The sequence below is a fragment of the Vipera berus genome (genome assembly GCF_964194415.1).
Source record: "Vipera berus genome assembly, chromosome: Z".
NCBI classification, from domain to species: domain Eukaryota; kingdom Metazoa; phylum Chordata; class Lepidosauria; order Squamata; family Viperidae; genus Vipera; species Vipera berus.
Window position 1 is genome coordinate 55,448,479 of NC_138205.1, and position 207,612 is coordinate 55,656,090.

At 43.9% G+C, this 207,612-nt stretch overlaps 3 protein-coding genes across 4 annotated transcripts; 2 read left to right on the forward strand and 1 right to left on the reverse strand.

Moving 5' to 3' along the window:
* Window positions 1–11,361: 11,361 nt before the first annotated feature.
* RPRD1A (regulation of nuclear pre-mRNA domain containing 1A) lies at window positions 11,362–142,686 on the forward strand. Its single transcript, XM_081344822.1, has 7 exons — window positions 11,362–11,548; window positions 55,442–55,571; window positions 56,203–56,309; window positions 56,394–56,479; window positions 59,711–59,837; window positions 59,935–60,110; window positions 142,379–142,686. The coding sequence occupies exons 1-7, from the start codon at window positions 11,398–11,400 to the stop codon at window positions 142,526–142,528; spliced, it is 927 nt and encodes a 308-aa protein (XP_081200948.1). The 5' UTR covers window positions 11,362–11,397; the 3' UTR covers window positions 142,529–142,686.
* A 26,864-nt stretch (window positions 142,687–169,550) lies between these two features.
* On the forward strand, window positions 169,551–173,497 carry LOC308677325 (ribonuclease P protein subunit p25-like protein; the record flags this gene model as incomplete). Its single annotated transcript, XM_081343594.1, has 2 exons — window positions 169,551–169,635; window positions 172,709–173,497. The coding sequence occupies 2 exons, from the start codon at window positions 169,551–169,553 to the stop codon at window positions 173,071–173,073; spliced, it is 450 nt and encodes a 149-aa protein (XP_081199720.1). The 3' UTR covers window positions 173,074–173,497.
* An 11,723-nt stretch (window positions 173,498–185,220) lies between these two features.
* Window positions 185,221–201,980, reverse strand: RMP24 (ribonuclease MRP subunit p24). Of its 2 annotated transcripts, XM_081344827.1 has the most exons (6): window positions 201,835–201,980; window positions 201,293–201,315; window positions 197,809–198,011; window positions 196,678–196,847; window positions 189,251–189,407; window positions 185,221–185,461 (listed from the first exon to the last, which is right to left on the reverse strand). In XM_081344827.1, the coding sequence occupies exons 1-5, from the start codon at window positions 201,909–201,911 to the stop codon at window positions 189,260–189,262; spliced, it is 621 nt and encodes a 206-aa protein (XP_081200953.1). In that variant the 5' UTR covers window positions 201,912–201,980; the 3' UTR covers window positions 185,221–185,461; window positions 189,251–189,259. The 2 variants fall into 2 exon arrangements, with proteins under 2 accessions (XP_081200953.1, XP_081200952.1); XM_081344826.1 differs by lacking the exon at window positions 185,221–185,461 and having other exon boundaries at window positions 187,874–189,407.
* Between the last annotated feature and the right edge of the window lie 5,632 nt (window positions 201,981–207,612).

Below are 207,612 nucleotides of genomic sequence, written 5' to 3' on the forward strand. Positions count from 1 at the left end.
TTTGAAAAATAAACCAGTGCTGACTTCTAGTGGTGGATGAAGACTACGACAGCTATGGCTTTCATGCAGGACTTGGCAAAATCTGTAAAAAAATAATCTCTACTTGTGACCTTCAAAGCTCTAAGAGAGAACAGCTGTGACAAAAAAGAAAACAATCTGGGGTGCAGGCAAAGTGAGACTTACAAACTTAAGGGAACAAAAAAAACTTTTTTGAACTTTCTGGATTACAAGTATCTATTTAACTCTGACCCCAAAGCTATTTGCAGAGAAAAGAAAATTTGGATTCTTGGTCATCATGGAAAATCAGAGATTTATAGAAAGAACCTATCAAGAAAAAATAAATATTTTCAAGAGGAGACATATGCAACTAATTCAAATAACAATGATTTCAAACAACAAAGAAATCCAAAATAACTTTGAAAATATAAACCAATTCATCTCCAATTTAACTTTACAACAAAAAAATCCCAGCAAACAACAACAGAGAAGAAACAGATAAAACAGACAACTGAATACAAATTTGAGGATAGAGACTTAAAGATGGAACCTAACAAAACAAAGAAGTATGATTTAACCCAAGTGGAAAAAAATTACAAGAAATACTGGATTTGGAAAAGACAACTTATACTTTAACACCACAAAACAGTTAAAATTTGAGGATAAGAAAAAAGATTGGACAAAATGGACTGCAGAGATGCCAGGAAAAACATTAGAACTGTAGAGAGAAAAAATGATAAGAGAAGCAGAGAGAAAAAGAAAGAAAAAGATTTTAACAAAAATGAATGGGCAGATAGCTCTCACAAAAATATTGTACTTGACTTACCTTTTATATCTATAGTAACACCTACAAGAATATGGAAAGATTCTTTGATTCACAGAACATATTGATTAAGAAAGATACTGAGCAAAAGAAAAAGGCTAAAGTGAAAATTAAGAAAATAGATGATGAGGCCTATCAGAGAGAATATTTTAAAAAGAAACACCTGTTCAAATATGGTTAAAGAAATAGAAAAAATTTGGATCTGAACTTGATTTTAAGAGGGAAGAGCCCCTCAAGTAACATAGTACTTTCTTTTTCTTCCTTTTTATTTTATTTCTTGATATGAGTAATATAAAAGAGTTGGAATGGCTTATATAAAGGAAAAGTTTTAGATATTTAAAGGTGATAGACTTTAAGAAAATTACAATGGACTGAAAAAATGTTTTGAATAAGAGTTAAAAGACTAGAGGACTAGATTTATTAAATGGAATATTTAAAGATTAAATATATTTTTAATTATGGTAAAAAAGAATGAAACATTTTGGAAATAAATATGTATTAGCTTATAGAAATAGGGATTTTAAGTAGCATACTATCTTTTTAATACTTATTCTTTTTTCTTTTTTTAGTCTTATTTACTCCTTAAGACTGGTAAAAGTATTGGGTTGGCTTACATGAGAAAAAGTAGACTTAAATATTTAAATGTAATTAACTTTGAGAAAGTTAATTCTCTTTGGTAAAAGAGAACATTATGGGAAAAAGAGGAAATCAAGTAAAGTTATTAAATGGATTATAGATTATGAAAATCAACTATTAGTGAATGTTTCTTAAATGTAAACCCAGACAACACACTGTTTACCGAATATTAAGGTGATTATGTTAAAAAAATTAATAAAACATATTTTTTTAAAAAAAGGGAGGTGCCTGAGCTAAAGTTCAAATGTTGTTGCAAAGGGTTTAAATACTTATGCCGGGGTGTCAAACTTGCAATGTCACATGATGTGTCGTGATGTATTGCGACTTTTTTGCCATTGCTGTCAATGGGGTGAGTACAGTTTCACTATGATGCATTCGGCCCACAGGCTGGCAGTTTGATATCCCTGTCATGCCAATGTGATATTTCAGTTTTTTCTTTTTAATAAATTTTCAGACATTTCTAAAATTCTGCTTTCACTTTATTATGGGATACTGAGTGTAGATTAATGATAAAAAAACGACTTTCAAGAACTGTAGAATCAGACTGCAGCATAACAAAATTAATAAAAAGTGAAGGGGGTCTGAATACTTTCTGAATGCACTATATGTGTGTGTGTGTGTGTGTGTGTATACATACACACATAATCAAATTTGTTAAGTTATACATTATTATGGTAACTATAACTCTAGCTCTGCTGTTGTTCCCTTTCGTGGGATTCGTTGTCTAGCTGAAATAAACAATCACAAATCAGAACTTCCAAGAACTTTGTTCTCCTTTGCAAAGGGAGTGCTCCTTGTGCATGCAACCACACAGTGGACACACCTCAGATCTTCAATATTGGTTCTTTATATTCTACATTTCCATTACAAATTTACCTCCCACTTTTTCTTCATTGGCTTAGTAATCATGCTGTAATCATGTCATCACAACCTATCCAAAGCTTCTAAAGTGAATACATTATTTCCGCCCCTAATTACACCCCCCACTCCCTTAATTCTATTGCCCCCAGCCCTTATTTACAAATTACCTTTTATGTTTGTTAGTTCCTTTTATGTTTGTTAGTGGTCTCTAAAGTTGCTATCATATCAGTAAATTCTGGTTAGGACCTGTTTTCAGCATAGGAGAGACCTTCCTAGATAAAATTATCAAGCTTAAAGCTAGGCTCATGAGATTAAAATATATACAATGTATTTGCTTCAGAGGCTAGCATGTCTTCTCACACTTCTGTAAAAACAATAACCTCTTTTTCCCCACAAATCCCTCCTTTTTCTTTTCACAATCAATATTGATTTTTACACTCATATTTCTCAAATTGTCTCAACATTCTTCCAACCTCTTCACTCTCATCATTCATTTTCCATCCAACACATAGACATCACCAGACGGTCAACACAGAAATCAGATTGACTATGTGCTCTGCAGCCAAAGATGGAGAAGCTCTATACAGTCAGTAAAAACAAGACCAGAAGCTGACTGTGGCTCAGACCATGAGCTTCTCGTTGCAAAATTTAGGCTTAAATTGAATAAAGTAGGGAAAAGCACTAGGCCACTCAGATACAAACTAAATCATATCCCTGATGAATACACAGTAGAGGTGACAAATAGATTTAAGGAATTAGATCTGATAGACAGAGTGCCTGAAGAATTATGGACAGAGGTTCGCAACATTGTACAAGAGGTAGCAACTAAAACCATCCCAAAGAAAAAGAAATGCAAGAAAGCAAAATGGCTGTCTGAGGAAGCTTTGCAAATAGCTGAGGAAAGGAGGGAAGCGAAAGGCAAGGGAGAAAAAGAAAAATACACCCAATTGAATGCAGAATTGCAGAGAATAGCTAGAAGAGATAAGAATGCCTTCTTAAATGAACAATGCAAAGAAATAGAAAATAACAATAGAATAGGGAGGACCAGAGATCTCTTCAAGAAAATTGGAGAGATGAAGGAAACGTTTGGACAAAGATGGACATGATAAAGGACCAAAATGGCAGGGACCTTACAGAGGCAGAAGAGATTAAGAAGAGGTGGCAAAACTACACAGAAGAACTATACAAGAACGAGCTTAACATCCCAGATAACCATGATATGGTGGTCACTGACCCCGAGCCAGACATCCTACAATGTGAAGTGAAATGGGCCTTAGGAAATCTGAGCAACAACAAAGCTAGTGGATGTGACAATATTCCAGCTGAGCTATTCAAAATCTTAAAAGACAAGGCAGTAAAAGTGCTACACTCAATTTGCCAGCAAATTTGGAAAACTCAACAGTGGCCACAAGATTGGAAAAGGTCAGTTTACATTCCAATTCCAAAGAAGGGCAATGCCAAAGAATGTTCAAACTATCGCATCATTGCTCTCATAATCACATGCTAGTAAAGTTATACTTAAAATCCTACAAGCTATATTCCAGCAATATATGGATCGAGAACTAGAATAGAAGTACAGGTAGGATTTTGAAGAGGCAGAGGAACTAGAGATCAAATTGCCAACATATGCTGGATCATGGAGAAAGCTAGGGAGTTCCAGAAAAACATCTACTTCTGCTTCATTGACTGTGCTAAAGCCTTTGATTGTGTGGATCACAACAAATTGTGCCAAGTTCGTAAAGAGATGGGAGTACCAGACCATCTTATTTGTCTCTTGAGAAACCTATATGCAGGTCAAGAAGCAACAGTGAGAACTGGACACGGAACCACTGATTGGTTCAAAATTGGGCAAGGAGTCTGACAAGGCTATATACTGTTGCCCTGCCTATTTAACTTATATGCAGAGCACATCATGAGAAAGGCAGGGCTTGATGAATCAAAAGTTGGAATTAAGATTGCTGGGAGAAATATCAACAACCTAAGATATGCATACGATACCATTCTAATGGCAGAAAGTGAAGAGGAACTAAATAGCCTCTTGATGCGGGTGAAGAATGAGAGTGCAAAAGTGGGCACTCAACATTAAGAAAACCAAGATCATGGCATCCAGCCCTCTCAATTCCTGGCAAATAGATGGGGAAGAAATGGAGGTAGTGACAGATTTTATTTTCCTGGGCTCCAAGATCACCGCAGATGGGGACTGTAGCCTATTCGACAGCGATGATGAAGGGGAGAACAACCCGATGGTGAGTCAACACGTCCCACCTTTTTCACTGCCTGCCAAACTCACAATCCCTAAATCAGGGGCACAAGTAGACTTAAAAGTACTAGTCGATTCTGGCTGCTCCCGATGCATCATTAGCCTGTCATTTGCCCTGAGACTGGGCTAAACTGTTCTCCAAACCTGTGAGGTTTGAGTAAGCCGATGGCTCCCTGATGGGAGGGACTTTAGTCATGCAATTAACTAAGCACATACACTTAGAAATAGGTGAGCACTGGAAGTTTATTCACTTCCTGGTGGCTCCAAAAATGACTGAGGCTGTGATCCTAAGATTAGCATGGTTGGACAAATGGAAGCCATTTATCTGGTGGGAGAAAGAAATGAGAACTGTGAGAGTACCTATAGGGCCCAATCCCCCCATTGATTCTACAGGAAAATTTAGTCCACCCAATGACCAAGTGCACATGGCTGCCTCACAGCTACCAGGCAAGCCACTTATCCCCAGCGAGTACCAGGACCTAGCAGAGGCATTCAGTGAGAAAGAATGCGATGCCCTGCCCCCTCACAGACCCAATGATTGTGCTATCGAACTGCTGCCAGAAGCCAAACTCCCATGACTGAAAATGTACGCTATGTCCCCCCTCGAAATGGAGGAGATGCAGTGATACGTGAACAAAAATCTAGCGAGAGTGTTCATTGAACGGGCCAAGTCTGCTATGGGAGCCCCTGTACTATTTAAAGGAAAAAAAGATGGGTCTTTTCATCTTTGCACAGATTATAAATCTTAATGCATTGAGTGTCAAAAATAAATATCCCCTCCCCTTCCTGAAAGACTTACTAACCCACCTGTCTAAAGGAAGCGTCTTCACTAAATTAGACCTGAGAGAAGCTTATTGCCGGGTGAGAAAAAAAGAGGGAGATGAATGGAAAACTGCCTTCAACTGCCCAATGGGGAGCTATCAATTCAGAGTCATGCCATTCAGGCTACAAGGGGCCCCAGCCGTATTCATGCAGTTGATTAATGAGGTCCTACATGATCACCTATATAAAGGGGTTTTGGTGTATCTTGATGATATCCTAATATACAGTACAAATATGACTGATTATATAAAGCTGGTGAGAGAAGTGCTAAAGAAACTGTTGAAAGCCAACTTTATGTCAAGTTATCAAAATATGAATTTCACCAGACCCAGTAAGATTATCTTGGTTATAGAATTTCCAATGAGGGTATATCTTAAGTCTATTTTCGCTGACTGGAAACTCCATCAAAACAAAAGATGGAGGAGGGAACTAGACATAAAGCCATACTGGGCTTAATTCTTACAAATAGATAAAAAGTGATAGAGGGAGTTGAAGTTACCAGAACCTTGGACGAAAATGATCATGTCATATTGGAATTTAATATAATGCAAACACTAGCAATAGAAAACATTCCAACCATGGTCTTAAACTTCAAAAGAGCTGATTTAACAAAATCAGAGAGAATCTAGGAAAGATCCCATGGATGAAAATCCTAAAGGGGAAAACAATCCAAGAAGCATGAGAAACTCTGAAAAATGCAACCATAAAAGCCTAGACCAGCACAATACCACTGAAACAGAAAAACAAGAAATTCAAGAAGAAACCAGCAGGGCTGCACAAAGATCTCTCTGACAAACAAAAAGACAAAAAGGACAAATACAAAAAATGGAAAGAGGGGCACATAACTAAGGCCGATTATCAGCAAACAGCCAGAACATGCAAAGATGAAGTCAGGAAAATAAAGGCTCAGAACGAACAAAGACTTGCAACAGAAATCAAGGATAATAAAAAAAAGTTTCTTCCAATATATTAACAACAAGAAAAAAGTCAAGGAAACTGTAGGTCCACTAAAGAGAGAAGATGGCAACTAAATAACAGGCAACATGGAGAAAGCAGAACTGCTTAACTCATACTTTGCATCAGTCTTCACACAAAAAGAAACTATAACCCAACATACCAAAAAACCACTGCAAAAGACAAACTAGAAACAAAATTTAAAATAAGTAAGAAAATGATAAGAGAACACCTATCTGACCTTAACGAATATAAAATACCGAGACCCAACAGATTACATCCCAGAGTTCTGAAGGTACTGGCAGATGTTATCTCAGAACCATTGCACCATATCTTTCAAAAATCCTGGAGCATCAGGGAAATATCTGAAGATTGGAAAAGGGCTGATGTGGTTCCCATCTTCAAGAAAGGAGAAAAAACAGACCCAGAAAACTACAGACCAATCAGTCTAACATCAATACCTGGGAAGATCCTGGAAAAGATAATAAAAAAACAGATCTGCAAACAACTAGAAGCAAACAAAGTTATAACTAGCAGCCAACAAAGGTTTGTCAAAAACAGACCATACCAAATCAATCTTATTTTATTCTTCGATAAAGTGACTAAACTTAATAGACCAGCGAAATACTGTCAACATAGTATACTTAGACTTCAGTAAGGCATTTGATAAGGTAGACCACAACCTACCCCTTGGTAAACTAGAAAAAAGTGGAATAGACAACATCACCACCAAATGGATCTGTAGCTGGCTGGCAAACTGTACTCAACGAGTAGTCTTCAATAACATTACATCCACATGGAGAAAAGTAAGCAGTGGGGTGCCACAAGGTTCCATCTTAGGCCCAGCATCCTTCAATATCTTCATAAACGACTTAGATGAGGGAATTGGAGAACTCATCAAATTTACAGATGACACCAAACTGGCAGGAGTAGCCAACACCCCAGAAGACAAACTCAGAATTCAAAAAGATCTTGACCAACTTGAACAACAAAATGGAATTTTGTCCAATAAAATGAGTTTCAATGTGGAGAAAAGCAAAGTTTTACATTTAGGCAGGAAAAATCAAAGGCACAAATACAGATTAGGCGAGACCTGGCTCAAAAACAGTAAATGTGATAGGCACCTTGGAGTCCTAGTGCAGGGCTTTTCAACTAGTGATACGGGCACCACCTGTGGTACATTGGCACCTGGCCGGTGGTATGCGAGCATCCTAGAAAAGTGGTAGTGGGGAAGGGGAATGAGTTGAACCGGTGGCAGCACCGCACAATCCTGAGTGAGAGATAGCTGGAGCTTCACGGCTGTCAGGGCTCAGCGGAAGTAACTGGATCAGCACAGCTTTCCAGCTGATTGGTGCTTCTTCGGGGCTGTCAGGGCTCAGTGGAAGTGCCAGGATCAGCGCCAGGCTCCAGCTGGAGCTCGTCACTGATCCCGGCATGTCTGCTGAACCCAGAAAAAGCGCTGATCAGCTGGAAAGCTGTGCTGATTCTGGCGCACATGCTCCTTTTTTTGTCATCAAGTTTTTGACACCTTGCTAGGTGACTGGTGGTACTCGGATGTTGCCATATCCTAAAAGTGGTACAATGGGTGAAAAGTTTGAAAAGCCCTGGCCTAGTGGATGATCACTTGACTATGAGCCAGCAGTGTGCAGCAGCAGCCAAAACAGCTAATACAACCTGGGTTGTATAAACATAAGCAGGGCTTTTTTTTCTCATAGAACGCTCAGAACGGAGTTCCGGCACCTTTTTTGGATGGAACCTTGTAGGGTAGGCAAGGCAGGTTGTATGACATGTGTGAGTTCCGGCACCTTTTTCTTTTACAAAAAAAGCACTGAACATAAGCATAGAACTGAGATCACGCAAAGTATTAATACTGCTTTATAAAACCCTAGTACAGGGGTCGGCAACCTAAAAAAGAAAAAGAGCCACTGGGAACCGGTTCCATCACAAATTAAAAAAAGAGGGAGCCGCGTGCGTGCGTCCATGCACGCGCATGCGCAAAAAGGTTTTTTGCGCATGCGCGGACGCACGCGGCTGCCATTTTTTTAAAAATGAGATGGAACCGGTTCCCGGTTGCCCGACGGCGACGGCCCGTCTGCAAAGCTGCCGCTTTCGGCAGCTTTGCAGACGGGCCGTGGCAGCTTCCTCAAAGAGCGGCGCCCCTGCCCATTCCGAGAGGTGCGCGCGCACCTCTCCGAACGACCGGAGGTGCGCGCGTACCTCCGCGCGAATGGGCAGCGGTGCCGCTCTTTGAGGAAGCTGCCGCGGCCTGTCTGCTAAGCTGCCGCTTTCGGCAGCTTTGCAGACGGGCCGTGGCAGCTTCCTCAAAGAGCGGCGCCCCTGCCCATTCCGAGAGGTGCGCGCGCACCTCTCCGAACGACCGGAGTTGCGCGCGCACCTCCCCAAACCTTTGGGGAGGTGCGCGCGTACCTCCGTGCGAAGGGGCAGCGGCGCCGCTCTTTGAGGAAGCTGCCGAAAGCGGCAGCTTCCTCAAAGAGCGGCACCGCTGCCCGTTCGCGCGGAGGTACGCGCGCACCTCCCCAAAGGTTTGGGGAGGTGCGCGCGCAACTCCGGTCGTTCGGAGAGGTGCGCGCGCACCTCTCGGAATGGGCAGGGGCGCCGCTCTTTGAGGAAGCTGCCGCGGCCTGTCTGCTAAGCTGCCGCTTTCGGCAGCTTCACAGACGGGCCGCGGCAGCTTCCTGAAAGAGCGGCACCGCTGCCCATTCGCGCGGAGGTACGCGCGCACCTCCGGTCGTTCGGAGAGATGCGCGCGCACCTCTCGGAATGGGCAGGGGCGCCGCTCTTTGAGGAAGCTGCCGCGGCCTGTCTGCTAAGCTTCCGCTTTCGGCAGCTTCACAGACGGGCCGCGGCAGCTTCCTGAAAGAGCGGCACCGCTGCCCATTCGCGCGGAGGTACGCGCGCACCTCCGGTCGTTCCTAGTAAGACCACACCTGAAATACTGCAGCCAGTTTTGGTCACCATATAACAAAAAAAGATGTTTAAAGTTTGGAAAAAATTCAGAGAAGAGCCACTAAGATGATCAAAGACCTGGAGACTAAAACATACGAAGAACGAGTGCAGGAGTTGGGTCTGGCTAGTCCAGGGGTAGGCAACCTTGGCTCTTTTATGACTCATGGACTTCAACTCCCAGAATTCCTGAGACAGCTAAGTCCACGAGTCATAAAAGAGCCAAGGTTGTCTACCCCTGGGCTAGTCTAAAGAAAAGAAGAAATAAGGGAGACGTGATAGCAGTATTCAATACTTGAGGGGCTGCCATAAAGAAGAGGTGCTCACATTATTCACCAAAGCACCAGAGGGCAGGACAAGAAACAATGGTTGGAAACTGAACAAAGACAGAAGCAATCTAGAATTAAGGAGAAACTTCCTGATAGTGAGGACAATTAACCAGTGCAATAGCTTGCCTCCAGAAATCGTGGGTGCTCCATCACTGGAGATTTTTAAGAAGAGGCTAGACCAGGCATGTCCAAAGTCCGGCCCGGGGGCCATTTGCGGCCCGGGGGGCGGTTTAATACGGCCCTCTAACAGCCCTCCCTGCTCTGTGTAAATGCGGCCCTCCCTTCTGATTGAGGGCGGCAAGCAGAAGACTGTCTGCCACAGGAGGGAGGGCGGTGAGAGGGCCGCATCGGAAGCCCGATCCTGACGTCACCGCCCAAACTTTGAAGACGAGCGTAAGACAAGCGAGTTTGGAGTTGGAGAAGGCAAGCGAGGGAAGTAGGTCGGGTCATTGCTGGAGGCTCTTCAGCAGCTTCAAGGCGAGGCAAGTGGTGGGGGGTCCTTTCCACCAACATCAGCCCATTTCTTCTGCGAAAGACTGGAGGGGCTGACCGGGCGAGGGAGCCGGCGCGCGGGGTCGCAAGGCTCCTGCACGGAAAGCTGGCTGTGGCGTTCTTTAGGGGAAAGGCGGCGGGGGAAGGGGGGCTTACAGAAATTGGGGAGAGCTGCTTTTTGGTTTCAAGAGAGGGGCCGCCCGCATTGGCGGAGGGGCGTGGCGCCTCTGGGCACGTGCAGAATGCCTTCCAGTCGCGGCCCAGGTAAGCCGCGGCTCCGCTGGGCGGGGCAGGAACACCCCTCCTTCCCAGCGAGGCGCTGAGCCCGGTGCGGGCAGCGGAGGCTACCGGGGTGCGGCTAGCGGGTTGGGGCGTGCGACGCTGGTTCTTTCCTCCTCGGCAGGGAGGAAGGTGAGGCAGTGGCGGGGCAGGCCTGGCCCGGGAGAATCAGGGCGCGCTTTCTTCGCCACCGGAGTTGCCCCGGCTCCGAAGCTCTCTGGCTCCCCTGGGTGAAGGCGACGTCCAGGGAAGGGCGGGGGGGGCTGCTGCGTGCTTTGGAGGGAAGGGAGGACGCACCTCCAGACGGCCGTGCTTAGGGGGCCTCCTGGGAGCGACCCCCCCGCACACACACATATGCCCAAGGGTATTTTCATGCAAGAATTTTGTACCTGTTCGAAAACAGCTCTGAATTTTGAGGTTGTTATAATGTTCGGAAAAATGTTCGGCCCTCCAGCATGTTCACTTCATCTAATCTGGCCCTCTTTGAAAAAAGTTTGGACACCCCTGGGCTAGACAGTCACTTGTCTGAGATGGTAGTTTCTCCTGCTTGAGCAATGGGGCTAGACTAGAAGACCCAAAAGGTCCCTTCCAGCTCTATTATATTAAAAAAAAAGTTAGTGTAGAATTCAAGATGATTTGTAATGTGCAGAAGGAACGCCAATAAAAAAGCAGCTGTAATGAGAAAATCGCTGCTTCAGGTGTGTGTTCTGATTCCTTTTGAAAGCTATGTTTATGTGCAATTCGGTTTACTATAGTTAAGAAAACTCAGATCATGCTCCCGTTTTTAGAACTGAAGTTTTTTATGGTATCTCTTATTTTTATAATTCTCTCTAGTACAGGTCTCGCTTAATGACGTCGCGTAAAAGGCGTGCCTCTGCGGCTCTACAGACTAGCCGCCATTTTGTTTGAGGTACGCGATCTGCTTATCGCAACGTTCGTTCACTTTAAGGTCCGAAACTGGGGGAAAGGATAGAACGGCAATGTCTGCTTTCTCAGAATCGGCGCTGGAGAGGAAATTGTCGGAGCTAAGCAATTCTCAGCAAAGTGTCCAGACACTGAGCCTATGGCTCATCCATCACCGAAAACATTCGCCGCTCATTGTCACCGTCTGGGAGCGCGAACTGCGCAAAGGTGAGGGACGAATGGGTGATCCAAGGGGAGTCGGCTGCCCGCGCCCCCTCTCTCACAGGTGGGCTGAGTTTTCCCTCTGCGGATAAAAGAATTATTGGTATTGTGCTCGTTTGGTCGATTTGAGTCCTCGAGGGCCGTCCGCCGCGGCCTAGTGATGACGCGGAGGGATCAGAGAAGACGTGGGAAGAGAATGGAAAGACTGTCAGAGTTGGCGCATCTTCTGGTCTGGGCCTTCCCCCCCCCCCAGGGATAGGGGGCGGGATGTCACAAGGCCATGAGGAAGAGGAGACGTAGTGGAGAAAGATTTTTCTTGCTCATGCCGGGAAGCCTTCCTAACAGCCTTATTAACAGTAGGATTTCCTTCTTTAGTCCCTGCTGCATTACAGTGATAACAGGCGCTGAAATTAAAACAGCAGATTGTCTTGTTGAGTTTATAGAAATTTAGAATATGAAATATACATGCGCCTACAACCTGAGGCCACTTTATTATCAATCCATTAAAGGAAAATTTAGTTAATATTGCATAGGGTGCAGCGGGAAAAAGTACAACTTGTTTTGGGAAAAGGTTCGTTTTTACATTCTGATAGGCTAAAGTTTATATTGCATTTGAGTCTGTTAAATATATGCTTAACATAAGCTGTTTATTCAACTGTTAGGCTTAAAGGTTTCTTCCATGTGATAGGACAGAGAAAAAGTTAGAGGAGTATATTACCTGACAATTTGGTAAGAAGTATAAATAGAACGTCATAGATAACGATAAATATTTTCAGATAAGAGTGGAGGCAGGTGCTTGCTGGTGATATTGATTCTTGCTTGTCTTAATAGAAGCAGCTGTATATTATTTCATTGAATATCTTATATCTTAATATAATAGAACATTGACAAGAATCTGATGAAATTGGGGACATGCATAGCAAGTTGAAACATAATGGATGCTTTTTACAAAATGTGATACAGTAATAGTAATGAAAATACTCTGTTGAGAAAAAATACACCACCCTTAATGTTCAGAGTGTTAAACATGTCATTGCCTTAATTATAACTATAGCCAATATCATAATACTATTCTCATGTTGCAAATGGAGAAATTGAAATGAGAGTGATAGTTCACTTAAAATTAAGTAAATCAGTTTTGCTCACCAAGCCAGATCAGCATTGATCTCAAGGATCAGAAGAGACAGGTTTAGCATCTTATTGCCAGGAAGTGAACATTATCCCATCATATATTTAATGTTATTGAATTGACTTTATTGGGGAAACAAGAAAACCCTTCTAATCTAAGCATTTTTTTATGTTATCTACTGATCTCTTACACTTGAATCCAGCAGGATTTTGATAGCACATTTAAAAACTAGAACATCACAGTTTACGTTATCTGATAGCAGATAATGTAGACTCATTTTTTCTCATAAATTGGAAAATCTGAAGGCATTGCATTCCAAAGTAATATTTTCACTGAAACATTCAATACTGCTGATCAGTTGCATAATTTGTAAGTAATCCAGTATAAAATAAAAATTGAAATGTTAAATTTTATTTAGATCAATTCAATTAGATGAAGGCATTTTGTAGATAAGTACTATAAGAAAGCCCATATATGTAGAATTATTTTAAATCAGAAGGTGGAATCTGCAATTTCTAGTATGCAAATACTAGTTGTATAAAATAGCTACTTCTATAGCTTGAGTGTGTGTGTGTGTGTGTAGGTAATCCTTAATTTATGACTAGGATTTCTATTGCTAAGTGAGACCGTTAATAAGCTTTGCCCCGTTTTACAATCTTTCTTGCCACAGCTCTTAAGTGAATCATTACAGTGGTTAAGTTAGTAATACGGTTGTTAAGTGACTGGCTTCCCTATTGCCTTTGCTTGTCATAAGATCGCAAAAGATGATCACATGACCCCAGGATGCTACAACCATCGTAAATATGAACCAGTTGCCAAGTATCTGACTTTTGATCACATAAACATGGGAATTCTACAATGGTCACAAGTATGAAAGTGGTCATGTCACTTTTTTCAGTTACAACTTTGGTCACTAAACAAACTCTTATAAGTTGACTACATGTATGTACATGTGTGTGTGCATCCATGCATGTATGCATGCATATATGGAGTACCTCAAGATTCTGCTGTTGAGTACCTCAAGTACTTTTTAACATCCTCATAAATTCCTTATATGAAGGGATTGTAGGGGTACTCATATTTGCAGATGGGGAGAATTTTTAACATTTTGGGTGATAGACTCAAAATTCAGAAGGATCTTGATAGTTGAGCATTGGTCCGTATCCAACAAGATGCAGTTCCGTGGAGCAAAAAACAAGGTCCTGCACAGGCAGGAAAATATAAATGCATGGGTGCAGAATAGACAATACCTGGTTCAACAGTAGTAATTTTGAGAGAGATCTAGGGACCATAAGCTAGCAGTGTATTACATTTGTCAAAGCCAACACAATTCTAGGCTGCATCAATAGAGGGATAGCATCAAGATCACAAGAAGTGATAGTACTGCTCTATATTGTGTTAGTAGACCACAATTGGAATACTGAGTCAAGTTCTGATCACCATACAAAAAAGATGTTGAGGTCCTAGAAAAAGAACAGAGAGCAGCAAATATATTATAAGTGGTTTGGAGACTAAACCATTGGAGGAATGACTAAGGGAACCTGGATGTGTTTAGCTTAACAGAGAGAAGGATTAGGCATGTTCCAATACTTTAAAGGCAGTCCCAGAGAAGAGGTGATTGATTTATTCTTTAAAGCACCTGAGGCCAGGACAAGAAGGAATTGGGTGGAAGATTATAAGAGGGACACCCATCCTGGAACTAAGAAATTTCTTAACAGTGAGGAATCCAATCAAAGAAATAACTTTCCTTCCAGAGTTGTGGATGTTCCATTCCTGGAGATTTTCAAGAAGAGATGGATTTCTCCAGAAAGGAATAAAGTTTTTTGCTTTGAGAAGGGGATTGGACAAGAAAACCTCCAAGGTCTATTCCAGTTCTGTGTTTCTATTTCTGTTTCTAAAATTGAATCTCATTCAGTTCACAAACAATTCAGTTGATACTGATATAATTGGTAAGAAGCAGACTTGTATACTTAATGCAATATGTCTAGCTCAGTACACATATATCTATGTTTATTAAGGTAAAGTTCCAAATCTTCTTTAGTTTATTCTCTAAGAATTGAATAAACCTGTAGAGGCTTTATACAGCACAGAAGAACTAACCTTTGCTTATATATTTTAATATCAGAGACAATCAAGTGACCATTGTTTCATTAAAAAATAGCTCCTGTAGTTTTAGTAATATTGGCCTCCTGCTGTATATCCTGGGATAATCTTGGAAAATATATTGAAATAAGAAATATTATGTTCAACTACATTAAAAATTAACTAGTAATATGTAAGAGAAATCAATATTTTAATGCAACATAAATAGCACTAAATTATTCTAACATTAAGGTCTAATTATTTATTTATTTATTTATTTATTTATTTATTTATTTATTTATTTATTTATTAATGGGATTTACGGTATATCCCGCCCTATCTCCCGAGGGACTCAGGGCGGCTAACAACAACAAAACTTAAAGGTCTCTGTACAGTAAATTAAAAATAAAAATTTGAAATAAATTAAAATGAGTAGAGTTAGAATTGTAAACATAATTAAAATCCCTGTCAGTCTAGGTCAGCCAGGTGGAAAAGGAGTGTTTTGAAGCCGCGGCGAAAGGACTGGAGATCTTGGGCCATCCGAAGCTCAGGGGGGAGCTGATTCCACAGGGCTGGCGCTCCCACAGAGAAGGCTCTTCCCCTGGGGGTCGCAAGCCGATATTGTCTAGCCGACGGTACCCTGAGGAGGCCTTCTCTCTGTGAGCGTACTGGGCGATGGGAATTTGTTCCCGGCAGCAGATGGTCCTGCAAGTATCCCGGGCCTAAGCCATGTAGGGCTTTAAAGGTAAGAACCAGCATCTTAAATCTCACCCGGAGGGCAACCAGTAGCCAATGCAGCTCACGCAGGAGGGGTGTAATATGGGAGTATCGGGGTGCTCCCATCACTACCCGTGCAGCTGCACTCTGCACCAGTTGAAGCCTCCGGGTGGTCTTCAAGGGCAGCCCCATGTAGAGAGCATTACAGTAGTCTATACGGGAGGTAACGAGTGCGTGGGTGACTGTACGTAGGGCATCTCGGTCCAGAAAGGGGCGCAACTGGTGTACCAGGCGAATCTGGGCAAATGCCCCCCTAGCCACGACTCCAATATGATCTTCAAAACTGAGTCGTGAATCCAGGAGGACGCCCAGGTTGCGTGCTCTATCAACGGGAGGTAATATCTCTCCTCCTATAATCAAAGATGGAACCTCTTGGACTAAACGAGATGTCGGTACGTAAAGCCACTCAGTTTTGGCCGGGTTGAGCCGGAGTCTGTTCTTTCCCATCCAAATCTGTACCGCTTCCAGGCAACAGAACATCACATCGAGGGCATCACTGGGTTGGTTTGGGGTGGAGATGAACAACTGGGTATCATCCGCATATTGGTGATACCTCACCCCAAAACCACGAATGATTTCACCCAGCGGCTTCATATAGATGTTGAACAGGAGGGGCGAGAGCACCGATCCCTGAGGCACCCCACAACTAAGGGGCCTTGGGGTTGATCTCTGCCCCCCTGCCAACACCGTCTGCGAACGGCCCGAGAGGTAGGAGGAGAACCATCGTAGAACGGTGCCTCCCACTCCCAACCCCTCAAGACGACGCAGCAAGATACCATGGTCGGTATCAAAAGCCGCTGAGAGATCTAATAAGATCAGGATAGAGGAGTAACCCCTATCTCGGACCCGCCAGAGATCATTCACCAGCGCGACCAATGCCGTCTCTGTGCTATATCCGGGCCTGATAGATGGAGTCCTGAGTTTATATTCAATTAACCTGAGAGACAGAAAACAAAACATGATGAAGTGCCTTTTGATATTGCCTTAAAAAGAAAAGATGAGGATAAAAGGACAGCAGTTAGAAATTGTGACTTGCTGTGATGCCAGCCTGACATGAAATACACAGGGAGGGGAGTTGTCCAGAGGGGGAAAGTCAGGAAACAGAGAGCATTCTTAGTGCTGACCTGGGAAACGAGAAGAGGGGCCTGGGAGCATGAGGCAACCAGCCACCAAAGCAGCACCAAAAGCCACAAATTCTAAATTTTATTGGACATTTGGGAAATCAACCAAGGGAAGAGGATTTGGGAAAGGTATGAGAAAACTTGGGGCATCTTGCGTAGGAATCCTCAGATCTAGCTTTATTATGCTATAGCTGATTGGCATCAATAAACATATACCTTTCACTACAAATGGAATTGAGGGTCTTTCGTTATTAGATGACCGAATCAGGACAGATCTAACTTTAAGCTAGATCTGCAATAAAGATCCACCCAGAGGACAACCCCTACTATGAGGATTGGCCAAAAGATGGTGTCTCAAGAAATAGAGCAGGAGGAGCTGGAGAAGTGGAATTGGTAGTTTCGAAACTAGGTAGCAATGAAAAGAACCCTGGTCAGAGAGAAGATGCAGAAGCCTCGCTAGAGCTGGGCACCTGATCCAGAGTCCGGTGGTCGACTGGGATGGGGAGGATGGAGGAATGGGAGAAATCCCCTCCTGGGGTGACTCTTGGCCAAGAGGGCCGGTCCCAATGCCAGTGCCCGGCATCAAATGAGCTGGACCTCCACTCTGGATACTAGAACAGGTGATCAATATCCTGAAGGACACCTTTAAAAAGTTGAGCCCAGAGGTTCAAATGGGGTCAGATCCACCAGACTGGGGTGACAGCAGCCCAAACTACTGCTGCTGGACCTGCCCCAATGCCACTACCAGCTTAAGCCACGTTCGCAAGGAGAAGGCACTGATACCCACTGGGAGTGAGATTCAACAAGGATGCCAGGTAATTGACATTATTCCTCACCCATGTGTGGAGCTATATGGAGGAATATTGGGCATACCTCCCAACTGATCCAGCCAGTTGTCCTGTATTACCATGGCCATAGAGGGAGAAACTGCAGAGTGGTTGGTGGCTCTTCATGATGATGTGGTGGAACTATACCACTTTGACTGCTTCATGTATACCTTAAGGAAGAGGTTCAATGACCCTCTTGCAGAGTGGAAAGGGCCAGATCAAAGAGCAACAGTGGAGGAGATAATAATTTGTTGGTAAGTCATCCCTTTCAAACCAATAATTGTCGCAATAAAATTAATGGTGGTTTCTTCAGAGTGCAGGGGTGTATTGCAGCCCTATTGGACTCAGGATGCGCCAGATGCCTTGTCAGTCCCAGCGTGATGGAGAAATTTGGGATGCACTTCAGAGAGTTGCAATAACTTTTTCCCAGTTGGATGGCTTGTTAGTGGGTGGAGGTGTCACCAAGCCGGTAAGGATGAGGACGGTACCCAACAAGGAGGTTATCAATTTCATCATGGGCCCTGGCATGGACAGGCCTATGATACTAGGGCTAGCCTGGCTAGAGAACTGGAACCCCTCAATAAACTGGAGAAAGAAAATCCAGTGAAAACAAATGGGGGGAGAGAAGCAGCAGAAACAGTGATACATTGCCACTCACTGCCTATTAAGAAAATGAAAGCGGAGAGTTCAGTGGCAGCTTACAAAAGGGAAAACTTCGTTTCCCTGATCCCAAGAAAAATTTTTGGACTTGGCAGAAGTGTGTAGCGAGCAAAAATCAAATATTCCCCCCCCTGGAATGCAGACTGCAGTCTTGAAATTTTACCAGGGACCCAGCTATCTAAACCTAAACTATGTTCTATTGCCCTGAGGGAACTAGAGAAACTCAGAAAGTTTATTGACAAAAACCTAGCCCAAGGATTCATCCAACCAGCAAAATCATGCATGGCAGTCCCTGGGGAAAAAAGGAAGCGTTCTTCGACATGCTAGACTACAGGGGACTTAAATGTGATCTGTGTCGAAAACATATATCCCTTCCCACTAATGACGGACATGTTAAGCCATTTGGCGAAAGGAAGAGTCTTCACCAAGCTCGACTTGAGGGAAGCCTACTATTGGGTCCAAATCAAAGAGGGAGATGAATGGAAGACCGCGTTCAACTGGTGTTTCCAGTTCTGGGTGCTCTCTTTTGGACTGAAAGGAGCCCCAGCTGTGTTTATGCAACTGATTAATGAGATCTTGCACTGAGCACCTGTACAAAGGGGTCCTTGTTTACCTGGATGACATTCAATCTATATGGAGACTGTGGAAGAACATGTGAGACTCATCAGGGCAGTGCTGGGAAAACTGCACTGCTCAACTTTATGCCAAACTATCCAAATATGAATTCCATAAATGTAAAACGGACTATCTAGGCTATTACATCTCATATAAGGGAGTAGAAATGGACCTGGGAAAGTTGCGGGTAGTGTTGAAGAGGGAAGCCCCTTGTACACGAAAACAACAAAGCTTCCTTGGTTTTGTGAACTTTTACAGACAATTTATCTCAGCATTTGCACAGATAGATCTGCCAATCACTAACCTGTTAAAAATGAAGAGAAAGTAAAACCTAAACTGAACCCACCCTTAAAATGGTCAATGAAGTGCTAGGCAGCCTTTGAAAGATTGAAATGATTATTTGCCGCTGAGCCAGTCCTTAAGCACCCAGACCCCAACTCCCTCTTGTACTACAGAGGAATCATAAAGTTCTGCAACCCTGCACTTGCACTTCTAAAAAACCTCTTCAGTGAGGAGCATAGATGGGTTATATGGAGAAAAGAAGCATACGCCTTGTGATGGGCATTCCTCACTTGGAGACACTTCCTGGAAGACAATAAAACCCTTTTTGAAGTATAGAAACCACAAAACCTAGAAGCCTCAAAATGCCACATAAACTCTCCCTAAAATAAGTGATATTTGTGCAATACTTTAATGATTCAATTTCACTTTTCCTGCCTGGTAGGAAGAACTTTCTAGCAGATGCCCTTTCCAGGCTTCCACAATACAATAATTCCAATGAGGAAGTCATATATTCTGTTGTTCATTCTACCTAGTTGACAGCTGTAGCAATCATCTGAGCACAGGCAAGAGCCAAACCAAACCTCAGTGACGACCTTACCCAGGCATTGAGATGCTCCCTGGCTCAAGACATTTGGTTTACCCACCACCAAGTGGATTGCACCCTACAAGGTGGTCTTACTTAGATAGGCTGCAAACTATGTTCCCAAGAGCCAACACACATTTGTCCTCTAGTGGAGCCATGGTTCTAAAACAGCCAAGTATTTCAGGTTCATCAAAACCCTACACTTAGTAAAATGCTAGTTCTGGTGGCCAGGCATGAAAAAGAACATTGAGTGTTATGTGGGCAGTTATCCCATATGCGCATCTGCAAAGGGGCATCCAGGTAACTGGCAACCAGTAGCCAGTCCCAAGGCACCTGGAAGGAAGTTTCCATGGACTTCAACATGGAATTGTCCAAAAGCATGGAGAATACAGTGATTTGGGTAGTCACTAACCTATTCTCTGAACAAGTGCATTTGCCCTCAAATCCTGTCTGCACACACTTTGGCAAAATTCTTTGTGTAGCAATCTATCAACTACATGAACCTCCCAGGCAGATCATATCAGACAGAGGGGTTCAATTCACTTTCCACATCTGTCAGGAGTTCCTCAAACTGCTGGGACCTCATAAGGCTCAGTTTTTCCCATCATCTGGAGACAAATGGAGGCTGTAAACACATGAATGGTGTCCTGGTACAATATTTTCACTGCTATATGTCAACCATCCAACTGGCTAAAACCAGCAAAGGAAACTGGGACATCTTTTTACCAAGAGCATAATTTACTGAAGATTCCATATGAGTACAAAAATAGAAAAGCCAATTCTAACGCATGCAAACAGCATTGAAAAAACTTTCCCCTAGTTCCCCCATTATCCATTAGTCTAGCCAATCAGTACACTTATTTTATTTGGGAACAGTCTCTCCGCCTTGGACTTTCCCAGCCAATGACTTTGGATGTTGGATTTGTCTCAGGCTTCAAGTCGGCACACTTGCATTCCTTTGGCCTCCCCAATACCTCCCTCTGCATTCTAATGCCTTCCTTCTCTCCTCCTGCTGCTGCTGTCTGGTTGCGAGCGGGAGTTTCGTGGTGAGCCAACCATGACACTCAGATTAATTCTATAAGAAAACAAACACATTATTACATCACAGTTTCTTGATACCATTAAGCATTGTGGTCGGTCCAGGTATCTGCCGTTGAACCTATGGGTGAATCTAGGGACATGAACATTCATTGCCACCAGCCATTCTGCCTCTGCTAAAGGAAACCTATTCCACAAAACTAAATACTGTAGCTTCCCCCTGTAGAGTCAAGAGTCAAGGATCTTCTTGACCTCCGAATGTTTTTTCCCTTTCTACCCATATAGGGGAGTGGGGTGGCTTAGTAGCAGGTCTCAGCGATGAATTACAGAAGGGCCTTAATAAACCAGTGAAACACTGGGTGGATGTGCCTTAGATTTTTGGGCAATTCCAGTTCCACTGTCTCCGGATGATAGTGAAAGGGCCCATTTATTTAGGGCCTAATTTCTTGGAGGGCTGTCTCAATTGCAAGAACTTTATGGACAGATATATTTTGTTCCTATCTTAAACTCCTTTTGGGATGCTCTCTCTGTCAGCCTGCCTCTTCTGTGCTTCCCTCACGGCTTCTAGTGCTTTGTGTACTATCGGCCAAATGGCTTTCACAGTACTGATCCATTCAGCTAGCGACGTCGTTGAAGGGGTCTTCTGAGGGAGTTCTGGTATAGGCACGAATTCTGCACTGGTGGCTACTCGAAGGGGGGTGAATCTGAGACTACTTAGCACAGAGTTATTGTATGCCACCTCCCTGAAGGGTAAAACCTCTTCCCAATTATCTTGCTGGTAATTCACATAGTATTGAAGCTACTGCTCTGGGACTGCATTCGTACATTCACAGGTTCCATTTTTTTGAGGATGATGGATGGAGCTAAGTCCCTAGGAGGAACCTAGCAGGCTTAGGAATTCACATCGAAACTTTGAGGTGAATTGCACTCCTCAATCTGAAATTATACAGCTGGGGATGCCCTGCAACCAGTATACATGCTGAACAAAGAGCTTGGCTGGCATTCTTCCTGTATCAGGTCAAGCCCCTGGGGTGGAATCCCAGCTGTTGCCAGTGTTACCAGCTGAAGAGGAGGGGTGGCAAGATCTGTCACTGCTCTCTGCGCTGAAACTGTGGCTGGGGGGGCCCTTCTTTATTAGACTTATATACCGCCCTACTCCCGTAGGACTCAGGGCGGTTCACAAGGTTTTATTAAAATAACAATACAATTACAAAAATTAAAAACAGTTAAAATAATTATATTTAAACCTTGAATAAATATAGAACCCCAATTGAAATCCAATTTAAAACCCCAATTAATACTCTCAGTCCAGGCCAGAAAGCTCAAAGAGCCAAGTCTTCAGGTCCCGGCGGAATGAGCGAAGGTCAGGGGCAGTCCTAAGCTCTACGGGCAGCTGGTTCCAAAGGGCAGGCGCACCCACAGAGAAGGCCCTCCCCCTGGGTGTTATCCGCCGGCAATCTTTTACTAGCGGTACCCTGAGAAGACCCTCCCTGTGGGAGTGCACAGTACGAAGGGAGCTTGATGCCGGCAGCAGGTGTTCCCTCAAATATCCCAAACCCAAGCCATTTAGGGCTTTATAGGTCATCACCAGCACCTTGAATCTCACCCGGAGGGCAACCAGAAGCCAATGCAGCTCGCGGAGCAGAGGTGTTACATGGGAGTATCGGGAAACCCCCATCACAACCCGCGCAGCCTCATTCTGCACCAGCTGAAGCCTCTGAGTGGTCCTCAAGGGCAGCCCCATGTAGAGAGCATTGCAGTAGTCCAATCGGGAGGTCACGAGCACATGGGTGACTGTGCGCAGGGCATCTCGGTCCAGGTAGGGCCGCAACTGGTGCACCAGGCGAACCTGGGCAAAGGCCCCCCTGGTCACGGCTCCTATATGGTCTTTAAAACTGAGCCGCAAATCCAGGAGGACACCCAAGTTGCGAGCCCTATCGATGGGGGGTAACACCTCACCCCCCCATCATTAAAGGTGGAATGGACTGGTTAGTCCGAGATGCCGGTATGCACAGCTACTCAGTCTTGGCGGGATTGAGACGAAGCCTGTTTCTCCACATCCAAACCCGGACCGCCTCCAGGCAACGGGACATCACGTCGAGGGCATCACTGCGTTGGTTCGTGGTGGAAAGAAACAGTTGGGTATCATCAGTGTACTGATGATACCCCACCCCGAAACCATGAATGAGCTCGCCCAGCGGTTTCATGTAGATGTTGAACAGGAGGGGAGGGAGGACCGACCCCTGAGGGACTCCGCAAACGAGAGATCTCGGGGCGGACCTCTGCCCTCCCGTCAACACCGACTGCGAGCGGCCCAGGAGGTAGGAGGAGAACCACCGCAAAACAGTGCCTCCCACTCCCAACCCCCTGAGACGCCGCAGTAGGATACCATGGTCGATGGTATCGAAAGCCACTGAGAGATCTAAAAGGACTAGGACAGAGGAACATCCCCTGTCCCGAGCCCGCCAGAGATCATTCACCAGTGCAACCAATGCCGTCTCCGTGCTGTACCTGGGCCTGAAACCCGATTGGTACGGGTCAAGATAATCAGTTTCCTCCAGGAACAGAGGAAGCTGATGTGCCACCACACTCTCAACAACCTTCGCCAAAAAGCAAAGGTTGGAGACCGGACGATAGTTGTTTAAAATCGCTGGGTTCAGGGCAGGCTTCTTGAGAAGGGGCCTCACCACCGCCTCCTTCAAAGCGGTGGGGAAGACACCCTCACTCAAAGAGGCAGATATTACTGCCTGGAACCAGCTTCGTGTCTCCTCCCGAGCCACATAAATCAGCCAGGAGGGACATGGGTCCAATAAACAGGTGGTGGAGCTCAGCGTCCCCATAATCCTGTCCACATCATCAGGGGAAACAGGATCAAACTCAGTCCAGATAACATGCTCAAGACCGTCCGATTCCTCCACATCAGACTCTGCCCAGTTAGAGTCCAAACTGGCTCGGATCTGAGCGATTTTGTCAGATGGTGACTAAACTGCTCGGCCCGCCCCTGCAAGGGCTGCTCCCTCACCTCCTGATTAAGGAGGGAGCAAGTCACCCTAAACAGGGCGGCTGGGCAATTATCTGCGGACGCGATGAGGGCAGCGAAGTAATTAGCCTTCGCTGTCCTCATCGCCGCAAGATAAGACCTTATAAAGGTTCTTAAATGCAAATGGTCAGATTCGGAACGGCTGGACCTCCAACCGCTCTCTAGACCCCGTCTCTGATGTTTCATCTCCCGGAGCTCCACAAAAAACCATGGCAGTTCCTGAGCTGGTGTCGGCGGCCATGGTCTCTGGTGTCACCACTGCATGCATCTCCATTCCTCCAAAATTCTCCCTCAACTGCTCTATGGAGGGGCTTGGGGTAAAGTTGAGCTTCCATTCAACTAGGACAGGGGTCAGCAACCTGAAACAGTGAAATAGCCACTCGGAACCTGTTCCCTCACAAAAGGAAAAACTGGGAGCCGCAAAAAATGTGTGCGCATGTGCGTACATGCACGCATGTGCAGAACACGGTTTGACTGAAGAGTGGAGCCAAGGCGAGATATGCACCTACCCTACATAGTTGAATTGATTGGTTGAACTTTTTTAGTCCCACTTTTTTTTTGGACTGCACATGGCAGAGGACTGGGAGCCGCAGGAGACAGCTGAAAGAGCCGCATGCGGCTCCGGAGCCGCGGGTTGCACACCTGTGAACTAGGACATCCTGCTCAGCTGCCTGCCTGGTTTTCCACTTGTTTCCCCATACCGTGTTTTTTATTTTTATAAAAGTTTTTATTGAATTTTATAAGGTTGGGGAAGGAGTAGGACCAGGTTAGGGATTAAGGTTCAGGGTGGGGTTAGGATCAGGATTGGGGTAGGAATGTGGTTGGGAACAACATTGGGATTGCCCCCCACTAACATTTTCAAGCTTTAGCAAACAGACTATTGTCCGGGTATATATGTTCAGTTAACGCTAATTAATATAATAGTAAATAGCTGTAATGTATATGCTAAACAATAATCATAAACCGTATCAGTTGGTCAATACATATCATTCTCCTTACTAACATATATTCAAAATAACATATCACATTCATTTCTCACTAGTTCGTTTTCTTAACCATTGTAAAATTTATCCCATGTTTTAAAATAAATTGAATCCTCTTTCTCTTTAATCTCTAAAGTTAATCTATCCATTTCTGCACACGCTAAAATTTTCTTGATTAAAATCTCTTCAGTTGATAAGTTTTCATTTTTCCAGTATTGGGCAAATACTATTCTCGCTGCTTTCAATACATGCAATATTAGATACTCATTCTCCTTCTCATACTTGCGGAGCCTGGGACAACTCGACGGAGCTTGGCGGTGCTCAGGAGAGCCTTCCAGCTGCTTGGAGGAGCCAGATGCTGGTCGATTGATGGTCGGTATTATGAATCGTGGCTTGGAGCAGCGTCAGCGTTGAAGTGCTGGAGTGGTGGAGATGTTTCTGGTTGGTGTCTGAGACGGCCGGTAGCAAGGGGAGTTGGAGTTCCACGGCCACTCTGGTATGATGACCATGGCCTGGTGGTGCAGTGTGGACGCTTATACCTTGGACATTTGGAGGCATAAATTAGTTTTTGCGCTGCCTGAAACTGACTGGACCATGGGCCCTGTTGAAGTACTATGGGTCCTAGTTTCCTCCTCTACTGGCCTGATTATTATCTGGTCCTCTCCATGACGCTTAAAGGAACTTTGTAACCGGAGCTTCTCTTACCACTTTGTGACTCTATGGGTTTTTTAGCCCTAATTTACCTCGCTGACTCTTTTGCCCTATTGCCCTCCCTTTCCTCTCCCCTATGGTCTGGGAGGTCCCGGGTGAAAAACCACTGTGGGAGAGTGGTTAAGATTTTCCACCTGCTACCTTCCTAGAGGTGAGAGCTCTAGGCGGTATTGCCTTCCCCGGTTGTATGTCCCAGGCTGCTTCCCGGTCCTGACCATTGTGAGAGGACGGGGACTGTTCCGGGTTGACCCAGCTCTAGTGGCAGTGGAGCTGGGTTTGCAGTCTGGACACTTCCCTTCTATTTTAAGATCCTCTCGTTTCGATCTGGGTCTGCTTTTTGCTGGCTTTATTTAATTATCACCATGCGCCTTAGTTACCCTAGCACGGTTTTGTTCGCCCTCAGGGGTGCTCCCCCATCCTGGGTGCAACCCGCCTTATTTTCCACTCTGCCTCTTGATGAAGGGCCCGATTGTTGGGACCCTGAAAGATGGTTGGGCAGGAACAGGGGCCTCAGGTATAAATTTAATAAGAGGCCCCTGGTTACTTTCTTAGTTAAATTTTTTGTGGGGTTAGGGAGGGAGGAGGGTCGTGGTTGGTTGGAAATGGGGGGTAATCCACCAACTGTTGTTCAGGCCAGGTCCGGGATTGATCGTGTAGGGGGGGAGCCGGGGTTAGCTGTCTCCGGAGCTCTGGAGCGGGTTGTGGGATTACCTATTCCCACGACGTTAGGGAATGGCAGCAGGTGTACGAACAGAGGGCCGTATCGACATCCGGGAGGGCATCTCCGCTATTTACAAGCGGTGAGGCGCTCCGACCCTCTGCTTTCGGCCCGAGGTCCCAGGAGTGGGGATGTGCAGCCACCTGAGCTCCGGCTGGTGTACTTGAATGCCAGGTCCGTTGTTAATAAGGCTCCTCTCATCCGGGACCTGGTTGAGGGTGAGCATGCGGACCTGGCTTGCATCACGGAGACTTGGTTGGGCCCAGAGGGTGGTATCCCCCTGGTTGACCTTTGCCCACCAGGTTTCCGGGTGTTGCACCGGCCTCGGGCTCAAGGTAGGGGCGGGGGAGTGGCGGTAGTTATGAGGGAGACCTTGTGTCCTCAGGAGGCCACTGTTCTTCAGTTAGTCGGGTGTGAGTCTCTCCTCCTGAGATGTGGTCCTAGGGCGCAGTTGGGCTTGCTGCTGGTGTACCTTTCGCCTAGTCGTGCAGCAGCAGCCCTGCCTGAGCTTCTCGATATCCTCTCGGGGCTGGTGATTGAGTTCCCCAAACTTATGGTTTTAGGTGACTTCAATCTACCATCCCTGGGAGGATCCTCTGAGTTAGCTCGGGAGTTCATGGCTTCCATGACGGCCATGGACCTGACGCAAGTAATTCATTGACCAACTCATGTGGGAGGCCACACCCTTGATTTAGTTTTTCTATCCGGACGGTGGTTAGATGATCTTGGTGGGGGCTCCCCAATTGTTATGCCCCTGTCATGGACCAATCATCATCTCCTGCGGCTGGTCTTCCATTTTGCCACTCCTCACCGTGGGTGTGTTGAACCAACTAGATGGTTCCGCCCCAGGCGCTTAATGGACCCTGAGAGGTTCCAGGAAGCACTGGGGTCCCCACCGGCCTCCTTTGCTCACAGCTCGGCAGATGCCTTGGTGGAAGCCTGGGAAAGGGCGGCCATGGAGGCACTTGACCGAGTTGTACCCTTGTGGCCCCTGACCCGGTGCAGATCCCAGCGGGCTCCATGGTTTTCCGCGGAGCTCCGGGAGATGAAGCGCCGGAGACGGGGCCTAGAGAGCTGTTGGAGGTCCAGCCAATCTGAGTCCGACCGATTGCGACTAAGAACCTATATTAGGTCTTATCTCGCTGCGATAAGGGTGGCGAGGTCTAATCACTTCGCTACCCTTATCGCGTCCGCAGATAATCGCCCGGCCGCCCTGTTTAGGGTGACCCGCTCCCTCCTTAATCAGGAGGTGAGGGAGGAACCCTTGTAGGGACGTGCCGAGGAGTTTAGTCAACATCTGTCGGACAAAATCGCTCGGATTCGGACCGATTTGAACTCCGACTGGGCAGAGTCTGACGATCAGGACACGGTTGGTCTTGTCAATGTTATCTGGGAGGAGTTCGATCCTGTGACTCCGGAGGAAGTGGACAGGATTATGGAGAGGCTGAGTTCCACCACGTGTTTATTGGACCCGTGCCCTTCCTGGTTGGTTTATGCGGCCCGGGAGGGGACACGAGGCTGGTTCCAGGCGGTTATATCTGCATCTTTCAGTGAGGGTAGTTTCCCCGCCGTCTTGAAGGAGGCGGTGGTGAGACCTCTCCTCAAGAAGCCTGCCTTGGACCCAGCTGTGTTAAATAACTTTCGTCCGGTCTCCAACCTTCATTTTCTTGCGAAGGTTGTTGAGAGCATGGTGGCGCATCAGCTCCCTCTGGTTCTGGATGAAGCGGATTATCTAGACCCGTACCAATCGGGCTTCAGGCCCTAGTACAGCACGGAGACGGCATTGGTCGCTCTGGTGAATGATCTCTGGAGGGCTCGGGACAGGAGATATTCCTCTGTCCTAGTCCTATTAGACCTCTCAGTGGCTTTTGATACCATCGACCATGGTATCCTGCTGCGGCGTCTTAGGGGGTTGGGAGTGGGAGGCACGGTTCTTCAGTGGTTCTCCTCCTGTCTCCTGGGACGTTCACAGACGGTGTTGGCAGGGGGGCAGAGGTCGACCTCGAGGCCTCTCGCTTGTGGAGTTCCTCAGGGGTCGGTCCTCTCGCCTCTCCTGTTCAACATCTACATGAAACCGCTGGGTGAGATCATTCGTGGTTTTGGAGTTGGGTATCATCAGTATGCTGATGATACCCAGCTTTTTATTTCGACCCCAAACCACCCCAGTGATGCCCTCTACATGATGTCCCGTTGCCTGGAGGCGGTTCAGGTCTGGATGGGGAGGAACAGGCTTCGACTCAACCCTGACAAGACTGAGTGGCTGTGCATACCGGCATCTCGGGATATTCAGAATATTCCATCTCTTTCTATGGGGGGTGAGTTATTACCCCCCGTAGCTAGGGCTCGAAGCTTGGGAGTCCTCCTAGATTCACAGCTTTCTTTAGAAGACCATATAGTAACTGTGATTAGGGGGGCCTTCGCCCAGGTTTGCCTGGTGCGCCAGTTGCGGCCCTATCTAGACCGGGATGCCTTGCGTACAGTCACTCATGCGCTCGTGACCTCTCGTTTAGACTACTGCAATGTTCTCTACATGGGGCTGCCCTTGAAGACCACTCGGAGGCTCCAACTGGTACAGAATGCAGCCGCGAGAGTTGTGTTGGGAGTTTCCCGATACTCCCATGTTACACCTCTGCTCCGCGAGCTGCATTGGCTCCCAGTTGTCTTCTGGGTGAGATTCAAGGTGCTGGTAATGACCTACAAAGCCCTACATGGCAAGGGTCCGGAATACCTTAGGGAGCACCTGCGGCCGGCATCAACTTCCCTCCGCCCAGTGCGTTCCCACAGATAGGGCCTCCTCAGGGTGCCACCAGTCAAAGAATGTCGACTGGTGGCCCCCAGGGGTAGGGTGTTCTCTGTGGGCACTCCGGAGCTGTGGAACTGTCTTCCGATTGAACTCCGGATGGCTCCCGACCTTCGCTCCTTCCGGCGCGATCTAAAGACTTACCTGTTTGAACAAGCTGGCCTGGCCTGATGGGTGATGGGCTTGGGTTTTACTGTTTTTTAATGTATTTTAACTTATTGCTGTTGTTGGGCATCTTGCTTAATTTCTTTTAATATTTGTATTCTTGTTTTTTAACATGTATTGCCCTGTTCACCGCCCTGAGTCCTTCGGGAGAAGGGCGGTATACAAATAAAATTATTATTATTATTAATAATAATAATAATAATAATAATAATAATAATAATAATAATAATAATAATAATAATAATAATAATAATAATAATAATAATACTTAGCTCCTAATATTCCTAACAAAAACAGTTCTGGTGTAAGTATTTTAGTCATCTTTTCTAGCCATGTATGTATCTTAAGCCAGAACTTTTTCGCTTTAGGGCATACCAACCAGATATGGTAGTAAGTACCTGGCCTTTGTTTACATTTCCAGCAATTATTCAAGGTATTTTTGAACATTTTGGCTAATCTTACTGGTGTCATATGCCATCTATAAAACGTTTTATACAAATTTTCTTTATATGAAACTGCTTTAGTCAATTTAATATTTCTGCCCCATAATTTTTGCCAGTCTTCCAAATCTATAGAATATCTAAAGTTTTTTGTCCATGTTATCATTGTTTCTTTTACTTGTTCTTCTTCCATATTCAAGTTTAGCAGAAATCTGTAAAGTTTCTTAATCAGGTTTTCATCTGTTTTTAATAAAATTTGATCAAATTCTGTCTGTTCTTTATAAAATCCCATTGTATTTGCATCTTTTCTATATCTTGTTTGAATTTGCAAATATGGCCACCATGCTAAGTCAATACCTTGTCGTTGTAAGTCTTTCAATTTTTCCTTATCTAGTATATGTTTGTAAGTAATGACTTTGTCATAGTTCACGGGTTGGCAACCCGCTGCTCCGGAGCCGCATGCGGCTCTTTCAGCCAACTCCTGTGGCTCCCAGTCCTCCGCCATGTGCAGTCCCAGAAAAAAAAGAAAAGTTCAACCAATCAATTCAAACTTCTCACGAAAAAAACATCTCGCAAATTGATTGGTTGAATTTCTTTGGTTTGTGGGACTGCCCACAAACATCTTTTCTTCTTTGGACTGCACATGGCAACAGCAGAAGAAGAGACAGAGGACTGCTGGAAAGAAAGGGTGGGTCGGTTAGATGGGGTGGGGGGGACGCGGAAGCTGATTGAACATGCGAGTGAGGCAGAGGTGCTGCCTAGGGCCGAAGGGGAGGCTGGGCAGATTTCCCCCGCCTTGCCAGGCAAACAGAGACTGATGACACGAGGGAGAGGTACTGCTCGGGGCCAGAGGGGAGGCTGGGCAAATTTCCCCTGCCTTGCCAGGCAAATGGAGGCTGATCAAACGTGCGCACAGGGGAGAGGTGCTGCTCGGGGCCGGAGGGAGGCTGATCAAACGTGCACACGAGGGAGAGGTGCTGCTCGGGGCCGGAGGGGAGGCTGGGCAGATTTCCCCCGCCTTGCCAGGCAAACGGAGGCTGATCAAACACACGCAAGGGAGAGGTGCTGCTCGGGGCCAGAGGGGAAGCTGGGCAAATTTCCCCCACCTTGCCAGGCAAACGGAGGCTGATCAAACACGCGTGCGAGGGAGAGGTGCTGCTCGGGGCCGGAGGGGAGGCTGGGCAGACTTCCCCCGCCTTGCCAGGCAAACGGAGGCTGATCAAACATGCCCACGAGGGAGAGGTGCTGCTCTCCCTCGTGCGCACGTTTGATCAGCCTCCATTTGCCTGGCAAGGCGGGAGAAATTTGCCTAGCCTTCCCTCCAGCCCCGAGCAGCACCTCTCCTTTGCGCAAGCATGCTGGCTAGGTGACGCCGAGGCCGCTTTGGAAAGCAAAAACATCGGGCAAAGCGGAGCTCAGTTTCTCGGCTTGCCTCCGTCTCTCGGAGCCGGGAGGTGCACCTTTGGAGGAGGAGGAGGAGGAGGCTTGCATATTCCCCCCCCCCAAATAAATAATTAAATAGAAAAGGCCGATTTCACAGGTTGTCCAGTTAAAAGGGAGGAAAAAAGCTGGGCTGGAGCAACCTGGAAAGGCGAGCAGGCAGCGCTTCTGCACGAGCTGGTTGGGCTTTCGGCAGGTTTCGCCTGCAATTAAGGCAGGGCCAGGTTTTTTTGGCTTAGGGGAGGCTGGGGGGAGGGGGAGCTGCTTGTGGAGGCACATGTCTGCTCACATAAGCGCTAATGTGTTTCTTTTGCATGGAAGCTGCTTTGGTGAAGGTTATATCTTCCTTCTTTCCATCCATGTTCTTCTGTACCCTCCACGTTCTTCGCCTCTCTGCTTTGTTCCGCCTCTGGGGATGGAGGGAGAAAGACGCATTCTCCAACCGGCTCTTCCTTCCCCTTCTCTGGGCTGGGCTGCAATCTCACCCGCTGCTTCTCCACCTCCTCCTTCCTCCTCTCCCCCTTGAAGAAAAAAAGGAGAAGGCAGGTGGTGGGGCAGGGAGTTTCCCTTGCCCAATTCCAGTGTTTGCAAGAGAGGCAGAAGTGATCGCCCTTTTGCAAGCAGAAGATCTTGTGGATCTTCTCGCGAGGAAGGAAACCCCAGATACAGGCAAGCCAAGGAAAGTGTGTGTGTGGGGGGGGAATCCCTGGCTGCAATTCCCATGCAAGATTTCCTGCTTGCAAAAGTGCGATCACTTCTGCCTCTTTTGCAAACACTGGAATTCAGCAAGGAAGGGAAACCCCCTGCCCCACCGCCTGCCTTCTCCTTTTTTTCTGAAAGGGGGGGAGGAGGAAGGAGGAGGCAGAGAAGCAGTGGGCAAGATTGCAGCCCAGCCCAGAGAAGGGGAAGGAAGAGCCAGTTGGAGAATACGTCTTTCTCACTCCACCCCCAGAGGGAGAAGCCCCCCTTTCCTGCCTGCGCAAAGCTGCCAGCCATGCAACACGCCCGTCCACAGCGAGTCAAGCGGCAACTGTTTTCTTTCTTTCTCTTTATTTTTTCCTTCCTTCCTTCCCATATTCTTCCTGCCTTCTTCCTTTCTTGTCTTCCATCCTCCCCTCCCTCCCTCCCTCTCTCTCTCTCTCTCTCTCTCTCTCTCTCTCTCTCTCTCTCTCTCTCAATAAGCAAACAGTCAGAGCTCTGACTGGCTGCTCCGCACTTCCTCCTCCTCCCCCCGCCAAATAAACTGCATGCAAAAATCCCACAAAAACCCCCAAATCCTGCAGCAGGCTGAGATAGGCAAGCCCGAGCAGCAGCCTCAGAAGATTTGCCACAGCAGCTCCTTCTCCCCGTCGGCCTCCTCCTCCCCTCCCTCAGAGCAGTCTTTTCTGAGGGGAGGAGAAGCCAGCACTGCAGAGCCATCCATACCAGAGGTGGACGGGGCAGGGCCAGTGTATGTCTCGCCTTAGGCTCTGCTATTTAATCAAGCCCTGTTCTGTGCGCATGCGCATGCACACATGTATTTTGCGGCTTCCAGGGTTTTTTTGGTGAGGGAACCGGTTCCAAGTGGCTCTTTCAACGATTCAGGTTGCCAATCCCTGTCATAGTTAAGTTTGGGTAAGCAAATGCTTCCATTGTTGAAAGCCAATCAGGTAGTTTAATATAAATTTTCTGCTTTATTCTTTCCCATTCTGAAAGGAGTACATTCCTTATAAAGTTGTTTTTGAAGTATCTGTGTTTTACTTTTCTCATACCATAGGAAGGCATGCCAACCAATTTGTAGGTCACGCCCCTCTAGGTACAATAGTCTTTTATTTCTCATCGTAATCCATTCTTTAAGCCATGGTAAAATGGCTGCTTGATAATATAGTCTCCAGTCCGGGAGTCCAAATCCTCCACTATTTTTAGCTTCTTGTAACATTTTCACTTTAATTCATGCTTTCTTCCCTTCCCCATACCATATTGACCCCAGGGGGAGGGAAGGGGTCCTCAGCCTCCGCTGCCTTCCCCCTCCCCCCCCCCCCCGTTCACTATCCAATGAGTCTTCCATCCCTGGTATGGAATATCCTTTGCCCAGTCTCTAGTGCAGGGGTCGGCAACCTGAATCGGTGAAAGAGCCACCTCTTTCATATAAAATAATGCTTATAAAATAAATGAATTCTTACCACAAAACAGCAATTATGTACTGGTAGAATATGTGCCATGAGTGGAATAAAACTTTTGAAGGATACAATTTGTTTAAAAGGAATAGAAACAATGGAAGGAGAAGAGGAATTGCATGTATATATAACTTTATTATGGTCATTCACCACAATAAAACAACAGATGGAACAAAATAAAATAGTTCATGACTGATTTATTTATATAATCAAAATATGTCTAGTTTTGCAGACAATTTCATTAAATTTGACCACGCTCATAGAAATAGAATCATACTAGTCTGATAATAACAACTATGCAGGTGGCCATTAGTTTTGAAGTATGAGGCTGTCTTATGAGGTAAGGCTGTTTTGTAAATTTGGCTTCAAGGGACAAGTCTGGGATTTTGTATCAGCCACTCTGTTACACATTGTCATCTTTACCCAAGCTGCTGAATCTCAGTATATGATAGAATGCCCAGACTGTTGGTTTTGGGGTACTTCAGGTTTTTTTTCCTGGAAACCATCTTGTGAGTTAATTCCAAAAACCTGGGCTTGTGCTTGTCCAGGTAATTGCAGACCTCACCCTCATAGGAGATCACACACTTCTGGTTTTTGTTTGAGAGTTAATGAGATGTGATTTGAGGATCAGGGCTATTTTCATCATACCTTTGTCATACTCTGGCTTCTGTTTCTTTGGAGTGATCCTGTGCCATGAAACAGCAGTGAGTAGGATCCCAATTTATATAGTTTACCCTGAGCACCAGGTGTTTTCCTATGGGTTTTCAAATGAAATTTTCCGAAGCTTGGGCAGGCATTTCTCTGGAGAGTTTGGTTAATCCTTACAATAGGCAGGTGATGTAAGCATCTGATAGAATTCCATATTTATAACCTTTCTGTGTCCACTACTCTGACAGAATATCTCCATTTACCATGTGGCAGAAAAAAGTGATGGGAAACAAAACAGAAAATGAATGTTTGCAGATTATAGTAAGAGTTCAGTTTTAATGTATATTATGGCACCAAAGTAGGCTTGCTTTGCTGTTCTTATTCCATTCATGGGTAGATATTAGATAGCATTGTTTAAAAATGCACATTCTTGTTGGGGAAACTTTAGCCTAATGATCAGTTGCAAGGAATTCACTCAGCATCTGGAAAATGCAATTACTCATATTCACTCAGAATTGTAAGCTAAGCGGGCAAGTCAAATTGAGATGACAAAGGACATATCTAACCTAGTTATCTGGGATAGGTTTGAACCTGTGGATCCTTAGGAATTGGCAGGGTATTCTGTTCTGGCCTATATTCAGCCAGAGTAGATAGAGTAGAGTAGATAGATCCCTGATCTACCGATCTAGTGAAAGCTGCCAGACAAGGTCTTTTAATTTTCTTTGATAAGCAGTGTAAGGGGGTATGTGATCCTCCTGGTCCCATTGGATCTCTCAGTGGCTTGCAATGTCATGAACATACATGTTTTTAGCAGTTTATCTTCCTTTGAGAGATTGCTCCTATATTAGATGTCAGCCTCCCTCCTTGTTTACTATCTATATCAGAGGTCCCTGACCTTTTGGGCACCAGGGACCAGTTAAGTGGAGAGAGTTTTTTCCAGAGCCCTGAAGGGGTGTGGTTTTGTGTGCTGCCTGCATCCTGTGGATGGGGCTTTCCTTGTTTGTGCGACCAATTGCTGGCATGTCATGGACCGGTACTGGTCCATGGACTGGGGGTTGAGGACCCCTGATGTATAGGATGCTCCTAGCATCCATTCACATGGGGGTAAGATATTAGTGATATGCAGATGATATCCAATAGACATCTCCATTCCAGGAGAGGCAATGGAGGTCCTGGCCTGGTATCTGGAAGCTGTTTGGGTCGGGATGAGGAAAAACAGTCTTTGACTGAACATTAGCAAGATGGGATGGCTATGAATTTAAAGATCTATTGAATCTGAAGACATCTGTCTTAACCTGTAAAGGGGACTGTGCACTTACAGCCCTGATATTCTCTTGGATTTAAGTCTCCTGCTTGAACAGCAAGTGGAGACTGGCATTGAGATTGTGGAAAGAAGTTTTAAAAGTGTTAAAGAGTCTTCCCTTTAAGAGAATGACATCTGCATTGGATCTCATTGTTGAGCTTGATGATGCTTCATTTTCTGTAGCAGTTTGTTTCCAGATGTTCAAATCATACCTTTCCTATTGGGCTTTCAAAGGGCTGCGAAGAGATTATACTGCGAAGAGCTTCAAAACATACCAAGGATTAGCTCATTTCCCCCCCCCCATTTGTAGCATATCAAGTGCATAGTTGTTACTGCCAGCATAATAATTTATATACAGGTGGTTCTCTACTTAGGACCACAATCAAGCCCAAAATTTTTGTTGCTGATTGAGAAATTTGTTGTGAATTTTGCCCCATTTTACAACTTTTCTTGCCACAGTTGTTAACTGAATCACTGCAATTGTTAAATTAGTAATATGGTTAAGTGGATCTTGTTTCGCCATTGACTTTGCTTCTCAGAAGGTCACAAAAGGTAATCATATGACACTGGGACACTGCAACCATCATAAATGTAAGTCAGTTGTCAAGCATCCAAATATAAATCACATGACCACAGGGAGGCTGTAATGGTCATAAGTGAAAAATAGTCATAAGTCACTTTTTTCAGTACTGCTGTAACTTTGAATGGTCATTCAAAACATTCTAACTGGTTAAGATTTTCTCAAAATTAGTTACACTTAAGTATTTAAATCTTTTTTCTCATACAAGCCATCACATTTTTTTACATTTCTCATATCTTAAAAGAAATAAGAGCAAAAAAACCAGAGAAAACAATTCTTTTATATAAACCATCCCAACATTTTTATATTTCTCATGTAAAAAAAACAAAACACAAAAGAAAAAAAAGAAGGCATATTACTTTAGGGGCTCAACCCTCTTAAACTAATCTTCATTTATATTCAAAATCTTTCTATTTCTTTAACCATATTCAAACAAATATTTAATTTTTAAATACTCCCTCTGATAATTCCCATCATCTAATTTCTTAATTCTCACTTTAGCCTTTTTTTTTGCCCAACATCTTTCTTGTTCAATATGCTTTGATGAATTAAAGTGTCTTCCCATAATCTTATAAATGTTATTGCAGGTACAAAAGGCAAAACAGATAAAATGTTTTTATAGGAAGGTTTTGCCCCTTCATATTCATTGAAAATCTTTTCCTTTTTGTCTTTCTTGATTTTATTTATTATTTTTTGTCTCTCAAGATCTCATAGTTCTCCTGGCAAAATCCGTATTACCAAATCTTTTTTCTTGTCATCAAACTTATTTTGTAATCTTAAAGTGTAGTTTGTTTTTTCCATGTTCAGAGTTCCCTGTAGATTTTTTTCCGTCTGGATTAAGTCTTATTTCCTAGTATTGTTAAATTCCATCTTGAAATCTCTCTCCTCTGTCTCATAATCAGTTGTCTGTTTTATCTGCTCAATCTCTATTTTTCTGAGAATTTTTGTGTTGTAAAGTTAAATTGGAGATGTGTTCATTATGTTTTCAAGGTTATGTTTAATTTCCTCGTGGTTTGAGATTATTGTTGTTTAGATTAATTGCAACATAGCATAGATCTCCTTCTGGAAAGTATTGATTTTTTTCTTGGTATATTCTTTCTGCAGATCTCTGGTTTCCATGATAGCCAAAAATCAGGGTTTTCCTTTCTCTGCAGATGGCTTTAGAGTCACAGTTGAGTTAGCATTTGTAATCCAGAAAGCTCAATTCTCCAGCATGACAAGTGGAGTATCCACAGATGGGTTATCTTGCCTTTCTGCCCTAGAGACTAAGTCAATCAACATTTGCCATGCCTCTCTTCCTCCGGCTAGGAATCCCAGTCATGACTTAGTCTTAGCCCAAGAGAGACGTGGTGAAGATTGGCTCTAGCAGGAAGACAACACTATAGGATATTTTTCCAGGTTGTATCTTTCCTTACCTTCCCTTTCTCTGCGCTGATATCAGCACTGCATTTTAAACCATTGTGAGTCCGAGCAGTTTTGCAGGCTTCGGCTGAAGCCTCAGGCTATTTTTAGCTCTCAGGCAAGGCAAACATGTAGCGGTCACCATTTTGGATGCCACTTTTGTTGTTCCTAGGGAGGGGATCCTCCCTTCCAGCGAGGACATTTTAGCTGCAAAATAGACTCAATGTTGGCCACATTCAGCCAGCAGTCTTATTGCCCCAGCCATTGAAACTACCGCCACACTTAATTACTCATGTCTAGCATTGGAGCTGGAGATCATTTACTGGTGGCTGCCATTTTGAAAACAGTACGATCATTCTCAGGCCATTCAGAAGGCCAGAATCATGAGGTGTTTTTTTCAAGGGTCCTCATTCAATTCCAGGACTCCAGAAGGAGAAACAGATCAGTTCAATTTTCCTGTGGCAGAACAGGTGGAGATGGTTTCCCTTTCCGGTGAAGGGCTCAACCTTCAGGTCTCTGCTCCCCCTACTACAGCTAGATCTCTGGGCCCAGAGGCCACATTCATTCCTACAGCGGCAGGACTTCACTCAGGAGACAGATGCTCAGGAGACAGAACTATCAGAACGACTGCAGTTTCTGATTTCTCAGGGTATTTCCCAGGGCGTAGCTTCGACCCTAGACCAGACAGCTTGGCCTGAGTTGATAGCATCAGCGTACCCATCTCACAGTCCCCAGGCGGAATCAGCCACATACCAGGGTCAGTTTCCCCCTCCCATTCCTCCAGAAGTAGGATGACGTTCATAGGGGACGAGGATCAGAGAGAGCAGGGGATGTCAGAAGATGAGGACTTGATCCCCCTCCTTTCATAGGCCTGTTTAATCTGGCCTTCTTTAAATCCTTACTTCACAAGGCCAGGAGCACTGCCCAACTTGGTCCTGAAAGTGTCCCTCAGGCTGAACCTTCCACCAGCCAAGGGCCTACCAGTAAGGTTTTTTGAGAACCAATGTTTACTCAACAGGAATTCCCTGTCCTCCCCTTTTTCTCAATGTTGTCCAAAGACAATGGTACTTTTCCATCCCTGGGGGGAACTGATAAAAAGTTATTTAATATGGCTCCAGCACTCTCAGAGGTCCCCACAGTAGATAAGCCCTTAGCACCTTTGGTTTCCTCTTTCGCTGTATCTGGGGATATAGCGGATGCTCTGAAGTCAGAGGATAAGAAAGCAGAGCTTAATTTCCACAGGACCCATCAAGCCTCACCATGGGCGGTGAAGGCAGCTATATCAACTTCCTTTTTTGCCAGAACGTCTGTCCTCTGGCTACACCAATTGCAGGCTAGGGTCCCACCAGAAGAGGCACGGATGCACCAACATCTAAACAAATTAGTGGCTGCATCAGAATACATGGCTGATTCATCGTTGCATGTGGCCAGATTTTCCTCCCGGGCATTAGCATCTAACATTACCTCCCGCAGACTTCTGTGGCTCAGACACAGGCAAGTGGATGCTAGGTCCAAGTGGTGGTTGGCCTCAGCCCCCTACGAGGGAGGCCAGTTATTTGGAGAGGCACTAAATCCTTATCTGATCAAGAACAAAGATAAGTGTAAGGTCCTGTCCCCTCTTATCAGGAGAACAGACAGGAGAGCTACCCCTTATGCCCGAGGCAGTCCTTTCGTTTGACCGACACAGGGTTGGAATTCACTCATTACTCCCGCCCTTATCCTCCCAGACCAGAACATCAATTCGACAGATCTGGTAACAGGGACAAATCCAGACAGCAATTTCAGGCCAAACGGGAGGCGCGGGAGGCCGTCCTTTCAGAAGGTCCAAGTGACAGCAAGGGTATCTCTTCCATAGGAGGCAGGTTGCCTCTCTTTGCACACAGATGGGAGAACATCACTACAGGTCTCTGGGTCCTCAACACCATCAGATTCAGCCTGACTCTGGAGTTCAACTCCATTCCTCCGAGGCATTTCGTCTCTTGCCCATCATGCAAAAATCTGGTAAACAGACACCTCATGAAGGAGGCCATTCGACATCTCCTGGAAATCCAGGCCATAGAACTGGTACCAGCAGGGCAGAAGGGATGGGGTTTTTATTCCATTCTGTTCATCATTCCAAAGGCATCGGGAGGATGGAGAGCAATCCTGGATTTAAGGAAATTAAATACCCATTTGGTATACAAGAAGTTCAAAATGCAAACGCTCCAATCCATATTAGGCATCAGAAGCGGGGACCTCCTGACATCCATCGATCTGACGGAGGCCTCCCTGCACATTCCCATCATTCCTGGGCACCGCAAATTCCTCAGGTTCTTCTACGCAGGCCACCATTTTCAATACAGAGTTCTATCATTCGGCCTGTCATTGGCTCCCAGAGCATTCACAAAGGTCCTGGCAGCACATCTGAGGGCCATTCCAGTACGTGTCCAGTGTTATCTGGACGATATCCTCATTCAGTCCTCCTCAGTCCAGATGGCTCAGTCAGACCTGGCATTGTCCATCAAGACTCTCCAGGACCATGGGTTTTTGGTAAATTTTCAAAAGAGCCAGACAGTTCCCTCCACATGGAAGAATTTCTGTAACTGGTGTGAGAGCCTACAATTAGATCCAGCTACAATTCCTATTCCAAGAATTTTGGATTACTTACTGGAGGGGCTTAAGAAGGGCTTAGCACCCAACACTATTCACAGGCAAGTTGCTGCCCTGTCCTCGGTGCTCACATATGGCAACTCGGAACCCTTGGCTCAACACCCCATGGTATGGTCCTTTATCGGGGAGCAGTCAACACCAAACCGCCTGTGGTTCACAGATATCCCTCTTGGGACCTGTCCAAGGTCCTACAGGCTCTCACTTCACCTTCATTTGAACCCATCAAAACCTCTTCTCTGCGGTTCTTGACATTCAAGGTCGCCTTCCTAGTAAATGTCACATCAGCAAGGTGCATCTCGGAATTGGCAGCACTTTCAATTAGAGAAGACTCATGTATTTTTCATAAAGGCAGGGTGGTCTTATGCTTAGACCCCTCATTTGTCCCTAAGATCAACTCATTGTTTCACAGGGTGCAGGAGATTGTGCTGCCAGATTTTTGTCCAGAGCCGTCCCACGATTTGGAATGTAAATGGCACACCTTGGACATTTGTAGAGCCTTGCGTCACTGTATTAAGCGAACTGCCTCTTTTTGCAAATCTGAAGCTCTATTCGTTTCATTCCAGCCCTCTTCAATGAGTCAGAAGGTGTCTGCCTCTACTATAGGCAGATGGATTAGGGCTTGCATAGCAGTGGCATACCTGATGCAGTCCTTGCCAGTTCAAGGCAAATTACCACAGACTCCACTCACAGTGCTGCAACTTCAGTGGTGTGGGTGACAAAGGCATCAATAGAAGAGATATGCAAGGCGGCAACATGGTTGTCCCCTTCCCCATTTGTGAGGCATTATAAGTTAGATAAATTTGCCTCAGCAGATGCTTCATTTGGCAGGAGAGTTCTCCAAAGAGTAGTGACAGATAGTTGGACACAGGCCCAGACTTCTTCCTGTCCATAGGGACAGTGAGGCTTTGGTATGTCCCATCTGTGGATTCTCCACTCGTCATGCTGGAGAAGGGGCATTGTCTTACCTGAACGCCTTTTCTCAGCATGATGATGGAGAATCCACACACCCCCAGGGTCCATCCGGTCCTGTGTCAGGGGAAATTGAACCACCACCTTGAATACTCATCAACTGCTGTGCCTTTGCCGTGACTGGGGATTCCTAGCCAGAGGAAGAGAGGCATGGCAAAGGTTGATTGACTTATTCTCTAGGGCAGAAAGGCAAGATTAACCCATCTGTGGATTCTCCATCGTCATGCTGAGAAAAGGCGTTCAGGTAAGACAACACCCCTTCTTTTTTTCTTTTTTTTAAGAGTTTATAATTCCCACTTTATACAAAGCCCAAGATGTTTCCCTTTTTTGTCACAGCTGTTCTTTGTTTTAAGACATTGAAAGTCACCAAGATCAAATTTATCTTTTCATCCACCACTAGATGTCAGCACCAGTTCTTTCAGTAATAAATACTTATTCAGTTTTGATGATATAAAAGGAAAATCTTAACAGATTCCACCGATTTCAAACTTATCCAAATTAAGTCTTATAATCTTTCTATTTCAATATATTTCTATTCCCCCAAAAGGTTTAATTCGCCACTTCCATCTGCAGGAGAGTGGGGCAAAAGTCCCCCTCCTTCTCACTTTCGGAGGCTTTTTTGCTTCTTGGGTTTTTCCCCCCAGGAAATCAGTTTCCAAATAGAAGAGAAAATTGCTGTTCTTACCCAGTTCCAAACACATTTTTTACACTCAGCTTAAACGAGTACTTTTGGACTTTGGTTGCTTGTAGCTTGGGCTAGACTCAGAAGTTGAGCTAGCATCTTCTCCTACCAGTTTCTGGAGGGCTTTTCCCCTTTGTGTTGCCTCTACAGGGCAACTACAGGCCCATTTAGGGTCCCCTGGCAGGCAGAAATCAGCCGTAGGAAACGGATCCCCACGATCCCTCAGCTGCTGCGCTACTGCACAAAACTGGAATTCCTTATTCATATGCTTATTGATAGATAATGAACAGCATGATAGTCCAGTGGTGAAGATCATCACCTCCCACTTTGAAGGTTGAAATTTCAATCCTAAATATTGGTAGATATTTTTCTCCTAGGATGCAAAGGAAAAAAAATAGCTGTGTACTCCATGAGGCATCAAGAAGGGCATCTAGCCATAAACACTTAGCTCCATCCAGTCACCCTGATTCTACTCCTAATTTTGGGATTATAGGATTGTAAAAAGGAAGGGCTTTTATGCTTATTGATGGATGCCAGTTGCTTAAGAATTATAAACATAATAGCATTAATAAATAACAAAGAAGGGAATATTTTATCATTAATTTTCTTTTTTTTAAAAACAAACGTTCAGTTTGGTTTTTCTGAACACATGTGAAATACAGATGTTTAACTTCATAAAAATAAATTTAAAAATACTTCTCTGCTAAAATATTACGAGAAAATTTTAGCATTCATAAAACTAATAGATTTATTTATTTATTTATTTATTTATTTATTTATTTTGGGACTTATATGCCGCCCTATCTCCCAAAGGACTCAGGGCGGCTAACAACAATAAAACACAATACAAATGTTAAAAAAAAGATTAAACTAACAAGCCCCAGTGATAAAATATTAAAAACATTTTCTTTTTAAAAACCCCTATCATCAGTCCAGGTCAGCCTGATGGAAAAGAAATGTTTTGAGGTCACGACGAAAGGACCGGAGATCCGGGGCCATCCGGAGCTCAAGGGGAAGCTGATTCCACAGGGCAGGCGCTCCCACAGAGAAGGCCCTCCCCCTGGGGGTCGCCAGCCGATAGTGTCTAGCCGACAGCACCCTGAGGAGGCCCTCCCTGTGTGAGCGCACCGGGCGATGGGAAGTCGTTCCTGGCAGCAGACGGTCCTGCAAATATTTATTTATTTATTTATTTATTTGTTTTTATATACCGCCCTTTTCCCGAGGGACTCGGGGCGGTGTACAGAGCAAGGTAGGTATACAATTAAACAGTAGTAAAAATAAATAAAACCCCAAGCGCTATCAGGCCAGGCCGGACTGCTGGAACAGGTAGGTTTTTAAGTCGCGCCGGAAGGTGCGAAGGTCGGGGGCCATCCTGATTTCGGTAGGCAAGCAGTTCCAGAGGGTTGGTGCACCCACTGAGAATGCCCTCCCTCTGGGGGCCACCAGTCGGCATTCTCTGACCGGTGGCACCCTGAGGAGGCCCTCTCTGTGGGAGCGCACAGGACGTAGGGGTGTTGACGCTGGCAGTAGGTGTTCCCGCAGGTAATCCGGACCCATGCCATGTAGGGCTTTGTATGTCATCACTAGCACCTTGAATTTCACTCGGAAGACGACTGGAAGCCAGTGCAGCTCACGGAGGAGAGGTGTGATATGGGAGTATCGGGAGGCCCCCAAAACTGTGCGTGCAGCTGCACTCTGCACCAGCTGAAGCTTCCGAATGGCTCTCAAGGGCAGCCCCATGTAGAGAGCATTGCAGTAGTCAAGGTGAGAGGTCACAAGTGCATGGGTGACTGTACGTAAGGCATCCAGGTCCAGATAAGGTCGTAGTTGGCGCACCAGTCGAACCCGAGTGAAGGCCCCCCTGGTCACAGCTCCTATGTGATCTTCCAGGGATAGCTGTGAGTCTAGGAGGACACCCAGGTTGCGGGCCCTATCAACAGGGGGTAATAACTCACCCCCGATGTTAAGGGGTGGAATGCTCTGAGTATCCTGGCATGCCGGTATGTACAGCCATTCAATCTTGTCCGGGTTGAGTTGAAGCCTGTTCCTCCCCATCCATTCCCGAACCGCTTCCAGGCAACGGGACATCACGTCGAGGGCATCACTGATGTTTGGAGTTGAGATGAAAAGCTGGGTGTCATCAGCGTACTGATGGTACCCTACTCCAAAACCACGAATGATCTCACCTAGCGGTTTCATGTAGATGTTGAACAGGAGAGGCGAGAGGACCGACCCCTGAGGGACTCCACAAACGAGAGGCCTCGGAGTCGACCTCTGCCCCCTTGCCAACACCGACTGCGAGCGTCCCAGGAGAAAGGAGGAGAACCACCGCAGAACCGTGCCTCCCACTCCCAATCCCCTGAGGCGCCGCAGTAAGATACCATGGTCGATGGTATCGAAAGCCGCCGAAAGGTCTAATAAGACTAGGACAGAGGAATGGCCCGTCCCGGGCCCTCCAGAGATCATTCATCAGAGCGACCAATGCCGTCTCCGTGCTGTAGCCCGGCCTGAAGCCCGATTGGCACGGGTCTAGATAATCTGCTTCATCCAGGACCTGAGGAAGCTGATGCGCCACCACACTCAACAACCTTCGCAAGGAAGCGAAGGTTGGAGACCGGACGAAAGTTATTTAATGAAGCTGGGTCCAAGGTGGGCTTCTTGAGGAGAGGTCTCACCACTGCCTCCTTCAAGGCGGCGGGGAAGTGACCCTCACTCAGAGAAGCAGAGATGACCGCCTGAAACCAGCCTTGTGTCCCCTCTCGAGCTGCATAGGCCAGCCAGGAAGGGCACGGGTCCAGTAAGCATGTGGAGGAGCTTAACCTCCTCATAATCCTGTCCACTTCCTTTGGAATCACAGGATCAAACTCCTCCCAGATGATGTCGACAGGACTGCCCATGTCCTGTTCCTCAGACTCTGCCCAGTTGGAGTCCAGGCCGGTTCGAATCCGAGCGATTTTATCCAACAGATATTGACCGAATTCCTCGGCTCGACCCTGTAAGGGTTCCTCCCTCACCTCTTGGTTCAGAAGGGAGCGAGTCACTCTGAACAGGGCAGCCGGGCGATTATCTGCGGACGCGATGAGGGTGGAGAAGTAATTGGATCTCGCCGCCCTTATCGCTGCGAGATAAGACCTAGTGTGGATTCTTAGTCGCAACCGGTCGGATTCGGATCGACTGGCTCTCCAACGGCTCTCTAGGCCCCGTCTCCAACGCTTCATCTCCCGGAGCTCCGCGGTTAACCATGGGGCTCGCTGGGATCTGCGCCGGGTCAAGGGCCGCAGGGGTACAACTCGGTCAAGAGCCTCTGTGGCTGCCCTTTCCCAGGCTTCCACTAAGGCATCCGCCGAGCTGTGAGCAGGGAGTGCAGGTGGGTTCCCAAGCGCTGCCTGGAACCTATCAGGGTCCATTAGGCACCTGGGGTGGTACCATCTGGTTGGTTCCGCGCACCCACGGCGGGGGGTGGCAAAGCGGAAGTCTAGCCGTAGGAGGTGATGATCGGTCCATGACAGGGGCATAACGGTTAGGGAGCCCCCACCAATTTCATCACGCCACCGTCCAGATAAGAAAACCAAGTCGGGGGTGTGGCCTCCCTCATGAGTCGGTCCTGAAATTATTTGCGACAGGTCCATGGCCGTCATGGAAGCCATGAACTCCCGAGCTAGTTTGGATGATCCTCCTAGGGATGGTAGGTTGAAGTCGCCCAAGACCATGAGTTTGGGGAATTTAACCACCAACCCCGAGAGGATATCGAGTAGCTTAGGCAGGGCTGCCGCTGCGCGATTAGGTGGAAGGTACGCCAGCAGCAGGCCCAGCTGCGCCCCAGGACCGTATCTCAGAAAGAGAGACTCACACCCGACTATCTGAGGGACGGTGGTCTCCCGCGGGCTAAGGGTCTCCCTGATGATTACTGCCACTCCTCCGCCCCTACCATGGGGCCGAGGCTGGTGCAGCACCTGGAAACCAGGCGGGCAGAGGTCAACCAGAGGGACACCGCCCTCTGGGCCCAGCCAGGTTTCCGTGATGCAAGCCAGGTCTGCGTGCTCACTCTCCACTAGATCTCGAACAAGGGGAGCCTTATTAGCGACGGACCTGGCATTTAGGTAGACCAGCCTGAGCTCAGGAAGCTGCACATCTTCGCTCCCGGGTCCTCGGGGAAAGTACAGAGGGTCGGAGCGTCCCACCGCTTGTAGAAAGCGGGGATGACCCTCCCGGTGTCGATACGGCCCTCTGCTTGTGCACCTTCTGCCGTTCCCCACCGTCCTGGGAATTGGTTGTCCGTTAGCTCGCCACTGGGCTTCGTCGGGGACTGAACCCCGCTCCTCCCTTTCGCGAACGATCATAGGCCTGGCCTGTGCTATGGTTGTTGGAAGGCCCCCCTTCGCCGAGCAACCATAGTCTTCTCCCACCCCCCTCCCTAACCCCACAAAAAACTTAACTAAGAACTTAATCAAGGGCCTCTTGTTGGACTTATGCTGGAGGCCCCTGACCCTGCCCGGCCATCTCTCAGAGGCCCAGTGGTCGGGCCCGTCATCGAGATTGGATGTAGTGTAGGCGGGTCGCACCCAGGAGAGGGGGGAACCCCTGAGGGCGTGCAGTACTGTGCTGGAGTATTGAAGGAGCATAGAGTCACAAGGGATTCCGGGAAGGCAGTCCCCTGGATGGTGAATTTGCAGGAGGGTCGAGTCGGGTAGGTGGGTTTCTGGACCGTCAACCAGCCACTGCCACTTGGCCGGGTGAACCCCAGAAGCAGGCCACTCCTCATCCTCTCACAATGGGTTGTGACTCTGCTACCGGGGGTGGTCCAGAACGCACTCTGGGTGAAGCATACCCCATAGAGCTCCCACCTCTATGGGGTTGCAGGTGTAAGGCCAAGCCACTCTGCCACCGTGGCTTGCACCCAGGCCCGTCATGTCCTGTGGGGAGAGAGTGGGCAAGGATGGTTGAGAGTGGGCAGAAGGCAAGGTGGAGGGATTCATTAACTGGCGTCGGCTTTGGTGGTTCAGCCGCCCTTACAGTTTCCTCCCTGATGCTCTGGGCATTGTTCCCGGCTGCAGCTCCATAAGCCCCTATTGGTTGGGGACCGTCCGGAGCGTGGCCTCCCAGAGGTGCGGGAGTCCCTGGAGTCATGTCGCTGCCGTTGCCGTCTCCGTTCAAGGTGTCTCGAAGAAGGTGGCTCGGTGTGGGCCGGAGATGCCACGCCGCCGCCGCTACCGCCGCTGTCAAAGGCCCCAGGGCAAAAAACGGTCGACCGGGGCCCGGAGAGGCTGTCACCGCCGCCCTCGTCTTCGTTGACGCCACTTCCGCCGTACAGTTGGTCCGCGGTGCCTCCTTTGATCCCTCGGAGACGCCGCCGCCGCCTAGGGGCAGACCAGGTGGTCGAGGCGGAGCAGAGACGCCGGCCCCATTCAAGACGGCTGCAGCGGCTCAGGGGGCGGGCCGGAGACGCCATGGTGCCACCGTTATCGTCGCTGTCAAAGACCCCTGGGAAAACGATCAGCTGGGGCCCGGGGAAGCTGTCACCGCCGCCCTCGTCTTCGCTGCCGCCGCTTCCGACACACAGCTGATCTGAGGCACCTCCTTGATCCCTCGGAGACGCCGCCGCTGCTCAGGAGCAGATCTGGTGGCCGAGGCAGAGCGGAGACGCCGGCTCCACTCAAGACGGCTGTAGCGGCTGCAGCGGCTCAGGGGGTGGGCCGAAGATGCCACGCCGCCACCGCTACCGGCGCTGTCAAAGGCCCTGGGGAAGCGATCGGCTGGGGCCCGGAGGAGCTGCCACCGCCGTTGTCGTCTTTGTTGCCGCCGCTTCCGCCGCACAGCTGATCTGCGGCGCCTCCTTGATCCCTCGGAGACGCCGCCGTTGCCCAGGAGCAGATTTGGTGGCCGAGTCAGGGCAGAGAAGACGGCCCCAGTCAAGCCGGCTGCAACGGCTGCGGCGGCTCAGGGGGCGGGCCGAAGATGCCACGCCGCCACCGCTACCGCCGCTGTCAAAGGCCCTGGGAGAGCGATCGGTTGGGGGCCGGAGGAGCTGCCACCGCCGCCGTCGTCTTCGTTGCCGCCGCCTCCGCTGCACAGCTGATCCGCGGCGTCTCCTTGTTCCCTCGGAGACGCCGCCGACGCCCAGGAGCAGATCAGCTGGCCGAGGCAGAGCGGGGGCGCCGGCTCCACTCCAGACGCCTGCAACGGTTGCAGCGGCTCAGGGGCGGGCCGGGGACACCACGCCACCACCGCTATCGCCGCTGTCAAGGCTCCTGGGAAAGCGATCGACTGGGGCCCGGGGCAGCTGTCACCGTCGCTATCCCAGGCCTAAGCCATGTAGGGCTTTATAGGTAAGAACCAGCACCTTAAATCTCACCCGGAGGGCAACCGGTAACCAATGTAGCTCATGCAGGAGGGGTGTAATATGGGAGTATCGGAATACTCCCATCACAACTCGCGCGGCTGCATTCTGCACCAGCTGCAGCCTCCAGGTGGTCTTCAAGGGCAGCCCCATTTAGAGAGCATTGCAGTAATCTATACAGGAGGTAACGAGCGCATGAGTGACCGTATGTAGAGCATCTCGGTCCAGATATGGGCGCAACTGGCGCACCAGGCGAACCTGGGCAAAAGCCCCCCTGGCCACAACTCCTATATGATCTTCAAAACTGAGTCGTGTATCCAGGAGGATGCCTAAGTTGCGCGCCCTATCAACGGGAGGTAACACCTCTCCTCCCATACCCAAAGATGGAACCTCTTGGACTAAACGAGATGCCGGTACATAGAGCCACTCAGTCTTGGCTGGGTTGAGCTGGAGCCTGTTCTTCCCTATCCAAATTCGTACTGCTTCCAGGCAGCGGGACATCACATCGAGGGCATCACTGGGTTGGTTCGGGGTGGAGATGAAAAGCTGGGTATCATCAGCATATTGATGATACCTCACCCCAAAACCATGGATGATCTCACCCAGTGGCTTCATATAGATGTTGAACAGAAGGGGAGAGAGGACCGACCCCTGGGGCACCCCACAACTAAGGGGCCTTGGGGTTGACCTCTGCCCTCCTGCCAACACCGTCTGCGAATGGCCCGAGAGGTAGGAGGAGAACCACCGTAAAACAGTGCCTCTCACTCCCAACCCCCCAAGATGTCGCAGCAAGATACCATGGTCGATGGTATCAAAAGCCACTGAGAGATCTAATAGGACCAGGACAGAGGAATAACCCCTATCCTGGGCCCGCTAGAGATCATCCACCAGCATGACCAGTGCCATCTCCGTGCTGTACCCGGGCCTGAAACCCGATTGGTACGGATCCAGATACTCAGTTTCCTCCAGGACCAAAGGGAGCTGCCGTGCCACCACGCTCTCAACAACCTTCGCAAGAAAGCGAAGGTTGGAGACAGGACGAAAGTTATTTAAAATAGCTGGATCCAAGGCAGGTTTCTTGAGGAGGGGCCTCACCACCGCTTCCTTCAAGGCAGCAGGGAAGCACCCCTCACTCAAGGAAGCATTAATAACTGCCAGGAGCCAGCCTCGTGTGACCTCCCAAGCCGCATAAACCAGCCAGGAGGGACACGGGTCCAACAAACACATGGCAGCACTTAATCTCCCCATGATCCTGTCCACAAAAAGATGGACTAGGGGTGATACGATAGCAGTCGTCCAGTACTTGAGGAGTTGTCATAGAGAAGAGGGAAGTCAACCTATTCTCCAAAGGACATGAAGTAATGGGTGGAAGATCATTAAAAGAGAGATCCAACGTACAACTAAGAAGAAATACCCTGACAGTGAAAACAATTAGTGGAAAGGCTTATCTCTGGAAGTTCTGGTGCTCCATCACTGGAGGTTTTCAAGAAGAGACTGGAGAGCATGGCAGTCCCGCTTGGGAGGGGAGTGAAAGGGAATAGGTGGGTGGGCAGCCAGGTCACTGAACCGGCAGGGGGTGGTCACAGAGCAGGGAGTGGCCTCGATGTGGGGGTCCCTGAAATAAGTGGGTGTGGGGTGCGTGGCACAACTCCCCCCACCCTAGCTTGATTTTGATGTGTGCACCTCGCCCCACCTATTGCAACTAGAGGGCAGGGTCTTTTTCCTCAGCACTCTTATTTTATTAATTTTATCAAAGTATAAAATACAAGGGGAAAAAGCATAGAAAAGTAAAAAAGAGGGCGGCAGCTGCCACCTCCTCCACAATGAGTGGGGGGCGCAAGCCTCCCCTGCCACCTCAGCCAGCCCTCCATCACCACCCATGCACCTTATTGCACACTTTCTTGCTGCCCTGGACCACTTCACATCTCCTCCGTTCTGGAAATGACAGCCCCATTTTCTGCCACTTTCTTCCCAGCAGAAGGCAGGAAAGGAAGGACACTTTGTATGGAAGGATGCTAAGCTCTGGGGAAACTACGCTATCTGGAGCTGGGCAAGGAAGGCCAAGCTCCCCTTCACCAATGGTTCTGCAAAGCCCTTGAGGAGCTGATCTGCTTCCTGCAGGGGCCCTGGCCTTCCTCGCCCAGCTGCAGCTAGTGTAGTTTTCCCAGAGCTTAGCATCCTTTCATATGAAGCATCCTTCTTTTCCTCCCTTCTGCTGGGAGGAAGGTGGCAGAAAATGGGGCTGCCATTTCCAGAATGGAGAAGGAAGACATGGGCTGATGCAGGGCACCAAGAAAGTGTGCAAGAAAGTGTGGTGGCGGCGACAGAGGGCTGGTAGAGGGAGGCAGCAAGGGATGGTTACATCCCCGGTCACAGTGCAAGCCATCGGATGGTTGGTGATGGAGGAGGAGGAGGAAGAGGTGGCTGCCACCAGGCAGGTCATCTGTGGCGAAGCGAGGACGGCAGGAACAAAAAAAAGCCCCTCCAGTAGCAGACATGGCTGTTGCCCAGCAGTGGCAGAACCTTTCACTGTCACTCCCCTCTGGCTCCGAAATGGCAGAGGGGGACCGGGTAAGGCCCATCCTCCATAGCATGGCAGTCTGACGTGAGGGGAATGGAAGGGAAGAGGTGGGTGACTAGCTGGGGGGAAGGTCACTGGGGAGTGTCCTGGATGCGGGGGGCCCTGGAGTAAGCAGGTACGGGGCACGTGAAGCATTTCCACCCCCCAAAAAATAAGATTTCCCCCAAAATAAACTCTAATGTATTTTTGGTGCCAAAAGAAAATATAAGACCAGGTCTTATTTTTGAGGAAACATGGTACCTAGGCAAAGCTTTGTGAAAATATTTTTGCCCATGTCCATGATTCAGAAGCAGAATTTCAAAAGTGTTTCTGTTTCAGAACAGGACATCACTACTCCTATGTGGTGTGGGGATTTCACTGGTGCAAATGGTCAACTGCACTTCAGTCTTGTTTGGATTAAATCTTATTTTATTAGTCCCTATCTAGATCATTGCTATACCCAGACATCAGTTATGGCTTCTTCAGTACACTTTTATGAGCTGTTTTCTGCTGGATCTGAAGCATTGCTGAATGTATGAAATAGAATGTGAGATATAGAATAAAGACTTTGGGAAGGTTCTAGTTAAATCTGATTAAATCAATTTACCATGCTTTATCTGTATGTCAGACTAAGGCACAATAGTTTGAACAAAGGTATTATTTATGATAATTCTATATTATAATGGATGATTATAATAATATTATTATTCTGTTAATATAACATACACCAGGTTATTATTGACTAATGATTTTCTGGAGCCTTTTCAGTCAGATTCAGGCCCGGTTATGGGACAGAAACAAATTTGGTTGCATTAATTGATAATTGCTGGCAAGAGTAGAATGGGGTAATGCAATCATCCTTGCTCTTTTTAACCTCTCATTGGCCTTTAATAGGGTCAACTGTGGTATCCTTTTGGGTCACTATGGGTTTGGGGCTGGGTGGTGCAGTTTGCACTGGTTCAGCTCCTTTCTCTAGGGTCTGTCCCAATCTACGTTGATAGGGAATGAGGAGTGATTGTCCACTCCTTTGTAGGATGCCGCAGGGTTCTGTACTTTCTCCACTCCTTTTTAACTTCTACATGAAGCCACTGGATGTGATCATCCGTCACCATGGATTGAGGTATAAATAGTATGCTGATGATACTCAGCTTTATATCTCCACCCCTGGTGATCCAAGTGATGCTTTGGGATATCTGGAGGCTGTGGGGGCCTGGATTAGGGACAACAGGCTTCATCTGAACCCTGGCAAAACTGAGTAGTTTTGGGTGCATGGAGCTTCAAGATGTAGGACTTTAACATCTTTAGTTCTGGATGGCATTATCCAGATAGACCGGATCGGTGACTTGGGGTTTTTTGTTTTTTTTTGGACTTGCAACTCCTGCTCAGAGAGCACGTGGCAGTAACAGCTAGGCTCAATTCCATTTTGTGCATCAGTTGCAGCCTTTCGTGGATCAGGAATCCCTGTGCTCAGTCACTCAAGGCCTACTCATCTCACGTTTGGACTGTTGCAGTGCTGTACATGAAGAGCAGTCAGAAGCTACAGTTGGCACAGAGTATGGCAGCATTGTCAGTTCTTGGAGTCCCTAGAGTGGCCCATGTTACACCACTGTTGGTGTTGGTAATCACCTATAAAGCCTTTCATGGCATAGTTCCAGGTTACTTGAGGAACTGTCTTATCCTAATGGGACTGGCCCACTCCACCTTTGCTAGCAGAGCTGTTGGTCAAAGAATTTTGGCTGGTGCGGTAGAGGAGAAGAGCTTTCTGTGCTGTGGCTCCTGCCCTTTTGAACATCTTACCCTCTGAGGTGAGATTGGCTCCCACCCTCCTGACTTCATAAAATGTGATTCTGCCAGATAGGTTAGGGTCCCTATTGGGCACCTTGACACTGGAGGTAGTTGAGTAATTAAAAGCTAATTCCACCTCCATTCCCCTGCTCCCTCTTTTTCCTAGTCCCTCTTTTCCCATCTTACATTAATTATTTTGACTGTCATTTTATATTCAATGATTTTAATGTTTTTAATATTTATTTATTTTATTTATTTAGTTATATTTATATACCGCCCTATTTATTATGCTGTAAGCACCTAGAGTCATTTGAAACAAAACAGGTAATGAATAATCTAATGAATAAATAAATAAATGAATATATACAGGTGAAATAAAGGTCAAAGAGAGAGTTGTCCAATCAGTACCTGATTGATATACCCTTCTTCAGACAATGTAAGGTAGTGATTGACTTACAACCACAATTTAGCCTAAAATTTCCATTGCTAAGCAAGATAGTTTTTAAACAATTTGCACCCCATTTTACAATTTTTTGCCACAGCTGTTAAGCAAATCACTGCAATGATTTGAATGAATCATGTGGTTGTTGTGTGAATCTAGCTTTCCCCATTTCTTTGCTTTTTGGAAGCCAGCTGGGAAGGTCAAAATGATGATCACATGATTAGGACAGTGCAAGTGTCATGAATACATGCCAGTTGCCAAGCACCCAAATTTTGATCACATGACCATGGGGATGCTACAACAGTCGACATTCTGAAGGAGCTGGCAGATGTTATCTCAGAAACATTGTACCATATCTTGAAGTACCTGAAGATTGGAAAAGGGCTGATCTTTAAAAAAAGGGGGGGGGGAAACAAACCCAGAAAACTACAGACCAATCAGTTTAACATCAATACCTGGGAAGATCCTAGAAAAGATAATCAAAAAACAGATCTGCAAACAACTAGAAGCAAATTATGTTATAACTAGTAACCAGCACGGGTTTGTTAAAAACAGATCATGCCAAACAGACCAGCAAAATGCTGTGGATGTAGTATACGTAGACTTCAGTAAGGCATTTGTTAAAGTAGACCACAACCTACTCCTTGGTAAGCTAGAAAAAGGTGGAATAGACAACATCACCACCAGATGGATCTGAAGCTGGCTGACAAACTGTACTCAACGAGTAGTCCTCAACGGCACTACATCCACATGGAGAGAAGTAAGCTGTGGGGTACCACAAGGTTCCATCTTAGGCCCAGTATTCTTTGATATCTTCATAAATGACTTAGATGAGGGAATTGAAGGGGAACGCATCAAATTTGCAGATGGCACCAAACTGGCAGGAGTAACCAGCACCCCAGAAGACAAATTCAGGATCCAAAAAGATCTTGACAAACTTAAAACAATGGGCCCTATCCAAAAAATGAGTTTCAATGTGGAGAAAAGCAAAGTCTTACATTGAGGCAGGAAAAATCAAAGGTACAAGTACAGATTAAGTAAGACCTGGCTTAAAAACAGTAACTGTGAGAAGCACTTTGTAGTCCTAGTGCACAATCACTTGACTATGAGCCAGCAGTATGCAGTAGCAGCCAAAAAAACTAATACAGTCCTGGGTTGTATAAACAGAGGTATAGAATCAAGAACATGCAAAGTATTAGTACCTCTTTATAAAATCCTAGTAAGACCACACCTGGAATACTGCAGCCAATTTTGGTCACCATATCACAAAAAAGATGTTGAGAGCCTGGAAAAAATTCAGAGAACAGCAACTAAGATGATGAAAGGCATGGAAACTAAAACATGAAGAATGGCTGCTGGACTTGGGTTTGGCTAATCTAAAGAAAAGAAATAGGGGAGACATAATAGCAGTATTTGAGGGGCTGCCACAAAGAAGAGGAGGTCATGTTATTCACCAAAGCACCAGAGAGCAGGACAAGAAACAATGGTTGGGAACTGATCAAAGAGAGAAGCAACCTGGAATGAAGGAGAAACTTCCTGACAGTGAGGACAATTAACCAGCTTGCTTCCAGAAATCGTGGGTGCTCCATCACTGGAGATTTTCAAGAAGAGGCTAGACCAGTCCGTGGACCGGTACCGGGCCGTGGCATGCCAACAACCAGTCCACAAAGAAGCAAAGCCCCATCCGTGGAATGCAGGCAGCACACAAAACCACACAGTCTCTGGTCCATGGAAAAACCTTTCTGCGTGGAACTGGTCCCTGGTGCCCAAAAGGTTGGGGACCTCTGGGCTAGACAGTCACTTGTCTGAGATGGTAGGGGGCTGGACTAGAAGACCTCCTAGGTCCTTCCAACTCTATTCTGTTCTAGTCTAGTATGAAAACCACAGCCCTAAGTCAGTTTTTTCAGTGTTGTAAATTTGAACAGTTACTAAATGAATGGTTGTAAGTCAGAGACTACTTGTACATCATGTAACAACATACAAGTAAAACACAGATTGAATAGGACTGAGGCTATATACGTTGGAAATGGCAAATGCGGCTGATGTTTCACCCTTGTAAAGAACCTGCCCTATCATTTCATCATAAAGTCCAACCTCAAGGTCTTGGATCATGCAGAGTCCATCAGCACTGAATCCCTGATTATCAAAGCCCAGGTGAGATGGCTAGGACATATCATGAGAATGGATGACCACTGTATGCCTTGCTAGTTGCTTTATAGTGAGTGGAGTCCATAAGAGATCTTGAGGTCAACCATGCAAGTGCTACAAAAACACTATGTTTATGTTTATGTTTATTGGACTTATATACCACCCTTCTCCCGTAGGACTCAGGGTGATTCACAAGGAATTTAAAATAACAATACAAATTACAAAAGTTAAGAACAATTAAAATAAATAAATTTAGTCCTTGAATAAAATAAAACCCCTATTAAACTCCAATTAAAACCCAATTAAAATAAAATTACAATTAAAATTCTATGAATGAAATCCTGCACCACTGTGACATCCAACCAAGGGAACTAGAAATTGCAGCTGACAGAACCCAGAGGCAAGGCCTCTGCTCTAAAACCTGCATTGGCTTTGAAGACAGGCACCACCAAATTGATAGAAAGCTGTAATGATGTCACAGAATAACACACGGAATTACTATAGCAATGGACTTTCAGTGTTCCTATTGTGCTAGACTCTGCACTGGAACTGAATAGCCACCTCCATATTTATAGATGAACTGTGCAACAGTATGTCTTCTTGAAACCAAATGACTAACATATATAGTATATGTTACATAGGAGAGGCGAGGGGGGAGGGAGAGGAAGGGAGAGAGAGAGCAGTATAACTAGCATATTGGATTTGAAACTACAGAATTACTGTCTTATTATCTTGTATGCAAATAAGAATTTGACAAAAACTGTTCAATCTAGATTTCTACAATCATTCTTTCTTTCTTCTTTCTGTTCTTTCTTTTCCTTTTTTTAGCCAAACCAAACAGGAAGCTAACTTTTTTGTATCTGGCTAATGATGTTATTCAGAACAGCAAAAGAAAAGGACCGGAATTTACAAAAGATTTTGCACCTGTCATAGTGGGAGCTTTTAAACACGTATCCAGGTATAGTACATTCCATTCAGTATATTAATCTGAAGAACTATTTTTTTCTGGGCAAAAATCATCATCCTAGAATAATGAAAGTTTGACATACAGATTGCTGTTTGGTTTGGTTTGATTTGATTTGATTTAGAAAATGGAACTAAAGTGAATGTGTAAGTTTGTGTGTGTGAGAGAAAGTGAGTGTAGTGGAAGAGCTGTGTGTGTGTTCGTGTGTGTATAGAATTGGACTTGTAATTGACATAGGTGAAGGATGACTGTTTTAAGGCTAAATCTATACCAATGTATGATTTTAATTGGACCAGAGGTTTGTAAGCAGCATTATTTAATCTTAACAATATGAACATCAAGATTCAGACATTTGAAACGATCATATGATGAACTTCCAATAGAAAATTCTGTTATGCCCAAAAGACCATACTATCACCAAAACCTGAAAAGAGTTCACATATGGGAGCTATTCAGATATGTAGAAACTTTTGTTTTTCTGACTGAAAATACAGATAACAATCTATTAAAATATGGTGACTTGTAATAAATTTGTATAAAACAAGGTATATAGAAGTTTGTTGAGATACGTTTCTGTTTACTTGTTTTTCTTCCATTTCTATTGATGACTTTTTTGCCATCATAGTGAAACTGACGATAGTTGCAAAAAGCATCTGGGCCGTGTGCTGTCTATTTGGGAAGAAAGGTCTGTTTATGAAAATGATGTATTGGAACAACTTAGACAAGCTTTGTGTAAGTAAATTTCATATGCAGCCTTTTATTTTATGGTTTGTATAACTTTGTACTTGACTTAAATATTTAATTTTTAATTTCTAGATGGAAACCCAAGGAAACGCACATATGAGCAGATAAAGATTGAAGATAACTGCTCTGCACAAAGCTCTCCATGTGATCCTCCCCAGGTACTAGCAGTGTATAAAAATAAACTGCAAATGTCTTGCTTCTAAACATTCTGTTGATACTGCACTTTGAGGTGTGTTTTTTTCTAAAGGGATCAATAGGGTGTTTTTCCAGCAACTGTAAGCTTTTTGTCTCTTGTGTTTTCCCCATATTGTTTGGCTAGGTACTACCGTGTTTCCCCGAAAGTAAGACCCTGTCTTTCTTTCTTTTGGGCTCTGAAGTAAGCACTAGGTTTTGCTTTTGGGGAGCGCTTACTTTTGCCGGTACTGGCACCAGTAGGCTGTGAGCGTGCAGGGGTGGGGCGGGTCCTGTGCATGGAGTGGAGAGCATGTTGGCGGACAGGTTGCTTCCCTCCACTGCCAGACACCTGCTGAAGCTGCACAGGGTAATGTTGCCACCTCTGCCCCCACCCAGATGGCCTCGCCTCCCCCAAGCGTTTTTTTCACTAACCTGCCTTTCAGCTGCATTGCGTTTCTCTGTTTGCTTCTCAGCCTTCACCCCATGTTTGTGGGACTACCAGTAAAAAAAAAAGATCAATCAGATTTTCTAACTTCTTGAGACAACTATAAGTTGTTAAAACAACCGAAAATTGGTAAACTTCACTTTGCGTTAGCACTTCAAAAGAAGAGGAAAAGCTCTATACATTAAAAGAAACAATGAACCCTAAACAAATTTATGCAGATGAAGAGGGGAGAATATTGGTGGAAATAATGATGGATCAAAAACAGATACTGATGGTAGCAATATATGCACCAAATGATAAACAAGAACAATTTTACCAAAAATTACATTTAAAAAATTAGAATTGAACTATCAAAATCTCTGTATAATGGGAGACTAATGCAATAACAGATGGAACTTTGGACTATAAAGGCACTAAACAAGGGAGGAAACTTTACACTGCATAGTGGCGGGAGGGTGGGGCGCATGCCCTTCCTGTCCCAGGCCAGCCCCTGCCGCCCTGGGGCGGCTGGGCTGGGTGGCAGCGGGCAGGGTGCTGAGATGGGGGCCACCAGGCCATCCAAAGTGGCAGGTGGAGCACCGAAGGCTCAGGGAGGGAGGGTGGTGAAGTGGGCGGGGGGATGCATGCCCTTCCCATACCAGGCCAGCCCCCTGCAGCCCCGGGGTTCTTCTGCTGGGCGGCGGCGGGCAGGGTGGTGAGGTGGGGCTGGCCAGGCCAACCAAAGCGGCAGGTGGAGCACTGGAAGCTCGGGTAGGGTGGGTGGGCCATTGGTGAGCACAACGCGGCTTGGCGGAAAGTAGCCTTGGAACAAATGGGACAGTTAAGGAAAAAAAATCCTTGCTCCCCCCATGATTTGCCTTTCTTTGCTTACCTGACTCCCAGCCTTGTGCCATTTCTCCTCCGTGATCTGCCGCTTCCACGTGCAGGGAAACAAAAGTTTTTGGGGAGGGGGAAAATGTCAATGAATTCCAACTTCATGAGATTTTTTTTTTTTCACAAGAAGTTGGAATTGATTGACCTTTCCCCCCCAAAAAAAACTTTTGTTTCCCTGCACGTGGCAGCAGCAGATCACGGAGGAGAAACGGCACAAGGCTGGGAGTCAGGTAAAGAAAGAAATGCAATTCCTGGGGGGAATTCACCACTCCCTCCCCGAGCCTCCAGCACTCCACCTGCCACTTTGGTGGCTCTGTGGGCAGGTGAGGGGGGAACCTGCCTCACTTGTTCCATGGCTGCTTTCGGCCAAGCCATGTTGCACTTGCCAGTGGCATGGCCATGAGGCCTGGCAGATTCCCCCCTATCTGACCCATTGACTGTTTTTTTCCCCACCCAGTTTTTCTGTTATTTTCCCCAGGGCTTCCCATCTCCTGTTAGGGTTGGGAGGCAGTGGGGGTTAGAGTTAATGTACGATAGGCCTGGAAGCGGCATTGGGTGTGATGCGTGAGATGGCAAATGGCTGTGTTGTGGCCATTTGCCGCCTCCTGCCCAATGCCGCTGCCATGAGGCTGTGGAACAAGCTGGGTGACGGTGCGGAACCGGTATAATGGCACATGGGTCAAAAGGGGGAAGGATCTGCCAGGCCTCAGGGCAGTGGCATTGGGTGCGACACGCAAGGCAACAAATGGCTACGGCCGGCGGCAAATAGTACGTTGTGCCAAAACCAGCCATTTGCCACCTCATGCGTTGCACCCAGTGCCGCTGCCATGAGGCCGTGGAACAAGCCGGGCGGCAGTAAGGAACCAGTACACCTGTACCGTGGGTCAGATCCCCCCTCCCCCATCGGATTTGCCTCAACACAGGCAGCCCATCTGTGCAGACCTTAAGTAAGACTTAGTTTCAGGGGGAGGGCTTATATTAGGCCTACCCCCTGAAAATCAGCTGGGGCTTACTTTTGGGGCGGGTTTACTTTCGGGAAAACACAATAATGAATAACTGAACTTGCTGTGAATTTGTCATCTGCGTGATTGGTGCATAGAGAAATCAATCTCAATAGGGGAGGCAGGGAGGAGTGTTCACTCAATAAAGTGTTCTCATTTTATCGATAGATACCACTTTCTGTTTTCACTTAATATCCAAGCATTTAAACATAAATGTTTATGAGAAATGTTTTTCATCTTTAGGCAAAAAGTCAAATATATAATACATTCATTTGTTCATTCATTCGCTTTTTTAAATTACTTTCCACCTGTATTAAGAACTTAATTGTATTCAGAATCTTTTAAACTGCGTATGAAATAAAAATCAAGTTAGAGCAGGGACTTTTGTCAACTTCTATTCCCCAAATCATAGGGCTCATATAATAAATTAATTCCAGAGATTCTGTATGATATTTTAATGTGGGCCTGCATATGTACTAGGAATTGGTCTACATTCCACTAGAGTTCTGTTGTCAAAACTGTATCACACATTGACAGAAAGGCCAAAGATCCCAAGTTTAATACAAGTACAGAAAGAGTGAGGGGAAAAAAATCCTTGGAAATTCTATAATTAATTGAAAAGTCAGCTTTTGTGAATTTTTTAAAAAGTACCACACATACAGAAGCCACAGTAGCAGTGGACTGGGGAAAATTCCAGAAAGGGAAAAGAAACTGGTATAGAGTGAGAATGTAATGAAATATCCTGGAAAAACCATGGTTGGTTGGTATTCTGAATAGGAATACTCTGGTTCTGTTCTCAGTTGAATTAAGAATAACTTTATTGCAATTTTTCTCAGCTCTATTATTATTTTGTAATATGTTATTTTGTAATTTTTCAAACTTACACATTTTTATAGACGATGGATCTTATAAGAGCATTACAAGAATTAGAAAATGCAACCTCTGGAGATGCAGCAGTTCATCAGAGGATAGCCTCAATACCTCTAGAGGTTCAAGATGCAACTTTGCTTAACAGAATCACAGGTTAGGCAAACTATGTTATAATTGTAGTATCAGAATATTATACTTAATTGGATAATTTATAATGTGAATTTTAAATACATTTTTGCTCACTTTGCAGACAAAGAATCAGGAGAACAGCTTTCCAAGATGGTAGATGATGCATGTATGTTGCTGGCGGATTACAATGGCAGGTTGGCAGCTGAAATTGATGATAGAAAACAACTAAATCGGATGTTATCAGATTTCTTACGATTCCAAAAAGAAATCCTGTCAGAGAAAGAACAAACATTGGAAGTGCGTGATTTATTGTGGTAGTTCTTTTCCCCAGCTTTTTTCCCCCTAGTTAATATTCTTCACTATGTTTGCTTTTCCTCACAGAATGTGTTTAGATCATAAGATACTTCAGCTTTCTCATAATAGGTGGCTTTAACTCTTCTGAAGTATTAAACAGTAAAGCGCATACATTTACTGTGGAAAAAATGTTGGGCGAAGCATTTGTTTTGTTATCAAATATCACATATTCTTTGGGACTTAATATCAAACTTGACATTAACAGATCTCTTTCTTTCTAATATTGATGCATTTTTTTAATCTGATGGAACTCTCACTGCAATTTGTACATGACCCGTCAGAACTGTCCCGGTGAATTCAGTGGGATTAAGTTTAAGGCTTTGCCAACTTCCCCCAAAATGGGGGAACATGTTTTCAAACTTCTCTCCCTGCTATTTGCATTGATAATTGTATTATTCTTATGTTTCCTTTGGCAATTTGTAGTTGCATTGCTATTTTTTAGAAATTACAAATATACTTTATCAGCCTTTTGTGAGATGAAATTTAATGCTAGATTATCTGCATGCTTTGTAGAAGTCTAAGTTCATTTTTTTTCAACTTAGAAGTAAGCTTTAAGTGTTTAAAATTGAATTTTTTAAAACAAAAGTATAAAAGTCATACTTATTAACTTCAAAATTCTACCTAGAAAAAAGCTATTAGGACCACAATGGGGATCAGAAAATTCATTGTTAAGCTGTATGTCATAAAGTGAGGCATCACATGACTGCCCCTGATTTTACAGTCTTTTTTGCTATGGTCTTGCCATGGTCAGCAAATCACCTTGGTTGTTAAGTGAGAGATCATGTGACCACAAATTGTGACCTTGTCTTCTGGCTTCCCCATTCACTTTGCTGGTGGGAACCCAGCTAGCAGGTTGCAAATGGCAATTATAGATTGCCACAAGGCACTGCAACAGTCATAAATGTGTGATGGTTGCCAAGCACCTGAATCACGATCAAGTGGCTGTGGTGGCATTGTGACAGTGATAAGCGCAAGGACTGATCATAGATCACTTTTTTCAGTGCTATCATAACTTCAAACAATTACAAAATGAATTGTCATAAGTCAACTACATATAAAGCTTTAAGATGATAGGTTATTTAGCAAGCATTATCTATGGTAAATATTCTAGTAGTTGTACTTTTGAATAAATGTTGGTTGAATGCCATAAATTTGTTTACTTCTTTCCCTCAGGACATTGGAACATGATGATTCTGATAGACCTAATTATTAAAATTGACAACTTTTAACCTGATTTAAGAACTTTAAATTCAGATTATATACCAGTTCTTCATATTTATACCTTAAATTTGTATAATTTCTTACTCAATAGCACATAACAAAAACCTAATATTATTATCTTTCTATCCTCCATGAGGGTGGGTAATGTCTTACAGTTTTGATAGTGACATGTCATTAATATATATCTAGCTTCTATTTCAGGTGAGGAACATGGATATTATCTTCTTATGGTGACATCTTCCATTAGTAATGCATCCTGCTAAAAATAAAATTCAGAATCAAAATCCTGTTTTGTCTCCTCTTTCAAAAAAAGAATCATTCTTATACCTGTATGTTTGACAAATCAGTTTTGCTTAAATTACAATAAGCTATATACCAATCATTCTCATCAAACTGAATGTGTTAAATGAAATTCATTAAAATTAATTTCTATACAATTGAGTTCATCAATTTAACATTGTCTACTCAGGTTATTAGAAAATCACTTAGTAAACATGTCTGTGCATGCAATATTAAATTGCGTGAATAACAACACAACTATGTTGAGATATAGATGGAGAACTAGGTTGTGCATGTATATGAATGAATACATGAGAGATGGGAACTCCCTCTGCTAATAGTATTGATTGCTTTTTTCCTCTTTTTCTCCTCCTTTCTGCCCACTGGGTTACAGAGAATTGTGGGTTGCTGTTGAAATTTTAAGAATGAAAGGATAGTCTTAATATTATTCTGTTTTTCTGGGGAGTTAACAGATGTGACATAAAGGTTAAAAGTTCCCCCTTGTCAGTTTGCAATATCTGTTGTTTAGAACAAGTGTGTACAATTAAGTCCTAGGAGCCATACGTGGCCCTTGAAAACCTGAGATCCCCCACAAATCATTTAAAAGTTGTCTCAAGCTATCATTTTAATGTAGTAGGGAAAAACTATTAAATAGATGGATATTTTTCAATTAAATATTTTTTGTCTTGGATATTGCCAAAGTAAGAATGTGATCTCAACATGCTACTTAAAGTCCAAGTGCTCTAATTGAGCTGAAAAAGAAATATTATGTTCTGTGTTTAGCAGAATTGAAGAATGGTGGATTAGGTAAAGAAATAATTGTGTGAAAAAGTAAAAGATGTGAGAAGTAAAACATCTCTTCATGCTGAAAAATATAGTTTAAAATTGTGAACTCTTTTAAAATTCCAATATTCCTGCATAAATATGACCTAAATTGTGATCACACAGGACCTTAAACTTGATAAAAAGAACCAAATTGAATAAATTAGTTAAAAAAAATTATTGAGGAAATTTATCTATAGCTACATATTTGTGTATAGCAAAAGTATGTGACCTGTTGCTTTCAGTAACTAGTGTCCCACAGGATTTGATTATTTTCTCAGTTGAAACACTTGATTAATTTTCCCTTCAAATGTGCTGATAATTCTAGAGTTTCACATACATTTGGCATCACTGATAGTTTTGGATAATTTTCCTCAATAAACAAACATGTATAATGTTTTAAATTCATTTGTTTAATTGGATTCTCCTTAGTTGTGTAGACTTGTATGGAGAATAGATCACATACTTATACTGATACATTAAAAATGCTCATAAGCTTGAAAACAACTTATTTTTTAAACTGGTTGCTGTTATCTAAATATAAATTGTGTTTATTATCAGTTCAATCAACATATTGTAATTGGTTATTCTAAACTTCTGTATATATGAATGTGTGTGTATGCATGCATTGCCATAAGAATTTTCTAAACCAGGCATGTCAAACTGCCAGCCCACATGCCGGATGCATCATGCCGAAACTGCGCCCACCCCATTGCTGAGAATGGGGGAAAAGTCCCGATATGTCGTGTGATGTCACATGACATCGTGAGTTTGACATGCCTGTTCTAAACATTTTTTTTTAATCATCAATGTTGAGATTTCTTTGCACACTCCGATGTAAAATTACATGTTAGAGATACAGGAATCCATCTAAAACAATTAAAAACAGTAAATCTTTGCTTAAAACACTTCAATATTTGACAATAGAATAGTATGCCTCTTATAGACTGCCTAAGCCACAGGTCTGCAACCTGCGGCTCCGGAGTCCTCTGCCATGTGCAGTCCCCCCCCAAAAAAGTGGGACTAAAAAAGTTCAACCAATCAATTCAAATATGCAGGGTAGGTGCATATCTCGCCTTGGCTCCACTCTTCAGTCAAATCCTGTTATGCGCATGTACGTATGTACGCGCATGTGCACACATTTTTTGCGGCTCCCAGTTTTTCCTTTTGTGAGGGAACCGGTTCCGAGTGCCTCTTTCACTGTTTCAGGTTGCTGACCCCTGGCCTAAGCAGTAACCTCAGGGAGAGAATGAAACTGTGGAGAGCACTTTGGACATTACATTATCAGAACTGTTCTGGGAAATTAACGCCCTCCAAGATAAAATGTGTTAATTCTTAAATATTTTGATTAGATGAATTAGAAAGCAGGTGATAAAGGTGCTGGTTAGCTGAAGTTTTCAAGATATTTCACAATAAAGATTTATACCTAGGCAAGTATATTTGCCTAAAAGGGAGGGAGGTGTCTAATGATCATGATGCCTCATAACTTCTCAACAAAGTAGGTAGAACAATGAAAATGGTACCACATGGAAGTGTATAAATTTGTCTTCACTTTGAGACTAAAGATTATTACCTAACTAATTTATTCTTTAATTGCAAGATACATTTCTCTTGGTCAGATCTGCGCATCATACAGTTACATCTGGTGGCTTGTGAAAATGTCATTGCCTAACATTTCCAAGGAACAGTTGCAGGATATTTTCCCTCAGAAGCCAAGTTGCCTTGAAACTGTAAAGCACACAGATAACCTCTGCTACATTTGTGGTAAGGTTACATTTGCATCTCAAAAATAGCAATTGCTACTATGATTGGTAGGTTGGAGGAAACCTACCAATCATAGTAGCGATTGCTATTTTTGCACAGTTCTCCCAATTGCAAGAGGGATCTCAAGAAAAAAAGTGGACTATGAAATATGCAAACATTCCACCTGCACTGTCCTGTACTCCCTGTTGAGGATTTGCCAATTCCAGACCCACCAGAATTATTATTATTATTATTTATTTAACTTATATACCGCCCTATTCCCGTAGGACTCAGGGCAGTTTACAGGGCAATTAAAATCATACCATACAAAAGTTAAAAAAATTAAAACAGTTAAAACAATTAATTAAATTTAGGGCCCAAAATTTAAAAAGTTAAAACATTAAAACCCCTCAGTCTAGGCCCGACAGCTCAAAGAGCCAAGTTTTCAGGTCCCGGCGGAATGAGTGGAGGTCGGAGGCAGTCCTAAGTTCCATCAGAAGTTGGTTCCAGAGGGCAGGCGCACACACAGAGAAGGCCCTCTCTCTGGGAGTCACCTGCCGGCAATCCTTTACTGGCGGTACCCTAAGAAGACCCTCCCTGTGGGAGCGCACAGGACGATGGGAAGTTGATGCTGGCAGCAGGTGTTCCCTCAGATAATCCGGACCCAAGCCATTTAGGGCTTTATAGGTCGTCACCAGCACCTTGAATCTCACTCGGAAGGCAACCGGAAGCCAATGCTACACGGGAGTATCGGGGAACTCCCATCGCAACCGGCGCAGCTGCATTCTGCACCAGTTGAAGCCTCCGAGTGGTCCTCAAGGGCAGCCCCATGTAGAGAGCGTTGCAGTAGTCTAACCAGGAGGTCACGAGAGCATGGGTGACTGTGCGTAGGGCATCTCGGTCCAGATAGGGCTGCAACTGGCACACCAGGCGAGCCTGGGCAAAAGCCCCCCTGGTCACGGCTCCTATATGATCCTCCTATATGATCTTCAAAGTTGAGCCGTGAGTCCAGGAGGACACCCAAGTTGCGAGCCCTATCAACACGGGGTAACACCTCACCCCCCCATTCTTAATGATGGAACAAACTGGTTAACCCGAGATGCCGGTACGTACAGCCACTCAGTCTTGGCAGGGTTGAGACGAAGCCTGTTTCTCCCCATCCAAACCTGGACCGCCTCCAGGCAACGGGACATCACGTCGAGGGCATCACTGGGTTGGTTCGGGGTGGAAAGAAAAAGTTGGGTATCATCAGCATACTGATGATACCCCACCCCAAAACCACGAATGAGCTTGCCCAGCGGCTTCATATAGATGTTGAACTGGAGGGGAGAGAGGACCGAACCCTGAGGAACTCCACAAACGAGAGACCTCGGGGCAGACCTCTGCCCTCCCGTCAACACCGACTGCGGCCCAGGAGATAGGAGGAGAACCACTGTAAAACAGTGCCTCCCACTTCCAACCCCCTGAGACGCCGCAGTAGGATACCATGGTTGATGGTATCAAAAGCCGCTGAGAGGTCTAATAGGACTAGGACAGAGGAACGTCCCCTCTAGATTCATGATGAGCAGGATGCAGCTGATCCACGGCCGTCAATGTTAGCAGACCCAAATTTCAGCCCACCGTATGCTCCTCCTGAACCACATCTAATTTCACAGGGCGAATTAAATGACCTGGTCAGGGATTTGGAATTGCCTAACAGTAAGGCAGAGCTACTGGACTCCAGATTACAACAGTGGAAGCTCTTGCAGAGTGGTGTCAGCACCTCAGAACTTTGTAAAGGCTATGGACAAAACAAAACTAGGTTTCCAATATCTATGAAAAGTTTCTAAGACTTAATGAAGCCAAAATCACTGAAGGCGTCTTTTTGTCAGTCCACAGATTCAAGAACTTCTCTGAGATGACAAATTTGATTGTTCTGTGGCAAGGAAAAGAAGGCATGGGAAGCCTTCAAGTCCGTGGCAACAGAGTTTCTCGGGAACAGCAAGGCAGATGACTATGGAAAAAAAACGGAAAATGTACTTAGGTCCTATAAAGCACTTGGTGCAAATATGTCACAGAATTTATTTCTTACACTCACATTTAGACTATTTTCCTTTGAACTTTGGGGCAGTGAGTGATGATCATGGGGAGAGATTCCACCAGTATATTACAGGCATGGAGAAAAAATACCAAGGGAGATGGAGTCCCTCACTGCTGGAATCTCCCCAGTGATGATTCTACTGCAGTTCACTAAGAGAAAAACCAAAAAGCGCAGTTTATTTTATTTTATTTATTTATTTTAATCCCATTTATATCCCGCCCTTCTCCGAAGACTCAGGGCAGCTTACAATTTAAAGCACGAATCAATGTGCTTAGCAATGTGCTTAGATACCAAATAAAGATGGAATCTTGTCATTTAATCTGATGTTAAAACTTGTCAGTTTTTCATGCAAAAAGCATGAAAATGTTACATGAAAAATCAAATGAATGGAAAGTTATGTTATTGGTATCAATAAAAAGATAATTTTATAATGATTGGTGTGGCACCATTCTCATTGCTATATCACAGTTTGCAGAAAAGTTATGAAGCATAATCGCACATCCCGCTCATAATTTTGAATTATTTTGATGAAATTTTCACTGAAGCTATATCTTGGAAATGAGCCAATTAATACACAGGTCTTACTTTTTCTTTATTAGGGACCCAATTCTGGTAAAATTGAGCTACTTTCATTTCCGAGGCTTTCTCCTTGTAGACCAGTGTAATAGGCTCTGTTTAGGCCCAAGCGTTCTACTGTGTTATTGGAATGGGATCAACTCTTGTTGCAGATAGTCCTCATTTAACAACTACAGTTGGGATTGGCAAATCTATTACCAAGTGACACAGTTGTTAAGCAAGATGTGTGACCCCAATAGACTTACAATCTGCCACAGTCATTAAATCAGGTATTGTAACTTGCAATTTTACTGCCAGGTTCTCCATTGACTGCTTACTGGAAGGTGGCTTTGAAGCATGTAGATGATCAAATGACCTTGGGATGCTGCAACAGTCATAAAAATTGATGGTTGTGTAAAACTGATTATAAAGTTACTTTTTCAGTGCTGTCATAACTTTGAATGGTTACTGAACAGAGGAGTTATATAGTGAGGACTACCTGTACCTGTATATTCTGATAGGCATTATTTTTATTTTATTTGCTGATTTTGTGGTGTTTACTCTGCCATGAAACTTAATATCTGGAAATTTTTGATTATGGGATTGCATTTGTAGACAGGCATCAGGATTCTTTTAACATATTGAAGCTTGATATGTCTTGATGTAGAACTCATTCAGGTCTAATTAGAACATAGAATAATAGGGATGGAAGGGACATTGAAAGCCTTCTAGTCCAATTCCCTCCTCAGGCAGGAGACCCTATACCATTCCAGACAAATACTTATATAGTCTTTTGAAAACCTCCTATTCCAGCAGGCTGGCCTGGCATGATAACGTTAATTGGGGTCCCAGTTTGTGTTCATTAGTGTTTCTTATTATTTTATTGTTCGGTCTGTATACCTTCCTTCCTCTGTACACCGCCCCGAGTCCCTCGGGAGAAGGGCGGTTTATAAAAACTAATAAATAAATAAATAAATAAATAAATGGAGCATCCACAACTTCCAGAGGTAAGCTGTTCCATTGATTAGGTATTCTCATTGTTGAAAAAAATATCCTTAGTTAGAGGTTGGATCTCTTTAATTTTCCATCTGTTACTTGTCCTTCTTCAGGTGCTTTGGACAATACAGTAGATTGATCTCTTCTCTGTGACACACCTCAAATATTGGAAGACCACTATCATATCATCCCTAATCCTTCCATTCATTAGACTACATATATCCAGTTCCATCAATTGTTCATCATATTGTTCACCTTGTGGATCCTTTATCATCTTGGTTACTTTTCTGTACTCTTTCTATGGTCTCAATATCTTTTTTGTATCAGGGTAAGCCAGAACTGGACACAGTATTCCAAGTGTGGTTTCACCAGTGCAGTGTAAACCAGTATTATCACTTCAAGTGATATCCCTGTGTTGATGCAACCTAGGACTTCATTAGCTTTTTTGGCAGTTGCAGCACCTTGCTGGCTCATATTTAAATTGTGATCTACTAGGACATCTAGATCCTTCTCACAGTTTCTACTGTTGGGCCAGGTACTACATATACTATATGTGTGCATTTAGTTATTCTTGCTTGTACACTGGGCACACAATTATTAGGCAAGTTGTATTTTGGAGGATTAATTTTCTTATTGAACAACTACAATGCTGTCAGTCAATCCAAAATGTTAATAAACCTCAAATCTGAATATTTAAGAAAATAAAAGGTTTTGGCCTTCCCAGGAGAATATGTGTGCACAATTATTGGGCAACTACTAGTGGGCAGAATGATCATTCAGCTAAATGAAAAATGAAAACTTGCCCATCTCATTTGTTTATTTGCATCTGCTAAAGTGAGAATAACAAACTCAGAATGTACAAATAAACATTTCTGACATTTCAAACAAATCAGTGACCAGCATAGCCACCCTTCTTTTCAATAACAGTCATAACCCTTTCATTCATGGAGTCTGTCAGTTCCTTGATCTGTTGATAATCAACGTTTTGTGCAGCAGCAACCACAGCCTCCTACACACTGTTCAAAGAGGTGTACTATTTTCCTTCATTGTAAATCTCCCATTTAAGAAGATCCCACAAGTTCTCAATAAGGTTTAGGTCAGATGAGGAAGAGGACTATGTCATTCTTTCATCTTTAAGGCCTTTACTGGCTGTACCACTGCTGGAAGAAAGTCTTCTAAAAACTGGCAGTAGGTTTGGGAGTTGATTTTGAGTCCATCTTCAACCCGAAAAGGTCCAACTAGCCCATACCAGTACCCCACCTCTACATTGCTGGCATCTGAATCAAAGTGCTCTGTGACGGTTACTGAGCCACCCATGGGTCCATCCATCTGGTCCGTCAAGGGTCCATAAAACCTTTGAAAAATCTGTCTTCAGGTATTTCTTGGCCCAGTCTTCCCATTTCAACTTATGTGCCTCATTCAGTGGTGGTTACGTTTCAGCCTTCCTTACCTTGGCCATGTCTCTGAGCACCTTGTACTTCTGTGCATCCCAGGTAGGTTGCAGTTCTGGAATATGATAGTACTGGAGGATAATGGGTTCCTGGTAGCTTCACGTTTGATTCTTCTCAACTCTTTGGCAGTTAATGTGTATCTTTTTTTTCCTCAACATGTTTTTTGCGACTCTGTTGACTATTTGCAACAAAATGTTTGATGGTTCTGTGATCACTCCCCAATATCTTAACAATTTCAAGAGTGCTGCATCCCTCTGAAAGTCTTTTTACAATTTTTGACTTTTCAGAGTCAGTTAAATCTCTTTTGGCCCATTTTGCCTGAGGAAAAGAAGCTGCCTAATAATTATACACACCTTGATATAGGGTGTTGATTTCCTTAGGCCCTACCCTCCCTTATTACACAAATACACACCACCTAATATGCTTATATCCACTAAGCATTCAAGTTTATACAGCTTGGAGGTGGAAAATACACATGAAAATGATGATATGGCCAAAAATACTCACTTGCCTAATACTTGTGCACACAGAACCTTATTTTTCTCATCACTGAATTGCATTTCTTGAATAGAGCCCAGTGTTCAAGTCTACCAAGATCCTTCTGGATCTTGAATCTATTTTCTAAATTATTAGATGTTCCCCCCAACTTGGTGTTGTCTTCAAATTTAATGAGTTCCCCTTCTATCCCCTCATCTAGATCAAAGTTCCCCAGCCTTTTCATCTTTGCAGACGAGCAGGAGGGAGGAGAGGATGGTTCCACATGTGCAGTAGGCACATGCACATATGCACACAACTCCACTTGCATGAGCAACAGACATGTGCATCCACCATTCATGCAAATGGAGCGCATGCACATGCACTTTCCCACCACTTGTGTGGCCCAGTACCGAAAGCTCAAGGCCCAGTAGTCGGCCCCAGCCTGAGTGTTGGGGACTCCTGATCTAGATCACTTATGAAGATGTTGAAGAGTACTTGGCCTAAGAAAGAACCTTGAGGTACCCCACTGCATGCTTTCCTCCATGTAGATGAAGTTAGATTTAGGACATGCTGACTGTCGTTTGTCAGCCAATTGCAAATCCATCTGGTGGTGGTACTGTGTATCCTTCTCCCTTTGCCTTACTGAAGTCTAAGTAAACTCTCCAGAACATTTTGCTAGTCCACTTTGTCAGAGAAGGCAATATGGTTTTTCTGCTATGATTTGTTTTTGACAAATCCATGCTGGCTTCTAGTAATCATCTTGTTCATTTACAGATCCAAATGCACTGCTTATTTTTCCCAGGTATTGATGTCAGGCTGATTAGTCTATAGTTTTCTGGACTCACTGTAGATTCTGAGTTTGTTAAAATCAACTCTCTTAAAGTTTAAGACATTGGCTGGATTATGTTCTATTGTTTGTATTTGCATTATATTGAATTCCAATATGACATGGTCACTCTTGCCCAAAGTTCTGGCCACTTCAATTCCCTTGTTCACTTCTTCTCTATTAGTAAGAATTAAGTTCAGTATAGTTGTCCCTTTAGTACCTTTTGTATGGCAAAGTTGTTAGTAGGTAGTCCCCATTACTATTATGTATTTTCTACATACATTTGTTAACTGGTTAGCATAAGGTTCCTCTATTTCTTCTGCTTGGTTGGGTGGCCTGTAGTATATGCCTATAGCAATGTAATATTCCCCCTTTTATATTGATCTATATATATTCTAGGAGGTTTTCGTCCTTGGTTTTGTGCATTTCCGTGGGGGTACAGTAATCTTTGATATACAGTGCAACTCCACCTCTTCTTTTTTTTAGGTCTGTTTCTTTTGAATAGTTTATTATATCCTTCCATCAGTACATTCCAGTCATGAGTTTCATCCCACCTGAATAAATTAAAACCAGAGATTAAACTCAAGGACATGTAGGGAATTCGGGGGCAGAATGGGGGAGATGGGATCTGTTGTTACTTGATCAAACACTGTACTGTTCCCTCATTGGGGCCCAGGCCAATTAGCAGAGCCAGGTGTTTAGGCCCTTACAAAAGAATAGGGTTGAGAGGGCAAGGAGTTCCATAGGGCAGGAGAAACCGAAGAGAATCCCCTGCTCCTGGACCCTTCCAGCCGGAATAATCGGGCTGATGGGGCCTGCAGCATGCCACCTCTGCTGACGCCAGTGGGACGTGCAAATCTCAGTGGGGTGAAACAGTTCCTCAAGTAACCTGGAGCTATAAAATGAAGGGCTTTAAAGGTGATTACTAATACCTTTCATTTTATAGCTCCAGGTTACTTGAGGTTACTAATACCTTGAATTGCACCTGGAAGCAGACCAGTTAACAATGCAGCTCGTGGAGCAGTAATGTTACAGGGGCCATTTTTTGAGGCCCCAAAATTGCCTCTGCTGCCAAGTTCTGCACCAGCTGTAGCTTCTGAACACTCTTCAAGGACAGCCTCATGTACAGCATGTTATGTATCCAGGTGAAGGAAACGCAGACACACGTTCATAGCAGTCACCACCAGGGGGCGTTGGACTTTTGGCAGGAACCCAGTTTCGACGGGAAACAGAGATTCAAATCGATTGGCCGGCTGCTCACCTGGCCAGGTATAAAAGGAGGGCAGGTACCCCCTATTCCCCACTACAGTCACTTCCACCGAATAAAGATCTGCCATGCTGTACTCATCGTCTCAGCGTCCTTCCTGCTCTCCAGAACCCACTACACAATAGTGGCAACGAAGGTGGGATCCTGCTTCACCGTAAGAGCTGAAAGTCACTAGGGGACGGCATCGCTTGCTGGAGGAAAGAGGCATCTTCCCCCCCCTCGACCACGCTAGCGGCCACATCGGTGGAGCAGGATTCACGGAAGCCGGACGCAGAGATGGCACAGATTGGACAGCCCCGAGAATTCGACATCCGTCACCCCGAACGGTGGGACTCTCACCTGGGACAGGTCGAAAATTTCCTCCGGGCAAACCAGATCACCGAAGATGGCCTGAAAGCAGTGACCCTGCTCTGCATAAGCGGGCCCGCAGATAATCGCCCGGCCGCCCTGTTTAGGGTGACCCGCTCCCTCCTTAATCAGGAGGTGAGGGAGGAACCCTTGCAGGGCCGTGCCGAGGAGTTTGGTCAACATCTGTTGGATAAAATCGCTCGGATTCGGACCGGTCTGGACTCCAACTGGGCAGAGTCCGACGATCAGGACACGGGCGGTCTTGTCAATGCTATTTGGGAGGAGTTTGATTCTGTGACCCCTGAGGAAGTAGACAGGATTATGGGGAGGTTGAGCTCCACCACATGTTTATTGGACCCGTGCCCTTCTTGGCTGGTCTATGCAGCTCGGGAGAGGACACGAGGCTGGTTCCAGGCAGTTATATCTGCTTCTTTGAGTGAGGGTAATTTCCCCGCCGTCTTGAAGGAGGCGGTGGTGAGACCTCTCCTCAAGAAGCCTGCCCTGGACCCAGCTGTGTTGAATAACTTTCGTCCGGTCTCCAACCTTCGCTTTCTTGCGAAGGTTGTTGAGAGTGTGGTGGCGCATCAGCTCCCCCTGGTTCTGGATGAAGCGGATTATCTAGACCCGTCCCAATCGGGTTTCAGGCCCAGGTACAGCACGGAGACGGCATTGGTCGCTCTGGTGAATGATCTCTGGAGGGCCCGGAACAGAGGACATTCCTCTGTCCTTGTCCTATTAGACCTCTCGGCGGCTTTCGATACCATCGACCATGGTATCCTGCTGAGGCGTCTCAGGGGATTGGGAGTGGGAGGCACAGTTCTTCAGTGGTTCTCCTCCTATCTCCTGGGACGCTCGCAGTCGGTGTTGGCAGGGGGGCAGAGGTCGACCCCAAGGACTCTCGTTTGTGGAGTTCCTCAGGGGTCGGTCCTGTCGCCTCTCCTGTTCAACATCTACATGAAACCGCTGGGTGAGATCATTCGTGGTTTTGGAGTTGGGTATCATCAGTACGCCGATGATACCCAGCTTTTCATTTCGACCCCAAACCACCCCAGTGATGCCCTCGATGTGATGTCCCGTTGCCTGGAGGCGGTTCGGGTCTGGATGGGGAGGAACAGACTTCAGCTCAACCCTGACAAGACTGAGTGGCTGTGCATTCCGGCATCCCGGGACATTCAAAATATTCCACCTCTTTCTATGGGGGGTGAGTTTTTACCCCCCGTGGATAGGGCTCGCAACTTGGGAGTCCTCCTAGATTCATGGCTTAACCTGGAAGACCATATAGTAGCCATGACTAGGGGGGCTTTCGCCCAGGTTCGCCTGGTGCGCCAGTTGCGGCCCTATCTGGACCGGGATGCCCTGTGTATGGTCACTCATGCGCTCGTGACCTCTCGCCTGGACTACTGCAATGCTCTTTACATGGGGCTCCCCTTGAAGACCACTTGGAGGCTCCAACTGGTACAGAATGCAGCCGCGAGAGTTGTCTTGGGAGTTTCCCGGTACTCCCATGTTACACCTTTGCTCCGCGAGCTGCATTGGTTACCAGTTGTCTTCCGGGTGAGATTCAAGGTTTTGGTTATGGTCTTTAAGTCCTTACATGGCATGGGTCCGGAGTACCTCGGGCACCACCTGCTGCCAGCGTCAACTTCCCTCCGCCCTGTGCGTTCCCACAGAGAGGGCCTCCTCAGGGTGCCTCCGGTCAGAGAATGTCGACTGGTGGCCCCCAGTGGGAGGGCCTTCTCTGTGGGTGCTCCGGCTTTATGGAACCAACTGCCGGTTGAGCTCCGGACGGCACCGGACCTTCGCTCCTTCCGGCGCGGTCTGAAGACGCATTTATTTGAACAAGCTGGCCTGGCCTGATGTCGGACGTTAGGGTTTTTAATGGGTTTTATATTGTTACTGTTTTTATCTGGGCAATTGTTTAATTCTCTTTTAATTTTTGTATTTTCTATTTATATATGCCCTGTTCACCGCCCTGAGTCCTTCGGGAGAAGGGCGGTATACAAATTTAATAAAATACAAAATACAAATACAAAATTCCAAGACCTCACCGAGAAGCTGAACGGGCATTTCAACCCACGAATGTCTGAGCTGGCCTGGTGGTTCCAGTTCGTCCAGAGGGTCCAACTGCCGGGCGAATCGGCATCGGAGTTCATCGCAGCCTTGCGGCAGGCCACCCACCTCTGCAAGTTCACCAATCTGGACGAGAGGCTGTGCGACAGGCTCGTGTTCAGCCTACGTGAGAAGTGCCTGCAACAGAAGTTGTTCGCAAGGCCCAACTTAACCCTCCAAGATGCTCAGGATAAGATCTTGGCCAACGAGGTGGCTGGCAGCACGTGGCAAGCGGTCCCGACCCCCTGACCCAGCAGCCCAGGAGGATCCATCCACCTCGAAGACGCTGCATACGGCGGGAGCGGAGAAGCAGAAGAGACCGGCATCGACCAGGTTTGGAGGAGGCCGGGACAATGAGGAAGCCAGGAGAAACAGCGGAAGGCAATTCTCTTCCCGAAATGCGTAAGCTGTGGCCGAGACCATGTGCACACAAACTGCAAGTTTCGATCAGCCACATGTCAGGCCTGCAGAAAATCAGGCCACATCGCAGTGGTCTGCCGTAGCCGTTTCCGAGAGGGTCTCCACGAGCTGCAGCCAGAGGACGCATCGCAGAAAGGTACTGGGGCCCAGATACCGACCAGCATAGGATTTTTTGAAAGCTGGAGGGCCATCTGCCGAACCGGGGCCCGACGGCCACTTAAACCCAAAATTAAATTGGACGTCCATTTACAGGGCATTCCCTGTAAAATGGAGCTTGACTCCGGCTCTGCAGTCTCAGTCATATCGTATGAGACTTTTAAACTTATTTGCGGCCAGAGCAAGCAGTGGGTCAAAATGAGGCCCTCAAACATTATCCTCACCGATTTCCAAAATACCCCAGTAAAAATCAAGGGGGAGGCCACCCTTTCAGTGCGGTTTAAGAAGTTCCAAGGGCACTTGGATATTATTGTGGTTGAGGGCCGGAGAACCAGTCTAGTTGGGCTAGACTGGTTTGAGGCACTAGGCATAGGGATCTCAGGCATCTATAGGACCCAGGAAAGCGGCATCGAATCCGTCCGCAAAGAATTTGCAGACGTATTCAATAACAAGCTAGGCAGGTACACCGGGGGCCCCATCTCTTTTAAACTAAACCCCAGCATCCTCCCCATTAGGATTAAACCCCGGCAAGTCCCCTTCACGCTTAAACACAAGATAGAAGGGGAGTTAGACGAACTAGTCGAACAGGGAGTCCTACAGCCAGTAGAAGGGGGAGAGTGGGAGACCCCTATAATCACCCCTCTCAAAGCTAACAGGGAGCTCAGGATCTGCACCTACTATAAATGTACATTAAATCGGGCCCTTAACCAGCACACTTACCCGGTCCCAACAGTCAGCCACGTTCTCGCTTCCCTCCAAGGCGGCACCATCTTTGCTAAGCTGGATCTCGCGCAGGCGTACCACCAGCTGCTGGTTACCAGGGAGACGGCAGAAGCACAAACAATAGTAACACACAAGGGAACCTTCAAGGTTAACAGCCTGCAGTTTGGTGTCAGTGTAGCACCAGGCATCTTCCAAGAGGTAATGGAGTGGACTTTCAAGGGCATTCAAGGGGTATGTCCTTATTTTGATGATGTCCTCATTGCATGGGACACAGAAGAAGTACTGGCTGAAAGACTGAGGACAGTGTTAAGCAGATTACGTGCTGCAGGTCTCAAATTAAAAAGGGACAAATGTAGCATTGGGGTGGCATCCACTGAGTTTTTGGAGTTTAAAATAGATGCCAGTGGGATCCACCCTGCAGAATCCAAAGTGAGGGCAATTAAGATGGCCCCCACTCCCAAGAGCAAGGCTGAACTGCAAGCCTTCCTTGGGCTGCTCAACTTCTACCATTCCTTCTTATCCCACAAGGCAGCAATAGCTGAGCCTTTGCACAGGCTCCTAGATAAGAAAGCTGCATGGAGCTGGACCAATGTCCATGAAAAAAGCTTCCAATCCTTAAAGGCCCTACTTTCAAGCAGGTCTACAGTCACCCACTTCATAGAAACAAAGCCCATCTGCATTGCTTGCGATGTTTCACCCTATGGAGTGGGCGCAGTACTGAGCCACCTAGAGGAAAATGGGGAACAGGTGCCCATCGCATACTAATCCAGAACCTTGTCAGGGGCAGAGATGAACTATGCCCAGATAGACAAGGAGGCCCTGGCAATAGTGGCTGGGGTCAAGAAATTCCACGACTACTTTATGGTAGGGAATTCACTATATTCACAGATCATGAGCCTCTATTAGGGTTATTCACCATGGACAAACAACCCCCCCAAATTCTCTCCCCAAGGATGCTCAGGTGGTCCATATTCTTATCATTGTACACCTTTAAGCTGGTTCACAAACCAGGGAAAGAAATGGGCCATGCAGATGGGTTAAGTAGGCTACCCCTGACTAACACAGAACCTGATCTGGTGCCTGCTGCACAGATACTGACAATCCAAGAGCTTCCAGAATGCCCTCTCCATGCTAGGGACATAGCAACTGCATCAGATAAAATCCTGAGCAGGGTCCAGTCTTGGGTATTCACAGGGTGGCAAGATAAGAGTCCAGGCCCGGAATTCCAGGCTTATTTCATAAGAAGACATGAATTGTCTGCCCATAATAGATGCCTGTTGTGGGGTAGTAGGGTCATCATACCAGACACACTGAGGGATAGAGTCCTGAAATCCTTACATGAGGGGCACCCTCGTATAGTGCGAATGAAGGCATTAGCTAGAAGTTACCTTTGGTGGCCAGGGCTAGATAAGGCAATAGAAGAGCAGGTAAACGGGTGTTACAATTGTCAAAGGTGCAGACCTGAGATGCCCCAAGCACCTGTCCACAAATGGGAGGCCACACACACACCCTGGTCCAGGGTCCACATAGACTACGCGGGCCCATTCCAGGGACAGCTCTTCCTATTAGCGGTAGATAGCCACTCCAAATGGTTGGAGGTAGTGCCAGTCCCCAATATGACCAGGGCCAGAACAATCCAAGTGCTCAGGAGACTTTTTGCCACACACGGCCTGCCTGACATCTTGGTATCGGATAATGGGGCTCAATTTACCGCTGCTGAATTTCAGGCCTTCATGAAAGAGAATCTGATTAGACAGTCACATCCGCGCCTTTCTACCCGTCGACTAACGGACAAGCAGAGCGCATGGTGAGAACGACCAAGGACGCACTCAGGCGCATCATCGTCGGCAAGTGGCATCACAGGTTGGCGGACTTCCTATTATCCCAACACACCACACCCTGCACAGCAACGGGGAAGAGCCCAGCGGAACTCCGTTGGGGCAGACACCTCATCACCAAATTGGACAGACTGCACCCCAACAGAGTGGCTTCGGAGACTGAGCAACCCAACCCCTCTAGGGAGTTACACTCTGGTGACTTGGTCTGGGCCAGAAACTATGGGTCCGGACATTTGTGGATTCCGGGGGTGGTGGTTGACAAAACCGGGCCTTTATTCTACGTACTAGAGGTGGAGGGGGGTCGCCAGGTCAGACAGCACATAGACCAGGTCAGGAAACAGGTTCCTGAATGGCCACAGACCGATCACCTGGAAAACTACCCATCATCAAGCTCAAATCATCATTACCAACCCCACCGACAAACAACAGAACCTGAGCCCGAGGAAGACCTCTCTGACCCAGTACTGTTGCCAGTAAGCCCTGTTCGACCGGGACAACAACATGACCAGGGCCGCAGCGACAACCCTGCCACAAGGTCAGACTCTGGGGTGGGTCAACCGGAAATGGTCAACCAGGACTCAAACACTGACTCTGCCGTCCAAGACATGGGGGAAGTTTCCCTAAGACGTTCATCCCGGGTTCATCGGCCACCTGCGTACCTGTCGGACTATGTGCGTCAATAGGGACCGTTGTTTGAGGGGATTGTTTTGTCTTTTAAGGGGGAAGGGGTGTTATGTATCCAGGTGAAGGGAACACAGACACACGTTCATAGCAGTCACCACCAGGGGGCATTGGACTTTTAGCAGGAACCCAGTTTCAGCGGGACACAGGTTCAAACCAATTGGCCAGCTGCTCACCTGGCCAGGTATAAAAGGAGGGCAGGTAACCCCTATTCCCCAGTACAGTCACTTCCACCGAATAAAGATCTGCCATGCTGTACTCATCGTCTCAGCGTCCTTCCTGCTCTCCAGAACCCACTAGACAATACAGCACTATACAATAGTCCAACCATGAGATGACTAGGGACTGAATGACAGAGTGCAAGGAGTCCTGATCCAGGAAAGGCCACAACTGGCACACAACACAAAGTTGTGCAAAGACTGTCCTATCCATGACTGCCACATGCTCCTCAAGCAAGAATCATGAGTCCAGGTGAAACTCCCCCCCCCAAAAAAAAAATTGCAGACTGGATCTGTTTGGGATAGTGCCACCTATCCAGAGTCAAAGATGATGAAGGCTCAGAGCCCTGTGAACCCAGAGCCACTTGATCTTGCCAGGGTTCAGTCACCTGATGTTTCCTGTCCAGACCCTCACAGCCTCCAGGCACCATGAGAGAGTGGATAATTGGGTGTCATTGGAGTACTGAGTCCTGTGGTAAACCACAAAATAGTGTCTTAGGTTGACTCTCCTTATCAGTACTGATTGAGACCAGCCTGGCGAAAAGAACCGAAGGAACTTTTCTTCCTTCCCATCACTCTTGTTGTTTGATTGTCTTGGGGTTTATATTTGGGAATAGATCCTAAGGATTGGTCACCCTCCTCAATTTTAGTTTAAAACCCTCCTGATCAGTCGCATTTCGAATACATTCTTCCTGGTCCTTTTGAGGTGCAGCCCATCCCTTGCCAGAAGCCCTTCATGTAGGTAATGCACAACATGGTCTAAGAATCCAAAGTTCTCTTGGCGGTATCAATTCTTAAGCCAGTGATTCATTTCTAAAAATTTTGTTCCATCATTGGGTGTTGTCCTTTTGTTGGAAATACAGATGAAAACACCACTTTTGCTTCTAACTCCTTAACTTTCTTGCCTAGCTGCTCATAATTTCTCGATATTGTTTTCAGGTTCATTATTGTGTCTTTCATCCCTACATAAAGGAGAAGAAAGGGATAGTAATTTGTGGGACTGATTATTTTAGTAAGATTCTCAGTCACATCTTTGATTTTTGCTCCAGGGAGACAACATATCTCCCTAGATTGAATGTCCAATCTACAGATAGCTGGTTCTGTTCCCCTGAGAATTGAATCTCCTATCACCAACACACGCCTTTTGTTTCCTAGGAAAGTTTAAGCTATTTTTCTTCTTTTCACAGGAGCACTTGATGATACTTCTTTTTTTACAGATACTTGATGATGTCTTTTTTGTAGGTGTCTCCATGCTTTCTTCCAGGGGAGGTTACGGAATCGATTGTTCAGTTTCAAAGGAGCTGGAGTAGACAGCAGGGCATTGTTCTTGATTTCTGTTTTCTTCTTGTTTGCTTGTTCCTTATTATGGGTAACGAATAAGGAATTCGATATAGTCTTCTTGCTTAGGTTGGAGTTTTTCATTTTGTAGTTTCAGAGTGCTAGAGTTGCCTCTAGACCCTTTACTTTTTCTTCTAGTAATTTATTTAGTTTGTATTTGGTACATGTGTAATTTGAGTCTTCTATGGAGATACGCACATACATAGAACATATTTTACTAGTCACAATAGTGTCAGTCTCTTTTTCCATGACTATGTTTCGTTTTGCTAGTTAGTTTAAGGATTAAAATTTTAAAAGTGTATAAATGTTCAAAATGTAAAAGATTTAATCACAGATTTAGAAAAAGATTCTAATTTTAAATTCTAAAAGTTCATTTAAAAAATGTAAAAGTATGACTTCCGGTGGCGATGCGACGCTGAAAGACAGCCGTTTTTGGGCTGCCCGCTCCGCAGCTGTGTTTTTCCATCGTAAACAGCGTCGATCAGCTGTTTAGATGGATTTGAAGCCCCCTCCTCGGGAGAAGAGGAGGGGGTGAGGCCCCAGGTAGAGGTTGAGCTCTCCGGGCCGCCTGAGCTGAGAGCTTGGGCGGCTGAAGGATGAGCCCCCCCGAAGCCTGGGTTGCTCCGAGCTGCGCAGTGCCTCTGCTCTGGGATTTTTGGAGCAGAGCCAGGCGTTAGCAACCACCCCTGCCAAAAGGAAATACTTTTGATTATCAAGATGCAGGCAGAGCGGTACAGGAGGTCAAGGTGAAGTGGACTCTTTATTTTTACTCTCTAGCTCAATGGATTTTATAGCTTTAAAGTGAAAGTGTGTAATAAGTGAAAGTGGGGGAAGATGGCGGCTAAAACTTCTAAAGCTCTTCGGAATGCGGGGTCTTCCCTGGTGCAAGAGACCTCATTGCAAGCTTTGCTTCCTCCTGCATCTCCCCCGGTATTGACGCTTAAGGATTTACAAGACGCTCTTGGAAAGCATGCACAATTGATGTCTGATATGATGGATGAAAAGTTGAAAAAGCTGGAGGAGAAAATGGAGGAGAAAATGGAGAAATTGGAGAAGAAGATGGAAGAGAAGCTGAGAGCAATGAGGGTGGACATCTTGTCTATGGTTGAATCCGTAGCTGAATGTGTGCTACAGCTGGATATAAAAGTGGAGGACCTCAGTCAAAAGAACTCTATATTAGAAGCAAAGGTATTAGAAAATGAAAATATAAGGGATAAAATGGACGAAGAATTGAGCCTTGTTCAGTATAATCAGATGCAGTATGCTATTAGAATTAGGGGTTTAAAGGAGAATGGTAAAGAAGATTTAAAGCAGCTGATTTCTGGGGCTCTGGAAGGGGTACTGGGCCAGTCAGCATCTGAAATTGAGGGAAATATGGACAAAGTTTTTCGTGTAAATTCATGGATTGCAAGACAGAGGAAGTTACCCAGAGATGTGGTGGTCTATTTTACAAAGAGAGTAATTAGAGATGAAGTCATTCAAGCTGCTTATGATACTAATTTGGTAGTGGCTGAGCAAGAAGTTTTGGTTTTAAAAGAGATCCCTCCGAAGATCCTAAGGAGAAGGAAAGATTTTGCATTTCTAGTACAGGAACTTAAGAAACGTGATATTAAGTTTAGATGGGAGATTCCAGTTGGATTGGTGGCGACGCACGAAGGTAAAAGACATCGTTTGGTTACTGTGGCTCAGGCACGTGATTTTTATAGTAATGTGTTAAAAGCAACCCCCCTATCATTTTTGGAAGCTGCAAAAGGATACGGTGTGGGAAAGCTTCAAGATGTTGCAGATAGACAGACAGAGGACAATGGTGTTGGAGGGGATCAAGTCACAGTCTCATCGGTTGCTGCAGGAGGCCAGAAGATGATGCGTGCCGCCCTAAGAAGAGTGAGACGAGAGCAAGAGCAAGACCAGCAGAAAGTTATGGAATCTTCAAAGTGTGCTTACAGTGAAGATATGGGAGGAGAGCGGTCTAAAGAAGTTTTGGGGGTCATGACAGAGGTGCTCCAAAAGTTTTGGGGCGTTAAGATTGCTGATTAAATTTTTAGATTAGAATGTCAATGGAGTAAAATTATTATAGAGGAGAAAGAAAGTTTTTTTTTTAATATTTTACACAATTTAAGATTGATGTTATTTGCTTGCTAGAAAAGTATATTAGGGTTATGGACTTAAAGTATGTGTTGAACTAAGAATGGGTATGTAAGCTCCTAATTAACAACAAGTTGTCTTAGAGATTGCCTAAATCTTTTTTTTATATACTCTTTTTATTTGAACTTTTATTTGAACTTAAGGATGATTTGGAACTGCGAGACATTTGGCGTGATACATGCAAGAACTATTTTTGATCATAGTTTAGTTTGGTCGGAGATTATTAAGATTAACAGAGATAGGCGCTTTTGGCGCGTAACTGAGAATTTGTTTGGAAATTAGAGAAAGGTGGGAGAATGCAAATAGCAGGTGAAAGTTTTTTTTTCTTTTTTTTTTAAATTAATATGAATAAGGACTGGGATTAAGAAAATTTATTTTGAGTAAAGCTCCTTTTCTGTTTTCCTCTTTTTCTTTTCTACTTTATTTGTAATATTAATATTGTTTGTACTCATTTTATATGAGCTAGTGAGAGATAGAATTTATAGTTTATTGTTGATAACATAGGGGTGTTTATGTTTGTTTTTCGATTTTATGCCCTGTATTTAGCTCTGGGAAGTCGGGGGGGGGAGTGAGTGGGGGAGAGGGATAGGGAGGGTTGGATAGGGGTGGGGGAGGGGGGATTAAAGTCAAAATGTATTGTAAAACTTTTTAAATAAAAAAAAATGTAAAAGTATGCACTTTGATATGTACTTCTTTTTGCAGGAAATTTTTGGCTGCTATCTATGAGATGTTTTGCCCTCTACTCTTTGCCTTGAAAATTTATTCCTTTCTTCCCTGTCTAGAAGTGTATTGTACTTATCCCTTTCCTCCCTGACTTCTTGCTCTTTGACTACCTGACCACTGCTGGGATGTCAGGTATGATGTGTGCTCTGGACACTTTGCTCTGCTGATTTAACTCTGTGCCACCACTGCTCAGCTGGTCCTCCATGCTGCTCTCAACCGCTGATAAGGGTACTCTGCTGTGCTGCCACATAGCTCTACACAACCGCTGCTCAGCTTGTCCACCACGCTGCTCTCAGCCACTACTCTGGGCACTCTACACTACTGCCACTTAGCTCTGCACTGCTGTTGCTTGGCTGATCTGCCACGCTGCTCTCAGCCTAGTTGCCACCCAGCTCTGTTCCACCACTGCTCAGCTGGCCTCCATCTGCACTGCGCGCACCTCCACTCAGTTGTCCTCCATCCAGGCTGCTGGACTCAGTTGTTGGGCTGCCAGGACACCTCTCGGGTGGGCTATACCAGGTTGCCTCATAGCCAGGCCACCAGGTCACCTTGTAGCTGAGTTGCTCCTCAGCTGGACCACCAGGCCACCTCTCCATTCTCTCAGGTGGACCACCAGGCTGCCTCTCAATTGGGCTGCTGGGCTGCCTCTCAGATGAGCTGTTGGGCTGCCTCTCAGCTGGCTGCCACTTGGGTGGACAGATGGCTCACTCACAGCTTCTCAGTGTGCATCCGAAAATGATTTTGCACCCTTAAAAGGATTTTTTTTCAAAATATCAAAAATAAGAATTTTCAAACATTTTCAAAATTCCCAACAATTTAGTTTAGTTTTGTTTTTTAAATGATCTGGGGAAAAATTTCTTAAATGTGAGTCTTTTACATTAACAGAATAAGAGAGTTGTACAGGATCTATATCATTCTGGGCAAATGGCTGTCAAATCTCTTCTTCAAAACCTCCAGTGATGAAGCACCTACAAGCTTCTGAAAGCAAGTCATTCCACTGGTTAATTGTTTACATTGACCAGAAATTTCACCTTAGTTGTAGTAGTTTTTAATTATCCTTTTGGTCCCATCTATGGCTAATATTGAAGTTGCCCTATTGATATAGTTTATAATCCATAGATGAATTGAAAAAATAACAGATGAATAAAAAATAAAAACAAAATCTCAGTTGATTTTTACATAATAACCTTATGTAAACAAAGTCTTGAATAAATGATCTTGTCAGGATCATTCAATATTTATAAAAATTCATAGTTGGTTCATTCAAGATCATGTAATTCATAGAGACTGTAATCCTTTATAATGCAGAAAAATATATGTAGAAAAATCCACCCTAGCAAACAGATCTGCACCTAATACATTAGAGAAAAAAGAAACACTCTTGCAAACAGATCTGTACCTAATTCATTTTGCAATTATATCTATCCAAGTATACACTTTTTAAAAAAGAACTATGCAGTTAGTATCAAAGAATTAAAATCGATGTGGTCTATATAGAGAAAAGAGATAATTGCTGAGTTGCTGTAATTTGTCTCCTCTCTCTTAAACATAACAAAAACTGCCAACAGACAGTCACACTACTCAGAACTCACCAATTTGCATCCAAGTAAATCATCCAAGAAAGTCTTCTTCTATTCACTTATTTTCCTGTGGGTGCAATTCTGTGTTTATTTAGGGTTTTTTAAAGATTTTTTATTATTCTCTTCAATTATATTAATTGAATTATTATTATCATTGAATTATTCTATTTTAATTATTGAGAATAGTTCAGTTATTATCTGACGGCAGGCAATTAGAGACAGCAAGATGCAAACGGAGGAGCAATGGACCAATGCAGTTGGAGGCAGCAGTATGGAAGACCAATGGCTGGGGACATTGAGGTGGACCAGCTGAGGACCCTGGCACTGCATCAATCCTGAAGACCCAAGCAAGCAAAGGGCAAAAAGACAGGAAGGGCCTAGGATCCCAGCAGTGGCTGGCAGGAAGGAGGAGAGGAAAAGCAGGCGGTGGGAAAGGGACAAACGCTGAGAACATGAAGGCAGGGAAGAAAGGAACATTTTTTTCTCCAAGGCAGAAAGTTGAGGGCTAAGAACAAAGGATCTCATAAAAAAGAGCCTGAGAAGAAATAATTCTTTGTTTGGGAAAAAGTAGCCCTTCCCCTTCTTAAGCAGCCCCATCCTTTGTTATGCTGAAGAGTGAGGAGACATATAACAGCACAGCTGTACTTTCAAACTCTTCAATCTAAACTGCAAAAAAACCTCATATTTCTATCAAAGCAAAAGTACATACTGTTACATACTTTTACAATAACTGCAAGCTGATATTGCATTATTATGTTCAGCTGAGATATTTTTGTACAGCTGAAATACCACCTATGATTTTTTTTCTTCCATTCAGCTGAGATTCTTTCTTTCTTTTATCTTTTTCATTGTGTATGTGTGCATGGCTGTCTATCTACATTTATCTATACATACTGTCAGGACCCACCTCAATCCACATCTTAGGAAATAAGAACTCTTGGATGCAAGTTTGTCCAAAAGGAAAAGTTTACTAGGATGAGATCGATTGTGGCAATACAAGATGGGATCTAACAGAGTTACATTTCAATCCTATATAAAGCATTCCCATTTCAGCCCTCTCCCCTCATCCATTTGGTCAGGCTCACATTATTTACTTAGGTGTCAGGCCCTTCCGTGGGAAAGGGAACTCTCCTTGTTTTTATTGTTATTGCTTCTTCCTTTTCAGCTGTAAATGGAGATGCAATCCAGATCTTGCTCTCCCCCTGTCCCCCCCAGATCAAAAGTTTCCTTGGTCTTTGAAACATAGCCTACTGCAATCTGAGTAACCATCCTCTTTCTCCCTCCCCCCAGAGATGGCAGAATCCCCAGAATAAACACAATATTCTACCCATACATTTATGAAATGTGATATAAATGGATTCTGACACATACAGGGCTTTTTTTCTCATAAAACGCTCAGAACGGAGTTCTGGCACCTTTTTTGGATGGAACCTTGTAGGGTAGGCACACCTGACATGTGTGAGTTCCGGCACCTTTTTCTTTTACAAAAGAGCACTGGACACATACATACATTTTATACACCTGTAGATTATGAATTATATCTAGAGAGCAACCTAAGTTGCATTTAAGTCCTATACAACAATGAAAAATTTTGAACTTTGAAATTTTTAATGAGCTTTCAGAATTTTACATTTTTAATTTAGAATATTTTTATTCTTTTAAATCTATGGTAAAATCCTTTTTATTTTGAACATATTGTATACTTTTGTGTCTGTGTCTGTCTCTGTGTGTGTGTGTTTATTGATTTTTAATACAATTCAACAGTGCTTATTCAAAAAATGTGTTGTCTGACTTTATCATTCACTAATAAAAATTAAATTGCTAATCCCTAGTTCGTTTCTCCAGCCATTGATAAAATAAGTCCCAAGTTTGAAAATATTCTGTTTCTTCTTTTTCTTTCAATCTCAAAGTCAATCTGTCCAATTCTGCACAGTAGTATTTTTTAATTATTTCTTCCTCCAATGGTATTTCTTCATTTTTCCAATATTGTGCAAATACAAGTCTTGCTGCTGTTGGCACATGCAAAATCAAATATATACTTCGTGTATCCAGCTTTCCTGGCGTTATACCTAATAGAAAAGTTCAGGTTTCCCCAGCATCTTTTCTAGCCAACTATGTATTTTTGTCCAATATTTCTTTGCTTTAACACATGTCCCCCATACATGATAATAAGTACCTGGTTTATAATTACATTTCTGACATTTATCCAACATATTTTTAAACATTTTTGCTAATCTTGCTGGTGGCTAGTGCCATCTATAAAACATTTTGTGTAAGTTTTCTTTATAAGAGGTTGACATTGTCAATTTGTAATTTCTTTCCCACAGACTTTGCCATTTCTCTACATCTACATTATATTCAAAAAAATTTGCCCGTTATCATTGTTTCTTTTACTTGTTCATCTTCCATTTTCAAATTTAATAAAAAGTTATACATTTTCTTAATTAGTTTTTCATCAGAGGTTAATAATATCTGATCAAATAAAATCTGCTCTTTATAAAATCCATACAATTTAGCATCTTTATCATATCTTACTTGCATCTGTAAATGTGTCTAGATTTTAAGTTCCCTTCAGATTTTAGAATATATGTCCATATTTTCTCAAGACTAACTAGATTTGAGTGCACAAATGCTTCCATTGTTGAAAACCATCCTGGAATTTTCAAATATATTTTACATTTTATTTTTTTCTCTGTTAGTAATAATGCATTTCTAATATAGTGGTTTTGAAAATATTTATGAATTTTATTTTTCCCATAAAAAGGCACGCCAACCAAGTTGTAAGTCTTGTCCCTCTAGATACAACAGTCTTTTATTTCTGAGAGTTATCCATTCTTTTACCCATGCTAACACCAATGCTGGATAATATAAAACCCAATTTGGCAAGCCAAAACCTCAGTTTCCCTTAGCTTCTTTTTTTTTTATTGAAAAGTTTTAAAATACAGTTTTCCTTTAAAAATCCCCCCTTCCCCCTCCCTCCTCCCCCCTCCCTACCTCCCCCCCTCCCCCCCTCCCCCCCCGACTTCCCAGAGCTAAATACAAGGTATATATATAAAAAGCAATCATAAACAATCATATACTAACAATTATAAACTCTAAAATCCATCACTGTCTAGCTTATATAAGATAAAACAAATAATAATAATATTGAATATGTATAAAAAGAAACTAAAATAATAAAAGAAAAAAAAACGAAAGAAGACTTATTCAAATGCTACATAAAACTTCTTAACCCTATACTTGTTCTGGATAAAATCAATCCATTTTCTCCATTCCATAATATAGCGTTCTTGCGAATGATCTTTCAAATAGGCCGAAATCTTCGCCATCTCTGCCAGGTCGGAAACCTTTAAAGTCCACTCCTCTATGGTCGGCAGTTCCTCTTTCCTCCAGTATTGGCCTATCAAAAGTCTTGCCGCCGTAATTAAGTTCAACATCAACTTGGTGTCCACAACTGTGGCATCTGTAATTATTCCCAACAAAAAAAATTGCGGACAAAACTTTATCCTCTGTTTAAAAATCTTCTGCATGTTCCACCAGACTTTTATCCAAAAAGCCTTAACCTTTTTACAAGTCCACCATATATGAAAATATGTTGCATCTTCATCACCACACCTCCAACATTTAGGCTGATAATTCGGATACATACTTGCAAGCTTTTTGGGATCTAAATGCCATCTATAAAACATTTTGTAAAAATTCTCTCTTAAATTTTGAGCTTGTGTAAATTTTACGTTCCTCACCCAAATCTTTTCCCATGTGTCCATTGTGATAACTTCCTGGATATTTTGGGCCCATTTTATCATACAATCCTTAACAAGCTCTGTTTCTGAATCAATCTCTATCAATGCAAGATATATCCGTTTGATATGTGCTGGTCCCTGATTCCTGATTTGCTTTATCAAATTTTCATCAGTCATTGTAAATCCATTTTTCTGGTCTTCTTTCCACCTGGCCCGTAACTGAGTATATTGAAACCAATTTTGAACAACCTTCTCTTCTCGCAAGAGGCTATATGATTTCAAACACCAAACATTTCTTTCCAAACTGAGAATCTCCTTATACGTAGTCAAATCATGTTTGAAGCCAGCATGTATATTTTCTATTGCGTGTTTTGGAATTGCCCACAATGGTATCTTGCAACTTAACTTATGTCTGTACTTCTTCCAAACTCTCAGCAATGCCTGTCTTAAAATATGCACCCTAAACACGTTGTCTACCTTCTTATCATAAAACAAATATGCATGCGAGCCAAACAACAAATCGTGGCCCTCAAGATTTAATAACCTCCCTTGTGTCAAATTAATCCAGTCACTTATTCCTACTAATGCAGCAGCTTCATAATATAATTTAAAATTAGGCAATTTAAGGCCACCTCTCTCACGAGTATCCTGCATAATCTTAAGTTTAACTCGTGGTTTTTCCCTGCCCAGACAAATTTATTGATACCTCGCTGCCATTCCTCCAGATTAGAATCTTTCTTAAGAATCGGTATCATTTGAAATAAAAATAAAAATTTAGGCAGGACATTCATTTTTACTGCTGCAATCCGTCCCAACAAAGACAATTGCAATTTTTTCCAACTCTCCAATTCTTTTTGAATTTTCCCCCATAATTTTTCATAATTATTTTTATATAGCTTTGTATTAGAGGGCGACAAAATCACCCCCAAATATTTAACCCTTTTAACAATCTCAAATCCAGTTAATCCTTCTAAAAGGGCCTTTTGCGATGTTGTCATATTTTTGGCCAAAATTTTTGTTTTTTGTACATTAACCTTAAATCCAGAAACCTTCCCATATTGTGTTATTATCTCCATCAGGTCCACAACAGAGTTCTCTGGCTGGGTCACTGTAACAACCAGATCGTCTGCGAATGCTCTCAATCTATAGTCCTGATCTCCAATTTGAATCCCCTTAATTTTTTCCGAATTCCGAATTTTAACCAATAATATCTCTAATGTTAACACAAATAACAAGGGCGATAACGGACACCCTTGCCTTGTGCCCTTCTCAATATTACATGCTTCTGTCAAGCTATTATTAACTATAATTCGGGCAGTTTGTTTTTGATATAATGCCCTAATCGGTTGTAAAAATTTTTCCCCAAAATCCATTTTATCTAAAACTTTCAACAAAAATTTCCAATTCAATTGATCAAAAGCTTTCTCAGCATCTAAAAAAATTAGCACCGCAGCAATCTGGTTGTTCCTTTCCAAAAACTCTAACACATCAACTATATGCCTCACATTATTTTTCATTTGCCTACCACTAATAAACCCCGTTTGATCCCCATGAATCACCTGTTGCAGAACCCTCATCAGTCTATTAGCCAAAACCTTAGCAAATATCTTGTAATCTGTGTTTAAAAGCGATATCGGTCTATAATTTTTAACTTGAGTAACATCTTGGTCTTCCTTCGGAATCAAAGAGATAAAAGCTGTTCTCCAAGACGGTGGCACCTTTCCCCCCCTCTGGATTGTCTGGAACAGTTCCTTTAACGGTTTTATCATTTCTAATTGTAAATTTTTATAATAGGCCGCAGTCAAGCCATCCGTACCTGGTGCTTTATCCACCTTCAATTCCTTAATTGCTATAAAAATTTCTTCTTCTGTGATCAGTTGATTAATCCCTTCTTTTTGTACTTGCGTAAGAACCGGGATGCTAGCATTTTCCAAATATATATCAATGTCCTTTTCATTAATTTTCTCCTTAGCATATAATTTAGAATAAAAATCCACAAAAGCGTCCTTGATAAGGTCCTGTTGAAACACAACCCTTCCTTTATGCACAATCTTGTCTATATTAGAAGCCCTTTGTTTTTTCCTCAATCTGTAAGCTAACCATCTGCCTGGTTTGTTAGCGTTACAAAAAGTGTTATGCCTGGCAAACCGCAGATTGGTTGCCACTTGGTCAGCCATTAATTTATCAAATTGTCCTCTTAACAATCTAATAGCCTCCTTAGTCTTCACATCCTCTGAATTCAAAATCAAAGCCTTTTCTTTTTCCTTTATTTCATTCTCCAGTTCTTTCCTCCTAGCTTCCACAGCACGTCTATGTTTGTTGTTCATATATATCAACACCCCTCTCATATATGCCTTGCTAGCATCCCACACCATGTCCATAGAAGTACCTTTGTTCATATTAGTTTCAAAAAAATCCTTCATCCGCTGTTTGCATTCTTCCACATTTCTCTGATTTCTAAACAAATTCTCATTTACGCGCCACGAGCGCCTGTCTCTTTTCTCCTTATCAATCTCCAACCAAACTGGACTGTGGTCAGAAATAGTTCTTGCACAAATCTTCACCTTTTTAGTTCTCAAAAAAAAATCATTAGTCAACAAAATAAAATCAATCCTCGAAAAAGATTGGTGTCTGTCAGAATAAAAAGTATAATCCTTCTCCTGCAAGTGTCTCTCACGCCAAATATCTCGCAATTCCAGGTCATCCTTCATTTCAAAAAAAGATTTAGGCAGTCTAGCATGACTTGGAATGCGCTTAAAAGCTCCAGCCTTATCCAACTGTACATCCAAAACACCATTCCAGTCTCCCATAAAAATAAAAGATTTATAATCCAACTGGGTAAGCTTTGTATGGAGTAAGCTAAAAAAAATCAGCTTGTTGTTGGTTAGGTGCAAATAATCCAACTAGAAGCGTCTTTTTACCTTCTAACAACAGCTCAATCATAACATATCTTCCATGCTTATCTGCTTCAATTAAGTCTGCTGTTAATGCACTTTTAACATAAACAACCACTCCATTTTTCTTATTCTCTGCAGAGGCAACAAATTGCGTACCCAGTCTCGAGTTCAATAAATGCTTTTGATCCAAAACTCTAATATGCGTTTCTTGCAAACATATAACATCTATCTTAAATTGTTTTAAATATTGAAAAACTTTCTTCCTCTTCTGCGGTGAATTTAGTCCATTAACATTCCAGGTTAGAAATTTAGTTGCCATGCATATCCTCCCAAAGCTCTTGAAGCACTGCTTTGATAGGACTAATTTCTTTAGGCCGTGCTCCTCCCACAGCTTGACTATATGTACGTTGTGAAGAATCTGAAGACTTTTGCTGATCTTGTTCTTTTATTTTCTTTGCTCGTTTTAAAGCAGCACGCGTTACTCTTTGCTCTCTAGGATCATCCAAAGAAGTTGTAGCTTGATCTCCTCCAGCACCACTTTCCTCTGTTTCATCCTCTTGATGTTCTCCTTCTCCAGATCCCTTTCCAGCTTCCAGAAGTGTTAATGGGGTTGCTTTTAAGACATTATTGTAGAAATCACGCGCTTGCTTCACAGTAATCAGCCGATACCTTTTACCTTCATGCATCACCATCAGCCCATCTGGAATCTCCCATCTGAACCTTATATCTCTTTGCTTAAGCTCATGCACGAGAAATGTATAGTCTTTCCTTCCCCTTAAAATCCTTGGAGGAATTTCTTTTAAAACCAAGACTTCTTGTTCAGCAATCACCACTTTAGCATCATAGGCAGCTTGTATAACTTGATCTCTAATCTCTCTTTTTGCAAAATAAACCACCACATCTCTAGGCAACTTTCTCTGTCTGGCAATCCATGAATTCACCCGAAACACTTTATCCATAGCTGCTCTTATTTCAGATGCTGGCTGGTTTAATACCACTTCAAGAGCCTCAGAAATCAGCTGCTTTAAATCTTCTTTAATATTCTCTTTTAAACCTCTGATTCTGACAGCAAACTGCATCTGGTAATATTGGGCTAGGCTTAACTCCCTTTCCACTTTGTCTCTTGCATTTTCATTCTCCCGTGCTTTAACTTCTAATATAGCATTCCTTTGAGCCAGATCATCCATTTTTTCATCTAATTCTTCCACACATTCCGCCACTTTATGCACTGAAGACAAAATGTCTACCTTCATCACGCTGAACTTCTGTTCCATCCTCTCTTCCATTCTCTCCTCCAATTTCTCCAATTTCTCCTCCATCTGTGCAAATTTATCACCCATTGATTGATTGATTGATTCCAAAAGTTTATCCAGAGCATCTCGTAAGTCCTTCGATGTCAGCGCTTCAGGAGGGTGCAACGCCTGTAGTGATGATTGTTGCACCGGCGAGGATCCACCACTCCGAAGAGTTTTAGGGGGAGGTTTCGCCGCCATCTTTTAGTCCTCAATTATGACGCACTTTCACTTAAAGTTTAAAAAGTACAACAAGCTAGAGAGTATAGTAAAATAATCCTCTTCACCTTTGCCTCTTGTACCGCTCTGCCTGCTCCTTTAAATCATAGTCCTTTCTTCAGGCAGGGATGGTTCGCAGACGCCTGGCTCTGCTCCAAGAGGTTCGGAGCAGAGACGCCGGCCAGCTGGGAGCAACCCAGGCTTCGGGGGAGTTCAATCCTTCAGCCGCCCAAGCTCCAAGCTCAGGCGGCCCCAGAGAACTCTACCCCTACCTGGGGCCTCACCCCCTCCTCTTCTCCCGAGGAGGGGGCTTCAATTTCGCCCGAACAGCTGATCGGTGCTGTTTCGGGCGAAAAAACAAACAGCTGAGCCGCGGGCAGCCCGGGAAGGCTGTCTTCGGCGCCGCGCCGCCACCGGAAGTCAGTTTCCCTTAGCTTCTTGTAACATTTTCAATTTAATTTTAGCTTTCTTTCCTTGACAGATAAATTTTAAAATTAAGGAATTCAAGTCTTCCAAAAAAAAATTGTCTAGTTTTATAGGTATCATTTGAAATAAGAAAAGTATTTTTGGTAATATATTCATTTTCACCATAGCAATTCTTCCTAACAACAATTGTAGATTTTTTCATTTTTCCAAGTCAAGTTTTATTTAGTTTAGTAATTTTATATAGTTATCTTCTTTTATCATTGGGGTGTCTCTTGCAGACATTATATTTATGTTTAATTTCTGCAATTTAAAAAAAAAATTCTTTTCCTTTTTGATGGAGAGTTCAATCTGTTTATGTTCACTGAAAAAAAATCCGTTTTCCTTCTCCGTTTTATTTACTTATATTTAGGTCTTGTCAATCTCGTGGTTCTCTGCTCTCTTGCCATTCCCTCACCCTCTTGGTCTATCTTCTCTTTCTCATCTTCAGTTGGTGTAGTTGTTTCCTCTGTTGCTTGTTCTGTCTGTTTCTGGACTTCTTTATCCTCTTGTTGGTATTGTGTTCTTTCTTCCAAAAATGCTCTATTTCTTTCATAGAAATCTTCTGCCTTCCAAATTGAGTTCAGTTGATATCTTGTATTGTTCCAGTTGATTAAGATCCCTTCTGGCATTAACCATCTAAAGTTTACACCTTTTGCAATTAGCTTTGTAGTCAGAAAATGGTATTGTTTTTGGGTGTCCCTTATTCTCTTAGGGATCTGCTTCAACACCACAATCTCCCTATTTCTATATTGTAGTGGATGATCCCTAGCTCTTCTGAGTATTTCATCTCTCATTGTTTTCTTTACAAATCTTACGTGAACTTCTCTAGGCAATTTGTGTTTCCTCACATAGCTTGAATTCATTCTAAATGTCTCATCAATCTCCAATTGTATCTCCATTCTGTCTATTTTCAAGGTCTCCACCAGGAAATTAATAACCACTTCTGTTATATCTTCCTCATCTGCAGGTATGTTCTGGAATCTTAAATAGTGTACAGCTTTCTCCATTTCCAAGGGTGTGATCTCTCCTTCTCAGCTTTGATTTGCTTGTCCTAGCCCTTCATTTTCTTCCATCATTGCCTCCATTTTTTATCAGTTTCTTCTAATTTATCTTCCATTTTCTGAATTCCTTGTTCATTTTTAACAATCATTTGTTGATGGGCATCAAATTGTGTCTTTATATCAAGCCATTGTTCATTTAGCTTATCTAAGTTGTTTTTGTCTCTTCATGATTCTTCCTTATTGTTTCTTGAATTAATTGTTTGTTTTTTCTCATTGTAGCAATGTTTCAATAGATCCCTGACTTGCTGTACTAGATATCCCAGAGGAGGGTGCAAAGGATTTTTTTTGTAATTTTAGTAAGATTTGGTGCATTCATTTTTCAATTAATCAGGTTTTGTAAATCCAACCATAAAGAAGGCCAACTGCTTTAGGCTAATCCAAATATTCCAGTTCAAAAATATAAACAGCTCTGTATCTAAGTAGTTTCTTTAATAGTTGTATCCAGAGTCAGCAGATATGATTATACAAAACCTTTTCTAGCATAGAGTCACACAAAGTCCTTTTTGTTTACAACAGGTGTTAGTCCAAGGTCAGCAATTTCTCTAGTTCTTTTTGTATTGTAGTGTCTTCTTCCCACCACTGGATGTCCTTGTTTAACTGTACTGTCTATATCCAGGTTTTAAAAAACTTTTCAAAATGCTTTCTCCCAGAAAATAAACAGAATTTTTCCCAAATCATAAAGATTAACAATCTGACTGATCTTTATATCAGTCCCAATTTCTATATATCTTTGTATTCCTTGATTTTGTTCCCCCATTTAAGATGTTTCGCCACTTTTAACTCCCTTCTTCCAAATCTTCTTGGGGTCATTTGCTTTTGGAAATTGTCCAATACAGAGATTTATGTTTGTAAATCCATAGGGAAAAGAAATATAAACAGTCTCACCCAGATCTCAACACATTGAGGAAAATCAACTGTTCAGCGGCTTGCCATGTTATTCACTTCTTTCCCAGCTGTCTATAACTTGGGTTGTCTGCACAGCCTTTCTCCCGGCTGTTTGAACGGGTTTCTTGGTTCAATTGAGTTGACCGCCATCAGCTCCAAGCTCCCTAAACTTCCCTTCCTCCTCGTCACCTCTCCAGGGCAACTTTCCAACCCCTTGGAGTTTCTGGATGGAGCTAAATTGGACTAGGAAACAGGAGCCCTGGTTTCTTCCATCCATGCTGTCATGACCAAACTGGAAATCTGTACACTTTTTATTTTTTTTAATCCTTAACAAAAACAAAGTCATGGAAAAAGAGACTGACACTATTGTGATTTGAAAACTATGTTCCATGTATAGAAGACCCAAATTATATGTATGTCAAATGTAAATTAACTGAATTACTGGAAGAAAAAGTAAAGGGTCTAGAGGCAACTCTAACCACTTTCATCCTACAAAATGAGAAACTCCAACCTATGCAAGAAGGCTATATCCAAATTGAACATAATAAGGAACAAACAACTTTTAATAGAAATGATCCTATAAATGAACTTTTAGAAGAGGACCAATGGAAATATGTCACTCACAGAAAAAAACAGCAATCAAGAACAAGATCCCTACTGTCTAAATCAGTACATTCCAATGCAGCCCCATTGGACCTCAGCAACCAGTTTCATAGCCTCTTGCTGGAAGACAGTATGCAAACACTTAGAAAAGAGGCATCGTCAAGCACTCCTGTAATAGGAAGAAAAGTAGTCCAATCTATTTTTGGTGATAGGAAATTCAGTTCTCTGGAACAGAACCAGCAGTCTGCAGATGAGATAGTATGTTGCCTTTCTGGAGCAAAAATCAAAGATATAGTTAAAAACCTTACCAAAATAATCAAGCCCACAGATTATCACCCCTTTTTCCTCCTTCACGTAGGGACAAATGACACAAGAATGCACCTAAAAACAATATCAAGAGATTATGAACAGCTAGGCAAGAAAGTTAAGGAGTTAGGAGGACAAGTGGTATTTTCATCTATACTTCCAACAGTAGGTCAACATCCAATAAGAGAACAAAGGATTTTAGAAATGAACTACTGGCCCAAGGATTGGTGCCACCAAGAGAAGTTTGGTTTCCTAGGCCATGGTTTGTATTACCTCCATGAAGGCTTTTAGCAAGGGATGGGCTACACCTCACAAGAACAGGGAAGAATGAATTCAGAAAATGACTGACTCAACTTATCAGTAAGGCTTTAAACTAAAAACGAGAAGGGAGGGTGATCAATATTTAGCGTCTATGGGCTTAATTCCAAATATAAACCTCAACGTAACCTTACATAATGAGGTAGTGATGGGAAGGATGGAAAACCCAGTTACAAATTAGGAGATATAAGACACCTAACCAAAATCCATAAAGGACTTAAGTGCCTGTATACTAATGCTCAAAAAATTTAGGGAACAAACAGGGTGAACTTAAAGTCCTGGTACATGAAGGCAGATATATAGTTGCCATTACTGAAACTTGTTAGTATGAAGCTCATAACTGGAATGTATTGATGGAAGGATACAAATTATTCAAAAGGAACAGATCTAACAAAAGAGGAGATGGAGTTGCATTGTATATAAAAGATCACTATTGTCTTTACAGAAACGCACAAAACCTGGAATGCATATGGATCAATATAAAAGGGCGGGGGAATAACATTGCTATAGGCATATACTATAGACTACCCAACCAAGCAGAAGAAATAAAGAACCTTTTGTGATACAACTAACAAATGTATGTAGGAAATATACCACAGTAGTAATGGGAGACTTTAACTACCCTGATATCATTTGGGAGGCAAACTGCAGCAAGTGGGAAATCTAACAGATTTCTAACCATCCTAGCTGACAACTTTGCCATTCAAAAGCTAGAGAATAGAATAGAATAGAATAGAATAGAATAGAATAGAATAGAATAGAATAGAATAGAATAGAATAGAATAGAATAGAATAGAATAGAATAGAATAGAGCCGGAAGAGACCCTGAGGGTCTTCTAGTCCAGCCCCCTGCTCAAGCACTAGAGGAAAAGCTATACTAGACCTAATTCTTACTAATAGAGAAGAAGTGATAGAGGGAGTAGAAGATACTGGAACTTTGGGTGAGAGTCATCACGTTATATTGGAATTCAATATAATGCATGGTTTGTTCTTCATTGTTTCGCAGTACAAAACTAAGTTGGCTAAATAAAATATATACAATAAATCAATAGAAAATTCTTTGTTGTGGGTGATTTTCCAATTATTTCAATTATATTTGACCAAATAATAATTAAGGAGTAATTAAGCATTACCACTAAAAAAAACCTCCTTACAGTTTTTCTACTACAATTTGGGAAAATATGTGTAATATAACTGTGGCAGATCCTAATAGTGTGCACAGATTATCTTTACAGATGATCTGGATGTAACAATTTCAGTGATCTTAAATAGATCATTAAATTAAAATCCCAAATTAGTCTTCTAGAGATTGAGACATTCAAGAGATTCTGTCTACTGAAATAATATTCTATAATATTGAAAAATTCTCTTTAAATGTTTAAATAAAACAAATATACAATGATTATGTTAATGTTTATAATTAAAGAAATTTAATAAAATAATTAAAGAGGAAATAAACCAGACTTATTTAATATCAATTTAGAATTTATGACCAATCCTTCTCCAAAATATTTATTTATTTGATTTATATCCCATCCTAATTATTTTATAAACACCTCATATAGTCATAGAATCATATGGCTGGAAAGGACCTGGGAAGTCTTATTGTCCAACCTCCAGCTCAAGGCAGGAGTCTTCTACCATCCCAGTCATATGGTTGTCCAGTCTAGTTTTGAAAACCTCAAATGATAGAACACCCATAACTCCAAGAGGCAAGCTGTTCCATTGATTAATTGTTCTCATTGACAGAAAATTTTTCTTTCTAGGTTAACTCTCTCTTTAACAAATTTCCACCATTACTTTTTGTCCTCTGATATCTTACAGCAGGCATGTCAAAATGCCGGCCCACGGGCTGGATGCGTCACGCTGAAACCACACCCACCCCATTTCCGGCACGGGAAAAAAATTCCAATACGTTGCACGATGTCACATGACATCTCAAGTTTGACATGCCTGCCTTAAAAAATAAATCAATCCTCTCTTTGTAACAGCCCCTCTAGTACTGGAATATATTTATCATGTCCCCCCATAATCCTTCTCTTCGATAGACCAGACATACCTAGCTCCATCAAGTCCTTGTCATACAATTTAGCCTTCAGTTCATTTATTATCTTGTTGCTTTTCTTTGTACGCTTTCCAGGGTCTCAACTTTTTTTTTGTTCAATATTTTATTAATTTTTTATCATCACAAATCCTTAATATTTTATCAGCAACATATTGACTGGGTTCCAATGTTTAATTTACTAATACATGTTAAACTCCTTTCTCTCTACCTCATTTTGATAAAATGTATCCCATGTTCTAAAGTATTCTGAGTCTTCTTTCTCTTTCATTTTCACTGTCAGTCTGTCAATTTCTGCTCAGTCTAAAATTTTCTTTATTATCTCTTCCTCTGCTGGTAATTCTTCATCCTTCCAATGTTGAGCAAATACAATTCTCACTGCAGTTAATTCATGTAACATTAAATATTCCTTCTCAAAATTTCCTACAATTATACCTAAAAGCAGGGCTTTTTTTCTCATAGAACGCTCAGAACGGAGTTCCGGCACCTTTTTTGGATGGAACCTTGTAGGGTAGGCAAGGCGGGTTGTATGACGTGTGAGTTCCGGCACCTTTTTCTTTTACAAAAAAAGCACTGCCTAAAAGAAATAATTCTGGCTTAAAATCTGTGTTTTTTAGTCATTTTCTCTAAACATATATGTATTCTTGACCAAAACCTTTTGGCTTTAGGGCATGTCCATCAAATATGATAACATGTGCCTGGTTTTTGTCTACATTTCCAACAATTGCTAGACATATTTTTAAACATTTTAGCTAACCTTATAGGTGTAAAATGACATCTCTAGAACATTTTGTATAGGTTTTCTTTGTAAATCACCGCCTTTGTTATTTTAGAGTTTCTTTCCCAAAGGCTTTGCCAGTTTTCTAGCTCTATGTTATGCCCAAAGTTTTTTGCCCATATTGTTGTGTTCGGTGGTGGCAACAGATACTCGGAGACGGATAAGGGTTTACTCTTGTTTATTCCAATACACGTGGCCGACTGACCTTGCATGCCCCGGTAACCCTTATATGTCCGGCAACTGCCGGACGCTAGCCTTGTAAGCCGCCCTGAGTCTTCGGAGAAGGGCGGGATATAAATGGAATTAAAATAAATAAATAAAATAAATAAACCCCCTGGCTGGAATCTCCCGCTTTGCCTCAGACACCCAACCCGGTGTCCAGGAATTCCTGCTGGCCGGATCAGCCAATCACGAGGCTGGACAGGTACATACAGAACACCCCTTTCCCCCCAATTGTGAATTAATCTATTCCCTGTTTCATTTCCTTACAAAGTCCCTTAGGTATGCTGGAGGTCTGTGTTCTCTGGCAGGGTATCTCCCAGGTGGACTGTCAGGCCTTATCTCCTTCCCCTGGACTGGTCCTGTTAGCCCTGGCTGCACCCCCACAGCTGGTGACCCGCTGGCAGTGAGGTTCCTGTGAGATCTCTTGGCACTGGCTCTGGGGATTCTGCCCCCCTTGTTGTAGTCCTTGGTGTTCCGGCCTCAGTTGGTCCGGCACTGCCCATTGAGTTCAGACGAGGTGATGTAGTTGGAAGTGGGAGTGGTTCGTAGTGTGTGTGACTTTGCTGTTGCTGAGTCTCACTGGGTGCCGGTGGGGTATTCTCTGGGGCCCTTTTCCTGAGTTGGTCAATGTGTCTCCTGACCTGGCGTTCCCCTTCCCCCTCTATGATGTAAGATAGTGGCCCCAGCTTGTCTACAACCACTCCCTGTGACCACTTGTCCCCTTGGCCGTAGTTCCTGGCCCACACCAAGTCTCCAATGTTCAATGATCTGGCCGTGCAGTCCTGTTCAGTTTCAGCTGATACCCTATCTAGGTGGAGTCTATCTAATTTGGTTGTGAGTCTCCTGCCCCACCTCATTTCTGCTGGGCTTTTTCCTGTTGCTGTGCACGGTGTTGTGTGTTGTGCCAGCAAAAACTTTGGTGCCAGTCCCCTACAATAATTCTGCGCAGTGCATCCTTGGTTGATCTCACGTTCCTTTCTGCCAATCCGTTGCTGGAGGGATGGAAGGGTGCCGATGCTGCATGCCTAATCCAGTTGGCCTTGAGGAAGTCCTGAAATTCAGCAGAGGTGAATTGAGGGCCATTGTCAGATACAATTACGTCAGGCAAAGAGTCCCCTCAGGACCTGTATTGTTTTTTCTGACGTCATGCTCTTAACAGGCACCACCTCTAACCACCGGGAATAACTGTCAACCACTACTAAGAATGTCTGACCCTGGAATGGCCCCGCATAATCTATGTGTATTCGGGACCAGGGGTTGTGTGTTGCCTCCCACCTGTGTACTGGTGCGTGAGCTTGTTCTGGCCTAGACCTCTGGCATTGGTAGCATCCAGCTACCCTCTCCTCAATGGCCTTGTCTAGACTTGGCCACCATAGATAACTCCTGGCCAGGGCTTTCATGCACACTATTCCCTGGTGCCCTTCGTGTAGTTCGCAGACAACCTTCTCTCTTAATTTCTCTGGCACAATCACCCTGTTTCCCCATAATAGGCAACCTAAGTGTGATGACATCTCATCCCTTCTCCTGAAATAAGGTTGGAATTGTGGTCCTGGGTTTTCCCTTTTCCACCCCCCTTGGACCCATGATGCTACTCTGCTTAGAACTGGATCCTTGCTGGTGGTGTTGGTGATGTCTTTGGCTGTTAATGGGCATTCTGGGAGTTCCTGTATTGTGAGGATTTGTCCCACAGGTGCTGGGTCTGTGTCTGTGTCTGGTAGGGGTAGCCTGTTTTTTTTTTATTAAAGAGTTTTACAATATTTTACAATATATCCCCAAATCCCTCCCACCCCAACCCCCCCACTTCCCCCCCCCACTTCCCAGAGCTAAATACAGGATTATAGTTACAACAATCATATTCTAAATAAAAATTTACACAATATACAATCAACCAAATTCGTACTGCGCTTTAACTCTCTCTTAGCATAACTACTAACAATAACAATATCCCACTAAATTCTACTCATAAGCTAAATGGAACTTTTTGGTCCCATATTTGTTTTCAATATAATTTATCCATCTCCTCCAAACTGAAATATATCTCTCCTGTGAGTGATCCTTTAAATAAGCAGAAATCTTGGACATTTCTGCAAGATTAGAAACTTTAAACACCCATTCTTCTACCGTGGGCAGATTGTCCTTCTTCCAATATTGTCCCACCAGTAACCGTGCTTCCGTTATCATATTCAACATCAGATTAGTCTCTTTGACATCACAATTTACAACAATACCCAGTAAGAACAATTGCGGGGAAAACTTTATCTTCCTCTTAAAAATCTTTTGAATGTTCCACCAAATTTTAATCCAGAAGGCTTTTATGTTTCTACAAGTCCACCACATGTGGAAATAGGTAGCTTCTAAGCTACCACACCTCCAACACTTAGACTGCAGATTAGGATACATGTTGGACAACTTCTTGGGATCCAGATGCCATCTATAAAACATTTTGTAAAAATTTTCTCTTAAGTTTTGAGCCTGGGTAAATTTAACATTTCTAACCCAAATTATCTCCCAGGTGTCCAACGAGATTGGTTCCTGAATATTTTGTGCCCACTTTACCATGCAATCTTTAACCAATTCCGTTTCCAAATCCAATTCAATTAAAGCATTATATATCCTCTTTATATGTGCACATTTTGAATCTCTAATTTGCTTTACTAAATTTTGATCTGTAATTGTGATACCAACCTTTTGATCTGACTTCCACCTAGCTTTCAATTGGGTATATTGAAACCAAGAGTAATTTATGTTTTCTTGTCTTAACTCCTCTGCTGATTTAAGTTGCCAATCATTCCCTTGCAATTTGAGTAGTTCCTTATAAGAAACCATATCCATACTCACTCCCATAGATACACCCTCTATCGCGTGTCCAGGAATTCCCCAAATCGGTATTTTATAATTTAACTTATTATAGTACTTTTTCCAGACACGCAGTAAAGCACTTCTAAGAATATGGGATTTAAAAGCCCTGTCTAACTTCTTATCATAAAGCAAGTATGCATGCCATCCATATACCAAATCCCATCCCTCAAGATGAAGTATTCTCTTGTTAGTTAAATTAAGCCAATCACTAACCCAGGTCAAAGCAGCCGCATCATAGTACAATTTCAAATTCGGCGCCTTGAGTCCCCCTCTTTCCCTGGCATCCTGTAAAATCTTGAATTTAACTCTTGGTTTTTTCCCCGCCCAGATAAATTTGTTAATACCCTTCTGCCATTGATCAAGGTTGGCATCCTTTTTCAGTATAGGTATCATCTGAAACAGAAAGAGGAACTTTGGTAGAACATTCATTTTAACAACTGCAATTCTTCCCAGTAGTGATAATTGTAATTTTTTCCAATTATTTAAGTCCCTTTGTACCTTCAACCATAGTGTTTCATAATTATTCTTATACAATTTTACATTTGAGGCTGCAATATGCACTCCTAGATATTTAACCTTCTTCACTATTTCAAAACCTGTTAAGTTAGATAACATATCCCTTTCACTCGTAGATAAATTCTTGGATAATATCTTAGTTTTATTACTGTTCACCTTAAACCCAGAAACCTTACCATACTGAGTTATAATTTCCATCAAGTCTACAACCGACTGTAGCGGTTGGGATACCGTCACAACCAAGTCATCAGCAAAAGCTCTCAGTCTATAATCATTCTGTTTTATTTTAATTCCCTTTATCAAAGAGGACTCTCGAATTTTAATTAGTAAAATCTCTAATGTTAAAACAAACAATAATGGTGATAGGGGGCAGCCCTGCCTTGTACCTTTTTCAATTCTAAAAGTCTCTGTTAGTCCCCCATTAACTATAATTTGTGCAGTTTGTTGTTGATATATAGCTTTAATAGCATGTAGAAAACCTTCTCCAAAATTCATCTCCTCAACAACTCTTAATAAAAACTGCCAATTCAATTGGTCAAAGGCTTTCTCTGCATCCAAAAATATCAGTGCTGCAGAGACTTGGTTGTTCTTATCCAAATATTCAAGCAAGTTAACAATTTGTCTTACATTATTTTTCATATACCTCCCAGATATAAATCCCGATTGGTCACTATGAATCATTTGTTTCAAAACTTGCATTAATCTATTAGCCAATACTTTAGCAAAGATCTTATAATCTGTATTTAAGAGCGATATAGGTCTATAATTTTTAGGTTGGGTAAGATCTTGATCCTCCTTTGGGATCAACGATACAAAAGCTGTCCTCCATGATGGAGGAACTGCGCCTCCAGTCTGAATTTCATTAAACAAAATCTTTAAGGGTTCAATCATTTCAGGCAGCAACTTTTTATAATAAATTGCTGTTAATCCATCTGTTCCTGGAGTTTTGCCCAATTTCAACTGTTTAATAGCTAAAGAAATTTCTTCTGGTGTAATTGGGCAATTCATCTCAAGTTGTTGTTCTTGTGAAAGTCTTGGGAAATGAGCTCCCTGTAGATACTTATCTATATCTAGAGCTTGTATATTCTCTTTAGAATATAATTTCGAGTAAAAATCTAGGAAACTCCTCTTAATCAAATTTTGTTGGTAGACTTCTTTTCCTTTATATTCTATTTTGTCTATAGTACGTAATTTCTGTTTCTTCCTTAATTGATAAGCCAGCCATCTACCAGGCTTGTTGGCGTTACAGAAAGTATTGTGTTTGGCATAACGCAAATTAGTTGCTACTTGATCAGCCAATAGCATATTAAATTGTTCTTTCAATAAATGTATTGAGATCTTTAAATTATTATCCAATGGATTCAAAATAAACTTTTTCTCTTTAATTTTAATCTCTTCCTCGATATCTAAACGTTTTTGCACTTGCTTACGCCTATAAGCATTATTCATATAAATCAAAACCCCTCTCATATAGGCCTTACTAGCATCCCAAACCATTTCCATCGAAGTACTTTTATACATATTCGTGACAAAAAATTCTTTCATATGTTCTCTACATTTCTGCAAGAACAAGTCATTTGTAAATAAGTTCTCATTCAGCCTCCAGGATCTCCTACTAGTGTCTTCAGTAAAGAGCTCCAGCCAAACAGGACTATGGTCAGACATTGTCCTAGGGAAAATCTTAACATTCTTAACCGAGGAGGAAAGGTCAGTAGTAATCAAAATGAAGTCAATCCTGGAAAAAGATTTGTGTCTATCCGAAAAAAAAGTAAAATCCCTGTCTCTCATATTCCTTTCCCGCCATACATCTCTTAATTCCAGATCTTCCTTCAAATCAAAAAAGGCTTTAGGCAATTTTGAGTTACAAAGGGTTTTAGAAGACCCCTTCTTGTCTTCAGATGGCACCAAGACCCCATTCCAATCCCCCATCATAATAACAGATTTGTAATCCAGTTCAATTAGCCTTTGGTGTAAGAATTTAAATTTTTTTTGCTGTTGTTGATTTGGAGCATATAATCCAATAAGAAGAACTTTCTTTCCTTGTAATATTAATTCAATACTAACATATCTCCCTTGCTTATCTGATTCAATCAACCTTGCCGAAAAGTCTTTTCTTAAGTAAATAACCACTTCAGCCTTCTTGTCCGGAGCAGAAGATGCAAAATATGTTCCCAATCGGGAATTAGTCAAATATTTTTGATCTCTTAATGCAATATGTGTCTCTTGTAAACAAACAACGTCATTTTTATGTTGTTTCAAATAAAAAAATACTTTCTTTCTTTTCTGTGGTGAATTTAGCCCGTTAACATTCCATGTCAGGAACTTCACCATCTCTGGTGACCATGAGCCTTTGGAACATGGCCTGAAGATCAGCTGTTGCTCTCTTAGGACGTGCTCCTCCCACGGGCTCTAAAACAGTCGCATCTTGCATAGCTGAACCAGTTGCAGACTTCTGTTTTTGTTCCTTTTCCATACGCTTATGTGCAGCTCTTGTCATCCTCTGTTTTTTTGGGTCTTCCTTTAATATCAAATTCTGCTCTATGGCCTCCGGTTTCTGGATCTCCTCAGGGGGCAGTAACATTGCCTCTTCACTCAATTGTTTATCATCTTGTCTAGCTTCTGTTCTCTTAATTCGGGGAGATGGTGGTAAACCTGCTTTCAGGACCTTAGTGTAGAAATCTTTTGCTTTTAAGATTGTATCCAGTCTGTATCTGGTCCCTGCATAATTTACCACAATCCCAATAGGAATTTCCCATCTGAACTGGACTTGTCGCTTCTTAAGCTCATCAGACAAAAAGGCAAAGTCTTTCCTCTTTCCAAGAATTTTTGAAGGTATCTCCTTTAAGATCATAATATCTTGGCCTGCAATCTGGAATTTTTCCCGATAAAAGGCCTGGATAATAGAATTTCTAGTTGATCTCCTGGAAAAATAGATCACTACATCTCTAGGTAGACTTTTTGCCTAGCAATCCAGGAGTTAACTCTAAATATCTTATCCATTTCCTTAAGTAATTCTTCAGGTTCACATTTCAAAACAGGAGCCACTGCTTGTGCTATTTCCCATTCCAGATTTTCTTTAGGATTCTCTTTGAGGCCTCTAATACGCAAAGCAAACCATGCTCTTATACTCTAATATAGTGACCTCATCCCCTGTTCTGTCAATCTTGGCCTCTGCTCTATCAACCTTCTGCTCAGCATCAGTAATTTTATTTTCCAAGTTCTCCACATACTCCATAACTGAATCCACACGAGCATCCAGGTGTTCTATATGTGCTGCTAAGCCCTGGAGTGCAAGCACTATATCTTCCCTCATCTGGTTGTTTTGATTCTTTATTTCTTGTTGCAGAACTTGCGTTGACTGCATCACAACTTGCTGGATATCTGTCAGTGTAAATGCAGGAGATGGGGGAGAGGGTGGTTGTACTGTAGGTTTCATCGAAGTCTGCCCTGCAGTTTGTGGCATAGGTGAGGAGATAGCGTTCTTAGAAAGCGGGGGCCCTCCCCCACGTTTCGCAGCCATCTCTTAAGTTTCAATTTCCTCTGTCACCCAGCAGAATCAAAGTTCAGGAAGAAAAGGAAAAAAAAAGTAACAATTCTCCCAGAGTTTTTAACTTTCAATAAGAAGAATAGGGAACAGGCTTTCAAATACACAAAATCAAATACACAAAATCCAATACTGAATAGAGTCAATTGTGAGTTGTATCTCTTGCTTTGTAGCAAAATATAACACTTTTCAAACACAGTCACTTCACACAGGAGAGAAACACTCCAGCGCCATTTTCACTCCATTTCACACTTGAAGCTTGAAGAAGATAATGAAACTGAGTTAAAGTTAAGATCCAGTTTAAAAATCCAGATCTTCCTGCTTTGCTCTGCCTGCTTTTCAAAATACTCACAGTCCCCTCTAAGCAGCAGGTGCAGTTGTCGCGTCTTGTTCCACTCCTTTTGGAGCGAAGACGTCCTGGGAGCGGAGAAAGCCTGGGCTCCGAGGGAGCTCACCCTTTTATCCCCCAAACTACTTGGGAGGATCGTATGGGGGCTCTACCTCTATCCAGGCAGGCTCACCTCTCCCTCTTCTCCCGAAGAAGAAGCTCCAGTGCCGCGGAACAGCTGGTTTTGCTGCTTCTGGGCGTTTTGACGCTTCCCAGGATCGGGCGGCTTCAGAACGCCGCCATTCGAAGCAGCAGTGCTGCCGGAAGTGGTAGGTGTAGCATGCTTAATGCATCCGCATGGCCCATTTCTTTCCCGGGTCTGTATTTGATGGAGAATGTATATGCTGATAGGAATATTGACCATCTCAGCATTCTTGGGGACATTATTTGTGGGGTTTGTCTGTCAGTTATGAATAGTCCTAAGAGTGGTTTGTGGTCAGTGAATATTGTGAAATTCCTACCATATAGATAATCGTGGAATTTCTTTACACCTGTTGTGACTCAGGGCCAGCCTGTGGGTCCGACAGCCGGGTCCGATGTATCGGAGGACTCAGATGTGGGGGAGGAGGGAAACGAACCGGCTGATGATGATTTGGAGGCTTTGCAGAGTCCTCAGCCGGGGACCTCTTCTCAGCTGTGTGAGCCCGAGAGTGCGGAGGATGATGACCCACAGCTGGCCCTGTTCAAGGACGCCCGACGCAGGAGGCAGACGAGCAGGGACAAACAAAGAAAGACTATGGGACTCCTCGGGAGGAGGCACAGGGAGACCACGCCCTGAGCTCTCTATAAAAGAAGTGTTTGGGGAGGGGCTGGTTGCTGAAAGCAACTTTTCCGCTTGAGAAGACAAGCTCTTGTGTTTTTGTTAACTGCGTAATTAAATCTTGGCAGAAGCCTTTTAGCCTTGGACGCTTTCCAGACTCTTCTCTTAATTAGGGGTTGCGAGAAGAGGGCTGGTTCAGAACAGTTTGCTTTCAGCCACCCACCCCTTAATACTACGATGGAGCAGCTTCTTGCCGAGAATGCCCAGCTCAACCAGCAACTCACCTTGCTGGCCACTCAGGTGGCACAACTGCAGGCTCAGGTACATGCTGCCCCCCCACCCAGGAGGAAATGTCAGTTAGCTATGCCGGATAAATTTGCTGGTAAACCAGAACTGTTTCCTGCCTTCCTGGGACAATGCCAGCTTTATATCAGCGTGAGAGCAGCTGATTTCCCCACTGACCGAGATAAGGTGGGATTTGTGTTGAGCCTTCTGTCGGGAGATGCAGCTCGTTGGGGCACGCCTCTGTTGGCACAGCCTAGCCCTTTGTTGGATAACTTTGGGGGGTTTTGTGACCATATGCGCCTCATGTACGAGGACCCGATTAAGGCGCAGACCGCCACCCGACGTCTGAAAGCTTTGAGGCAGGGTCAGCGCCCCCTACAGGCCTATATCAGCGATTTCCGGCTGCTTAGCCAGGATTCCGCCTGGAATGAGGCTGCGCTCGTGGATGCCTTTCAGGATGGCTTGACAGAGGAGATGTTGGATGAGCTGGCCCGCGTGGACATTCCCTCAGACCTGAATGGGCTGATCCATCTTTGTCTGCGGATCGATGCCCGGCTGCAGCAGCGTAAGAGTCGCCGTGCCACCCCACAGACCCCTGCCGCCCCTGTTGTGCGTGAGCCCCCAGTCCAGAGGGAGGAGCCAATGGAGCTGGGTGCCGCCAGGTCCCGTCTATCGGTGACAGAAATGGACAGACGACGATCAGAGGGGTTGTGTTTTTACTGTGGGGACCCTGGACATTTGGCTGCTTCTTGCCCGAAGAGGCGTCAGCGGGCGTCAGTGACCAAGCCTCCCCCGAGAAAGTCCCCTGCTTTGCTATCGGGAATACGGCCCGAGCCCGATCTAGACGGTGTGAAAGATCGGGCGACCCACAACGATCACGCCGAGCGACGCCGTTCCGACGGTGCCTGTGAACCTCCACGGCATTTGATTTTGGAGGCACGACTGATCCTTCCTGGCAAGCCAGAGGGGATTCCGGTCCATGCCTTAATTGACTCTGGGGCTACCACTAACTTTATGGATTCGGCCTTTGTGGCCAAATGGGCTGTTCCCCAGTGTCCGGTGGATCCGCCCATGCTTGTGGAGACCATCGATGGTCGAGTGCTCCTGTCCGGGCCTATCACGGCCACCACGCAACCCGTGTGTATGGCCATCAGTACCCATGTGGAGGCCCTTCAGTTTTACGTCACTTCGGATCTGCACTTCCCCGTGGTCTTGGGACTGGCGTGGCTCCGGGCGCATGATCCACAGATCTATTGGTCTCAGAACTTGGTCACCTTCCCAAGTTTGCAGTGCGTGGACCACACCCGCCATATCTGTGCCGGCCAGGTGGAGGGTTCCTCAGGGGTTTCCTTGCCTCCCGTACTGTCCGACTTTGCTGACGTGTTCAGCGAGTCAGAGGCGGACCAATTACCCCCGCACAGGCCCTACGACTGCTCCATTGACCTAGTCCCTGATGCGCCTCTCCCAGTGGGGCGTTTGTACTCCATGTCGGAGCCCGAGTTGGCTGCATTGCGGGACTTCCTGACAAAGAACTTGGCTCGTGGATTCATCCAGCCCTCGTCCTCGCCAGTGTCTGCGCCCGTGCTCTTCGTCAAAAAGAAGTCGGGCGAGTTACGGCTTTGCTGTGACTACCGGAAACTCAACGCTATCACGGTGCGTAACCGCTACCCGCTGCCCCTCATCCCCGAGCTCTTGGACCGACTCCGGGAGGCTAAGATCTTCACGAAACTGGACCTGCGTGGAGCTTACAACCTCGTCAGGGTTCGGCCGGGTGATGAGTGGAAGACAGCGTTTGGTACTCGCTATGGACATTTCGAGTACACGGTGATGCCGTTTGGCCTGACCAACGCCCCCGCTGTGTTTCAGCATTTTATGAATGACATCTTTCGGGATCTGTTGGACCAGTTTGTTGTGATTTACCTGGACGACATCCTGATTTACTCCCCGTCGCGTGAAGCGCATCATCAGCATCTTCGTCAGGTCCTGCAGCGCCTCCGGAAACATCGGCTGTTTGCCAAGTTGGAGAAGTGCCAGTTCTACCAGGTGACCATTGATTTCTTGGGCCACCGCATTTCTCCCGAGGGCATCGCCATGGATCCAAGTAAAGTTGAGTCGTTGCAGAGTTGGCAACCCCCGCGTCGCGTGAAGGATGTTCAGCGACTTCTTGGATTTGCCAACTACTATCGGACATTCATCCCTGGCTTTGCTGCCTTGACAGCCCCCCTCACCCGGCTCCTGCAGAAGAAGACTCGGTTCCAGTGGAACGCCCCCGAACAACAGGCGTTCCAAGCTTTGAAGGACGCCTTCATGAAGGAGCCCATCTTGAAGCATCCCGACCCGCAACGGCCGTTTGTCGTGGAGGCGGACGCCTCCGACATTGCCATTGGGGCCGTGTTACTCCAGGCAGCGACGCCCAACGGTACCCTTTTCCCTTGCGCGTATCACTCTCGGAAATTGAATCCCTCGGAGCGCAACTATACCATCTGGGAGAAGGAGCTGCTGGCCATCAAGGCGGCGTTCGAGGCTTGGAGGCATCATCTGGAGGGGGCGCGGCATCAAATCGAGGTCCGGACGGACCACAAGAATCTGGAAAGCCTGCAGACCGCTCGGAATTTGAACCAACGCCAGATCCGGTGGTCCCTCTTCTTTGCGAGGTTTGACTTTCGGGTGCGGTACATACCAAGCGGGCACAACCAGAGAGCGGATGCTCTGTCCAGGAAGCCCGAGTACACCCGAGTGGAAGACAAGCTTCCGCCCAGGACAGTGATCCCCGTCGAGTCTTTTGCTGCGGTACGGGAGCCGGTGGATATACGGGCTCGGATCCGGGAGGCGCAGCAGCAGGAGGCGTGGGTGGCTCAGCGGAAGGAAGAGGTGGGGCCAGATTCGCCTTGGTCGGTCACGGATGGATTCCTGTATTATCGTGACCGGCTCTATGTTCCAGGAGGGCCACTCAGGGGACTCGTCCTCAGCCAATGTCATGATAACCCGGCTGCGGGGCATTTTGGCCTGTTCAAGACTCTGAACCTGGTCTCCCGTACTTTCTGGTGGCCCCGAGTCCGACACGATGTCCAGTCTTATGTCACCTCCTGCGTCCCATGCAGGCAGGCCAAGTCAGCGACAGGGGCCCCGCCTGGTTTACTGCAGCCTTTGCCAACGCCCAAGAGACCCTGGGGGGCTGTGTCCATGGACTTTCTGACGGATCTACCCCCATCCTCCGGCTTCACGACAGTGTTTGTGGTGGTGGACATGTTGACCAAGATGGCGCACTTCATCCCCTGTCGCGGCTTACCGTCAGCTCGCGCCACTAGTCGCATGTTCATCCAACAGGTGTTCTGGCTGCACGGCCTTCCTGATAGGGTCGTCTCCGATAGGGGGGCCCAGTTTACAGCCCGCTTCTGGCAGGAGTTGATGCGGGCGTTGGACATTAAGGTTTGCCTCTCGTCCGCGCATCATCCTCAGACCGACGGGGGTACCGAGAAGGTCATCGGCATCTTAGAGCAGTATCTGCGCTGCTATGTTAACCTGCAGCAGGACAACTGGGTGGACTATTTGGCCATAGCCGAGTTTGCCTTTAATAACTCGCAACACACCTCCACGCAGATGACACCGTTCTTGGCCAACGTGGGTTATCACCCCAGGTTCTTCCCTCTTTCTCCCGTGGACTCACCGGAGCCGGCAGCGAACGAATTCATGGCGGAGTTACAGGCGATCCATCGGTTGGTGCGACGGCAGCTGGAGAAGGCCAAGGCCGACTACAAGAGGTTCGCCGATCGGTCGAGAAGGGATACGCCTCCACTATCGGTGGGGGATCGGGTCTGGCTGTCCACCAGGAACCTACCATCCACTCGGCCGGCGAGGAAGCTGGACCACCGTTACCTTGGACCGTTCCCAGTCGAGGCCGTCATCAACCCGGTCGCCTATCGTTTAACTCTGCCACGTTCCCTGCGCGTGCACCCCGTCTTCCATCGGTCCTTGTTGGTCCCCGAACAACCGGCCTGTCCACTTCGCCAGGCGGAACCTCCCCCATCAGGAACTCGTGATGGAGGCAGCACCCCCGAGTACGAGGTCGCCAGCATCAGGGATTCCCGCTGGCTGAAAGGTCGCTTCCAGTACCTGATCGAGTGGAAAGGGTACGGGCCGGAGGACTTCACATGGGAAGACGCGACCGCCGTTCATGCCCCTGCGTTGGTGACTGCTTTTCACGAACAGTTCCCATCCCGACCGCATCCGGATCGGCAGACCCGAGGGAAGGGCCCTGCGGTGCGGGATAGTGTTGTGACTCAGGGCCAGCCTGTGGGTCCGACAGCCGGGTCCGATGTATCGGAGGACTCAGATGTGGGGGAGGAGGGAAACGAACCGGCTGATGATGATTTGGAGGCTTTGCAGAGTCCTCAGCCGGGGACCTCTTCTCAGCTGTGTGAGCCCGAGAGTGCGGAGGATGATGACCCACAGCTGGCCCTGTTCAAGGACGCCCGACGCAGGAGGCAGACGAGCAGGGACAAACAAAGAAAGACTATGGGACTCCTCGGGAGGAGGCACAGGGAGACCACGCCCTGAGCTCTCTATAAAAGAAGTGTTTGGGGAGGGGCTGGTTGCTGAAAGCAACTTTTCCGCTTGAGAAGACAAGCTCTTGTGTTTTTGTTAACTGCGTAATTAAATCTTGGCAGAAGCCTTTTAGCCTTGGACGCTTTCCAGACTCTTCTCTTAATTAGGGGTTGCGAGAAGAGGGCTGGTTCAGAACAACACCTGCCATGATTGCTAACGCCTCTTTGTCGATTTGCGCGTAATTCCGCTCTGCCTTGGTCAGGGTTCTAGAGTAATATGCTATTGGCCTTTGTTCTCCATCACTATCCATATGGCTGATCACTGCCCCTACCCCATATGGTGATGCATTGCATGCTAAGTATATTGGCTCTCCCTCAATGAAGTGGGTGACTGTGGACCTACTGGATAGTATCTCCTTCAGTGTTTGAAAGCTTCTTTTGTGTTGTTCCTGCCACTGCCAGGTGGTTGTTTTTTTTTGTCAAGTAGCCTGTGCAGTGGTTCTGCTATGGCAGCTTTATGTGGTAAGAATGTATGATAGAAATTTATGAGACCCAAAAATGCTTGTAACTCTGCCTTATTTTTGGGTGATGGGGCTGATTTGATTACTTTTATTTTTTCCTCTGTTGGGTGTATGCCTTGAGCATCAATCCTGTACCCTAAAAACTCAGTAGATTTTACTCCAATAGAGCATTTCTCCTTTTTTAATTTAAGCCCTGCAACTCTAAATCTCCCCTTTCCAAACACTCTGCTAGGACCCCCTCAGTTTCCCCTGCTATCAGCACGTTATCAAAGTAAGGGCACACCCCAGGTATACCTTTCAAGGTCCTCTCCATCACTTCTTGGAAGATACCTGGGGCTGCTGCTATGCCAAATTGTAATCTGTTGACTCGGAATGCCCCCTTGTGGGTAAATATCATTTGTGCATCAGCTGCTTCCCTGGAAACTGTTAGTTGCAAATACGCCTGCGCCAAATCGAGTTTAGCAAAGATGGCACCGTTCTGGATAGTCGCGAGGACCTGCTTCACCGTCGGAACCGGGTAAGCATGCTGATTTAAAGCTCGGTTTAGTGTCGCTTTATAGTCGGCACATATCCTCACGTCCCTGTTGGGTTTCAGAGGGGTGACAATGGGTGTCTCCCAGGGTCCCACTTCTACCGGTTCCAACACCCCTTGGCCCACTAACTTATCTAACTCAGCTTCAGTTTTTTGTTTAAGGGCGAAGGGGACTCTCCTGGCTTTAATCCTTATGGGGTTTACTGAGGGGTCCAATTTAAAGCTAATAGGTGTTCCCCTGTACTTCCCCAATGTCCCATCGAAAACGTCTGCATAGCTATCGCAGACGGATTCTAGGGTTCGGTACTGTACCATATTAATTCCCCCAACCCAGATACCTAATGGTCTGAACCAGTTGAGACCGATTAAACTGGTTCTTTGTCCCTCCATGACTAGAAGTTCTAGTGGCCCCTTAAACCCTTTAAAACAGACGTCGATGGTGACTCTCCCCTTCACTCTAATGGGTGTCCTTTGGAAATCTGCTAGTTGTATGTGTGTGTGCTTAATGGGTACCCGACGGCCACTTCTGGCCTCGATGCATGCCAATGTTTCCCCCGAGATTATGGACACCGCTGCCCCCGAATCCACCTCCATTCTGCAGGGAATGCCCTGCAGACGGACCTCAATTTTTAATTTGGGGCTTAGCACCTGATTGATGGCCTCCCCCTTTCCCCAGTTAGGGTCCCGTGCCTGCAGCCTGTGGGTCTCTTTGCCACTTCTGCAAGGGGTTACCTTACCTGTGGCCCAGGCGTCGATGTCGTGGAGGTTTTCACGCAGTTTGCCTCTGCAGATTATTTGAATGTGGCCGGTTTTTCCGCAATTTTGGCATTTCGCGTTCCTGAATCTGCAGCTGGCATGGGGATGGTTTCCCCCACAGCTGCCGCATTTGGATTCTGGGTCCCTTTGTCTGTTCTGGGCCTCCCTCAGTGATTTGGGTTGTTGAGACGATGGTGGTCTTCTGGGTCGGTCGGCGTCATCCAATCGGCTCGCTCTCGCGGTGGCCTTGCTGAATCGCCGGGTGATTTTGTCGATGTCCATCTCCCATGGGCAGTCCTCCACCCCACCGTCCACAAGGCACTCTTGGTGTATGGATCCGGCCGCGCCGTTGCTGTTGTGGGGGGGTCGTGTTGCCCGGTGGCTTCGTATGTCAGCAGTTCGTCCAGGACTTCTTGTAAGTTTCCTGTGGGCTTTGCAATGATTCTGTTCTGCAGTTGTTCATCGCGTAGCCCTAGGACCACTCTGTCCCTGATTCCGCACTTCCAGGTTATCATATTTGCAACGGAGTGCGGCTTCCCTCACTGCTGTCACGAACTCTGTTATGGATTCCCCCGGTTTCTGGTTCCTTTTCTCGAAGATTCTCCTCCAGAAAAGTTCTGATCGTTTGGGGGTGAAATGTTCTTTTAGCTTCGCCAAGAGGTCGGTGTACAACACGCTGGCGACTGCTGCTGGCTGGCACAATCCCACGGCGACCCGGTAAACCGGTATACCGCTGATTGTCAGCAATGCGGCAGCCTTCTTTCGGTCGTCGGTTATTCCATTCACAAGCATGTACCCTTCGACTTGGCCGACGTACTCTTCCCAATCTTCTGGGTGTCTTGGATCAAATTCTCTAACTGAGCCAACCTGTGCCATTCTTGCTTCCCCGTCCGCGAATCTGATGCCGCTGGGCTGAAGACTTATCGGCTGCTGACGGCTCTTTGAATTTCCCGCTCCGCGCGCCTTTCCGCTCATGCGTCCTTTTCTCTGCTTTTCTGCCACGATCCCACCTTCATCGCCACTGTTGTGTTCAGTGGTGGCGACAGATACTCAGAGACGGATAAGGGTTTACTCTTGTTTATTCCAATACACGTGGCCGACTGACCTTGCATGCCCCGGTAACCCTTATATGTCCGGCAACTGCCGGACGCTAGCCAACCCCCTGGCTGGAATCTCCTGCCTTGCCTCAGACACGCAACCCGGTGTCCAGAAATTCCTGCTGGCCGGATCAGCCAATCACGAGGCTGGACAGGTACATACAGAACACATATTATCATTGTTTCTTTGACTTGTTCCTTTTCCATCTTTAAACTTAACATATACTTATACAGTTTCTTAATCAATTTTTCATTTGATGTCAATAATATCTGGTCAAATTCTGTCTGTTCTTTATAAAATCCAGATGTTTTAACATCTTTTTCATATCTTGTTTGAATTTGCAGGTGTGGCCACCATGATAGATCAATGCCCTGTTCTTTCAGTTCTTGTCTAGGTTTTAGTTTCCCTTCAGCATTCAAAATGTCTTTATATGTCACAATTTTCTCATAGTTAATTAAGTTTGGGTGAACAAACACTTCCATTGTTGAAAGTCAACCAGGTATTTTCATGTAGATTTTCGCTTTTACATTTTCCCATTCTAGAAGAAGTGTGTTTCTTATGTAATGGTTTTGAAAGTATCTATGTATTTTATTCTTCCCATACCATAAGAAGGGATGCCATCTGAGTTGTAGGTCATGCCCCTCTAGATATAGTAATCTTTTATGTTTAAGAGTTATCCATTCTTTTAACCAAGTTAATACAGATGCTTGATAATATATTGCCCAATCTGGCAGCCCAAATCCTCCATTTTCTTTCACTTATTATAGCATTTTCAATCTAATTCTAGCTTTTTTTCCTTGCCAAATAAATTTCAAAATCAATGTATTTAATTCATTAAAAAATCCCAGTTTTATAGGTATTGTTTAAAATAAAAAGTGGTTTTGGTGAAAAATTCATCTTCACCATTGCTATTCTCCCTAGCATTGAAAGTTGTAGATTTTTCCATTTTTCCAGGTTTAATTTTATTTGTTTTAATAATTTTACATAGTTGTCTTCTTTTATTGTTGCACATCTTGCTGTTAAATATATCCCCAAGTATTTGACTTTCTTAACTACCGGTATTTGAAGGTCTGTTTTTTTCTGACAATTGATTTTTTTGTTTATCTGTAAGGTTTTTAGTTATCACTTTGGTCTTTATTTATTTTCAGTCCTGCCACTTCTTCAGATTCTTCTATCTTTTTCATAAGCTTGAGGCTTGTCTCAAGTGGCTCGTTTAATACAAAGACCAGTCATCTGAAAATGCTTGTAGTTTATATTTTTCATCTTTTATCTCCAATCCTTTAATTTCTGAGTCTTGCCTAATATTTCTATTCAGTACTTCCAGTGTTAATATAAATAATAATGGGGATAATGGACATCGTTGTCTTGTGCCTTTTTTAATATTAAAGTTTTCTGTAAAGTCTCCATTTACAATTACTTTAGCTATTTGTCTATGATAAATTGTTTTAATTATATTTGTAAAGTTTTCTCCAAAATCCATTTTGTTTAGTTGTTGAATCATAAATTGCAATTTACATCATCAAAAGCCTTCTGTGCATTTAGGAATATTAGCGCCATCTGCTTCACTGGGTGCATTTCATAGTATTCCAAAATATCTAAGATCATTCTTAAGTAATTTTTTATTTGTCTCTTAGGTAAAAATCGATTTTGGTCTGTATGTATAAATTCAATCAAAAACTTATTTAATCTTTCTGCTATTATTGAAGCAAAATTTTTATAGTCCACATTTAATAGAGTTATTAGTCTATAATTCTTATCTGTGTCAAATCTGAATAGGTATTAAAGTAATGTTGGCTTCTATCCATGTTTTTTGTATTTTAGCCTCTACGGTCTCAACTTTTTGTATCGTGGTTAACCAGAACTGCATGCAATATTCCAAATGTTGTCTCACCAGTGCAGTGTAAATAATTTCTTATTGTCTTGACGCTATCCCTCTGTGGATACAAACTGGGATTACACTGACATTTTTGGCAGCTGCAGCACACTACTAGCTCAAATTTAAGTGGTGATCATTAGGACCCCTTGATTTCTGTACCATGCATTTGGTTTTTCTTGCCCAAGTAAAGAACCTTTTCTCGTTACTGAAATGGATCTTGTCACATAGAGTCCCAATATTCAAGTCTATCAAGGTCCTTTTGGATCTTGAGTCTCAATTCCAAACAGTTAGCAATCCCCGCCCCCAGCTTGAATTCATCTGAAAATGTGATAAATTCCCATTCTACTCATCTAGATCATTTATAAAGATGTTGAAGAGTATCAGACTCAAAACCAAATTTTAAGGTATATCACTGCATGCTTTCTTCTATGTAGATATAGTTCCATTGAAGACTTCTCTCTGAGTATGATTGGTTAACCAATTGCAAATCCTTCTGGTTGTGGCACTCTCTATCCACATTGTTCTCTCTTACCAAGAAGTAAGCCGTGGTCTACTTTATCAAGTGACGTACTGAAATCCATGTATACTGCTGTATGTCCACAACATTTTACTGATCCATTCATTTAGTTAATTTAATCAAAAAAAGGCAATAAGGTTTGTCTGGTTTGATTTCATGCTGTGCTTACAAATCCTCCACTTGATTATCTTTTTCAGGATTTTCTCAGCTATTACATCTCAATAGATTGGCCTATAATTTTCTGGATCCATTTCACCCCTTTTTGTAGATTAGACGCACATCAACTCTTTTTGAGTTCTCTGGGATTTCCACTGTGCTGCCTGAAATTGAAAAATTATATTCGGTGGCTCCAAAATTACAACTGCCAATTCTTCAAAATCTTGGAATGTAAACAATCTGGTGTTTTTTTTTACTATTTCATCATGGATAGGTATTTTCTTACTAATTCCTTGCCATTTTGATTTGTATACCTGTTCTATCTCCATTTTGATCTATTGGGCTGTTTCTTTCGGTTGCATAAAAACAAATGCAAAGAAGGAATTAAGCAGTTCTTTCTCCCTATTGCCTGTTAACTATTTGCCATCTGCTCCCATTAGTGGACCTATTGTTTCCTTGTCTTTTCTTGTTCCCTACATTTTGAGGAAAAAATATTTTATTATTTAATGATACTAATTGCTAATTTTAGCTCATTCTGGGACCTTAGCTTTCCTGACTCCTTCCTTGCAGATTCAAGATTCTCATTTTTTAGGGTTTCCCAAGTGTGTTGGATTGTTTTTCCTTATAGGGTATCCATTCATGGACTTCTTTCTAATCTCTCTCTTAGCTTGTTGAAGTCAGCTCTCTTAAAGTCTAATACACTGTTCTGACTTGGTTGAATTATCTATGGTTGCATTATGTGAATTCAAATATGTCATGATTGCTGTCCCACATAGTTCTCTAACTTCATTTCACTGCTATTAATAAGAATTAAGTCCAGTATAGCTGTCCTCTAATTCCCTCCTCTGCTTTTGTATGACAAAATTGTTAGCTAAGCATGTCAGGAACCTGTTTGATCTCTCACCCAGTGCAGAGTTTGTTTTCCAGTTGATGTCAGGAGTTCACTTATCTTTTCTCTTTGGCTGGTTGGTACACACATTTAGCAAAGTCATTTCTTTTTTCTTTAACATTTACTTATACTTTAATACTTTCAAGAAGGCTTTCCTCCCTGGCATTCTGTATTTCTTTGGAGGTATAGTAATTCATTACAGACAATGTAAACCCCCTCTTTTGTGTTGGGTCTATTCCTTTTGAACAATATATATTCTTCTAGTTGTCTGTGGTAGTCATGGGATCCATTCCACCAAGTTTTAGTAATAGCTACAATATCATACTTGCCCTCCTATACTAGAATTTCAAGCTCTCCCTCTTTGTTCTCCATACAGTAGGTATTGGGATACAGGCATTTGAGTCCTTTATAGTTGTTTCTAGTTTTGCTTTCTGAACCTCCTGATCTTGTGAGACCCTTTCTTATTTGATTTATGGTTTAGTCCTATAAATTGGTCACCTTCCCCCATCAGGTTTAGTTTAAAGCCCTTCAGATGAGCTGAGGCAGATGTTTCCCAAACACATTCTTGCCAGTCTTTGTGAGGTGCACTTCATTTGTTGCCTAAAGCCCTTCCTTTAAGTAATGTAGTCTGTGGTCTAGAGTCAAAACTGTCATGATGGCATCTTCCTTTGAGCCAGCGATTTACTTCTAAAATCCTATGTTACCTCATTGGATGTTGATTTTCAGTTGGAAGTATAGATGAGATCATCACCTGTCTGCTAATTCTTTGGCTATCCTTCCTAATTGCTCATAATCCATTGAAATTGTTTTCAGGATTTTAGTTACATCATTTGTCCCAACATGAAAGAGAAGAAGGATAATAATTGGGGAGCTTGATTATTTTGGTGAACCTCTCTGTCACATCTTTAATCTTTGCACCTGGAAGACCATGCACTTCCCTTAAGAATTTGTCTGGTCTACAAATGTTTGACTCTATTCTTTTAGTTTGTGAATCTCCGACTGCCAACATATGCTCTTTTTTCTTTAGGGAAGTCTGAGCTACTTTACTTATCACTGATATATTTGGCAAAGTCTTTTCTTCAGGTATCTGCATGCTTCCTTCCTGGGGAGGATATGAAATCAGTTACTCAAAGGGCAGGGGTTGTCTTCTTGGTTTTGTTGTTGTTGTTGTTGTTGTTGTTCTTAATGGGATATGCAAAGTCGCGTGGTCGCACAGAGAGACGGACACTTGAGCTGGGTAGTATTCCTTTTATTCGGATCAGGAATGAATCAGGGACAAAGGGGTTTACCTGGTGTTTCTTATACCTGCCCAGGTGAATGATGTCCAATAGAATTGAACCTGGGCTTCCCGCCAGTGCATGTGGCCAATGGGTTTAAACCCTGGCTTCCCGCCAGAGCTGACCATGCCGGGGGCTGTCAAACTTGCTCCGTCCGGCTTTTCCTGCCTCAGCGGTTATCGCCTGGAGCTATCCAGCCCCCTGCTGCGCTGGCATTTCCTGTGTATGCTAGCAGCATACACTACACCCCTTCCCCCATAGTGAGGATTTTCCTCTGTCATACCATCTCCAACTATATACACATATTTACAAAACATGGTTACAATGGATACACTTGTTGTTCTGTTGCCCCCTTATGAACGTACATAGTCAGTAAGGTAGCTTGGCGCTTTGTGTGGCCTACTTGACCTTGACCTTCTTGGTACATGTTCTTCCGGAGGTATGGTGGCATGGCTATTCATTCCTTCCTGAAGCTTCTGTTGAGGAAGGTTGCTGTGTGTCTGTGTGTGTGATTTGCTGATTCCTGGTGACTGCCTGGTTTCTCTATCAGACTCCTGCCTGTACAGGGGTTGCCATTGCTCCCCCCCAACCACCTTGGTGAATGTGTTTGTAATGGCTCTTGTGTTGGATCTTCCTCCTCAACCCCCAGTGTGTCCTCTGCCACCCTTTCAGGAGTCCTTTTCCTCAGTTGATCCAGATGCCTTTTCCACAGGAGTCCCCCCTCCACCCTTACTCTGTAGGAAAGGGGCCCTGTTTGCTCTATAATTTCCCCTGGCACCCATGGATGACCCGTACTGTAGTTCCTGGCCCAAATGAGGTCCCCTGAGGTAAAATGTGTCTTGATGTTGGGGTTCCCTGTGTCTGCGGCTACTCTGTCTGGATGGAGCCTGTCTAAAGTTGTAATGAGGCGTCTCCCCCATCTGAGTTCCGCTGGGCTTTTGCCTGTGGCAGTGCAAGGTGTTGCGTGTTGGTGAAGGAGGAATGTGGCTAGTCTTTGCTTCCAATCTCCCTGTACTATGCGCTTGAGTGCATCTTTTGTTGTTCTCACGAATTGTTCTGCCAATCCATTACTGGCAGGGTGGAAGGGGGCCGAGGTGACGTGTCTAATCCCCAAGGTCCTCAGGAACACCTGGAAATCCGAGGAAGTAAATTGCGTTCCATTATCTGACACGATTACATCAGGCAACCCATGTGTAGCAAATATCCCCCTCAATGCTTGGATGGTCCCTGCTGATGTCATGCTGCTTACAGGTACCACCTCAAGCCATTTTGAATGACTATCCACAACTACCAGAAATGTGTGACCTTGGAACGGGGCAGCGTAGTCTATGTGCACCCTGGACCAGGGTGAGTGTGTTTCCTCCCACTTATGGACTGGTGCATGTGGTTGTTCTGGTCATGTCCTCTGGCATGTGTAACACCCCGCTACCTGTGCTTCTATCTCCTTGTCCAACCCTGGCCACCACAGGTAACTCCTTGCTAGAGCCTTCATTCTTACTATCCCTGGGTGTCCTTCATATAGTGATTGGAGAACTCTTTCCCTGAGCCTTGTGGGGATTATGACTCTGTTTCCCCACAGAAGGCACCCTTTGTGTGTGGACAGTTCAAACCTTCTTGAAAAGTAAGCAGTGAACTCTTGCCCTGGTGATTTGTCTTGCCACCCACTACTCACCCACGAATGAACCCTGCTCAGAACCTTGTCTTTTGGTGTCTCTGTGGCAATGTCCTTCGTGTTGAGGAGGCATTCTGGCAGTTCCTGGATTGCCAGGATTTGGGCAGCCAGTGCTGGGTCCGGCTCCCTGTCCATTAGGGGCAGTCTACTGAGACCATCAGCATGCCCCATCTCCTTCCCTGGTCTGTGTATCAATTTACAAGAATATGCAGAGAGAAATATTGACCATCTTAGCATTCTAGGTGACAAGATCTGTGGTGTTTGTTTCTCTGTTGTGAATAGTCCTAATAAAGGTTTATGGTCTGTGAAGATTATGAAATCTCTGCCATACAAGTAATCGTGAAATTTCTTTACTCCAGCAACCACTGCCAGTGCCTCCTTGTCTATCTGGGCGTAGTTCCGCTCTGCAGCTGACAGGGTTCTGGAGTAGTAAGCGATGGGAGCCTGAGTTCCATCCTCCTTGAGATGGCTGAGCACTGCCCCAATCCCATAAGGGGATGCATCGCACGCAAGACAGATTGGCTGATCCTCCCTGAAATGGGTGACAGTGGCATCGCTTGCTAACATGTTTTTTAGTGTTTGAAATGCTTTTGCATGTTTGTCAGTCCATTCCCAAGGCGCTTGCTTGTCAAGCAGCCTATGTAGGGGTTCCGCAATTGAGGCTTTGTGAGGCAGGAATGTGTGGTAGAAATTGAGGAGCCCCAAGAACGCCTGCAATTCAGGCTTGTTTTTGGGAGCAGGGGCTTCCTTAATTGCCTTCACTTTTGATGCAGATGGGTGGATGCCTTGAGCATCTATCCTGAACCCCAGGAATTCTGTCTCTGGGACCCCAATCTTGCACTTCTCCCTTTTGAGTTTGAGACCTGCCCCCCTGAACCTCTCAAGGACCGCCCTTAAACAGCTTGCCAGCACGTCCGGGGAGCTGGCTGCGATTAGGACGTCATCAAAATAAGGGCAAACCCCTGGTATTCCCTTAAGCGTCCTTTCCATCACCTCCTGAAAAATCCCCGGTGCTACGCTAACCCCAAACTGCAACCGGTCTACCCGGAACGCTCCCTTGTGAGTGATGATCGTTTGTGCTCTGGCAGCCCCTGGGTCTACCGGCAGTTGCTGATAAGCTTGGGCGAGGTCCAATTTAGCGAACACCGACCCGCCTTGTAGGGACGCTAAGATGCTGCTGACTGCAGGGACCGGATAGGAATGGGCACTTAAAGCTCGGTTTATAGTCCCTTTATAATCAGCGCAGATACGAATCTCCCCATTTGCTTTAATTGGCGTTACGATGGGAGTTTCCCAATCCGCTCCATCAACTGATGTTAACACCCCCTGGTCTACCAGCTTATCCAATTCCCGCTCTATCTTTTGCTTTAACGCAAATGGAACACGCCTCGCCTTCATCCTTATGGGTTGCACCTGGGGATCTAGTCTAAACTAGCTCGGGAGTTCATGGCTTCCATGACGGCCATGGACCTGTCGCAAATAATTTCAGGACCGACTCATGAGGGAGGCCACACCCCCGACTTGGTTTTCTTATCTGGACGGTGGCGTGATGATATTGGTGGGGGCTCCCCAACCGTTATGCCCCTGTCATGGACCGATCATCACCTCCTACGGCTAGACTTCCGCTTTACCACCCCCCGCCGTGGGTGCGCGGAGCCAACCAGATGGTACCGCCCCAGGCGCCTAATGGACCCTGATAGGTTCCAGGCAGCGTTTGGGATCCCACCTGCACTCCCTGCTCACAGCTCGGCTGATGCCTTAGTGGAAGCCTGGGAAAGGGCAGCCACAGAGGCACTTGACCGAGTTGTACCCTTGCGGCCCTTGACCCGGCGCAGATCCCAGCGAGCCCCATGGTTCACCGCGGAGCTCCGGGAGATGAAGCGTTGGAGACGGGGCCTAGAGAGCCGTTGGAGAGCCAGTCGATCCGAATCCGACCGGTTGCGACTAAGAATCCACACCAGGTCTTATCTCGCAGTGATAAGGGCGGCGAGAACCAATTACTTTTCCGCCCTCATCGCGTCCGCAGATAATCGCCCGGCTGCCCTGTTTAGAGTGACTCGCTCCCTTCTGAACCAAGAGGTGAGGGAGGAGCCCTTACAGGGTCGAGCCGAGGAATTTGGTCAATATTTGTTGGATAAAATCGCTCGGATTCGAACCGGCCTGGACTCCAACTGGGCAGAGTCTGAGGAACAGGACATGGGCAGTCTTGTTGACGTCATCTGGGAGGAGTTTGATCCTGTGACTCCAAAGGAAGTGGACAGGATTATGAGGAGGTTGAGCTCCTCCACATGCTTATTGGACCCGTGCCCTTCCTGGCTGGCTTATGCAGCTCGGGAGGGGACACGAGGCTGGTTCCAGGCGGTCATCTCTGCTTCTCTGAGTGAGGGTCACTTCCCCACCTCCTTGAAGGAGGCGGTGGTGAGACCTCTCCTCAAGAAGCCCACCTTGGACCCAGCTTCATTGAATAACTTTCGTCCGGTCTCCAACCTTCGCTTCCTTGCGAAGGTTGTTGAGAGTGTGGTGGCGCATCAACTTCCTCAGGTCCTGGATGAAGCGGATTATCTAGACCCGTGCCAATCGGGCTTCAGGCCGGGCTACAGCATGGAGACAGCATTGGTCGCTCTGATGAATGATCTCTGGAGGGCCCGGGACAGGGGCCATTCCTCTGTCCTAGTCTTATTAGACCTTTCGGCGGCTTTCGATACCATCGACCATGGTATCTTGCTGCGGCGCCTCAGGGGATTGGGAGTGGGAGGCACGGTTCTGCGGTGGTTCTCCTCCTTTCTCCTGGGACGCTCGCAGTCGGTGTTGGCAGGGGGACAGAGGTCGACTCCGAGGCCTCTCGTTTGTGGAGTCCCTCAGGGGTCGGTCCTCTCGCCTCTCCTGTTCAATATCTACATGAAACCGCTAGGTGAGATCATTCGTGGTTTTGGAGTAGGGTACCATCAGTATGCTGATGACACCCAGCTTTTCATCTCGACTCCAAACAGCATCAGTGATGCCCTCGACGTGATGTCCCGTTGCCTGGAAGCGGTTCGGGAATGGATGGGGAGGAACAGGCTTCAACTCAACCCGGACAAGACTGAATGGCTGTACATACCGGCATGCCAGGATACTCAGAGCATTCCATCCCTTAACATCAGGGGTGAGTTATTACCCCCTGTTGAAAGGGCCCGCAACCTGGGTGTCCTCCTAGACTCACAGCTATCCTTGGAAGATCACATAGGAGCTGTGACCAGGGGGGCCTTCACTCGGGTTCGACTGGTGCGCCAACTACGACCCTATCTCGACCTGGATGCCTTACGTACAGTCACCCATGCACTTGTGACCTCTCGCCTTGACTACTGCAACGCTCTCTACATGGGGCTGCCCTTGAGAGCCACTCGGAAGCTTCAGCTGGTGCAGAGTGCAGCTGCACGAACACTTTTGGGGGCTTCCCGATACTCCCATATCACACCTCTCCTCCGTGAGCTGCACTGGCTTCCAGTTGCCTTCCGAGTGAAATTCAAGGTGCTAGTGATGACATACAAAGCCCTACATGGCATGGGTCCGGATTACCTACGGGAGCACCTACTGCCAGCGTCAACACCCCTCCGTCCTGTGCGCTCCCACAGAGAAGCCCTCCTCAGGGTGCCACCGGTCAGAGAATGCCGGCTGGTGGCCCCCAGGGGGAGAGCATTCTCAGTGGGTGCGCCAACCCTCTGGAACTGCTTGCCTACCGAAATCCGGATGGCCCCCGACCTTCGCACCTTCCGGCGCGACTTAAAAACCTACCTGTTCCAGCAGTCCGGCCTGGCCTGATAGCTCTTGGGGTTTCATTTGTTTTTTACTATTGTTTAACTGTATACCTACCTTGCTCTGTACACCGCCCCGAGTCCCTCGAGAGAAGGGCGGTATATAAAAACAAACAAATAAAATAAATAAATAAATAAATAAATAAATAAATAAATAAATGAGATTGGGGGACCCGTGTACTTTCCCAACTGCCCATCGAACACATCCGCGAATTCCTTGCAGACTGCTTCTAGGGATAAATGGCTCCGTATCTGATTAATCCCTGTGATTTTGATGCCCAAGGCGTTAAACCACCCTAACCCCACAAGGCTAGTCCGCTGGCCCTCGACGACCAGCACACTTAGTTTACCCTTGAATCCCTTGTACTGCACTCACACCAACGCCTCCCCCCAGATTTTGATCGGTGAATTTTGAAAGTCAGAGAGGGTCAGTCTGGATGTCCTCAAGGGAACCCATTGGCCGCTCCGCTTGCAAATGTCTAAAAACGTTCTGGCGGAGATGATGGATACGGCTGACCCTGAGTCCAGCTCCATCAAGCAGGAGACCCCTTGCAGCCTCACCCTCAGTTTTATCTTTCGGGCTAGCGCCGCAGGAGCCCCTGTTTTGAAACCGCCTGGCCGTCCCGACGTGTGACTCACAGTCGGGCCCAGTGACCGCTTCCCAGTACCTGTGGCATACTGGAACTCGGCTTCCACCTCGTGTAGGCTGTCCCGCTGCTTGCCTCTGCAGACCGCCGCGATGTGCCCCATTTTTCCGCACGACTGACACTTCGCTGACTTGAAATGGCAGGTAGACCGGGGATGCTGTCCTCCGCAGCTTGCACAGCGGGTAGACTGGGAGCCGCTCGCGCCGCAGCCGGAGCACTGGGTAGACCGGGGCTGTCCGTAGCCGCTGTTCAGGGTAGACCGGGGGTTGCAGCCGCAATGCTGGGTAGACCGAGGGCGATTCGCGCTGTGACCGTGAGGCTGGGTAGACCGGGGTCCGCTCGCTCCGCATCTGCACTCCTGGTCTCTCTCTCCTGCCGTGGTTGGTCTCGGTTCCTTTCTGTTGTCTCGGTCCGGGTTGAATGATCGCTGAGGTCGGTTGATGGCATCCACCTCCAGCTCTGCCCCGTCTGTGTCAGTGCCTCTTCTCACCTGGTGGATGGATCCGCCTTCCCTCGTTTCGGGCTCCTCGGCTGCATCCCAGGCTAGGAGTTCGTCTTGAACATCCCTCAGGGTCAGCTTCTGCTTGGCAAAAAGTTTCTGGCGCAGCTTCCTGTCCCTCACCCCACAAACGAGCCGATCCCGCAGCCTAATTTCTAGATTTTCGAAATTGCAGAGGCGAGCTGCCAGCCTCAGAGCTGCCATATACTGTTTGGCAGACTCACCTGGTCGCTGATCCCGTTTTTCGAAGCGATACCGCCAGGCGATCTCAGACGTCTCGGGCTTGAAATGTTCAGACAGCTTCGCCAGCAATTCGTTGTAGCCGACGGAGTGGATGTCATCGGGAGCGCAGAGACCGACCGCCAGCTGGTAGGTTTCTGTGCCGCAGCTGCAGAGCAGTACCGCCGCTCTCTGCCGGTCCTCCTTCACCCCGTTCGCCCGCAGGTAGCATTCTATCTGCCCCACGAAGGCTTCCCACTCCTCGGGGCGGCCGCTATTGAAAAGGGGATACTGACCCAGTTGTGTCATCTCGTCGTCTCAGTTGTCCTGCGTCTGGATCCGGGGCTGCCGATTGGATTCCGTCCACGGCTAGCGTTGTCCGATGCAGGATCCCACCTTCGTCGCCACTGCAAAGTCGCGTGGTCGCACAGAGAGACGGACACTTGAGCTGGGTAGTATTTCTTTTATTCAGATCAGGAATGAATCAGGGACAAAGGGGTTTACCTGGTGTTTCTTATACCTGCCCAGGTGAATGATGGCCAATAGAATTGAACCTGGGCTTCCCGCCAGTGCATGTGGCCAATGGGTTTAAACCCTGGCTTCCCGCCAGAGCTGACCATGCCGGGGGCTGTCAAACTTGCTCCGTCCGGCTTTTCCCGCCTCAGCGGTTATCGCCTGGAGCTATCCAGCCCCCTGCTGCGCTGGCATTTCCTGTGTATGCTAGCAGCATACACTACAGGATATGCTTTCATTGCCCTTGCCCTTCATTTTCATCTTCCTTATTGTGTTTGGATAGAGACTTCCAATTCAACTTCCTTTGTTTGGATAAAGACTTCTGAGTTAATAGAAGTTTGTCAAGTTTATCATGTTCACCACTGAAACTCAATCACCTCTCTGAAGTGAGTTGGGCTGACAGAGAGTGATTAGCCCAAAGTGACCAGCTGACTTTCATGCCTAAGGCAGGACTAGAACTCAAAGTTTTCCTGTTTCTATTCTTGTGGCAATCACTAGATCAAACTAATGTTCCATTCGCTTAATTCCATATGAATTTCTGCTGTTTCTAAATTTTTAAAATACAATTTAAATATGAATTTAAAATACATACTAATTTCTTTATGTCAGAGAAGAATGTGATTGCCCTAAACAGTGTGTTTAATTGTATTTGTATCCACTGAACATTATTTGAATTCATAATCATAGAATTTGATTGCCTTAATTTACTTATAAAGATGTCTAATCATCAAATGAATCAAGGTGACATACAGGACTAGAAGAAACAAACAAGAAACAGCTGTCCACTGAATATATAAAAAAATGTAAACATTCATAGCATAGTAGTATATTCACAAAACCCCCTGGCTCAAGGCCTGCTGAAGAACCAGGTCTTTATAGCCTTCCTAAAAGACAGCAGAGTTGGGACCTGGGAAAGGACAAGAGCAGTTATCTGTAATCAAACCATGGGTTTCTTTGATACATAGTGTGATGTTAGTTCTCATAAGTCCTTCTCTATTCATCTAGTTCAGCAGTCCTCAACCTTCGCACCTTGGCAGCCCAGCTGGAGAGGAAGAGGGGAACTGGCCTGTACAAGTGGCAGGCTGGTGCACATGTGTGCACGCAGCTCTCTGCTTGTGCAAGCTGAGCTCTGCATTCTGACCAACCACTCAGGTAGCCCAATTCCAATTCCAGGGGTTGGGTAGCCCTAGTCGAGTTTATATCAAGGTGTGAATATATGCAACTGGCACCTTTTTTGCAAATAAGACCCATTATTTTTATTTCTCCTTTTTAGTCTAAGAAGTTTCTAGCATTAGCATACAAACCATATCCCTTTCAAGATGTCTTAGAATAGAATAGAGCTGGAAGGGACTTTGGAGGTCTTCTAGTCCAGCCCCCTATCAAGCAGGAGAATTTATACCAGGGGTAGGCAACCTAAAACACTCAAAGACCCACTTGGACCCGTTTCCCACCAAAAAGAAAACACTGGAAGCCGCAAAACCCTTTTGACATCTAAAATGAAGATAATACTGCATATATTGTTTTTTACCTTTATGCTATGTATAAAAAAACTAGTGTGCTGCATTTATGAAATCAATGAACTGCTACCAAGAAAACAAAATTTTATTTTTGCATGCAACAAAAGCATTTTGAACTCCAAAAAAACCAAGATGCTGGGTCGAAGGTTACTTTCAAATAAAATACTCAAATGTCTGAGTCCTCGTATTTATGAAATAAAAAGCCAGTGCAAACTATAAAAGCTGCAAACAGAAAAATAGAAAATAAAAAATTGCGGGGGGGGGGGGAGAAGAAAAGGACAGGAGAAAGGGGGAAAAAACCTTTCTCCTTTATCACAACAGGTAAAAACAATTTTAATAGCTTACTAGCTTATCTACCATCTTTAAATACAGCATAATTATCCCCCATACTTCACCTCTTAATTAAAAAACATCAAAATATTTCATTAAATGTTCTTTACTAAAAGTCCAGTAAGGACAACCACATATATTTATATTTTCTCTCTCTCCCTCCCTCCCTTTCTGCTCTTGGTCTGCCAGTCCTCTTCCCCCACTCAGTGTGTTTGTGTGTTGTGTGTGTGTGTGAGTGAGAGAGAGAGAGACTTGCTCTTCCCTTCTCTCCTTCTCTCTCTCCCCCCCTCTCTCTCCCTCTCTCCAATCTTCTGCTCACCTGGCAAGCTGGCTTCATGCTGTTCTTGGACAAGCTGATACACATTCTTATTGGGCTGGCCCTCTTCCTGCTTCTTGTGGAGCAGGAGCCCCACCCAATAAGCTCGTCAGCTTCTCGGAGGACAGTGTGAGTTACATACACACACACACACACACACACACACACACACATACAAAGAGAGAGAGAGAGAGAGAAGGGAAGCGCAAGTGCCTCTGTCTGTCTGTCTCTCTCTCTCTGCAAACTGGGAGCCACAGGAGAAGGCTGAAAAAACCGCATGCGGCTCCAGAGCCACAGTTGGCTGATCTGTGACCTATACCATCTCAGACAAGTGAGTGTCTAGCCTCTTCTTAAAAATCCCCAGTGATGGAGCGCCCATGATTTCTGAAGGCAAGCTATCCCACTGGTTAATTGTCCTCACTGTCAGGAAGTTTCTCCTTCATTCCAGGTTGCTTCTCTCTTTGATCAGTTTCCAACCATTGTTTCTTGTCCTGCCCTCTGATGCTTTGATGAATAACGTGACCTCCTCTTCTTTGTGGCAGCCCCTCAAATACTGGAATACTGCTATCACGTCTCCCCTATTTCTTCTTTTCTTTAGACTAGCCAGACCCAAGTCCTGCAGCCATTCTTCGTATGTTTTAGTTTCCATGCCTTTCATCATCTTAGTTGCTCTTCTCTGAATTTTTTCCAAACTCTCAACATCTTTTTTGTTATATTTTTTTTGTTGGATTTTTTTTTTGGTGACCAAAATTGGCTGTAGTATTCCAGGTGTGGTCTTATTGGGGTTTTATAAAGCTGTAGTAACACTTCGTGTGATCTTGATTCTATGCCTCTGTTTATACAACCCAGGATTGTATTAGTTTTTTTGGCTGCTGCTGCACACTGCTAGCTCATGGTCAAGTGATCATCCACTAGTACTCCAAGGTCCCTCTCACAGTTACTGTTTTTAAGCCAGGTCTCGCCCAATCTGTATTTGAACCTTTGACTTTTCCTGCCTAAATGTAAAACTTTGCTTTTCTCCACATTGAAACTCATTTTGTTGGATAGGGTCCATTGTTCAAGTTTGTCAAGATCTTTTTGGATCCTGAGTTTGTTTTCTGGGATGTTGCCTACTCCTGCCAGTTCCTTATATCTATTTTTCCTCAGCTCTTTGCCATCTTTGATTGGCTGTCACATTCAATTATGATGGTAACTTTTTTATTTCTTATTTGAATTATTGAAAATATGTACATCTTCATGCTCTGGTGCTGCTTCTTTTTTATATTAATTTTTATTTAATTTGGAATTATTTATTTATTTATTTATTTATTTATTTATTTATTTATTTATTTATTTATTTATTTATTTATTTATTTATTTATTTAACAGTTCCTGGCATGTACAAAGGAATAAAAACATTAGAAATATGAAAGAAACATTTTAGTATAAAAACAAAATTAATATTTTTCTAGACTCTGCAAATTGTATTAAAGAGATAGCTTGCTTCAGTGGTAGATTATTCCACAATGTGGACTCTATTCTGGCTTTTCAAGGATCTATGTAAAAATTATTCTGACACCATTTTAATATAATAAATATAATATATAATCCATTCTAACCCAAGAGAGAATTTATCATTTTTGTACTATCTTTGTCCAAAATGCTTTTAATCTAAGAAATCTAACCCCTTACACCACTTTCTCATGATAAACTATGATTCTTAATTGGTCCTTCTCACATTGGCAGCATTCCAGAGAAGTATATTTTTACTGTCTTGATTGCTTCTACCAAGCAACTTTAGCTGCATTTCTATACATCAATAATGGCAATTTTCACCAAGATTGCTGATCTCTTTAATTATCTGTCTACACGTAAAATGAAGGGTTTTTTTGTACCATGTGGCTAATTCACTGTTTCTTTAATGATTGAGTTTCCTAAAACAACAAACCTTTTCAATCAAGTAACTTTTATGTGGACATATATACTTACGGTAACTTTTAATGTGCAAATTCTCTCCACCTTGAAGTGAATTTTTACTGTTCACAACTCTCATTTTCTGTAATAGCAAAGGAAGTGATATCCTGGGAACAAAGTATGGAAGATCTTGGCCCTAAGGGAGCAAACATATTTTTGAGAGGTCATTATATTGAGCACATATTCATGATCTTTGTTTGGGATTCAGCCAGTCAATATATATTGTATAGCTGTCACCATCCCTACTGACTTTGTCTTCATTGTATTTTCATATGTTTATCTTCAGAAAGATGAAAATAGTGCAAAGACTTTTTAAGACCTCATCCTGATGCTAATCTTGTCTGTTTAATTTACTACCCTGATATTTCATCCTACTCTTCTCTTAAGCATTTGGATGTACGTTGTTTCAGATATCTGCAATATATCCTAGGTTGATCTTCAAATCTAAGCTTTTGGCATTTAAGCTAGCTGCAGATAGTTTAAATTTATTTGTGATAAAATTACAATTTAGATATTTGAAAAATATTCCAGGCTCAAAATAATTATTGCAGGTTTTTTGGGGGAAAATCACCCAAATTGCAGATTTTTGTCTTGACCTTAGAAGAAAACATACTATTGCTTCAAAAACTAGGAGGTTCTTCATTTTGTCACTGGAAAAAAGGTGGAGAGGCATATCCTCAAATACTATGTGTTGGTTCTTTTGAACTGATTCATTCAGTGGCTCTCTTCTCCTAGATTTTTAGAAACAGAAGGAGAGAAAATAAATTGCAAACAATTTAATTCGTTAATTTTTTTAAAACTTAAAATAAATTCTCACTCACTTCTCTCCTTAGCCAAAGAGGCTCTTGACCTCAAAGATGCTTGAACTCAGCCATCCATTAATCCGGTGAGGATCTCAGTGATTAATTCTTTCTAGAGCAGAGGTGTCAAACTGGTGGTCCTCGGGCCGGATGTGTCACGCACAGGCCACACCCACCCCAGTTACACAAAGGCAAAAAATGTCACGATACATCACGTGACATGATCAAGTTTAACACCCATGTTCTAGAAGCATGATCATTAAGGCAAAGGTGCAAATAAAAGGCTTTCTACTGTAAGTATTCTACTACAGTAGATCATTGTTTGTGTTCTTTTTTGACAATTCTATCAAATACACAGTCATAATGATGGAGCCATCTGCCTCATTTGGGAGATCTCCTGGTGATCTATTTTTCATAAAATATACCTTTTTTATAAGCTATAAGACTTTATAAAGATGTAGCTGGTCTCACTGAAACAGCAGCTTTCAGTACTAGCATCTGGTCTTTCAGGATTCAAGTAGCCATTCATTTTTGTATCTCTTCATATTAAGAGATTTCTGTACAGAACCACATTCTTTCCCTATTTTATGTTAATAGGCTCCTCTTCTTCCTCTTTGGCATCTACTTGTTTTAAAGGCATTAGTGTGCCACTCATTCAGCTCTATTCACTCAACAGAAATCAGATTTTTCACTTGCAATTGTACCAATAGCCAGGTGGGAAGGATGAAATATTTAAGATCTTCCCATGCTGTGTGATCCCACATTCCCATCCATGGTCAACTCTACCATTCACAGGTAGATCTATCATCCTTTTGCCTGCATTCAGGCATCTTGAAAAAAAATTCAAAATCTTGAAATTCTTTAAGCATGTTGTGTCTTTTAGATTTATTTTAATGAACTGACACTCCTGCTTTGAAAATAGACAAATGTGGAATTTGATAAACAATTTTTTATTTGTTTGTTTGTTTTTAATAATAAATTTTATCCTTCTAAAATAGATCCTTGGAATTGTTCAAGTAATAGAGGTGACCCAAGGAGGCTTCTATGAATTTAGACTGATTCAGAAGCTAAGTCTTTCCGAACAAAACTGCAAAGTATAGCAATTTATACTTGTAGAACCTGGAAGCTGCTCTGTTTTGTGAGATAAATTGGTAATAAATTTAAATCTCTAGGTGACCTGGAGCAGAGTATTTAACAGAAGACTATAATACACACACCCTTTCTAGATTCTCCCCCCCCTCTTCTGCTGCCTTTCAGCAATGGGGAAGTAGGGTATATTAGGATTGGAATTCTGACGACATAACCGACTTATTCAAAACAGAAACTTCCATTTGGATTCACATTTTCATACTGGCTAAAGCTTCTTTTTTTCCAGTCAGCTTGGCCCCTTTAATTATGACTGACAGTTTCCTATCTCTTTAGCCAATCTTAAGCAATTTCCCATTGACTTAGAACCTCAATCAGATTTGTCACTCTTACCAGAAACATCTTCTGAGCCACTCTGCATGTTTACTTTAGCCAACTAATAGCATAATAACACCTAAATTTAAAAGGGCTTTGACTTTGGCTAGATTCAATGCCTATCCAACAGCAGTTATTAAGGAGAAATATTGGAACATCCCTTTTGAGCGGGGATTGTGCATATGTGATGGAGGAACAATTGAAACACTGGAACATGTTATGTTGTACTTGTCCCTCAATATTGATGTTTGCCAGGAATTACTATTCCCAGTCATTATCAAACATGCTCATTGCAGTGATTCCTTCTATCTAAAATTGTTATTATCAGACAAGTCTGATTCTATATAGTCAAATATTGTAGCTGAAATATGTACAATAGTTTACATAATACACAATATTTTTTCTCAAACATTTAGATGTTTTACATTTGGCAACATTACTGTTATGCCTCCATCCGAGCCTGACTCCCAGAACAGGACAACATGGAGTGCTTTGTTGAGGCCCAGGAGGGGGTGTCTGTAGGGAAGAGCAGGCTGAGGCAGGCCAAGGCCCTTCAGGTTTGCAACAGGAAAGGCACAGTGCAGGCGAGGAGCAACCCCCCCCCCAAACCTGATCCTAGAGCAAGGAGAGCAGAGAGGAGGAGAGAACGACGGCCCACTTCACAAGGCACACCTGGGGATTAGGATATAAGGAGACACTGTGGGGTGGGGCATTCGCCGGGAACAAACGTGTTATCTGGAGATGTGAATTGTGCTCTTGTTTAATCTGGTCACTTTGAAATCCGGACTGGTCAGTTTCCTGCTTCACAGCCACAGAAGACTTTTCTGAGTCTTTCCTTACAGACTGCAAGCAAGCTGAGAGTTAAAAGGACTATTTATTTACGTTTTGTTTTTGTCTTGCCTGTATGTGCATTGCTTGAACTCTTGCCAGCTTCTGTGGGAGCTTTTGGAGAACTTGGGCAGTGATTAAAGAATTGTTTCTTTGCTAGCTGACTGCTTGTCTCCGTTCGTGGCCCTGGGTCATCACATTTTGTTCCCGGCCCACTCCCAATTGCTCCTTCAGACCAAGTTGGGCAACCATGGATCAGCTCCGTGCAGAAAATGATCAGTTGCAACAGCAGATAGCCCTCCTGACTGCACAGATGACACAGATGCAAGCAGCTTGGCCACACCGCAAAAGCCCTGTTACAGTGCCAGAGAAACTTGATGGCTCACAGCCCCACTTTCCATTGTTCTTTGGGCAGTGCCAGTTGTATATGAGCCTTCGACCTGAGGACTTCCCCACTGACTGGGATAAGGTGGGATTTGTGATAAACCTTTTGACTTGAACAGCAGCACGTTGGGCAACTCCCCTGCTGTCCTAGCCCAATCAGCTGCTGGACAATTATGTAAAGTTTTGCCGGCAGCTAAAGGCCATGTTTGAGGACCCTGTTAGGGCCCAGACTGCAAACTGGTGGGTGAGAGAGTTGCGGCAGGGGCATGGCTCACTGGCAGACTACATCACTACATTTCAGGTGGTTTGTCAGGAATTGCAGTGGAATGAGGTGGTGCTCATGTACCAGTTCCAGGAAGAACTTTCATCTGATCTCCTGGATGAGCTGGCATGCACTGAATGCCCTCCCTCCTTGCAGGAGCTCATGCACCTCTGTTTCCATATCGATGCAAGACTCCAGCAGCAACACGCACAATGATGGACGGAGGCTTTGCCCACACCCATCAAAACAGTGGCACCGTTGGTACCGCCTCCAGACAAGCCAATGCAGTTGGGGGCTGCACAACCTCAACTGACCCCAGCTGAAAAAGATAGGCACCATTGTGAAGGCCTTTGCTTGTATTGTGGCAGTCCAGGTCATATGGTGGCCAAGTGTCCTGTGAAGGCACCCAAAGCCACGGCGAGAAATGGGCAGGGTTGGCCTAGAGGGCTCCGTAGGTTGGGCTCGCTTGGAAATGAGTCAATCACCTCCACCCCAACATACTCTGGTAAAGCGCCTTGTGTTACCAGCTAATGTGTTCATGCCTGGTCAAGGAGTGGTGGAGGTCCAGGCCCTAGTGGACTCGGGCTACTGCCAATTTCATGGACTTGGCTTTTGCCATGTGGTGGTCCATTCTCCAGCAGCAGTTGTCACCACCGGTCTTCGTTCTGGCTCCTTCACATGCGTATTGGGTCGTATGTGGAAGAAGCCGTGTTCTATGTGGCTATCGTTTCCCACTTTCCAGTGGTGCTGGTTACGGGTTCATGATCCACAGATTATTTGGTTGTCTCCTGTGTAGGAGACAAATGGGGATTTGAACCTACCGGCAGAGTTGGGGGATTATGCTGATATGTTTGGGGAAAAAGAGGCAGATCAGTTGCCCCCGCATCAGTCTAATGACTGCCCAGTTGATTTAGTGCCTGATGCCAAGTTGCCTGTTGGCCAGATTTAGTCCCTGTCGGAACCGAAGTTGGCAGCCTTGAGGGACTTCATTGACAAAAACCTCAGGAAGGGGTTTATACGACCTTCCACCTCCCCATTGGCTGCACCAGTGCTCTTCATGAAGAAGAAGTCAGGGGAACTGCTAAGCTTGTAAGCCGCCCTGGGTCTTCGGAGAAAGGCGGGATATAAATAAAATTAAAATAAATAAAATAAAATAATAAATAAATAAAACTTAGATTTTGCTGTAATTACCAGAAATTGAATGCCATAACAATCCGTAATTGGTACCCACTCCCGCTCATCCCCGAACCCATTGAGAGACTTCGCCAGGCCAAAATATTTACGAAGTTGGACTTACAGGGAGCTTACAACTTAGTCCAAGTACAAGCGGGAGATGAGTGGAAGACAGCCTTCTGGACGCGGTATGGACATTTTAAGTACATGGTTATGCCCTTTGGCTTGACCAATGCACTGGGAGTATTCATGCACTTTATGCATGACATGCTCAGGGACCTGCTGGATAAGTTTGTGGTCATCTACCTCAACAACATCCTGATCTACTCGTCCTCCCCACAAGCACATTGGAATCATGTTTGGCTCGTGTTGCATTGATTGCGGGATAACCATCTCTTTGCCAAGCATGAGAAGTGCCAGTTTGCACAAACCACGATCTATTTTCTGGGCCATCGCATCTTGCCTGAGAGTGTGGAGATGGATCCGGAGAAAGTAAAGTCATTGCAGGAATGACAGCCTCTGCGGAGGGTCAAGGACATGCATTGATTGTTGGGATTTGCAAACAGACCATCGGAACCTAAAGCAGCTATGGACTGCCAGTATGCTGAATCAGCGACAGGTGCAATGGTCATTGTTTTTTGTGAGGTTCGACTTTTGGGTGACCTATTTTCCTAGTGGGTGGAACCAGCATGTGGACACCCTGTCCCAGAAGCCCGAATTCACTCAAACAAAGGACAAGAACGGTTATTTCCTTGGAACGGTTGGCAGCCACAGAGGAACCCGTGGACCTATGGAGCAGAATTTGTGAGGCGCAGTGACAGGATCCATTTGTGGCAGCTCAACATTGTGAGTTGACTGGCGATGAGGGTGATAAGACCCCTTAGATGTACATGGATGACCTGTTCCATTTCCGAGACTGCATCTGTGTTACTGGGGGACCCCTCCATTGCATCATTCTGAAACAATGCCATGATAGTCCAGCAGTGGGTCACTTCGGGGTCTTCAAAACACTACACCTTGTATCCAGAATGTTTTGGTGGCCGCAACTCTGGCACGAGGTGTCTAGTTATGTGGCATCGTGTAGCATTTGTCGACAGGCCAAGTATGCTACTGCTGCACCTCCTGGTCTCTTGAAGCCACTACCCATGCCAGAAAGACCCTGGGGGGGCAGTCTTATTAGACTTCATTGCTGGGTTGCCCCCATCCAAGGGTGCCACAATCGTCTTAGTGGAGGTGGATATGCTCACCAAAATGGCTCATTTTATTCCATGTGTGGGTCTCCCTACAGCACGGATGATGGCCCAGTTGTTTATTGCCCAAGTATTTCAGCTGCATGGGTTACCGGATGGAGTCATGTCAGATCAGGGGGTGCAATGCACACTTCTGGGAGATCCTACTCACAGAACTGCAGGTACAGGCATGTGTGTCCTCCACCCATCACCCCAAAACCAACGGGGGCACAGAGAGGGTGAATGCCATCTTGGAACATTACCTCCGCTGTTTCAGCAACTCCCAACAGGACAATTGGATGGAGCTCCTGGCTATGGCAGAGTTTGCCTATAACAACGCCCAGCATGCATCCACCCGTGTGTCGCCGGTCTTTGCCAGTTACGGATTTCATCCATGGCTCTTTCTGTTGGCTCCATCTGACTCCCCAGTTCCAGCCATGGACCAGTTTCTCCAGGAGCTGAAGGCAGTGCATCAAGTAGTTTGACACCAGCTGGAGAAAGCCAAGGAGGATTACAAATGATTCACCGATCATCATCATCGAGATGTCCCTCCATTATCCATGGGCGATCGGGTTTGGCTTTCCACGTAGCACCTGCCCACAACACAGCTGTCAAAAAAACTTGATCACCGTTACTTGGAGCCATTTCCAGTTGAAGTGGTGATCAATCCTGTGGCATTTCGCTTGTCATTGCCTGGACCATGTGGATTCACCCGGTTTTCCACAGGTCATTGCTGGTTCCTGTAGCGGCAGACGATCCACATCGGCCGGCTCCACCACCACCAGGTCCAGCAACCCCTCATGGAGCTGTGTAGTATGAAGTGGACAGTATTTGGGATTCCTGTCGGTTGCGGGGCTGGTTTCAGTACCTTGTGGCATGGAAAGGCTATGGGCCCGAGTACTTCACGTGGGTCGATGCCACCAATGTTCATGCCCTCCCATTAATGAAGGACATGTTAGGGCACTTTGCCAAGGGAGACTTTTCATCAAGTTGGACTTGAGGGAGGCATATTACCAAGTGAAGATTAGGGAAGGGGACATATGGAAGACAATGTTTAATTGGCCCCTGGGCTGTTACCAGTTCTGCATTATGTCATTAGTGTTCAAGGAGCACCTGCGGTATTAATGAAATTGATAAATTTCTTACATAAGCACCTGTACAAAGGGGTCTTGGTATACCTGGACAATAGATTAATCTATACCAAGACCAGGGAAAAGCATGTGAAACTGATAAGAACGGTGCTCAAGAAACTATGGAAGACTCTACTTTATGCAAAGCTGTCCAAGTGTGACTTTCACAAGACCAGCCTAGACTACCTCAGGAATTGAATTTTGAAAGAGGATATAGAGGTGGACCCTGGTAAAGTTTAGGTGATATTAAAGTGGGAACCCCCTTGAACAAGGAGGCAATTGCAGATTTTTCTCAGGTTTGCAAACTTCTACCATCCATTCATCCCCACATTTGCCCAGATAGCCCTACCAATCATCAACTTGTTGAAAACAAAGGGAAAAGATAAACCCAAGCCCAACCAGCCCTTGAACGGTCACTCAAGTGCCAAGCTGCGTTCAAGAAGCTATAACACCTTTTCACTGAACTGGATGAGGCTTTTGTAATACAAGCGGATGCTAATGACATGGCTGTAGGAGCAATACTGCTCCAAAGGAATGCCAAGACAGAGCTGCAACTGTGCATGTATACTTCCTGCAAGCTGTCAGACACTGAGAGGCGATGAGCTATTTGGGAAAAAGAAGCCTATGCAGTCTGCTGGGCTCTCCTAACCTGGAGACAATTCTTTTAGGGCAGAAAGATTCCTTTTGAAGTGTGGACAGACCACAAGAACCTAAAACACGGGTCGGCAACCCGTGGCTCCGGAGCCGCATGCGGCTCTTTGAGCCGTCTCCTGCAGCTCCCAGTCACCCGGTGCGTGCGCACCTCTTTGAATGGGCAGTGGTGCGCGCGCACCTCTCCAAACATTTGGAGAGGTGCGTGCGCACCTCCGCCCGAACGGGCAGTGGCGCCGCTCGTTGGGGAAGCTGCTGCGGCCCGTTTGCACAGCTGCCGCATTCGTCCATGTTTGGCGAGCGCGGCAGGTCTCCCAATGACTGGCGGCGGTTTGGAGAGTGCGTGCGCACCTCTCCAAACCGCCGCCGTCCCGTTCGGAGGTCTGCCGTGCTCGTCAAACATGAACGAACGTGGCAGGTCTACAAACGGGACGGCGGCGGTTTGGAGAGTGCACGCGCACCTCTCCAATCTGCCGCCGTACTGTTTGCGCAGCTTCCGCGTTCGTCCATGTTTGACGAGCGCGTCAGGTCTCCGAACGGGACGGCGGTGGTTTGGAGAGGTGCACACGCACCTCTCCAAACCGCCGCCGTCCCGTTTGCACAGCTGCCGCGTTCGTCCATGTTTGACGAGCGCGGCAGGTCTCCGAACGGGACGGCGGCGGTTTGGAGAGGTGCGCACGCACTCTCCAAACTGCTACCGTCCTCTTTGCACAGCTGCTGCGTTCATTCGTGTTTCTTTCAAATGCGGAAGAATGCGTAACTCTGCAAACGGGGCGGCGGCGGTTTAGAGAGCTGCGCAGCTCCCCAAACCTCCGCCTCCACATTTGAAGAGCTGCTGCATTCATCAAATGCAGAGGTTTGGAGGTCCCGGGAGAGGGGGAGGGCGCTCGGGTGGCTCCGGCGGTGCCCGGGCTGAAGGCGCCGCCGCAACCCAGTGCCCGTCGCCTGCGAGTCCGTCTCTCCCCCCCCAGGGGTGCGTGCAGCTCAGAATGCGGTGCAGGCGTAGGGGGTGGTGTATTTTTTGCTTGTTTTGCGCATGCACATGCGTGCCCACATGCACGCGCACATTTTGCGGCTCCCACTTTTTTGTGTGTATGACGGAACCAGTTCCGAGTGGCTCTTTTGCTGTTTCGGGTTGCTGACCCCTGACCTAGAAGCATTGAAAACTCCCCGAAAACTGTCTCCTAAACAGGTTTGGTAGGCCCAATACTTCACCCACTTCAACTTCACCCTACCCTATTGGGGGGTGGGGAGTTCTTTGCAGATTCCCTCTCCTCACTGCCACAATACAATAGCACCTGAGAGGAAGTTGTTAACTCCATCATTCTGTCCAGTTTGTGGCACCAGCCCTTATGAGACAGCAGAGAACATCACCACTGCCGTTGGCTGAAGATCTAATATAACCATTAAACAATGCTCTGGCAGGAAATGAGTGGTACCAACAACATAAAGACAATGTGTCATTAAGAGATGGGCTGCCATGGATATGTTCCAGCTGGCCAGTTTTACAGAGCAGCCACGATGCTAGGGCAGCAGGGCATTTTTGGATTTGTAAAGACTCTTCATCTCATAAATAGGCAGTTTTGGTGGCCAAGAATGAAGAAGGACATAGAAGCCTACATGGCCAGCTGTCCCATCTGTGCTTCGATGAAGTGGCTGCCTGGCAAGCCTCCAGGTCTGCTGGAAACTATGGCCAGCCCCACAGCTCCCTGGAAGGAAATATCTATGGACTTTATTGTGGAGCTGCCAAAGAGTGCTGGGAATACTATAATTTGGACTATCATGGATTTGTTCTCCAAGCAAGCCCATTTTATGACATGCCTAGGATTCCTTTGGCCCAATTCCTAACTAAACTATTCTTGCAGCACTTATACCGGCTGCATGGTGTCTCAAAGCACACCATTTCAGATCGAGGAGTGCAATTCATGTCAAATTTTTGATGTGGATTCCTGAACCTAATACACTCCTCCCATCATCCTCAAACAAATGGAGCCCGAGAATGTACAAATTCAGTCCTAGAACAGTATCTTCGATGTTAGGTGAACTAACAACAGACCAATTGGACTGAACTGCTTTACCTTTCACTGAAGTGGCATATAATATAATAATAGTAGCACTGAATTTACGACCTTTCAGGTGGCCACTGGAGTAGAATTCATGGCTATGCCATATCACACTCAAGAGACCCCTTCATCAGCCTCATTGGCTGAGTGGGTAGACATTTTGAAAGCCACCTGGGTAATAGAGTGTAAGGCGTTAGAAAAAGCAAGGGAAGTGCAAAACAGACAAGCAGATAAGAAGAGAGTGCCCCAGAGTGAGTTCAGAGTAGGAGACAAAGTATATCTATCCCCAAAGTTCCTAAATTTGAGGCAGCCCTGCAAAAATTTGGGATCCAAGTACATAGGCCCTTTCCCTATTATCTGGATTGTGAATCCGGTAACAGTGGACTGCAGTTTATTGAAACCCTTTCATTGTTCACCACTAAGACCAGCTATTAAGCCTCCTCCCCTCACCCAGCAGAGAAACATTTTGAGATCAAGGAGATCATTGACTCCCAGTATTATAAAGGGAAGTTGCATTATTTCATGTTATGGAAGGGATTCCTTCCCGCAGATCCAGAATGTGTGACAGTAGGGGATGTTCAGGCACCTAGACTTATCCACAGGTTCCATGTTAAGTATCCAAACTGGCCTTGATAGGATACAGGGGAAAAGAGAAAAAAATGTAATTTAACATTGTATATGTTTGTTTCTTGTAGGATTATCTTTCTTCTGAAGGGTCAGCATGTCATGGCTGACTCGCTAGCCACTCCTGCTCGCAACCAGACTACAGAAACAGGGAGGGGGAGGGAAAATATTGGAATATAAGGGAAGCTTGGGAGGGAATTGAGGAATGCAGCTGAGCTGATGATCCTGGGACAGTCCCCAAACCCCAAGGTCAAACGCTGGGAAAATTTGAGACACTGAGATTATTCCCAAAACAAAATGATTGGTGAACAATGAACAATGGGGAGATCCAGGTGAAAAGGGGGATTTTCCTATGCAGATTTTCATGCAAAAACTTTAGAACTGGTTTTGCTACTACTGTTCCTATGTGGAATTATCATAAAGTTATAATCTTAGTAAAATAATGTCCCAGGAGTTTCTTTTGTTGCATTTACCAATAGGATGGTTGACAAGTTTACGTTAGTAAATGTACTATTCTGTTATTCTACATTATATTTAATCCCTAATCTAAAATTTATTACATTTGTATGCCCCAAGTTCATAAATTTAAATCTACAATTTTGCTTGTATTATTGTATTATTGTGTAGCTCGTTTTATTCTAGTCAATTTCTATCTTGTATAGGCTACAGTGATATTCAATGAATTAAATGGGACTCTTGTTATTTTGTTTTGTTTCCCAGTGGCAAAAATGAAATAGTTGATCAACAGATTGACTTATGTAATGTTTTTCATGTGTTATAGGAATACAAGCGCAAATTAACAGGTGTGTCCCAGGTACGGAAAGAACTCAAGTCACGCATCCAGAGCCTCCCTGATCTGTCTAGGCTTCCCAATGTTACAGGGAGTCAAGTCCATCTACCGTTTGCAGGGGATGTCTATAGTGATGAGTGATACTCAGATATTTCACTGGAATGAGGAATTGGTTAGATCGATTGATAATTATTTTTATATGTTTGCAGAGAATAGCACTGAAATGTTCTAATTTATAAGAAATATTAAATATATTGCTTTGTTTAATATTTGATTAATAAGTGATAAAGCAGGTACTATGTAAGAGGCAACATTTATGTATTAGGTTAAAATGATTGTTGCAATTAATTTTTCTATCCTTTTTGATTAAATCTTGCCCCCAATAATAAGCAGCCTCTTTTTTTCTGGTCCTTTTTATGGATATAATTCTGTTAAATTAAACATAATTTCTGCATACCATAGCAGAAACATATTTTGATTGCTAAATATTTGAAGAATAAATATTTTTTAAATGTTGAATACAAATCATATTAAAAACAAACACTGAAAAATCAACAGTGATTTTACTTAAGTAAATTAAAAATGTTATGTGATTTAGCATTTCAAACTATTAATAATATTTAAGCTGAATTATTTACACTTTCAAATGTAATGCTTATACAAAATTTCTGTTCTGATTTATGCCCAAGTAGGCAAACCTAGAAAACATCTAGTGTTTCTTGAATATCATTCACTTCCCATAAGTGGAAGTGATTATATGTATTTTTTTAAAAACCCTAAAATATTAGTGAAATTCTAATTCAGAAGCAAGTCCCAATGGTATCTTCAGTGGGGTATACTCCAGGTAAATAAGTGCAAAATATTGTAGTGTGCTATATTCAGAGCTGAATTGCTTCGGGAATTAACAGTTGCTTCCATTTACTTGCAAAAAGAAATTCACAGTTCCAAACTTTTCATATGAAAAAAATAATTATTGACAACTCATGAGTTGGAAAGTACATGCTCTATACCTTATATCTCAGCATATTTGCCCAAATGTGTATATTGACAATCTCAAATGAAATTATTTTTATGTAAATTTACAATGTATATTAATACTTTTTCCTTTGCTGGCATATTTTTAGATTTCGCTTGTAGCATTATTTAATAGAAATATATTAAATGCTACTAGGAGAGTACATTATCATATATTAAACATATTAATTTTACTATGACATAAATATATGCATACATACATATATACAGACATAGTAAAACATATAACATAAATGGGCATTTTATTGCCCATTTAAGTCTGATCTGTCACTTATTTCTATAGTAAACATTCATGCAATAAGTATTGGATATTTACCACATCTGCATTATATAGTAATTGTTTTATGTGTTCATATGCTGTTTGCAAATTTTAGGCATGATCTAGTTAAGCATAATGAAATCTATTTTCTTTAGTGGAAGAAATTAAATACGGTATGTGCTTAAATCTTGTCCAGTGAAATAGATCACATATTAAAATTCTTAACTTTTGCATTATGCTTCTGTTCTTATCCAAAATGTTTACTATTGCTTGCTTCTATTTTTAACTTCTTGTTTATAATTTTTAAATAGTCCTAAAATATTTTATAATAGTTAAATGAACAATATTTGGATTCACCTTTCTGAAAAAAGGAGGAAAATTTTATGATGTTAATTTTTCTGAAGTATGATGTGTTGGAAGAAAAGTCTTCATTATGGTTCATCCAAGCTGGGAATAAACATGGCCACTGCTTTGGGAAGAAGGTTGTAGTTTATTGGAGAGGAGAACCAGACAGGAAGATGTCTGGCAGAAAAAAGGACTGACCACATGTAGGGAGTAGATTTTTATACCCTCTGGAGCCTTGTGTTTGACATTGCTTCCTGTTCCTTTTTGAGGCTATTTCCTGTGTCATGAACTTTTGACCTGAGTCTGAGTCTGCCTTTTTGGTATTCTGATGGTGATAGGTTAATCCTGTTATGTCCAAAGGTCATGTCCAGCTTCCCTGGGGCTGGGCTCCAGTTTGGGTGAGGTATGCAGAGTTTAGGTATCTTTGTCTTCCTAACCTGCCAGCTGGGGGCCTGCAACCTTCCTGGATTTACATCTGCATTTATACAGAACTGGTTTCTGCTTGGGGGAAGGAGACCTGAGCCTATTAAGAAAACTGGGCATGCTTTCCTGGTTCTTCAATATCTTTTTAGGAAATATATTTTTCTGCCCTTTTAATATTTCCTTCTCTGGGGAGCTGACTTCCCACAATCCCCTCTTTGTGCATTATAGTGTGGGTGACACACTTTTACTGGCACAAGACTAAAATTGGTCTGATCAGGGATACTTAGTAAACAAGCTTTAAACTATTAATGCAAAAAGAAGAAAAACACTAATGGAGGCAGCAGGAAAAAAGATTGCTGGAGTGGCTCCCAAAAGGGGAGCTTCCAATCCATAAAGTTCTAAAAGTCAGGGCAAACATTTTTTAGTTGGAAAAGAAATTTATAGTTACCAATATTCTGTGCCAATTATTTTCAAATGTTGGATGTCACTTTGAGCTTCCAGTCAGGTTTGCACATTCCTTCCAAAATTCTTCACAGCCATGGTTTGCCTCAGTACCTAACCACTGGCTGCCCATCTTCAAGGGTTGCCTCCTGCCCTAGCTCTTAGTTCAGTGCATCCAGGTTTGCAATGTCCAATTGAGGTTAGCCAGTATGCAAGCCAGGCTATTACATTTTCTTAAATTGCACATAGTGAGCCCTAGGACTCCCAATCAGAGTCCACCAGTGCAAGATATTCAGGGCTTAGGTTTGGAGATCTGTTTCCTGCTACTTCCTCAGTCAGGGCATATCAATTGCAAATCACCTGAGGGGAGCTGGTTCTCTCCCCCCTGGAATTTGCAGGAAGTTGTCCCTACGAGGTTTTAATATGACACAGGGCAAGAATCAGGCTGGAGCTTTACTGAAGGTAAGTGGAGGGGATAGCCTCAATGTGTTTCTGAATGCTCTGTGTGTGTTTCTGTGTGTGTGTGTGTGTGTGTGTGCAGCTACTAATACAAACAGGCAATACAAACATTCTGGGTAAATTTTCCCTGCCACCAGACAGAAGTCCCAAGGTGTTCAGGACTTGCTGTGCCAACTATTCCCAAATGCCATCTTTCCATAAATACATTCAACTGGTGTATTACAATACAAATGGAGCAAGAAAGAAAACTTTACAATGAGTTTCCACCCTCCCCATAGTCTTAATTTTCTTCTAAGGCTTCACGTGGGGACCCATGGCTCTAGGACTCCTTCTTTCTTCAGTTTTTTTCACAGGCATCTGGGGGACTGGTAGGACTTGAGAAATCCTCAGGTTTCATGGTGGCTTTTTGTGGATGGCTGGATTCAAAATTCCATGGCTCAAATGGATTGAGGCAGCATCTAGGCAGTGTGCTCTGCATCCAAAGGTTAGGGGGGGCATCATTTGTGCAGGGTTGAAAGACATGAGAACAAGAACTCCTCCCTCCTTTATGGGTGGACTCTCCCATTAAAGGCAGACAAAGGCATGGAGAACAAAGGATACAAAAAGGAGAAGTAGAATTGGGAGGCGGAGTACTTTGTAAAGAAACAGATAGACAGACAAAATGAGGACATCCCAGGTGAGAACAAAAGAAGGGTTGGATTCTGGTAAGAGAACATACATGAAAGGTCTCATTTCTGAACTGAACATTTGTAACATGTTAGGACTTAAGGTTATATTAGTCACAATGTTTGTAGCTGTCCAATGAAACAATGTAAAAAAAAAACAGTTTGCATCCATTAAAGAAAGGGACGAGTTACTTGGCAATAAACTCACAGATTTTCTGGAGGAATATTTAAGCTAAACAATGTGGACAGTGAGTTAATTGATACAGAACATCCCTGTCCCCGGCAACCAAAAACTACAAGGTTAGCAGTGCATGTAACATAGATGTTTGTGTGGACAAGAATATCAACCTTGCTATCAAGTAAAGTCAAGCTTTTAATAGCGAATGCCACACAAAGTGCACTAACCAAACAGGTGGTAAGAAAATAGGGGAATTCAGGCACCACACACAGGTTATGTAGAAAGTAAACACAGGGTCAGCTATAAAAGACTCAAATGCACAGAGTATGAACAGTAAACAGGGTGAACTAGAAATTCAGGTAAATGAGGGCAGATATGATAATGTTGCCATTATGGAAACCTGGTGGGATGAAACCCACAAATGGAACACACAGCTAGAGGGATTTAAATTATTTAAAAGAAACAGACCAAATAAAAGAGGAGATGGAATTCTGACAAACCTAGCAGACAACTTTGTCTCCCAAAAGTAGAGAAGGGAACTGGGGGATTAGCCATACTGGATCTAATCCTCACTAACAGAGATGAAATGATAGAAGGTATTGAAGCCACAGGAACCTTGAGGAGGGTGATCATTCAATATTGGAATTCAACATTATGGAAGCACAAGCAATACAGTCAAACTAGAGTCTTGGACTTTAAGAGAGCTGATTTCAATAAATTTAGAGAAGATTTGGGAAGGATTCCATGGATGAGAATCCTCAAGGGGAAAACAACTCAAAAAGTTTGGGAAATTTTGAAGAAAAAAAAGTCTAGAACAATACCAACAAAGAAAAATAATAACTTTCAAAAGATATCAGCATGACTGCACAAAGAACTCTCTGATAAATTGAAAGATAAAAGACAAGCATAAAAAGTGGAAAGGGGCACATAACTAAAGCAGAATATCAGCAAATAGTCCAAGCCTGCAAAGATGAAGTGAGGAAAGCTAAGGCTCAAAATGAACAAAGGCTTGTGACCAAAGTCAAAAATAACAAAAAAACTTCTTTCAATATGTAAAAAGCAAGAAAAAAGTTAAATGATTGTGGCAAGAAGGTGACAAGCAGCAGGGAGAAAGCTGCTTTTTTTGCATCTGTCTTTACACAAAAGGAAAAAAACACTCCAACCTATTAAAAACAATACAATAAAAAAGATTACAAACACAAATTAAGATAGGCAAGAAAATGGCAAGTGAGCAACTATCTACCCTAGACGAGTTCAAATTACCAGGACAGATGGATTACACCCCAAGGTTCTCAAGGAACTGGCAGATATGATCTCAGAACCACTGAACTACATTTTTCAAAGATCCTGGAGCACTGGGGAACTACTAGAGGACTGGTAAAGAGCTGGTGTAGTTCCCATCTTTAAAAAAAAAAAAGGGAAGAAAGGGAAAAAATAGATCCAGGTAACAACAGACCTATCAGCCTGACCTCAATACCTGGGAAGATTCTGGAAAAGATCATCAGACAACAAATCAACAAACATCTACAGGCAAACAAAGTCATTACTAAAAGCCAATATGGGTTTGTCAAAAACAGATCATGCTAGACGAATCTTATTGCATTCTTTGACCAAGTGACAAAATTAGTGGACCAGAGGAATGCTGTGGATACAATTTACTCAGTCTTCGGTAAGGCATTTGATAAAGTTGGTATAGGGTTTCCTGCCTGAGCAGGGGGTTGGACTAGATGACCCCCAAGGTCCCTTCCAACTTTACTGTTATTAAATGCAAGAGTGAAACTTTTCCAGCAGATGAACTTAAAACATTCCCTCCTGCTAACTTTGGGCTGTTCTTAAGAGTAGAGAGAGAGAAAGGGAGAAGAAAAACAAACAAATGTACACATTTTTCTTCACTCTGTTTGTTGGCCAGACAAACAGAGTGAGGTTATTTCCTTTTGGTGGCTTATTTTAAGCAGAATTTCTAGCATAATTTTAAAATTCTTTTCTCTTTGGTTTAGAAACAATTAACAGTCACATTTACCTCGCACACAAAGACTTTGACATACATATATACACAAAGACAAGGAAAAGAAAACAGAACACGGAAAGAGAAAGAGAGAGAGAGAGAGAGAATGAATGAATGAATACTATTTCTTATTTTCTCTTTTAGTATCTTTATTTAGCCAAATTGACTTTCCAGTAAAGCCCTAAGCAAAGCTCATTTCTTACAGATTTCTCTTGCTCTTCATTTTGAACAAATCTCCTAGGGGAGTCCTACTTGTCACCTTTGAACTGCTGCTTCCCATGTTTCCTCTCAGATGTGGGGCTCACTTTGGCTCAGTCAGGTACAAAAGGAAAAAACGTCCGGTTTTCAGACAAAAAAGTGTCTGGGGGGACTTTGGTTCCCTGATGAAGTACGCTCACCCCCTTTTCTGGGCACTACCTATCACGGTTTTCAGACTCCTCATGAGTCCGGGAGGACCTGCCCCCCCCTTTTTTTTTTAAAGGTGAGTATGTGCACCTCCTTTCCTGCCACTGGTTTTCAGACTCCTCATGAGTCCGGGAGGACCTGCCGCCTTTTTTTTTAAAAAAAAGGTGAGTATGAGCACCTCCTTTCCTGCTACCGGTTTTCAGACCCCTTGTGGATCTGGAAGGACCTGCTGCCCCATACGCAGTGAGTACGTGGCACTTTCTGAACTAGGCTTTGCATACAGGGCCTTACCAGCTGGTTGCCCAAATCCAATTCTCTCATTCACTCATTCCATTCTATTTTCACACAGCCTCTCCCTTTTCCCTAACAAAAGGTCCTGCACTCTGGTCAACCCCCCATACTTTCCAGGGTCTGCCACTTGAACAGATCCTTTCTGTGGCTAGGAAAGACCAGAGGGAGCAAAATTCAACTGTGATTGGGGAAAAAGGGTCTTCTCACTCATACGCACAGACATACATACATTTCCTTTGTTCCCCTGGGCTTTAAAGTTAAAATTTAGAGGTACTTACCTTCACCTTCTTTCCAAAGCAGCTCTTGAACTCAAACCCAAAATGCCCTTTACTACCCTGGCTCCACATGGGCAGGGCCTGGGAAACCCATCCACAGACACAAAGGGGTCTGCTGCCGGCAAGATTGGGCTTACCAGTCTCAGTACATTGGAGAAGTTAGCTTGGAGTCCCATTCTGGGGTGCCAAAATTGTTGGAAGAAAAGTCTTCATTATGGTTCATCCAAGCTGGGAATAAACATGGCAGCTGCTTTGGGAAGAAGGTTGTAATTTATTGGAGAGAACCAGACAGGAAGATGTCTGGCAGAAAAAATGGACTGACCACATGTAGGGAGTGGGTTTTTATACCCTCTGGAGCCTCTTGTTTGGAGCTGCTTCCTGTTCCTGTTTGAGGCTATTTCCTGTGTCATGAACTTTTGACCTGAGTCTGGGTCTGCCTTTCTGGTATTCTGATGGTGATGGGGTAATCCTATTATGTCCAAAGGTCATGTCCTGCTTCCCTGGGGCTGGGCTCCACTTTGGGTGAGGTATGCAGAGTTTAGGTATCTTTGTCTTCTTAATCTCCCACCTGGGGGCCTTCCTGATGGTTTACATCTGCATTTGTACAGAACTGGTTTCTGCTTGGGGGAAGGAGACCTGAGCCTATTAAGAAAACTGGGCATACTTTCCTGGTTCTTCAATATCTTTTTAGGAAATATATTTTTCTGTCCTTTTAATATTTCTTTCTCTGGGGAGCTGACTTCCCACAGATGTTTAGATGAATATCAGTATGTTGATTAGGTACATTGTACATCTGTATAATGTTTACTTGTTAAATTATTCCATTGTGAATTTCTGAAGCGATTATATAATCCGAATTTGCAAAGAATAACATTCTTCAAATGATCACTTACACTAGTGCCACTGCCTTTCATAACGTGCATGATAAAGATCTAAACCTCATTTTATTATGTATTGTACATGTTGTGTACTGGGTTCGTTGCGCAGGAATGAAGACAAGGCGAGTGAGTTCAGCAAAGAGCATAGTTTATTTCTTGCAGGATCTGAACCAGAGAACTGGGCTGCAGCTGCAGCAATTTACAGCCTGGCCCCTAGGCAGCAGCCAATAGGTTTAAAGCAACCTATTGCCGCCTAGGGGCAGCTCATAGCAGCACTGGAGACAGGGTATCTGAGGTGCTGGGAGCCGTTAGGTAGCTCCAGCTTACCACGTGGTGTTACAATCAAGCCCAATACATTACACCCCTCCCCTCTTAGAATGAACATCATAGCAACAACAAAAATGATTACAGCGATACAGTTTACAAGATTTAACAATAGTGTGAATAGGATCCACTTAACAGTACAATAACACAGTGTTATTCAACCTTTTTTGGGCAAAGGCACACTTGTTTCATGAAAAAAATCACAAGGCATTCCACCATTAGAAAATGTTAAAAAATTTAACTCTATATTAACTATATATAAAGTAATTCTCTTGAATAGGAATCAAATAAACACAAAGAAAGTATTTTATAATTACTTTATTATGAAATAGTAAGTAAACAGAAATATGAAAAATTATAAAATACTTTATTCAGTGCGCAACCTGGGCCTATTTGGCTGAACACAAAGCTGATATTCTGGCTGGAATCGAAGAAAGACACACACGTAGCTCTTCGTCAAAAGCTCTCAGTCTCTCTCTGTATTTAGTTTTTATAGCAATCATGCTTGAAAAGCTCATCTCACACAGATATGTAGTGGAAAATGGGAGCAATGTCAAAATAGCTTTGTTTGCCAGAAGGGGGAACTCCTTGGCAGTATACAACCAAAAACTGTCCAAAAGTAGATCAGCAAATCTTAGCTTGAAACCACGATTTTGTCTCAGTTCAGTTAGTTCCTCCTGCTCCTGCCCCATCAAAAACCACACTTTCGATGTCTGCAGACATGTCATTAATTCGTCTGGAAATTGTGTTGTCTGAGAGAGGGACTTTGGCTATTTCCTTAGCTGCTTCAGGTCCGAGCATCTCCTCTACAATAGCTTTGCAGGCGGGAAGTATTAATGTCTCTGCCACAGTGTGTGACTTTTTTGACTTGGCTATAAGTTCAGCAACTTGATAGCTAGCTTTAAGAGCTCTTTCATTTACCTTTGTGGTTTTTCTCATGAAAGTTGCCTGTTTCTCCGTGTTTTCACGCAGGCGAACAAAATAGTCCGCATTCTTGTTTTGAAGCGAAGGGTGTTTCGTTTGGAGATGGCGTTTAAGTTTGCTTGGGACTATAGCACTGTTAGCTAGCTTTTCACCACACACCACGCACAGTGGAGTTGGTTTGTTTGCATCTCCGGTGAAAGTAAATCCAAATGAAATATAGCTTTCACTATATTGCCTTGAGCTAACCATCTTTGCTTTCTTTTGATCCCCACTCATACTTGGGCTCTCATCTGGCTCCAAATTTTGTTCAGAGTCCAGTTCTTTCCTTTTCAAAAACTTGTCCTTCACTGCAGTATCTCCCTGTCACTCAGTACTTACTGCGCTTGTCTCCTCCAGATAGCCGCTGTCCGTCACACTCAGCACTCTTCTGCGCATGTCTCCATCCAGATCCATCAGTCAGCGCTCTTCTGCTCTTCTGCTCATGTTTCCTCCAAATCCAGATCCATTGGCGCTCTTCTGCTCATCGGCGATCTACTGCGATGTCTGGTGACTCGAGTCGCGATGTCTTCTTCTCTCCGCTGCTGCGCACACTGTGCTCGGGCGGGAAGGAAGTCGGAAGATGATGTCCTACTGTGATAGGTCCAGGCTGGAGTCTGGACCAATCACAGCCCGGACATCAGAAAGGTGGAGGGTGTCCCCCTGAGGAGCACCAATCGGCGCCCCTGCTGGCCGAGGGCGGAGTCAAAACCCCACCCCCCCATACCCAGGACACAGTCCGGCGCCCGCCTAGTGGGCGAAAATTTGACATTTTTTAAAAAATCTTTCGAATTTTTCAATTTTTCCCATGGCACACCAGGCAACATCTCGCGGCACACTAGTGTGCCGCGGAACAGTGGTTGAAAAACACTGTGATATACAACCAAAATGGCCAGAGAAAAAGAAGAAAAAGAAGGAAGTCTTATGGAAGGCAGGGGAAGCTGTAGTAGGTGATTCCTCTCTACTAGCAGAAGACAACGAAGCCCAGGATTCTCCTTGGTCCTCAGAAGACAACATGGAAGAGTTGGAAGAGTCATTAGGAGATAACATGGAAGAGTTGGAAGGGTCCTCAGGAGACAACATGAGTCATTCTTCTCTCCAAGAGCCAGAAGCTGTCAAGATGTATTATAGGCCGTGGGAGGCACATGTTCAACCATATCATGCTCCTATTTCTCAACAAGTCTCATATTTTTCCCCACACCATATTCATGTTCCCAATTCCTGCTACGAGGATGTTGTAGCCAGATGTTACAGGCAAATCAGGAGGGGGCATCATGCAACACAGAGCAGTAGGCTACAAAGGAGAGGAAGTAGGCTTACATGGAGAGAGTTCCTTGACCATTCTCTGGAAGAAGCAGCCAGGTGCCAAACATTTTTTAGAACCCAACTGCTGGACCATTGGTTCTCCGACTGCGAGAGATTCCTCTACCTGCAACATCCTTCATCCTCTAGAGGAAAGAAGAAGACCACAGAAGACCAAGATGTTCAACCTCCCAAGGAGAGTAGAAAGGGTCCCCATCAAAATCAAGACTTTGTAAGGACAGATGTTAAACTTCAGGTCCATCATGAAAGTTGTAGCTTGACCCTGAAGGCAGATAGTGAGGAAGAGGGGAGGATGGAGAGAGTCACCTTTTCCATCGCTAAGGAGCAGAGCCTTTTGTCCCTAAAGACCCTGTCCCAAGGCAGCACAGAATGTAAAGACATGAGGATAGATGACTGGGATCAAGGAAGAAAGCTGGAAGTGAAGTGGGAAGATCAGAACAAGGGAGCAGAAGAGTCCTTCAGAGAAGAGATGGGCAGCTGGACATGGGCTAATTCCTCAATAGTGAGACAACCCCCTTTAGCTGAGGACTCTGCCCCTTCCTTGGTGGCCCTCTCAGAAGAAGCAAGAGTCATCATCAGTGATCAGCTTTGCAGCGGAGTAGCAGAAGTAGTTGTGGGATCACCTAAAGATCATGGTGTCCTAAAACAGTGTTTTTCAACCACTGTTCCGCGGCACACTAGTATGCCGCAAGATGTTGCCTGGTGTGCCGTGGGAAAAATTGAAAAATTCGAAAGATTTTTTAAAAAATGTCAAATTTTCGCCCACTAGGCGGGCGCCGGACTGGTTAGCTCAAGGCAATATAGCGAAAGCTATATTTCATTTGGATTTACTTTCACCAGAGATGCAAACAAACCAACTCCACTGTGCGTGGTGTGTGGTGAAAAGCTAGCTAACAGTGCTATAGTCCCAAGCAAACTTAAACGCCATCTCCAAACGAAACACCCTTCGCTTCAAAACAAGAATGCGGACTATTTTGTTCGCCTGCATGAAAACACGGAGAAACAGGCAACTTTCATGAGAAAAACCACAAAGGTAAATGAAAGAGCTCTTAAAGCTAGCTATCAAGTTGCTGAACTTATAGCCAAGTCAAAAAAGTCGCACACTGTGGCAGAGACATTAATACTTCCCGCCTGCAAAGCTATTGTAGAGGAGATGCTCGGACCTGAAGCAGCTAAGGAAATAGCCAAAGTCCCTCTCTCAGACAACACAATTTCCAGACGTATTAATGACATGTCTGCAGACATCGAAAGTGTGGTTTTTGATGGTGCAGGAGCAGGAGGAACTAACTGAACTGAGACAAAATTGTGGTTTCAAGCTAAGATTTGCTGATCTACCTTTGGACAGTTTTTGGTTGTATACTGCCAAGGAGTTCCCCCTTCTGGCAAACAAAGCTATTTTGACATTGCTCCCATTTTCCACTACATATCTGTGTGAGATGAGCTTTTCAAGCATGATTGCTATAAAAACTAAATACAGAGAGAGACTGAGAGCTGTTGACGAAGAGCTACGTGTGTGTCTTTCTTCGATTCCAGCCAGAATATCAGCTTTGTGTTCAGCCAAACAGGCCCAGGTTGCGCACTGAATAAAGTATTTTATAATTTTTCATATTTCTGTTTACTTACTATTTCATAATAAAGTAATTATAAAATACTTTCTTTGTGTTTATTTGATTCCTATTCAAGAGAATTACTTTATATATAGTCAATATAGGCACAGAGTTAAATTTTTTAACATTTTTTAATGGTGGAGTGCGTGATTTTTTTCAAAAATTTTGCCCCAAAAAGGTTGAAAAGCACTGGTCTATCAGACTTTGATGAGGAGATTGAGGCTGATGAATGACAGGAAAGACAACTCTTAAGAGACTTTTTCAGTTCCCTTCTAGGAACTGAAGGTTTCAGAGGAGGAGTCAGCCCTTCTCTCTTTGGCTGTCCTCTGAAAACCAACTTTGTTTTGCCGGGCAACCATCTTTGCCTTAAAGCCTGGAAGAGGCATCTTGTTCTTCACCCTTGGTGTGGTCCTTCCACTTCCAAACTTCACTTTTCGGAAGCTGGCTATATTTTCAACACTGGGCATGTAATTCCTGGTGGTGTATGCAGAAGGAGAGGAAGGTGGCAGGATTTGAGGTTCTTCTGTCCCCTTAGAAATCCTTGAAGGCTGCACAGAGGTGGCTATGGGTGGATATGGCAAGAGAGGCTGGGATCCAGTCATCTCAAAGCAAGAAGGAGATCTGGGTGGCAAGAACAACCTCAGAGATCGCCGAACCCTTTCTGGAAGTCCCCATCGGTGCTCTGATGTACGATGTCTCAGATGGGCCTCCAAGAGTTCTTTTTCCTCAACGCTGAGAAAATCGAGGTCTTGACTGAGGATTTGCACTTCTCTATCCCGTGGGGGAATCTTGGTCACAGTGTCTGTGGTGATCTTCTCTGCTTTAAAGAGATGTGGGGCAAAAGCTTGCAACGATTTTAACACTGTTGATGGCAAGCCCCATGCATGCTGGATTCTCTTCCACTGGATGTGGAATTCCAGAAGGTTCCGGCTGCTCTCTGGGAGGAAAGGGAGCCCTGTCTTGGTACCGGAGCAAATCTGGACTTTAGTTTGCCTAGACTTGCCTGTTGCTCTCTGTCTCTTATTGCCAACTTTGCTCTTGGGCTTTTCTAAAGTCTTCTGCTCTGGCTTAAACAATACCGGTTCATAGATGTCTGTGGTTTGCAAATCAGGTCCACTTTTCTGTAAGGATTTGGGTGGTAAAGGCAAGAGAGGCTGGAATCCAGTCATCCCAGGATGAGAAGGAGATCTGGGTGGTAGGAAGGCCCTCAGAGATTGCTGAACTCTTTCTGGAAGACCCCATCTGTGCTCTGATGTACGATGTCTCAGATGGGCCTCCAAGCATTCTTTCATCTCAATGCTGAGGAAAACAAGGTCTTGACTAAGGATCTGCACATCTATTTTTTCCCTTCTTGGATTCCTAGATGTGATTTTCCCAGTAGTCCTCTCTGATTGAAGAAGATATGGGGCAAAGACATGGAGAGATCTAACCACCATCGATGGTAAGCCCCATGCATGCTGGATTTTCTTTCGTTGGATATGGAATTCCACAAGGTTCCGGCTGCTCTCTGGGAGGAAAGGGAGCCCTGTCTTGGTACCGGAGCAAATCTGGACTTTAGTTTGCCTAGACTTGCCTGTTGCTCTCTGTCTCTTATTGCCAACTTTGCTCTTGGGCTTTTCTAAAGTCTTCTGCTTTGGCTTAAACAATACCGGTTCATAGATGTCTGTGGTTTGCAAATCAGGTCCACTTTTCTGTAAGGATTTGGGTGGTAAAGGCAAGAGAGGCTTGAATCCAGTCATCCCAGGATGAGAAGGAGATCTGGGTGGTAGGAAGGCCCTCAGAGATTGGCGAACTCTTTCTGGAAGACCCCATCTGTGCTCTGATGTACGATGTCTCAGATGGGCCTCCAAGAGTTCTTTTTCCTCAACGCTGAGAAAATCGAGCTCTTGACTGAGGATTTGCACTTCTCTATCCCGTGGGGGAATCTTGGTCACAGTGTCTATGGTGATCTTCCCTGCTTTAAAGAGATGTGGGGCAAAAGCTTGCAACGATTTTAGCACTGTTGATGGCAAGCCCCATGCATGCTGGATTCTCTTCCACTGGATGTGGAATTCCAGAAGGTTCCGGCTGCTCTCTGGGAGGAAAGAGAGCCTTGTCTTGGTACCGGAGCAAATCTGGACTTTAGTTTGCCTAGACTTGCCTGTTGCTCTCTGTCTCTTATTGCCAACTTTGCTCTTGGGCTTTTCTAAAGTCTTCTGCTCTGGCTTAAACAATACCGGTTCATAGATGTCTGTGGTTTGCAAATCAGGTCCACTTTTCTGTAAGGATTTGGGTGGTAAAGGCAAGAGAGGCTGGAATCCAGTCATCCCAGGATGAGAAGGAGATCTGGGTGGTAGGAAGGCCCTCAGAGATTGCCGAACTCTTTCTGGAAGACCCCATCTGTGCTCTGATGTACGATGTCTCAGATGAGCCTCCAAGCATTCTTTCATCTCAATGCTGAGGAAAACAAGGTCTTGACTAAGGATCTGCACATCTATTTTTTCCCTTCTTGGATTCCTAGATGTGATTTTCCCAGTAGTCCTCTCTGATTGAAGAAGATATGGGGCAAAGAAATGGAGAGATCTAACCACCATCGATGGTAAGCCCCATGCATGCTGGATTTTCTTTCGTTGGATATGGAATTCCAGAAGGTTCCAGCTGCTCTCTGGGAGGAAAGGGTGCCCTGTCTTGGTACCGGAGCAAATCTGGACTTTAGTTTGCCTAGACTTGCCTGTTGCTCTCTGTCTCTTATTGCCAACTTTGCTCTTGGGCTTTTCTAAAGTCTTCTGCTCTGGCTTAAACAATACCGATTCATAGATGTCTGTGGTTTGCAAATCAGGTCCAGTTTTCTGTAAGGATTTGGGTGGTAAAGGCAAGAGAGGCTGGAATCCAGTCATCCCAGGATGAGAAGGAGATCTGGGTGGTAGGAAGGCCCTCAGAGATTGCCAAACTCTTTCTGGAAGACCCCATCTGTGCTCTGATGTACGATGTCTCAGATGGGCCTCCAAGAGTTCTTTTTTCTCAACGCTGAGAAAATCGAGGTCTTGCCTGAGGATTTGCACTTCTCTATCCCGTGGGGGAATCTTTGTCACAGTGTCTGTGGTGATCTTCTCTGCTTTAAAGAGATGTGGGGGAAAAGCTTGCAACGATTTTAGCACTGTTGATGGCAAGCCCCATGCATGCTGGATTCTCTTCCACTGGATGTGGAATTCCAGAAGGTTCCAGCTGCTCTCTGGGAGGAAAGGGTGCCCTGTCTTGGTACCGGAGCAAATCTGGACTTTAGTTTGCCTAGACTTGCCTGTTGCTCTCTGTCTCTTATTGCCAACTTTGCTGTTGGGCTTTTCTAAAGTCTTCTGCTCTGGCTTAAACAATACCGGTTCATAGATGTCTGTGGTTTGCAAATCAGGTCCACTTTTCTGTAAGGATTTGGGTGGTAAATGCAAGAGAGGCTGGAATCCAGTCATCCCAGGATGAGAAGGAGATCTGGGTGGTAGGAAGGCCCTCAGAGATTGCTGAACTCTTTCTGGAAGACCCCATCTGTGCTCTGATGTACGATGTCTCAGATGGGCCTCCAAGAGTTCTTTTTCCTCAACGCTGAGAAAATCGAGGTCTTGACTGAGGATTTGCACTTCTATTTTTTCCCTTCTTGGTTTCCTAGATGTGATTTTCCCAGTAGTCCTCTCTGATTGAAGAAGATATGGGGCAAAGACATGGAGAGATCTGACCACCATCGATGGTAAGCCCCATGCATGCTGGATTTTCTTTCGTTGGATATGGAATTCCAGAAGGTTCTGGCTGCTCTCTAGGAGGAAAGGGAGCCCTGTCTTGGTACCGGAGCAAATCTGGACTTTAGTTTGCCTAGACTTGCCTGTTGCTCTCTGTCTCTTATTGCCAACTTTGCTCTTGGGCTTTTCTAAAGTCTTCTGCTCTGGCTTAAACAATACCAGTTCATAGATGTCTGTGGTTTGCAAATCAGGTCCAGTTTTCTGTAAGGATTTGGGTGGTAAAGGCAAGAGAGGCTGGAATCCAGTCATCCCAGGATGAGAAGGAGATCTGGGTGGTAGGAAGGCCCTCAGAGATTGCCGAACTCTTTCTGGAAGACCCCATCTGTGCTCTGATGTACGATGTCTCAGATGGGCCTCCAAGAGTTCTTTTTCCTCAACGCTGAGAAAATCGAGGTCTTGACTGAGGATTTGCACTTCTCTATCCCGTGGGGGAATCTTGGTCACAGTGTCTGTGGTGATCTTCTCTGCTTTAAAGAGATGTGGGGCAAAAGCTTGCAACGATTTTAGCACTGTTGATGGCAAGCCCCATGCATGCTGGATTCTCTTCCACTGGATGTGGAATTCCAGAAGGTTCCGGCTGCTCTCTGGGAGGAAAGGGAGCCCTGTCTTGGTACCGGAGCAAATCTGGACTTTAGTTTGCCTAGACTTGCCTGTTGCTCTCTGTCTCTTATTGCCAACTTTGCTCTTGGGCTTTTCTAAAGTCTTCTGCTCTGGCTTAAACAATACCGGTTCATAGATGTCTGTGGTTTGCAAATCAGGTCCACTTTTCTGTAAGGATTTGGGTGGTAAAGGCAAGAGAGGCTGGAATCCAGTCATCCCAGGATAAGAAGGAGATCTGGGTGGTAGGAAGGCCCTCAGAGATTGCCGAACTCTTTCTGGAAGACCCCATCTGTGCTCTGATGTACAATGTCTCAGATGGGCCTCCAAGCATTCTTTCATCTCAATGCTGAGGAAAACAAGGTCTTGACTAAGGATCTGCACATCTATTTTTTCCCTTCTTGGTTTCCTAGATGTGATTTTCCCAGTAGTCCTCTCTGATTGAAGAAGATATGGGGCAAAGAAATGGAGAGATCTAACCACCATCGATGGTAAGCCCCATGCATGCTGGATTTTCTTTCGTTGGATATGGAATTCCAGGAGGTCCCTCTCCTCAATGGGGAGGAAAGAGAGCACTATTTTGGGACATAAGAATCTTGTTGCTTCAGTAGTCCCCCCTGTCTTAACCTGTAATGTTTTGGGAGTTATCTTCATCGCCCCCAAATGGTGCTTTGCCTTTTGCAATGGCACTGAAATTCGGGGAGCAGATGATGTGTCTTGAAATGGTCTATACCTGCAAGGCCAGTGAGGCTGTGCTGGAACCTGGGAAGAGGGGAGAGAAGGCAGGAATGGATGAAATGAATGTTGAATCCGTTTTGGAATCTCCCACTTATGCTTTATGACCATGGTCCTCACACTGGTCTCCAGATGTTCCTGTGTATTTGTGTTGAGGAACCAAAGCTGCTGGGCCTTCGTTTCCAAATCTGCCTTGTCTCTTGGACTCCTCTGAGTTCTCTTTCTGGTGTGCTTCTGTAGGCCAAGTGGAAAAGGAGCAAAGATGCGCAGAGATTTCAAGATAGCAGATGGCAGTCCCCAAGCGTGCTGGATCTTCTTGTGGGTGACATGAAACTCCAAAAGATCCCAGGACGTATGGATGTAGAAAAGCAGCCTCATCTCCGGGGATCTGATGGCAGCCACTGGAAAGCTGGAACTAGTTCTTGCATCTGGTTTCCTCTGGTGGATGTTCTTCATAGGCTTCATGGTGGCTTCTTTCCAGGATAAAGTCCACCATGGTGATCCTTTTCTTCTGGAATGGGAAGCATGAGCTCCCTCTTGCAGTGGGAATCTGAAATGACGTTCACAGTGGGGTTTTTCATCAGTGACCTGTGGAGGAGGAACCATTGCTCTCAACGAATCTTTACTCAGAGACGATGGCACTTGTACCCCCCTGTGTGTTTTTCTTCCATCTCCCAATCTCTGTAGACCTGGACCTCTGAAGGACCTCTTCTGAGGCTCAGGTGGGACTGGTGCAAAAGCCTGTAGAGATTTGTGTACAAGAGCAGGTAATCCCCACTCGTGCTGGATCCTCTTGTATTGTACATGTAATCCCATAAATTCCAGGTCTTCCTGTTTAAGGGACATCGGGGTGGTCTCTTCATCAAGTGCCATCTTTTCTCTCCCAGACCTTGAGATTTTTCCTGGGGATCTTTCTCCTAGAAGATCACCTTTGGGGAGAGCCCTCTTGACTGTGGTTACATGATGTATGTCTTCTGCTTTGTGCCATGGCTTTGAGGCAGTCTGGAAGAGTTGGTTGTAGGCATGCTGTGGGGTTTCGGCTTGACCCTGGTCACCCTCAACCTGGGAACAAGAAGCAGGGGGCAGAAACATTTTCAGTGACTCCTGGACATGCTTGGGAAGACCCCATCGATGGACTGCAGTTCGGTTCTTCATGTGAGCCTCCAGTAGTATGTGTGTCACAAGACCCAAGAAGAACAAGCTGATGGTTATTTTAATTGTCATTTTTAATACACCCCACGAAGCAGTGATGGCAATGCCAAGTCCCTCCAGGAGCCGTTCTGGTTCTAAAGGGAGTGCAGCAAAGGCCTGAAGAGATTTTTGAACCATGGATGGTAATCCCCATTCATGCTGTAACTTCTTGCGCCGAATGTGCATCTCCAGAAGGTCCAAAATCTCTGTTTGGACAAAACATGGACCTGTCCTTGAGAATCTCAGTTCTTTTGTTCTGGAATCCATTACATTGGCTGTTTGACTCTCCTGGCCAACATTCTTCTCCAGAGTCCACCTGCTGAGCTTGGACATCTCTAGTGGTGGGCTTCCTACAATAACATTGCCAAACATCTTGTTTAAGGATTTAGTGTAGATACTGGGAAGACCCCAAAGATGCATTAATTGTTTGCATTTAATGTTCAAGTTCATCTTTTCCACAATGTCCTGTTCCAGAAAATACAAGCAAGATGGCCTGGGTTTGATTTCTGAGGACACAAGGGAAAATTTAGGAAGAAAAGCATGTTCGATGGGGCCATAAAACTTCTTATATCTTATTAACTGGAACTTAATCTCCAGAGATTTTTTCTTGAGGTGAGTCTCCAGAGTATATCTAAGCAGATCTTCTAGACATCCCGTGTTATTTGGGAGGAGAATGTTGGTTTCTTCCCACCTTCCACTCTCCACCTGAGTTTCTCCAAATGTGGCTTGAGGTTTCTCCTCTGGAAGTAGTGAGTGAAAAAACTTTACAAACTGATGGACTTTCTGAGGGATGCCCCACTTTTGCTGTAACTTTAGCTGTTGAATGTGGAGCTCCAGGTTTTGTTTGACTTTCTCAGAAAGGACATGCAACTCTAGATGAAGCAAGGAAATCTGAGTCACTGCCTTTGGAAGATCACGATGCCACTTGGGTGGTTCTCCAATTAAGCTTCTAAGGGGCCCAGGTGGTGCTACATGACACAACCTAGGTCAGGGGTAGGCAACCTCAGCTCTTTTATGACTCATGGACTTCAACTTCAACTATGCTGACTCAGGAATTCTGGGAGTTGAAGTCCATGAGTCATAAAAGAGCCGAGGTTGCCTACCCCTGACCTAGAACTAAGGAGGGATTTCCTGACAGTTAGAACAATTAATCAGTGGAACAGCTGGCCTTCAGAAGTTGTGGATGCTCCATCACTGGAGGCTTTTAAGGACACAGCCAATTGTTCAGAATGGGATATGGTCTCCTGCGTGAGCAGGAGGTTGGACTAGAAGACCTCCAAGTTTCCTTCCAGCTCTATTAATTAATCAGTAGAATGGCTTGCCTCCTGAACCTGTGGGTGCTCCATTACTGGAAGTTTTTAAGAAGAGATTGGACAACTATTTGTCCAGGATGAAGTAGGGTCTACTACTTGAGCAGGAGGTTGGACTAGAAGACCTCCAGGATGTCTTCCAACTCTGTTATTCTGTTCCATGCTCGGTTGAAGAGGGCGGCTTGCAAGCTATTTCTCTAAGAGGACACGGGGTGAATGTTTCAGCTGAATCAAGGAATCTTAGGACTCGGAGGGACCTTTGAGGTCATCTAGTCCAACCCCCTGCTCAAGGCAGGAGACCTTATACCATCCTGAACAAATGGTTGTCCCATCTTTTCTCGAAAACCTCCGGCATCCATGACTCTGGGAGCCAAACTCTTACGCTGATTACAGGTAGTCCTCAAGTTACGACTACGGTTGTGTCCAAAATTTCTGTTGCTAAGAAAGACATTGGTTGGGTGATTTTTGCGCCATTTTGACAAGCTTTCTTGCTACAGTTGTTAAATGAAGCACTGCAATTGTAAAGTTGGTCACACGGTTGTCAAGTGAATCTGACTTCCACATTGAGGAAAACTAATTCACTTAAAATTGCGGACTCTGCCTAACAAACACAGCAGTCACTTAACAACCGCCGCATAAAATGTTAAAAAAGCGTATCCAGTCTTGTGATGCCTTGACTTACAAGCACAATGACTTACGGCCATAATCGCAGTTTTGATTATGGTTATAACTTGAGGAGTCATTGTATACCCAGTTCTACTGCCTTTGTTTTAAGTTAAATAGTGCCTTTCGTTCATTTTAAATGGTTAGTCCTGGAGTAAGGTGCTGTTGATTACTTTTGATGGATATGCCTTGATTAATACAAGGTAAGCTGTCCTGGGTAGCATTTTTAGAGAAAAGCAAAATTGGAACGAAACAGAGAGGATCGCCCTTGGCAACGATGACAAGCTCATTGGTGAAGTGATCCATACTTTTGGGAGACAGTTAGGTGTCATGATGATAGCATCAGGCTAGAATCCGGAATCTGGGATCCTGAGTTCTAATGCTGCCTGGGGCACAAAGCCAGATGAGTGGCCTTGGGCTAGCCACTTCCTCTCAGCCCTTGGAAGCAGGGAATAGCAAACCACTTATGAAAAACCTTGGCAAGAAAACTACAGGGCCTTGCCCAGAAGCGGACACAAGGGAACAGAAGAAAGAGACAGAGAGAGGGAGAACATGATAGCTAGCTAGGGAGATAGAGAGATAAAGAAATAGAGAGATGATAAAGATAGATAGATAGATAGATGATAGATGATAGAAGATAGATAGATAGATAGATAGATAGATAGATAGATAGATAGATAGATAGATAGATAGATAGACATAGATAGATAGATAGATAGATAGATAGATAGATAGATAGATAGATAGATAGATAGATAGATAGATAGAGATAGATAGATAGATAGATAGATAGATAGATAGATAGATAGATAGAGATAGATAGATAGATAGATAGATAGATAGATAGATAGATAGATAGAGATAGATAGATAGATAGATAGATAGATAGATAGATAGATAGATAGATAGATAGATAGATGATAGATAGATAGATAGATAGATAGATAGATAGATAGATAGATAGATAGATAGATAGATAGATAGATAGACAGACAGACAGACAGACAGACAGACAGACAGAGATGGAGAGATAGAGGGATGGAGAGAAAGATGATAAATAGATAGACAGACAGACAGACAGACAGAAAAAGTACTGCAACAATCTGGTGGGTTAAATGCTTGGAAAAACTTAAAACCTTTTCCGATGGTTTTAGTTTCCTGCAGGCTGGCCTCACTTTTCTGCTGAACCTGCAAAGAGACAGAAAAAAGAAAAAAGAAAATCTTTTCTCCAAGTGATGACCAGGACTTAGGGGACAGTGAATGTGTCCAGATGCCCACTCTCTCTCTGGTCACTTGCAGGCCTCTGAATGCTGGGTCATGAAAGGACAGCAAAGGAAACACCCAATGTTCTAACTCAGGGCTTTTCGACCTTTTCACCCATTGTACCACTTTTAGGATATGGCAACATCCGAGTACCACCAATCGCCTAGCAAGGTGTCAAAAACTTGATGACAAAAAAAGGGAAAAAAGTGATGAAGTACAGGTAGGCCTTGACTTACAACAGTTCACTTAGTGACTGTTTGAAGTTACAATGGCACTGAAAAAGTGCCCCCCAAGCCACAACCAAGCAAGACACCTGCCTGCCCACCTGGTGGCGCTCTTCCTCCTGTCCGAGGTTTTCATTGTTGTGAGCATTTCTGTTGAGGATTGGCAGTGGGGGTGGGGGGCTGTTTGGTTTTTATTTCTCCCCCTCTGCTGGGTGGTTGCAGCAGGTTTTGGTCACTTCACATGACCCCGGGATACTGTGACCGTCATAAATATGAATCAGTTGCCAAGACTCTGAATGTAAATCACAAGACCCTGGAGATGCTGCAACATTCCAGCTGATCGGCGCTTCTTCTGGGCTCAGAAGCACCGGGATCAGCGCCGAGCTCCAGCTGGAGCCTGGTGCTGATCCTGGTGCTTCCGCTGAGCCCTGACAGCCCTGCAGCTCCAGCCATGTTTCGCTCAGGCTTGTGCGGTGCTGCCACCGGTTCAGCTCATTCCCCTCCCCCACTACTTTTCTAGGATGGTCGCGTACCACTTGCCAGGTGCCAGTGTACCACAGGTGGTACCCAAACCACAGGTTGAAAAGCCCTGTTCCAATATTTGAGGGGCTGCCACAAAGAATAGGGGTGTGTGTCAACCTCTTCTCCAAAGCACCCAGAGGCAGAAGAAGAGGCAACGGATGGGAAACTCATCAAGGAGAGAAGCAACCTGGAACTAAGAAGAAATTTCCTGACTGTTAGAACAATTAACGAGTGGAACAGCTTGCCTCCAGAAGTTGTGAATGCTCTCCAACACTGGACGTTTTTAAGAAGAGACTGGACAGCCACTTGTCTGAAATGTATAGGGTCTCCTGCCTGAGCAGGGGGTTGGACTAGATGACCTCCAAGGTCCCTTCCAAGTCTGTTAGTCTGTTATACACCAGGTTTCTTCAGCATATTCAACTACAGACGTAAGACTCAGGCCTTGAATTCATCTTATTAAGAAAAGTCACATTTTTCTCCCTATGACTTCTTCCCTATGGCACAGATGTCTCAAAAACTTACAGATTCTGCCTTGGGAAACCATTTACGAGGGTCCAAGAGGAATTTCAAGCTGCTTTGGATCAGCTCAAAAGCCACACGCCACACTGTGAAAGTTTTCAAGATTTTCCAGATAATAAAGAAAACTAAGATCAAAGGGGCATTTTTGCCGAGAAGTATAATCAATTTCTGAAGAGCTAAAATGCCAAAACATGGAGCTGCCAGCTCCATACTGGAAAAAAAAATCCAGATAGCTAAAGTCCTGGGCTGGGTTTAAATATAAACAGGGTCTTTGTATGATGTGTTCTGAGCGCATCATAAAGGTCACCACACAGCACTATGCCAGCCCCATCTCAAAAGTCCCTCATCATCCTCTTCCTGGAAATTGTCACATAGAAAAGCCCTCACCTACTTGCTAGAATTCATGATACTCCACCCTCATGTCTATACATTTATCATCTGGAGTTTATCATCTTAGAAAATCAGAATAGAGCTGGAAGGGACCTTGGAGGTCATCTAGTCCAACCCCCTGCTCAGGCAGGAGACCCTATTCCATTTCAGACAAATGGTTGTCCGGTGTCTTCTTAAAAACTTCCAGTGTTGGAGCATTCACCGCTTCTGGAGGCAGGTTGTTCCACTGGTTAGTTGTTCTAACTCTGTTAGGAAGTTTCTCCTTAATTCCAGGTTGCTTCTCTGCTTCATTAGTTTCCATCTGTTGCTTCTTGCCCTGCCTTGGAGAGTAGGTTGACCCCCCTCTTCTTTTTTTAACAATAACAATCTTTTATTGCTTAGCAAACAGCATGTTGTCTGGGTTCATATATTTAAAAAACAATCAATAATAATTAATTTCTAAAATTCCATAATATATTAATGATATTTTTCCTTGATCTTCTCTTCTTCCAGTAGTATTCTCCCTTTTGTCAACATCAAACAAATCCAATACTTTCAATGCATACAAGGTTAAATATAAACATTTTTCTTGGGTTTGTACAAATAACAATAACATCAATGTATAACATCTTTTCTAATTGGCTTATGTTTCAATTGCATTTATAAAGGCCATCTTATTGAGTCACTATGTGTCCTGTTTTCAAGATTCTTATTTAAGCTTAGTTTTCCCTCAGTGTTCAAACCATTTTTATCAGTCATGATTTTCTCAAAGTTAATTGCCTTTACACAGCTAAACTTTTCATTCACACACACCATCCCAATATTTTTACATTTCATATGTTATAAAAGATACTATACTACTTGCATGTCTTATCCCTCTTACTGTAGGGCCCCTCTATATCCAAAATTTATCTATTCTTTTAACCATATTCAAACAAGTGTTTAATCATATAGTACTCCATCTGGTAAATCGAGTCAAATCTCTTGAATCTAATTCTAGCTTTCTTCTTTTGCCTTGAATTCATCTTATTAAGAAAAGTCACATTTTTCTCCCTATGACTTCTTCCCTATGGCACAGATGTCTCAAAAACTTACAGATTCTGCCTTGGGAAACCATTTACGAGGGTCCAAGAGGAATTTCAAGCTGCTTTGGATCAGCTCAAAAGCCACACACCACACTGTGAAAGTTTTCAAGATTTTCCAGATAATAAAGAAAACTAAGATCAAAGGGGCATTTTTGCCGAGAAGTATGATCAATTTCTGAAGAGCTAAAATGCCAAAACATGTAGCTGCCAGCTCCATACTGGGAAAAAAATATCCAGATAGCTAAAGTCCTGGGCTGGGTTTAAATATAAACAGGGTCTTTGTATGATGTGTTCTGAGCGCATCATAAAGGTCACCACACAGCACTATGCCAGCCCCATCTCAAAAGTCCCTCATCATCCTCTTCCTGGAAATTGTCACATAGAAAAGCCCTCACCTACTTGCTAGAATTCATGATGCTCCACCCTCATGTCTATACATTTATCATCTGGAGTTTATCATCTTAGAAAATCAGAATAGAGTTGGAAGGGACCTTGGAGGTCATCTAGTCCAACCCCCTGCTCAGGCAGGAAACCTTATACCATTTCAGGCAAATGGCTGTCCAGTGTCTTCTTAAAAACCTCCAGTGTTGGAGCATTCACCGCCTCTGGAGGCAGGTTGTTCCACTGGTTAGTTGTTCTAACTGTCAGGAAGTTTCTCCTTAGTTCCAGGTTGCTTCTCTCCTTGACTAGTTTCCATCCGTTGCTTCTTGTCCTGCTTTCAGGTGCTTTGGAGAATAGCTTGACTCCCTCTTCTTTGTGGTAGCCCCTGAGATATTGGAACACTGCTATCATGTCACCCCTCACCCTTCTCTTCATTAAACTACACATACTCAATTCCAGCAACCGTTCCCTATTTTTGTCAGTGTTGTTGGGAATAGGAAAGACAAATTAGGTAGGATGTGCATTTTTTATCTCCCAAACAGTAATTCTCCTGGCAGCTCTATAATCCATTTTGTTAGATCTTTCTTATCCTCAAGGTGCTTTGGAGAATAGCTTGACTGCCTCTTCTTTGTGGCAACCCCTGAGATATTGGAACACTAGTTATCATGTTACACACACACAGTCCTTTTCATTAAACTTTGTTGTTGTTAGTTGCGAAGTCGTGTCCGACCCATTGCGACCCTATGGACAACGTTCCTCCAGGCTTTCCTGTCCTCTACCATCTTCTGGAGTCCATTTAAGCTCATGCCTACTGCTTCAGTGACTCCATCCAGCCACCTCATTCTCTGTCGTCCCCTTCTTCTATTGCCCTCAATCTTTCCCGGCATTAGGCTCTTCTCCAGTGAGTCCTTCCTTCTCATTAGGTGGCCAAAGTATTTGAGTTTTAGCTTCAGGATCTGGCCTTCTAAAGAGCAGTCAGGGTTGATCTCCTCTAGGACTGACCGGTTTGATCGCCTTGCAGTCCAAGGGACTCGCAGGAGTCTTCTCCAGCACCATAGTTCAAAGGCTTCAATTCTTTGGCGCTCAGCCTTTCTTATGGTCCAGCTTTCACTGCCATACATTGCAACTGGGAAGACCATAGCCTTGACTATACGCACTTTTGTGGACAGGGTGATGTCTCTGCTTTTTAGTGTGCTGTCTAGATTTGCCATGGCTTTCCTCCCAAGGAGCAAGTGTCTTTTAATTTCTTGGCTACAGTCCCCATCTGCAGTGATTTTGGAGCCCAGGAAAATAAAATCTGTCACTACCTCTATTTCTTCCCCATCTATTTGCCAGGAGTTGAGAGGGCCAGATGCCATGATCTTGGTTTTCTGAATGTTTAGTTTCAACCCAAGTTTTGCACTCTCCTTCTTCACTTGCAACAAGAGGCTCTTTAGTTCCTCTTCACTTTCTGCCATTAGATTCATTAAACTACACATACCCAATTCCAGCAACCGTTCTTTGTATGCTTTAGTCTCCAGTCCCCTAATCATCTTTGTTGCTCTTCTCTCTTTCTAAAGTCTCAACATCTTTTTTACAACGTGGTGACCAAAACTAGATGCAGTATTCCAAGTGTGGCCTTACCAAGGCATTGTAAAGTGGTATTAACACTTCACACGATCTTGATTCTATCCCTCTGTTAATGCAGCCTAGCATTGTGTTGGCTTTTTGGCAGCTGCAGCACACTTCTGGCTCATATTGAAGTGATTGTCCACTAGGACTCCGAGATCTCTCTCACAGTTACTACTATCGAGCAAGGTACCACCTATACTATACCTGTGCATTTGGTTTTTCTTGCCTAAATGTAGAACCTTACTTTTTTCCATCATTGAATTTCATTTTGTTAGATAGCACCCAATGTTCAAGTCTGTTAAGATCCTGCTGTATCTTAAGCCTATCTTCTGGAGTGTTGGCTGTTTCTGCCAGCTTCGTGTCGCCTGCAAATTTGATGAGTTCCCCATCTATCCCCTCGTCCAGATCACTGATGAAGATGTTGAAGAGCACTGGGCCCAGAACAGAGCCCTGGGGCACCCCACTACACACTTCCCTCCATGTAGATGCGGTTCTATTGAGGACCACACACGGACTTTGCCTGCCGGTCAGCCAGCTACAAATCCATCTGGTGCGGCTAGCCCACATTTTCCTATCTTATCAAGTGGTAGGTTGTGGTCTACTTTATCAAATGTCTTACTAAAGTCCAAGTTGCACCCTTTTATGTTTACAGAAAATAGAATAAGAACTTTATTGTACTATAAATAAATTGGCATACATTAAAATGAGATTTTCATTGCATATAGCTCTCAATATACACAAATAACAATTGCAAGAGCCTTGACTGCAAAAGAAAACTAAAAATATTGATGAAAGCGATCACCGCACCATAAGCAATCCCCAAGCAGATTTATACAAAAGCTGAATGATGGGAAAAACCTGAGTGATGATAAACCACGTTTCTTGGTCAAGGAAGAACCAAACCTCGCATAGTTTTTACAAGCTTCTAAAGCCACGCGACGGGGGCGTTCCGGAAGAGAGAGTTCCGCCCACAGCAGCTCTGGCCAATAGGAAGAAAAGGGCGCCCTCCCTCTTTGTGCAGGCGCGAGTCTTTCCCCGCGCTCTGCGTTGTAGCGCATGCGTGGTCCATCATTCGCGCTGAGGAAGCCGGGTGGGCGCCATTTTGGTTGCGGCCCGGCGGCGCCGGTGGTGGCGGCAATTGGTGAGCGGAGGAAGGTGTGGGCTGGGGATGATGGGAGTGAGTGCCCGAAGCCTAGGGAGACCAGTGGTGAGGCGAAAAAAGTCCGGGGCCGCGTTCACATGTTTCTGGGTCAGCCCGGGTTGGTCCCTCAGCAGTTCTGAGGGGAATCCACGGCTCGGCGCTTTGCCGTGAGGTGCGTTTTTATTTAATGTATTAATTTTTATTTCGCCTTGATGGAATTTTTATCCTGCTTTTTATGTATTTGGGATAACTCAAGGTAGCAAATTTGCCTGATCCTATTTTCCCCACAACAACCCTGCGAGGTGGGCCTGCCTGGCCTGAGAGAAAAACCGAGCCAGCATTCCTCCCACCCCCATAAAGACCATTTATACAGTACACTGCAAAAGAAGGGGATCCAGTTCAAACAAACCAAAATATCTGCAATATTATTTCATTATCAGCAATTGATTAATATTGGTGAGTTACTTCACCACAATAATTCGCTAATATATTCAGGAATATTACTGAATGGTCTCTGTAATCCAGATAATAAGGACAGAGTGATAGTCTTAAATAATATTACTTCGCTACAGTAATTTAGGAATATTAGTGAATTGTTTCGCTGCAGCCCAAATAATATACGTAAAAGGTAGCCATCTAATTAATATTTCACAAGCATAATTTACTAATATAACCCTCGACGTACGACCACAATTGAGCCCAAAATTTACGTTGCTAAGCAAGACAGCTGTTGTGAGCTTTGCCCCATTTTACAACCTACCTTGCCACTGTTGCTAAGCAAATCAAACGGGTTGTTAAATTAGTCGCCCGGTCATTAAGTGAATCTGGCTTCCTCGTTGACTTTGCTTGTCAAAAGGTTACAAAAGGACCCTGCAACTGTCATAAATGTGAGACAGTTGCCAAGCATCTGGATTTTGGGGAGGCTGCAGTGTGAAAAATGATCTTGTCATTTTCCCCCCCACTGCCCTTGTAACTTCAAATGATCACTGAATAAATGGTTATAAGTCAAAGATTACCTGTGGTACAAGGCTTTCTCTAATATTCCATTTAAAAGTACATCAGCAACTCGTCCTCTCTTTCAAAGGAAATGAGAGGATGGAGTTGTGTGATTAATTGAATACTGATTGCATCAACTGATTAAAATTGATGGCTTAAATGACAGAACATTTTCTTCTAGATTTGCATAGCACTGATTGTTGAACATGAGATATTAATGAAGAACGCTTAAAGGTAAACCAGCACACACTTGTTTGCCTGCTCTGCTTAATAAAACATTTATTTTTATGACATTTATATTCGGCCCAGCTCAATCTGCAAAGTGTCTTTGGGTGGCTTAAAATTCACTTGCTGCACATAAGCAACATTACATAGAATAACAGAGTTGGAAGGGATTTTGGAGGTCTTGTAGTTCAAACACCTGCTCAAGCACTTATACCAGAGGTCCCCACCTTTTGGGCACCAGGGACCAGTTCCGTGGAGAGAGGTTTTTCCACAGACCGGAAGGTGCATGGTTTTGTGTGCTGCCTGCATCCCACAGATGGGGCTTTGCTTGTTTGTGCGGACCGGTTGCTGGAATGCCACAGCCTGGTACTGGTCCACAGACTGGGGTCTGGGGACCCCTGACATACCATTTCAGACAAGTGACTGTCCAATCTCTTCTTAAAAGCCTCCAGTGTTGGAACACCCACAACTTCTGGAGGCAAGTTGTTCCACTGATTAACTGTTCTCATTGTTAGGCAGTTTCTCCTTAATTCCAGGTTGCTTTGCTCCTTGAATAGTTTCCATCCATTGTTTCTTGTCTTGCCTTCAGGTCCTTTGGAGAATAGGTTGACCCCCTCTTTTTTGTGGCAGCCCCTCAAATCCTGGAATACTGCTCTCATGTCACCCCTGGTCCTTCTTTTCTCTAAATTGGCCATACCCAATTCCTGCAACCATTCTTCATATGTTTTTGTCTCCAGGCCCTTAATCATCTAGTTGCTCTTCTTTGCACTTTTTCCAAAGTCACAACATCTTTTTTGTAAAGTGGTGACCAAAACTGGATACTGTGTGGCCTTACTAAGACTTTATAAAGCAGTACTAATATTTCATCTGATTTTGATTCTATACCTCTGTTTATACAACCCAGGATTGTATTAGCTTTTTTTGGCGGCTGCTGCACATGGCTGGCTCATGTTTAAGTGATCGTCCACTGGGACTCCCAAGGTCCCATTTCTCTTCCTTGTTCTTCTTGAAATCCTCCAGTGATGCGGCACCCACAACTTTTGAAAGCAAGCCAAAAGCATTAGTTATATATGGGTGACTGAAGCTTCCCCTTATGCATTATTAACGAGGGTGTGAATAAGAGCAGGAATAAGGATGCTTTAATGTGACGAAGGCACCTTGGAGTGAGTTGAAACATTGATCTGGCTTGTCTTTGCTAAACAGTGTTTTCGGTAATTATTGTTTCATTGTACAGTTATCTCTTTCCCTTTTTTTCTTTTATTATTATTTATTGGGCTTACATGCCACCCATCTAGCCTAGAGCCGACCCTAAACAGCTTACAATAAAAAAAGCTCAAGATGAAACATTTAAGCGTAATAACCATAAATATTAACACTAGGATTAAGTTGAAATTGCAAGCTGGGAAGAAAGGGAAGAAGATGCACAAAAGGAGGAGGTGGGGTCTTAGCACATTAACCACCTCCAGAGTGAGATGCCCCAGTTGGGGGCCCAGGCCAGCTGGCAGAGCCAGATCTTTAGGCCCTTTCAGGACGTGTGCAAATCTCACCTGCGGGGTGGTGGATGATATTTCAAAGGGCAGAAGCCACAGCAGAAAACGCTCTTCTCCTGGCCCCCACCACCTGGAATGTCTTGAGTGCCATGGTCTGCAGTAGACCTCTTCTGCTAGCACAATAAGGATAACCTGGGCCCATGCCTGAAGGGTTTTTATCACCCTTGAAGATGGAACAAGGGACCGGGGATAAATCTCGTCGTGTTCAGCGGGGTAAATTCCCAGATTTCTAAGACTTTGCATCCGTAATCCTATAGCATAATTGGATCCTGAAATGCCATTTCTGTCCTTGTTCCTTACAGCACTGCAAACCATGGAAAATTACCAGAAGTCCAAGGCAGTGGAGAAGCCTTCTCCTCTCCCTTTCACCAGCTTGCCCTCAGACATCATTGAAATGAAAGTGAAGGATGGAAGCAAGATCCGGAATCTGATGGGCTATGCCATTGGCAAGATGGAGCAAGAGACGACGAGACAGATGCTCTTCAGCAGGGTTGGCAAAGCCATCAACAAGACCATCACCTGCGTGGAGATTATGAAGCAGCGGCTCAAGGATCTTCATCAGATCACAAAAGTGTTCTTTCAGCAAATAGAGGAGGACTTACTATCATTCATTTTGTGCCAATCCAGCTTCTTTTTGGTCTTGGTGGCCACAAAGGCGAGGACCTGAGGCCTTCTCACCACAACCCTGACCCCCAGGGGCCTCCCCAAGGAGGAAACTGGAGCAGAGGGCATGAAGTTCCTGTGGGACCTGAGGAGAATCCAGGACATCCCCAGCAGATGCTGGAGCCTCTTGGCTAGCCAGTGAGACTCTAAGCTCTGAATCATAGCTTCTTCCATGAAGGAGACGGACACAGATGGAAAGTGCATCTCCTCTACCTTGGCAGCCTCGGGAGAAGCTGGCTTGGAGCTTCTGCTACTCTTCTGCTTTTGAAGGACCCTTTTGTGGTGCTTAAGGGACCTGCAGCTCCTCAGTCTGCTGTTGTATGCATGCTGATAATTTGTCTAACCTTGGCTTATACTTTGTAAGTTTGAGAGCAACATGTGCAGCACTCAGGTCATTTGTTAATCTGTTTCTAGTGTCAGATTTGATATAATTCAAAGCTAAAAACAGTGTGCTTGCTCCAGAGTCTTGTTTTGGCTAGGAAGGGGCTTGAGAAATGGCTTTTTCCTGCAAAAACTTAGCCAAAGAGCGAGGTGCGCATGCTCACAGAGAGGGCTCCAAGTGCCGCCTCTGGCAACCGTGCCATAGGTTTGCCACCACTGGTATAGGGTTTCCTGCTTGAGTAGGGGATTGGACTAGAAGACCTCCAAAGTCGCTTCCAATTCTGTTGTTCTGTTTTTCAAGAGCATAGAAACAGCCCTTGGAGTAGCTACAATTTTGGATATACAGGCTGGTAATACTTATAAGAAAGATGGTCCTTTGTGAGGTGTGTGCGAATATGCCCTTTGTAATGTTTAATTTGGTGGACATGTAGTTCCAGTAGGGATGGCCTTATCTTATTTTGCTGAGTGTGTAGATCTTTTCTTTGTCAGGTGTCTATGTGCTGATTCTGGAATGCCACCTCTATATGCTCAGGGAAGTTTGTATTATAAGGGATTTTCCCTGTTTGCTATTATTTGCTTGATTTAATCAATTTCAGCCTGGCTGTCAATTATCACCTAAACTAGTTGAAGAGCATGTGCAACCTTATATTGTCTTTGCAATTTAGTTTCTGAGGAGACAGTATTCTCTGAGCTTGGTTGTTTTCTTGCAGATGTTTCACAACCCAGACTAGGACTACTAGGACTGATGATGTTAACTAGTTGGGTCATGAAACATTTGCAAGAAAACAACCCACTTCAGAGAGCACCAAAGACTCCTCCTCCTCCTCCTCCTCCTCCCTTCTAGCACTGATGATGTTACCTAGTTGGGTCCTGAAATGTCTGCAAGAAAACAACCCATTTCAGAGAGTACCAAAGACCCCACATTCCTCCTCCTCCTCTTCCTCCTCCTCCCTTCTAGCACTGATTATGTTACCTAGTTGGGTCCTGAAATGTCTGCAAGAAAACAACCAAGCTTGGAGAGCACCAAGGACCCTACACTTCAACTCTGAGCTACAAATATTCTCCTTTATTAATATTTATTAATATACTGTCTTCTGGCTACAGGCACATATATGATTAACGAAGTTCACAGGGAGTGCATGAATAAAATTACTTAAATTGTAAAATTATTTCAACAAGCATAAAGAGCTTCAGGGGGGGATGACCAGCATTTTGAACTGGACTGGGATGCTGACCAGCAACCAAATTGGTCCTACTCATGACTTGCAGGATTGTTGTATAGGTAGTCCTTGACTTACAACCACAACTGAGCATCCCAGGGTCAGGTGAGCCCCATTTGCAACCTTCCCAGCTGGCTTTGAACAAGCAAAGTCAAGGGGGAGAAGCCGATTCGTTTAACGATCACATGATTCCCTTAACAACCGCAATGGTTCACTTGACCATTGGGTGCAGCTTCCTTAACCACTAACTTGCTTAGCAACTAAATTCTGGACCCAGTTGTGGTCATAAATCGAGGACTTAGCCAGCAGTAAAAAAAATGCTCTTTGAGGAGCACATGAGTGACCAGTCTGTGGTGCTTCATCCCTCAAGGCTTTCAAGAAGAGAGTGGACAGCCAGTTGCCCAGAATGGTATAAGGTCTTCTGCTTGAGCAGGGGATTGGACTACAGCAGTAGTGTCAAGACTGATTCGCCCTTTTACCCTCGCTTATAGCTTTACAGTGGGATGGGATGCAGAACTGGGAGGAGTGGTTTCTAGGCAACCGAGGCTTCTGAGAGCCAAGGTCACTAATGCAGGTGCTCAGCAGGGAAGTGGACTGTTTCCATAATAAGAACAAATGTTACTATTGGACAATATGAACACCTGGTGGGTGGGGATGAGGGAATTTATTGTTTAGCTAAGCAAGCCTTTGAGCCGGAAAATCAAGAGATGGTTTTGCTTCTTCTGCGCCAATGTAAAATTTCAGTAAAGTATTAGACTCTTGGTAAAATCATGTCTGAGTAGTTTCTTTTTCTGGAAATGCCAACTGGACAGTTGACAAGCGGTCCCCAACCTTTGCGGCTTGGTGGCACGGCTAGGGGTGGGGGAGACAGGAACCAGGCCATACGAGCAATGGACCGATGCTTGTGCACAGCTCAACTTGACTTCAAGTGTGCGCTAGCCTGCTGTTTGCATGAGTTGAGCTGCATGCGCATGTGCATGCCAGCCCACTGCTCACATGGCTCAGTTCCGAATAAGCCACAGCCTGGTAGTGGGCCGTGGCCTGGGTGTTGGGAGCCTCTGGACTAGAGGAACTTCAAAGCCCCTTCCAACTCTGTTGTTCAGTGGAAAGGCTTGCCTTCAGAAGTTAGTGGGTGCTCCATCCCTGGAGGTTTTTAAGAAAAGATTGGAAAGCCATTTAGTAGGAATAGTTTGAGTTCTTCTGCTTGAGCAGGAGGTTAGACTAGAAGACCTCCAAGGTCCCTTCCAGCTCTGTTTTTCTGTTGGATGCTCCATCCCTGGAGTCTTTCAAAAAGAAACTACACAGCTATTTGTCCAGAATGATAGGGTCTCCTGCTTGAGCAGAAGGTTAGACTAGAGGACCTCCAAGGTCCCTCCAAGGTGCCTTCCAACCTTATTCTTTGTTCTTTCAGGCACTGCAGACCCTAAACACAACACTGCCAAAAATAAAGGTTTATTGGTGAAAAGGTACTGCAGAATAGAGCCAATTTACTTAACGGTCCCCAATTTTTGTCCCTGCACCCCACCATATTTCCCAGTTCTCCTGGTTTTGGAAAGTTCCTGGCTTTTCTTCCAGAAGCAGAGCTTTCCTTTTAGGATGTTCCTGCAGAGATGGAGCTTCCCCTGCAGGATGCTGGTGAGGGTGGAGCTCCGCTTGTCCACAGAAGTGGATAATGCTGATCTCCCTCCCTGTCCTCCTGTGCCTTCCCTTTTGTCTCTCTTTGGGCCTCTTCCTTCCTCTTCCTTCTGTCTGGGGCTCTGCCTCCAAATGAACAGCCCCTGTTGCAAGTTCAATTTCTTCTCCAGGATGTTACCCAACATGGTCATCTTTTCGCTATCCGAAGACTTCTGTTCTTGTGGTCTCTTGTTGGCTCCTTGCCTAGGAACCTCCAAAGTCTGGCTGACTTTCGGGTCAAAGGCCAGCCTTCTGATGACAAGACATTCTTGGTGTGTTTCCTTGGAAGACCAGCTTACCTTCACCTGTTTCTTCTTCCTAGCTTTTGGGGGCCTTCCAGGTGAACAGCTGATAGGCCTCATCCCTCTAGGGAGAGGACGTTGGACTCCACTCACCTGCCCCACAGCTCCTGCTTGCATGAAGTCTACTGGAATCTGCCTTTTCTGCCAGATGACCACATCCTTACCCTCTGAGATTTCACCTGGTTTTAGGACAGTGTTTTTCAACCTTTTTTGGGCAAAGGCACACTTGTTTCATGAAAAAAATCACAAGGCATTCCACCATTAGAAAATGTTAAAAAATTTAACTCTGTGCCTATATTAACTATATATAAAGTAATTCTCTTGAATAGGAATCAAATATACACAAAGAAAGTATTTTATAATTACTTTATTATGAAATAGTAAGTAAACAGAAATATGACAAATTATAAAATACTTTATTCAGTGCGCAACCTGGGCCTGTTTGGCTGAACACAAAGCTGATATTCTGGCTGGAATCGAAGAAAGACACACACGTAGCTCTTCGTCAACAGCTCTCAGTCTCTCTCTGTATTTAGTTTTTATAGCAATCATGCTTGAAAAGCTCATCTCACACAGATATGTAGTGGAAAATGGGAGCAATGTCAAAATAGCTTTGTTTGCCAGAAGGGGGAACTCCTTGGCAGTATACAACCAAAAACTGTCCAAAGGTAGATCAGCAAATCTTAGCTTGAAACCACAATTTTGTCTCAGTTCAGTTAGTTCCTCCTGCTCCTGCACCATCAAAAACCATACTTTCGATGTCTGCAGACATGTCATTAATTCGTCTGGAAATTGTGTTGTCTGAGAGAGGGACTTTGGCTATTTCCTTAGCTGCTTCAGGTCCGAGCATCTCCTCTACAATAGCTTTGCAGGCGGGAAGTATTAATGTCTCTGCCACAGTGTGCGACTTTTTTGACTTGGCTATAAGTTCAGCAACTTGATAGCTAGCTTTAAGAGCTCTTTCATTTACCTTTGTGTTCTCATGAAAGTTGCCTGTTTCTCCGTGTTTTCACGCAGGCGAACAAAATAGTCCGCATTCTTGTTTTGAAGCGAAGGGTGTTTCGTTTGGAGATGGCGTTTAAGTTTGCTTGGGACTATAGCACTGTTAGCTAGCTTTTCACCACACACCACGCACAGTGGAGTTGGTTTGTTTGCATCTCCGGTGAAAGTAAATCCAAATGAAATATAGCTTTCACTATATTGCCTTGAGCTAACCATCTTTGCTTTCTTTTGATCCCCACTCATACTTGGGCTCTCATCTGGCTCCAAATTTTGTTCAGAGTCCAGTTCTTTCCTTTTCAAAAACTTGTCCATCACTGCAGTATCTCCCTGTCACTCAGTACTTACTGCGCTTGTCTCCTCCAGATAGCCGCTGTCCGTCATACTCAGCACTCTTCTGCGCATGTCTCCATCCAGATCCATCAGTCAGCGCTCTTCTGCTCTTCTGCTCATGTTTCCTCCAAATCCAGATCCATTGGCGCTCTTCTGCTCATCGGCGATCTACTGCGATGTCTGGTGACTCGAGTCGCGATGTCTTCTTCTCTCCGCTGCTGCGCACACTGTGCTCGGGCGGGAAGGAAGTCAGAAGATGATGTCGGCGCCCCTGCTGGCCGAGGGCGGAGTCAAAACCCCACCCCCCCATACCCAGGACACAGTCCGGCGCCCGCCTAGTGGGCGAAAATTTGACATTTTTTAAAAAAACTTTCGAATTTTTCAATTTTTCCCATGGCACACCAGGCAACATCTCGCGGCACACTAGTGTGCCGCGGAACAGTGGTTGAAAAATACTGCAATAACACACTTAACATTATAGCTCCATTATTTTTTGGTACAGTCTCATAGGTCAACAATTAACACAAGGTACATACAACATTATAGCTCTTGTTTTGTCACATAATCTGCTAAATAAGCAGGAGGTTTGCGTGCCCTTGTGGAACGCCTGAGGATCCATTCACTTTCTGGTCTACCAGCTTACCCGCCGGGCCGGGTAGACCAATGTCCTTTAATGCAATTGAGTCAGAATGATTCGGTGCTCTCTGGCTGGCCTCTCCAGATTGGCCCACCTCAGAGTCAGTTTGTTCAGCAGAGTTACACAGTGGCTGTGAAAATCAGGTTGGCTTGCTCCGTCAGGGGACCCATGTTGCACTTCCGGACTCCCCTCCTCTACAGCCAACTCCTCATTGCTTGTGCTGTGAGAGTCTTCAGAGTCTATGCATGGACTGGCTTGGTTGCCAGTTTGGGGACCTTGGGAGGGACTTATGATGCAGTCCTCGCTTAGTGGCCATTCTGCAAACCACTTTCTGAGTTGATCAATGTGGCGTCTGACAACTCACCCTCCCTCCAGCCCCACTTCGTAAGAGAGGGGGCCAGATGATTTAGTAATTTTTCCAGGAACCCACAGATTCCCATGCCCATAGTTTCTGGCCCACACCCCATCGCCCACTTGCAGCCCCTTCAGAGGTTTTGGTTGAGAGGCTTCTGCAACCTTTCCAGTTTCATGATCAGCCACCTTTCCCAACGTAGTTCTGCCGGGCTTTTCCCAGTAGCAGTGCAGGGTGTGGAATGCTGGCAAAGTAAAAAATCTGCCAATCTGTGATGCCAGTCCCCAGTCACTATGCGCTTCAGTGACTCCTTTGTGGTCCTTACCATGAGTTCAGCTTGATCATTAGAAGACAAATGAAACGGGGCCGACGTTGTGTGCCTGATGAGATTTGCTCTCAGGAAAGCCTGAAATTCAGCTGCAGTAAATTGGGCCCCATTGTCTGATACTATGGCATCAGGCAACCCATGCATGGCAAAGAGTTTTCTAAGCACCTGGATGGTCCTAGCAGTAGTCATATTTGCAACTGGAATTACTTCAAGCCATTTGGAGTGGCTGTCTACCAGTATAAGGAACAGCTGTCCCTGAAAGGGCCCAGCAAAATCTATGTGAATTCTAAACCAGGGAGTGTGCGTTTCCTCACACCTGTGAACTGGAGCGTGTGGCATTTCAGGCCTTGATTGCTGGCATGTATAACATCCATGCATTTCTGCCTCAATGGCCTTGTCTAATCCAGGCCACCATAAGTAACTTCTAGCTAAAGCTTTCATACGGACAATACCCAGATGGCCTTCATGTAGTGACTGTAAAACTCTATCTCTCAGTGAAGTGGGAATTATGACCCTGTTCCCCCATAGGATACAACCCTTGTGAGCTGATAGCTCATGTCTTCTTGCAAAATAATTCTGGAATTCAGAGCCTGGGCTTTTATCTAACCACCCTGTATGCACCCATGAAAGCACTCTACTTAGTGTCTTATCGGCTACTGTTTCTGCAGCTATGTCCCCTGCGTGGAGGGGGAATTCTGAATGGACAGTCCTGAATGGACAGGATTCTGGCCGCAGGGGCCGGAATTGGTTCAATTAGTGGCAATGGGAGTCTGCTCAGGCCATCTGCATGGCCCATTTCTTTGCCAGGTTTGTGGACCAGCTTAAACATGTAAGCTGATAGGAAAATAGACCACCTCAACATTCTTGGGGAAAGTATGTGGGGTGTTTGTTTGTCTGTGGTAAAGAGTCCCAGTAGTGGTTTGTGGTCTGTGAAGACCGTGAAGTCCCTGCCATATAAGTAGTCATGGAATTTTTAAACTCCCACTACAATGGCTAAGGCCTCTTTGTCTATTTGAGTGTAATTACACTCAGCAGAGGACAGTGTCCTTGAATAAAATGCAATAGGAACTTGTGTTCCATTTTTCTCTAAATGACTTAAGACTGCCCCCACCCCGTATGGAGACGCATCACATGCTAAACAGACTGAAATGAGTGACAGTAGAGCTGCCTGACAAAAGTGCCTTCAGGTCTTGAAAACGTTTCTCATGAACGTTGGTCCACTTCCATGAAGCTTTTTTATCTAAGAGCATGTGAAGGGGCTCTGCTATTGTGGCCTTGTTAGGCAGGAACGCGTGGTAGAAGTTGAGGAGGCCCGAGAATGCTTGCAGCTTTCCTTTTGATTTAGGGCTAGGTGCCATTTGAATGGCCTTCACTTTGGCCTCAGCTGGGTGGATGCCGTTAGCATCAATGCGAAACCCCAAAAATTTGGTTGAAGAAACCCTAATACTGCATTTGCTCTTTTCAGTTTGAGGCCTGTTTCATGCAGCCTCTGTAAGACGGCTCTGAGCCTGCTAGCTAACACCTCTGTGGATTCTCTGGCAATAAGCACATCATCAAAATAAGGGCAAATACCCGGAATGCCTTTAAGTGTGCGTTCCATGATTCCCTGAAAGATTCCTGGGGCCACACTAACCCCAAATTGCAATCACTTCACTTTGAAAGCCCCCCTGTGAGTCACGATTGTCTGAGCTGCGGCCTTGGCCTTGTCAACCGTAGTTGTTGATAGGCCTGTGCCAAATCTTAACTTCACGAAAATGGTGCCCCCTTGCAGAGATGCCAAGATGTGGCTCACCACTGGGACAGGGTATGCGTGTTGCTTAAGGGCCTTGTTAATTGTGCATTTGTAGTCTGCGCATATTCTAATTTCCCCATTGCCCTTAAGTGGTGTTACAATAGGAGTTTCCCCACTCCCCACCATCTACTGTTGCAAAACGCCCAGTTCAACAAGTTTGTCTATTTCTGTGTCAATTTTGTGTTTAAGGGCAAAGGGAACCCTGGGAGGCTTAATCCTAATGGGGACCACGTTGGGGTCTAGCTTGAACGTTATAGGTGGGCCTGTGTAAGTTCCTAGAGCTGAATCAAATATGTCTGCAAAGTCCTCGCAAATTGACGCTAGATTAGCGACTTGTGTCCGGTTGATACAGGTTACTTGGATACCTAACGCATCAAACCAATCGAGCCCAATTAGGCTCATTCTCTGGCCCCCTACTACTACGACATCCAGGTGCCCAAAAAATCCTTTAAATTTAACGGCCAAGGTAGCTTCACCCTTGACTGTGACTTTAGCGTTTTGAAAATCTGTTAAAATTATGTCAGAGGGCCTCAGCTTGGCCATTTTCTACTGCGACTGCACAGGAAATTAAATGTGTCCAGAGAAATAATTGAAACAGCTGAGCCTGTATCCAGCTCCATTTTACAGGGGACACGTTGCAGCTCCACCTGAAGTTTACATTTGGGTCTGAGAGGGCGTCAGGCCCCGGTACGGCAGACACTTCTGCAGCTTGCACAAAACCCCACGTAATCACCGACATCTTCGGTTGGAAGTGTTCTCCTAGCTTCTTCTTCAGATCGGAGTAGGAGACAGATTCCAACGGCGTGGGCGCACAGATTTTCGGCCAGATCGAATGTTGCTGGGCCGCACACACAGAGCAGCGTGGCGGCCTTCAGTCCATCTTCCGCAATCTGGTTCGCCCGGAGGTAATTTTTGACCTGGGACAGGTATGATGGCCATCCTTCTGGTTGCTTGATATCGAATTCTCGCAGCCTTCTGACCTTGGGCATTCTTTCAGTCTTTGCGGCTGGCTTCTGCGTCTTCGAATCCTGCTTCTCCGTTGCTCAGGGACTGGTCCTCTGAACGTTTGGTGGCTAGCGTGGCTTGCTAGCCGACTGAAGGGGGGGAAATTGCTTTTCCCGCCAAGGCGTGCACTGCTTCTCTCCCTAGTGACTTTCAGCTCAGACAGAGAAGCAGGATCCCACCTTCGTCGCCAGTGTTGTGTACTGGGTTCATTGCGCAGGAATGAAGACGATGCGAGTGAGTTCAGCAAAGAGCATGGTTTATTTCTTGCAGGATCTGAACCAGAGAACTGGGCTGCAACTGCAGCAATTTATAGCCTGGCCCCTAGGCGGCAGCCAATAGATTTAAAGCAACCTATTGCCACCTAGGGGCAGCCAATAGCAGCACTGGAGACGGGGTGTCTGAGGTGCTGGGAGCCATTAGGTAGCTCCAGCTTACCACGTGGTGTTACAATTAAGCCCAATACATTACAGTACATGCTCCAGTATACTGGACTTTCAATGATTTACAGGTACTGAATGAATTCTACCCCTATGCAGAGTTTATCTCAGAACATTGTAGAACTGCATAGGATTTCAGAGGCAGACTGCCTTAACATTATCAAAGGACTTAATTTTGATTACAGTAGCAGCATTTGAATAATTCTTTAGATTTCATATAAACTTTTGATTTCATTTTGTTTATTTTGCTTTGTTTTGTTTGATCATTTTGTTCCAAGCTTTTGCTTTTCAATAAATGTTTTTAATTTCCTACTTCTTCAATAAGAGTTTATAGATCCAATGGTATTATTCTGTGAATGAGCAGTTGTGGCAATTCTTTTGTGGCTTGACTTTCATATACATTTGAATCCTATATACGTCAGGGTGGAAGAGACAGTGGAGGCTTTCTACCAACCCCTTTCTTAAAGCAGGAATTCTCAGATTATCACACACAAGGACTGTCAACCTTTGTTTGAAAACCATCAATTATGGAGGATCCATGACTTTAGGTAGCTTTAATAGCTGTCACAGTAGGATGCTTTAATAGCTGTCACAGTAGGAAATTCCAACACTGAATTTGAATTTCACACTGTAAAACTTCAACCAACTAGTCTTTGTACTACTATCAGGCACTATGAAATGAGTTTTAATGTGGAGAAAAGCAAAGTTTTACATTTGGGCAAGAAAAATCAAAGTTTTAAGTATAGATTAGGTGAGACCTGGCTCAAAAACAGCAACTGTAAGAGGGACCCTTGAGTCCTAGTGAATGATCACTTGACTATGAGCCAGAAGTGTGCAGCAGCAGCCAAAAAAGCTAATACAATCCTGGGTTGTATAAACAGAGGCATAGAATCAAGATCACACAAAGTATTAGTATTGCTTTATAAAACCCTAGTGAGACCACACCTGGAATACTGGAATCAGTTTTGGCCCCCATACTACAAAAATGTTGACACCTTGAAAAAAGTTCAGAGAACTACTAAAATGATCAAAGGCCTGGAGACTAAAACATATGAAGAATGGTTGCAGGACTTGGGTTTGGCTAGTCTAAAGAAAAGAAGAAACAGGGGCGGCATGATAGCAGTATTCCAGTATTTGAGGGGCTACCACAAAGAGGGCATCATACTATTTTCCAAAGCACCAGAGGGCAAGACAAGAAACAATGGTTGGAAACTGACCGAAGAGAGAAGCAACCTGGAATTAAGGAGAAACTTTCTGGCAGTGAGGACAATTATCCAGTGGAACAGCTTGCCTTCAGAAATTGTGGGAGTTCCATCACTAAAGATTTTTAAGAGGCTATACACTCACTTGTCTGAGATGGTATAGGTCAGAAATGTCAAACTCGAGACGTCACGTGACATCACGTGACGTATCGGGACTGTTTTGCCTTTGCTGGCAGTGGGGTGGGTGCGGCTTCCTTGTGATGCGTCCGGCTCACAGGCTGGCAGTTTGACATCCCTGGTATAGATCCTCCTGCTCAAGCAGGGGGCTGGACTAGAAGACCTCCAAGGTCACTTTCAGCTCTATTCTATTCATTGTCTAAGTCATTTATAAAAATATTGGAAAGCACTGGGCTCCAGGGCAGAATTCTGAGATACCTAGCCTCTTTCCATGTAGACAGTGATCATTAAGAAATAAGCATTGGGTACAATGTTGACCACCCATCGCACATTGCTTTATTTTATCAAAAAGGAAAATATAGTCAATTTTATCAAATGGTTTACAGTCTAGAAGATGCATTAAATTCACGGCTTTTCTTTGGTCTACTAATTTGGCAAAATAAAGCAATGATTCATCTGTTATGACCTATTTTTAACAAACTCTGGTTTGTTTTCTAGTTTCTAGTCATCACCTTGTTCTTTTCAAACTGCTTGCAAGTCCACTGTTTGATTATTTTTAGGATTTTCACAAGTACTGATGTCAAATTAATTGATCTGTAATTGTCTGGACCCATGTTTTTCCTTTTTAAAAGACTACAACATTATATCTTCTCCAGTCTTCTGGCCTGGGTCTAGAAAAATACAAAATACTGTACGTATTATCAACTGCTCCTGTGGGATATAACATTGGTGTTAAATGGCACACGATGTGCCTGAGAATGGATGGTGGAGTCCAAACTGTTTGGAAATAATTTTGTAATTTTCCTGCCTGGTGAACACCAATAACTGGGGGGTGGGGGGTGGTTTGTACTCATCGAGAGTGGACAGATATTCTCTTAATAATTCTTTGCTTATTTTGGCTAGTATACCTGTTTTTTGCTCCACCTTCTCCGCATGCTTTCCATTGGAGCTGAGCCACCAGCAGGATTTAGGCTTGGCAGTCCCTTCCCTGGCACTCCTCCCACAGCAATGGTTCGCTGGCACTCTTGCCCCCGCCCTCCCAGGCAGTTCACTGACTCTTGTCCCCAGACAATTCGCTGAATGGGACACTTAAACACCTCCTGATTAAACTTTGCTCTTAATTGCTTTTAGTTATATTTTTATATTGTTTTATTGTTTGTAAACTTCCCAGAATCACCTAGGTGGGATGGGCAGTGTAGAAATTTAGTATGTAAATTAAAATAAATAAGATCTAAAAATGTAATCTATTTTCCTAACAAGTCCTTCAATTAGATAAAAAGAACCTAATTAAGCACGAGTCAAAACATTATGCTTCTTTTATTTATTGAGTAAATGATTTACATATTGGTAAATGTGTGATAGCAATAACTTCAGTTAACTGTTTCTAATAACTGTTGATTGGTCCCAGGATTTTGATTTGGCCATTCCAAAACATTAACTTTCTTCTTCTTCAACCATTCTTTGGTTAAGATTAGCGGGTTTTGGTTCTTGTCTCGCTCCATAGCCCATTTTCTTCTGAAATTCAGCTCATGGAAAGATATCCTGACATTTCCCTATAGAATTTAACACGATTCAGAATTCACAGTTCCATCAATGATGGCAAATAGTCCCACTCCAGAGGCAACAAAGGCCCAAAATCATGATACTGCTACCATTATGTTTCACAGATGGAATGATGTTTTTATGCTGGAATGTCTTTTCCAAAAAAACACTTTTCATTCAAGCCAGTGTTCTTTTTTAATCTCCTCCATTATCTCTTATACATCCCATCACATGCTTGCATACCTTCCCCAAATCTCCCTCACACCTTGCATCACACCTCTCATGCACCCGTCAAACCCCTGCACTCTTGATCCCATGCAGCACCTCTCACATTCCCTTGCACTTTTGTGCACCATCCATGGTGGCTTTCTCCTTGCAATCCTATCATCATTGTTATTCAGTACTTTCCTGATGGTGGTCTCATGACCTTCAGTTCCTTAGCTGTTACCCTGGAGTTGTGTAAGATCTTCCAGAATATATAGCTCTTGATATGATCTTAGCTGGTCAGCTGCTCCTGGGGGATATAACACTGGTTTTAAGTGGCACACGATCTGCCTGAGAATGGATGGTGGAGTCCAAACTGTTTGGAAATAATGTTGTAATTTTCCTGCCTGGTGAACACCAATAACTGGTTTTTTGGGAGGAGTCCTAAGAGAACTTCTTTGTTTATAGCATAATACTCTTTTATATTCCTGTGTCGTGAAAAATGGATTTTGAATAAATGAAGTGAATAATCACAGTTCTGCATGTCACTGATGAAGTGATGCTTGGCAGCTGTTTAATTGGGTTCTCTTTGGTTGTGTGGAGTTGTGTGAAGATACCACATTTTAGATCATATTTATGAAAAATACTAAAAATTCAGAATGTTCACAAGCTTTTAAGCACTATTGTATACATCTCACATATAAAGGTAAATTGCAGACTGAAACCATCAACAATTGAGAATTATTTGCAAATTCTATGCTGGGGACACAGACATTTAGGAAAGTGTCACTGCTGTTATTAATATTATGTTCTGGCATATTACATTAAGGAACCTGAATAAAGTGGTTGTTGAGAAATGTTAAAGATAAGGCATGCAAAGGATTCAATGCTATATTTGATTAACACAATTTTTCTTGGAAAAAACCAGACAAATATTAATGAACTAAAATTCCTATGTGGGTAATAAATTAAAATTTAAAATTAACTTTTAAGTAAATAAATAGCAAAGAGAAAATGTTACTAATATTTCATTAATGACAGTAAGGAAAAGTAATCAGCTATATAGATATCGATGTAGATATACCATAGTTTCATATGGACCAATGTAATTGCCACATATTGTATGAGGTAAACATCTTAGATATTTTCTGTAGCCCAAAACAAAATACTTTAAACTGGTACCTCTTATTCATAGAACATAGAATTATAGTGCTGGAAGGGATCAGTCTTTTTGTCCAACCCTTTGCTTAACCATCTCAGTGAAATGATTGTCCAGTCTGTTTTTGAAAGCCTCCTGTAATGGACCTCCCACATTCCATTAATTGTTTTCACTATCAGACAACACCAAGCTGGCAGGAACAGCCAACACTCTAGAAGATAGGCTTAAAATACAGGAGGATCTGGACAGACTCGAACACTGGGCGCTATCTAACAAAATCAAATTCAATGGTGAAAAAAGTAAAGTTCTACATTTAGGCAGGAAAAATCAAATGCACAGGTATAGTATAGGTGGTACCTTGCTCAATAGTAGTAACTGTGAGAGGGATCAGAGAATGTCGATTGGTGGCCCCCAGGGGGAGGTCCTTCTCTGTGGGCGCCCCGGAGCTATGGAATCGGCTGCCAGTTGAGCTCCGGATGGCGCCTGACCTTCGCTCCTTCCGTCGCGATCTGAAGACACTCTTATTTGAACAAGCCGGCCTGGCCTGATGGGGGATGGGTTGCGTTTTATGGTCATTCTTAATATTTGTACTTACTGTTTTTAGTCGGGCATATGTTTAATTTTCTTTTAACTTTTGTATTTTTGTATTTTTTATATATTTGCCCTGTTCACCACCCTGAGTCCTTCGGGAGAAGGGTGGTATATAAATAAAATTATTATTATTATTATTATTATTATTATTATTATTATTATTATTATTATTATTATTATTATTATTATTATTATTATTATTATTATTATTATTATTATCTCGGAGTCCTAGTAGACTATCACTTCAATATGAGCCAGCAGTGTGCTGCCAAAAAAGCCAACACAGTGCTAGGCTGCATTAAGAGGGATAGAATCAAGATCAAGTGAAGTACTAATACCACTTTACAATGCCTTGATGAGGCCACACCTGGAACACTGCATCCAGTTTTGGTCACCACGATGTAAAAAAGATGTCGAGACTCTAGAAAGGGTACAGAGAAGAGCAGCAAAGATGATTGGGGGACTGGAGGCTAAAACATATAGGGAACAGTTACTGAAATTGGGTATGTGTAGTTTAACGAAGAGAAGGGTGAGGGGTGACATGATAGCAGTGTTCCAATATCTCAGGGGCTGCCACAAAGAAGAGGGAGTCAAGCTATTCTCCAAAACACCTGAAACTAGTCAAGGAGAGAAGCAACATAGAACTAAGGAGAAACTTCCTGACAGTTAGAACAATTAACCAGTGGAACAACCTGCCTCCAGAAGTGGTGAATGCTCCAGCACTGGAAGTTTTTAAGAAGAGACTGGACAGCCATTTGCCTGAAATGGTATAGGGTTTCCTGCCTTAGCAGGGGGTTGGACTAGATGACCTCCAAGATCCCTTCCAACTTATTATTATCATTATTATAATCCAAAGTTCTTTAGGCAGCATCATTCCTTGAGCCAGCAGTTTACTTCTAGAATTCTCTGTTCCCTTATTAGATATTAATCTTTCATTGGAAGAATTGATGAAAACACCATCTGTGCTCCCAGATGTTTTGCTTTCCTGCCTAGTCCCTTTTCATTCTGCTCATTAGCACAGACTCCATTCTCTGAAGGAAGCTTGATTTGTACCATGTGCAGCTCAGCAAAAAATCTGAAATGTTTTCTACTCAGATTGATTGAAGAATTTTAATAATTCCTCACCTGAGACAAACTCAATAGGAGATATGTATTATCTTCAGTTAAATAAGAGCTAATTTGTGGACACCTTTTGAGCAAGTGATAGTTGTTTAAATAAAGGAAATTATATTTTTTGTGAGGTAAGCTGCTAATAATTCCATTGTTATGAAGATGGTATATCTTGTAATATGAAGTGGGAGTGAGGGGGAAAGGCAAAGAAAAATGTGAGTGGGGAGTTTGGAGAAGAATTTGTAGGTTTATTTTATAAAATGAGGACCCAGATTGTTGTCAGCAATGTTGACTCTGTAAACCACTTAGAGGGCTGTAAAGCACTGTAAAGCAGTACATAATTCTTTCTAAGTGCTACTGCTATTATTTTTCTATCAAACATAGTCAGTTTTAAGTTCAGACCAATTTTATTTTGAGGATATGTTTTGAAGACTATAAGTAGTAATAGTAAACTATTCAAATATTAGAAATAATTCAAGTAGGAAAACCGCATCAGCCTAGACTTACTTAAAATTGAGTAATTTCACTGTTCTCTTTCATAATTTGTCAGAAGCAGTATTAAAATAGAAGCACATTTTTTCCCTTTTTGTTCTTTATGATGGTGTGGGTACCTAATTTAACATAGGTATGCAAAACATTTTTGATCTCCAGGGCAATGTATACATATTTGTTCATGCTGTATTTCCCATAGTATAATACAGTTTTATGCAGTACAGTTGTAATTATAGGTTCTTACTTAAAGTTTTTAAAGTGACATTAAGAAATTCTTCAGGTTTCCTCTTTTGCTTTTATCTTCTTCAAAGTTAAGCATTTTTTTTAATTGATTGGAAAGGATTTTGGCTTTATTCTGTATCCTAGAGAAATGATGTATGGATAAACCAACTCCGGTAGTTCTGAAAGGAAACACAGATTAAGTATTACATATGCTACATAATACTTATAACATCCATAATGTTGCACATAAGTTACCCAAATAAATACATTTTAAAATAGCTAAATATACAGTACATGCTTTTTCATTAATATTATTGAACTTACTCTAGAACACAAGTGTCAAAATTGGTCACGTCATGTGACATATTGTGACGTATAATGTTTTTTGCCTTTGCAGAGCTTGGGTGGGCATGGCTTGCATGTGACACATCCAGCCCATGGGCCACACGTTGACAGGCCTGCTCTAGAAAGACTGAATTATCATTCATAAATTGTAGACTTATAAAGATGGAGAGGACCCTTGAGATTATTAGTCTGACCACCCAGCCTGTGTTTAAAAATTTTTCTCAAAGAAAGTATATTTTTCCATTCTTGTGTCTGCAGTAGCCAGCCAGCGGTCTCTGTAAGGAAGGGAAGAATCACTGGGATATATTCAGGTCTTCTGCATTCTAGGCATCTATTAGATAATCACTTAGATCTGCTCAGTTAGCTTCTGACTGTGCAAGGTGACCAAGTCATTTTCTTGTCCTGTTATTGGGGGTTAGTTGTTTGACCTGAGAAAGTAGACAGAATCCCTGGTGCTTCTATTGCATAAGCTCCCAGGTTCAGCTTACGATCACTCACACATTCACAAGTTGTAGAAGCATGTGGATCTTTTCAGGCCCACTTGCTTTCTATTTGGGTAAGTGTGGCAAACAAGACATACAGCTTTGTGCTACAGCTAGAATTAATTACGAATACATTCTTTTGAACTGAACATGGGTACAAAGGTTCTTTGGAATACAAAGTGAATTTAAATTTAACAGTAAAACTTCACTAGTATATGCATCTTCCTCACACGCACATACACACATATTTATTTATTACATCTTTCTCAATTAGCTTGTCAAGCACTACTAGCCAGAAGAATAGATGCTGTCTAATCCCCAAAAGTGCTTGATTTTCTAATTGACAAGACTGCAGGTACTCTTGCCTTATTGATTTTGAAATTTGGTAGCTGTTGATGGGACTTCGGGGAAGGTATTGCATGGGGTCAAGCCTAACTTCTTTTGTCTGGTGGCTTTTCCCTCGTTTCCTTAACAACTTGGTTCCTTTTATTTATTTATTATAGAAAATTTTATTGATTTTCTAGTTTTACATTTAAATATTTGAAAAGCAACATGGTGGCTGAGTTGGTCAATAATTCAGTAACACATAAATATCTTAGTACAGATCTCAAACTATTACATTAAATATTTCCTCTCTTTTCCCCTTGGTATTTACTGTCTTATATTTAAATTAACACAATTCTTATTATATTGATTAAATAAAAAATAACTGTCAATGTTAGGAAGAATTGCTATGGTGAAAATGAATATGTTACTAAAAATATTTTTCTTATTCCAAACAATATCTATAAAACTAGATAAAACTTTTTTGAAGACCTAAATTCCTTAATTTTAAAATTTATCTGGCAAGGAAAGAAAGCTAGAATTAAATTGAAAATGTTACAAGAAGCTAAGGAAAATGGAGGTTTTGATTTGCCAGATTGGATTTTATATTATCAAGCATCAGTATTAACATAGGTAAAAAAGAATGGATAACGCTTAGAAATAAAAGGTTGTTGTATCTGCAGGGATATGACTTACAACTTGGTTGACATGCCTTTTTATGATATGGGAAAAATAAAATTCATAAATATTTCCAAAACCACTATATTAGAAATGAATTATTACTAACATGGAAAAAATAAAATGTAAAATATATTTGAAAGTTCCATAAAATTATGTCAGATAAATGTTGGAAATGTAATCATAAACCACTTACTTATTATCATGTACGGTGGACACCCCTTCATGGATTACTGCCTTGTCGTGGCGAAGGGGCTTGCGTAATTCAATGAAGCTATGAGCTATGCCGTGCAGGGCCACCCAAGACGGACAGGTCATAGCTGAGAGTTCTGACAAAACGTGATCCACTGGAGAAGGAAATGGCAACCCACTCCAGTATCTTTGCCATGAAAACCCTATGGACAGTACCAAAAGGCAAAACGATATGACGCTGGAAGATGAGCCCCTCAGGTCGGAAGGCGTCCAATATGCTACTGGGGAAGAGCAGAGGGCTAGTACTAGTAGCGCCAGAAAGAATGAAGCGACTGGGCCAAAGCTGAAAGGACGCTCAGCTGTGGATATGTCTGGTGGTGAAAGGAAAGTCCGATGCTGTAAAGATTTTTTCTCCATAGGAACCTGGAATGTAAGATCCATGAATCAAGGAAAGCTGGACGTGGTCAAACAAGAGATGACAAGACTGAACATCGACATCTTAGGTATCAGCGAACTAAAATGGACAGGAATGGGTGAATTTAATTCAGATGACCATCAGGTATACTACTGCGGGCAAGAATCCCTCAGAAGAAATGGAGTAGCCTTCATAGTCAATAAAAGAGTAGGAAAATCAATACTGGGATACAATCCTCAAAATGACAGAATGATCTCAGTTCGAATCCAAGGCAAACCATTCAATATCACAGTAGTCCAAGTCTATGCCCCAACCACCAGTGCTGAAGAGGATGAAATTGACCGGTTCTATGAAGCCCTACAGCACCTTATAGAAGTAACACCAAAAAATGATGTCCTTATCATCATGGGGGATTGGAATGCTAAAGTAGGAAGCCAAAAGATAACTGGAATAACAGGCAAGTTTGGCCTTGGAGTACAAAATGAAGCAGGGCACAGGCTGATAGAATTTTGTCAAGAGAATACGATGGTCATAGCAAACACTCTTTTCCAACAACCCAAGAGACGGCTCTACACATGGACATCACCAGACGGTCAACACAGAAATCAGATTGACTATATGCTCTGCAGCCAAAGATGGAGAAGCTCTATACAGTCGGTAAAAACAAGACCAGGAGCTGACTGTGGCTCAGACCATGAGCTTCTCCTTGCAAAGTTTAGGCTTAAACTGAAGAAAGTAGGGAAAAGCACTAGGCCACTCAGGTATGAATTAAATCATATCCCTGTTGAATATACAGTAGAGGTGACAAATAGATTTAAGGAATTAGATCTGATAGACAGAGTGCCTGAAGAACTATGGACAGAGGTTCGCGACATTGTACAACAGGTAGCAACCAAAACCATCCCAAAGAAAAAGAAATGCAAGAAAGCAAAATGGCTGTCTGAGGAAGCTTTGCAAATAGCTGAGGAAAGGAGGGAAGCGAAAGGCAAGGGAGAAAAACATAGATATGCCCAATTGAATGCAGAATTCCAGAGAATAGCTAGAAGAGATAAGAATGCCTTCTTAAATGAACAGTGCAAAGAAATAGAAGAAAACAATAGAATAGGGAGGACCAGAGATCTTTTCAAGAAAATTGGAGAGATGAAGGGAACGTTTAATGCAAAAATGGGCATGATAAAGGACCAAAATGGCAGGGACCTAACAGAGGCAGAAGAGATTAAGAAGAGGTGGCAAAATTACACAGAAGAACTATACAAGAATGAGCTTAACGTCCCAGATAATCACAATGAGGTGGTCACTGACCTCGAGCCAGACATCCTAGAATGTGAGGTGAAGTGGGCCTTAGAAAAGCTGAGCAACAACAAAGCTAGTGGAGGTGACAGTATTCCAGCTGAGCTATTCAAAATCTTAAAAGACAGTGCAGTAAAAGTGCTACACTCAATTTGCCAGCAAATTTGGAAAACTCAACAGTGGCCACAGGATTGGAAAAGATCAGTTTACATTCCAATCCCAAAGAAAGGCAGTGCCAAAGAATGTTCAAACTATCGCACCATTGCACTCATTTCTCATGCTAGTAAAGTCATGCTTAAAATCCTACAAGCTAGACTTCAGCAGTATGTGGATCGAGAACTACCAGAAGTACAGGCAGGATTTCGAAGAGGCAGAGGAACTAGAGATCAAATTGCCAACATACGCTGGATCATGGAGAAAGCTAGGGAGTTCCAGAAAAACATCTACTTCTGCTTCATTGACTATGCTAAAGCCTTTGATTGTGTGGATCATAACAAACTGTGGCAAGTTCTTAAAGAGATGGGAGTACCAGACCATCTTATTTGTCTCTTGAGAAACCTATATGCGGGTCAAGAAGCAACAGTGAGAACTGGACACGGAACCACTGATTGGTTCAAAATTGGGAAAGGAGTCCGGCAAGGCTGTATACTGTCGCCCTGCCTATTTAACTTATATGCAGAGCACATCATGAGAAAGGCAGGGCTAGATGAATCAAAAGTTGGAATTAAGATTGCCGGAAGAAATATCAACAACCTAAGATATGCAGATGATACCACTCTAATGGCAGAAAGTGAAGAAGAACTAAAGAGCCTCTTGTTGCGGGTGAAGAAGGAGAGTGCAAAACTTGGGTTGAAACTTAACATTAAGAAAACCAAGATCATGGCATCTGGCCCTCTCAATTCTTGGCAAATAGATGGGGAAGAAATGGAGGTAGTGACAGATTTTGTTTTCCTGGGCTCCAAGATCACTGCAGATGGGGACTGTAGCCAAGAAATTAAAAGACGCTTGCTCCTGGGGAGGAAAGCCATGGCAAATCTAGACAGCACACTAAAAAGCAGAGACATCACCCTGTCAACAAAAGTGCGTATAGTCAAGGCTATGGTCTTCCCAGTTGCAATGTATGGCAGTGAAAGTTGGACCATAAGAAAGGCTGAGCGCCAAAGAATTGAGGCCTTTGAACTATGGTGCTGGAGAAGACTCCTGCGAGTCCCTTGGACTGCAAGGCGATCAAACCGGTCAGTCCTAGAGGAGATCAATCCTGACTGCTCTTTAGAAGGCCAGATCCTGAAGCTAAAACTCAAATACTTTGGCCACCTAATGAGAAGGAAGGACTCACTGGAGAAGAGCCTAATGCTGGGAAAGATCGAGGGCAATAGAAGAAGGGGACGACAGAGAATGAGGTGGCTGGATGGAGTCACTGAAGCAGTAGGCGTGAGCTTAAATGGACTCCAGAAGATGGTAGAAGACAGGAAGGCCTGGAGGAATGTTGTCCATAGGGTCGCGATGGGTCGGACACGACTTCGCAGCTAACAACAACAACAACGGTGGACAAGTATTCAAAGAGATATTGGACAAAAATACATATTTGGCTAGAAAAGATGCTGGGGAAACGTGTAGATTTTAAACCTGAACTTTTTAAATTAGGTATAATGCCAGAAAAGCTTGACAAACGAAGTATATATTTGATTTTGCATGTGATAACAGCAGCAAGACTTATATTTGCACAACATTGGAAAAATGAAGAAATACCATCAGAGGAAGAAACAATTTAAAAAACACTAGGCTGTGCGGAAATAGACAGACTTACTCTGAGATTGAAAGAAAAAAAGAAACAGAATATTTTCAAACTTGGGACTTATTTTATCAATGGCTGGAGAAATGAACTGGGATTAGGAATTTAATTTGTATTGGTGAATGATAAACTCAGACAATACGTTTGTTGAATAAGCAGTTGAATTGTATTAAAAAAAATCAATAAAAACATATGTATAAATGTATATGTATATATATAAAGATCACTCCATGTCTACAAAAACCATCATGAAAATCCTGGATCTATGCCTCAATACATACTTCAATGGGAAAATATACAAGCACGTACAAGGCACTCTGATGGAATCACCCATATCAGGCCTAATAGCAGAAGCGGTCAAGCAATGACTCAAATCCATAGTTCTACCCACCATCCAACCAAAATTCTGGACACACTACGTCAATGACACCTTTGTCATCAAACGCTCCCAAATTGAAGAAACATACCACCTACTTAACATATTCCCTGGGATCAAATTTACACATGAAGAGGAAAAAGGCAACAAACTCTCATTCCTCGACATTGACATACGGAGACTGAAAAATGGACAACTCGAAATCCACATCTACCGCAAACCTATATGCACACGGAAAAGATCCTCAGCTTTGCAAGCAACCATCCCAGTGCACACAAAAGAAGCTCTGTCCAGACTCCCTTCAGAAGGGCCAGGATACACTGCACCACCACAACACTAAGAAAAGCAGAAGAGAAACAGCTGCTTGACATCTTTCTCCATAACGGCTATCCCAAAAACCGTTTTATTCCAACACATAGCACCCAAACCATAACACACTACACAACTAAACACCATGCAAAAATTAACCCTACCATACACAAAAGGGTGTCAGAAATGACAGCCAGAATTCTCCAATCCCTAGGAATAACAATAGCCCACAAACCCACAACCACATTCTGCCAGGAATTATCGAGAATCAAAGACAAAATACAGAAGGATGAAAGAAACAATGAAAGCTACAAAATCAACTGTAAGAATGGCAACTAATTCTACTAGTATAAACATCATGCCAATTAAAAACCAGGATCCACGAACACCGGCTGGCAGTCAAATGCCACAATCCCAAATCCTTAATCTCTACTCACATCAACACCAAACGACACCAGTTTGATTAGAGCAACACTAAAATCATTGGCCACACTATCACTCACCACACTCATGAGTTCATTGAAACCTGGCACTTCACAAGCAATTCCGTCAACAGACACATAGACCTACAACCACCCTTAGAATTCAAATCAACTGCACAGCCAACCAGAGACAGTCAATCAATCCACGCAAGTCCCTCCCTCCCCCACCAGCAATTCACATTCCAATGACCCTGACCTGATGTAACCTCCCCAAGACCCATCACAAGCCTCTCACTGATGACTCATATCTTACCCATCACAAGACTGTCACTTGACATACCGTATCTGAAGCCCTTATAAACAGAATACTGACAGTGACATCGCCTAAACTCCACTGAAGATGTTACCAACCCTGGTAATGAAACGTTTGGAAAGCACCCACAAGCTCAGAGAATGAACATTCTCACACACACCCATACACACCCACAAAGTCACCGTGGCTTCGTTTTTCAGGAACATTGATTACAACTTCTGTTCATGAATGAATCCCAGTTGTGTAACACTACTAAGCTTTAAAAGAAAAATAGAAAAGCAACAGGGTGTGTAATTAAAGACTAGCAGTGAGGACTAGGTTTTAATCTACTCTCAGCCACAGAATTTCACTGTGTGACTTTGGGTCTCTCAGTGCAACATCATCATCATCATCATCATCATCACCATCATCATCATAATTTTATTTATATACTGCACAGGATGATTGTTGTGAGGCAAAATAGGACTATTTGTAAAAGACACAGAGTGTAAATCTGATAAATAAATAATACCTGAGGCCTGATGATGACTTCCCTCTTTCGGATCTTATGGATAAGTTCTTATGGATAAGAGGTGTACTTCCGTTTGACAATAACTTCAAATTTGGTGATTTTAAGCTGTATCCTTCTCTACTTGTTCCATAATGCCTTATTGTTTTTTTGCACGAATTGCAGGTAATTAGCTAGAGAGAGACAAGGAAAGTCCACATGCTACTAAGCTCATTTCTACTTAGGCATTAATATCCACTAGAACTACTACAGTGAACTATTTTAGGAAAATAATTGAGAATCCATAGGTAATGTTTTGCAAATCTACAGTTTTGCCAAAAATGTATAATCACTATTTATTCATTTAAGTAAAGAAAATAATATTTCAAACTTTATATATGCCAAACACATCACAGGCTCCTGTGAAGTTGCACAACTGTATTTCAAGAAAATGGGAACATCAGAAGATACCAAGAATTTGGCTCCTTTGCTTTCCAACCTTTTTTGCTGTCAGTAGATTCCTGCAGTGAGGACATTACACTAGATGGATCTCAAATATGATATCCAATACCCAATGGTCATAGTTGCTCCAGTTATTGTATCAGAAATATGGGTTGATGTTTAGAAAAATCCACTAGAACTACTACAGTGAACTATTTTAGGAAAATAATTGAGAATCCATAGGTAATGTTTTGCAAATCTACAGTTTTGCCAAAAATGTATAATCACTATTTATTCATTTAAGTAAAGAAAATAATATTTCAAACTTTATATATGCCAAACACATCACAGGCTCCTGTGAAGTTGCACAACTGTATTTCAAGAAAATGGGAACATCAGAAGATACCAAGAATTTGGCTCCTTTGCTTTCCAACCTTTTTTGCTGTCAGTAGATTCCTGCAGTGAGGACATTACACTAGATGGATCTCAAATATGATATCCAATACCCAATGGTCATAGTTGCTCCAGTTATTGTATCAGAAATATGGGTTGATGTTTAGAAAATAGAGAAACAATTCCTAAAGCTGTATGAATTACATTATGCTGTTAGCATTTAATAATTCAACCATATAATGGCACAATGTAAAAGACATTTTGTTGTTTCTAAAAAAATTTCTATTGCTATGAGGCAAATTGCTTCAAGTTTAATCTTACCAGGGCATTCTTTGATTCCTTGTACTTCCTCAAGAGCTTTGTTTGCTTTAAACTAAGTCTGTAGTTTTTTTTTCCCAGATGAAGTATTTTTTCTATCCTTGGTGTTATTTTCATTTTGGGTAACAGACGCATTGTATAGTTATTAGGGAAAAAAAACTGGAAACAGTAGTAGCACACCTGATTTACAGAATGTTCATTTTTCCCTGTAAATAATAATAATAGTGAAGTTATTTGAATTTTAATTATATATTGTAATACAATCAAATTAAAATTTCACTGTTTTTAAGTTGGGGTTTAGGAAGAGGAAAGCCATAAATGCACCTATACTAGCCCAGTCCACTATCAACTACTATGTCCTGCAAACTTTTCTGGCCAACTGAACTGCCTGGCAGAGTAATCTGCTGCTCAACTGCCTGCTGGTTGAAAAGGTCTTTCTTAAACTGCATGAAAGCAACTGAAAGTAATTCCCATCTTTATGGAAGCAAAACCTGGCATTTTAAAAGCTAATTCCATAAACAAAAAGAAATATCACAGAATTATTCCTCTCCCCAAAGTTCATGCTAAAAATATATAAAAGGAGAAGTTGACTATAAAATATTTGAGGGGGAAAATCTCCAGAGACAGAGGGATGACATGGGTATTGAATGTACAAAGGTTTTCAGACTTAATTATTTTCAGAAAGCACATATTAACTAAATAATGATAAATTTTTATTTTAGAACTATTTTTATGGAAATAGCCCATCTTTAAAAGAAAATTAGAATGTAGAAATATAGAAAACTGATGACAGAAAAAGACCTAGTGGTCCATAAAGTCTGCCCTTCAAGGTTTTTTTTGTCAATTGATGGACATGTGTTTATAACAAGCATGTTTAAATTCAGTTATTATCCACTATCTCCCCTGGAACCTGGTTCCAAGCTTCCACTACTCCTGTGAAGCAACACTTTTAACTTCCCTCCTGTCAGTTTGAGGTTATGCCTCCATGTTCTTGACTTTTGCTTAATATTGAAAACTCTGCCTTCTTGAACTTTATTCACACCCTTAATATATTTAAATTCAAATGCTTCAGCTAGTGCAAAGTGCAGTAGCAAGAACAGTTTTTGGGGCCCTAGAGTAGCCCATATTACACCTCTGCTTTGTGAACTTCACTGGCTAACAGTCTGCTTCTAAATGAAGTCAGGTGTTATGACCTTTAAAGCCCATAATGGCAAAGATGCAGACTACCTGATGAACTGCCTCGTTCTTCTAGGACAAGCCCATCCTACTCATGCCAGGAGTGGGGAGCTACTTTGGACCCTTTTGGTCAAAGAACTCTGACTAGAAGGGTCCAGAAGAAAAGCTTTCTCTGCTGCAGCACTCACCCTTTGGAACATCTTATCTACTAAGCTAAGATCTGCCCCCACCCTTCTATACTTCTGGAAGAGCCAGAAGACTTGGCTCTGGCAGTTGGCCCGAAGACTAAATGGGGGACTTCCACACTGGAGGTTGCTGCTGGATTGATGGCAGACTCCACCTTCTCTCTCTGCTCTCTTCTCTCCACTCATTCAACTTCTAGATAATCATATTGATGAATTCTTGTTGTGTTTCTTTTTCATTATATTACTATTCTTTTATTTTACTTCTGTTCTGTTTATACTCTTTTCATTTTCTTCCTTTTTATTATTTTAAGCCACCTAGAGAAGCCACAAAGCAAGATAGTGGGAAATAAATTTAACAAATAAAATAGTAAGTTTCAATATTGTCCCCTTTTTCCTGTCTGTCCTCCAGACTGTACATATTCAGTTTTTCCGGTATCTCCTGGAGTGTTTTGTTTCTCAGACCATGCACCATTTTTGTTGCCCATCTCTGCACTCACTCAATCTTATCAATATCTTTTTTTAAGTGAATTCTCCAGAAGTAAGCACAGTATTCCAAATGGGGTCTGCCTAGCTGAACTAGGACCTACTTTTTCCTCTAGTGATCCCTCTAGTGATACATCCCAGAATTTTGTGTGCCTTCATACCTGCCTGGTTACACTTGCAACTCATTTTGCAGTAGTCAGCCATAACCACACTTAAATCTTTTTCTTCCAGTGTTGTTTTAACACTGTACCCCCAATTCTGTGCCCTGCCAAACGATTTTTTCACAAGTGCATGATCTTACATTTAGAAACATTAACCTGCAGTTTCCACATTTTTGACCAATTTTCCAGAAATGCCAAATCATTTTGCATGTTACGAATACCCCTAGGAACATCACCTCTATTACACACTTTTATGTCGTTGGCAAAAAAGCAAATCTTACCTAGCAATCTGTTATATGACTTACCAATACATTTGAATAGAACACTCCATTTGTAAGAGGTCTCTATTCACAGTCCCACATTAACAATCACAAACTGGGATCTATTCTGAACCAACTTTCTATCCACTGAACCATTTGAGTGGTTAAGTCCTAACTTAAACAACTTTTTTATGAGATTATGTGGAACTATATCAAACAGTTTGCTAAAATTTAGATAGGCTATGTCCACAGCTCCACTTTCATTCAAAATATTTGTGACATAGTTTAAAAAGGACCCAGATTGTTGGGGGCAATTAAGCTGACTTTGTAATAATGCCGCTTGGGGTGTGTGCGAAAGCCCTAATAAGCAGGCATATACATAGAATGAAGGCTACTGCTAAGCTTGTAAGCCGCCCTGAGTCTTCGGAGAAGGGCGGGATACAAATGGAATTTTTTAAAAAAACTAATATATGACTAATTAAAATTAAATTATTCATAAGCTTAAGCTTCCAGGCTTACTAGTCATTAAATAATTCATATTGCATCCTTTTTTAAAAAAATTAAATTCATCTAATAAAATGGCTATGATAAATGAGTTTTTAAAGACTCTATAGAACAGTTATTTTTGTGGTAACAGAATAAGCCAGTTATCTCTAAGGAGATAGAGATTTCAAGGAGTGGCTTTGTGATTTTTTTCAGAATATGTGTAGCATATGGTAAATTAACTTTATTCAATTTAACTATTCAGAATGGTGAAAAAATAAACTTCTATGACACAAAATTTAACTCAGCACCTCCCCAATCACATTGCCGGGTTAAATGAAATCAAGCCCTGAATTCAGATTTCATGCAAATTAAGCAGTGCACTAATATTAGATAAAGACAAAGAGATGGAGAAGACACACAAAAACTGGAGAATAATTAACTGTTACTCTTAATACAATATCTAGGTATACCAGTTCATAACTTCCCATTCCACTTTTAACTACAAGCAAACATGTTTAGAATGGAAATGAAAAGGGCATTTAAAATGAACATGTTCTGCAATTCATTTCTTTTAAATAATAAAATTACTGACCGCACAGAAATTACATTTTCATATTTAAGAAAAGCAATTTATATATTCCATTTTTGAAAGATTAAAAGTGCTGAAGGCACAGAAAAGAATCTCAAAAGCTTTTAATCTGACTTCCATGGTGTACCACAACTCCTGTGCAATTACCTTCTATGTTGCTGAGTGTCCATCTGTAGAGAAGACGACAAAAAAAAGAAATGAGCTGTATACGTTTATATTGTGTTTTTACTATATTACATTGTGATTTATAACAAATCAATAATACAAATCAATAATACAAATCAAATCAAATAAAAATGGAAATATAGTAATCATTTTAAAATACTGTCCAGAACAGAAAATTGGGTTCTAGTACATAAAAAACGCACCATGTAAGTAGTGATGGATGGCAGGGTGTTGTTTTTTTTTGTTAATTTATTTTTCTCTTCTAGACATACCTTGCTCTTATCTTTTTTAAATGTTTATCTTACTATTAGACGTTGCGTGTCGCTCTGAGTTTTTAGACGGCTTTCTAAATCTGACCAAAGAAGGTTACCAATGAGGAACGAAGGAATAAGCGAGAGGATTATAAACCAAGAAAATTGGGCAAACCCGAAAATGAGGCAGGCGCGATAGGAACAGATATGAGTGTTATAAAGGCATTTGGAAACAGGTAGAAACGAGAAAGCAAGGTGCACAAAAAGTCTTACAATAAAAATCTGGCTTCGGCTGGGCACGTTCCCGCCAACTGTCGAGCTGCATTTTCTAAGAGCCGGCATTTTCCCATCTCAGCGAAAGCAAATCAACAAAGCCCAAGCAGCGTAATAGCTAGAACGGCATAAGCTTGATAAGCGACGGAACGGGAAATAATTCCAGGCCTTTTTCCGGTTACCGGGTGGGAACAATTCCCGCATGAACGTTCCGCGTTACTATACTAACAAATATGGTTCTTACCGCTTTCCAGGAAAAGACCAGCAAATGTTTATATCTTTTTATTTCTGGGTGATCTTTGCCCATTTTGTTCTTCTCAGCTATGAGGAGTACAGTGGCCGCTAGCAGCAACACATTATTTTAGTTATTTTTTGGGAGTTGGACCTAAAAGACCTCTTAAGACCTCAAAGGTCCCTTCCAGCCGTATGATTCTATGAAACAAGAAGATAAAAGCTAATGCAAATTAACGTAAAGCAAGGAAAGAAAAAAGAAAGCAAAGAAATTTTTTGTTGAGCAGATGTTGAAAAAGGCTCAGCTTTATGAACTCAAGTCTTCGCCTCTTTCTGTTAGCCCTTGTTCCAGCCAGGAAGAGGAAGCAGACCAACTGTATCGGCAGCCTATTGCAGTCGAACTTCCGTTTTCACCCACCCATTCTTGTGCAGCAAGCAACTTGGGGGCACGCAACTTTGGGGCCACCTCACTCTCAGCCCATATTCAGCTAAATGCACTAGCTGACTCAGCAAAAAGCAAGCAAACAAGCAACAACAAAAACGGGATCCAATCCCTTGGCATTTGGAAGGAGAGTGTCGCTGGCCCGGCTCCGTAGAGTTCAAGCTTGCTCCTACTCGTTTTCAGATTCAAGTTCATTTCCCTCATCAGAATGATCCTGATTATAGTTACCCAAATTCAATTGTTGGTGGATTACTATTCTCCAGGCAAGACTGAACGGTTTAGTTTTGTGTTTATCCATAATTTGATCGACTGTACCAGGGGTGTCAAACTCACTGAGGGCCACATCAGGGTTGTGGTTGACCGAGGGGGGGCGTGGCTAGCTTGATGTCGCTTGTGTTGGGGGGCACCTGTGTTGTGCAGGCGGGGCTGGGGGGATCCCAATGAAAAAAGGCGAGACCAGGGCAAGCACCAACTCTTTTTTATATATAAAGATTTTATTAGTTTTTTTTCTTACATATTACATATATTTTCTTACATATATATGTTAGTTTTTCAACCAGCGTGCAGTCTGGATTCAAAAGTGCTAATACATAGTCAAATCCTAATCCTTCGTTCTTGGTAGTACTGTATGCTGTTTCTTCTTTATCTTTCAATCTCATAGTTAATCTGTCCATCTCTGTGCATTCCAATATTTTTAAATTATTTCTTCCTCTGGTGATACGCCTTCATTTTTCCAGTATTTCCATTGTAAACATCTTTCAGTGGTTCACTTAGTATCTCTTGGAGATTCTTGTATAGCCCCACCTGAAGCCCATCTGGACCTGGTGTTTCCCCATTTTTTTGTCTTTTTATGGCCTCTGATATTTCCATCATTGTAACCCTTTCATCCAACATAGTTTTAAATGTCTCTGACACCTTCGGAAGATTATTTTCTTCTAGATATTTTACAGTTCTCTCTCTTGAAGTTTCCTCCTTATCGTACAATTCCTTATAGTATTCTTTAATTATCTTATTTATTTCTTCATTTTTATGTTGTAAATGATCTTTCCCATTTAGTAACTTATGTATCGTTTTCTTCTCTTTCTGTTTTTTAAGTTTATAAGCTAACCATCTTCCCGGTTTATTGGCGTTTTTCAAAAATTTCTGTTTCGCTCTTTATCTGTTCTGCCACTTTTTCTGAGTCCCAACAGATTTAGTTTATGTTTTATTATGTCCATTTCTCTTTTCAAAGTCATTTTTTGTGGATTTGTTTGGAGTTCTGATTCTAACTTTCTAAATTTTCCTTTTAATAATACATATTGCTGTTTTCTCTGTTTATTTTTCCTTGCCATATATGTTATAGCTATGCCTCTAAAGTATGTTTTAGCTGTATCCCATACATTTTGTACTGTTGTATCTTCTTTTTTATTTTATTTGAAGAAAAAATCCATTTCTTTTTTCGCTAACTCTATGAATTCTTTTTCTTTTAATATGGATTGATGTAAGGTCCATCTTGGTCTTTTTTGTATTCCTTTCCAGGTCACTTTCAGAGGGTTATGATCTGCCCATGTGCCTATTTCTATCTCAATATCCTGTATGTTCGTTCTCACGTCAGCAGTCATCCAAATCATATCAATCCTTGACCAAGATTTTTGGCTATTTGAATAAAAGGTGTATTGCAGCTTTTGTGGATTATCCCCCCTCCAGATGTCTTGGATTCCAATTTCCTCTGCCATATCAAAAAATGTCTTAAGTAACCTTCTTCTTACAGTTTTTCCTGTTTTGTTACTTTTATAGTCAATTCTTCCATCTATTATTGTGTTGAAGTCTCCTAGTAAGCAGATATTTTGGTACTCCATGTCTATTATTTTTCTATGTAGGTTTTTATAAAATTCTTCTTGATTGCTGTTTGGTGCATAAATTGCCACTAGCAGTGTTTGCTTTTGGCGCAGATATATTTCTACCATTAAGATTCTTCCTTCTTTATCTGAATATACCAATTTAGAATCTATTGTCTCTTTAATATATACAGCGACCCATCTTTTTTTCTGATGCACTGATGTGTAGTAAAGTTTCCCGATTTTTGGATATTCCAATAATTTTTGATGCTGTTCTTTTATATGTGTTTCTTGTAGACAAATTATATCTATATTCAATTTCTGTAACTTCCTAGAAACCTTATTTCTTTTGGCTGGGGAATTTAGTCCATTAATATTTAATGAAAAGATTCCATTTTCTTTCTCCATTTCCATTATTTATATTTAGGTCTAGTTGATCTAGTAGTCCTCTGATATCTGGCAGGTCCTTCACCTTCGCTCTTGATCATTTTCTCTTTCTGTTGTCCTGTTTGTGCAGTTGCTTCTTGAGTCATCTCTTCTGTTTTGCTTCTGCTCCTTTCTCTCCCCTTGTCTTTTTTTCACTCCTTCATCTAGAATTGCTCTATTCCTTACTTCAAAATCTTCTGCTTTCCAGACTGAATCCAATCGATATCTTGTATTGTTCCAATTTATTAAAATGCCTTCCGGCATCAGGCATCTGAAGTTTATGCCTTTGGCAATCAGTTTTGTAGTCAGGAAAAGTGGAACACTATTTAAGATAGTCGAGCTCAGGGTAGGGGCGGGGGGGGGTGGCAGTTGTTATTAAGGAGGCCCTTTCTCTGTGGGAGGCCACTGCCCCTCAGATAAGTGGATGTGAGTCCCTCCTCCTGAGATGGGGTCCTGGGGGTCAGTTGGGCCTGTTGCTCACGTACCTTTCTCCCAGCTGCGTGGCAACGGCCCTGCCCGGACTACTTGACGCTCTCTCGGGGCTGGCGATTGAGTTTCCCAAACTCATGGTTCTGGGGGATTTTAACCTGCCTTCCCTGGGTGGTGTGTCGGGGGTGGCCTGAGCGTTCATGGCTTCCATGATGGCCATGGACCTGACCCAGATTATTCAGGGTCTGACTCATGAGGGGGGAAACACACCCGACCTTATTTTTATCTCTGGGCAGTGGTTTAATGGTCTGGGTGGAGTTACTCCAACCTCTCAACCCCTTTCATGGACAGACCATTATTTCCTGCAGCTGGGTCTCCGTCATGCCACCCCCCCCCGCTGCTGGGAGATGGAACCGACCAGGTGATTCCGCCCCAGGCGCCTGATGGACCCGGATAGGTTCCAGACGGTGCTTGGACTGATTCCTGCCTCCCTTTCCCACAGCCCGGTCGAGACCTTAGTTGACGCCTGGCAATGGGCTGCTTCGGAGGCTCTCGACCGCATTCTGCCTTTGCGGCCTCTAACCCGGCACAGATCCCAGTTGGCCCCTTGGTTTTCCATGGACCTGCAGGAGATGAAGCACCGGAGGAGGGGCCTAGAGAGCATTTGGAGGTCCAGTCGGTCCAAGTCTGACTGAACACAGTTAAGATCCTTTTCTAGATCTTACCTTGTAGCAATGGAGGTGGCAAAACGTGCTCACTTCGCCACCCTCATTGCGTCCACAGATTACCGCCCGGCCGCCTTGTTTAGCGTGACCCATTCCCTTTTAAATCAGGGGACGGGACAGGACCCCTTGCAGGGACGGGCCAAGGAGTTTAGTCAGTATCTGGTGGATAAAATCGCTCAGATTCGGGCTGGGCTGGACTCCGACTGGGCAGTATCTGATGAGGGGGAAGCGATGGGTTTGGCTGATAACATTTGGGAGGAGTTTGATCCTGTGACTTCGGATGAAGTGGACAGGATCATGGGGAAATTAAGTGCTGCCACGTGTTTGTTGGACCCGAGTCCCTCCTGGCTGGTTTATGCGGCTCGGGAGGTTACACGAGGCTGGCTCCTGGCAGTTATTAATGCTTCCTTGAGTGAGGGGTGCTTCCCTGCCGCCTTGAAGGAGGCGGTGGTGAGGCCCCTCAAGAAACCTGCCTTGGATTCAGCTATTTTAAATAAATTTCGTCCTGTCTCCAACCTTCGCTTCCTTGCGAAGGTTGTTGAGAGCGTGGTGGCACGGCAGCTCCCTTTGGTCCTGGAGGAAACTGAGTATCTGGACCCGTACCAATCGGGTTTCAGGCCTGGGTACAGCATGGAGATGGCATTGGTCACGCTGGTGGATGATCTCTGGCAGACCCGAAATAGGGGTTATTCCTCTGTCCTGGTCCTATTAGATCTCTCAGCGGCTTTTGATACCATCGACCATGGTATCTTGCTGCGACGTCTTGAGGGGTTGGGAGTGGGAGGCACCGTAGTGATACATATTAATAAATATGGATAAATTCATCATACATTTGTCAGTGCAAGTGGAAAGTGATCAGCAAAGAAACCGCCACCAAAGAAATTAAAACGTACCTTTTTTTCCTTTTTTTACAGTTTGTAACATTTTATTAGATTATAGAATAAAATACAAAAATACAAAATACAAAAATACAAAAGCAATAGTAGGACACAGTGGGGAGGGAAAAGGGAGAGAAGGGAAAAAGAAAAGGCATTGACTTCCGACTTCCTTTATTGCAGTAGAATGAAGCATTAACATCGAACCTCAACTTTTTATTTTTCTATAATAGTATAAACTAGCCATTTCTATAACAACAAATGAATCTAATTAGTAAAACCCAAAAAAACCCCACACTTTTTTTTTAGTCATCAAGTTTTTGACACCTTAATAAGCACTGGTGGTATTTGAATATTGTCATGTCCTAAAAGTGGTACAGTCTGTGAAAAGGTTGAAAAGCCCTGGACTAGCGTACAAGCTAGGTTCCAGAACTCTTGAATGTAGGGAGTGACAGATCATCTGCCCTGCCTTATAGTTTTGATTCTTGTCCTGGCTTTTTGATTGGTGAGTGGTTTTTCAAAGCATTTCCTCAGGGCTGCTATGAATCTATTGAAGTTGTGCAGCCCCAGCCCCGACTCCCCCCATGGCCCCCATCCTCACCAGCAGCCACCTGGGAGGAGAGTTGCCCCAGGGCACGGGCCACATGGAGCACCGCAGCCAAGCACATGGCAATGGGGACAAGACTCCATCCTCGTGCCCCGTTGTGTGTAGATGATGCTGCGGGGTGCGGACGGAGGGGATAGCCGCCATGACGCTGCTGGGCCACCTGGGCGATCTGCTCAGGTGGGCTGTGGAGGCGGTGGGTAATCCTGCAGGCAGGTGGGGGCAGCGC

Bases quoted from the DNA above. Each gene is read 5' to 3' on its own strand.
- RPRD1A (XM_081344822.1), top strand. From the start codon at position 11,398: ATGTCTGCTTTCTCAGAATCGGCGCTGGAGAGGAAATTGTCGGAGCTA. The intron at 55,572-56,202 runs GTATAGTACATT...TTGCCATCATAG, and splicing joins GCTTTTAAACACGTATCCAG to TGAAACTGACGATAGTTGCA. The intron at 56,480-59,710 runs GTACTAGCAGTG...ACATTTTTATAG, and splicing joins CTCCATGTGATCCTCCCCAG to ACGATGGATCTTATAAGAGC.
- RMP24 (XM_081344827.1), bottom strand. From the start codon at position 201,911: ATGGGAAAATGCCGGCTCTTAGAAAATGCAGCTCGACAGTTGGCGGGA. The intron at 198,012-201,292 runs GTAATTGCACAG...TATTATTTACAG, and splicing joins GACACTCAGCAACATAGAAG to GGAAAAATGAACATTCTGTA. The intron at 189,408-196,677 runs GTATTATTTATT...GTTTCCTTTCAG, and splicing joins AAGTCATCATCAGGCCTCAG to AACTACCGGAGTTGGTTTAT.